Here is a 288,358-nt window from a genome sequence, read left to right as displayed (position 1 = left end):
TATTGACCTATATGTAGTGCACGCGTGTAATGGTGTCCTCGCACTGACAAAGTCCGAGGAAATTACCCTGAACTATGTGGGGGCACCTTGGCTAGTGCCAGGGTGCCATCACACTTAGTAACTTTGCACCTAACCTTCACTAAGTGAAGGTTAGACATATAGGTGACTTATAAGTTACTTAAGTGCAGTGTAAAATGGCTGTAAAATAATGTGTGCGTTATTTCACTCAGGCTGCAGTGGCAGTCCTGTGTAAGATTTGTCTGAGCTCCCTATGGGTGGCAAAAGAAATGCTGCAGCCCATAGGGATCTCCCGGAACCCCAATACCCTGGGTACCTAGGTGCCATATAATAGGGAATTATAAGGGTGTTCCAGTGTGCCAATTAGAATGGGTAGAAATAGTCACTAGCCTATAGTGACAATTTTAAGGGCAGAGAGAGCATAAGCACTGAGGTTCTGATTAGCAGAGCCTCAGTTACACAGTTAGGCACTACACAGGTATACACATTCATGCCACAAACTACTGGCGTCCTAGCTAGCAGGAACCAATGAGACATATAAAACACACTGACAAATAGGGTTTTCGCTATGAGCACTGGGGTCCTGGCTAGCAGGATCGAAGTGAGATAGTAAAAATACTCTGACATATACTCACAAATAGGCCAAAAATGGGGGTAACAATGCTAGAAATAGGCTATCTTCCTATATCTTGTTCTAAGGTTTCACAGTTGCAACCATCTCTGAGTGCGCAATGGATAGATTAGTTGGGCTAGACGTCCAGCAATGTTTGGCAAGACCTGAAACAGTGTTCCTCATGGTTTTTGCTTGCATAGGAGTATGGGGGACTTCTGTTGCAGGAGATGGCGCTACTGGGGCTATGAGCACTGCTTCGCCCGTCAAAAGCTGTCTGTCCATAATAACAACTGTTGGTGAAAGAGGAAGTGGGGGGTGGTGGCACTTCCCTGGCCTTCTTTCCGGGGCTCCCCTGGGTTTGCAGGGTTTGTGTAAATTGTTTAACACCCCCTGCGTTTTGTTGGATTGTTGCTAGTGGGGCACTCCTACTTTCACCATAGATGTTTGCAACACAAAAATAGTCAGTTATTTTACTATGATTGAGTGGGGCAGCATGACTAGCTCCCCCCTCCAGGATGGTCCCAGTTTTCCAATTCTCTAGTTCTCCCCAGCTCATTTTTTCCATGTTAGTTATTTGCTCATCCAGACTCCTGACGGTTTTGTTAATTGGGACCTGCCCCTTGCATGGGCTAAAGTGATCTAAATCACTGCTCACTCTCCTTTTAGCCATTGCTTCTTCCAATACCTGTTCTCTTTTCCTTTTCCTCTTGGTTTGGTTTGAGGGTTGATTAGTGGCAGTGTTTCGCGCTTTGCCTGGCAGCATACTCCTTCTCCTTCTACTGGTTAATCAGTCTGTCTGTCTGCCACGCAGGCGCGTGATCCACTCTGGGGGCCCTTCACCTATATAGGATGTCCATAGGTAAGATTGTTCTCTAGATCTTCTCCAATCATGTTTGACTTTGTTCCAGCGTATTCTCCAATGGCTAAGGTACGCGTCAGGCAGGCGATGCGATTGACTCTGACGATGGCAGCCCAATTGTGCCCAAAGCCGGACCACGAACTGGACTGTGAGCTGTGCAATACTGAGCTGGTGGGCATCAGCCTTGATGCAGGTCTTAGTGCAGGTCTAATGCAGCTCTTGATGCTGATACTGGTGGCAGCGATTGGCACCATGGCAGAACTAGAGGATAGATGGCATTGCTATGGTCTATGGCAGTTTATGGTAGTGATAGTGGGGCTTAAAAATCCGTTCTTAACGTTGAAGTCCCCCCTTTTTTCTCACACACACCACACCTCCGTACCTCTTTCCACTTTCAGTACCTTGGTACCACGTTCATACTCCACTCCAGTTTCCACTCTGTCTTGCTGCTGCGCTGCTTAATCTAGCTCTTAACCCACTCTTAGTTCCTTCTTGATGCCTTCTTGGTGCCTTCTGAGGTTTTCTAGAAACCTCTGGACTGGTTAATTAGGTTCACTGGGTTCTCTGGTCTCTCTGAATTCTCTGGATAGCTGCTCCGTGGGCCACCCACGGATTCCAGAAGCTCCCCGAGCTACCTGATGCCGCCTGACGCCGCCTCCCTCTCGTCACTTCAGCAGTGCCACCACAAACGCCACCAATCCTCCTCACTGACTCACAGGCAGGGTCACTGTGCTGCTTGCCGCTGATTCACCTCTTCACTTTTCTCTGGGCCGCTAGATCAGGCACCCAGGACACAGGCTCACCAGCCTGAGGAGTCAGTGAGCCCGGGAGCCGAGCCGCCTCACTGCTCTGCTTCACTCCAGTGGATTTTCTGGTCGCCCCCAGCATGCACCAGGAGTAGGGTGACCACCCGTCCGTAAATTTCACGAACTGTCCGTAATTTCACCCTGCTGTCCGTTGTCCGTGATGAAAGCTTTAACGGACGGCATTTGTCCGTAATTTTAGGCTTTCACCTAAAGGGCAACGGAGGCAGGCCGAAATTACGGGCAGAAGAGTTTCCCCAGCTGGGCTGGAAGGCAGGGGGTCTCCTGTGCTCTGAGGGAGGGAGGGGCAGACAGATAAGAAAAGGCCTTCTTGCCAGGGGGTCTCCTTCCCTAAAGACATGCAAATGTGTGTAACTGGTAAATCTGCAAATACAAAGGGGCTTGAAACCCATCATTGACTTTACTAAAAGGAGCCACTTGAAGTTTTCTGGTGGCAAAGATATTTCTTTCAGAGAGGTATTGTAATGGTGTTCCAAGGTGAGCTGTGGAGTGTGTGGTTTTAATGGAGTGTTATAACATTTTTTAGCACTAGGTATAAACTGTATATTATTCAAATCTGTATTTGAGAAGCGTTTTTTTATTTATTTAACCGAAATGTATTTGCGCATTTTGTAGCAGCCTTTATTATGATGTCATTGTATTTTTTACAGTTCTTTCAGGTACTTCGGTACCTCATAGTACTAACAAACATTGGCAAAGCAATAGGTCTCATCTACGAAAGAGTTATTGGCTTTGCTAGTGTGTTTTAGCCATTAGCCATGTTATGCACCAGAGTAGCTGCTGTTCAGCATGGCTTAAAGCTAGTGGCATAGTGGTGTGGAGTGGAGTAGAGTAGCATAGGAGCAGTGGCGTAGAGCCCAGTGGTGCTAAGTACAGTGCAGTGGGGTACAGTGCAGTTGTTTAGAGTCCGTTAGCGTAGAGTGCAGTGGTTTAGAGTGGAGTGGCGTGGGACAGAGTAGAGTGGCATAGAGTGCAGTGAAGTAGAGTGGCATACAATAGAGTGGCAGAGAGAGCAGTAGTGTAGAGTGGTGCAGTGGCATAGATTGCAGAGTAGACTCACGTTGCAGGGAGTGCAGTGGTGTAGTGTAGAGTGGTGCAGAGTAGGGCAAAGTGCTGTAGAGTGTAGTGATGCAGAGTAGAGTGGCATAGAGTGCAGTGGCATAGAATGCAGTAGTACATAGTACATAGGTGTATAGTACGGTGGTGGAGAGTGCAACACTGCAGAGTAGAGTGTCAGTGCAGTGATGTTTTGTGGAGTAGAGTGGCACAAAGCAGTGGCGTAGAGTACAGTGGGACAGAGTAGAGGGCAGTGGCGTGCAGTTGTTTAGAGTGCATTGGTGCAGAGTGCAGTAGAGTAGAGTGGCATACAATAGAGTAGCAGAGAGTGCAGTAATGCAGAGTGGTTCAGTGTCATAGAGTGCAGAGTAGACTCATGTGGCATAGAGTGTAGTGGTGTAGAGTGGTGCAGAGTGAAGTATTGTAGAGTGGTGTAGAGTATAGTGCCTAGAGTGCAGTGGCATAGAGTAGAGTAGTGTAGAGTGCAGAGTTGCAGAGTAGAGTGTCAGTGCAGTGGTGTAGAGTGGTACAGAGAACAGTGGCATAGAGTACAGTGGTACAGAGTAAATGGACAGTGCAGTTGTTTAGAGTACACTGGTGTAGAGTGCAGTTGCATAGAGTGGCATTGGGCAGAGTAGAGTGGCATAGAATGCAGTGGAATAGAGTATATTGGTGCAAAATGCAGTAGTACAGAGCAGAGTGGTGTAGAGTATAGTGGCGGCCAGAGCAGTGTTGCAGAGTGTCAGCTTGCAGTGGTGTAGAGTGCATTGAACTAGAGTGCAGTGGTCAGAGTGGTATAGAGTACAGTGGCGTAGAATAGATTGTTTCAGAGTAGAGTGCAGTTGCATAGAGTGGAGAGGTGCAGGGTAGGGTGCAGTGGCATAGAATGCAGTGGCACAGAGTGCAGTGGCATAAAGTAGATTATTTCACAGTAGAGTGAGGTGGCTTAGAGTGGAGAAGTGCAGGTTAGAGTGGAGTTGCATAAAGTGGCATAGAGTGTGATGGCATAGAGTAAAGTAGTGTAGAGTGCCGTGGCATAGAGTGCAGAGGTGCAGAGTAGATTAGAATGATGTACAGTGTATTGATGTAGAGTGCAGGGGCATAGAGATGAGTGTTAAAGAGTAAAGTGCATTAGCATAGAGTGTATTAGCTTAGAGTGCAGTGGCGTACAGTGCAGCGTTGCAGAGTGGCAGAGAGTGGAGTTGTGCGGATTAGATTGGTGTTGCCTAGACTGGAGTGGTATGGCGTGCAGACGAGCAGAGCGCATTGGTGTAGAGAGGCGTAAAGTGCAGTGGCTTAGAGTAGAGTAGCACAGAGTAGAGTAGAGAGGCATTGTGTGAAGTAGCATAGAGAGCAGTGGCATAATGTGGAGTGGTTCCGAATGGAGAAGAGTGCAGTGGCATGGAGTGGCGTAAAGTGGAGTGATACAGAGTAGGCTGCAGTGGTGTGGAGTGGTGCAGAGCAGAGTGGAGTGGAGCATGCATGGTGTGGTAACACACTGCCATTACAGACAAAACATTTTTGATTGAAATGACCATTACATTTGCACAGATATACAGTTTTTCAAATCAAACTATATTGTGCAGAGACAATGATGTGTGGAAATTGCATCACCTAATTCAATGATTTTTTTTAAGCATGTAAAGGTATTTGTTTCCAGCACAGTTCAGAATTAACAAAAATGTGCTTGATTTGTACTTCGAATTCTGATATATTCTGAAGTCTATTTAAATGTTGTCATGTGATAGAAAAAACTCTTTCCTAACCCCAGTATCCAGCAAGATTGTCGCATAAATCCTCTCACTTTGAAGTCAGAAAAAGGAAAGTAAACACTAAGGGGGTGATTCCGACCCCGGCGGTCCTTGACCGCCAGGGCCGGGGTCGGCGGGAGCACCGCCAACAGGCTGGCGGTGCTCCTAAGGGCATTCTGACCGCGGCGGTATGGCCGCGGTCAGAAACGGAAAACCGGTGGTGTCCCGCCGGTTTTCCGCTGCCCTGAGGAATCTCCCATGCTGCGCCACCATGGGGGATTCCGACCCCCTCACCGCCATCCTGTTCCTGGCGGTTTTGACCGCCAGGAACAGGATGGCGGTGAAGGGTGTCGTGGGGCCCCTGGGGGCCCCTGCAGTGCCCATGCCAATGGCATGGGCACTGCAGGGGCCCCCGTAAGAGGGCCCCACTTTGAATTTCAGTGTCTGCTTAGCAGACACTGAAATTCGCGACGGGTGCTACTGCACCCGTCGCACACCTTCCACTCCGCCGGCTCCATTCGGAGCCGGCTTCCTCGTAGAAGGGTGTTTCCCACTGGGCTGGCGGGCGGCCTTTTGGCGGTCGCCCGCCAGCCCAGTGGGAAACCCAGAATGACCGCCGCGGTCTTTTGACCGCGGTACGGTCTTTTGACCGCGGTACGGTCTTCTGGCGGTTCCCGCTTGGCGGGTGGCTCCCGCCGCCCGCCAAGCTTGGAATGACCCCCTAAGTTCCCACCGAAGACAGAGCCTGACATTTGACTTTGTTCTTTGAATGCACAGCAAATATGATAAGATAAGAACAAGATTTACAGGCCTGTTTACAGAAAGGGAGCACTCGGCAGGATACTGTAAATAAGGTTTTGGCAAGGGAAGGGAGGAATTCAAGCTGCATAGCCTAAAACAAATAAAGCCAGCAAATTGAAAGCAACAAATTGTGAGTTAGAAACCACAAGGCCAATGGCAAGCAACGGGCAGAATGCATTCACAAGGAAGCACTATGCATTTACTTAAAGTGACAGCTGTGGGATACTTTGTGGGGAAAGTCCAGTATTTTATTCCATATCTTGCAGAGGTTTGGTACATCAATCACCCAGGTAGTATGACAAGAAGACCTGGAGTGGTTTCCATGTTGCAGGATAGGTCTGTACACCCATTCAATCAGTTTGCCACCATTTCCTATGGTGCAGAGCTTCTGGCACACCTCTTGTAGGGTTAGTGCTAGGTAGCAGACATGAAATAGGGCATTTAATGATTATTTAAGGTGGTTGTAAGTAAGGAGTTGACCGGGGTGAAGATGGTAGTCTGCCACAAGGGTTTGGAAATTTAGTAGCTCACTGTTCAGAAACAAAGTCCCCAATTTTAAGACACCTGCAACATGCCACTGATGGAGTTGCTCTGAGCACAGCCATCCTGTGCGAGTGGGAAGGCTTAGCAAAGGTAGTGCAGGAGCATAGGGTTTCTTTGTGTCAGTGAGTTTACAGGTTCTGACAAGGCAAGAGAAAGCCATGCATGATAACCTCGGATTGTGAACCATAGAATGGTCAGTAGGAAACGATGAGCAGTGCATTAAGCCTTCCTTAAAAGTCTTTACTGGCAAACCCCATCTCATGCAGGGAGGTGGGCAGAAAGCCAGTGAGCCACCCATTGGACATCTGCAGCTGAATAAAAGCATTCTAAGTCCAGAAGATCTAATCCACCCGCAGTCACAGTTAGCTTTAGAGTGGAAAGAGCTCCAGATGGCGCCGCAGCGACCAAATCAGATGTGTGGCCTGTCTGAAGAAGCAATGAAGGACGAGCAGGGGAAGGTTTGCAAAATAATACTATCATTGGGGTAGCACACCATCTTCGCTAGTGCCACATGGCCTCTACAGAAAGCAGAAGAGAAGACCAAAAAGCAAACTGGGCTTGGAGGGAACGTTCGCTCTGCCGAGATTTTCATCCTGGAAATCAGTGTAAGAATGGTAGATATTAATCATTAGGTATTGAAAGGTAACTGGTTCCCAGTTCAATCTGAGATCTAATTGTGTATGAAGGCGAAAACAGTGCCATATGTTAAAGAAACACTAATTAAATTTAAAAATGTGTACATTTTGTTTGTGCAATTTACATCCCAAATATTTTGAAGGTTCTATGTGTACTTGACACTTAGGGATAACCAAGATCTCTAGTTTGGCTTTTGCTCAATTTCAAAACCATTTAAAGACATGGACTAAGCAGGCAATTGCCTTGCACAACCTTGCAAGGGGTCTGACCCCTGCTCACCCTTCACAAGCACTAACAGCGAACCATTGCACCAGAAGAGTTTGCCAAGGTGGATGGGTGTTGATTGTTCAACCAATTGACAGTGCCCCTTCTGTTTCGCTCCTGTGTGCAGACAACTCCCCAGGTACCCAATACCTTTAAATAGTCTTGGTGGACCCATCTTGTCTGATTTTAGGAATTGTCCCACCTTGTTCTTCTCTTCTTTATTTGTCCAGTTGTTAGCAACAACCCTTTGAATTACTTGCTTTGGATCTCCCATTTGATCTCGATTTCATCCTACTCTTTTATTATCTTTAATTGGTATTCCGGGCTCCCATTTCTGAGATAAATGTAGAGTCCCAAACATACACTCTAGTGCAGTGAGACTACAGACAACTTATGGCTACATCACATCCTGTCATTAGGTGTGAGACTGTCACCCACACCATCTGCCCTGCCTCTTTAAAAAAAATTAGGTTGAAAGTCCATGGGCGGCTGGGGTAAGCCAGATGTTTTTGTTCAATTTGTTTAAACTAGCATAAGGTTAATTACCTTAATGTTTCCCAAACTGTTTGCCAGGGGTTTTGAAATGTTCAGAAACATAATCAAAATGTTGCTGTTACTTTCTCTTCAGGAAAGATCGGATAGATTTGGGTAGGGGTGATGGCCTTGCCGTGAGGGGCATTATTTACTACTGAACAAGGACGTAATGTGACACCTGAATGTAGCACACCAGGAGGAAATCACAAAAGGTCCACAGTGAATAAATAGTGCTATGTTAAAAAAGAGTAAATAAATGCACTGACAACATAGTGAGGCATGGCCTCTCTTGTGTGTGTCTGTAAAACTGATGTTTGTTCTTGAATTTTTGTCCTGAATTTTGACCCTTTGTCCTGAATTTTTGTCCTGAATTTTGACCCTTTGTCCTGAATTTTTTACAGTCCTGTCCAGAATTTGCCTCAGTGCCAGGTGGTCACCCTAACCAGGAGGCCGGAGTAGTCGGGGGGCAGGGGGTTGAAACGGTTGTAACGCTGCAGCCGCGTTACTGCCTCACCGTCACTGCCGCATCCGCTGGGGCTGGGGGTCAGGAGGCAAGAGGCTGCGGTGCTCCAACAGCGTGCCTGCACCAGTGGGCCAAGAGGCTGAGGGACTGGAGGGCCAGGGGGCCGAGGGTCGAGGAGAGGCTGGGAGGACTTGCGTGAGCAGCCGACCACGCCTCCCAGCTCCGTCGCTTCTCGTCGCGTCACTGTTCACACACACTTCCGCTTCCGAAAAGGAACGAGTTCCTTCTTCCTAACCAATTGTACCATTCCCTTACTGATGTGTCTTCCCATGTTTTGCAAAAGAGCTGGCATTCCACATTTTCATAAAAATTGATTTTAGGCCACTTAATTGCTGGGTGTCCAGATTCATAACCAAGAACCTTTCTGAGAAAGGTCATTCTTGTCGCCACCTCTTACTTTATGTGCTTGATTAAAGGCACCTGAAACAGGGATGTCACTGCCTTCCCTCTTATCCGTGGTCACCAGTGTGAAGGCAGATGGTAAGCATTGGTGGTTTTTTTTTGGGACAGGACTTATTTTTCATCATTGGACTTCGTCCCAGAGCAAAAGAAACAAGACCAGAAAGAAACAAAGAAGGAGGAGAGACAGAGAGGAAAACAATGACAAGGGGAGAAAGCGAGATAGAAAAGAACATGCAAGAGACAGAAGGGTAGGGTGGTGGAAAAAGTAGACCTGAGGTGGTCTTGGTAGGCTGTCTTGGTATTTTGCCACCCTGCCGCGGCGGTGAACTCGTAAGAAAATTTAGCCCTCTCTATTTATGTTTTTTCATATAAAGTAAAGACTAGACACGCTTCTGAAGTCCTAATAGAGAGCCATTAGACTCCGAGTTCATGACTCACTCTTCATTAAGCTTCTTTACAGAAACAGGTACCTCAATTCTCGCCAAAGAGGGCTTTGGAATTGAGAACATACATTAATAAACATTAACAATTGTACTCAGCAATTAATAAAATTTGATACTTCTTTATTTAATTACAGATTGAAGTTTGGAAAAAGGAGTTCTAAGAATTTAGCATTCATAGACATATTTATATAAATGTAGGTTTTGCATTAAAGTTAATCTGAGGCACAACATGGCGGCCTCACGGTCTCGTGGACTGTCGTGTGCACGCAACACTTTGAAGCATGTTCAGGTTAACAAACGAAACATGGAACTATATTTCGTCTGCTTGTAGAATAATTAAAGTGTGGTTGTTTAAGAATGATTAGAGCGTCCACCCCTTCATGAAAATATCATTCCATTTTAATTTAGAGAGATGCTTTTTGTAGAAGGCAATTAAGCAGGTCTAATGTTCTTCTTTATTAAGCTTCCTGCTAATGGCTTGTTACAACCAAAGCATTTTCACCATAAGAGGACACTAATTACTAACTGTTTCTGAAAATTTGAAGATTTTGATGAAAAGATTAGCCACGTTTGCTTATTCAAGGTCAACAAACTTTGGACATGGCATTAGGTCGTCTTCTAACTGAAAGTGCCTCTTCCGATACTGGTGAAATTAGGTACTCAACACATCATCATGCATGAACTGTCACTCATTTTAGCACTCATATTGTCATTCATCCACCCACTCACTCATTCTTACAGTCATCCACTATAAAACACACACGCACACACACTAGCACATGTAATGTAAATCAAAAGAATATATAATAGAAAAAAGAAAAATCCTAACAGATAAACATGGTGCACATGCGCTTGCAATTAAGAGTAAATAAAAAAGTAAAAATTATTAGTGAATGGAGATCTTTGAATGGTATTTTGTATAGTGATTAATAGTTGAACTTATCCAAGTTAGATGACATGTTGCTTGAAAAGGTGAGGGTCATCTTGGGTTAGTAGGACAATGATACACTATGGACAACATCCTTCAAGATGGCTACCCGGTTTAGAATCAGTGGTCGAATGGGATGTGGTACACTGCAAATGAAATTTGCAGAAAATAAGAGGCCTGGTAGTGTTGTTTATGGAGCTGCTGAGCGCTCCAAATACCAAAGTAAATAAATACAATAAAGAAAGAGGAGGATGACCTATAAAAGGAAAAAATGCAAACCAAAAGTGACTGGTGCACAAACTCTGGCACTGAAGTGCACTGAATTTCAAATGGATGTGCACATGTGATCCGGCAAAATGCTGTCAATCGGGCAGCAATAGTTAGTGTGAGTGGCTGAAGTGGGCTGACTCATTTGCCAATAGTATGCGCTGCCACGGGAAAGACAGAATGTGAATATTACTTTTTTATTACAAGAACACAGCATGCTGCTAAAACAGTCAGGCTAAATCAAAAATGCTATGCATAAAATGACAAGCATTTGTAAAATTACAGCTGGAAAAACAGTAAACAGCCTCTCCCGTGTGGCTTTACAAGGATTCTCTAATGAAAGAATTCTACCCCAGTGGTTGTAAGAGGGGTTAAGCAACCACCACCTTTACCTACTACAGTAATCTTTCATATTCAATGGTACCTAAATCTACAGGTGTTTAAACTGCGTGTAGTAAGAATCCACCTGCAAACACCTATTTATTTTAACATAATGTTTTCACTGTAAATAAGACACCCTTTGGCATAGCTTTTTGTAATAAAAAGTACGGACGAAAGACATAACCTTTTCCAATTAACCAATCAATTCTATAGTCTTTATAATTGGCTTGACACAATAACCAATGCTGACATAGTATTTTGAACATAACCTTTTTCACAAGGTAACTACCAGGCATAAAGTTATAAAATGATAAATATGTACAAAATTACCATTAGTAAAATAATACACAACCCCCCCTGAAGAGGTCTAACAAGGATTCTCACACTGCAAATCTTCCAGCAGGATTTGTCAGAGGTGGCAACCAACACGAAACCCCTTGCATGCCATGGTAATCTGTGAGACTAAAACAATATACACATCTACAGGCTTTACCACAGGATGATATCAATCTACCCTAAAATGCGTATTGGTTTTAACACATTCTTTTCACCCAAAGAAATCTGGCCTACTACTTTTTCTCGTATCCATTCAAAATCAACGGACCAGACCTAAGGCCTGGCCTTGAGCTCAATTGAGTGAGACGCACCAAGGTGTTGCTTAGTTCAAACTCAGTCAAAAACCCATGATATGCTGCCTTGCAACCCTTCCACAGATATTCACAGGGTCTGCAAATGATCTCCAGGCCACAGAGCGAGTCCTCATGAGCAGATGCAGAGTTGACAGGCCAGAACCTGAAAATAGACAGCAGCCACCTGCGACCGCATTCAAAGAGACAACAAGGTGTCGGATGCTACGCACTTCAGTAGGTATAACATGAGACATTGAGGTGAGGCAGGGGCTGTGGCACTGCTGCTGGCACGGAGGCTACTCGAAATGCATTGGTGGCAGTGGATGGGTGCCAAGAGGGATCCTAAATTCTGCAACATTGTAATGTTAAGTAAGGGAAAAAGGCCCAAGTGAAGTAGGCGGTTGCTCAGGCCAGATGAACAGAGACGTTTTAAGGCATGGGCAAAGTGGGCTCTGACCCAGGACCCCAGCCTTGCAGGGGTCCACTTGATAGTGTCAACTCTGTTCTACAGAGAGTCTTGTCCTCATTACCTTGAATAATTCACAAACTGATTGTTTTAAATACCGTTTTCCTTTCATTTATTTTTAAATAGAGTCAATTACAGACATTTGGCAGAGAAACATGGTATTTATGTTTCATACAACAGCCCTAAAAATAGTTTCTTTTAGATCAAAACAGGACCTCACACATGAGAAATGGAAGAGTGTTAAAGTATTTTTAATTTACCAAGACCTCACAACTCCTATGCTTTTCTAGCATCTGCATCGCTGATACCAATAGTGCTCCAACGTATTCCGTCGGTCCCTGCACGCCTCGTTCTGCAGCAGAACGGGAAGAAATCCCAATGATGAAGCATGCCACCAATTGGTAACCCTGGTGGGTGAGGGTTTTTCTACCAAAAAAACTTTTTTTCTGTGGAAGTTTTTCCCTTCTGGGTTGGGTCTCTAAATACATTTACTGAAGCTTCAAGGAGGATAGACCCTCCCCTTTAACCTCCTTCTCCCCCCTTTGTTTAGCATATGATATCTTCTGACACATATACAAAGATGCAGCACCTAAATCCAAACAGCTAAAAGAAATGCACGGAACATGAATTGTCACACATGTGCAAGTCAGAGACCCTTGCCTGCGTAATAAAAGGACAGCTGGGGGATTCTTAAGTCACCTGGAGCAATACTTCAAAAAGACGAAGAGGCATTGCATCCGTAGTATGTGAATGCACAGATAAGGTGAGCAAAACTGTCACAGTAGCAATATATATCACCCAGGAACACTCCAGGGATCCACAATAGGCTCGTGTTGGTGAAACCCATGTGAGCAAGTCCAGAGTTGGGGTCAAAGGACTTGATACACACGTTGTGCGGCCTCAGATACAGAAACACCCTTAAATCTGTTGAAACTGAGTTAGAAGGTTATTCTGGGATCAACAGAAAAACCTCACCAGAAGGCTGGAGAACAGTCATAAGTTGGTGGCCCTAATCTTTCTCAACCTTCCACATAACACTCACATCACACCACACCTGAAAGAGCTCCATGGGCTCCACGTGCACAAACAGGCACAATTGAAACTCCTCACCCATACTTTCAAGGCACTACATAACACTGGTCCAGCATACCTTAACAATTGTATCTGCTTTCACAAACCATCCTGACATCTCCTTTCGTCCAGACTCCTACTTGCACTCATCCCACGCATATGGAAAACCAGATCTGACAGTCGAGCCTTCCGCATCGTTCCTAAAATGTGGAATGACCTGCTGTTACATATAAGAGCCTCGTCCTCACTTCTTGAATTCCACAAGAAGCTGAAGACCTGGATTTTTGAGTCCCACTAGGCTCTAGGCTTGGCTTGCCTCACACATGCTCCGCACCAGGATACCCTTCCGGGTGATAGGTCACTCTACAAATAGGCATAACAAGGCTACCTTGATAAATACGAAGCCCTACAACAAGCAATCCTGGAATATAAAACAACATTGAAGAATAACATTGACTCAGAGGCTCTTGATAACATGCTGCACAGAGCTGACCACAAGAAATTAGCTGAGAGTGTCACAATCAATGAGTCCACCCTGTCCTCATTGCACCCCTGGTGAGCAATCCGCAAGCCCAAGTGAAAGACATATTGAGGATTATAGAGATGCTGAAACAGAGCGGAGGCACTCCGACCGGAACAATGTGCGCTTGGTGGGTGTCCCGGAAAATATAAAAGGCCAAAACGTTGAAGAGTTTCTCAAGATAGTGTTCCTGCTGAATGTATTTCAACGGTACACCGTTGCAGCACTTTGTGATAGTAAGGGCACGTAGAGTACCAGGGTGATGAGCAATGTCATGGTGGCCACTCAGACCAGTGATCGTATGGCTTTTGAATTACTGTGACATCATACTGAAAATTGCAAGAGAGCATGGGCCTTGTGAAAGCTAAAAGGTTACATATGCATTGTCCTAGACTACCCAACGTTAGTACTATAGCAAGCACCATGCCTTCCTGGAGATCAAACAATGCCTGGCACACATGATGTATAATTTACCATTCATCTCAGGCAAGATTGTTGTGCTGAAGAGCTAAACCACATTTTTGAGTCTTCAAAGGAAGTAAGGTCTGGACTGGAAAATGCAGGAATAGCAAGGATTGACATAGAAAAGTGAGCGAGACAACAAAGTAGTGCCACACAACCATGAAAGGGACTAAGAGGAACATCAGAAGGGTGCACCACAAAGGAACAAAGAGCCAAGGAGAGAGTGGACCTATGGAAGATGTCCTGTCTCGTAGGACTCAGCAGGTGGCATGTTCAGAACATTGTGTGTCAGGTGAGGATGCAGACAAGGAAAAAGCTTCAACTTCACACTACTTGGCTCACAGCTGACCCATAAGATTGCTGAACTTATTTTTTTTTTTGATTGCTTAGAAACTGACAAGATTGGGAACCTCTTGCTGGGCAGGTATGGCCATTATGAATCAGCTGGGACTATTTGAGCGATAGTCCTATTGTTATAGTCTCAAGAAGATGAAGTTGGGTTGCAGGGTCTCATGAAGAGCCGGGGCAAATAGTTTGATGCTGTCGTTTCTCCTGCAACAAACACAATGCTTGCATATTCAAGAGGATGTTTAAAAGGTTATTACTTGTCTGACAAAGGGAATGGTGAGGTAGTTACACAAACCTCAGCCGGTGAAGGGTTGAAGTGTTAGCTAATAACGCAACTGATGGATTATCCACAAAGTACGCTTCACTACATCGATAGGGCTGTGTATGTCTGTAACTGACGTATGCATAGGGTCATGGTAAGTGCCCAATCTCAGTTGTCTACGGAAAGCAAGTTTTGGGACCACATTCCCCAATGCAAAATGGATTGATATAAACAGGTTACTAAAATGTATTACATGGTATGTGAGGGAGCTGCGAACTCCTGCAAAAAGATACACAACCCTTTCACATTTGAAACGCAGGAACATCCAAATGGCATGGTTGCAAGATGTCCATTTAAAAATGCCTGCATTAGAAAAATTAAGAAAGAAATGGCGTGATCAGTTGCTTAGAATATCACAAATGCAGCTTTTTTGAAAAAGCATATATGCTTCCAATATGAACCAATCTCAATATTTGGACGCTTGAATCCTCTTATGCTCCAGGCATATGACACATTTCTGTTTACTGGAATGTGATTACATCATGGTAATAGATAGATGTGGGGCACAACAGATCAATACCAAACATAGGAACAATAGCCACCTTCCCTACAGATTTACAGGTTGCACTAGTCAACCTCAATACTTATCCATAGAACCATGTGAGTGAAGTATGAACAATGTTTTCAAGAACGTGGTGCATCTAATTATGTTTATGTAAAAAAAGGGAAAACAATTTTGAATATGAAGATAATGTTGTTTGTTAAAATAAATAGAAAAGGAAATGAAATATATTGTGCGTACTTATATTGTAGATTTGGCTCAACACACATGTATATAGAAAAGTATTGACCAGTGAAACCTGTAAATATAAAGAGCAGCTGGTTATTGTTCTTATGTTTGCTTTAGTCTACTCTGCATCCACTCACTCCATACAATATGTTCAGGGGCCCTATATTTCTTTTCTCTTGGATAGATCAATACCATTTTTGCAAGCTTCTCAATGCAGGAGCACTCACAATGTATCGAAGTGGAGGAAGCATTGGGGATTTTTGGAAGCATTGAGGGAGGCTCACCCAGCATCAATAGGGTTTCCATTTTATTAACTTTTGCATGGGTTACACACCAGCCTTTTGGTCGGGTTGGGAGAAGCAAGAGAGATTTGGGACAGTGAACAGTCACACAATCTCAGACCATAACCCGCTGCTGATGTCAATTGAACTGGGCGACTTCAAGGCGAGGCATTACTTTATTTTGTCTTCCGAAGTGGGAGCACAAATGTACAATTATTTTAAGGAAATGAGGGGTCAGTTAACAATGTGGCTACTGAATGGGATGCATTTAAGATGTTAATTAAGGGGCACCAGGCTAAACCCGTGTACAGAGTTAAGGTGACAATAAACCATCAAATCTTACAAACGGAAGTTGAAGTTAGGGACCTTAAGAATAATTTAGATTCAGTAACCAATGCCCACAAGCACACATTGGAAGCTATGAAAGAGCATGCGGTGCTCGCTTACAGACTAAGTGGAGTTGATTATGAGGAATATTTAGCCCGACATTACTCAGGGAGACAGAGAGGTTTTCCTCTTGGCTTAAACCTATGCACTGAAGCAGACAGGAAACTGATATGTGCCATTACATCTGACGCAGAAGCCATAGTCCACTCACAGCGGGAAATACGTGAAACATTTGCATCACACCACAAATCTTTGGAAGCTTCACCAGCCAACCAAAGTGTTTAAAGAAGTGCTATCTTATCCACAGAACATGACATTGCCTTCCTTGAATGCAGAACAAGAACATGCTCTAGAAGAACCAATATCCGTGCAGGAAATTAGGTTGTGCATTAGATTTATTACCAGAGGCAAAACACCGGGGACTCATGGTTTTATGCACATAGACCAAATTAACCCCTAATTTATTCGCAATGTTTAATGATTCTTGGGTGCTGCTCCCGGAGACTATGAGAGGAACAACAAAAATGGTGTTGCCTAAACATGGTCGTGGCCCACTTGATGTGAGATCATACAGACCATCATCCCTCCTGAGCTTCGAATATAAGATATTACAAAAGATACTGGCTCCATTGACTTGTTACTTGGTACACACGGATAGAATGGGTTTAACCCATGGAGAAAAAAACACAAATTAGCCTGAGATAGCTCCTTTATGTATTAAACAGAACCCCGAGACTGCCTATGGTGCCCATGATGGTGTCTGTAGATACTGAAATGGACTTCAGTACCCTATTATGGTCTTTTCTGTTTGGGGCCTTACACTCACTGGGAATCAGAGAAAAGTATTTTAAGTGGGTGAGACTGTTTTATGTGAAGCCTGTTACTTGAGTCAGGACCATGGGTGTCTTTGCCAGAGAGTGGAACATACAAAGAGGCACACGTCAAGGATTCAACATTGCTATTTACACTAGCCACAGTGCAGCTGGCTTGTACGTTCCATAACATGAAATGGGCACTACTCTGGCACATGAACAACACATAGGCCTACATTGTGACAATGGCAGTATAAGCCGCCTACCGCCGCGGTGCCAGGGGCCAAAAGACCGTTGCCACGGCTACCATCTGTCCGCCAGATTATGGCCACAGCCGGACTTCCGCCACAAGAAGGGCGCAAATCTGGCTGTGGCCATACTGGCGGATGGTGGCAAGGTGGCGCTGCTACCACCAGCAGCGCCACGCCAGTAGACTGCTGCCAGCCGTATCATGACACATGATACGGCCTGGGTGGTGTTCTGCTGGCGGACGCTGCTGGCAGTAGCAGCGCCCCATCCCGTTCCCTGCCGGAAGACCCCCTGGATGCAGGTAAGTTGGACTTCCGATGGGGGTGTTGTGTGTGTGGGTATGTGGGGTTGTGTGCATGAATGTATGAGTGTGTGCGTGAATGCGACTGTGTGTGTAGTGTTGTTTGCGTGGGTGTATGCATGTGTGAGAATGCGTGTACAAATGGAAATGTGAATGAGTCTGCATGTGTGTGCAGATGTGTGCAAGAATGAATGGATGCATGTGTGAATTAATGCGTGTATGCCAGTATGGGTGAGTGTGTGTATGCGTGGTGTGTGTCTGTGAGTGTGTGCGTGTATGCGGGTGGGGGATCGGAGGTGGGGAGCGTGGATGGGGTGGGGTGTGGGGGGCATCTGGGGAGTGTTTGGGGGTGGGTAAGCCTCCTACCAGTGACAGACACGGAATTATCTGTCACTGGTAGAGCTTACTGCCATGGTTTTCTTGGTGTTGCGTATGCCACGAAAAACCATGGAGGTAGGCAGGCTCAAAATGCCGCCACCGGTACAATAGCGGCCGCTGGGCTGGAGATAGTTATCTCCGGCCCGGCGGCTGCTATGGCCATGGAGGTAGGAATGGTAAATTGGCAGGTTGGCTGCAGCCATAACGTCATAACGTGGCGGTACGTACCCCCAGCCTGTTGACTACCGCTACATTATCACCTACCGCCAGGGTCATAATGACTACCATAATCTTTCTATGTGCTGATGATTCACTGCTACACTTAGGTGACCCGAGGGCCAGTTTAGCGGTGATAACAGAACTGTTATCAGCATAAGGAGATGTTTCAAGGCTACACATGAACTTGGATAAAACAAGTCTGTTTCAAGTACATGCATCTATATTACCCACAACCCTTTACGAATACCAATAATCGCTGAAAAACCCCACTACTATGGTCTGGGTATACCATGGAGACACACAGTTGGTAATGGCTAATATATAGTAATAAGTTAAGGCAATCTGTGGGTGTGCAAAACTATCCTGAAATCAAACCGGGGGCACGCCGTTGGTGAGGAACAGGAGCAGTGCAGTTCCAATACAGATTTTGGTGCTCCAGGACTGGGGCCATCACATCTGTTAAATCACAGTTTATTCGGCAATTCATTTAATACATTGTACAGCAGTAGCATGGGACAGTTGAAATGTTGTTGGTTAGGTACAGTGGGAGAAATGTTTCTGGGAACATTCTCCTTTTCATAGTAAGTCTAGCAATTCTTTATGTTGAAGAAGAACAACAACAATAAATACATGATATTTTGTGACGTTGTTGCAAGATTGAGGACCTTGTAAATACAACCTAGGTTAGTATATGCCCAATTTATGATGTGTTTAATATGTAGGGAAAACAGCTCTCACAGACTCACCCTTAATTACGTTCTGGAGAAGGCTTTCTTTACTCCCTTGAGGAAGAACCATAACTAGATATTAATATTGATAAAGTTATTATATTTTTTTCAGGCTATTTTGGTAGTTGTAAAGTGGCCCTACTTTAAGGAATTGAAGTGTCCAATGTCAGGTCTGATGTGAGCTGGCAAAAGAAAGAGGATAGCAATAGAGAAAACAAAGCTACCTCTACACAAGTGTGGGATGAGGACACTTAGGCCCTCATCACGACATTGGCAGTAAATGCCGCTTAACGCTGCAGTGACGGCCGCCAACATACCGTCGCAGTGCCGAATATCCATTTGCCATATTATGACAAATACACACAAAACTGACAGAATAATGCCACATACACAATCCGCCAGCCCAAAGGTCAGTGGTTAAGTGTCGGTATGAACACCCATACAGTTACGCCAACAAAACTACACCCACCACATTTATGACCCACGAATCACCATGGCTGACATTCAATGGCGGTAAACCATTGGCGGCACACACGGGCGTGCTCAGAATGGCCACCCAAATACAAAACATCACAACGTTGGCCAAAACGAAAATCCCACACCTGACACAGGTACAAACACCACACCCACCCACCCACCCACCCACAGCACTATAACAGACTAACACAAAGACCGCTGAGACAACTACATACACACACCACAAACATCCATCCATCCATCACCCACCCCCCCCACACCCCACCACATCACTTAACACCCTCTGCACAACACACACCACACAACACCCATGTCCCCACTATGGCACCCCCGTTTTACTTATGAGGATTTGCGGGTCATGGTGGAGGAAATAGTCAGGGTAGAGCCACAGCTGTTTGGAGCACAGACACAGCAAATATCCATTGCCAGGAAGATGAAGTTATGGTGGAGAATCGTGGACCGGGTGAACGCCGTGGGACAGCATCTAAGAACAAGGGATGACATCAGGAAGAGGTGGAACGACCTACAGGGGAAGGAACGTTCCATGGCAGCCAGGCGCCAGCTCGCCATCCAGAGGACGGGTGGTGGACCCCAATCCCTCCCCCACAGCTCACAGCATGCGAGGAGCAAAGTTTGGCAATACTGCATCCTGAGGGACTCACTGGAGTCGCCAGAGGACTGGACACTGGTGAGTCAATATTTACCACTCATCACACCCCATACCTGCATGTCATCACAACCCCTCACTCCCCTCACTCCACTCCATCCTACGCAGTGCACCTACACACCTGACTAACCCCAATTCCAAGCCCTGCATGTTATACCAATGCATGGACAGCCCTGCATGTACACCCATCACCAAAGCATGCACAGCATGGAGAATATAAATCCCACAATATATCACCATACACAAACAAAGGTGGCAGGGCAACAGCAACAATAAAGGGGAAGCTAGGGATGTACAATATGTCACAGACATGAAGTATAATACACCACTTACATCCCCACAGGTGCCCTAGCCAATCCCAGTGGCGTGGAGGTGCCACGACTATCCAGTCCCCCAACAGAAGATGCCCTCAGTGATGACAGTAACTCTGGACTTCAGGATCTGGATGAACTACCTGGCCCATCAGGGATCACTGGTCAGTCATCCACCCCAGCCCACACACAGTCCACCACAGAGCTTCCCCCCTCACTATCCAACACACAGCACCCACCCAACATCCCCACACCTCTGCCCACAGGACACGTCAATCAGCAGTGTGCCCACCTGTACAGGGACCCCAGTCCACACCTCACCCCCAAGACAATCGGGACCTGGTGTCGGTGGCAGTGGGCACACCGTTCAGGGGACAAAGGCACAGGGGAACAGGGACACTGGGAGGACCACTGTGTGCCAGGGGGATGACAGGCCCAGGGAACCAAATCTCCAGGGGGCACCCAGTAATGTCCTGGGGGTTACCAACAATCTCAGGACAATATGGGCCAGATCCTTACCAACATCCAGGAGAACAAGCATCTGCAGGAGGTACACCATCAGGAAATCAGGGAGGATTTGCAGGCCCTCAACAGCATCATGGTCTCCATAGCAGAGGTGCTGCCAGATATGGCCAACAACATGAGGGAATGGACAGCACACCAGTAGGCCCTTACCACTAGCAAGTATACTGACCAGCCCACCACTTCCGCTGCAGCTAGTGGGTAGGAGACTCTGCCACCGGACCCACAGGCCACCAGCACCCCTCCCCCTGCAGAAGGTAAACCACTCCGCAAACGTTCCCTGTGACCCAGACAGAAGCCAGAGACACTTGCAAAGACCAAGACCACCGCCAGGAAATGAGACCCTCCTGAATGTCTCCCTTGTGTCCCACCCTGTCACCTTGTCCACTTTGAACTGCCTTTGCTCCCCTTCCTATGGCCCCTTGGACACTGGACGTGTGCTACAACCAAACTGGAACAATACCCTGGACTTTCCTCAACCATCACCTCATTCCATTGCACTTTATTGTAGTGCAAATAATTGACAGAAAACACCCTTGAACACAACTTGAGTGAAAGTGTTTTATGTGATGAAAATGTGCATATATGGAAACAGTCACATCATGTGCAAATGATCTGAACACTGTGATAGCATACATTGAATGACCTGTATCTGTCTGTAGTCATCAAATCAGTACACAGTTGTTACATCACCAACATCTGCAAAATGATAAGCCATAGGTAACAGTAAGTAGAGCTGCAAAGGAAGGGAATGCCATCCTGCTACAGCGACACAGAAAACATCAATAATCAGAGGAATGGTCAGTTTCACTGTCTCACCTATGTGTCATTGGAAGTATTGACGTATAACTGATGTTCTGTTGTCTACATCCTCATCCTATGCCTCCTCATCCTCATTGTCCTCAGGGTCCACTGCTGCCACAGGGGCATTTACAGTCTCCTCCTCCTGCAGATAAGGCACATGTCATCTGAGGGCCAGGTTGTGCAAAATGCAGCATCCTATTACTATCTGGCAGACCTTCTTGGGTGAGTAGCACAGGGATCCACCCGCTAGATGGAGGCAACTGAATCTGCCCTTCAGGAGCCGGAACGTTCTTTCAATAATTCTCCTGGTTCATCCATGTGCATCATTGTAATGATTCTCAGCCCATGTCCTGCCATTCCTCACAGGGGTCAGGAGCCACTATAGGCTTGGGTAGCCAGAGTCACCTGCAAGTACTGAGGGACAAACATTAGCCTTACACAATGGTATGGGGTTAGCACCAGAAGGCACACACTGACATACATTTGTTGGTGAGTCAGCCTCACCAAATAGCCACACCCTGTGCCTCTGTAGTTGTGCCATCACATTTGGGATGCTGCTATTCCTCAGGACGAAGGAACCCACCCAGGATACTTGGCAGTGATGTGGGAGATGTACTGGTCAGCCAGGCACACCATTTGCACATTGAGTGAGTGGAACCTCTTCCGATTCCTGAACACATTTTCATTCTGGCAAAGGGGAACAAACGCAACATGTGTACCGTCAATCGCCCCAATAATATTGGGTAAATGTCCCATTGCATAGAATCCTGCCTTCACAGTGGCCAAATCTTCCACCTTGGGGAAAGCAATGTAGCTGCACATGTGTTTCACCAGGGCAGACAAAACCCTTGCCTGCACGATTGAGAACATTGGCTGTGACATTCCTGCTGCCTAGTCACTTGGAAAGAACCAGTTGCCAGAAAATGGAGCACTGATAGAACCTGCACAAGAGGGGTGATCCCATTGGGATAACGGATAGCTGATATCAGATCAGACTGCAATTGACCAAACAGCTCTGTGATTGCGGCCCTGTCCAGTCTATAGGTGAGTATTATGTGTCTGTCCTCCAGAGTAGCCAATTCCACAAGGGGTCTCACCATTTCCTCCGCAGTGGTAGGTATTTCAGGGACACAAGAGTGAGTAGAGTGTCACAATTTGAACAATGGAACCATCACCTCAGTGTACATAGAGCAGTAATGTGATGGGACAATGTGAATGGCAATGTTTGTGCAAATTATAGAAATGACGCAGTTCTCGTTTCTCTGAATGTTGTCCACCACCATAAAATGGCGACTGCCTGTCCTGTATGTGTGGACAGGTGGAAATGAGGTAACTCTACCGGTGTTGGGCGTCATGGCGGAAGGCGGTCTTGCACCGCCGTGCTATTCCTCATTGGCTACTATGGGGCTCTATGGAGTACAGTGGCCAATGGAGATCACCGGCAGTGGTGACGGTGTACACCACCATGGACGTGACCGACATTTTCTGTCTATAACCTCACTAGATTTCTGACTTTCCACAGGACAATACCTACACTGCGTGTGCTGCTGTGACCTGTGTCTGGATCCTGCCATGGCCCATCTGACCAGGGATAGGACTCCTGCCTTCACTTCGGAGGAGTTGAAGCGCTTGGTGGATTGGGTCCTACCCCAGTATGGACAGCTGTATGGGTCTCCAGACCAACAGGTGAACACACCTTGGGCACAATGCATGTGACAAGGTTGCATGGAGACGTGTGTACAGGCATCGTGTCATTTGTGGGGGTGGTATGTCTGGTGGTAGTGTACATGGTGGGCGCTGGGTGATGTGTGTGCCAATGGAGATGGAAATGGGATTTGCGGGCCGTATGTGTGACAGGCTGGATTGTATGTGTAACTGTGTCCTCCTGTCTGTGTTTCCTCTGCAGGTCAGCGCCCATCAGAAGAAGGGATTGTGGCGTGCCATCACCAAGGACATGCGGACCCTGGGGGTCTATAGTAGGTGGAGCGCCCACTGTATGAAAAGGTGGGAGGACCTCAGATGCTGGGCCCAGAAGACCGTGGAGGCCCAGCTGGGGAAGGCCTCCCAACGAGGGCGAGGTGCCCATTGGAACCTCACCCCTCTAATGGCCCGCATACTGGTGGTGGCCAACCCAGAGCTGGATGGGTGCTTGTGGGCATCACAGCAGCCACAAGAGGGTGAGTACAGTGGGCGTTACAACTATATTTGGTAGGTGGCATGGGGTCCTGGTGGTGGGTGTCAGTTAGTGGGTTCCCCTTAATGCCAGGTCAGAGATCGCAGCGTGATCCAGCTCAAGGGTAATGGTTGTATTGCTAGATCTGGTAACCTAGCTAGGTTGCATTCCATGTCACACAGGGCTTAGTGACTCCAAGGAGGTGTGCATTTGGCAGGGGTTGACTCACATCTTCCTGTGGTACCTAGCCAATGGAATGCCAGTGCGATGCCTGGTGCTCAATCATGATCCCTGTGTGTGACAGTAATGTGTATGCCATCTATGGTGTTGGTGCTGCAATTGACCCAGTGCTCCCTTTCTCTCTCTCTCCCCCTTTTTTCTTCTGTCATCCTGTCCATGTGTGCATTAGCATCATCTGGCAGGGGGACAGGGTCACCGGTGACAGAGAGAGCTGCACCCCACAGGATCCAGGAGGCAGAATTCACCAACACTGAGGGGACCAGTGGGGCGGAGGGCGAGGAGAGCACCACAGCAGAGACAGGAGGTGACAACACTGACTCAGATTTCTCCTCTGATGGAAGCTCCCTGGTGGCAGCGGACACCTCTGGGAACACCCCAGCTACAGGTACAACCACCCCAGGCACATCAGGCCCTGCCCTAGTGAGCCCTGCTGCCCTCAGTGAAGAGGCCATTGACCTCCTGAGATCCATCTCTGTAGGGCAGTCAACCATTGTGAATGCCATCCAGGGGCTTGCATTCCAGATGCAGCAATGCAGTGCATTCATGGAGGGCATTCACGGTGGATTGGTGGTCCAACAGAGATCGTTCCAGGCTCTAGCCTCCTCTCTGATGGCAGCCATTGTCCCTGTTCCTACCATCCCCCCTCCAACTACCACTTCCCAATCCCATTCTCCTCAACCCCAACCCATCCCATGCACACAGACAGACAAGCATGCACACAAAACTTTCACACAAGAGTGGCACAGATAAACACAGGCTGCACACTTCAGGCCACAAGCACTCACACAAACAACAGACAGTTGAACACACAACAACATCCACTGCCCCCACTGTCTCCCCCTCCTCCTCCTCCCTCACTGTAATATCCACACTCACCCCTGCATGCACTGTATCAACAGCCACCATCACCACACCAAGCAGCACACACACCTCACTAGTAGACACCTCCACAACATCCATCCATGCACCCCCTGTGTCCTCTTCCACTCTGTCTGCCCCACCTCCTAAGAGACACAAACGCACGACACACCCAACAGCCATCCACCTCACATCAGCACACTGCCCATGCACCTGCACCCAAGTCCAGCAGACATACACTTCCAACAACCATTCACTCAACCTCCACTCAGATCCCTCCTCCCTCATCCAGCCACTCCGTCCCTAAGAAGCTTTTCCTTGCCCAACTTGACCTCTTTCCTCCCCCTTCACTGCCCGTCCTGCCCATAAGAGCAGGGTCACAATGACCCAGCCCAGCACCTCAGCCAAACGGGGACAGTGGAGGCACCTCCAAGTCGTGGAGGCAAGAAAGGAAAGGATCCCACTCCACCACCCAAGGGAGGGAAGGATCCCACTCCACCACCCAAGAGAGGAAAGGATCCCACTCCACCACCCTAGAAAGGGAAGGATCCCATTCCACCACCCAAGAAAGGGAAGGTTCCCACTCCACCAACTAAGAGAGGCAAGAGGCCCCCTCCAACAGCAGTGGACAAGGAGCCCTCGCCTCCAACTGGGACACAGCAGCCCTCACCTCCAATTGGGACACAGCAGCCCTCACCTCCAGCTGGGACACAGCAGCCCTCACCTCCAACTGGGACACAGCAGCCCTCACCTCTAGCTGGGACACTGCGGCCCTCACCTCCAGCTGGGACACGACAGCCCTCACCTCCAGCTAGAAAACAACAGCCCTCACCTCCAACTGGGACACGGCAGCCCTCACCTCCAGCTGGGACACAGCAGCCCTCACCTCTAGCTCGGACACGGCAGCCCTCACCTCCAACTGGTACACAGCAGCCCTCACCTCCAGCTGGGACTCAGCAGCCCTCACTTCCAACTGGGACACGGTAGCCCTCACCTCCAGCTGGGACACAGCAGCCCTCACCTCCAACTGGGACACAGCAGCCCTCACCTCCAGCAGAGGGCATGTAGGCCACCCACCAGGGACTGGTGAACAAGGAGCCTCCTCCAGAACCAGTGTGCACATCCCCCACCTCAGAGACTGTGACCTCTCACTCCCCAGCAATTTGAAATGGGCATGGAGCCCCCTCCAGAACCAGTGGCCAAATCCCCCACCTCAGAGACTGTGACCTTGCACTCCCCAGCAATGTGAAATGGGCATGGAGCCCCCTCCTAGAACCAGTGGGCAAGCCCCCCACTTTAGCTGAGGTGCCCCCACTCCCCTTCCCCCTGAGGTGCCTGGCCATTCCCAACATGATGCCCCTGCACAGTGTAGTGAGGATTTTGTCAGGGAACAAGTTGGGCCTTGGACTGTGCCCTGTGCCCATGTGGGCCTTTTGTACTTTGAACTGGCCATTGTCCCTTTCTGAACAGTGACTCATATTTCTCTTGTCACATGGACAATATTGTGGCTGTTGGCATCAAATTACACTTATCAGTGCTGGCTAATTGTTGTCCGTGCATTACTGTGACGTGTGTCCTGTAAGACTGGTTTTCCTCTGCAGCTGGTTGTGTGTATGGTGTGTGTGTATGGTGTGTGTTGTGTGTGTGTGTCACTCTCCTTTTCCTCCCTCCCTCCCTCCCTTGTGTGCTAGGTGGCTGTACTCACCATCGTCGTCTTCATCGACGTTGGTGTTCCAGGTGGAGCATGGCGAAGATGAGCATCGGGAAGACCTGAAGTTCCAGTTCCATGGTGGCATTGGTCTTCTCTGTGTCTCTGATGGTGAGTCTTTTGTCTTCTGTGTTCTGTTTCCACAAGTGTATTGATGGCGTTGGTACCATCCCGGAAATCGTGGTGGTTTCCTATGTCATAATATGGTGGGCGGTACCTTGCCTTCCGCCTGGCTGTTGATGGCTACCGCCGTGGTCCGTGGAGTTAACACCCTGGTAGTTGGTGTGGTACATTGGCTGTCTATGGGAGTTATCACCACCAAGGTCATAATTTGGCGGTAATTAACGCCAGTCTGTAGGTGGTATTACCACCACTTTAACAGTCACCGCCATAGTCATAATGACCACCTTATCCTAGAATTATATTATCTGGCAACTCAACTGATTTGGCCAATTCGATGGATTGGCAACGCAAGCGAATGAGTGGCTCTGAAAATGAGACTGTGTATGGATGGGGATCTAATGATTAATGTTTTGCTAATGTTTTGATGGGCAATAGAAAACTCACTAAGGCTCACTCAGGGATACTCCAGGGTTCAAATACTGTTGGCATAGATACACATGGACATTGGTAAAGAGAACTGTGTATGCTCCTGAATTCCTATTATGGAGTCTACCAAGTTAGCTAGATATTATGATAGAAAGACATAGACACACACTGGAAATGCCATAGTGGGATCGCTATTCTCAATGTGGAATTACAGAACTTTCAGTTTTGAGAATTTTGATTTGATTGTGGGGCAATTCATAGACATGTACCCTCACTTAGAGCAGCCAAGCTAAACTGGGATTATGAGATTAACAAACCCACTAAATCGAGTACACTCTCTAATATCCTTACACTTAGCAGCTATAATCATACTGTAACAATCTTATGTGCCTCACTGTTCCTCAAATTCCAAACAACTACTTCACAGACTGAAAATACCAGGGAGAGATCACTGGAAAATGAGATCAGAGAAATGGTTTGAGTCCACAAAGAAGATGACCAGGAAATCCTGTGTGAAATGTACTCAAATTAACTATAGGAACAAAGAGAGGGACGGGGAGGTTAATGGTCCAGTGCACAGTCTCCCAATACAGATTCCAAAGAAATTAAAGGTACACTGTTCCAATCAATAAGAAAAAGAAGAAAGAAGGGGGACCTAATTCAACAGGAGCGAGAACCCTCAAGCATCACACTGGATGACTGGCTTCATCATTGGGAGAGCTCCTCGTTAGGCCGGTGCTGCAATGCCTAACGGGCTCCCCGAGGGGGGCTCTTAACCGTGTTGCTCTAATAGTAACAGGTGGAATCAGATCATACAGAAGGAATACTAGAATTAAAGTATCCGAGCAATCAAGGAGAGAGTGAGATATTAAAATTGGTTATCCATCAAATAATATTAATCATGAGTTTAAAATTTTAAATATATATTTTTTCCTGACTTTCAGCCAGTGTAATGATTTTAAGAAACGCGCAGAGGCAGGTTGCGCAGGCAGATTACAAATAACTAGTACCGTGGTGTTTTGCACGACCTGTAGTTTTGTCAGCAATGACTCAATGGTGGAAGCCAATAAGGTGTTGCCTTAGTCCAGCCTGCTTGCAATAAGAGCCTGCACCAAAGTTTTCCTGGCAGATAATGGAAGAAAAGGAAGCACTTTCCACAATAGGCGCAGCATAGAAACACAGGTATCCCTTATAGGCAGGACCTAATGTTTCGTGGTAAACTGCTAGTCTATCCTAACACCAATGTTTTTAACAACTTTACTGAGAATGGGAGCTTTTCCTAACTCTGAGGGCCATCATTAAGGGTTCCAAACTTGATGGGCTCTCCAAAAAAAGTATAAACCCAGTTTTCTCAGGATTGAGCTGGAGATAATTATTTGACATCCATGTAGCAATAGCTTCCATACTGCTGGAAAAACGTTCCATCACTTTGCGACTATCATTACCAAAGGATATGACCACCTGGGTGTCATCAGGGTAAGATAACACTTCGAATCCCAAAGGATTTGATGACTTTGGCAAGAGGGGCCACATAAATATTAAATAGAGTAGGGTTCAGACAGGAACCCTGGGGGACACCTTTGTCTACCTGCATGATCTTAGATTTGAAGGCTCCTAAGAAAATGACTTGTGCGCTGTCCTCCAGGAAGTGACGAAACCAGGATAGCGCTGTGCCAGTAATCACCTTCTCCTTCAGTCTATGGAATAGTTTGACATGTGACACAGTACCAAATGCTGCAGATAAATCTAAAAACACCAACATAGAAGGGGTGTCACTGTCCTGCATGCATCTGATGGAATCAGTCATGGCAACTAAGGCTGTTTTGGTGCTATGCTCCGATCTAAAGCCAGAATGAGACGGATCCAAAATTTGGTTTTCTTCAAGATGAGATGTCAGCTGTTTATTAATCAGCTCTTCCAGCAGTTTTCCTAATAAAAGGAGCAACGATATGGGTCGATAATTCAAAAGAATAAGCGGATCCATGTTGGCTTTTTTCTGAATGGGTTTTTACTTGGGATGATGTCCAGATCTCGGGAATCAGTCTGGATTGATGCATTGAAAAGCACTCTGACTGCCGGTGCAATTTGTTTGAACTAGAGGGCTGCAATTCTAGGAGGGCAAGGAGCTGTGGGAGAGCTGGATTTAGATTTATCTAAATACCACTGTATTTCATCCAGTGTAAATTTGTTCAAACAATAGCACCAATTCTGGGAGGAGATTTCAAATTTATCTCTGTGATAGTCTGACCAGTCTGGCGGACAAAGTTCTGGTAAATTGCTTTAATCTTGCCCTCGAAGGGTAAATAAGTCAGTTGTCTTTATTTTGACATAATGTCGTAAAAGAAAAAATCAGATGTCAGCTGTTTATTAATCAGCTCTTCCAGCAGTTTTCCTAATAAAAGGAGCAACGATATGGGTCGATAATTCAAAAGAATAAGCGGATCCATGTTGGCTTTTTTCTGAATGGGTATTACTTAGGCTGATTTCTAGAGGTCGGGAATCAGCCTGGATTGATGCATTGAAAAGCACTCTGACTGCCGGTGCAATTTGTTTGAACTAGAGGGCTGCAATTCTAGGAGGGCAAGGAGCTGTGGGAGAGCTGGATTTAGTTTTTTCTAAATACAACTGTATTTCATCCAGTGTAAATTTGTTCAAACAATAGCACAAATTCTGGGAGGAGATTTCAAATTTATCTCTGTGATAGTCTGACCAGTCTGGGGACAAAGTTCTGGTAAATTGCCTTAATCTTGCCCTCGAAGCGTAAATAAGTCAGTTGTCTTTATTTTGACATAATGTCGTAAAAGAAAAAATAAAAGCAGTGATAACAGGGATAAGACAATTAAGCACACATAATAAAATTAAATTCTAATCTAAAAGCAGGTATTATTTAAAAAAACAAAAACAAATCAGTATACATCACATTTGATACTCCAAACAAACAAGTGCATTCAATAATTTAAGCCCCTCATTCATCTGGGAAGCTGCAGTCGACAACAAAGTGTAATCAGTGTTGCTGATCCCCGCAACCAGATAAAGTGCAATGTTCATTAAGAGAGGAGAAATCAGTAGCTGATCGGAGCCACAATAATGCCAAATACGGTTAGCTAAAAGGTATGTCTGGTCTCCTCGACAGGATGAAGTACAATATCTTTAAAAAAAACAGAATCAGCAGCTGGGTTGCGCTATGTCTGCAACGCCTGAGTCAACTAATTGTAAGCTCAGTTTTAGCCTAAAACGCCACATTGATAGCAAGTACAGTGAGACAGTGAAAACTATGTATTGTCTTGTGTCTGACTGCAGGATTCGAAGGCCCTCCTTATACTGCTTTGTGCCTAAATTCCGTCAAACTGGAATTAGCCACATTTTCTACTATTTCTGTATAGTGGGCAGACAAAGAGGGCATGTTCCATAGTTTCCTTTGTGGTTCCACAAGACTGACATGCCCACTCTAGTGTTCCAGGAGTACAGGCCCACTTGGCGGTGAATGAGCGAAGTGGCAGAGACTCATTTCTGAATTGGATATCAAGCTTCCGGGCCACTGCTGGTTCAATCTCATCTAGATACTTCTGTACTTTGTATTCTCCCTTCATCAGGAGAAAGTATTTGTCAATTAACCCAAAGAGGTATGAGTCAAGAGAGAATGCAATTTAAATTGTCCAAAATGTTTCTTGAGGTCTGATTTGGGAATGGCTGGTACCAGCCTCGGGTCCTCCCACAGTCTCTCAGTCCCCACCTTACTCAAGGTCTCTCTAACGTACTTTAGCCAGGGGAGAACGCTTGTCCTGGGATACTAAGCACCCCCTCATGCCCATGATGATAGGAATAGAGCTTAGGGGTAGCCTAGATTCTCCTGCAATACAGGATCAGTCTCACACCAGCCCCATCAGAGATCGATTTGAGCCTAATATCCAACCTGAGACGGACCAGTGTAGTGCTAACAGGAAGTCTTGTCAATTCCTGCAAGAATCGATTCTCAGATAACACCTGAGCATTAATAACCTTGTCCCCCCATAATTCTGCACATACAGAACAGCGCCTAGAGAGTGATCCATGTACATTTGAACCATCTGTGAAATTGGACCAAAAAAGGGTGCCTCAATGAACTTTCATCAACCCCCCAATATGTTGTTCAAGTTTGAGCATGTGCCTTGTAATGTGGATATGCCATGTCAATTGCTCTTTGAGGGTGAGCCCAACATAATCAAAAGGGTGGCCCCGTTCCAGCGGGGTCCCCTTCAGGGTGGGGTTAGGTCTTGTGGTGTGGAAAGGATTTAACACCATATATTTTGTTTTGGCCACATTAATTTCCAGTTTTTTTGGAGCCTCACTGGGGATTTAGACAATAGGTGTTACGACTCTGTCGTCCCATTTCTAGGGTGCGCTGTAAGGGGACTGTCAGAAGCTTGGGAATCACCTTGAACACTTATCTAGAGTCCCTTTGTTACTCCTGTTTGTTTCTCTTTTGGCCATGGTATACTTGTGTAGTACTACAGTTGCTTCCTGGGACTGCAACTCCCATAATCCACAGCCTGGTAGTCAGGAAAACATGGATTCTGTTTCCCATTGTTTTCTATGGGAGAAGTCCAGCTGCTCCTTTTCACCGGATCCTCTACTCCAGGACTTTCAAGTGTCTGAAACTACACACACCTGAGATCTCTCCTGTGCAGCCCAGCTTGGAATTGCTTATAAGCAGCCATTTCCTCAAGATCCTCGTCGTGCATTGGACTTCGATTCCTTTGTGTTACAGACCCTTTGTCGGATGGTGTTCCAGTGTTGTTCCTGATCTGTTCCAGCTTGATCCTGTTTCTCTGCCCTGCTCCTGATTGTTCCAGCCAGAGTTGGCTCCCTATCTCTTAGCCTTGTACCTGTTTGTTTCTTCCAGAGCCTGCTCTCTGTTTCTCTGCCCTGCTCCTGCCTTGTTTCAGCCTGAACCTTCTCTCTGTTTCCCAGTCCTGTTTACTGCTCATTTCCTACTCCCTGTATTCCAGCCCTTTCCTTGCCTGTTCCAGCCAGAGCCAGCTCTCAGTTTCCCAGTCCTGTCTCTGTTTGTCCCAGCCAGAAGTTTGCACCCTGTTTTCAAGTCCTAGCCCGCCTTTGCTTCAGCCTGAGCCTGTTCCTAGTTCTTGCCTCTGCCTCTTTGTTTGTTCCCTTCTGTTTCTGTTTCTTCTTGGTTCTTTGTGTCTGGTAAGTGTTCTATCAGTCTTCACCAGTGTATACGTGTCCTCCTGTGTACTGGGGTTTGCTCCTGGTTTCCAGGAGGCAATTCCAGTCCCCATCCTTGTCCAGTGTTATACATTGTCTTTCGTGCCTAACAGTGACAGTGTGCTATTGCTGTTTTCTCAGGAATCGCCACTGTGTTTCCAGCTGGACACTCAAGAGCGTGTCTTGTGTATGTAAGTACTTTCCTTGTCTGTGCTCTAGGGTCCAGAGACAGAATCACTTCTGCTGCCTCCTTTCTATGGGGCTGGCAGGGTGACTATCTGTCAGAGCAAACTGCACAGAGGCATTGACATTCCCTGTCACTGTGGGAGGTTATGCACCTTACTCTGTGTACAACCCCAGCATGTTTGTCCATTAGTAATCTGTTTCCTGTTTGTTCACACAAGGGTTGCTCTGCTTTTACTTTCCTGTTTCCTGTGCCTGTTCATAGATGTCCTTTCCGTGTATGCCTTTAGCTGCTCTTCTGCCCCAGCACACTACCTCTTTAGGATATTCGGTGACCTCAAGGGGTGTCCCAACCATAGTCCTGATCAGACCCGCCCGAAACCGTGACAATAGGAGCACGTCATCAGCAAATGTTAGTGTGGGAACTGTAATCTTTGCCAACCAAGGGGCAATGCACTTGCATTGGTTTAGATGGGCAGCCAGATCATTAACATATAGCGTAAAGAGGATGTGGGCAAGGGCACAGCTCTGCCTAACCCCTCTGTTAACAGAAAATGGCTCAGTCACTTCACCAATCTGACCACATCTGACCTGGGCAAAATTCTAACCATGGAGCCTAACAATAATTGCCATGAGATAGTCGGGCCCCCATGTCGACTAACACCTGCCACAAAGTAAGCCTGGGGACCAGATCAAATGGGGACCATAGGTCCACAAACACCACATAAAGTCGGCCACCCCCTAACACCACAGTTTTCCAAAATATTAGCTGTAGCCTAAACACCTGGTCTAAAGTTGGGGTGCAATCCCAAAAACCCACTTGGAGAGGGGTTAGTATCTTGTTGACTGCCTTCCAGTCCAGGAGCCTCTCTAAGATGATTCTTCTAAACAACTTTTATGTACTATCAATGAGGCTCATTGGCCTATAGTTGGTTGGGAAAGATGGTGGACCTTTTTTAAAAAGGGGTATCATTTTGGTCCTCACCCCTGATGGGGGTATAGGTGTCCCTTTCATTATGGCATTAAAAATAACACCAGATACAGGTTCCAGATATCAATCTTGCCCCGGGACAAATATCTTGGGATTTTGTCTATTCCCAATGCTTTTCTGGAGGCAATCTTCTTGAATGCTGAGCTCACATCCTGGCTTGTGATAGTAGGGAATCTCCTCACATGCAGTTGCACCTCTCAGTCCTACTGTGTTAGAACACACCCCAACAGTTGAAGCAACGCATCACAGAATGCAGACTGGAGAATTGAGCAATCTAATCAGCAGCAGCAATGGTATTCTCAATGGGGCAATATCCCTCCTTGCTACCCATGGCCACTTTGTTCCTAAAGGCACATTGGTCTTCCTCTTTAGCTGCAGCCAACAAAACTTCCCACTTTTCTTGTTCCCAAGCTCTTTTCACTTCAGCTACAACTTTTTGATAAGACATACTCCTTTCTTGTATCACCTTCCTATCTTGCTGCTTGATGAATGTGATGAGTGCTAACTTGGCACTTCTACAGGATCGAGTGAATCAGAAAGGGGGACTTTCCCTACCTGCCACACGCTTTGTATTCACAAAAAAGAATCCTTTATACCCTCAAATGTTTGTTTGTGAATGTCACTGATCTTAAGTAAAATCTCACTTTGATAGCGCCAGGTCTAAACTGAGCAATTCCCTAAGACTTCTCTTCACTAGGTAATGAATGACCCAACCAGTTCATGAGACTGCACCATTGCATTCCACTTAACTCTTCGCAGATTGGTGGTTAGTTGCATCCTTCTATCAAAGGGATCAACGCCCCGACTAAACCCCTGCAGGCTGGGAGGTCTATGGCAAGGACTAGAGCATTATGGTCACTAGCATGACAGAAAGAGATGACCAGCGCCTAATGTCAACCAATAGATAATCTATAAGACTAGCACAATACATACAATTAAAAGTGTGCTTCCCACCTACGTCTGAAGAGGTTCTGCCATTGCAGGCACAATTGCCCTGGTTTAAAACTAGAGCATTTAATTGAAGAGCCAGAGGAGACCATTTTTTCATAGGAGGAATAGTTTGGGAATGTTTTCTTCTTGAGTTATATCATCAATATTATTGCTCACTTCAAAGGTTTGAATTGACAATTAAAGTCCCCGCCCACAATTTTAAGGTATCTACCGGCACTGTTGCCATATGTGAAATTTGCAGCTCAGTAGTTGGAGATTCCATTTTATTCCCCACAGGTTTAAATACACACTAGAAACAAAAAATGATACATTCTGTGGGAAAGTCAGGCTAACTCTTAAGATATCATCGAAGGCAATCTTAATGTCCTCTGTCATGCAGTTAAGTGTAGTACTGACCCAGATTGTAAATCCCCTGAGGGTCTTCTTTTTCCCATTTTAGTCACTTCCTTACTGTAGTTTGCGTAGCCCGTACAATAGGCCGGCAAGGTAAAGTATGGCCCTCATTATGACATTGGCGGTAAAAATCCCACTTGCCGCCAACACACTGTGGTGGCGGCGGATATCCGTTCACCATATTGTGACACACACACACACCAGTCCGTCACTATTCAGCCACAGACACAAGTCCGCCACACCAAAGGTCAGTGATAAACTGGTGATATCCAAACCCACACCGTTATACCAACAGAACTACCCCCATCACATTATGACCCACAAATCACCACAGCGGACGTTCAACCTCAGTAAACCATTGGCGGTACATACCGCTGCGCTCAAAATAAACATACACATACAAAACAACATTACATTGGTCAATTTAAATAACACACACCTGACACCCATACACACACCACACCCACCCACTCACACCACTATAAAACACACACACACATTAGCCACAACCCTTTACGACTACAAATAATTGCCACCAGAGAGAGGCAGCAAGACCACTGACACAACCAGAGCCACATACCACTCATACCTATACACTACTCACGCATCCCACATCACACACCCCAACACATTACCCTATACACCCTCACCTACACACCTTACACAACAACCATGGCACCACAAAGACACCCCCGATTCTCAGAGGACAAGCTAAGGGTCATGGTGGAGGAAATCATCAGGGTAGAGCCTCAGCTATTTGGCGCACAGGTGCAGCAGATATCTATAGCTAGGAAGATGGAGCTATGGCAGAGAATCCTGGACAGGGTCAACACCGTGGGACAACACCCAAGAACTAGGGATGACATGAGGAAGAGGTGGAACGACCTACAGGGGAAGGTACGTTCCATTGCAGCAAGACACCAGCTCGCTATACAGAGGACTGGCAGTGGACCCCCACCTCCTCCCCCACAACTAACAACATGAGAGGAGCAAGTCTTGGCAATCATGCAGCCTGAAGGCCTGGCTAGAGAAGAAGGAGGACTGGACTGTGGTAAGTCAACTCTCTACTTTTATCACCCCCCTACCTGCATGCCATCATACATACCCTCATTCCCATCACTCCACCACCTCCCACACACCCCACCATCACATCCCACTCATTCCAATGCCAAGCCCTGCATGCACTACCAATGCATCGACATCACTCACAGCCCTGCATGGACACCTATCACCAAAGCATGCACACTAGGGAGAATCAGCTAGCCCACCATATACCAACTTACACAAGTGAAAGCTGCCAGGGCAAATACAACCAAATAGGGCAACGCACTGATGCACAATATGTCACACACAGAAACAATAACACATCATTTACATCCCCACAGGTATCCCAGCCAATGTCACCGGAGAAGTGGTGCCAGTACTATCCAGTCCCCCAACTGAAGAGGCCCACAGTGATAACAGCAACTCTGGTCGCCTGGATCTGGGTGACCAACCTGGCCCATCAGGAACCTCTGGACAGTCGGTTTCCCAGGCCCAGTCACACACCACCACAGAGCCTCCCCCATCTGGAAACACCACCACAGCACCCACACCACTGTCCCCAGGACACGTCAATCAGCAGTGTGTCCACCTCTTCAGGGACCCCAGGGCACACCTCATACCCAAGACAATCAGGGACCTGGGGTCAGTGGGCACACAGTTCAGGGGACAGAGACGCAGAACAACAGGGAAACTGGGAGGAGTGCTGTGCGCCAGAGGAGAACAGACCCAGGGAACCGACTCTCCAGGAGGCACTCACTGAGATCCTGGGAGCATATCAAGATTCCCAATACACGATGTGCCAGATCCTGGACAACGTGCAGGAGTACAGGCGGCTGCAGGAGGGACAGTACCAGGGGATCAGGGAAAACTTGCAAGCCATGAACATCACCCTGGTCTCCATTGCAGGGGTGCTGGCAGACACGGTCAACATTATGAGGGAGGCAGACTCACAACAGCGGGGCCCCTGCCACTAGCAAGACATCTGAACTGCCTTCCACTTCCGATGCCGCTAGTGGGCAGGAGGCCTTGCCACAGGACTCACGGGCCACCAGCACCCCTCCCCTGAGAAGGAGAACCACCCCGCAAACATTCCCTGCGATCCAGGCCAAAGCCAGAGACTATTGCCAAGACCCCCGCCAGGAAATGAGACTCTCCTAATTGTCACCCTTGTGTCCCACCCTGTCACCCTGTCCACCTTGAACTGCCAATGCTCCCCTTCCTATGTCCCCTTGGACAATGCACCTGTGCTACAAGTATACTGGAACAATACCCTGGACTTTCCTCCAACATCACCCCATCCCAATGCACTTGCCCCTCTTCTTCTTAGCACTTCAATAAACACCCTTGGAAAAACCCCAAATATGGAGTATGTTACATTTTTAAAGTATGTATTCGCTTAACCAGGTTCAAATATTACAATTCAACTGTACAGTAACTGTGCACATAGGAAAGACCTGTATTTGGCTGCAGTGATCACACCAGGAGTGATAGTGGGGCACCAACATCTGTAAAATCAATTGCCAAAGGGTACAGTTAGTGGGCATAGAAGTGGGAAATAACAGCATGCCAGTGCCAAAGATATACAAAATAATGACAATGAAATGTGAAGTAACACTGTCTTACCTGTGTGTCATTGGAAGTATTGTTGTATTGCTGCTGTTCTGTTGTCCTCATCCTCCTCATCCTCACTGTCCACAGGGTCCACTGCTGCCACAGGGGCATCTCCAGTCTTCTCCTCCTGCAGAAAAGGCACATGCCGTCTCAACACAAGGTTGTGCAACATGCAGCATGCCACGATTATCTGGCAGACCTTCTTGGGTGAGTAGCACAGGGATCCACCTGTTAGATGGAGGCACCTGAAGCTGGCCTTCAGGAGGCCAAAGGTCCATTCTATAATCCTTCTGGTTTGCCCATGTGGCTCATTGTAACGTTCTTCTGCCCTTGTCCTGGCATTCCTCACATGGGTCAGTAACAATGATAGGTTGGGGTAACCAGAGTCACCTGCAAATATCGAGGGACAACATTTAGCCACACACTATCCCATATGGCCCACACCATACCCATACACCAATACATACTGGGTGGGAACCATAGCTCACCTATTAGCCACACCCTGTGCCTCTGTAGTTGGGCCATCACATTTGGGATGCTGCTATTCCTCAGGAAAAAGGCATCATGCACCGACCCAGGATACTTTGCATTGAAATGGGAGATGTACTGGTCCGCCAAGCACACCATCTGTACATTCATGGAGTGGAAACCCTTGCGATTTCTGAACACCTATTCATTGTGAAGGGGGGAGGACAAATGCAATATGGGTTCCACCAATCGCCCCAATTATGTTGGGGATATGTCCCATTGCATAGAAGTCAGCCTTCACTGTGGCCAAATCCTCCACCTGGGGGAAAACACGTGTTTAATCAGGGCAGACAGCACTCTTGTGAGCACTATTAAGAACATTGGCTGTGACATTCCTGCTGCCAAGCCCACTGTCACTTGGAAAGATACCAGTGGCGTGACGGTTAGCAGATATCAGGTCAGGCTCCAATGGGGCACACAGCTCTGTGATTCTTACCCTGTCAATTCTATAGGTGAGGATAATGTGCCTGTCCTCCAGTTTTGCCAAGTCCACCAGGGGTCTGTACACTGTGGTATGTCTCCATCTCCTATTCATCCGCAGCAGTAGCAATCTAAGGGACAAAAGAGGGAGGAGCTGGTCACAAATTGAACATTGGAGCCTCAACAGTACAATGCATGATGTCAATTTGTAATGGGTAGTGGGATTTGTCCAGGGTCTGCCCCCCACCCTGAAATGGCATCCGCCTGTCCTGTGTGGAGGGACAGGTGGAAGTGAGGTAATTCTGCTGATGTTATGTGCCGTTACGGGAGGCGGTTGGGAACCGCCGTGCAACTCCTCATTGGTTAACATTGGGCCCTATGGGGTACAGTGGCCAATGGTGATGTACGCCGGCGGTGACAGTATGCACCACTGCGGATGTAACCGCCATTTTCTATCTGATCACTCACTTGCTACCCGACCTTCAACAGGAGAAGACCTACACTGCATGTGATGCTGTCACCTGTGTCTGGAACCTACCATGGCCCGTGTGACTGGGGAAAGGGCCCCTGCCTTCACCTCGGCGGAGTTGGAGCAACTGGTGAATGGGGTCCTACCCCAGTAAGAACTGCTATATGGGTCTCCAGACCAAAAGGTGATTACACTATGGGCTCGATGCATGTGGCATGAATACATGGAGTGGTGTGTGTGAAGGCCACGTGTAAGGGGGGGTGGGTTGATGTCCTCTGGGTGGCATATTGGTTGTGTGCTGGGCCATGTGTGTGCAAATGGTGATGTGAAGGGGTATGGTGGGCCATATGTGTAACAGGCAGGACTGTCTGACTGATACTATTTTCCTGTGTGTATTATCTCTGCAGGTCAGCGCCCATCAAAAGAAGGGTATATGGTGTGCCAACGCCAAGGACGTGCGGACTCTGGGGGTCTACGGCAGGTGGAGCACCCACTGTCGCAAACGGAGGGAAGACCTGAGACACTGGGCAAGGAAGACAGCGGAGGCCCAGCTGGGGATGGCCTCCCAACGAGGCAGGGGTGCCGTCGAACCCTGACCCCCCTGATGGCCTGCATACTGGTGGTGGCCTACCTGGAGCTGGATGGGCGCTTGAGGGCATCACAGCAGCCTCAAGGGGATGAGTACAATTTCCCTATCTACTACTTGCGCGTGGTGGGGTGGTCTCCAGGTGGGGGATGTGGGCCTGTGGGTGCCCCTAGGCCAGGCCGGACATTGCAGGGTAGGTCCCATGTTTGGCAGAGGCTGATGAACGCCACCTCCTACCAAGCTAGTAGGCATCCACTGCTGGGCAGGGGTCTGTGAGTGCCAGGTATGCTGTTATTGGCGTTAGGTATTCCTGTCCATGGCCTGGTGACTGGCAGTGTGACTGGTAGTGCATTGCCTACTGCGTAGGGCTGGTCTCTGTGTGTGTGTGTGTGTCGTGTACGCCAACTGTGGTGTTGGTGCAACCATTGACCAGATGTATCCTTTGTCTCCCCCCCTTTTTGTTTTGTCACCCTGTCCTTATGTGCATCAGCATCATCTGGCGGAGGAGCAGAGGGACAAGCAACAGAGGGAGATGCATCCCACAGGACCCAGGAGGCAGAGTCCACCGACGCTGAGGGCATCAGTGGGTCGGAGGGCGAGGGGAGCACCACGGCAAAGACTGGAAGGGACTGTTCAGACACAGGTAGCTCCCTGGTGGTGGCGGACACCTCTGTGTCCACCCCAGCTACAGGTACATCCGCTACCCCCGTACCAGTGCCGCCCTCCCAGCATCCCCTCAGCAAGTTGCCCGTGCCTGCTCACCCAGGAGGGTGGGCATCTCCTTTGCCCCAGGCACCCCAGCCCCAGCCTCAGTGAGCCCCGCTGCCCTGAGTGATGAGGCTATTGACCGCGTGAGATCCATCTCTGTAGGGCAGTCAACCATTGTGAATGCCATCCAGTGGCTGGCAGCCCAATGCAACAAACTAATGTGTTTCTGGATGGCATTTACACTGGCTTGGTAGCCCAACAGAGATCGATCCAGGCTCTGGCCTCCTCTCTGATGGTAGCCATTGTCCCTGTTTCCACCCTCCACCCTCCAACTTCCTCTTCCCAATCCCAATCCCATTCCCCTCAACCCCAACCTATCCCAAGCACACAGGCAGACAAGCATGCACACAAGACAACACACAAGAGTGGCACTGGCAAACACAAGCACCACACATCATTCCACAGGCACTCACACAAATACCATCCCGATGCAGACATACCAACGTCCACAATTTACACAGTCTTCCCCTCTTCCTCCTCCTCCACCTCCCTGCCAGTTGAGTCTACACTCACACCTGCATGCACTACATCCTCATCCACTACCTCCATCACCATCATGCCTATCACTACACACTCCTCACTGGCAGACACCTCCACAACAGCCATGCACACGTCCCCTGTGTCCTCTCCCACTGTGTTTGCCCCCCCAAGGTACACAAACGAAAGCATTCAGACACCCAACAGCCATCCACCTCACAACAGCATCCAGCCCATGCACCTGCACGCAAACTCAGCAGACAGACACCTCCCACAACCACTCCCTCTTCCTCCACTCCCAAACCTTCTCCCTCTTCCCGCCCCAATGTCCCCAAGAAGCTTTTCCTCTCCACCATTGACCTCTTCCCTACCGCTCCCCACCCGTCCTTCATGTCTGGCCAGGGTGGCAAAAACCCAGGCAAGCACCTCAGCCAACCAAGTCATGGGCCCAGTAGTCTCCACATCCACTCGTGGTCGGAAAGGATCCAGGGCACTTGTGCAGAAGGTGAAGGAGCCTGCACAGGCAGCCTCAAGTAAAGGGTGCCTGCCCCAACTGCTTTCCAGAAGGGCAAGGAGTCAGCCCCAGCTGCTGCCAGGAAGGGCAAGGAGCCAGAACCAGCTGCAGCCAGGAAGCACAAGGAGCCAGCATCAGTAGACAGGAAGGACAAGGGGCCTGGGACAGGGACTCAGACGGAGCCCCCACCACCAACCATGGTTGTGCAGCTGTCCGAGGCTGTAGAGGATGGGTAGGATCCTCCCCCCACCAGCAGCAGCACCACCACCAGTGGGTAGCCGTCCGAGGCTGCAGGAAATGGGCTGGAGCCTCCCCCCACCACAAGCAGCAGCACCACCACCACTGGGCAGCCGTCACCGCCGGCGGACGGTATGTAATCTGCGTCCATGGGCTGCTGTGCGGCCTGCCCCCTGCAAATCCAGTGAGTATGACACCCACCTGAGATACAGTGACCTTGCACTCCCCAGGATCAAGAGCACAGGGCACGATGCCCCCTCCAGAACCAGTGGGTAAGACACCCTCCAACCCCAGCCTCCCCAGGATCAAGAACACAGGGCATGATACCCCCTCTAGAACCAGTAGGTAAGACACCCAGCAACCCCAGCCTCACCAGGATCAATAGCACAAGGCATGTTGCCTCTCCAAAGCATGTGGGCAAGTCACCCACTTGAGAGACTGTGGCCTTGCACTCCCCAGAACAGAGCACAGGGCATGTTGCCCGCTCCAGAGCATGTGGGCAAGGCACCCACTTGAGAAACTGTGGCCTTGCACTCCCTAGGACCAAGCACGGGGCATGTTGCCCCATCCAGAACTAGCGGTCTTGTTCCTTCTGCTGGCTGAGGTGCCTCCTGTTCCCTGTCCCCCTGAGGTGCCTGCTTATTTTCCAACTGATGCCCCTGCAGTGTTCTCTCCGTGTTGGTGCAGGAGACAAGTGGGGCCTTGGACTTTGGCCTGTGGCACACGCACACTGAGGACTGGGCAGTGTCCCTTGAACTGTGCATTTGTATATACCAGTCACATGGCATATTTCTTATTTATACTGTGTTGATTTTATTACACTCACTTTAGTAAATTGATGTTGTACTTGCATTATTCATCCGAGGTACGGGCTATATATGTTTTATTACTGCAGCTGATTGTGTGTATGGTGTTGGGTGTGTGTGTGTGTGTTGCTTGTGTGTGTCACTCTCTTTTTCCTCCCCCCCTCCCTTGTGTGCTTCGCCGTCGATGGTGTTCGTGGTGGAGCAGCACGTAGAAAATCATTGGGAAGACATGCAGCTCAGGTTCCATGGTGGCTTGGTTGTTCCCTGTGTCTCCAATGGTGAGTTCCTTCACTTCTGTGCAGTGTTTCCGCCAGGGTTTTGCTGTCGTTGGTACTGCCCAGGAAAAGGTGGTGGACTGCAGGGTCTTAACACGGTGTGGTAAAGTGGCTGTCTATCTGAGTTCTCACCGCCATGGTCATAATTTGGCGGTAATTACCGCCAGCCTGTTGGTGGTATTACAGCCACTTTATCACCGACCGCCAGGGTTGTAATGAGGGCCTATGTCTCTAGGAAATGGCAAAAATCATGCAAATCTGTGAAGTGGCCCTAATCAGAGCTGTCAAAGTTAGAGCTTAGCCCTGATACATTTCACAAGATTATCTTATCGCTTGCCCTATTTGTCACCCCTGGGTCATGAATAAATTGATCCCTGGAGAAAAAAATAAGCTTTCCATGATTCGGTTCTCCCTCCTGTTACTGATTGAACTAAAACTGGGTTGAACAGTGGGGTCATGTGTGTAGGGAGCTAATGTGTCATGGTCTACGGGCCTGTTGGCCTAGTACCAGACCTGGCCACCTCTAAGGAATGTTTGAAGAATCCATCTTGCTTTAAATCAGGCCTAGCACCAGGTTCTATGATGGCCTGGGACTCAATTGCATGAACAATTTGTTTCTTGACGCCTACATCTGAATGAACGGTGCTGTGCTCCCTTGCACCACCCTCCTCAAACTTTTTTCCTTAAGACACCATTACTAATGGCAACAGATATAACAGTGTAATCAGCTCATACATTAACTGTGAGTCAATGAACTCCCGATAAAATATAATAACGATTTGAGACATGAACATTGAAAACCTCATGACTGCGTGGTAAGCCATTTGCAACCACCATTGGTGCAGGTGAGGTGGAGAATCTTAGCTTCTGTAAGTTGTGATGATACCCGATATTATGACTGGGTCTATAAAAATAACCTATGGGCAGTAAAGCAATGTTCGACCCACCATCCTTTTTACTCACATGACCAGAGAGCAACCGCTGCCCCAAACAAAGGTCCTTAAAGTTGACTACTGCACTGTACTCAGGGTGATCTACCTGCCCTGGCCAAATCCACCCAACCCTAAGAGTTAGTAGAATATTATTTGCCATGGAAACAGGAAGTTCCTTGTGCCAGGCTAGCCAGTTCAGTGTCTTATTTGTGAGTTCTTTATGTGATTCCCTCGGAACCTCATGCAACTGTGGGTCTTCAGTCAAAATTACCACATAAGGACAAGAGGCAGGTGGTAAATTAATCACAGAGGCACATATTATGACCCTGGCGGTGAGTGAGAAAGGGGCGGTAATACCGCCAACAGGCTGGCAGTAAGTACTGCCAAATTATGACAATGGCAGTGATAGCTCCCATAGACAGCCAATGTACCACACCAACCGCCAGGTCAGAAACAACACTTACCGCGGCGGTAGACAACAACATCCAGGCGGAAGACAACACACCGCCCACCATATTAAGACACATCACTCCGCCACCTTTTCCATGGTGGTACCAACGCCATCAAAAGCCTGGTAGAAACGCATCACTGAAGAGAAAGGACTCACCATCGGAGACACAGGGAAGAGCAACGCCGTCATGGAACCCGAACTGCAAGCCTTCCGGATGATCTTCTACGTTATGCTCCACCTGGAACACCAACGCTGAGGAAGACGGCGACGGTGAGTAGAGCTGCCTAGCACACAAGGGAGGGTGGATGGAAAACAAGAGTGACATACACACGCACGACACACACCCGACACACACATATCACATACACAACCAGCTGCACACGAAAAACAATTTGTCCCTGAAGAATGGCAGAATAATGCAAGGACAACAGGAATGGACTAAAGTGATTGTAATCAGATCAACATCAAAATTAATAATTCGATTTGTCAATGAAACAGATATGTCCACATGTCCACAAAGGGACACTGCTCAGTCCAATGTTCAAAGGGCCCACATGGCCACAGGGCACAGACTAAGGCCCAACTCAAATCCTGACCACATCCGGATAGTACACTGCAGGGGCATCAGTTTGTAAATAGGCAGGCCCCTCGGGGGGCATCTCAGCTGGATGCGGGAACAAGCCCACTGGTTCTGGGGGGGCTCCATGCCCATTGCTCTGCCCTGGGGTGTGCAAGGCCACAGTCTCTCAGGTGGATGACTACCCCACTAGTTCTGGAGGGTGCTCCATGCCCATTGGCCTGTCCTGGGGAGTTCAAGGCCAAAGTCTCTAAGGTGGGTGACTACCCCCCTGGTTCTGGAGGGGGCTCCATGCCCATTGCTCTGTCCTGGGGTGTGCAAGGCCACAGTCTCTCAGGTGGGGGACTACCCTACTGGTTCTGGAGGGGGCTCCATGGCCATTGCTCTGTCCTGGGGAGTGCAAGGCCACAGTCTCTCAGATGGGTGACTACCCCACTGGTTCTGGATGGGGCTCCATGCCCATTGCTCTGTCCTGGGGAGTCCAAGGCCTCAGTCTCCCAGGTAGGTGGCTACCCCACTGCTTCTGGAGGGGGCAACTCACACAGCAGCCCCTGTAGTGTGGCCTACATGACGTCCACTGGCGGTGACGGCTGCAGTGTGGTGGTGGATGGAGGAGCCTCCTGGGCAGCCTCTGCACTTTCTGATGGGTGCAGTGTGGTGGTGGATGAAGGTGCCTCCTGGGCAGCCTCTGTAGTTTCTGATGGCTGCACTTCCTCAGCTGGCGGTGTGGGCCCCATGACAGCTGGTGGTGGTGGAGGTGTCAGCCTGACAGCCTCCACTGGGTTTGAGGGCTTCGTCTCCTCCAGTACATGGTGCGTGGATCCCTTACCCTTCCTGGCAGCGGTGGATGGGCTCTTCCTCTTCCTGCCTGGTGGTGCAGGCTTTTCCCCTTTTTTCCTGGTGGTGCAGGCTCCTTCACCTTCTTTTCTGGTGGTGCAGGCTCCTTCCCCTTCTTGTCTGGTAGTACTGGCTCCTTCCTCTTCTTTGATGGAGATGTGGTATCCCTACCAGCATGAGTAGGTGGTGCTACCACTGTCCCCGTGGACTGTTTGGCTGAGGTACTGGGCTGTGTCCTTGGAACCCTGCTCATATGGGCAGTACGGGAGGGGTAGAGAAGAGGTCAATTTGGGAAAGGAAAAGCTTTTTAGGGACATTGGGGCGGGAGGAGAGAGGAGTAATGGGAGTGGAAGTTGAGGGAGTGGCTGTTGGAGGTGTATGTCTGCTGGACTTGGGTGAAGGTGCATGGGCTGTATGCTGATGTGAGGTGGATGGCTGTTGGGTGTGTGAGTGCTTGCGTTTGTGTCCTTTAAGAGGGGGGGACAGACAGGGTGGCAGAGGGGACACATGAATGGCTGTTGTGGAGGTGTTTGCCAGTGAGGTGTGTGTTCTGCTTGGTGTGGCGATGCTGGTAGTGGATGTTGATGTAGTGCATGCAGGTTTGAGTGTGGACGTGACTGGGAGAGAGGTGGTGGAGAAGGAGGAGGGGAAGACAGTAGAGGCAGTGGATGTTGTCATGTCTGCATCTGTATGGTGTTTGCGTGAGTGCTTGTGGGATGAAGTGTGGTTTCTGTGTTTGCCTGTGCCACTCTTGGGTGTTGTCTTGTGTGCATGCTCATCTGTATGTGTGCCTGGGATGGGTTGGGATTGAGGAGAATGGGACTGGGAAGTGGTAGTTGGAGGGGGGACAGTGGAAACAGGGACAATGGCTCCCATCAAAGGGGAGGCCAGAGTCTGAACCGATCTCTGTTGGGCCGCCAATCCACTGTGAATACCTTCAAGGAATGCATTGCATTGCTGCATCTGGGATGCCAGCCCTTGGATGGCATTCACAATGGTTGACTGCCCTACAGAGATGGGTCTCAGGAGGTCAATAGCCTCCTCACTCAGGGCAGCAGGGCTCACTGAGGCAGGGCCTGAGGTGCCTGGAGCGAAGGAGATGCCCACCATACTGGGTGAGCGGGCACGGGAAAATTGCTGAGGGGCTGCTGGGAGGGCAGTGCTGGTACGGGCGGTTGTACTTGCAGCTGGGGTGGTCACAGAGGTGTCCGCCACCACCAGGGAGCTCCCATCAGAGGAGGTATCTTGAGTCTGTGTTGTCTCCTCCAGCCTCCGCCGTGGTGCTCCCCTCACCCTCCATCCCACTGGTTCCCTCGGCGTCGGTGGATTCTGCCTCCTGGGACATTGGGGACGCAGCTCCCTCTGTCGCCGGTGCCCCTGCACCTCTGCCAGATGATGCTAATGCACACAAGGACAGGATGACAAAACAAGAAAGGGGGGAGAGAGAGACAAAGGATACACTGGGTCAATGACTGCACCAACACCACAGTTGGCATACACGTCACCGTCTCACACAGGGAACAGGCTTAAGCACTATGCATTGCACTACCAAGGATATAGCTAGTCACTAAGGCAAGATGAGGACCACACCCCGCCAACTGCAGCACTCCTGGGACCCACGATGCCGTGCCTGAAATGGACTGCTAGCAAGCTAGGTCACCTGTATTTGCCATACAACCATTACCTTTCAGATGACCCACACTGCAATGTCTGGCCTGGCCTTAGGGGCATCCACTAACACACATCCACCACCCGGATACCACTCCACCAGCCAAATTATGTATTGACACCCACTGTACTCACCCCCTTGTGGCTGCTGTGATGCCCTCAAGCGCCCATCCAGCTCAGGGTAGGCCACTGCCAGTATTCGGGCCATCAGGGGGGCCAGGGTCCAACAGGCACCCCTTCCTTTTTTGGTAGGCCATCCCCAGCTGGGCCTCCATGGTCTTCCGTGTCCAGCGTTTCAGGTCCTCCCACCGTTTCCGTCAGTGGGTGCTCTGTCTGCCATCGGCCCCCAGGGTCAGCACGTCCTTGGTGATGGCATGCCATAATCCCTTCTTTTGATGGGCGCTGACCTGCAGAGGCAATACAGACAGGAGAACCCCATTAAACAAACAATCCAGCCTGTCACCCAAATGGCCCACTATACCCGTTTCCATCACCATTGGCACACACATAGGCCAGCGCACAACATGTACACCGCCAACAGACAATACCCCCACCCACCCGTACACATTGTTTTCACACACTTCTCCATGCATCCTTGCCACATGCATCATGGCCAAAGAGTACTCACCTGTTGGTCTGGAGGCCCATACAGCTGTCCGTACTGGGGTAGGACCCTATCCACCAGTCGCTCCAACTCCTCCGAATTGAAGGCAGGGGCCCTTTCTCACACGGGCCAAGGCAGGTTTCAAACGCAGGTCACAGCAGCACACGAAGTGTAGGTCTTCTCCTGTTGAAGGTCAGGAAGCAAGTGAGGATTGAGATAGAAAATGGCGGTCACGTCCTCGGCGGTGTACACCGGAACCACCAGCCTACATCCCCATTGGCCACTGTACTCCATAGAGCCCCATATTATCCAATGAGGAAATGCACGGGGTGAAAGACCGCCTTCCACCACGACGCCCAACGTCGGCGGAGTTAGCTCACTTCCACCTGTCCCTACATACAAGACAGGCGGTCGCCATTTCGGCGGGGGAACAGGCATATTGACAATTGCTGCATCACAGATTAGATTGGCACATCAACATTAACACTATCCCAATACATAAGTGCACCATGTGGAATGCTGTTGTGGTTTTGTTGTTCAAATTGTGACAGCCTACTCACTCTTGTGTCCCTTAGATACCTACAGCTGTAGATGAATTGGAGGTGGAGACATACGCCCGTGTACAGACCCTTGGTGGACTTAGCTACACTGCAGGACAGGCACATTATACTCACCTATAAACTGGACAGGACCACAATCACAGAGCTGTGTGCCCAGTTGGAGACAGACCTGATCTCATCTATCCGTCATCCGACTGGGATCCCCCCTCATGTGCAAGTGCTATCAGTACTCCATCTCCTCCTGAAAGGTTCTTTCCATGTGACAGCGGGCTTGGCAGCAGGAATATCACAGCCAATGTTCCCAATCGTGCTGGCAAGAGTGTTGTCTGCCCTGGTAAAACACATGTGCAGCTACATAGCTTTCCCCCAGGTGAAAGATTTGGCTACTGTGAAGGCCGGATTCTATGCAATGGGACATATCCCCAATATTATTGGGGCAATTGACAGCACACATATTGCGTTTTTCCCCCCGCCAGAATGAACAGGTGTATAGGAATCGTAAGAGTTTCCACTCCATGAATGTGCAGATGGTGTGTCTGGCAGACCCGTACATCTCCCACGTCAATGCTAAGTATCCTGGATCGGTGCATGATGCCTTTGTGCTGAGAAATAGCAGCATCCCAAATGTGATGACCCAACTACAGAGGCACAGGTTGTGGCTAATAGGTGATCCTTGGTCCCCACCCACTGTATGTTAGTGTATGCCTCCGGTGTCAACCTCGTAGGATAGTGTGTGGCTAAATATTATCCCTCAATACCTGCAGGTGACTCTGGCTACCCAATCCTATTGTGGCTGCTGACCCCTGTGAGGAATGCTAGGACAAGGGCTGACAAATGTCATAATGAGGCACGTGGGTGAACCAGACGAATCATCGAAGAACCTTTGGCCTCCTGAAGGCCAGGATCAAGTGCCTCCATCTGACAGGTGGATCCCTGTGCTACTCACCCGAGAAGGTCTGCCAGATAGTTGTGGCATGCTGCATGTTGCATAACCTGGCCCTCAGGTGCCATGTACCTTTTCTGCAGGAGGAGGAGACAGGAGATGCCCCTGTGGCTGCAGTAGACCCTGATGACAGTGAGGATGAAGAAGCTGAAGATGAGGACAACAGAACATCAGTTATCCGTCAGTACTTCCAATGACACACAGGTGAGCCAGTGCAACTTCACATTTCTATGACTACTGGTGTATTCTGTGTGACTGTGGCATGATGGCATTAACTACCTTTTACCTCTACTTACTGTCACCTATGGTTTATCATTTTACAGATGTTGGTGCTATGACAACTGTGTACTGGTGTGCTGATTACAGCCAGCTACAGGTCATTATTTCTATGCTCTCACAGTTCATTTGCAATGGATGTAACTGTTTCCATAAATACACTTTTTCAACACATGACATACAAGTATTTGAGTTGTATTCAAGGGTGTTTATTTTAATGCAAACAAATTGAGGGAAAAGTGCAATGGAATGGGGTGAGGATAGCAGAAAGTCCAGGGTATTGTTCCTGTCTGTTTGAAGCACAGGTGCAGTGTCCATATGGCCATAGGAAGGGGAGAAACAGCAGTTCAAGGTGGACAAGGTGACTGAGTGGGACACAAGGGGGGCAATCAGGAGAGTCTCATTTCCTGGCAGTGGTCTTGGCAAGTGTCTCGGGCTTCTGTCTGGTTTGCAGGGAATGTTTGCGGGGTGGTTCACCTTCTGCAGGGGAGGGATGCTAGTGGTCTGTGGGTCCTGTGACGGGGCCTCCTGGCCACTAGTGGTAGCGGAAGTGGAGCGCTGGTCAGTGGACTGGCTAGTGGTAGGGGCCCACTCGTGTGCTTTTGCCTCCCTCATGATGTTGGCCATGTCTGCCAGCACCCCTGCTATGGTGATCAGGGTGTGTTTATGGCCTGCAAGTCCTGTCCTCCCTCATCCCCTGATACTGTCCCTCCTGCAGCCACCTCTTCTCCTCCACGTTGTCAAGGATCTGTTCCATCGTGTTCTGGAAATGTTGATAGGCTCCCAGGATCTCGGAGAGTGCCTCCTGGAGGGTCGGTTACATGGTCCTGTCCTCCCCCTGGTGCACAGCAGTCCTCCCAGTGTCCCTGTTGGCCTGGGCGTCTGTCCCCTGAACTGTGTGCCCACTGCCACTGACCCTAGGTCCCTGATTGTCTTGGGGGGGAGGTGTGGCCTGGGTTCCCTGTACAGGTGGGCACACTGCTGATTGACGTGTCCTGGGGACAGAGGTGTGGGTACACTGGGTGGGTGCTGTGATGTTGGATCCTGATGGGGGATGCTCTGTGGTGGTTTGTGAGTTGGCTTGGGTAACCGGCTGTCCAGTGGTCCCTGATGGACCAGGTAGGTCATCCAGATCCAGTAGTCCAGAGTTACTGTCATCACTGGGGGCATTTTCCTGTTGGGGGAATGGATAGTCGTGGCACCTCCTCTCCACTGACATTGGCTGGGGTACCTGTGGCGATGTAAGCGATGTATTATGCTTCATGTCTGTGGCATATTGTACATCCCTGGCTTCCACTCTATCGTTGATGTTGCCCTGCCATCTTTTGCTTGTGTATGGTGATGTATTGTGGGAATGTTAGTTTCCCTATGCTGTGCATGCTTTAGTGATGTGTGTCCATTCAGGGCTGGAAGGGGTGTCCATGCATTGGTACAGCATGCAGGGCTTGGCATTGTGGTTAGTCATATGTGTAGGTGCAGGGTGGGATGGAGTGATGGGGGTGAGGGTGTGAGATGGCATGGAGGTATGGGGGGTGATAATTAGTAAATATTGACTTACCAGTGTCCAGTCCTCCGGCTATTCCAGTGAGTCCCTCAGGATGCAGTATTGCCAGTACTTGCTCCTCCCGTGCTGTGAGCTGTGGGGGAGGAGGTGGGGGCCCACTGCCAGTCCTCTGTATGGCGAGCTGGTGCCTTGCTGCAATGGAACGTACCTTCCCCCGTAAGTCGTTCCACCTCATCCGGATGTCATCCCTTGTTCTTGGATGCTGTCAGCGCTGTTGACCCTGCCCACGATTTTCTGCCATAGCTCCATCTTCCTGGCAATGGATATCTGCTGTACCTGTGTTCCAAACAGCTGTGGCTCTACCCTGACAAGTTCCTCCACCATGACCCTTATCTCCTCCTCAGTGAAATGGGGGTGCCTTTGTGGTGCCATGGGTGTTGTGTGGTGTGTTTTGGTGCGAGTGTGTTGAATAATGTGGTAGGGTGTGTAATGTGGGGTACGTGAGGGATGTATGTGTGTAAGTGGTGTGTGTCTAGTTGTCTAAGTGGTCTTGGTGTGAGTCTGGTGACTATGATTTGTATTTGTAAAGGGTTGTGGGTAATGTGGGTGTGTATTTTATAGTGGTGTGGGTGCGGTGTGTGTATGGGTGTCAGGTGTGTGTTTTTGGTACTGACCAATGTGGTGTTGTTTTGTATGTGGGTGTCCATTCTGAGCGCGGCGTTATATACCGCCAATGGTTTACCGCCGTTGAATGTCCGCCGTGGTGATTTGTAGGTCATAATGTGGTGGCTGTTGTTTTGTTAGCGTAACGGTATGGGTTTTGGGACCGCCACTTTATCACTGACCTTTGGGCTGGCGGATTTGTGTATGTGGCTGTGTTCTGTCGGATGTGTGTGTGTCATAATATGGTGAACGGATATTTGCCACCGCAGCGGTATGTTGGCAGATGTCAGCATGGCGGTAGGTGGCATTTACCGCCAATGTCATAATGAGGGCCAGAAAAGTGTTTCCGACTTTGCATGGAACAATGTGGCCCAGAATTTCCAATGATACTTTCGTTTAGACTCAGTGGCGTCCCTTAATAGATCTTATTAATGTTGTGACCACTTCCTGGCATTTTAACTCTAGGCTGCGGAGGGCGAGGGGTGGTAGTAGCTAGGCTTCAGCTGTTGGATGCATTATTGGAAGAAACATCAAACCTAGGGATTTCAGAAGTGGGGAATGACTGGGTGCAACGCCCAACTCCATTGTGGGGGCTGGCCTACGGGCTTAATCTGTTGGAGACAGCGGTGAGTGATAATGTGGCGGCAGTACCAGCAACAGGCTGGCGGTACATACTGACACATTATGAGAATGGCGGGTTGGCTGCAGCCAACCCGCCACTTCTCCACTCAGACCGCCATGGCTGTAGCAGTCGCCGGGCCGGAGATATTAATCTCCAGCCCGGCGGCCGTTATAGTACCGCAGCCGGCATTTTCAGCCAGCCTACTGCCATGGATTTTATGGCATTAGCAACGCCACAAAATCCATGGTGGTAGGCCCTACCAGTGACAGGGAATTCCTTCCCTGTCACTGGTAGGAGGCTCACCCACCTCCCAAACACTCCCCTGACACCCCCCACCCCTCCTCCATCCACGCTTCCCCCCCAGACACACACCACGCATACATCTACTCACTCACACTGGCATACATGCATTCATACACGCATACATCCAGGCATGGTCGCACACATCCGTACACACATTCATAGTGACATGCAGACATGCATTCACATTTCCATTCTTACATGCATTCACACACATGCATACAACCACGCAAACAACACTACACACACAGACGCATTCACGCACACACTCACACATTCATGCACACAACCCCACACACACACACACAACACCCCCCACCCCCTCCCCTGTCGGAAGCCCAACTTACCTTCATCCAGGTGGCCTTCCGTCAGGGAACGGTAAGGGGCGCTGCTACGGCCAGCAGCGCCCACCAGCAGAACACTGCCGGCTGTATCACAGGTCATGATACGGCTGGTGGCGGTCTACTGGCATGGCGGTGCTGGTGGTAACAGCGCTAGCTTACCACCATCCGCCAGTATGCCAACGGACAGATTTCCACCCTTCTTGTGGCGGAAGTCCGGCTGTGGTCATAATCTGGTGGACGGATGGCAGCCGCAGTGACGGTCTTTTGGCGCCCGTCACTGCAGTGGTAGGTGGTTTTTACCACCATTGCCATAATGTGGCCCTCAGTGTTTAATGTGTTGAAATCCTTGTTCAATGGCTAAAATGCACTTTAAGATTGAAGAAAGTTCTGCATTCACAGTGTCTCTGACTTTGGAAATAAAGGCCCTCATTATGACATTGGCGGTAAGTCCCACTTACTGCCATGCTGACTGCCGCCAACATACCACCGGCGCAGCGGTTTACCGCTACCCATAGTATGACACACATGTAGCAATCTGTCCCTATACAGCCACACACACAAGTCCACCAGCCCAAAGGTCAGTGATAAACTGGCAGTAGCAAAACCCACACCGTTACGCCAACAGAACTACGCCCACAGCATTATGACCCATGAATCACCGTGGCAGACATTCAACGGCGGTAAACCATTGGCGGTACATATCGCCGTGATCAAAATACACACAACCTAACAAAACAACACTACATTGGAGAATTCAAACTACACACACCTGACACACATACACACACCACACCCACACCATTATAAAACACACATCCACATTACCCACAACCCTTTACGACTAGAATTAATTGCCACCAAAGAGCGAGAGGCACCAGGAGCACCCACAGAACCAGAGCCACAGAACACCATCACCCATACACCATCCACACACCTTACAGCACACACTCCAAAACATCACCCCACACACCCTCACACACACCACACACACTACACCCATGGCACCACAAAGACACCCCAGTTTCTCTGAGGAGGAGCTAAGGGTCATGGTGGAGGAAATAATCCTGGTAAAGCCACAGCTATTTGGATCACAGGTGCAGCAGACATCCATTGCTAGGAAGATGGAGCTATAGCGGAGGATCGTGGACAGGGTCAATGCCGTGGGACAGCACCCCAGAACAGGGGATGACATCAGGAAGAGGTGGTACGACCTACGGGGGAAGGTGCGTTCCGTGGTAGCAAGACACCAGATAGCAGTACAGAGGACCGGCGGTGGACCCCACCTCCTCCCCCACAACTAACAACACGGGAGGAGCAAGTCTTAGCAATACTGCATCCTGAGGGTCTGGCAGGAGTAGCAGGAGGACTGGACTCTAGTAAGTCAACTCTTTACTATTTTCACCCCCTCTACCTGCATGCCATCACATACCCCCACCCTACCCTCACCCCATCACTCGACCACCTCACATTCACCCCACCATCACAACCCACCCATCCCAATACTACGGCCTGCATGCACCACCAATGCATGGGCATCACTCACAGCCCTGCATGGACACCCATCACTAAAGCATGTACATTAGAGAGAATCACCTAGCCCACAAAATCACTACTCACACAAGGCAAAGCTGACAGGGCAATCACAACCATAGAGGGCAACACACCCGTGCACAAGATGTCACACGCAGAAACAATAACACTGAATTTACATCCCCACAGATCCCCCACACAACATCACCGGAGAGGAGGTGGCAGCAACATCCAGTCCCCCCACAGAAGAGGCCCACAGTGATGACAGCAGCCCTGGACACCTGGATCTGGATGACCAACCTGGCCCATCAGAGATCTCCGGACAGTCGGTTACCCAGGCACAGTCCCATACCGCCACAGAGCCTCCCCCCTCAGGAAACACCAGCACAGCACCCACCCAGTGGGCCCATACCTCTGTCCCCAGGACATGTTAATCAGCAGTGTATCCACCTCTACAGGGACCCCAGGGCACACCACAAACACAGGACGATCAAGGACCTGGGGTCAGTGGCATTGGACACATGGTTCAGGGGACAGAGGCACAGGACAACAGGGAAGCTGGGAGGACTGCTGTGCGACAGGCCCAGGGAAGCAACTCTCCAGAAGGCATTCACCAACATCCTGGGAGCATACCACCATGCCCAGGAGACGATGGGACAGATACTGGACTATTTTTTGTCTGTTGAAGGGTTACATGCATGTACATGGTTTGAACAATGGTGCAAAATTACTGAGAAAGAAGGTGCTTTAGCTTTTCCCCGATACTGAACATTTAATTTGAGAATTTTAGACAATTTGATATGAATAATGTATGAATTGAGACCGCCTCCAGGACCTGTATAATTTGAAGCTCTCAGTATTGGGGAACTTGTTAACTGTGACAGAGTGTCAGCTAAATATGAGAATAGAATGCAGAAAGCAATTAAGACACTTTCAAAAGCTAGATGGGATGGAGAACAGAAAATGTGGAGAGCAGATATATTAGATGAAGGTCCTCATTACGATTTTGTCGGTCTTCAGGCATGACTGCCGCGGTTGTGGGCGACAAAAGACCGCCAGTGTTGGCAGTATGATGCCCGGCGTATTAAGAGTCACACACAGCACACAGCCAAAAGACAGCCACAAATCTGCGTCCACCAGGACAACCAAGGGTGGGAGATGGGCACCAGCACGCCAACCACATTCCGCCCTCCAAATTATGACGCACAAATCAGCACAGTGGTCATTGCACAGCGGAAAACCATCAGCGGTGCGAACTGCCGCGGTGAAAAACACACCTCAGCCAGAACACCACGCCACATTCCACAGTTCGAATACCCGACACCTGACACACATTCACACACCAGACACACCTACACACTTCACTATAAAACACACACCCACACAGTCCACAATCCTTTGCAACTCAAAAGACAATCACAGAGAGCGAGGAGCCAACAACATACGATTTTGCACTTGTACACCATAGGACTTCTCACTCAACACACACCACACAACTGCACAAACAGTATGCACACATCGACACAGCACACAAACACCACAAAACAACCAGCACACGCAACCAAGCACCCCCACCCCATCAAGTACCTTACACTGCAACCTTGCACACAACACCCCCCCACTCACAACACAACCCCTATTTCCTGTCAAAAGCACCCACGCTTCACAGACGAAGAGTTGAGGGTCAGTGCTGCATCTGTCATTGCCATAACTGGGATACAAGTCAAGCCACAGTGTGCATCACACAATGTCAATACCAATCACACCTCCACTATGTAACTCTCTCTTACTCCATCCACGGGTACCCCTGCCACTGCCACCATGCAGAGAATGAATGAGACAGCCAGCCCTCCCCAGGTGAAGGCCCCAGTGAGGACTACGTCTCTGGATGTCTGGACAGTGACGACTTACTTGGCCCATCTGGGACTACTGGTCAGTCCACCACTACAAGCCTCACCCTACCCACATCAGATCCCCCCCACCCTGTGGCATCAACAGAACAGCCAGTCCCTCGTCCAGAGACCTGTGTCCCAAGGACTGTCCAATCAACAGTGTACCCCTCAGAACAGGGACCGAAGTTGACCCCTCACAAATAAAGGGCATATGCACGGGGCAGGGTGCATTGGAGGGATGCTGAGGCCCCCAAGGCACTCAGCTGACCAGATAACCATCTCCCAAGTCCTGGGAGCATACCAGCAATCCCAGGACAAAATGGGCCAGATACTCACCATTGTGCAGGAAAACCAGAGGCTGCAGAGAGAAAACCACCAGGAGGCCATGCAGCAGTGGCAGGCTTGCAATGCCACCATGGCCTCAATTGCAGTGCAGCTAAAGGAACTTACCACCATCCTGCATGCGGCCTCCACCCACCAGCAGGCCCCTTCCACTAGCCACATACCAACGGAGTCTTCAACATCTGCTGTAGCTAGTGGAATGAAGTCCCTGCCTGAGTAACCACAGGCCACTGGCACCCCTCCCTCTGCAGATGAGGAACCCCCCGCAAACGTGGTTGTCCATCCAGGCATCCTGCAGGAGTTGATGCCAAGACCAAACGCACTACCAGGAAGTGACCCTCACCTGAACATTCTCCCCTGTGGGCTACTGAGACACCCTCTTGACTGGCCAATGTCATGTCTCCAATATTCCATTGGCCTTTGGACACTTGACCAGTACTACCTTCAGCTCGGCCACTTACTCTGATGATTTCATCCACCATGCCCCCACTCATCACCTATTGGACAATAGATGCACATAAACACCATAGAACACACCAACTGCATTCGGGTCTTTATTGCAACATGTTCCAATGTGTCTTTACCAGAAAGTAATGTGTGCCAATCCACATTCTCCATAAGTCTCTTACATGGACAGGAGAGAGAGGATTTACCAGCAAGTCACACTATACCATGTTCCAAAATCCATTTGTCAAGGGAGCCACTAGTTCAGGCAGACAACAGAGTAGCTCCAGTAAAACCAACCTGCAAATAGGCCACGACAGGGACAACCATCAGGACAGAAGTCATGGTGGCACACACAACACATATGCAATACATTGTAGTCAGCCTCAGTGTGGATTGTCAAGTGGCATGGGAAAACAGTACACTATGCCACTTTCACAATCTCCGGAAACACATTGCCAGTGCTCCCTAGCTCACAGCTGATATGAGCCAACAAAAGACACATACAACTGTGAGGAAAGGCCAGTGTCCATGAATGGAAATGGAAACAGTCTGGATACGGAGTGATACATACATCCCAATCTATAGTAGTCAAAACATCTGCTTTGGAGTTTGCAGGACTAAGGACATACCACATGTCTATACACAGGAGATGTCAACCTACCAACCTGCCTTATCAACATGTCAGACTTGAGATGAGTAAGACAGCTCCTGATGGGCAATCTGTCACCATCCACAGGCCACACAGAAGGATAGGTATACCCGTCACCTCTACTGATGTAACTGACCAGGAAGAGCATTATCAGAAGGCAGATAGGAAATCAGAGACATGACAATACACATTACACATACCTGAATGTCACTGGAAGTATTGGTTGATCAGCTCAGTCCTAAAGTCAGCTGCACCTTCCTCATCATCCTCATCATCACGTCATATGGCACTATCATCAGCCACTGGTCCAGCTGCCACCTCTTTATCATCCAGTAATGGTATTTGACATCTCAGGGCCAAATTGTGTAGCACGTAGCAGGCAACAATGGTCAGGCAGACCTTTCGTGGAGTGTAGAGCAGGGCACCTTCAGACACGTAGAGGCACCTGAATCTGGCCTTCAGTAGGTCAAACATCCTTTCTATTACACATCTCATCCTGCTGTGGACCTCATTGAAACGGTGTTCCCCATCCATTGTAGGATATCTCACCGGTGTCAACAGCCAGGGAAGTATAGGATAGCCAGAGTCACCTGTGTGCACAGAGGTAGGACCTGTCACTATACCGGTAGAGACACAGGGCAGAATGGGATGACATGTGACATCACAGTGGCACATATAATACTGCATACATACCAATATTACATACCAATTAGCCAGGCCCTCTCTCTCTCTCTGTAGTTGTGCCATCATGTGTAGGACATTGCTGTTCCTCAGAATGTGGGAGTCCTGCACAGATCCAGGAAACGTGGGCGTAACTTGGGAGATATACTGGTCCGCAGGACACACCACCTGGACATTGATGGAGTAAAGGTTTTTCCTGTTCTTGTAAACTTATTCATCTATGGCCCCATCACATGAGGGATGTGTCCCAGATCATAGAAGTCAGCCTTCACAGTGGCAAATCTGCAGTTGGGGTAACCTGATGTAGCTGTCCATGTGTTTCAGAAAAGCACACAGGACAGCCTTCAACACATGACTGAACGTGGGCTGTGACATCCCTGCTGCCAAGCCCACTGTAGTTTGGAAGGAGCCTGAGGCAAGGAAGTGTAGCACACTGACAAAACCTGTCCAGTGGGAGAAATGGCATGGGAATTACGTGTGGCAGCCTATAGATCCAGCTCCGACTGATTACACAGTTCCATGATGGTCTGATGATTCAGACGATAGGTGTGTATGATGTGCCTCACCTGCAGGGTAGAAAGGTCGACTAGGGGGTGGTACACCAGTGCATTCTCATTCTCGCCATTGCACGGTATCTAGGATGTAGAGAGGAAACTGGTTGTGTGCAGTTTTTACGTTTTGCTGTCAGTATGTGTTGTTATGTGGAGGTGTACAGTGTTCTTCCTTGCCAATGCATTTGTCTGGTTGCGGTAGTGATATCGGTGTGTGACTCAGTGGTGTTGTGTATGATCGTGTTAGACAATGGTAGTGATGTGTGTATGGCATGTGTGTGTTGGCCGTGGTGTGTGTAGTTTGTGTGTATGTTGGTGTGTGTGTGTGTTGGTACGGGTGTTTGCGTGTGTGTGTGGCCATCGCTAGCTGTTCCGGCTGTATGTGTTGTGTCTGCGTGTTTACTAATGTCCTTCCCTCCAGTGTGGGCTAGGTGGGTGTATTTATGGTTGTTGTCTTCGTCGCTGGTTCTGGATTCGTAGTGCCATCATGAGCAGTGGGAAGACTTCAAGTTCAGGTTCCATGGCGGCTCCGGACATATCTGTGTTCCTGAAGGTGAGTGTCTCCTTTTATACTGTTTGTTTCCGCCAGGGTTTTGCAGGCGATCAGACCACCCCGTAATTCCTGGCGGTGTGCAACCTCATAATATGAACTGTAACATGGTCCCTGCCAGACTGGACAGGCCTGCTGCTGTCCACGGCGGTCCATCTGCACTGGCGGTACTGGCGGTGTATTGGCTGTGTTCCTTTGGGAACCCCGCCATGTTCATATTGGCAGTCTTCTCCGCCAGGTTGACGGCGGTATGATCGCCACCTCCACCATGGTGGTTCTTGGATCGCCAAACCCGTAATGAGAGCCAGAGTTAGAATGTTTCCAGCTATTGCAGAAGACATTGATGGGAGTACAAAACCTAAGACTCACAAGAAACAAGTAGAAAAAGCAGAACAGACGGCAGAATCTGAGGGTGAAAAGATAGTAACATATGACAATGATTCAGATGATGAGTTTATAAATCAGTTATTGATGAATCGTCCACCACCATATCATTCAGTTGAGACAGGAACGAAAAGTGAAGTAGTACAGACGTTAGTCCCAAATGTGCCAGCTGCTTCAGTTGCACAGATCCCTTATCAGATTGTTCCAGTTACACCTGTAAGAGCAGAGACACAAGTGCCCACTGTTTATCTACCAGTTCTGACTGTTACAGTTCAGCCCATTTCAAGTCCAGTTGTAAGTCAAATTGTTCCAGATCCTAGTGTGAATCAGACAGTGCTGATACCTAATATGACTACACATGTGCAGAATATTTTAATCAGAATCAGCCTATGCCTATGTTTACACCAGTGCAAACATAGTCAAATGTTACACCAGGTCAAACAGGACAGACTTGCAGTACTGTTTTAACAGGACGGAGTGCAGGAAGACAAATTCCTCAAAATCAGACACATTTTATGGGTCTCAAAGCTCTAACAGTTTCTGTGACTATAGGTCCAGATGTTTCCTTGTATGCTTCAGGTAGTACTGGAAGCAATACCCATTCAATAAATGTCCCGAATGTTCCTGAAACACCAGTTAGATCTGCTGGGATATCACCAAATGATAAGCAAAGATCAATATGTTCAAACAATTCGGCGATGGAGAGAACAACTTTTCTTGTTCCAACTTTGACACCTGCACAAACTTCAGAACCTAACCAGATGCTAAATCAGGCAGGATCAGTTCTTCATGTGAGGTTTGCCCAGGAAACCCCTCAGTATTCCATGCTCAGACCAGATCAGATTCTGAATGTACACTGCAGGACCCCGCAAGATGTACTCAAGAGAAATAACATTAGTTATCAAGGTTTCACAGCACAGTAATTGACAAATTGGTTAAATAGTTTGAATCCACAAGGTGCAACAGGATTTACAAATAGCGATGCTAGAACAGAAGAAACACCAGTGAAAGACAGATCAGTGAATGTGCCCAGATTGACATTATAATAGAATGAGTTGATTCTGGGAACGCTGGACATAGCTCAATTGGAAACTTACACAGAAGACAAACAGCAGTGCATGTGTAAGAATGTCACCTATCTTGCAGGACAGGCTTATGAGGGTTTAGTTGAATTAGCAGGGAAATATGAAATGGATTTTGAAAAATCAAAACCCCTAAAGAGAAGTTACAGATTAGAGTTCAGTTCAAAAGACATAGTTAACATGATATCAGCCAGAATTAAATTGCACATTAAGGAATTTATTACATACATACAGACATTGGGGACCATTAGATAACTGGAAAGGTAGATGGGTTTAGAAAAGAGATCAGAAGAAAGCAAAGCAAAATTTGCCTCCTGCAGGAGCAAATCAAGCTGACAATGTGAAAATGATGCCCATGAGAGAACTACCTGGTGGAGGTTATGTTCATATAACTTGGAGTAGGAGTGATATGCTGTCATTCACCAATGATGACCAGAGATTGAAATAAAAGCCTGTGGTGTGGTACAAGTGGACAGAGAGCTTGTGAAACATTTAAAATGCCAGTGGGAAGATTTGAATAAGTTGTTTGACATTGTGGTTCTAACTAATTTGTGGACCGTGTGTAAAGTGTAAAGTGCATGTTGATTGGCCTGAACGTGAAACTCTGAGAAATCCAGTGACAGGTGCACCATCTGAATCAGTAATATTATGTATCCCCGAAAGATACTGATTGGCATAAAATTGATAGAACAGCCCGGGTAACAAAGGAAACGATGCATGCTTATTATGAGAGATTGTTGTAAGCTTTCAAGCATCACAATGGTACTAAGACATTAGAAGCTAAAGATATGGGTAATTTTGTGTTCAGATTTGTATAGGGATTGAGAACAGACATAAGCAAAATGATTCTACAGCACCTGATTTGTTGGCAGAATAAACTGCTTGATGAGATCCTGCATTATGCATCATGCTGTAATAATGATATAGAGTTGAAGCAGAGGAAATTGGAAGAATAAGTTGCCAGAAGTTTGGGATTTTTCAAGAAAAGAAATAGGACTCATTAAAGTGTTGAGCCCATTAAAACTACAGTATGTCCCCAGAGACAATGCAGGAATTACCCATTTTATTGATTGTTTGATTGAGCAGGGTATTTTACAAGAAATCATGGGAAGTCCTTGTAACTCTACTATTTTAGGATTGCGGAAGCCCAGTGAAAAATACAGCATAGTTCAAGATTTGAGAAAGGTGAACGGGATTGTCATTCCATGTTGTTCTGCAACACCAAATCCTGCAGTGATTTTATTCCAAATTCCCTGTGAAGCTGAGTGGTTTACAGTCATTGATCTGCGCCAAGCTTTCTTTTCTGTACCATTGCATGAGGAAAGTCAGTACTTATTTGCGTTCGAATTTGGCAGTCGTGTTTTGGCATGGTACCGAACTCCTCAGGGGTATAATGAGTCACCATCCATTTTCAACCAGATCTTGAAAAAGCATTTGGAGTCCCTAAAGATGCCCTATTATTCAGTCTTAGTGCAATATATTGATGACCTGTTGGTTGTGTCAAACACCAGAGAAGAATGCAGAAGAGATACCACTGCCCTTTTGAATCATTTAGGAAAGAATGGCTATAAAAGTTCTCCTGCTAAAATACAGTATTGCAAGAAAGAAGTCCTGTATTAAGTTCACCACATTGAGAACGATGTGAGGAAAGTGTCACAAGAAAGAATCTCAGCAATAATGAAAATGAATCCTCCAGTAACTTAGAAAAAGTCTGCATGTTTTTATGAACTTGTGGCTACTGTTGTCAGTGAATTCCAAATGTTTCCCTTTTGGCAAAGCCTTTACAGAGGCTAACAAACAAGGATTTGACTGAGCCTGTTCCACTGGATAAAAATTGCATACATGCCTTCACAGAGCTGAGAAAAAGACTTTGTCGAGCCCCAGCTCTGGAAATGCCTGATTATAACAAATGTTTTCCTTTGTTTTTTTCCAAGAGAGATGGATGTGCACTCTCAGTATTGACACAGTTGCATGGAAATGCAAACAACCCTGTGGCATATTTTTTAGCCACACTTGATCCTGTAGCTGCAGGGTTGCCTGGTTATTTAAGGATTGTGGCTGCACTCAGTGTCAGCATAGAGCAGTGCGAAAGCATTGTGATGGGATATCCACTGAACATTTTTATCCCCCACTCAGTGGAGATTTTGTCAACCCTCGAACAAAGACTCAATATCTCACAAGTGCCTGTTTAACCCATTATGAGCAAGTGATCCTTGCCTCTTTGAACATTAATATTAAGAGATGCAGTGTTAAACCCTGCTACTTTGATGCCTGATCCTGTTGAAAATGCAGGTGACCGCGAAGATGAGGTTGAGCATGACTGTCTCAATGTGACTGAATTGTGCACCAAACCAAGACTGATATTCAAGATGTTCCTTTAGATGAAAATGACTGTGTCATGTTCGTTGATGGCTCCTGATTGAGAGATAAAGATGGTACCCTGAGAGCAGGTTATGCAGTTTGCACAGTTGCCGGTGTGATAGAAGCCTCCTGGCTTTGAGGAGTCTTTTCAGCCCAAGTAGCTGAATTGGTTGCCCTTACCAGAGCGTGTTTCTGAACAGCTTAAAGTGACAATTTTCACTATGGGTTTGGTGTCGTTCACGATTCTGAGGAGTTATGGTCCCATAGAGGTTTTATGACCTCTTCTGGTTCCCCAATCCGAAGCAGTGACAAAATTGATCATTTGTTGAATGTATTACAGTTTCCAGCAAATATTGCTGCTATGAAATTCCTAGCTCATAGGAAATCAGCTGATTATACCTATGTAGGCAATATCAACACAGACAAAGCAGCAAGTTATTGTGCATGTATTACCTATGCAGACAAAGTAGCAAGGTATTGTGCCCTTAGCTGTACCTCTTTTGATGGAGAGTCAAACAGTGAAACACAGGATGACACAAGCCAGCATTTCTTGATAACTGCTGTTGACACATGGGAGGAAGTGAAAAGATTGCAGGAAGAAATGACAGAGGAAGAACAGCAAAGGCGGACTAAAGCAGGATATGTCAAAAGGAATGAAGATGATATTTGGGTTTCAAGTGATAGAAGAGTAGTGTTGCCGAATAGCGTACTGCCCCTGATAGCAAAACATTACCATGGACAGGCACACATATGTAGAGATGCAATGATCAGAACATTCACACAATCATGGTTTAATCCTAGATTTAGAGTGACTGCTGAAGCCACGTTACCGATGTGTCAACTATCAACAAGTGAATGTAGGGACACATACAGTTGTTACACTAAGTCACATAGATAGGTCAGAAGGACCGTTTAACAGAATGCAGTTGGATTTTATTGAGCTGTCTGTGGGACATGGACTGAGATATAATTTAGTTATTGCCTCTTACTGGCTTGAGGCTTATCCCACTAGGAGAAATGATAGTCTCACTGTAGTAAAGCTGTTACTTAGAGAGCTGAGACCAAGGTTTGGATTCCTGACCTCTAGAATCAAACCGAGAAACTCATTTCAACAGGGAGGTCCTTAAAATGTTGTGTTCAGCTTACAAGTTGAGCAAAGATTGCATTGCAGTTATTGTCCAGAAGCTTCAGGCCTAGCAGAGCAAATAAATGGAATGCTGAAGTCCAGACTATCAATAGTATGTGCATCCATGAAACTGAAATGGCCAGATGCATTTCCTCTTGTTTTGATGAGAATGTGCAGCATACCTGATAGGAAAACAGGATTGTCACCTGATAAAATTATCGTGGGGCACACTATGAGATTGTCAGCATTGTCTGCAAATGTGCTTTTGAACTTTACTGATGACTTGCTGCTGGATTATTGCACATGACTAGCTGATATGGTGCGTTCTTTGTCTTATCAGACTGGAGAGGCTACTGTACAGTTGCAGCGACAAATGTGCCATTACCTATGTTCTGGAGACTGGGTCTTGCTCAAAAAGTGTGTGAAGAAGACATGCTTGGAGCTACATTGGAAAAGACCTTACCAAGTGTTTTTTTGTGACAGCAACAGCTGTGAAGTGCACTGGTCTCCTGAAATTGGGTACACGTGAGACACACTCGCAAAGTTCCAGGTCCCATTGAAGAACAGCACCTGTTCCTGAAGGGTCAGTTACTATGAGTGTGAGGGATCAGGTTAGCCAAGCAGTGGGGACTGGACAAGTGGCTGCTGCACCCACTGTATCTGATGGGGTTCTGAGTGAGTCAACAGCGGTGACAACAGTGAATGGTAGAGAGGGTTGAGGCAGAATTATTTGACTCATGCAAGCTTGGACACTGACAAAGGATCAATTATGCTAGATAAAAGAGCTGTGCCTGGAGACAATTAACTGGCCTAAAGAGCAAACTGTGCCTGCTGTACAATACCATCAACTATTGCTGAAGAAACTGAAGAATAGTGTTAAAGTGAAAGTGATGCTGAGAGTCAACTAAACAGAAGGTCAAAAAGAAAAAGAGTGCCAAGCAGAAAGTACTCCGCAGCAGAATAGTATGTCCATTCAGGTGCTGACTAGGAACAGGAGTTTGTTGCCTTTTGTGCTAACAATTCAAACCCAGCTCAATATTCTTGAGGTTGAAATTACTTTGCAACTAAACCTTGAAATCTCGCTGCCAGTTGATGAAGAGAGACATTACATTTTGGAAGTGATCATTAGTGATTACAAACTGTGCCTTTATTATAGACATTTGAACTTTTTAATAGAGGTTTTTGAACATTTGCAAATAGAGAAACTCTTGATGAACTTTCTAGAAGATCAAGGAACTTTGTGAATAATTGCATTTTTTAAAGATAATTTTTTATTACTTTGCTCACAATTAAAAAAGGACTGAAAAGAGAATGATGAACAAAAGCCGCTTTGATTTTGGATTTTGAATTCAGATTTTTGATCTGGAATTAGAGAACTCATTGATTCAAATCACAATAGACGTAGTAAGTATAAATACATATGTATAGGTTTAGCAGTAGTGACAGTTATCATGATTATATTTTTGCTTCTATATTTAAGTTTGCCCACAGCAAAGAATCCAGATCAGATGCACCCACACTTGTTTTAAATTTAGTAAATCCCCATTCAGATCATGATTCATTTCACAAAGGTCAAAAGTATTTATACACTGATAGTTCTAAAGGTGATTTATCAGTAAATGCATAAGTTGTTGCATGAATATGTTGACACTATGGAAGTTAGAGACTGTTACATATGTACACAGCTGTCTTCTTCAGTTAGTGAAGGAATTAGATATCACAGGGATCCCTAACCTATGGAATTTCCTGTAGTCTGTTAATAGCTATGTTCTATCAACAGAAGTATTACCAATACTTGTATTCACATTATGAGTTAGTGTTTTCAATTGTCCCTTTCATGAAACATTTAAGCAGCATTGCAAATGTGAAAAACATTGATTATGTGGGAGGTTTCTTTGAACATACATTGCCATTTGGAACAGCATATACCTCAGATTAATTTGACTTGCATTCTTAGTCCTGTAGAAAATGAATTAATTGGACAAGTAGAGGAAAGAAGGAGAGCAATGAAAGCCAAAATAGAAAAAAGAGTACCTTTGCAGAATTTGGAGAAAGATACAACACATCCATGGCTGGAAATCAAGGATTTCTGGCTATTGATTGGAAACATGTGGGGAAGCTATGAGTAGTTTTCCAAAGATATCTCATGTGGAACATTTTAATGATCCAGTTTGGAGTAAGAAATCAATCTCCATAGTCAAAAGATTAGCAAATGCTTCAGAAATTACAGGAGATCTTTTTTGTGCCTTAATTCCATTAGTAGGTGTGATCCTGAAAGATATCGAAACAAGAAAGTTGTCAACCATTGTAGATACCCCTCAAACAGGCAGCTGCCATATTGTTAATAGACACAGAATTGGCAGCTATGAGATCAATTTTTTTGCAAAATCGTCTTGCTTTAGACGTATTTCTCTCGAAGGTGGGCAGAGTTTGCAAAATGCTATATGTGCAACAATGATGCACTTACATCCCTGCCAATAGCAAGGAGATAAGAAAGTACATTTCAAACATGACTGACTTGAAAAGAGACCTAAAAGAGCTGACATGTGCATGGGGAGCTATAGGAAATGGTTTTACAGCCATTGGTAGATGGTTTCGTAATCTGGGAAGAGGTATTGTGGGAACCATACTGAGACCCCTACTGGTAGTGATCTTATCAACCCGAGTTGCAGTTGGATTTGACAAGTTATGCAAAATCCTGAAAGAAAAAAAAACTAAGAGAAGACAGAGAAGGGAGAAGATAGAAATTGAGACTAGGAGAAGTCTGTATTACAGTAATGTCAAGCAGTTAGAGAATGTCTGAAGATCTTACGTGAAATGAACCTTTGAAGTTTTGGGATGTCTCATTGAAAAAGAGAGTGGGAGTAATTTGTGATGGCACAGTTGCCATCAAAGGGGGGGACTGGTGCAGTCTAACCTTTAGTAGAGCCCTTCTTGCCACAAGGGTCATCAGAATGAGACAGTTTATGTCTTATGTTTATCATAGCTTTAATGGTTAAACATAGAAAGCTGCACTGACACGCATTTTAAATGTGCACTTGCTTGTATGTTAGAGTTCGACTTAGGTGGTATTTGTATTTTATCATATGTTAGAGGGATCCAACGTATGCTAAAATGCAATTTAGACTCTAGGTTAACAGTACACATAGAAATAATATTGAATTTCTAGTGATTAGTAAATGATTGCACATATTTTTTAACTCATTAAAGTGAGAGAGACACAGCTCTCTGTTGTACCTAATGAAATGCAGTAACAAAGCTTTCTTGTTTGAAATGAAATGTATTACTCATATTAATGAAACATTATTAATGCTGAATTTATAAGTTTGCATATAGAATGTGTTTTACTAAAAATGTATTAATTAACTGCATTTCATATTTCCTCTCTTGCGTTAGCATGTTGAGACCTGTTGAAGCTTGTAATTTGTGATTGTGCTAATAAATGCTGATTCATTTCCTAATGTGAACTTTCTTCTAGGTTATGTTCTCATGAGGGCTTGGCTAATTGGTAAAAGATTCTATTGTTTAAGAATAGAGAGAATGTAGTGTAGCGTCCTTGATGGACGAACAGTGTGAAACATGGACTGGTATCGTATACGATTGTTTCAAACGTGCGTGGAGTCACACAGATGGAAGATGTTCCCATGAAAGACCTGGGAAGAAGTTGGACTGTTTCAGTTTGGAGTCAAATGATTCATTCCCATTGGATGATGCCCATTCAACGTGAACTGAAACCTTTGACAATTCAGAATGGTTTGTGAATTCTAAAATACTGATGGACATTAGAACTTTGCAGCAGTCCTGAGTAGTTCCTAACAGCTTGCAGATGCTGTCCTGATTCTTGCTGATTCTGATGCTTCCCTGATGAAGATTCCCTGACTGCTGTACCCTTGGAGAGGTATTTTCCTATCTGCCATTTGCCCTTTGAAATGCTCTATTAGATTTAGAAATCCTTTTGTTTTCACATTCAGAAGACTCTTAATCTTCCGAGATGCTGATGTTTTCCATTTTTTAGTTTTGCCTAACTTCGTTAGTGACTCACAGTCCGAGAATCATCTTTTTCCAAATTATGTTTGTTCTTTTTATGCTTTTTGTATTTTGCCCGCATGTGTTACTCCCCACACAGGTATTTCCTTAATTTGGTGATTTGTAAGGTTGACCTGTGTCCAGCTAAATGTTATTGGCTCTGATGAATTTGAATTGACCAATGATTGTTAATTATGAGCAACGCATTATTACAGTAACTCAGATATTCTTATTGATGCTATGCATTATTATTCTTGAATCCCTAGTTTTATTAATGTTAGTTTGCCTGAATTTATTTAGACGCCTTGAGAAGCCCTTGGTGAATATGTATCTTTATAATATGGTTTTGCGCATTGTGTACATGACTTTGAATCTGTATTTATAATTAATCTTTTAACTTTATTTCCTGATTGGAGTTTTCGTTCCATGTCCACATTGGTCATGGTTTTTAAATTGTTTGGTATGTTGTTGAAATTCTGTTGATGGTTTTACCATTCTACTCACTGGAACCAAAGATTCTTCACCTCGAAGAGCATTGATGCCTGGGCAGGATGAAAATGCTACAACAAGGGGTTCCAATGGGACCACTTCCCCTTTCTCCAATGGATTACCATCTGCTTGAGGAGTCATAAACTATCAATGGGTTGCATCTGAAATTGCAATTCAAACCATTGATACAAAGCATCACAAATCGCAGTTTTTAATGGTCACTGTAAACAAGCCCCTTACAAACATTTGTTATGATTTTATAAAGACATTTTGGGACTCAGTAAGCACTTAACGAATAACAAATCGCTGGTTTTGTGACGGCTATATGACTTGATACTGTTGACCCACGGTTCTTTAACACCATGCTTTCTACTTTAAGTCAAGGGGGTTATTCAAGTTGATTTGTTTGTTTTTCTTTGGAAGGCCTCAATAATACTTTTTCTGAAAGGAATTTCCCTCTGGACTTCTTCTTAATCTAATTTTGCTTAATCATTTAGAGCAGTCAAAGATTTCTCGACATCTGATTGTGGATTTCATGACAAACCTTAAGTGGTCCATGGCTAACTCTGTCTTCATAATGACAGGAAATCCATCCCCCTTGTATGTTCCCCTAAATGTCTTGGAGCTTGATATAAGGACTTTTTTAAATTTCTTCTGTGGCAGAGGACTTCTAACTAAGCCTCAGATGCACTGCTCTTTTTAAAGAAGTTTTCTTCGTTGTTCCAGGGTGGCCCTTGCTAATGCTGTACTGTCCTGACAATATTGTTTAAGTTCCACGGTTTGGTTGAAGTTGAACTACTTGGAGGTAGAGGAAGACCGTTTCTTTTTTCTAGAATCCTCAAGCAGCTGTCATGAAGTTTCACATTAAGTTAATATTTATTTATCTGTATAGCGCCCTCTGAACAAATGATTTACCTCTGGGTAGCAGAAAGTAAACTGTAGCCGTACAGCAGATACATACCGAGAAGCAGAATGAATAAGGCAAACAGTAGAGCTAATTGAGGTAACTGCTGCGGAAGGGTATAGCATAATTGACGTAATTAATTTGAGATAAAGATACAGTACTTTAGAGGAGACATAGGGTAAATATTGTACCGTTATCTTGGAATTCTCATAGTACTGGGATAAAAGATGTTTGTTTTGAGTTTGCATCTGAAACGCATGAGGGATGGGCCATTGAGGATTCCCAGATGACAATTTATAAAATAAGGCCTGCTAACTCAATAGAGTTTAGTGACTGCGCATGAAACCAAACTCGGTTCATAAAGGCATATGACCTGAAATGATCAATGAAGTCTGATAAGCCAAGTTATTTTGTTTTGCCTCCCTTTAAAATATGGACTGTCTCTTCTCTTAGATCAACCTATATAGCTCTTGTGCTTGTGACTCAAAGAAACAGCAGGTTCTCTTCTAAACTTTTTGTGACCCTGTCTACAGACTCCCATGCTCATGCCCCAAAAGCTAACATATAAGTCCCTCAGAAGATGTGGGAGCAGAAAAGGAGCTACCAGTCTACGATTTGGGAATCTGAATGTTTGAGTTCTTGGATGTGCTTTCCTATAGGCGGTCAGTGCTATCCTTATAGGCTCTTGGATTTTGTGTGATAATCCCCCTGGAAGAACATCAGATGGGGCCAGATTGAGCAAGGGGTCTGCCTAGCTGAAACAGGGAAGAGGAGAGAGTTCTACTTGAGTTACATTGAAATATTACAGTTTAAATTATCTAATAAAGGGACTTTGGAAAATTGGATATCTGCCAGGCAACAGTGAAGGCAGGACTTACATTTGAGAGAAGTGGGGACAGAATTCTAAAAGGGTAGTGCAAGGCACACTTTCCAGTGAACTTGAGTAAAGATTTCTTGCCCTTTCCAATTGCAAATCAGAACCATAATGGAACTAAAGGCAAAAAGAAAAGTTTTAAGATCTGTCCCCGCATCTGAATTGAAATTCTGTCCCTCAAGGGCTGTATCCATGAAAAGTATGGAAAAGTCCTTTCCTGAATAACCTCAGATGGGCAATTGACATTACGTCTTCTAGGGAATGAAACTGCCTTCTGGTGGACCTGGATGCCTGAGAGAGCCATAGTGGCTTTGTGCCCTGAGGAGGTCCAGAACTAGGAGAGCCTGCTGCCTTGAGGGGACCAGTATCAAGACTTTGGACTGAAGTTTTTGAGATCATTCTTGAAGTAACCAGTTATCACAACTGCTAGAGTAATACAGACATTGCTGCTGGAGGTCAAGCTTGGTTACTGACCTATGTACCAGAATGCCTGCACAATCCCATCCAAAAGGCAACCCTTATGTTCCTGGTAATCAATTCCACCCCACCCTGTTGGTGCACACAAACACCCTAAGGCTGATGTTCCCTCTAGTGGTACTTTTTGTACAAAAATCCATTCATAGTGTTGCCTATGTGAGCGACTCTTGTCCTTCTTATTTCCTATGGGTAATATTCATTTTTCCAACAAAACATTTGGTAATCTGAATGCATTTTATCTATTTCCTCTGTGTTAATAATTTTTTTTTTAATTTACTTAAGTTATCATAGAACTTAAGTTATTTATTTCTTTATAATTGTTTTTTTTTCACATGCAGTACCCCCAAACATTTTCCAAATAGCTTATTGGCACTGTCCCTTTGTCAATCTGTCCCTCAAAAGTGGGGCCCATCTTAAAGAATCACAAAATCTGTGCTCTCCACGTGTATGGAGTCTTTCCCCATCACATGGTGGCATTATATGATCTTTTATATCTACAAACTCCATGCTTTATTTGCCTGTCCCAGAGAGGACAAGGCACCGCAAGGGCCTTCTAAAATAAAGCTATTGCCATGATGCATTTTCACTGACTCAAGACCCTTGCAGTAATTTTTGTGTCAACAAAGATGGAAACAGTTCCGTAATTAGGAAAACCATATTCCCCTTAACTTTGATAAAGAAGATGCAACCGAGCCTAGTGGACAGGACATCCACCAGTTTTTGGTGGGTGTACAGTAACTACTCAGCTTTTAAGGCATCCCTTAAGCATCAAACAAAACACACATCGAGAACTAATGATCATATCTAATCAATTTAATCTACCACAAACAACCTGGAGCAAATGCATGGAATGGCATCCTTGAAAGCACAAAACGAATCCTGCTAATCAACAATCACCAATGACCACTTGATTACCACTAACCTTGGGTTCTGGAGGAGATGGCTACCCAGTGTAAAGTGCTTCAGTGCCTCATCAAGAGTAATAAGTGTAGTATCTTAGAAATGTAAGTGTTAGGAACCCTTGACTAGAGGCGGACTTATGAAGGAAATTGCATAATTGATCTGGGAGGTGTCAAGGTGTGATCTTAATGGTTATTGGGATATTGAGAGTTCAGTTGAATGTTGTGTGCTGATGAGTAAAGCTGTTAACTATGAGCTCCGTTTGCTGTGTGTTCTTGTGTTTGCTACTGGGCTGGGAAGGATACAACAGCACTTTATAAATGGTGGTAGACTACAATTATAAAGTCAGTGGGAAGAGATGACTTAGAACCTATCACAAAAACTGAACCGTGCAGGTGACTGGCACCTACTATTTAATAAAGTTGTTGGTCTGGACAGATTCAGAAAATTATCTTTAACAGTTTATTTGCAGATTTGCAAACCTTTAACAATCTTGATGGGAACCGAATCAAAATAGACAAGTAGCAGGGAGCTTCTTGAAAGAAGGACTGTTTAAGACACCTATAAATCTTTTACAAGGTGAAGAGCTCTAAGTCTCTTCATGTTCATACAGAAAGCAATTGTCTCATGTACAACATGGCTCTCCTTTGCTCATGTGAATGTTTTTCAAATGTTCTGTAAATTAAGCTCTCTTTCAGAGACTCTATTTCATTATAGAGAAACAGTATTTTGAGTCACCATGTTTTTTTCAGAGTGCTCCACATGGGCTTTGATGCATTACCGTGTTTGAGCAAGATCGCTATGACATGCTGTCTCCCTCTTTTATAGTACACTAATGCGTCTTCTGGGTAAATTGCACTACAGTACCCACACATATTGAGTGCCTCTCCTTCAACCCCTGGTCTTTGTACATGGCCACAGTTGGTAAGAGTGAACCGTAGGACACACTAACAGTCGCCAACCTCTGTGGAGGCAATCACTCTGGTAAAGGACAGGGGTAACATGGGACAAGAACTTCCTCGGTCGCCTCGTGTGTGAGTACTTCCTCCATGTAGCTCAAATTTATAGACAATTTTTCAGAACAATTAGCTTTCTATTCATCTGTATTATTGGAATATATCCTTCCAGGGTCTTGGAACTCTGGAAGGACTTCTCCCAAAGTACTTTCTGGAAGCACTTTAGGTCATGTATGTTTCACCTCATCCCATACTTGAGGCAAGTAGATCCTGCCCCCCTCATGTTAGAACAAATAGTTCTGCAGTTTCCTCATGTTTGTGAGTAGTATTTTCTGAGTCTGTTTAATTTTGGACAAGGACACAAAGAATGTTGATGTCTTTACAACTACTATTACATGGATCTTATGACGTTTGCAATCAGTAGTCCTTTGGCCTTGTTTAGGACAAGTACTCACTGTGCCTGGAGAGGTAGTACATAGGTCCCCATGTTTTCTGAGGCTCCTGGTGTTTGGAACAAGTCATGTTTGGAACATGTGTGAACTGTGTCTCCATGCATTTGGAGTGAGTGCTTCCTGTCCATCCTGTTTCTGATTTTATTTACACTTGATCGATGTGATTACTGTATGCAAAAATAATTAAAGTCTGCTCTTTCTTCCGGTCTAACACATTCTTTAGTGCCTTGACGCCTTTGGGTATTTGTGCACTTCTATAAGTTTACTATACCAGATTTAATTTCAGAAATAAAATCGAGAAACTTTTACAACCCAGTCAAAATTTGGAAAAATAGAAGAAAAGGAAGAAAGATGTAACCTGGGTTCAGAAAAAGAAAAGTAAAACGATATGATGGCCAGTCTACAGGGATGGAGAAGTAAGAAGGAAGTGTAAAAGAACTTCAAGGAAAATCAGCAACCTACATAGATCAAAAATTATGAATGAGAAAAGAAACATTGAAAATCGGCAGGTACTAGAGAGGAACAAGGCGGTATCCAGTATGCGAGGCATGATACCAGAATTTCATCTGTCACAAATATTAAGGGGCATATTTAAGAGTGCGTAGCGCCATTCTAACGCCACCTTTGGGTCATTTTTTTACACTAATGTGACGTTCCAAGGCCCAAAACGCCGCGCCATATTTACAATGTGGTGCAATGCATGCATTGTGCCACTTTGCAACCTTTTGCACTGCAATATGCCTTCTCAGGCATGATGTATGCAAAGGGGGCATTCCCCCGTCGTGGGGAGGGAATCGCGCAGGGAAATCTCTCTTTTTTTTTCAGCACTTTTAATGCCTGCTCAGAGAAGGCGTTAAAAGGGAGCATCCCATTGAATACCATAGACTCCTATGTACTCTGCAGGAGTAGCGCCAAACTGTTGCCGCTACTCCTGCAGAGTACATCAATAGCTTAAGGAAAAAACACTATTGCCCCTGCGTCATCGTGCGCCATACTTCTTAAACATGCCCCTAAGTCTGAAAAATTGTTTACAAAAATATCATACCATCAAAGTTGATGAAAGAAAATTTCAGGAGAATGGGACGATATTTTTGTACACAGTATGTGGGGCATAATATTTATTTCAGATTACATTTTTGAACCCCATATTTTGACAAAGAACTTTATGTAGGAAGTAGTGAGGAAGAAAGGGAGAGGTACAAAAATACAAATCTCCCATCCTAGCGCTGGCTTCTTGAATCACACTAACCTTCTAGGAGGTAAGACATGCACCTCTGGGCACTGACACCATATATGGCAGCTTAAAGCTTGGTTTGATTTATCTTTATCGATATCCTCCTATGCACTTTGAGAGGATGTTTGGGTCTCTTCTCCACAGACTTGCAATAGGTGGCTCTTTCTATTGAAAGTGTTGTTGTTTCTCCTTCTGGATCCAGGTCCTTATCTGAGATCCTAGATCCTTATGTTTTCTAATTATCTGTTATCCTCATAATCAGCACTACACCTCTAGTTACAGTACTCTCTTTATTATTGTGTACTGGTATCACTTTCTCCCCCTCCATGCCTTGAAAAAATGCCCTGTGGGAATTTCAAGTTGACTTTTCCTAATTTTACTGCATCATGGTAAGGTAGAGTCTTGGGAATGATGTTTACCACTTGACAATTAAATGCCTTTGGAAAGGTTGGACTCCAATCTTCCTCAAGAATCCTCAAGGGAGGAGGTTACTAGAAATTCTGCTCTGGCGCGAACAAAAATTCTGCATAAATATGGATTTCTTTTTAATGTTGCATGGTAGGGTGAAAGGAAACTCTGATAATCCATGATCGGATTTCACTGTATATTTCTGGACTTTTACCATCTTTGCGGTCAGAAACAATAGTTGTTTTGGCTGTAAATTTCTTTCAACTCTTCATTTTAATTGCAGTAGGAAATGTTGCTTTTTGCTGGGAAGCAATTGCCCATCACTGTTAGCTTTCATGCGCCCTTAGAGATCTGAGATAGGAATCTTGGGGCCATTTCAGCCTAACATTGGACTATGAAGACCCTTTATGGAAGGCATTTCCTTGAGTGTATATTTCATAACAGATTTACTAAATTCCGTGGTAGAGTGAGCAACATTTGCCTTTGCTGAAGCTGTGAAGACTATCAGCTTATTTACAAGCCCCTTGCGCAACCGTAGTGTTGTTATTTTTTTTTTTTTACACTGCAGGGACGCAAGCAGACCCCTACACTGAACCACATTTACACACTGGCGCAATGGGACCATTGCACCAGTTTGGAAACCCTTGTGCCACATTATACCTGCACCAGGTATAACATATGCAAGGTAGGCATTCCTGGTTAAAAAGCCAAGAATTGCAGCAGTGAAATTTACCACATTTCGCTGCGTCGTCCTGCAACTACACTGCATCACAAATTTAACACCTGCTCAGAGCAGGCGTTAAAGTGGTGCAGGTCGTTTTAACATGGGAACCTTCCTTGCATTGCTGGAGTATTGTCTTTTTTTTACGCTAGTCGAGCAATGATTTAGTTAAGTGCCATAGATGTGTGGATATGTTTGCCATGGAGCTCTGTACTGTAAACACAGTGCATCCATGGTGTTGTTAGGGGGTCGCAGGGCAGCACAAGAAATCTGACATATATTCATGTAAATGAGGCCCTAGATGCTTTAGCACACGGACGCCATAACATTTTTGCAGATTAGGAAAGGCCATTTTCCACTACCTTTAGCTTTGACACTGTGCAATACTGATCGTTCTTAAAGTTGGATCACTCTTATAGTCCAAAAAACCAAGAAGACCATATAAATGTGTATTTCAACCTCATGCCATCTAAGACCCTTATATTTAAACTCTATGGATGTTCATTGGATCTCGCCTTCACCTTGTGCTGCAGTGTGGAATCTTGTCTTTACCTTTGATGATTCTCTGTCTCTAGTGCCTCAGATCAACATTGTCTTGTTCATCTGTCTCCTTTATTCGCAGATGCTCAGGAGAATTCTTCTTCTCTTAACTGTTTTTAGCTGATTTAGTGTTCTTCAGGCTTTTTTGGGTACAAGCCTTGCCTATGACAATGCCTTTTATCTGTGGCTGCCACCATAGCTTATCAATCCATCTAAGATCACTTACATTTCTGCAGCATAGTCAATTATAGGATTTCTGCAAACATCTTTCATTTCTGGACTTCCAGTAAAATTACATTGGTTGACTGTTACACACAATCCTTCTTTAAAAATCTATGCGCTCTCACAAAGCTATCAACAACATTGGTCCATATTCCTACAATGTGTGTTTGTGCAGCACTTTCCCTCAAGGATGTTGAGGTAGTCCTCAAGTATGCCTTTGTAAGCTACCAAGATTAGGAAATTGAGAAATAATGGCGTTCTTTTGCCTACTTGGGGAAAGACCGCTATAAAGTGCTTTCAGCTTGCCTGTATTTATTAGCTGAACTCCAGGCATTGCAAGAAGATTGGTTAAAGACCTGGGTCTGTGCCTCACAAATGCTACAGATTAGTAGTGTTGCATGACCAACAGCACCAGGACACCTTCAAGGGTAACATAGCTATTTAAACCTTTAAAAAAATAAAAATCCCCTACACCTACATAGACATAAGATTACCAAGTGACTCCATGTCACCCAAGCCATAAAGCTATGTACTGGGCTTATGTTTTTACAAATCATTGTTTCCAAGGTGCCTTTGTTCAGTTGGATCACTTAAAGAGAACCAGATCTCCAACTTCCACAATGCATTAAGTTGTACAAAAACTGGACCTGGAGCACAGTGCCATTGTTGATATATGAATTCATTGATGGACTGGGAGTTAAAAGAAGCCCTGGAAAATGTGTTCATACCAGCGCTATATTGTATTGTATTGTAGTGTGATGAACGAGTTCAGCCATCTCCAGAAGGATTTGTGGGAGTCAAATTGTGTGCAGTAAACTGTGGCGCTTTCCCAAGTGCTTGTTGCGGACTCAAGAGTTGATGTGCCCTCCATCCATCCACCAACTAAAAAGAGAACTCTAGTCCTGAGCCTGCTGTGGGATTATTTTGTGCCAAATGTGGCTAGTCCACCCTAGTAGGGATTTATCTGGTAACCTTACTTAAATACACACTGTAATAACATGTGTGGTTCATTTATTTACTATGTAAATAGCCTGTGGTGGCAGTGTGTACATTAATCAGAAAACTCCTAAATCAGGAAAAGGTTTATTCGAGAATACCAGATAGACTGGTTAGTTTTGTTTACTTCAAGCAAGAGTTGCAGAAACATGTGCTCCATGCTTGTAACCACACTAATGACAATAAGGAACAGGCACAAAACAGTTCCAAGGATATGCCTTCCTATTCTTCCCCATGCTGCTTTGAAATTTTTGGTTTCACGTGTTAGTTTCATTCATTTTTTGTAGAGATAGATCCAACTTTGTTATAGAGCAAACAACTATCTCGTCCATTGGGCTTCTCTGCGCTTGGAAGAGACGGACAAAGATTTAACCGTTGCTCATAGCGTGACTGGCCTGTCAGTTGATTAAAAAGATGGGATTTGAAGTACTTCTAAAGGATAGAAAATCTATAATTCCTTCAGCATAGCAGAATGGAACTACACTTTGTATCTGAAAAAGAGCTCACGTGGCCTGAATTCAGGGTACCAACTGTTTTTCTTCTGCAAAGCCTGTGGTTTGCAAAATCATAGGCTTGTCAGTTACCAAAAGTAACAATGGCACATTGGCAGACAAAAATGACTTTCCAAAGATGAAGCTATACCTGGTCACAAATTATCCGAAAATAGCAGAGGGAGTGTAAAAGGGACATCCCTCCTTTTGCTAATGGCAAAGACAAGTATCATGGTTGAGAAAACGCTATTTTGATTGCAAACCATTGATGCCATACCACCTCTTCTAAGATGTATTGGATTCGCAAAAGTGGGAACTGCCCGGGTGGACAGCTTCCCTACTGTGAGGTCTTTGAGCATTGGGTGGGAGTATACTGCAGTCCAGGGGACTGCTGTACACCTCTTTTAATGCCATTCACAGAATTGTTACATTACTACTGTATTATTTTACATGCTGTCAGTGACATGGAGTCCAATAAAAATAAAGTAGGCATTTTGCAGATGCAGGCCTCCTTCCCAGCGTAAGTAACAGGTCACAAGGAGCCACAAGATGATTCTAGGCCCAGTAACATTAATAAGGTAGGAGGTTTGCTAAGTTTTGTTACTGTATATCGCATGCACCAAAAAGGAAGAGGCTGGTCACAGCTCAACAAAACAATTGCTCTGCGACCATCAGCTTTTGTGCTTTTGCCCCATGTTATCAATGACTCCTGTGCATTAATCACTCAATGGCTAGTCATATCGAGATGCCTTCTTGTACTCTGAAGGGCATCCTTGCATAGTGCCAACTGACACAAACTGGGATCATGTTCAAAGGTGCACTGTGTCAGAGAGGACTTGTGCACAGAGGAGTCAAATGGGTCCTAAGAAATGCGGGTGAAGGCATCCAATTAGATTGCATGTACGAGCTTGGCGGTCTTTTGCAATGTGGTCAATCTGGATATACAATAAAGCACTCCTGACAGACCAAAGGGTAGGTGAGTGAGAAAGCCGCCTCCTCTTTTTTGTCTTTGTTGTGGGCCTCCACGACAGGGAGCTCCCAGATTTACTCCTTCTCCCTGCTAGCTCTAGAGGATAAAACACTGCAACTTGATCAGCCTGAGAGTAATTTTCAAAAGTGAAAGACTGCCTGAAACCTGTATCAGAGCTGGAGCTATGAAGCAGACTGTCTCTGTCTGCAGATTGAGTAAACACACCGGACAGAACCATAAGACAAGGTGCTAGGACTTTTCATCAGTGGCGGGGGTCACAGACCAATTTCCGAATGAGAAAGATATCTAAGCCTTTGGGTTGTGGAAGCTGACTGCTATCTCCTCTTGAGAAATCTGACAGCTGAATCTGGAAGTTATGCATTCTGTCAGGAACAAGCTGCCTTAAACCCACCTTGAGGGAAGGAGCCCACTGCCTGCTGAAGAGGGGTGCTGCAGATATGCTTCCAAGGAGAGAATTCTGTCTAGAAAAGGTTGGCTTGAGGAGCTGTAGAGGAAGAAGTGAAGGTGGCAGCTGAAAATCAAGGCTCTGTACTGGCAGGTGAAGTGGTGAGCCCTTGCAACCCAGGTTCCCCAGTTGTGTGCTCTGTACTGAAGTAATCCACTCTCTAAAACTATTCTTATGTGTGGCACCTTAATCCCCCCATGCCAGTCTGTGGATCATTGGAGAAGGTGACTGGAGTGGCAATTGTCACTCCAAAAGACATTGAGTGAAAAGCAATATGGTGCCAGAATATGTTTTTCAGAATATCTTCTGAAATAAATATTATGTCCTAAATATTATTTATAAAAAATATCTCCTCATTGGAGTAATGTTTCCTCTAATTAGACCTCCCTGTGTATGACAAGAGAATGCTTGTGTGCACCCTTTTCATGGTAACCGGTAACCTGCTCAACCGAGTGATGAGATATGGAACTAGGTAAATCGACCAGCTACCACTGAAAGGTATATAACAAGCATTGGCAATATCAATAGGTCTGGCTTTTAAACCAAAGTGCCTCTTTAGTCATTGATGGGTCTGAATAATTCATCATAAAGACACTGTGCTACTCATTTTTGCTCCATGCGTCCATTCATAATTGACTCGTTTTTGCCATCACCAACTTACACAACCACAATAAAAATCATACACAAACTCAAACACATGTGCAAGATAACAATAAAAGAATACAAATATAAAAAAAGAAAACATGCTACGACCTAAATATAATATCATATGCTTGCAATAACAAATACAATTAACCAAAGCAGCAAGTAGCCACCCTGCAATGGTTTTGTCCTTAGTGCATTGTTGTTTTATAGTCTGGCTGGCTGCCATGTTTAGAACAAATATGTGGGCAGTCTTGTAATAGTAAAAACAATGGTACCCTATGAACAATACCATTCCTTGATGGTCAGCTGGTTTTGATGCAGCGGCTGTGCGGGTTGCAGTACATGGTAGATGAAGTGAGCAGCAATCACGAAGCCAGCTATCACTGTCTCTGGAGCTGTAGCATGCTGTAAACATGTAAATAAAACGAGGAAGAGGCAAGAAATGACAGGGGACCTATAAGTAGAAAACGGAAAATCAAATGACTGGTCCACCAGCCCTGGCACTGAAGTTCACACAGTTTCACGTAGAATGTGTGCATGTGATCAGACAAATACTGTCACTCACAGCGCAAAAGAGCAAACAGCTGAAATGGACTGACCAGATGCCCCATGCTGCATGTTGTGATGGATGTAAGCAGAGTGTAAATGGCAAACATACCCACTAGTCTCAGAAGTGGGCGGACTCACAGCCCCTGTGTATAAGCTGAAGTATATGGGGCATGGCACCTTCTGCACAATTTATATCTATGGCGCTGTTTAAAGCAAGAAAAGTTTCAGCAGTGAAAATACGAAGGCCTGTCAACTGCTGTGTTTTCAAACAATGATCGTCCAAAACGGATTGCTTTCATTCAGTCAGACAGTTTCTGCCTCTGAAGTGTTACACATGGCTGGCACCTGAATGGTGTATGCGTGCCCAAACTTCAAAAGCATTCTAAGGGAACTAGCACATGTCACCTTGTTCTCTGAGGGTGAGCAGAGGGATGCGACAGTCTGGACTCTGGGTTTCAGTGGCAGCTTTGGGACTGCTCGCTTGCGGCTTCAGGACCACCTTTCAATGCATGTGTTTACAGGCCTCTATTAGCATTGCTTAAGACAAAAATGTCTATAAAACAAATTTAGCAGTGCAACTTTATCATGACTTGACACTTCAAAGGCTCTCAAAGGCACCAATAAAGCATTTTTGGGATGCAGTAGAATCCTCAATAGAATCTTTTTAGTGCACGCTACTTCTAGCTCTATGCGTGGATGGAAAAATATGTCAGGCCATGGTGCACAGTTTAGAGTAGGGGCAGGCGGAACTCGAGGAGCTTCCCTCTGGAGGCGGAACTCGAGGAGCTTCCCTCTGGAGGCGGAACTCGTGGAGTTTCCCTCTGCGGAATTCAGGGAGTTACATGAAAACTCTGCGAGATTCTGCAGAGTTGCTCAAATTGGTGGAAATCAGCACGCTGTGCTGCTCGTGCTGATTTTAGCTGCTGGGTCCTCGTTCTATGCTGAAAAATAATCACGAACTGCATCAAGGGGTACACCAGAGGGTGCTGCTGCTTGCATTGATTTTGTTGCTGCGGGAGTAGATTTTCTGCTCGAGAAGCAGCATTCTCACTGCGAATGGTCAGGACCGTTTGAGGTGAGAATATCCTGTCCGGTGCCCACCTCGTGCCCAAAATATCACTCTCGGGAATGCCAATTCTCCTTCGTGCCCTCTAACTTACTGTTGGTGAGCCGGTGGTGAGAAAAAACACCCCATCACATGGCAGAGGGTTTAATTTGGCCAGAACTCCATGTTACAAAGACAACACGAAGTGACCAAAATTTCGCCGCAGAGGGGAATAATAGCCCACTCCTAGTTTAGAGGGAAGTATGCATTGGAGCTAATAATAAAACCTACACCCAATGGTATATTTTTGTAAATTATATTTTGGAAACGATATTAACTTTGACAATATTCTTGTGGATGATATTCTGACATACAACTCACAGAAGTGCCTAAGATGTCTTGGTGCAATCCAAACTCCTGTGTCGAGCAGTTTTACCACCAAGAAAAAGAACACCTTTGCTGGTGAGTTGCTGGAAGAATACCGTGACCACACTTTGGTAAATCGACCATTAACAAGATAACTGTTGAGAATCATAGGTGGCTCTTCATTTTATTTAGTTGGTGGGTTTGGTTTGGGACCCAGGCAAACCAAAGGAGACCCTCTTTCCTGACCAGTGTGAGAGAGTGCGTCTTCTATCCACCACTGCTTGCGCTCCTCCTCCATGCTTAGATCCGAAGCATGAACTGGTGCACGCCTACACTGCTGGGCCAACATAGGAGACCACAAGGCAGCTTAAGTTGCTGAAGCTCACAAGTGAGTTTGTGCGAGCATGCATATTTTCAAGTATGGGGCCTAATCCAGTTGATCACACGATGTTCGAGATGCCTTTGCAATAATGTATAGAAAGTACACTGTGCAACTACAATTGTAGAGCTACCATAACTGAAATTCCAGTAGCTATAACAATCACTGAAAAACCATCACATTTTCCTAGGAAGATTATCAACTACCTTCTGCCTTGGTGGAAAGGGAAAAGAAATGTGTTCCTTACTGGCCCTTGGAGCCAAGTGCTTTGTTTTCACACTAGTATTGTGATGTTACGTATCGACCTGGGAATGAATGCAAACTATGGCGGCCTCCCCCAGAAACTAGTTGTTTAGTATTTTTGCGGCTTCGTTTTATGTGCTTTATATTTGGTTGTGTTATGTCCTGTCCAGATAAAAGCACTGGCTGGTCAATAATGTATTGCTTTCTGTTACATGCTCAATTGAGTGCTGAATCTCTACCCAACAGAACCTCTCTGGATAAGACTAGGACCACTCTACCATTTGACGCTCAGAGAAACTAAGCAAAGGTATGTACTTGGTAATCAGTTTTGGGTCCAACAGTGAGGTAAAATCAAGGACACTAGCGGTAAAAGGCACTGATTGCCACAGTTTCAACCCAGTAGCCCCCAACTGCCTTGAGAGGCCTCTAAAAGTTATAACAAATCCTTTCTTGCTGCACCTACCTTAATTTGAGAACCTTTTGCAAACCCAGGAGTTTCACATCAGCGCGCATTACTTCTAATCTGTGATTTCCTCATTCATGTGCATCTGTTGTTACCAAATACTCCATACGAACCGGTGGGGATAGTGATAGATCACACTTCACCTGTAGCCTAAATGAGGCAATCTGCCTCACAATCTGCCTGACCTTCAGATGCTACTGTGAAAGTGAGGGGATTGGAATTTACTTCTGATTCTGGTACTAACCCAGTATTTTTGCTGCTGGAGTCAACAGCAGTTAATTCAATCTGAAAAAGTTAACCACTGTTATCTGTCCTTCCAATCCTGCAATAACAGGTCTAAAGACATGGTGAATATTGAGTGGAAAAGGAATCCCGATAACTGCCTCTATCTTCATTCTTAGTTCAGTGACTATCGGAGGCAAGTACAGGAAGCAAACAATCAGCAGTAGTCAATGCCTGCTTTCTAGGACTTGCCATTGACCGGCCAGATCCCCACGTTCAATGAGGGACATCAAGAAGGCCGAGTAGACGCTTCTTCGGGAGCTCCACTCCATTTTAATGAATCCTACATGATCCTGTTATTTGTCACACCCATTTAAGCCTCCACCATACCCTGTGCGGCCCTGGAACAAACTGATGGCAGAGAGACACACTTGAGACCCTGGGGCGGCGGTGTGTCTGGAGAAAGAGAGCCTGTCCCGCAGAGGATCGGCCTACGTGAGGCGGAAGAAGGGCACAGCGCCTCCTGCGCGGACATCTGTAGCGAGGAGTGCAGCCCCACTAGCATCAGAAGATCCCAGATTCCTGTGCACTGGCGTTGACCTTTGACTGCCACCTGCCGCTTTGGCCTTTTGTGGTGGCCTAGCCGGGAGTGTGGCCTGAGCGGGACGCAGAGGTTCGATGGACTGCGCCTGGCACCCTAAAGCATTACCGATGGCCCCAATCTTCGGGGCCCTGACTGTGGCTAGCGTCGCCTGAGCTCGCGCAGGCTGGCCCTGCTGGTCCCTGCAGCTCCCGCTGGCAGATTGAATGAGTGCTGGCCTGCGAGGAGAGAGACAACCTGGTCCTGGGAGCCGAACAGGAACCTCCACGTCTGGGGATGTGCGCCGGCCTACCTCTGGTTGTCCATCTATGTCTGAGGGAGGGCCTGACCCCCGCGACAATAGACGGCAGTTGGGGGTTCCTGGGGAGATGGAGCTCACTGGTTGACCTGGAGCGGGTCTGTCCAAGACCCCGGCCCAGACCGGCCACGAATGAGAGCCCCCCCACAGATGAAGGACAGGGCCCTGACCGGTGGGGCCCCGGATGACAGGAGAAGTTGGAGTGAGGCTGCGGAGGAGACCATCTGCGTGGGCCTCTGGAGCGAGATGTTGCCTAAAAGAGACAAAGAGAGCGGGCAGCAGAGGCCTCGCGGTGTGGGAACTGTTCCTGCACTTGCACCGAGCGACATCAGAATAAAGGTAAACACATCAACCCAGTGTGAATTTCCGCCCATTGACGCTCCGCCGACCCTTGGAAACATATTCATAGCCCTGAAAAATGACTGGGGAGGCAGCTGGGGTGCCTCAGCTGCCTTGGGTGGGCCTTCGCGGGCCCTGGTGAAAAACTTGGCCAATAGACACTCCTCACAGCCTAAGCCACAACTATAGTGCAATACAAGTAACCATATACTAATGGACATTGCTGCCACACGACGAGTGCAGATGGACCCCTCTCCTGCGATCACACACCTACCATACCACAAAAGCCAACAACATTAGCCTAACCAAGAAAGCTGTATCATCCGTACTAACCTCTACCCCCTTAAAATAGCAGCACTCCAAGGGCCCGAAAGTGCTGCTGTGGGGAATTTCGCGACAAGGGGTGATCAGCTGCCACCATGGTTAAGAATAAGGGATCCAAAGTGCAGCAGATGAACAAAATCCTCAATTATGCCCAACCAGTGCAGCCACCATAGCACACAAAGAAGGAGGGAGACCAGAGTTCGAGAGCTCCAGAACAAGAAACAGTGGATCCTATATCTTCCCTGAAAGACCTAATGGTGGCAATCCAGAGCCCCAAGACTGAAGTGATTCACAAACTTGATGCAGTAGCAGTGGAGGTCAATCTACTCCGAGCACATTTACATAAGGTATCGGACCGAGAGCACACAGCAGAACAAGACAGCGCTGCACTTCAGGTGAAGGTTGGTCTCCTCCGTATGGCAATTTCAGATCTGCAAAATCTAACAACACGGTTGGATGAACGTGCTGAAGACTCGGGAGGCCGCTCCAGAAGGAAAACCTCCACTTTGTGGAGTTTCCGAACAGAAAAGAGGGTCCGTCTGCGGAACTATTCTTGGAAGAATCGATCACAACAACATTAAAGCCCAAAAGACTGTCTAAGTTCTTCTCGATTGAGAGGGCTCATAGGACCCTGGACCCTCCGCCAAAGCAGGGAGCCCCCCACGTGCAATGATAGCCCGGCTCTTCAATTTCCAACACGGAGATGCTATTCTGCAATGTATCTGGACATGGGACCCCCATTGTATCAAGGTCAACCTATTTCGATATTCCCGGATTACACCCAACAAGTACAATAACAAAGGAAATCATTCACGGCAGTCAGGAAAAGGCTGCAAGCTCTTAATCTGAAATATGGTTTCCTGTTTACTGCAAAACTCAGGATCCAACATAAGGGGTCAGCATTGTTCATTTTCAACCCAACTGAGGCGAATGACTGGCTTGATACTCTCCCACAGAACCTGGGACAAGATATGAATCTGCAGCCCGTTGCATTGAAATGCCAATCCACAAGGCCCTGGTAGAAGAGGAAGCAAGGGAAAAGCCGGGAGGATGCTGATTATCGTGGCAAGATCATAGTCTGTCCGAATGGAACACTTAGATCCAAGGAGGTGATCCAGGTAATCTGAGGGTCCTTTTGTCAGAAACGCAGCATGTCAGGCTCTGCTACTGACAGTAGAGGTGTGGACTAACTACACGAATGGGCTGGTGAGCTTGGAATGGTGCACAAACTATTGACTATGGTAAAATGGTATTGTGTCCAGAGGTGTAACAGTTGGGATGATCGGGATCGGGCCTATGTCAGACTCTATTTCCTGCTGGGAGCTAATAGTTCAGCAGAACAAGTTGACCTGGCAGGTAGTTTTGGATGAGTGACACTACTGTAAAAGACCTGTTTATCCTATAATTATATCCAAGAGGAGGAATGCTCTAGGACAGAGAAATTTGTGATTTGGGAGGAGGCTTGAAGGTGCCCGACCTTGTACTCTCTCTTTTAATCACCCCTCTATCACAGCATTTATTGCTATTATTGAGACGTTTCTTTATAACCTGACCTAATCTGAGTTTTTGTTGTTTAGGATAATGGGGTGGCTGTTATCACCCTCCAATCACCGTGCTGCTGGGTGGGCAGGTATGGCACTGCTGCCCATGGGGTGGGGTAGTTGGATGTTTATTATGGTTCAATGGTCTCGCTGAATGGGGATGTTGTATTTTATTGTTGTGCATTTCACACACATTTGGTACCTCAGAACCGATATTCTAATGGGACACTTAGGATAAGATGAGCTATCATCGGGGGGGGGGGGACAAAATGTACCACCAGTTGTAAATCGGGGATACAACTATTACATTGATGACGTGAAATGTCCGCAGCATAGGCCAGCTAGAAAAAGGCAGAAGGGTCCATGCATACTTAAAACGCTATTAACATCTATAGCATTTTTACAGGAAACTCACACCTGGGGAACATGCACCCCTGCCTTGCGGAAGCACTGGAGAGGACAGATATACACTACATCCTATTCTGGTTACGCCAGAGGGGTATTGATATGGGTGGCTCTACGAGTGCCCTTTCTCCATTGCAACCGTATCCTGGATCCAGAGGGTCGATATGTGATTCTGTATGGGACCCTAGATGGTCGGGAGATATGCCTTATTAATATTTACACCCCCAATAATGATTGTGGGGATTTTCTTTCCACCGTGGCAAGGGCAGCATCCCCCTTTTTAGTGGTTGATATCATCCTAGCCAGCGATTGTAATTGTGTCCTGGATGGGGGCCCTGATTGTTATCCACCACAACAGCACACTAAACTCTAATTGACTTCAGCACTACTCAATCTAATACGGGAGCTAAGGCTTACAGAACTCTGGAGGGTCCGGAACCCCCATATTGTACAATGTATCTGCTATACGCCAGCTTTGTGCACTTACAGTCGTTGGACTATTGTCTCATTACCGATACTTCGACAACCCTAGTCTCCTGCATTTCCTATTTGCCCAGGTATCTATCAGATCATTCACCAGTTCTGTTGCCGATGGGAGAAAGGTTTGACAGGCCTGGGATACCGCTCTGGTGGCTCCGAGCTGAGGCGCTAGCAGATCCCCCTTTCGCAACCACAATTGCGGATACATTAACATATTACTTCCTGGAGAACTGAGGTACTTCAGGTAGTAAGGCTACAGACTGGGAGGCGATGAAATCTGTCCTTCGCGGTGTTTGTCTTAAGAAACATGTGGGGTCCAACGACAATTTGAGGGAGACATTCAGCGACATGAGCAAGCCCTGGGTGAGATAGAGAGAACACTTCACATGTGCCTGGAGTGCCTGTCAGACTGGCAAGAGGCTCATGGAGCTCATTTAGATGACTGGTGTAGACTAGAAAAACACACTTTCACTGCATATTGACAAAGACTGCACTCAGAGGGCGATACAACACGAGCGATGCTGGCCTGACTGACGAAATAGGAAAACACTCAAGCCCCAATTCTACTTTTACATGACTGACAAGGAAAACCTGTCTCCATACAAAAACCAATTAACGCGGTCTTTCAGGATCACTTATGTACCATTTACACTGACCAGAGCCCAGTCGAGCATCAGGACATAGCAGATTATTTGGCTGAAGCTCCGCATTGATCTCTATAGACCCATTACACAAGATGAGATTTTTGCAATCGTGCGGTCCTTAAAAACAGCAAAGACACCAGGAAAGGACGGGCTCCCTACGGAGTTTTACCAACGCAACATAGATGTCCTGGCAGACAAATTACTTGAAGATCTTCAAGAGGCCCTTCAGAAAGGTACCCTCCACCAATGCTTCAGGAGGCCCTCATAGTTATGGTCCACAAACCTTGCAAAGACCCTACCACGGCATCAGCATATAGACCCATCTCTCCCTTACATATAGACGTCAAAATACTCAGCAGCATTCTAGCGACTCGCCTCTTCCGCACCTCCTGTCCCTGGTGGACTCGGACCAGTCAGGATTTATCCCTCGCAGAAGCACAATCCACAATTTAAGACCACTTGCCCATGTGTACCACGCCTCGTGCTCTCGAGATGACGATTTGGTGATTGCTTTGCTCGACACTGGGCAGGAGTTCGACTCTTTGAATTGGGAGTATCTATGAGCATCCTACAAGGGGTTGGGATAGGCCCCGGATTTGTGCGATGGATCCAACTCCTATGCACAAATCCTTAAGCCCAGGTGCGATCAGGTGAGGAAGTGTTGGGACAGTTCCCTCTGTGTTAGGGGGCAGCCCTGTATGGTACCCCAGTCACCACTACTATTTGCGCTCGCTATGGAGCCTTTGCGGTGAACCTCATAGGCTCCTGGGTCCCTGGGGAATCATAGTGGAAGATACTACCCATGTGGCCTCCTTTTCTGCAGACGATGCACTAATATATCTTCATCACCCAACCTGCTCGGTGCCCATTCTGCTGCAGATGATGCAGGAATATGGGGAAGTTTCTGGGCTACTGGTCAACCCGCTAAGTCCTGACTTTATCCTATGGGCTCTTTGAGCACAGTCCCCCTTAATGCCCTCACAGTGGTGGGGCTACCCTGCAGGATGTCCGCTACCTAGGAATTCATCATCACCATCATCATCATCATCAACAATACTTTATTCAATTGTATCTCACAATCATAAAAGCAGGTGCAATATACAAAATGACACAAATTAACAACCACATAAGATAGATAAAATAAAATAGGTCAAGGCATACAACAATTGATACCATGTAATGAAATCTGCTACAGAGTCTAGATCTAGTTAATCTTCTAAGAAACAATTTAAATCAATAAAACCAAATATTTAAAAAGCAAGGAACTATTGCCCCGGCTAAAAACATTTAGAAATAAAAGGCCTCCATAATTTACCTAGAAATATAATCTGGCCTTAATTACTGCACATAAATATAAAGTTTAAAAGTGGAATCACAAACACTTTCCTTAAATCAGAGAAAAATTTGCAAAAAAAAAACTATATGCATTGACGCTGAGTCACAAGGACATTTTCACAAAACTGGACTCCAATCGTTGGTGAGCGGAAAGCTGACGAGTCGGTGAAATGTCTCTAGTCTTAGGCGTGTGAGTACATATCGATGTCTCAAGTTCAGTACATATTTTAAATATGGTTCCATGCCATCTGATTGCTGCAACAAGAGATTCCTCCTTACACTAGATTTCTTTGACTCAATAGCCCACCTCGAGTCAGCCAAATAAGTAAGACAAATGTTTTCAGATCTTTCCTGGAAAGTGTTTCCATTTTTTCTGGTGTAAAGTAAAACTCAGGGTGGCCCAAGACCGTAAGAAAGTTCTTTATGTAATCCAGCCATGGAATTTGCAGCGAATGACTTAATGATTGTGCATCTTCTACAATGGCCCTATTCAGGCTAGCAAAGTCGGAGGTCCATACTGTATACCAAAGTAAAATCGGTTGCATGCTTATGAGGTCTGTAATATATGTTACCCCCTTTTCTGTATGGCAAGCCAAGGTTGAAGTGGATTTAGGCACACTTAGGATGGACTTTAAAAAATAGTTTTCAGCTAGCTGTAGGGCATTACATTTCCTATATCCCCACAGGCCTGCCCCATACAGTGCAACTGAGACACTTTTAGCATTATAGATTGTCATCATGTCTTTGGGAGTGGCCCTACAGACCTTTTTAGAATTTTTTTTAACAGCCATGATAGTTTTAGTAAAAAGTAATTTCCTAGACCTAATGGCTTGCAGCCAGGTGCCTTTACTGTCAAACATAATACCTAAATATGAAAAGGTTTCTATATCGTCTAGTTTGACACCCTTTAAAATGACTTGAGATTTTTTTGCAGATTTTATGCCACAGGTCATTGTGAAGGTTTTAGAGTGATTGATTTTAAGGCCTAAGTCTTCCATGGAATTATCAAAAATTGTTAATAATCGCTGCAAAGCTACTGGGGTGCGTGCCATCAGAACAGCATCATCCACACACATACATGAGTGCTGGAATCTTTCGAAAGCCAACTTGTGGAAGATCTCTTCAAGCAGTGGATAGAACAGCCTCTCGTTTATTAATGTATAGGGCAAACAATAGGGGGCTAAAACACAGTGTCGGCGTACCCCCGCTTTACAGGAAAAACGGGTGTACACTGCCCCTGAGACTCAAAACACTCCCTAGCTTTAGCTCCAGAGTATAGTTCCCTGATAAAGTGGACTATTGTTATATCTACCCCCATATTCAGCAAAATGGGCCAGAGTTTGCTGTGAATTACACAGTCAAACGCCGAAGTCAAGTCCACAAATACAAGATGTAGAGCTCCTGTCTTGGCCTTTGTGTATTTACCAATTATAATATCTAAATTCAGGGCTTGTTCCACAGTCCCTATCCCCGCCCTGAAGCCATATTGTAGGTCCATTAGTATATTATTAACTTCCGTCCATTCCCGCAGCCTATATAGGACAATACGTCCAGCAATCTTTGCGAGGGTGTCTAGCAGTAAAATTGGTTTGTAACATGCTGGGTTTAGTCAGTCTCCTTTTTTAAATATTGGGATAATAATGGACTCTGCCCAGGTTGGGATAAAGGCTGTGGCACAACACACTCGTAAGACCTGTGTCAATAAAGGGCCCCAAGGTGAAACATAAGACTTGTAGATATCGATTGGTACTCCATCTGGGCCTGGTGCTTTCCCACTCTTGCTGGCGTTGATGGCATCAATGACCTCATTTAAACTGAATGGCGGAGTAATAGGCTGAAAGTCCGGTCTACGGACATTTATATCTAGGGCTAAGTTTTTTTAAGAGTATATTTTGGAAAAATAGGTAACCCACTCCTCTTCCGTGATGGCTATTTCGATACTTGGTGGAGTTCCATCACCCAGGAGAGAGGAGTTCACTATCTTCCAGAATTTGGCATTATTATTCTGGAGGCTTGCGTTATAAAGAGAATGCCACGCATCATCTTTTAAATTTCATTCCTATTTTTTATAGCCTTTTTATACTCATGTCTAAGAGTAGTAGTCACATGCTTATCAGGGTTTTGACTATGTAGGTACTGTTTAAGTCTCTTATGGGCCCGTGTACATTCAGTGTCAAACCACCCTTTGTTTCCCCGTGGTCTAGATTTACCTGTGCTTACTGTAAGAGACTGTTTGATTTCAGTGGTGGTTGCTGTGAACGCTTTAATACACTCCTGTGGACTGATGTTATCAGAGAGGCAGGTTTCAAACTCATTAGCGTAATCACTCAGCAGTTGTTTCATAAAGTCAATTGGTTCAATCTGTGACCAACGAAAAAAGTAACCATTCCTTGAACCCAGTTCAATATTCACTACCTCCTCTGCTGCTCCCTTATAATTGTTTGTAGCTTGAGGCAGTACAAGACGTAAACTTTGAGGGTGATGGTCTCTAAGCGCGATGTCATGGATTTTGTACTCAGATGTGCAAAAAACAAAATTATTAGATGTTGATATAAAATCAATTATAGTATTGGCACATCTACCATTAAAAGTAGGTTTAAGCTGTGAATTACAGTCATTTAAGCCACTACAGAAAAAAAAGATCAAATTTAAAAAGTACATCATTCAACAGACTATCATAGTAGTTGTGGGTAAAATGAAATAAGTCATCATTTTCGCCTACACCAAAGGAGCAGGGTTTCTCATCTGTTTGGGAGCACAGGTTGGTGTTAAAATCACCCCCCCCACACAATAAAGATCTCTTTATGTGAGGAATTACATACATGATCCAGATTGTCCTGCAATTGCCTAAGTGAGAATGAGAATGTTTGTTGGGAGCGTTTTTATAAAAATTGATAATCGCCAATTGCAATTCATTTTTTAATTCACATAGTATCAGTTGGTAAAACGTGTTAGAAATTGAACTAATCACCTTTATTGAGTCAAACATATTGGAGATAAATGTGCACAGTCCGCCTTTCGCTCTGCCCCGTGAACAAGGGACTGCAGGCGTATGAAATGTCCTAAAGCCATTTATGTGAATGGGATCAACGGACCAAGTCTCTTGTAAGCACACACAAGAAAAAGAACTGATAAATTCTAGCTAGTCCTCATTCTCAGTTTTATTGTGCAGACCCACCACGTTCCAGAATAGAAGTTTGTCTCCCGATGTAATTAGGCCCAAACCCGGAGGATCGTGTTGTCCTAGTTTCCTTAATAATGTAGAGATATTAGTCTCCATCTCTAAGTGGAGTGTGGGAATTGGAATGGGAATGACCGGGTGAGCAGAAACTCCACCTGTTGATGTTACATCAATTAGATCCTGTTGAGCTATTTATTCCATTACCATAATTTCATCCCCTATGCTCCCCACCGGGCAGTCACCGCCCTTCAATAGGTCGGGAGTGGTGCTCATCGATATAGACCTTGTCCTGCCTGCAGCCTGATCTGTTGTCAGTCAATCAACTTCCTCCAGAGAGAGGGCGTGAAATCTGTTCTTAGTGGGGATCATATAGTTTCTTTCGGGTCTGCTTTGTTGTTTTACAGGGTCTGTGCTGGGTTGGTCATGCCTCCCATTAAAATTTTTAAAAAACCTAGAGGGAGCAGTGTAATGCCATGGTCAGATATCTGTCGCAGGCTTACATTTCTCAAAATGTCTTTGACCAATTTTGGGGTTTTAAAACGAAAGTACCACGCAATCACCTCAATATTTTGTCGTTCCTGCCCACCCATTTTACCCTTCTGACCATTTTAATATCTTCAAAAAGTATATCTGTCACACAAGGTTTCATACGGGTCCCTATCCAATTCAGGGATTTATTTCTCAGTGCCGTCCATGTTTCCCTGTTATCCATGGGTAAGGTGGGAACATTTGCAAGAACTACCACATAGGGAGTTGCAGCGGGAGGGAGGTCTAGTGTGTCTCTTGATGTTGGTAAAATATCTGAGAGAGGTTTCGGTCTATTCTGTGGTTCTGAACCATATGTATACAGATTTGAATGTTGGGAACTTCTAATATTGGTTAGGGAGGTACTGGGTTCTACATGTCGTTGGTTAGCCCTGGGAATGCTTGGTGGGTGTTGACACTCTCTAGGGGAATGTAAATTCCGGTTTAAGTCTGTATCACCACAATGTTGAGAAATTACAGGCGATGGGCCTAAAGTCCGAGCCTTCACTAAATTGAGTATTGACTCCACGTTCTCCTCCAATTGGATAAGGCGCTTTGTCAATAACTCAAAAGATGACTTAACTAGATGTACCAGGGCATTAATAGTATCTAAGGTGTTAGTTTTTACTTTAGCTATAGATTGATTAGAATTCTGACTGGATTTTGTATTATCGAGATTGATTTGAGTTTGTTCCATGGATTGAATCCCAATATTGCCATATCTGCTTATAACAGACTTGGGAGGATGCTTTACCCCTTCTATCTGCTTTGGGTTTCCTTATGCATTTGGGTGAAGGTGGATGGTCATCAGCCTCTGAGATAGACTCGTTTAGATAGTGGATGCATCCATTTGGGCCTTTTTTTTAATCCCCAGTTTCCAACGACTTTATCTGTGTTGGAGAGGCTGATACTAGCGGAGGGGGGTTATTATGATTAGATGAAGATCCCAAAGGGCACTTCTGAGTTAATATCCTTTCCTCAACGTTAGTAATCTGTTTATTAATAGCACCCATTGCTCCTGAGATAAATTTTAGTATTGAAGAGTGGTCTTTATGGGAAGAAGAATCTTTTGCACTAAGTTGCTTCCTCCTACCCATTTTTTAATTAATTACTTTGGACTTAGAAACTCAGCTGATGTTACTCTAAAACGCTTCTGGCCAATAACTAGAACCAGAATAACAAACGCAACTAGGACGGTCTAAAATGGCCTTATAACAGCGCAGAAGTGAGAATAACCTTATCAAGAATACAGAAGACTGTTAGTGAGGTTACCTGTACTAGTATACAGTTATTCACTCAACAACAAAAAACGATAGACAAGAGTACCTGCCTAAATTCCTAATGACCACACGCTCTCAAGTCCCACTGTAACAGTGAAAATTTCAGGGGGGGGGCCAGCCCAGCACCTTCCTGTTGATGACGGGCGAAGGACGGGCCCGCCCTTGGCCCGGGCGCCGCCTGCCGCGTCCCGCGAGGCGGGAATGCGATTTGAATTTTAAAGGGGCTCCTGCTCCTGTCCCCACCAGCCGCAGTCTGACGTGCGTCCCATGAAGTGGGAGCGCGATTTGAATTTTAATGCCCCCACCAGCCGCAGTCTGACACGCGTTCCGCGGGAGCGCCATTTGAATTTTAAAGGGGCTCCTGCTCCTGCCCCCACCAGCCGCAGTCCGATGCACATCCTCTAGGACTTCATTTAGCACCCATAGAGGGGACCTTTCTAGAGCTCAACATTGGGAGGGTGATTCAGAGCGTTCGAAACTCTACATGCTTTTGGAGAGATTTGCCTCTCTCCCTGATGGGGAAATTAGCTATTGCAAAGATGATACTTCTTCCCAGCTGTCTATGCATCCTCCAGGGAACCTTCTTTATGATCCCACTGCATTATTTCAGAACCATTGATAGCCTACTGGTAGACCTATAATGGTTGGGCAAACGTAAATGGGTAGGTCTCTCCACACTAAAGAGACCATAGACACAGGGGGGCACTGAAGCCCATTGCATGGAACTCTACTACACAGCAGCTCACTTACAACATGCCATTTATTGGCTGGATACAGAGGATTCCTATGAGAAAACCCTCTTGCGGGGCACTCATGCAGAGGGAATTCTGCCGATCTTCTTGATGTGCTGCTCGAGGGCCGCCCTCAGGACACCCTACTTGATTTGTCAAGTGACCACGATATGGGAGGATGCTCTAAAGAAGGTGTTGCGTAGAGCCCCTTAATTGTCACTATGGATATTACAGCCTTTTCATAACATAACAGAATCCATTCCCAAGACTCTGAAGGTAATATATCCCACCAACTCTGATGCCTGCCCCAGGTGTCAGCAACCGGCAGCTGACTTGTTACATATGGTCTGGAATTGTACGGCCCTCTCTTCGACTAGTACTCGAAAGCTTGAATAGGGCCTCTGAATGGAGGATACCTTTGGAGATTTGACAAGTGATACTGGGACTAATCCCTTCCCCTAAGGACAAGAGCCTTAGTAGGAAATGTATCCTATTAGGCATCACATTGTTAAAACACTATATAGCCATAAAATGGATAAATGCAATCACACCGACACATGCCGACTGGCTCAAAGACTTCCTGGAATGGACAACAGCAGAGGAGGTTTGCATGAAATATGTTCGCATGGATACTAAACTAGAGAACGACCTCCAGGCTTGGAGAGGTTTGGTCGCTGACCTTCACAACTCACACACCACGGGATCTTATGCTCAATCATCGAATACTGTCTTTACCTAAAATGTACAATAATATTGTCATACTATTTTTGTCCTACAGTTTCTGGGTATGATATAGTGAAAAGTCAAGCACAAGTATGGGAAGAGGGTGCGAGGGAGGGGTTATTATATTGTTATGTTCTCCTTTTTTAATATCTTGTGTTTCCATAGTCGCTCTGTAAATTATGGTATTAAACACGAAAACTCAATAAAGATCATCCAAAAAAAGTATAGGTGTACATTTTAGTTCACTAAGTATAAAAATAAACTCATATCGTTCTTGGGTTTATCAGAATATTATTCAAAGTTTCTCAAAAACATAAGCCAGCAGAGATGTTGACCGCTTGAGATGATTTGAAAGAAAGATGAACATTATAATTGAACTGATGGGTGCCAGTTACATGATGTTAAAGAATGTTAAAGAAAAAACTTGCAAAGCACCATTGCTGGCCCGATTTGCTTCAACCTGATACACTATTTCATTGATTCCTAACCTTTTGATTTCTGTGATCCCCACTGAATCATTACTGGAATCCTGTGACACCCTCCCCCACCTATTCTTTATTGGAAGCTGGGGACCTGTGGCCTAATCAAGTTCTATGATTTGGACCGCAAAATATTATAAAAAAGAACAAGTATACACCAAACAAATACTCAAATATTGAAATGCTGTGTGTAATTTACAAACATACATAGAAAAAGTTTTCAAATTTTCATAGAGATTTCCTTTTTATATATGATTTATTTGCAAAAGAGTCGTGGACCCTATGAGTGGGCCTTGTAGACCGCCAGGAGTCCTCAGGACACAGGTTAAGAACCACTGCACTATCCTGACAACAGATGCCAGTTCCAAAGCTCTTGATGACACTCTAGCTCATGTTGTTGTAGGCAAACACATAGTTGTTATGTTTCCCTTAAAGAAAGACATGCAGGCACTAATTTGCTAGCACTTTTGATAGGTTAGGCTGACCTGGTCTCTGTGGACAGAAAATCCATCAGGATCATAGTGTGGAAGAATCAGAAAAACAACAAAGGTAGACTTCACCATATGTGTGGGGAGAAAGCATGGCGGTGTGCTGTAGGGGCCATAATGTATGTCAAAGAACCTCAAATTTCTAAGTTTGCATATCCCATAAGAATTGTGGAAGCGAGACAGAATGTTGTGAGACTGGTAAACAGTCAAACCTGTGGTGGCATGGGCAGCTTGAGGAAGGTATCTAAAGTTCCAGGACCAGAAGGTGTTGAGGAGTGTGCAGCAACTCGAAGCTCTTCTGAGAGAAACCTGCATAGGTCAGTGGGAAGACGAACATTTCCAAGCTGGCATAATTTGTAACATGAATTTTTTACTGTTACAATCTCTAATTCTTTTTTTTCCCTTTTTCACACTTTACTGGAAGAGATTTGTTATAATGTAGATATTGTTGAGGTCACACATATTCGTTCTATCCCAACCACACTCCCTTCTTTATCTTTCACAAAATCCCTGCATTCAAGCCTCTCCCAGCCTTTTCCACACCGAGGACCTAATTATAAATGACCCAGTGGTAAATGATATAATTATTGCACCTGTGAAATTTGATACCCTGCGGGTGGAATTAATTAGATGCAATAATTATCACCTATTACGAGTTCAACCCCTTAAATTGAGACATATCATGCTGATGTTTGTGCTTTCTTTCTGTGACAAAATCCTCATATACAGGTATTTTCGAGGCAGGATTGATGTGCTAAAAGGTACTTGGAAAATCACTTCAGGGGAATGCGGCAAATCTGATTGCTATACAAAGAGGAATTTTTGGAGCAATGGAAAAAAAACAGGTCACATGTATTAAGGGGCTGTGAATGTTTATTGGATTCCACCCACAACCATTTTGCTACCTGACATCTGGGACCAGAGGCAGAAGGGAGATAATGTGTTTTTGGTGATGCAGTTTACCTTCAGAAAACCTAACCTTCTTGTCTTCATCAGCTTTGGTTCTTGTTTCTAGTTTGGCTTTATGAGCTGTGATAATCCTTTGTAAGCAGAGTGAGTGATCTAATAGGAATGTGACTGAATTGAAGCGGCTTTTTATTCGCCACATTTGCCTCTGGGCAAACCCATTTATATTGCCTGGATATGCAGGAGATAAAGAAGAAAATAGGGTTGAGTCTTAGGGCCATATGTATAAACACATTTTCCCAGAGACACAGAATGGGCAAAACTGTTTGATACATCTGGCCCGTAGTGTTTTGCATACAGAAGTTAATTCTTTTCCTAAACCTGCTGTATTGGTATATATTTTAGTATGATGAAAGCCCCTAAAGGGCATTTTTCACTATTTGATATCAAAGAAATACCCTTGTGTTTGAAGGGAATCTACTGGAGTGTTGACGAAGTGCCCTTAAAGGAGTGATCCAGTAAGCTAAGGGGTTACCAGTGTTGAAGGGTGTGCACTGATGGCCGTATGTACAGATATCATGGGATGTGAGTGAACTGTATTGTCTGGATGGTAGCTGGAGGTTCTCCGCATGCAGAGAGTAATACTGTATATAAAGGGAGCACCCCTGGTTATGTGGAGAGTGCTCACTGTTTGTAGGAGATGTCCCATAGGTTTATTTAAGTTTTCATAAGTTTATTTTAGTTCATGAATTGGAACTCTTAAGAGGGCGTCATGCATAGCTGATACAAAAGTGATATAAAACAAAAGATAACATTTTCTAAAATAAAATTAAATAATATCAAATTATACCATCACAGTTAAATTCCTAAGACAATAAATATCAGAATTTATCACGGTGAGCGATTTAAAATATATACCAATACAGCAGGTTTAGGAAAGGAATTAATTTCTGTAAAACCGCCACAGCTATTATGACCCACAGCACGGAATCCGCCAAAATCTAGACACCCACACAAATCTGCCACACCAAAGGTCAGTGATAAACTGGCGATAACAAAACCTCCACCGTCATGCCAACAGGACTACGCCCACACTATCACGACCCACGAATCCACGCGACGGTCTTACAACCATGGTATTCCATTGGCGGTACACACTGCCGCGCTCAAAATACACACACATTTACAAAACACTACCACATTGGAGAATTCAAAATACACACATCTGATACACACACCACTCCCACACACCCAATACACTATAAAACACCCACCCACATCACCCATAAACCACTAACGACAACAATTGCGACAGAAGGCCAGAGAGAGACACCACCAGAAAGAACAATAGCATCCCCAGGCACTCAACACCATCACTCACATAACATCCACGCACCTCACACAACACAACTCTAAATATCACCCCACACATCACAAGACACACCACCCCACACATCACCCACACCATCCCATGGCACCGCAAAGACACCCCAGGTTTTCTGAGGAGGAGCTCACGGCCATGGTGGAGGAAATAATACAGGTAGAGCCACAGCTATTCGGATCACAGGTGCAGCACACCACCATAGCTAGGAAGATGGACCTATGGCGCAGAGTCGTGGACAGGGTCAACGCAGTGGGACAACACCCAAGAACTAGGGATGACATCAGGAAGAGATGGAACGACCTACGGGGGAAGGTGTGTTTGGTGGTGTCAAGACACCAGATTGCGGTTCAGAGGACTGGCGGCGGACCCCCACCTCCTCCCCCAGAACTCACAACATGGGAGGAGCAGGTCTTGGCTATACTGTATCCTGAGGGCCTCGCAGGAGTAGCTGGAGTAATGGACTCTGGTAAGTCAAACCTTTAACTACTTCATCCCCCACCCACCTGCATGATATCACATACCCCCACCCTTGCCTTCCCCCATCACTCCAACTCCTCACACATGTCCCACTATCACAAACCACATATCTCAAACCCAAGCCCGCATGTAACACCAAAGCATGGACACCCATCACCAAAGCATGTCCACTGCACATACCCATAAACCCCTAAACCATTATCACAGAAGGTCCTACACAAGAATGAAAGCACTGGGGTACAGGGTGACCCACCCATTGCACACCATGGCACACACAGATGCAATAATCATGCCTTTACACCCCTGCAGGACCCCTACCCAACGTCACCGGACAGGAGGGTCCAGACATGTCCACTCCACCCACAGAAGAGGCCCAAAGTGATGACAGCAGATCTGTCCAACTGGATCTAGATGACCAGCCCGGCCCATCTGGGACCTCGGGACAGTCGGTTCCCCTCACACTGGAACAGGCCACTACAGAGCTTCCCCCCTCTGGAAACACCAGCACAGCACCCCCCCCCCAGCGGGCCCATACCTCTGTCCCCAGGACACGTCAAGCAGTAGTGTGTCCACCACTACAGGGAACCCAGGCTAAATCACCACCCCAACAACACCAGGGACCTGGGGGCAGTGGTAGTGGGCACACGGTTCAGGGGACAGAGGCCCAGGGAAACAGGGGAACTGGGAGGGCTGCTGTGCGACAGGGGGAGGACAGGCCAAGGGAACCCACTCTCCACGAGGCCCTCTCCAACATCATGGGAGCCTACCACCATTCCCAGGAGGCAATGGTACTGGCCAAGTTTCAGGAGACCCAGCAGTTGCAGGAGGAACAGTATTTGGGGTTCAGGGAGGAACTCAAATCCATCAATTCCACTCTGGGCACCATTGTAGGTTTGCTGAAGGAACTTGTGAACACCAGGAGGGACACTGTGGCACAACAAGGGGCCCCTGACACTAGCCTGGACGATGAACTGCCCACCACCTCCGCCGGCGCTAGTGGACAGGAGGCACCACCACAGGACCACGACACCAGCACCCCACCCCCTGCAGATGGAGAACCACCCCGCAAGCGGTCCCTGAGATCCAGGACAAAGACAGAGAACAAAGCCAAGACCCCCGCCAAGAAATGAGACCACCCTGATTGTCATCCTCCTGTCCCACTTTGTCACCCTGTTCATACTTAAACTGCCCTAGCTCCACTTCCTATGCCCCTTTGGACAATGCACCTGACTAATAGACTGGACTCTGCCATGGACATTCCTCCACCATCACCCCTGACCATTTTACAACCACCTCCACTATTTAGCACTTAAATAAACACCCTTAAATCACAAAACAATCTGGAGTCAGTCTGTGCTTTCGAAAATGTGCATTAGCAATAACTGTGGCAAAATGCTATATCCAATGTAATGTCAACATACCTATGTCACACAGCTCTAGTCCATGCTGAAACAAAGCAGAGGTCACACAGTGGGACCCACCTCTGTGAATTCGAAAGGGAAAGTGACAACTGAGTGTCCATACACTGGGTGGAAATGACAGACAGATGAGAGGTAGAAGAATAAAATCAGATGTGGCAGGCAGTGTTGTCTTCTTACCTGTGTCTCACTGGAAGTATTGCTGGATCACTGTGTTCCTGTTGTCTATGTCCTGTTCTTCTGCTTCCTCGTCTTCACTGTCCACAGGCTCCACAACTGCCACAACACCTCCATCTGGACCATCCTCCTGCAGAAAAGGCACCTGTCGTCGCAAAGCCAAGTTGTGAAGCATACAGCAGGCCACGATGATCTGGCACACCTTCTTTGGTGAGTAGAATAGGGAACCACCTGTCATATGGAGGCACCGGAACCTGGCCTTCAGGAGGCCGAAGGTCCTCTCCATAATCCTCCTAGTCCGCCCATGGGCCTCATTGTGGCGTTCCTCTGCCCTTGTACTGAGATTCCTCACTGGGGTCAGTAGCCATGACAGGTTGGGGTAACCAGAATCACCTGCAAATGGCGAGGGACAACTGTTAGACACACAGGAACTCTTAGGGACATCCCCATACCCAGACACCTAGTCACACTGTATTGGGTTCATGTCCTCACCTAATAGCCACACATGGTGCCTCTGGAGTTGCCCCATCACGTAAGGGATGCTGCTATTACGCAGAATGCAAGTGTCATGCACTGAGCCAGGGAATTTGGCATTTACATGGGAGATGTACTGGTCGGCCAAACACACCATCTGCACATTCATAGAATGGTTTCTGTATACCTGTTCACTCCTGCGTGGGGGGACCAAGGCCACATATGTCCCATCAATGGCACCAATGATGTTGGGGATATGTCCCAGGGCATAGAAGTCACCTTTCACTGTAGGCAAATCCTCCACCTGAGGGAAAACGATGTAGCTGTGCATGTGTTTCAGCAGGGCAGACAACACTCTGGACAACACGTTGGAGAACAGAGGCTGGGACATCCCTGATGCAATGGCCACTGTTGTTTGAAAAGACCCACTTGCTAGGAAATGGAGTACTGACAGCACCTGCACTAGAGGGGGGATTCCTGTGAGATGGCGGATAGCTGACATCAGGTATGGCTCCAACTGGGCACACAGTTCCAGGATTGTGGTACGATCAAGTCTGTAGGTGATAATTACATGTCGCTCCTCCATTGTCGACAGGTCCACCAGCGGTCTGTACACTGGAGGATGCCGCCATCTCCTCACCTGCCCCAGCGGACGTGCTCTATGGAGGAGAACAGCGAGCACAGAGTCAACCAACACTGAGCATGCTGTATGGGCATTGCCTGTTTGGAGTGATGTTGATGAAAGATAGGGGGGGGAGAATGAGACGTGCATGATACGATGGTGAGTGCATGTGCGTCATGGCAAGGGTAGGGATGTGGGCCAATGACTGTGACGGTGCGGACAGTTATATCTTCTCCTTTTCCCCTGTAATATTCCTGTAGGTTAGCGCCCACCAGAAGAAGGATATTTGGCGTCCACCACAGACGGAGCACCCACTGCCATAAAAGATGGGAGGACGTTCGCCGCTGGAGCAAGAAGACGGTGGAGGCCCAGCTGGGGATGGCCTCCCAACGTGAGAGGGGTGCCCATCGCACCATGACCCCCCTGATGTTCCGGATCCTGGCGGTGGCGTATTCGGAGTTGGATGGGCGCTTGAGGGCATCACAGCAGCCACAAGGGGGTGAGTACACTCTCATTCTGCTGATTAAGCGCGCATTGTAGGTGTCTGGGTGGGGGAGGTGGGCTGTGGGTTCCCCTAGGCCAGGGTGAGTTTAGTAGGCTAGGTCCCTTCTTAAGGCAGGCCCTGTGGCACCCCACCCCACCTGTGTTCAGAGCCAACTACACCTAGTCAGGCTCCTGTGACTTCCATGTGTGCAGCAATCGGGCATAGGCCTTGTAACCCATGTCCCTGTGATTAATTAGGGAACTCTAAGTGCACGGCGTAGTGCAGAGGGCTCTATGTCTGTAGTGTCCGCCAACGGTAGCGGTATTGGATGCACTCAACATGTCTTTCTTCTGTCTTTCCCCCCCTTTTTGTGGTCTCCCTGTTCTTGTGTGCATTAGCATCATCAGGCAGATGAGCAGTGCCACCGGAACAGGAGGGAGCTGCATCCCACATGGCCCTGGAGAGCGACACAACAGATTCAGAAGCCACCAGTGGGACGGAGGGTGATGGGAGCTCCACGGCGGGGACAGGAGCTGAGACCAGCGACACCGACTCCTCCTCTGATGGGAGCTCCCTTGCGGTAGCGGGCCCTTCTGTGCCCCCGCATCTACAGGTACAGCCGCCACCCCCTACCAGCACCGCCCTCCAAGCAGCCCCTCAGTGTGTGCCCCGTGGCCTCCCACCCAGGAGGGTGGTCATCTCCTTCACCCCAGGCACCTCAGCCCCTGCTCCAGTCAGCCCTGCTGCCCTCAGTGAGGAGGCCATTGACCTCCTCAGGTCCCTCACTGTTGGGAAGTCTACCATTTTGAATGCCATCCAGGGTGTAGAGAGGCAGTTGCAACAGACGAATGCATACCTGAAGGGCATTCATTCTGGTCAGGCAACCCAACAGCGAGCTTTTCAGACTCTGGCCTCAGCACTGATGACAGCCATTGTCCCTGTCTCTAGCCTCCCCCATCCAACTTCCTCCACCCAGACCCAAGCCCCTGTACCTCAGCCTATCCCAAGCACACCATCAGACCAGCATGCACACACCTCAACACACAAGGGAAGCTCAGGCAAACAGAAGCACCACACATCCCACAGGCACTCACGCAAGCATCATACCCATGCAGACATACCAACAGCCACTGCCTCCACTGTGTCCCCCCTCCTCCTCGTCTTCCTCCTCCCTCCCAGTCTCGTCTCCACTCACACCTGCATGCACTACACCGCTCACGTGCACTCACCACCCCCACTACCATTCACACATCCCCTGGGCCCTGTCCCAGTGTGTCTGTGAGCCCACCTCCCAATGCACACAAATGCAGCCACACACCCACCCAACAGCCATCCACCTCACGACAGCCTCCAGCCCATGAACCTTCACCCAAAGTCACCAAACGTACACCTCCGACAACCACTACCTCTTCCTCCACTCCCAAACCCCCTCCATCTACCCGTCCCAGTGTGTCCAAAAAACTTTTCCTGTCCAACCTTGACCTCTTCCCCTCACCTCCCCCACCCCTTCAGTCTCCTAGGGCCCGCCTTTCCAGGTCCCAACCCAGCACCTCAGCCACAACATTTGCGGGAACAGTGGTGTCAGTAGTAACCGCCTTCTGGAGTGCGCCAGGCAGCAGGGCAGCCAGTGTACCAAGGAGCCAGACCACAGACAGTCCCCCACCTCAAAAGCACAAAAGGTTGGCCAGTGCCCGGTGGGAGAGAGGCAAAACATCTTCCACCAAAACCTCTCCCAGGGGTACAGTTGGGAGTGTGAAGACAGCTGCGCCACCATCCAAGGTGGGGAAGGGGCACAGTTAAACAGGCAAGTCTGCGAAAACTTGCATAGCGGACAAGACCGCCACCAGCACCACTGAACAGGACACCGCCGCCACCAGCACCACTGAACAGGACACCACCGCAACAAGCACCGCTGCCAAGGACACCGCCACCACCAGCACCGCTGAACAGGACACCGCCGCAACAAGCACCGCTGCCAAGGGCACCACCGCCACAAGCACCGCTGCCAAGGATATCACCGCCACCAGCACCGCTGAACAGGACACCGCCGCAACAAGCACCGCTGCCAAGGACACAGCCGCCACCAGCACCGCTGAACAGGACACCGCCGCACCAAGCACCGCAGGCCAGTGAGCGCCAAAGCTTCAGATGCTACTGAGGCCGCCACGAGCAGGATGAAGCACTCTGGGCACAAAGCCCCCTCCAGAACCAGTGAAGATTTACATCCACTACCTCTGTCCTTGGCAGGATGAAGCACTCTGGGCACAAAGCCCCTTCCAGAACCAGTGGAGTATCACATCTACTACCTCTGTCCTTGGCAGGATGAAGCACTCTGGGCACAAAGCCCCCTCTAGAACCAGTGGAGATTTACATCCACTACCTCTGTCCTTGGCAGGATGAAGCACTCTGGGCACAAGGCCCCCTCCAGAACCAGTGGAGATTGACATCCACTTGAGAGACTGTGGCTTTGCACTCCCCAGGATAAAGCAGTGGGCAAACCACCCACTGGAGAGACTTGAGAGACTGTGGCTTTGCACTCCCCAGGATAAAGCAGTGGGCATGGAGCCCCCTCGTGGATCTGGCGTCGTGCACTCATCCGGCTGAGGTGCCTCCTTTCCTTCCCCCTGAGGTGCCTGTTGTATTTCTATCTGACGCCCCAGCAGTGTTCTCTCCGTTTTGATTGGGTATTGAGTGTGGGCCTCTCCCATGCATTTTGGGCCCAGTGGTCCACAGACTATGATGGTGGAATACCTTGGACTTGTATTCTTGGTGTATATATTTGTTTCTAGTGTAAATTTAAATATATGTATATATTTTTGATTACTGTATTTTAATAGATTACAAACGTTCGACTCATTTCCTTTTGTCCTTGCATTCTTCTAGGGGGGGTTCGGGGTTGGTAATGTAATGTATCAACATGTACTTGTGTGTGTGTTGTAGTGGGTGAGGGTGGGGGTGGGAGTGTTGCGTGTTGCATGTGTGTGTCACTTTTTTTTTTTTCACTCCCCTGTGTTGTAGGTGCAGTACTCACTGTGGTCTTCGCCGTCGTCTTTGTTGTTCCTGGTAGAGAAGCAGGAAGATAAAGGCTGGGAGTATCTGGAGATCGGGTTCCATGGTGCCCTTATTCCTCTTGGGGTGTGTAGAGGTGAGCGTTTTCCCTTCCAAGTCCTGTTTTCGCTGTGTTTTTGTTTGCGGTGAATCCACCCCGGAAAAGGTGGCGGATTGGCCTGTTGTAATACAGTGGGCGGAACCTTGTCTTCCGCCTGTCTGTTGGAGGTTACAGCCGCGGTGTTTGTTTGTACCGCCTTGGCAGTCGGAGTGTTAAAGTGGCTGTCTATGTTGGCGGTTTCCACCACGGTCGTGATTCCAATTATTTTACCGCCGGCCTGTTGGCGTTTTTTACGCCGCTTTAACACCGACCGCCAGGGTTGTAATGACCACATAAGACTTTACAAATAAAAACATAAAATACATCACAGTGCAAATCACTACCCTACAAGAAACCACACTTGTAGAAAACCCTAACAGACATTAATATTTTCTTCATTAAGGACAATTGTGCAGCGTATGCTTCCTTTCCAAAGTGGATGGTGATCGTTTGGATCCAATAAGCCAGCCCGCCGCACATCAGAGAAACATTATAAGACATTTTCATGTTCTGCCACACAATAGAAGAAAAGCTCCACTCCCTTGGTGCACAAAATAACAACTAATAGTAATTCTGAAAGCTGCCTCGATGGATCACTTACAGTCATATTGTGTTACCACCAGTACACGAAGACTCAAAAAGATTTAAAAAAGACTGGTAAAATTTAAAAATCCTAAAACAGAATAATTCATTTGGAGGATTATATACAGCTTCCAAGACCTCTACGGCAGAACAAATATTAAAATGCAGGAATAGAGGTTTCAACAATTTTTTCTTAAGTGTGGCTAAAGCCGGACAAACAAATAATACATGCTTAAAGTCCTGTACACCCAATTGACACAGATGACAATTATTATCGGATCCATCCCATTTAGAGGTTAGTTCTCTGAGTGGCAATTTATCTAATCTCAACAAAATGAATAGACGTCTCACCTCATGTGGGAGATTCCAGGACAGGTACGGTTGAGACTGTTTAAAGGTTGCTGTTTTAGTAAGCGTGGCCAGACTCCTCTTTAGATGACAAGATCCTAAGTCTAAAGAGGAGCTTTTGGACCAAGTCGTTTCTTTCAGACTTTTTTTAAGAACAGAACGCGGTAACAATGGAATCAGACCCGGATCAAGCTCCAGCAATTGTATAGCAGATTGTAATTTCTAAAAAACGTAGATTTTTCTTTTAATCTGTTGAAGAGTTCTATATACGCTGAGTTTCTTAGAGTTTCTTCAAGGCTATAAACCCACGCACCACAGCCGCTAGACCCAGTACAAAGGTGTTCTTAATACCAATTTCAAGCCTGAGAGCAGCCACTGAGGCTGAGTTGTCACATAAGGCTAGGCATCTTAGAATCTGCCCTTCCGTCCTGTCAAGAAAATTCTGTTTAGAAATCTCTGTACACTCCAAAGTATTCAAAAGGGTGGCCGGGATCTTAGTTTGATAAGCAGTTAGTAAATGGAGGAAATTACAATGGCCGACTGCGTTAAAAAAGGCCACTAAACCCTGTGCTTGAGATAGGGCCTTAGTAGCATTATTACACATATGATCTTGGTCATTGAGTGAAGAGGATAAAATTTCCCCCAAAAAGCAACAAGATTTTACCCACTCTCATTTTTGTTGACCCAGGAACCAGGAAAATGTTATGTTTTTACCCAATCTTTTCCCTAGGAAACATACTACTTGCGACTTCAATCTATTAACTTGCAAATGGTGCCATATGGAGTAGTGATTTAACGCAGTGAGATGCTGATTTAAACCTTTTGGAGTGAGGTAAATCACTACTATATCATCAGCGTATAAAAGGCAGGAAAGTAAATGACCTCCAATTTTGGGAGCAAAGCCATCTGCATTCTGTAAGGAACGGGGCAGATTAGAGATGTATAAAGAGAATAATGGTGGTGCCAATAAGCAGCCTTGTTTCAAACCATTTTTTGTGGGGAATTTAAATGACAGGCCCTGTTCCCCTCCTACAAAACTTTGCACCAGGTAGAAGAGTGCAAAGCTATAACTAAGTGTAACAAGTTTGGGGGTACACCCAACTTATATAATTATTTCCACAAAATGTTCATATCTAACCTATCAAAAGCCATGGAGAAGTCTATAAAAGCAGCATAAACTGTTCCACTCCTGACCTGAACATATTTTACATTTATAATATGCACCAATGAGATATTAACCATTGTACTATGTTCTTTTCTAAAGCATGCTTGTTCCAGAGGGAGTATCTCATTTTCCTCGACCCAAAAGGTTAAATGCGTTAATATACTTTTTGCGAATATCTTGCCAGTTGCATCCAGCAATGCAATTTGGTGGTAGTTTACGGGCAAAGATTTAGCTCCCTCTTTATATAGTGGTTTGACACTTTCAGTCTAGGATTCAGAGACTTTCTTGTGTGAATAGCAGGCGCTGAAGACCGTGTGGACACTTTTTGCCCAGAGCAGCAGTTCCTGTTTAATTAATGACAAGGGAACCTCGTCAGGGCCCATTGCTCCTGATGCCGCATTGACCTGATAAGCCCCTCGATCTCCGACACAGACAGGGGACCCCAGCAATCCACTTCAATTCTAACCCTTGTGTTCAATTCCATTTCCAGGCTCCCTCTCCAGGTTTTCTGCGTACAGGTTGAGTATGCACTTCCTCCAGTTGATCTCGGCTATTGGAGGTGTGCTATACGATTTTCGCTTTCCACAACCTTTCGATATAATAGCCCAGAATTTGCAGGAGTTTTTTTACACTGCAGCTTCTCTCAGTGCCACCCACATCTGCTCTGCCTCTTCCTTCCTTATGCATAACTTTGCTTGCGCTCTTCTTCTTTTTAATGAAGATATGCTACTACTCCTATCCTTGGTCTCCCATTTATACTATCTCCTTACCAAATTGATTAATTTCTCTAATCAACAACAGAATGGATTGCTTTACGTTCTTTTGTAGAGGCTTGCACCGTTGATATGGATCACTTTGGGTTATAGATTCAATGAGTTTGGAAAAGTAATTTAAGGGATTCGCATTCCGTCCATCAATATCTCTCACTGAGCAATCAAGTTCTTTTTTAACAGCTGACATTTTGGCAGGGGTCCAAAAAATTATGTCTGTTTTCCCACAGAAACTAACGTCCTTGCCCCTAAAATTCCAGGATTCTATGGAGGCAAGCTGCATTTTTAACGAGAGGATCAGAATCTTATGGTCACTTAAAGATGTATCCTTAACTATCAAATCCTCTACTGATTGAGCAATAACATAGGAACCAAACATATAATCAATAATGGAACTGCTCTGTGGGTATTTGTGTGTGAAAGCTGCAGGAGAGTCAGAGCGAAAAGGTCCATTTAAGATGATACAAGAGAGGTCCCTCAGACCTTTCAATAGGGTGAGGCCCCTTTTGTCCGACCTGATTCTCGGGGGAAGTAGGATGGAAGGGATATATTAAAGCAATTTCCCTCTCTAGATCGCAAAAGGTGGAAAGAGATAGATTTGAAATTTTACAGTTTAAATCCCCCATTATCAATAACTCGTCCGCGCTTTCATGTGGATTAGAACAGATTGCAGAAATATGACTAAACATATGCAAAAGAGCTCTGTCATAGTCCTTATCTGGTGGAAATTAGCATGGGGGGTTTCTTGCCATTCCCTAATACTGGGTACACTCTCACTATCTGAAAAAAAATTGAGGAGACAGGCAGGCTAACGTATTCCCATTTATATGTGTTTCTTAATAGCATAGTGATACCCCCTTTTGCATTTCTTAGAGGGCTGTGCCTTTATACTGAGGACAGAATACCCGGGACAAATTTAATCAGGTACACTCCAGGATATGACCCAGTTGTGTAGGGAGTTGCGTGGAGTGCTGTAAAGGGAGCACAGAGTGCCCTCAGTTGTGGAGGGAATACTCATGGGTGTGAAAGGTGTAGAATGAGAGGACAGGTTGTGGGCTAGTTGCGCAATGGTGGCACTGGGTATTGGCCTCAGGTGTCAAAGGATAGACATTAGGGGCCTAATTCACAAAGGGCCTTAAGATTTATAAAGTTATGATAGCATTGCAGAGCTCAGTGTGGAGAATCCGCCCTGAGTGCCGAGACTCCACACTTGTAACTTTGCGAATTGTAGACCTCTATGTGAATCGGGCCCTATGTGCTCCTGGATGTGCAAGGAACTCAGATTTATAGTGCATTATTTTCTTTGTGAAAGTAGTGAACCTGGATGTGAAGGAACTGTTTGAGTGTATAGAGGGTGCTCTTGGACTGGAAAGTTCTTTTCCTGGATGTTCAGTTAGTGCCATTCAGGGCCAGGGGAAGTACTTCTGGGCTCCCCCTGTATGAGGGCGTGCCCCATGTCTGCAAAGAGTGCCCTTTGTGTGCAGGCAACGCTCTGGCTGAGCAGGGAGAGCCACAGGATCGGGGAGTGTTCTGCATGTACAGTGAGGTCCCCTGGGTATGTTTGAAGGGCCTTGTGGTCCATGATGGGCCCTGGAGAAGCGTTCGGTTGTGTTCTGACACGTGAATGCGCGTCCTGTGAAGGCAGGAGCCCTTAGTGCAGAGGTCTTCAAACTGGGGGGGCTCAAGTGATGGGGGGGAGTGGGGGTACGCCAGGCTCTGCCAAAAGAAGCATTACAGTTAAGTGTATTATTTTAAGCAAAGACGTGTTATTGCGTGTTTAAAAAGGTAACAGTTCTTAACTGTAATGTTTAAATACATCTAGACATATTTTAACATTGGTATCTTTATAAAAATATTTGTGAAAAATTCTGAAGGGGGGGGCAATGATTTTTATTTTACCACTGAGGGCGCGGCATAAAACGTTTGGAGACCACTGCCTTAGTGTGAAGGAAGAGCCATGGGTCCAAGGCAGAGCGAATCCAAGAAGTGTACGGAAACCTTTGGTTATACTAGGACCACGAAAGGCATATTCCTGATGGTGCACGGATTGACACTGGTCGTGCAGTGTTTCTACACTAAATCACGACTCACTGGAATGATGGTCCACCTTGAGCAGACCAAGAAACGTGCAGTTGTCGGCTAAAAATTCGAATGAAATTCGCCACACGAGTTATAATTGGTACGCAGGAAGTAGTCCGTGCGTGCAGCGAGATTCATGAAGAGGCTGTGGCCCGTATTTATAATTTTTAGCGCCGCATTTGCGTCACTTTTTGACGCAAAAGCAGCGCAAACTTGCAAAATACAATTGTATTTTGTAAGTTTGCGCCGTTTTTGCGTCAAAAAGCGGCGCAAATGCGGCGCTAGAAAAGTATAAATACGGGCCTGTGTGTGTACAGGAAGCCACGGTGTGCACATGGAGTTCCTCAGACTTTGCCGTGCAGTGCAGTGCCGTGCAGTGGGGTATATAGGGCGACCTTAATTTGCACAGGGCCTCTTGTGTTGTCAGGGAGTTCCTGCTTGTGCAAGAAGATTCTAGACAGTGCACGGAGTTGCAGTTCCGTAAGGGTGCAGCGAGAGCTGTGGCTGTGCAGCGAGTGAAGCCGGGACGTGCAGGGAGGCTACTGATATTTCCTGTATTGCTGCATTCTTGAAATACTCTTCCCGCCCTGCAAGGGAGAGCCTCGGGCGCCAGGCCAGGCTGCTCCATTCCTCACACAACAGTTCCTCACATAGCTCGCCCATCCCACACCCTCCGTGGCCCTGTGGTATGAGCCTTCTTTCTGTTTTTAACAGTTGCTCTCATTCCTGGCTTTCTCTTCGAAGTTCTGACTTTATTCTTCTTCCTGCATTTCATCCTTGTTTTCGGGGGTCTATGTACTTTTTCCTTTAATGGGCAGATTGAGAGACCGCGTACTTTTACTCTGAGATCTCACAATTTATTTAATGTAATACATTTATGCGTTTTATGTGGCTTTTGTAGTCTGTAAAGTAGAGAACTGAAGAGGGAAATAATTAATCTAACAAAATAAAGCAAAGCATGGGCGTGGAATCTTCCGTACTGAAACACCTAAAGATCACACAGGGTATGCCCATATCTTGGATCAGTGCTGGCAACAACAGTATCAAATGTTAAACCAATAAATTATGTTTGCATTCAATTTAATTTATTGTAGCTGTACCTCTGCCGCCCTCTAGTGGCAGACGGTGACAGAACACTTACAACAGACACTAAATCCAACTTTCTTACTAGCGCCTCAGGTCCTGAGGTGTTTCCAGTGTCATCATATGAATTTTGGGGTTCCCGGACGAGACATACCTTAAAGACCCCTGTCCAGAACAGTTTTGCATGTCAGTACCCATTTTCTGATAGTTTAAGCTCAATTATTCCAATAAATATTGAATAATACAGGTGAGTTGGAGAAATATATGTGAGATACCAATAAAGTTACCTTTTCCACGCGGCCCCCTTGGAAGATGGGGACCATTGTCAATTTTCCCCTATGCTCATACCTTAAATCATCTCCCGCCCCAGTGCTGACCACTTTCTTTTAATACCTAAGGCACTTCACATTTGAACCTTCATATCCTCATTTCCACAAATGGTACTGAGTCTCACTTTGCTCCCCATTTTCCCACATATTGGACGGACTCTAAAGGTACCCTGGTTGGAGAATTCTCCTCAGGGAATCGAGAAAATAACCCAAATTTAGCAAAATGCAGGTTTCTTTTTATAGAAACATGTGCTGTGCCAGAAAGTAGATTAAAAAACAATAGCATGAAAACGTGTTTGTTGTGTTAGAATCACAATTTTGCAAGCTTTCAAAGTTATAACAAAACATTTTTTACCAAGGTTTTTGCGTTTTCAAAACGGAGGTCGTTTTTCCCGTTTTGTGGTTTCAGCCAACTTGCAGTTTATGGTGAAAACCGGAGTGTAAGGAATTGGTGAGCCCAGAAATCTATACATATCTGTAAACGAGGCACAATTTCGAATTGAGCAAGGGTTCATCTGTGAAGACTGCTTATGGTTTACCCAAATAAAATAATAATTGAATGCAAACATAACATAAAAAATAAATTCTGAAATAGCTGATATTTCCTTTTGTAAATTTTTGCCTTGCGGCCAATTTACAAAAATAATATAGTACTACGTTCGTCACACGCTTCTAGTCACAAGGATATATAGGCCCTCATTATGAACACGGCGGTCCGTTTCGCACCGCAGGCAGTGGCGGTAAAAACCCCCAACAGAGGAGTGGGCTGGACCGCCAAATAATGAACCAAACGAAAGACAGGCATCCCGAAAACCACCTACCAACAGTAGAGGAGTGCCGCCGCCGACGGCAGAGTCCACCCACAGGCTGACGGAAAGGCCCAACCCGCCCATCAAATAGTGAACCACCAGTCTGCCGCCAGTTCCGGGGCGGGAACCACCGCCACACAAAGCCAGTCTGAAATGAACCAAATATAAGGAAACACTCACCGGAGGCCCTCACAATGCCCCGAAGTAGACATGGATAGAGAGCTGCAGATCATGCCAACCCTGTTCCTTGCCATATACCTCCATGACCGAGATTGCCGATGAAGACGACAACGGTAAGTACTGCAACCTACGAAACAAGGGCGGAAAGGGCACAGTCACATATCCACCCACTACACCCACCCTGCAATGCCCCCCAACCCTTCACAGCAGCACAAGTCATACACCCCACAGCAAGAGGTACTTACCAAACACAAGGCAAATCCAACTTGTCCATAGTACCTACAAATGCCCTACACCCATAAACAATGAAACAAAAGACCAAGGTTCAACAGTGTGCCGCCAAAACACAGGCCACACAGAAATCTTTAATGAAAGCTCACAGAGCTAAATAGTCCTAACAGGGCCAATGGCCAGTCCATACGGCTACAATTGCCATGGGCCACAACGGACCCAACCTGACTCCCAAAAGTGCATGGTACTCCACCCAATGGGGCAACAAAGGGGCATCCAGGCACCTCACGGAACGGGGGCAGGGAGTGGTGGGGGTGGGGATTTGCAACAGGGTGGGCCTTGGACTTTCGTTTGGACGGTGGAGGGGGGTGGGCTTGTCCTTTGAAGGGGAGGTTTGAGCAGGTGGAGCCAGATGGACTAGGCTCAGCCCGGGCCTTTTAATTCTCTGGGAAAAAGGCACAGGAATGTGAAGGGCGGACAGGGGTGGGCTGTGAAGTGGAAGGAGTCGAAAGGACAAGGAGGTGAGCACACTTGGGACCAAGACGGGATGGGCCAGTGAGTTGGAAGAGGTCAGCATGGGAGATGAAAAGTTTCTTCTGAGCAATTGGGGTGGTCCTGGATGAGGGCGTGGGAGTGGAGGCAGGGGCAGTGGATGTATGTGGTGTAGGGGTGCGTGTAGTGGGTGCAGGTGACTGGACAGTATGCTGTGGTGTGGTGGATGTGTGATGGGTGGGTGTCTTGGTGCGTTTGTGTGTTTTTGGAGGAGGGGGTGGACACAGTGGGAGAAGACAGGCAGCTAATGTGCATGTATGTTGTGTGGGTGTCTGCAAGTCTGGTGAGTGTGCTGCATGTGTCGACTACAGTATTTGTGGTGAGTGCAGGTGTGGTGCATGGGGTGCATGTATGGATGTCTGCAATTGTGGTGAGTGCAGTAAGAGGAGCAGCAACAGTGACTGAAGGTGCAGTGCATGAGGGTGTGGATGTAGAGGGGACAGACAGGCAGGCGGAAGAAGTGGGCACACTGGGGGAGGTGGATGTTGTGTGTGCATGTGTCTGTTGGCTGTGTGAATGCTTGTGGTGGGAGGTGTGGTGCTTGTGTTTAGAAGTGTGCTTCTTGTGTGTTGATGTGCTTGACTGCATGTCTGAATGTGTGCCTTGGACGGGTGAAGGGAGTGTGGTGCTGGAAGGGGTAGAGGAGGTTGGAGGGGGGATGGATTGGCCAGGGAAACTTGCTGCCATCCAAGAGGAGGCCAGAGCCTGAAAAGATCTCGGTAGGGCAGACACAGCACAGTGAATGCCATCCAGATAGTAATTTGTCTGCTGCACCTCTGATGCTAGCCCCTGGATGGCATTGACAATGGTAGTCTGCCTACAGAGATGGTTCTCAGGAGGTCAATAGGCTCCTCTGTGAGGGCAGCAGGGCTGACTGCGGCAGGGGAGGAGGTGCCTTTCTGGGTGAGCGGGCACAGGCAATTCAATGGGGAGCAGAGGGGAGGGCAGTGATGGAATGGGGGGTGGCAGAAGATGTCACTGTAGTGGTGTGGCCTCTAGGGTCCGCCACTTCCGGGGAGCCCCCATCGGAGTAGGTCTCAGTCACTACCTCCTGTGGTAGTTGCTTCCCCCATGGAACTCCCCTCGTCCTCCCACCCACTGGTCCCCTGGGCGTCAGATGTCTCTGCCTCTGAGGATCCGTGGGCCGCTGCTTCCCCACTTGCCGGTGCCTCAGGTCCCTCGCCAGATGTTGCTGCTGTACCAAACCAACACAAGAGAACAGGGATGGGTAGACAAAACAAGAGAGACAATAGTAAATAGCTGAATGGAGGTACATAATGGCCAGACATACACCCACCCAGAAGACACACCCAACAGGCAGCACCGTTCACTATGCCCATGGCCGTGCCCCTGACTACTGACCAGAATACTGCTCTACACCCATCCCCTGGACTACCTAAGGAGGCGACATGTGGGAGACCTGACAAAGACACCCCTACACCCTTGGGGGACCATAAAGTAGATGGACAACAGTCGGAGTCCCGGCCTCTAAGCAGCATGAACCCTAATGCACACACAGACATCCTTCCAGACTGAAGTTTGTGAAATGAGTACTCACCCCTTGTGACTGGTGTGCAGCCTTCAAGCGCCCATCCAGGTCTGGGTACGCCACTGCCAGGATATGTCGCATGAGGGGGGTCAGTGCCCGACGGGCATCCCTTCCACATTGGGAGGACTTTCCCAGCTGGGCTTCACAAATCTTACGCGCCCTGCACTGCAGGTCCTCCCACCTCTTTCTGCAGTGGGTGCTCCGCCGGTTGTAGACCCCCAGGGTCCGCACCTCCTTGGTGATGGCATGCCAAAGTGTCCTCTTCTGGTGGGCGCTGACCTAAAAGGGTGACACAGATATGGAACACAGAGGTCAGGCACTTGCAAGATAGGTACAGCTGGCTAATTGTCCACTATGGGACGGACAGTACTCTCAGACTTACAGGCCATACACACACAGCATGCCATGCACCACGGCCCATGCAGGCACAGAGGTGCACACATATGTCCATTCAACACCATCCATTACACCCACACAGTGCCCCACAAACCCAGACTCACCTGTACCTCTGGCTGTCCGTACAGTTTTACGTACAGGGGCAGGACCCCGTCCACTGGCCTCTCCAGTTCCTCCTGGGTTTAGGCCGGGGCCCTTTCCCCTGCAACACAAGTCCACATTCATTGCCAGAGGCAGGCCACAGCAGTACACACAGTGGAGTACCTGTCCGCACGAAATCAGGGAGTCAAGTGAATAATCGATGACGAAACCGCATACATTCCACGGCGGTGTGCACCGTCACCGCCAGCGGCGATCATGATACGCCAGGATTCCCCATTGGCATCCATGTAAACCAATGACGGTGCGAACGGCGGTAAACACCGCCTTACACAGTGACGTCAAACGCTAGCGGTATGAGGTCACTTCCAAAATGAAAGGCCTGGATTACAGTGGGCAGACATTTTGGCTGTAACTACGCATCTATAAATAAAACATTGCACAATGCAGGCCCTACTAGCCACATGAAGCACCTAAGCATGTGTCCATTCCGTAATATACCACACCTGAAATACTCAGATCTACATCACAATGAGGGAACAGTCAGGAAGCAGTTAATGTTGAGTCACTACAATGAACTATGCAGTGCAGAAATGATGAAATGTGTGCCTATGTATGTGTCTTTATCAAACCTTTTTGAAACCCCTCGTAGGTACCAACCCTTGTGGTGGGGAAGGGCACCATCGGTGGACAGACCACTTGTGGATATGAGGACCATGGTGGAGCGTCAGATCACAATCAAGTACAGACTCACACGTGCAACAATTCAGGAACTTTGTGCTTTATTGGATCCTGCACTAACTCCGGGAAATTGTAATCAACATGCCATCCCTACTGAAGTGCAGGTGCTCTCCGCACTCCATTTCCTGGCCACGGGCTCATTTCAAGTCACAGTGGGCATGGGTGCTGGATTTTCACAGCCAGTGTTCAGCATGGTACTGACAAGATTTCTGAATGCAATTGTTTTGACACCTGCAGTCCTATGTGAGGTTTCCCCAAAGTACTGAGCTCCCTGCCATCAAGTCGGAATTCTATGCCTTTTCCAACATACCCCATGTTATAGGTGCCATCGATGGCACCCACATACCGATCATCCCCCAAGAGTGAGTGAACAGGTGTACAGAAACAGAAAGAACTTTCACTCCATGAACATCCAATTGGTATGTACTGCAGACCAGTACATCTCACATGTGAATGCCTTGTTCCCAGGTTCAGTCAATGATTCCTTTGTGTTGAGGAACAGTAGTGTGCCACACAGGATGGAACAACTCCAAGAGGACAGATGGTGGATCATAGGTAAGTGTGCCTGTCACTAACTGACACATAGCAGACAGCCAGGCTGTCTGACTGAGGGGCATAACAATGACGACTCTGTATTGCACCTTTTTCTAGGTGATTCTAGCTATCCAAACTTGTGTTGGCTCCTGACACCAGTGAGGAATCCCAGGACGGATGCAGAGAGGAATTACAATGAGGCCCATGGACGTACTAGGAGGGTGAAAGTGTGAACTATAGGTCTCCTGAAGGCTAGACTTCGTTGTCTACATATCTCTGGGAGTTCCCTGGCCTATGGGCCTGAAAAGGTGTGTAGAATAGTGGTGGCCTACTGCATGCTGCACAATGTGGCAGTGAGACATTCTACCCCCTCTTGGAGGTGGAGGGTGCTGTATGTCCTGACCAGCTACCTCAGAGAGGTGAGGAGAGTGATGGTGATGACGAGGAAGGGGAAGATGTCAATTCCAGGACCCAACTGATACAACTCTACTTCCAGTAGCTGTGTGGGACTTGGGCCTGGCATTAGGGGTTGTGACACATACTGCCAGTGTGCTCAGTCATACAGGGGGGGTTGATAATGATAGGTGAAACATGGTCCACTTCTGCATGGTACGGATTGAAATTTTCAGCATTTACTTATTGCCAACATTTAGGCACACAGGACTCCCTTCATGCACAGATTTCACAATAAAGTAGTTATCTGCCAGTTGCATCCATACTTCACTTTGTTCACAATTTAACACAGGGGACAGTGTTACAAGTGTGATATGTGTTTTATTGGTTGAAGTGAGTGAATAGTGCTATTTACAGTGATGGCAAGTCATAAGGGGTGGGTGTCCTCAAGACCAGCATGGTGGCAGCCTTGTTGGTACTAATGATGGGTCCATCTTTTCTTACATTAGTTCATATTGTGTCTTAGCAATGTGTGGTGGCTGATTGAGTGGGATGATTGCTGTGCAGATTGTTGCTGAGTTACTTCTTGAAGGGGGCCTTGTTCTTTGCTGGGGTTCCAGTTCCATATCTTGGCCTGAGGGTCTGTTTGGGCGCCTGCTGTTGATCTTCAGGGGATGACATGGTAGGCCCTTGGGTTTCCGGTGAGGGTAGTTCCTGGGATGTTTCTGCTGATGGTGTATTTTCATGATGGGTGTCCGGTGCTGTAGTGGGGGTCTCTTGTCCTGTGTGGGTGTCAGACTGGTTTTGGACCAGCTGCAGCAATGCTCCTGCTATGGTGGCCATTGTGGCATTGTGCTGTTTTCACTTCTCCATGGCCTGTTGGTGGTGTTCCTGCTGCATCCCCTGACTGTGCTCCAGGGTGGACACAATCTGTGCCAACCTGTCATGGGTATGCTGGTAGACCCCCAATACCTCTGATATCATGTCCTGGGCTGCTGCATCCATCCTGTGGCCTCCTCCGTGGCCTACTGCCACCCTTGCACTTGCCCTAGCCCCCTGTGCCGGTGTCCCCTGCACAGGTCTGGCAGTAGCACTTGTACTGGGGCCCTTGCCTTCCTGCATGTTGGGAGTGGGAGACTGTGGCCTCTGTACCTGTGTTCCACCAGTCTGTGGCCTGGATACGCTGGTGTGGGGGCGCTTGCCCTGGGCTACTGGTCTTGACTGGGTGGCAAGGGTGACAGTGGTTTCCTGGGTGGGGCTGCTTCATGGTGAGAGTCCAGGACTGTGTGAGGGGCCTGCCTGCTAATCAGTGCCCAGGGATCCTTCACCAGTGTCTTGTGAGGTGCCTCTGTCTCCCTGGGGGGCAGTGGCACTCCTTGTCCCGTCCGTTAGGGTTGCATGGGGGGTGGTGCCTGTTGGAGGACAGAGACATGTCTGTTACAGCTGCATGAACGTTTGAGGTAAACAGGACTGGGATAGTTTGTGATAGGGTTACTTTCAGTGGCCTTACAGGGTGCCTTTGTGAGGTTGACACTGCATTTAGCATCGACTGTGGGGTTGCATTGTGGTGGGGGGTGTCGTTCAATTGTGGGTACTTGCAGGGGTAGGTGACTGTGCACAGGGGTAGGGATGTGGGCCTGTTATTAGGTTTGACATAGTGGTTGTTGATCATTCATAAACGCAAGTTATCTAGAGCCAACAACTGAGCTGCAGTTTATAGTATTTTTTCATGGGGTACTGACTATGCTTCAATTCATATGGTGAAATCTAATGGTTGAAAAATGGGTATTAAGGGGACTTATGCTTGTCTGAAATGTACCCAAGATAGTGATTTTAGTAATAGTGGTGATTTGTACAACAATGAATTTGGGGTTGCCCATATTTTTTGATGAGATTCAGATTTCCAATTGTAAAATGTGTTTTTTCTTGCACACTGGCTTACCTTTGGAAGCCAATAATGGATAGAATTGTAATTGAAAACAACATATTTTCTACTATTCTGTCTTCCCACACATCTCAATAAAAATGATACCTGAGTTGTGTGGGTAAGCCTAGCTTGAGGGAAAGTTCCAGAATCTGTGCAGATCCACCCAGTTTCTACTACCAGCCTTCCCACACTTCTCTAGAAAAATGAAACTCCACTTATCTGACTGGCCTAGCTCAGTGATAGGAAAGGCCCCAAAAATGCAATGTTGAGTTATCAAATTTTGGGAATTAAAATCTACCTATTTGTGGACTATATGTAGCAGCTGTATTTGACATCCCCCAGCTCGGTCGCCACCCAAGGAAGCCTACTAAATACAGACACTTCTGACAACTAGACACCTTGAGGAGTCACGGCTGGTGTGAGCTACATGAGTCCCACTACATATTCTTATCCAAAAAGCCATGCAAACCTCAAAGTTTGACTAAAATCACACATTTCCTCACATTTCTGTGAGGAAAAGTTCCAGAATTTGTGAGGATACAAAACATTACTACCACACATTATTCCCACACTTCTCCTGATTAAAATGGTACCCTACTTATATGGCTGGGAATAGCTCCCTAAACAGGAATTGATTCAATCAATCAATCACTGCATTTGTAAAGCATGCTACATACCCGCGAGGGTCTCAAGGCGCTGGGGGGGGAGAGGTGCTACTGGTCGAAGAGCCAGGTCTTGAGGAATCTTCTGAAGGCCAGCAGGTCCTGGGTCTGTTGTATGATGGTGGGGAGAGTGTTCCAGGTCTTGGCGGCGAGGTAGGAGAAGGATCTGCCGCCGGTGTTGGTTTTTCGGATGAAGGGGGACTGTGGCGAGGGCGAGGTTGGCTGAGCGGAGGCTTCGGGTGGGGGTGTGGAAGCTGAGTCGGTTGTTGAGGTAGGGGGGTCCGGTGTTGTGCAGTGCTTTGTGTGCGTGGATCAGGAGCTTGAAGGTGATCCTTTTGTTGACAGGGAGCCAGTGCAGACCTCTCAGGTGGAGTGTGATGTGGCTGCGGTGGGGGACATCGGGGATGAGTCGGGCCAAGGCGTTCTGGATGCGTTGGAGTCGTCTCAGGAGCTTGTTTGTAGTTCCTGAGTAGAGGGCGTTCCCGTAGTCGAGTCTGTTGGTGATGAGGGCCTGGGTAACGGTTTTTCTTGTGTCAAGGGGGATCCATTTGAAGATACTGCGGAGCATACAGAGGGTGTTGAAGCAGGACGCAGACACAGCGTTGACTTGCCTGGTCATGGAGAGAGTGGAGCCAAGGATGACCCCCAGGTTGCGTGCGTGGTCCGTGGGTTCCGGGGCTGTGCCTAGTGACGTAGGCCACCAAGAATCATCCCAGGCTGATGGGGTGGGTCCAAGAATGAGGACCTCCGTCTTGTCTGAGTTCAGCTTCAGTCTGCTGTCCTTCATCCAGTCGGCTATGGCCTTCATTCCTCAGTGGAGGTTAGCTTTGGCGGTGTGGGGATCTTCGGTGAGGGATATGATCAGCTGGGTGTAGTCGGCGTAGGAGATGATGTTGAGGTTGTGTTGTCGTGCGACGTGGGCGAGGGGGGCCATGTAGATATTGAACAGTGTTGGGCTGAGGGAGGATCCCTGTAGGACGCCGCAGACGATCTCAGTGGTTTTGGAGCGGAAGGGTGGGAGGCGGACGCTCTGGGTTCTGACGGAAAGGAAGGATGTGGTCCAGGCCAGGGCCTTCTCTTAGATACCGGCGTTATGGAGGCGTGCTGATAGGGTGCGGTGGCAGACCGTGTCAAAGGCTGCTCATAGGTCCAGGAGGATGAGGGCGGCTGTTTCTCCTTTGTCCATCAGGGTAAGGATGTCGTCAGTGGCGGCGATGAGGGCGGTCTCGGTGCTGTGGTTACTGCCAAAACCGGATTGGGAAGGGTCCAGGATGTTGTTAACTTCGAGGCAGTGGGTCAACTGTTTGTTGACAATCTTCTTGGTCACTTTTCCCGGGAAAGGGAGCAGGGAGATGGGCCTGAAGTTCTTGAGGTCCTTGGGGTCCGCCTTGGGCTTCTTCAGAAGGGCGTTGATCTTGGCATGCTTCCAGCTTTCTGGGAAGGTTGCTGTCTCGAAGGAACAGTTGATTGTTTTCCGGAGGTGGGGCACGATGGCTGTGCTGGCTTTTTTGAAGACGTGGTGAGGGCAGGGGTCCGATGGGGATCCGGAGTGGATGGAGTTCATGGTTTTGATGGTGTCTTCATCGCTGACGCTGGACCAGATGGTCAGGTGACTGGTGCGAGTGGTAGTCGCAGGGGTGGTGGACTCGGTGGTGGGTGCGGGGGGTCGGGGTTGAAGCTGTCGTGGATGTCGGTGATCTTGCAGTGGAAGAAGGTGGCCAGGGAGTCGCACAGGTCTTGAGATGGCGGGATGTCGTTGGTGATGGAGCTGGGGTTGGAGAGTTCTTTCACGATGCTGAAGAGCTCTTTGGTGTTGTGTGCGTTGTTGTCTAGGCGGTCCTTGAAGGCGGTCTTCTTGGCGGTCCTGATGAGTTGGTGGTGTCTGCGGGTGCCGCTCTTGAGGGCTGTGTGATTGTCTGATGTTCGGTCGTGGAGCCATTTCTTCTCCAGCTTCCGACAGGTGTGCTTGGAGATCCAGAGAACCAGGCAGCTTTCTTGTTGGTGTGGTTGGTTGTAGAGGTCTTGAGAGGGGCGAGGGTGTTGGCGCAGTCGTTGATCCACTGTGTGAGGTTGGTTGCGGCGGTGTCTGGGTCGGTGGGGTCGGTGGGTGGTCTCAGGGCGAGGGCGGTAGTCAGTTGGTCCTCGGTGACCTTGCCCCAGCAGTGGCGTGGTAGCTGTTGGGTGTGGTGGTGTGTGGTGGGTTTTCTGAAGGTGAAGTGGACGCATCTGTGGTCGGTCCAGTGTGGTTTGGTGGTGTGGTTGAAGGAGACGTGGGGGCTTGCGGAGAAGATGGGGTCGAGCGTGTGTCCAGCAGCGTGAGTAGGTGTCGTTACGAGCTGTTTGAGTCTGAGGTTGGCAAGGTTGTTGATCAGGGCGGTGGAGTTGGCGTCGTTGTTGTTCTCGAGGTGGAAGTTCAGGTCCGGCGATGGTGTCACTGAACTGTGGGCGGGGTCCGGGAGGTCTGTAGATGAGAGTTACTCTGAGGGTGGTGTTGGGGTCGGTGTGGATCTGGAAGTGCATGTGCTCGGCGGTGGTGAGGGTGTCATCGGTGTTCGTTGAGATTTTGATGGAGTCTTTGTGGATGATGGCGATTCCTCCTCCCACTCCGTTGGTGCGGTCTCTGCGGGAGATCTTGTAGCCCTGTGGGATGGCTATGGCGATGTCTGGTGCTGAGGTGGCGTTCAGCCAGGTCTCCGTCAGGAAGGCAATGTCGGGGGCGGTGGAGTCTAGGAGGTCCCAAAGTTCGATGGCGTGCTTGCGAGCGGAGCGGGTGTTGAGGAGGATGCAGCAGAAGTGGTTGGGTTCTCTGGCTGTTGGTGTGGAGGGTTGGATGCTGGTGAATCTGCAGTTTGGGCAGGTGAAAGGCCCCTGGGTGCGTTTCGGGGTGGCCCGGTAGCAGGGGTGGTCTCGTCTGGTGTTGAGTGCGTGGAGGGTGCTTGCGTCGTAGTGCAGTCTGGCATTGCGAGGGGTGCGGGTTCCAGGGGTTTTGGTGCTGGGTGCGGTCCAGGCGCGCCTGTGGAGCGCCAGCAGCGCGCCCGCTGCGCGCGCCCGCTTCGCGGCCTCCATATGAGGGCAGAGGGAGGGAGGAGTAGCTGTTAGGTGGGAGCGGGGCGGCCAGTGGGATTGAAGGGGGCGGGACAGCAGGGGCTCAGCGGCGAGGGAAAAACCCAGGGAAAACCCGGGGAAAAAATGGCAGGAAAAGACGGCGGGAGAGGGACAACAGAGCACAGGGGTACAGAAAGCAAAACACAGGGGCACAGAATGAAAAAACGAAGTGGCACAGAAGCCAAGCGCAGGGGTACAGAAAAAAAGGGAGCGAGTAGTCAGGCGGCAAAAGCGGCAACGGAGGTTCAACCCACAGGGGGCTGCGTGGCAGACGGGGGGAGTGACCTGCCTGGTGACAGGGTCAAAGGTCGCTCTCTACCACTGCTTCACGGCCTCCATAGGAGGGCAGAGGGAGGGAGGAGCAGCTGGAAGGTGGGAGCGGGGCGGCCAATGGGAGTGAAGGGGGCAGGGCAGCAGGGGCTCAGCTGCGAGGGAAAAACCCGGGGAAAAAACGTCGGGAAAAGACGGCGGGAGAGGGACAACAGAGCACAGGGGTACAGAAAGCAAAACAAAGGGGCACAGAATGAAAAAACAAAGTGGCACAGAAGCCAAGCGCAAGGGTACAGAAAAAAAGGGGGCGAGTAGTCAGGCGGCAAAAGCGGTAACGGAGGTTCAACGCACAGGGGGCTGCGTGGCAGATTGGGGGGAGCAACCTGCCTTGTGACAGGGTCAAAGGTCGCTCTCTACCACCGCTTCGCGGCCTCCATATGAGGGCAGAGGGAGGGAGGAGCAGCTGGGAGGTGGGAGCGTGTGGCCAATGGGAGTGAAGGGGGCGGGGCAGCAGGGGCTCAGCGGCGAGGGAAAAACCCAGGGAAAACCCGGGGAAAAAACGGCGGGAAAAGACGGCGGAGAGGGACAACAGAGCACAGGGGTACAGAAAGCAAAACACAGGGGCACAGAATGAAAAAACAAAGTGGCACAGAAGCCAAGCGCAGGGGTACAGAAAAAAAGGGAGCGAGTAGTCAGGCGGCAAAAGCGGCAACGGAGGTTCAACCCACAGGGGGCTGCGTGGCAGATGGGGGAGCGACCTGCCTGGTGAATTGATTGAATCAGGCACCACTCAAAGACCACTCTGACTTCCTATGGTCACCGTTTTCAACTGGTATCTTGTGGGTATACCCTGTTTGGGGATCACACTACAGGAGTTCTCTCCAATCAGGGAACCACTTAAGAGATGTGCAGAGGGAAAGGGGACATTTACCCACATAGATCAGTGCTGGGATGGGGGGGCAGAGTTATAGCCCCCAAGCACTGATCAAAGTAAATTTCACTTTGGTTACCACGATGTCAGTGCACCGTGCAATACACATCAAAACAAACAAAAAAGGCAAGCTTGGGACACAAGAGAAGCTTTTCCCTCATCTCCTGACTTTGTTTCATCAAAAAAACCCTCATGGTACACCAGAAGTATTTTCTTGAGCACAGCAGTTGACAATCTGTTGACATCCACCGCACGACTGAGGCACTGCGGTGGATGTCAACGAATCATCTATCAATGTTAAGTGGCTAGTATAAACCATTAGTAATAACAAAGGATGGTGGGCAGGAATGCGGATGCTATTTTTTTCGAAGTGTAAATTGCTCTGTGTTATAGATTGCGAGAAACACTGTAATGACGTGCTCTTTAGCCAGTCATATACAGGTTCCATTCGTTCTTCTTGAAAAACATTGCTGGTAAGCTGTCCTCACAAGACATACAAAACAATTACTCTCTTGGACTTTCATCCGAACTATTCCTGGGATATGTCGGCCCCTGCACTGCAGTGCATAATTTAAATAGCACTACAGTTGTAGATGGCAAAACGCCTATCAACAGGTTGGAAAGGGGAGCAGGACTACCCCCGTTAAAAAAATAATTGAAGGTGGCAATCACTGCAGGGCAAACGCCGGCATCGATATTGAGTCAGCGTTTGCAACTCAGTGAAATATCCACAGATTTCCACTGATAAATTGATTGATCTATCCAAAATGTTAGGGAGTGTTAATCTGAGATCTCCTAAAAAGTAACAGCGTGTACTCCAGCATGGGGCAAAATCCCAATAGCATTCAACCATTCTATTCTATAGACTTACCTAGTGCTAACCCTATCCCCATTAGCAACAGATTCCAAGCCCTTTCAACACTAAAAGACATAGATTGACTCACTAGGGTGAAGATAGAGATACCCAATGAACTGACATCCGTAATGAACACAGAAGGGGGGCAGATAGGGCAGGAAGAGCCATCTAGATCATTAATTTCTATAGCCCACAATGGGACAGGCCCTCTGACTGTAAACAATGCACAGGAACAGAATCAACAGAACTTTGAATTTGTTTTGCTTTTGTGGAATGTGGCGGGCATAAGAAATAAGCTTAATAATGAGGAGTGGATGAACTTTATTGAAAACCTTCCTTTTTTATGCTTGCAGGAAACCTGACTTTTAAATCCTATTCATATAAATGGATATAAAACATACCATACACCAGTAGTACCCTCAGGACATGGTTGGGCAAAAGGGGGTCTATGTACATATATCTCAAATAAGCTCCCCCTAACAAACTTAAAAATGTGAATTACCAATGTATACTATCAAGCGATTGTGATCGATTTATATAAGAAGACCCAATTAGTGGTCATTAATTTTTATCATAACAAACCCTCTGGCAAGGTCCCCAATATCTTAGCACAACTGGGAAAGGAAATAGAGAGTCTCTGTTTAAAATCTAGGACAGATAGCCTTATTTTGTGGGGCAGTGATTTTAATTTTCATATTTGTAATGAAACCTCTGAAAAGGTATGTGGATTGCATGAGGTAGATCCCCATCCGAGTGTTCATTTCACTCATAATCCACAAGGAGAAGCTATGAATATACTGGTGTACAAATTTAACTTGTCTTTTGTAAATGAAATGTACCTGGATGATCCTCAGTTTAAGCCAACTTTTAAAGGCAGGGGTGCAGATACAGTTTGCACATTACCTTTCTAAATATCGACTCTGTGACATAGCATTAAGTGACCACTTCCAGCAGAGTGTAAAGATTTTACTAACATCTACCATGATGCCCCAGCAGGACAATCCCGTTTTGGCAACTGATATTGAATTAGTCTTGCGCAACGGGTACTCGTTACGATGGTCCCAAATAGAACCAAAGGAACTCCTGAAGCAGTTAATTTGTGTACATACGCAAGATTTTGCAGACTGCCTTAGCGAAGATATAGAGCCATCAAAATGTATTAGTGCCTTTTCCTCGATAGTGAGAGGGGTGAAAGAAGCTCTTACTAATAAACGGGGAAACTCGGGCGAAGGGATAAAACAGGCTGGTTTGACCATGATTGTACAATAACACTTGAGAGATTAAAAAAGACGTTAAGTGCCCCAATGAGAAGTCCGAAAATTTTTCTTACGTTTGACAAAGAAGGTTCATGGGCCCAGGGTGTAAAAATTAAGAAATTACAGACCATGAAGGCAACGATGATCCTGAAGATTTTTTCTTAAAGGTTAGGGACAATCACCCCACAGAACATGTTAAAAGTATATAGAGCTAAATGTATTGCGACTGACACATACGAAGCGGACGTATGGGGGTATACCAACTGTAACCCGATTCAAATTGTGGAAAATTATTTCCTCAGACATTTACTAATGGTACCAAATGGCGTCTCATCATTTGTTACACATGTAGAATTCGGGGATTCCTTTCTAGCGGATTAAATAAAGATACAGCCTATACTACTATGACCGAAAATTAGGACCTCGGAATACACTGGTCTGAATAGAGCTGTCCTACAGGATTGTATGGCTTCAGCATTTTCTTTAAGACTGCCATGGTTGAGGTATATCAGGACCATTTTTGAAAATATGGGCCATAAAGAGCATTATGCAAACCCAGAATTACTGGAGCCATTAACTAGGAAAGATTTGAGGTCTCTGTCCTTGAGGCATTTAGAAGATCTGAGGTGGACAGTAGAGGCAAAAAAACATACTGTTGTGTCTTACCAATTGATTCTGTCCACAGATGGTATCCAGCCTTATTTGATGCATGTTGTAAAACCTAGACACCGTTTTCTTCTTACTAGATTAAGGCTAGATACGTTCCACCACTTGGTAACCTTTCCAACTATGAATGATTGGCGTGCAAAATTAGAGGTGTGCCCCTGTGATTTAATGTCAGCACAAAGTACACTACATGTGATTTGTTCTGCAATTTTTATAAAAAACAGAGAAACCGCTTTTTAACTCCTTTTTTTAAGATTTATCCATATTAGACAATGTCACCCTGCATATATATATCTTAAGACACAACCTCTATTGAAATATGTGGTATTTCAGTAAACCTTTTAGGTTCCATCATTACAGTAAGAAAGTTTTTGAGTAGATCAGTGATTTGAACATCCGGGTAGACAAATTTATTGTGATTGATTAATTTGCTGTCTCAAATAAATCATAGTAGGTCATACCCAAAGGACAAATAATTGTCTTTACTGTAGAAAAGGTGGGGAGCTCCCTTTTAAAGTGATATTAATGTCAAACACCATGTATTTATATATAGGTATGTTTTAGATGGTAAAGAAGGTGTTTTATAAATGTTTTATTGAATTTACGATGAGATAATCAGGGATCGCAATTGTGCTTGAATGTATAAATGTTTATGTGATGATTTTTTTATTGATAAAATTGGAAATGTATGTTTGGCTTTTATGGTCCTTTGAGTCAGAATAAAGAAAGATTTACTTACTTACTTAACAGCGTGTACCCAACTGAAAAGGAGAGGGTTGGTGTCTCACTTAGCGATAATCTTGGACATGGGTTATGGACATTAGCTTTGCGTTTTTGGGAGAAATGAGACTGGTCAGACCAGGGCCTAAGTGAAACAATAAGGACTATATTGTCAACTCCAGTCCAATCTAGTTTCTCTGCACAGCAATGTAGGGGACGAAGGTCAAGGAGAGAAAGCCTAGCATAAGCTTAGACGTGAGATCATCAGACCAGGCTTAGGGAGGGCTGTGAAATTGAATAAAATGCTGCAGAATATCCAGCTGTGTGTAATGACCTACATCATTCAACATCCAGGAAGTGAAAGTTTGAAACTACCTTGACCATACATCCCATGTATGTTGTGGTGATCTACACATCAAACAAACAATGATCCCACTTTCCTTTACCTTTTAATTGAAAATACGGATATAATATCAATGGTATGCTTATGTACGTGGATTCATGTGCCAAAGGACTGTTTTGTTCCATTTAGTGTACAGTTGTCCATTGCTCAGCTTCAATGATTGTTCAGTTTGTTGCTATCTTTACTAATTCTGTGCCTTTGATGCAATTCTATGTGTTTGTGGGTGTGGTAGGCAGAGGCATAGTTTCACAGGGGTATTTGAGGTGTTGCACCCCCATAATAAATGTATTTTTGGCAAATAGTGGGTACAGGTGCTTTCAGTCATGTATGCTGAGTTGTCTGTCAGATTTCACCAGGTATTTATACATAAAAACAAACATAAAACACACACACACACACACACACTCCCTCTCTGCTTTGAAAGTCTTCAAAAATGTTGGTTATTTATAAAAAAAATATTGTGTTTTCTCTCACTTAGTACCCCTGATAAGTCCCTCTCACGTGTCCCGTTTGTCATATTTGTTTGAAAATTTGAAGCTCACCCAGCAATCTTAAGCCTCTGGTGATAGGTTAATTTAGTTTTTTGAAAGATGGCTCTGTAGATTGGTGATAGGATATAAATTGTCAACATAACCTAAAAGGAAGTGCCACTGAGAGAGCAAATACCTAGCTGACTAAATGGCTTGGATCCTTATTGTGCATATGATATTGATAGGAGTTGTGTCTAACATGATCTGTTGTAGGGTGATGTGTAAACATGGCTCTTTCTAGATGTGATGTTCAGGTAGCAAACTCTTAACAACTGTACGGCTTGGAGCTCTGTTGTATGCATGATGGTACTAGGAATTGTGCCAAACGTACTGATGTTGGAGTGTGACGAATAAGTATGATTTGTTCATGCCAGTGAACCATTAGCAACCTGGATGGCTTCTAACTAAGTATGTGCCTGATAGCTGCAAGAGTTGCATTTCCTCATCCACTGACAATGAAGGGTGCATTTGACAGTATTCCATAGTGCAATAATCATAATAGCAATAAAAAATACAGATGAACCAGACTTATGCAGGAACAAAACTAGAGACACTGAGTCCAAATCAACAACCCGCCAATACTCTACCCCTGCACAGCAGATGATAAGGGGCCCTCAGGGAGAGGCCCTTATGCCTACCGAAAAGGAATGAGGAAGGTGGAAGCTAACCATAGTAAGAGCATCAACTAACTGAGATACCTTTACTTGGAATACAAATGTGAGATTTGACTTTGCAAGCACTGCTCTAATGTACATTAAGGCTTGGTTGTATTTCACGAGGGCTGGAACTTTGTCCAGGGAGTGGCTAAGCCAGTATTGTCATACCAAATCAGGTAAAATGGGATGGGGAAATCCTCTCAATCCCTTCCTGCAAGTCTTCAAAGAAGACAGAGGCACTCAGAGGCTGCTCACAGCCAAGGTTAGAATCCATAGGCACATAGACCCCTAGGGTATTAACAGATATGTACATCACAGTGGAGGTGATTAATGCTTCTGAAACAGAGGGGCAGTTTCTTTTTTTTATTAAAAGCTTTTTATTAGATTTGAACAAAAGGTTGCCATTAACAATGTGTCACCAATCTTATATTTTGTATTTCAGACTTAGGGTACTGTGCCCATAAGGTTTCAGTGTTAGAGTCCTCAATATGACTGCCATGTATTCCATATTTTACCCATTTCTTGGTGCAGCTCGTTTCCTCAAAGACCACCTTTTCCACAATCACCAGTCTGTAACATTTTCTCTGTTGGCTACGTCTGGTACTGCTTTGGCCACTGAGCTTTTGGCTATGCTGTTTCACCAATATGAGACCCGGGGCCATCCATAGTATTGGGTGCTTTGGCATTTTTTCATCTCACCCCTATATGTTCAATACAAACCATTTAGCCAGTTTCACTATAGGTACACCTGTCACTTGCATCATGCACTCCACAAGCCTAGCCCAGTACCGCCGAAGTTTCACGACACTTTTAGCCCTCTCGAGGAAGTCATGGTGGAAACAGATTGTGCCTTGATCTCTCAGTTACAAAAGTCTCAAACATGTAATGACAAGCTCAAGCAGATCTTGCTTCAATAGGATGTATTGAACAAATGCATCCTACGTAAAAAGGAATAAAGTGTGATTATAAGGATGATGAAACCAGACACTATTACAGCAGGGACCAAGAAAGTGAAACATAAAAACAGTCCTACCATATTTGTCACAATAGTATTACCAATATTCTTAAACACACAAATAAGACTCCTACATGAGAGCAAGTAGCAGTGATAGCCCTAATCTACCCATCTAGTCCCGGGGGTGTAGCGCGAGCCCCATACCTGTGCAGAAGGTAAAGGAGAGGTCTGTTAGTCTGCTGAAAATCCTCCTCCGCAAAAGAAGAGGGAATGCCAAGCTTCTGCTGAAACTGCAAAGGCAATGGGCAGCTTAAGATGGCGATCTAACTGGAATGTCCCTACTAAGGAAACTAAGCCAGCCTGATGTTTTATAATAAACATTGTGTTATTCTAGGAACTGCCTTGCGTGACAAAACATCCCTTTCTGTTTAAGAAAGACTGTACTCTCTGAGCTGGCAATACCTGGGAACCTATCATATGTAGCCTTGCTGCCAGCACAAAATGAAATGTCGTCCAAAGCAATGAATAACAAAATTCCGCAGAGAAGGACAATAGATAAGAATAATAAAACATCACCACTAAAATGAAGCCTCGCTAAAATAATAAAAGAAATGAAATGCCAAGTGACTCAGTGAAGGGTCACAAGTCTCAATCCTGAGCTAAAATAGACAACAATAAGTGTGAGTATGTGCCTAACGACTAACCTCACAACACCCTAGGAAGATGAATAAGCTGTGTTTATTGACTTTGTACCCCTCTATTAGGCATGAATCTTGACTGGCCCGTATGTACCAGTGTTAGGATAATCCACATGAGTCGTGTTTCCAATACCTTAGATAGAAGTTTGGACTCAGCATTAAGAAGTGTAATAGGCCTGTATGAGGCACATTCGTCTGGCTGTTTGCCCTCTTTAGGGGTGACTACAACAGTGGCACGCCTTTGATGTGAGGCTAGTGATTGGTCCTTGCGTTGCTCTCTGCTTAGTCACTGTGTTCCTGTTGCTTCAAGGCTAGCCTGTGCTGTGAATCTTCTTCTAGGTCAAGGATCTCTGTTTCCAGCTTAATCAATAGGGCTGTCTTTTTCATTTTTTTCCCCACAATTAGCCCTTTGGCGTTCCCCAGCAATACTGTTTTGTAGGCTACCCAAAGAGCGAGCTCGGATTTCACAGTGCCTGTGTTTTTGTTTAAATAAAATATAGCTCCATACCATTTCAGAGTTTTGCTGTTAAGTTTTTGTTTTTAAGATAGCAAGAGTTAATGGTCCAGGGTTTCCCCTGTCACTCCACCCTCCCTTGAATTTGATACCATACTGAGGAATTGTCTGACATGCTTCTCACTTAGTGTTTGGCTCCAATGAATTTCCCTGTGTTTTGATGATGGGTCAGAAAGTAATATATGTGTGAGAAGCCTTTTTGTGCCTTTGAGTAGAATGTGTATTTGCGTAGGGTTTGGACACACCATATGTCTGGTAGACCAAGGGCTTCAGAGAATCTCGGCAAGGGACCAGGACTGCCCTGTGTCCCTTTCGTGTTCCCCCTTGTCCCAGACTGCACTACTGGCTGCTTTGAGGTACCCTCCCAGTACCAGTATACCTGGAGATAGCTGTAGCAGCAAAGAGCTCATTCTGGCAAAGCATCTGTATGTGGTTTTGGTGGATACAGGCAGAGCTTAGGTTAAGTGTGATACCTTCCCATTGCCCTGATTGCACCACATACCTGCTCTATCGGTCGTTCCACACTTTTTGGGGGGTGAATGGTGTTGCTTTTTTCAGTAAGAGGCCTCCCTCTCTCAAATCCGATGTCTAGCCTGAGTAAGCTAGCATTTGAAAGCTGCATTTATCTGGTGCTCTGCGATGGTTTATCCACAAAAATGTGCTTCTTGTAGCATGACAATGTCCAGGGACAGTTGTTTAATGTACGGTAACACTGTTCCTCTATTGATCCGATTGCCTAGGCCATTTACATTCCAGGGTATGACTTTCAATGTGTGTTTGTGAGTAATAGTGGAATCATGTGTCTGAGGCCTTCAAAGGACTCTGAATCGGATGCTCCAAGCCCGACCTCCTGTAGTGTTTGATGTGTGTATTTGACTGGTGGGTGAATAGTTAGCAATTACAATCCCCAACTGTGTAACACTCCTCTCCCCTGCTTTGTGGGCTTCAAAATGTCGGCTTATCATATACGCAGAGTGCTTGTCCCCCCTTTAGGTACAGGTCAGTTACATGTCGGCTTGTGGAGTCGCCTCTATCTCTGACAAGGTCCAGATTCCCCCATTAATGTTTTGCATCCTGTCTCTCATTAGCTGTCCTTCTGCTGGACAGACCTTTCATCCACTAAGCCGTGATTGTCATCCCCCAAGTCTTTCAAGCCACCCACTTAGTTCCTGGATCAGTGTCGTTTGTTCCCTTTACCCTCAGGGCTGGTGGCTGGGTCTCATTGTTTGGCCGAGGACCTCCACTCTGTGTATCCTACCTGCTGGGTCGACTTTGTTTTATCCATTCTATGCAACTGTGATTCGCTACATTGGCTGCCAGCCTTCTAGCCACTCCGGCCTCACATGGTGTCCCGACATACCAGGTTTTTTCCTCTGCCACAACCCGTAACTTAGCAGGGAACAGCATAATAAATTTCAGTTCTTGGTCCTGAAGGGCTTTCCTGACTTCTTCAAGACTGCGTCTTTGTCACTGTACTCTCAGTGTGAAGTCTGGGAAGAATCTGATGGTTGAGTTTTCAAATTGGATAACACCCCTAGTTCACACTTTCTGGTCATCTCAATAGTTGAAAATTCATGCGATTATTGTTTCAGGTAGAGTGCCTGGGTGGGGGTTGGAATCAGAGCTCAGTGTACTCGTTCAGACTTCAACAGTCTGTTGGGTCTGATTTTGGGTTATCAAGTCCACCAGGAACAGCTCCACACTCTCCCCCTTCATTCTCTCCAGGATCCCAACCACCCTGATGTGTTTCTCCACATTCATTCTTTGTACTCCTCCAACTTAACCAATATGGTTTCATTATATCAAGTGAGCCAAATTATTGTTGTTTGTAGGGATTTGGGCCCGTACTTTTTTTACGCTAATTCAGCGCAAACCTAACTCTGTATTTATGGAGTTAACGTCCTTTTCTGAACGTGAAAACCTACCTTGCATCAATGAGATGCAAGGTAGGCGTTCCTGTCCAGAAAAGCACGATATAGCCCTTGCACCATATTTATCCCCCTGTGCTAGAATCCAGCAAAGGGAATGGGGGCCTTAAATAATGGCGTTAAGCTTGCTTAGCACCATTATTTAATGCCTGGGTATGGGCAGGTGTAAGGAGGCCTGTAAGCATATTTCAATGGTCAGAGACCATGGAAAGTGACTACAGGTACCCCCCGGCCCCAGGGACACCCCCACCCACGCAAGAGGGACACCACAGGATGGGGGACCCAACCCAGGTAAGTCCCGGTAAGTATTTTTTTTCTTTTATTTTTTTCCTGCTCGGGCCCTGACTTAGGGCCCTCTACACGGCCCCAATGGCCATGCCCAGGGGACATTCGTGCCCAGAGCATGGCCATTGGGATGGTGGGCATGGCTCCTGTCTTTACTAAGACAGGACCCACGTCCATGGGGGTTGTTTGCCAGAAAATTGTGCTACACTGCTTAGAGGCATTTTTCTGCCTCTAAACAGTGTAGCACCATAATTCGGCGCACAAGCTCCGGTTTCCCCTATGCCTCCCCTGCCCTGTTAGAGTCCTTTCCAAGGATGCTAACAGGGCATTAGCGACAGCTAGCGCCATTCCATAAATATCCAAGGACTGTTCAATGTGGGTTACCTGTCGCTAATTTTCCTGAAACCTGCCCTCAGGAGTGTCACTTCCATTGTGACTGGTTTGATTTTGGAATCTAGTACTTCATTGGCTCCCTAAATTACAGCCGTAATGTTTTAAAGAGAGGGTTCAGCCAAGGCATTTGTGGCCCTCTCACTGGCTGGTGTAGTAGGTGTGGATGACACCAAAGCAACAGTGTACTTGTCTTTTTTGTTTTGTTGGGAACACTTGGTTCCTTTTCCGCCTACCATCTTGGTTCGGCTTGCACTGATGTGTGGTCTCTCCAACCTGCACCTAGGCATCTGTCTCTGCCTGGTTTGGGGACAAAGGACAATCCCCTCCACCTGACCCGGGTGTGTGGGGGGTGCTTGGTTTCCATTTTGCAGTTACCTGAGCTCCTGGTATCCCCGTTGTTGGGTGGGTGTGAGGGAGAGGAGCTGCCTTAGTCCTTTTTGACCCAGGGCACGGCAGTTGTATTGGGAGTGCCCCCCCTTCACCCTGGCTCTCTCCTCACCTCCCAGGAGAGCAACCACATTTGCTGATTGTTGCTGGGGTGCAGGCTGTTAGGGTTATTTATTTTTCATCAGTCCCTGGTGTCTCCCCCCTTCTGAGGTCTTGCCTGAGGGGGTGGGCGGACCACTGACCATGCCGCCGTCTCAGTAGCAGTAGACCTGGTCTCAGCTGAGGTAGGCCCTCCGGCTTCCTACTTTTTTTCCTTATGGACGCTGTCGTTCAAGTCGGGAAAGACAGTTGATCGGGGCTCCTGGTGCCCTGGTGGGTGTCTTGGCCTGTTTCTGTGGGGCCTCAAAGTCTCCTGGCCACCACAACTCCCACTACCGAACTGACAGTTTGTCAGGCATGAGCCACTGCCAAGGAATCCCAATGCTGCACATGTGTGAATAGCCCCAGCTCAGGCTGTCACTCACCCCTGTCAGCTCTTTGGCTCTCACTCCTTTATGGCAGGCCTCAGGGTGACTTATATGTCCATTTGTTGCTCAGCCATTCTGTATCACTTAGGGTGCAGATAATTATATGGATTTGTGGGGGTATGCGGGATTGCTCATTAGAGCAACTGTATCTAGTGGCCATGTTTCTATACACTACCCCACAGATGGGCAGTTTTAGTGCAAGCTTCCCTCTCTCAGCGAATAGTTATAGCACACCATCAGCTCAGAAAGCGTCACTCACAGACCAGGTACAGCTTGGCATTAGTTGTGCAGGATTTCCTCTCTCTCAGACCTGATACACTGTTTGCATTACTTGACAGGCTTACAATCTTCACAAAACAAATAGATCAGGGCAGCTACAGTGTGTGTGTAATTATCTCACTGAACAGATAGAGCACACCACCAACAGTAGAGGCATCCCTAGCAGAACAGGCACAGCACATCAGATGTAATGTAAACCCCTTCCTCATTGAATAGGTACAGCGCAGCAGCAGCAGTTCCCTCCTCACAGAACAGGTATAACCAATCATCAGCATAGGGCTGTAGCTACAGTTAGTGCAGCAGATGCAGTGACACGGAACCCTGAGCCCTGAGGGGCCGATTGAACCTAGACCGTGCTTTATTTTAGAACACTCAAAGGGGCTGTTTTCCTTGCTTGCTCCAGAGCCCAAGTCATCCTTGCTTTGCTTCCGCAACAGCAGTGCAAACAACCCTTACAGAACTTGCATAGCGGGGCATTAGCAATGCAGGCTTCCATTCCTCACAGAACAAGCACATCATGTGCAGGAGTGCAAGCTTTCCCCTCCTGTAACAGAGCAAAATATGGAAAATATTATCCCAGAACAGGTAGAGCTCAGAAAGTATCAAACAAGTCTCCCAATCACAGAACAGGTGCAGCCTGCAGCAGCATGGCAAACACCCTTAACTATTTCATGTGTATGTTTCAGTGTGTTTGCATGAATTGCTAAGTGCATGGATGATTTAGTGCATGGTAGAATGCAATGGTGGTGTCAATTGGTGAACAACTTGGTAAATGGGAGGCTGCATGGCTTGTCAATTTATGTTTTGATGAATGCTGAAATTGTGTGGTTAGATGGATGGATCAGTTGAGGATATGGAGATTGTGAAAGGATAATTATGTGGATTGATGGCATCTGTGCAAGGATTGGTGCTCATATATGTAATGGCGGATTAAAGGTCTCTTTGTGTATGTTGTTTTATTTGTAAATCTGGGTTGACATTATATGTATGTGTGGATGGATCCTCTGCATGTAGCTATAAGTGTGTAGGTGCAGATGGGTGTGTCTCGGGGTAGGTGTGGTAAATGACCTTGATGGTGCTGTCCTTGGTTCTGCTTTCCTTGTGAACTTGCTGAAAATTTACTCCACCTATCATCTTGGATCTTTAAATAAGGATATTATTGATTTCCTGTGCTTCCATAAAAAGTTTGAGAGAAGAGAGTCAACATTTTCAAAAAGAGAGTGGGAATGTACACTGATATTATGGACAATATATAGAGACATCGGGGAAATCATTATTTTAATCAAATCTAAGCATCACCACCTGGATAAAACAGGGGGATTCAGGAATTTAATAATGTTTCAATTTTACTCAGGCTTTCTTTAAAATTAATATGCACCATTTCAGAGAGATAGCGTTAGTGAAACAGACACCTAGGTATTTGATCTTAGAGGAGTTCCAAAGAAACCCGGAGGATGCAAAGGAAGATTTAAGACAGTACTTTTTAAATGGAAGAATCACAGACTTATAAGAATTACATTTTTAGCCTGAAACTGACAAAAAAGAGGATATTGCAGACAAAAGAGTAGACATAGCACTCTCCAGGTTTGAGATGAAAAAAGGATAGCGTCAGTGTAAATTACAAGTTTCAAATTCTTATCCCCCTATGAAAACCCAAAATCGATGGGTTGTATCGAATATGAAAAAGAAAAAATTCCAATATGAATAATAGGGGAGATAAATGACACCCTTGATGGACTCCCCGTTGTAAAGTAAAATATACATAACTTTGTCCATTAACCAGAACAAGGGCACTGGGAGAAGCATACAATAAAGAAATTAAGGAGCTCTGACCAGCATCAACCATACCACCATACTAAACGAGTCAAGAAATCTCAATTAATCTCATCAAAAGCCTTCTTAGCGTCAATTGTTAGTGCCACCAATATATATTTAACAGATGCAGTTCTATTTAGCACATTAAAGAATAAACAAGTATTATCAAAGGCTAACTGTCCCTTTACGAATCCCACCTTTTCTTTACTGATTAACTTTAGTGAAAGAGGGTCTAACCGTAAAGCTAAGAATGTAGCAAAAAACATGTAATCTACATAGACAAGGGCAATAGGGCAATACTTCTTACAGAAACTGTGGTCTTTACCCTCCTTTGGAACAAGAGTATCCTCTTAAAAATGTACTTGTTTGCATACCAGATGTAGAAAGGTGATGAAATACCTGTAACATTTCAGGTAACAGTATATTAGAAAAGTGAAGAAAAAAATTCAACCGTAATTCCAACGGGACCCGGGGTCTTACCCATTTTAAGAAGTGAGAGTGCCTTAAATAGCTTTTTCAGGGAGATTTCTGTGTTCAAAGCAGAAAAATCCATCCGGCTATACTCTGGTCTTAGAGTAGATTGTAAATAAGATGTAATGGGTGATCCTTTGGGGTGGTTTCTGGTGTATAAAGATCAGTATAATTTTTTTATAAATTCTTGCAAAATATCACCATCTCTTAATAATGAATCACTATCAGCATTACGTATGGAAGCAACACAAGAACATTGTTTTTTGGCTTTGAGATAATTAGCCAGTAACATCCCAGATTTGTTGCGGCCCCCGTTTAATCTAGCAGATTCTTTAAGAAACATAGAGGAGGCTTGGTTCATGGGGAGCTCGTGAAATTGAAACTGGCATTTAATAATTTTTTAGGCTGTCTTCAGTTTTAGTAGCATAAAATTGTGATTTTATTTTCTTAATGGAGGATAACAACACTTTGTGTTCTTTATTTTATGCACGACATTTCTAGGGGAAGCATAATCTGTGATAAAACCCCTTGCAGTTGTCCTGAAAGTATCTCCTTCTGAGAAAGCAGAGCAAAGTTGTTAATGCATTTTTTTTGGTACAAATCTCAAAGAGCATTTTCAATCAAGGAATGAGTCAGTAATCTGATTGCAATCTCCCCATAAAATAAACTAAGAATCATCCACTTGGAGGCTTTTTTTTAGACAGCAGCCCAAAAAGAATAATCAAAATGAGTAGGGCCATAGACATTAAAAAAGTTATTGGAGATATATGTGTTAGCAAACCAACTATAATCCATATACCCTCATTATCTGATTCATGGGACAATAAAGTAAAATCTAATATTTATACTTTTTAGTGCCGTATTTGCGTCGTTTTTTTGACGCAAAATCGGCGCAAATTTACAAAATAACATTGGGGCATATTTATACTCTGTTTGCGCTGAATGTGCGTCAAAATTTTTGACGCACAATCGGCGCAAACCCTGCCCCATATTTATAGTTTGACGTCCGACCCCACGGGCGTCAAAGTTCCACCATGTGCGTCATTTTTTGGAAGGGGGAACCAGCCTTGCGTTAATTATATGCAAGGTAGGCGTTCCCTTCCAAAAAATGACTTTAAGGCCTGTGCCCCATATTTATACTCTGATGTCATTTTGACGCACAGGAGGGGGCAGGCCTTAAAATACGGCGCAAAGCCTGATGGGCGCTGTTTTTTAACACCTGGGTCAGGGCAGGCGTTAAGGGACCTGTGGGCTCAGAAGGAGCCCAGAGGTGCCCTCCCATGCGCCCAGGGACACCCCCTGCCACCCTTGCCCACCCCAGGAGGACACCCAAGGATGGAGGGACCCATCTCCGGGAAGTTGAGGTAAGTTGGGGTAAGTATTTTTTTTCGTTTTTGTTTTGTGGCATAGGGGGGCCTGATTTGGGCCCCCCATATGCCACTATGCCCAATGACCATGCCCAGGGGACATAAGTCCCCAGGGCATGGCCATGGTGCAAGGGGGCATGACTCCTGTCTTTGCTAAGACAGGAGTCATGTCAATGGAGGTTGGGTGTAAAAAAAAATGGCGCAATCGGGTTGAGGCCTGAATTTTGCCTCAGACCTGACTTGCCCCACTTTTTGGCGCACAACCCCCATTTTCCCATACACCGGCGCTGCCTGGTGTGAGTCATTTTTTTTGACGCACACCAGTCCGCAGCGCCGGCTAACGTCATTCAATAAATAAGGCGCCAGCATGGTGCGTTGGAATGGCGTTAGCCGGCGGTAAAATTTTTGACGCACAACTGCGTTGGCGCAGTTCTGCGTCAAAAAGTATAAATATGGGCCATTGTATTTTTTACGTTTGCGACGATTTTGCATCAAAAAACAACGCAAATGCGGCGCAAAAAAAGTATAAATATGGTGCTTGTTACAAGGAATAACAAGTCCATTTTTCTTCCTGGCGAACATGGACATAAATACTGAACCCACCCAACCTCTTCATTTTAGAGCCTTACTTAGTATAAGTTGAGTCTCCTGCAATAAAACAATATCCGAACGTACTTTGCAAGATGAAATAAACCTGTCTGCCGTTTGATGGGATTTATAACCCCTTTATGATTCCATGGCGATACTCGGAATTATTCTGTAAAACATGCATCTAGAAACAAAGAACAATCTTCCAAAAATTGTAAAGAAACAACAATAGAAAGGAGGAAGAATCCATGGGGAAGGTAAGAAGTGGATACACATAGGAAGAGTAATCCGTTGTATGAAGGTTCAGGAAAAGAAATGAAAAAGGGAAAGAGCAGAATAGGGAAGATAAGCACAAGAAAAATTCGACAGCACATATCGAACAAGCAACGACTGTGAAAACATACTTGGGAACATTGTCTATAAGCAAATGGCGTGGTGACAACACACAACAAAATACACAACAAAGACAGCACATCATAAAGGTAGGTGTGCCAGCCACAGAAGATAATAAAACATAGGGAGAAAACTGGTAGAGGTACAGAAGTTCAGTCTCAGAATCCCTGGAACAAAAATACAAAATAAAAGTTAAACATAGAAAGGATGATGGCACACTTACGAATACAAAACAAAGAAAATAACAACAAAAAACATATAACATAATCATATATCTAAAGAATTACACAACAGGTATAAAACATTACTGTAGCCAAATAGATCAACCAGTTGAAGGTCCAGCAATATCCATTGTACCAGTAGTATGAGATTGAAGAAGTTTCCTAAGCTTCATAGGATCGTCATAGGTTATTGTTTTGTTCTGCTGTGTCACCTTGAATGAGCATGGGTGAAAGAAACTATATCTGGCATCTATAGAGTGAGGCAAAGTTCAGAAGTGAAAAAAATCCTTTCAAGACACAGTAGCTTTCGAAACATGTTGGGTAATAAAAATCTTTTCCCTGACCAAAATAATTGTTTTTTGGACTTAGTGGCTTGAAGCATCTCTAGGAGATCTGTAACCTAAAAAAACATGGTTCCCCTGTGCTTAACAGAAGATGAAGTGGGGGATGAACAATGCCCTAATCTATGAGCTCTCTGGATATTTAATGATGTGGATAGTGGCATATCTAAGAATTGTGGCAGCCAGGAGTTGAACAAGGGAATAGGATCCTGCCCCTTAAGTCCCTCCAGCAAGCTGTAAATATGTACATTATTTTGCTGATTTCTATGTTCCATAACCTCTGTTTGACGTTTTAGAAGATAAATCTGCTTTTTCAAGGAAGCTATTTTAGCAACTTTGTCTTAGATATCACTCAATCTCTGTTCAACTGGAGACATTCTGGTTTCTGGCGCTGACCATTTGTCATCCAGGTGTTGAATGAATTTATTGGCCTCCTCAGAAAATGGTCTCAATGAATGAGTCTCCTCAAGTAAAAGTTCCAGAGAAATGGGTGAAGATGACTTCTCCGGTGAGGGAGGGTTCTGTGAAATGGAACATTCTAAAATGACAAACACAATGACTCTGATATGACACTGTGACTCAGCAAAGGCAGACTGTATGAGAAGCTCAATGAGAGAAAGAATAGCAGGGAGCCATCTCAGAATGAGGCATAACGGGGGTCATTTTGACCTCGGCGGTCTTTTTCCAAGACTGCCGAGGGACTGCCGTGCGGAAGACCGCCAGTAGTGGCGGTTTGCCGCTCGGCCTATTATGACCGTTGGCAGCTCTCCGTCCTTTTACGGACGGAGAGCCACCAACAGCCATACTGGCGGGAGGCGGGGAAGTGGAGGTTGCTCCACCTCCACCGCCACGCCAACAGAACACCGCCCAGCGAATCACGCCCTGTGATTCTCCGTGGCGGTGTTCTGTTGACGATGTGGTGTCGGCGGAGCAGCCCCCATGGCTCCCGTCCCCTCCCGGAGGGTCGTTGGACCAGGTAAGTCAATCGTCCATGAGGATAGGGGGGTGGGGGGTGTTGTATGTTGTGTGCGTGCATGGGGGTGTGCGTGTGTGTATGTAGAGGGGGTGTGTGAGTGCGTTTATACTTGCGTGAGTGTTGTGTGTTTGGGAATGAGTGCGTGTATGTCTGTAGGTATGTCTGTATGGATGTGTGCATGTATGTTTGAATGTGGGTGTGCGTGTCTGACTGTGTGTGTGGATGTTGACATGTATGTCGGTGTGAGTGCGTGTATGTGTGTTGGTGGTGCCTGCGTGCATGTCGGGTGAGTATGTGTGTGTGATGTTGGGAGTTGGGGTGGGGAGGTGGGTCCTGCCACCTTTGGGGGGTAGCAGGGGAGGTGGGGGGGTAGGAGAGGGAGTCGGGTTGGGGGTGGGGGGGTTGACACCCCTTTCAGTGTCAGGGAAGGAATTCCCTGGCACTGATAGGGCTTACCGCCATGGATTTCATGGCGGTTTCAAACCGCATGAAATCCATGGTGGTCAGCCGGGTCCAAATACCGCCTGCGGTATAGTGACGGCCGCCGGGCTGGAGGCCCTGGTCTCCAGCCCGGCGGTCGTCTCCACCCTAGCGGGCGGAACGGAGAACCGGCGGATGACCATGGCGGTAACCGCCATGGTCATAATTCCACAAAGTAAGACCGCCAGCCTGTTGGCGGTCTTACCGCCGCTTATCCGCCTTCCGCCAGGGTCATAATGACCCCCAATGTGTTTAGGCACTGAAAATAAAAGAGGTTGTATGTTCCAGTTCTAAGAACACACATGACTGTGACTCCAGCAATTGTGTTCAACACATGCTCTGAATTAGCAGAAGATTATTCATTTGGACTTGGGCTGCAACTACTTTCATATGCTCACAGTCTAAAGCAAAAGATACAAGATCCTTAGGAGGTGTTTTTTAACTCCAGTACATTTACATACAATGTTTGGATCATCACCACATAGGCGTGGAGTGAGTGGCAGGCATGGGCCCATGGCTATACCCATACTCATGGTTAACATAGAGCTTTTTACTGCTTGATTCCGGTTAGACATCAAGAGAGACATTGCAAGGTAAAGGATGGGCCTTTAAATGTGTTTGAGGTGAAAGAGGTTTGTTTTGCAGTAAGTTCCAGGCAGTGACAGTGCAATGAGAGAAGGAATGCACAAGTGCCCACGGATGGACCCATGGATCTAAGTGATGGACCCATGGATCTAAGTGAAGTGAAGGGAAGCAGATTTCAATACTCAGATGGGGGCATAGCACATAGATTTACCACTCTGGTGAGTGGCTCCATTAAAATGTGCTGACTGATGGACCAGACAAAACACCAGTAATGTGCTTCTTATCTGGAAGCTACAGAAGTTTAGCAATGTACGGGGGAGACCAATTCAAATTTATTGAGGCCCAGGAGTCGTAAACCTGTCATAGTTTGGATGATCTATCTTCTATTAAGCAGGTATGTGAGAAGCTCCAAATATGGGGTGTTTCTGTGGTTCAAACAAGAGGAAATGTCAGCCTATATCATCAAATTATTGGCCTTCAGGGTGGAAAAAAAGAGAATTCTCCTCAGAACTTTTAAGAAAAAGCAGATACATGCATAATTGTGGATTTGAGAGGTGAAAGTTGAAGTGAATTCAAAGACAACATCAAGGTTTATTACGTTGGTAGCAAGAGAATGAAGTGTGCCTAACATAGTGGGCCACAAAGCCGTGGTCCAGATGTATGGTTGCCTCCCAAGATGAGAATCTCATTTTTTCTGAGTTGAACTTTAGAAATTCAAGGGCACTGAGTCTGCAAGACCAGGAATGCACAAATGGAGCTTGGAAGAGGTATTCTTGTGTGCTCCATCCAGTGAAAAGAGCAGCTGGGTATTATATGTATGTGTATGAAAGGAAAACACTAAGGATCTGACCGGTGTGGTTAGGGGGGCTACATGGGCATCATGGTGGTCAAACATGAGCCCTATGGGACACCACAGTTGGAGGGATGGTCCCTGCCTGGACCTAGACCAATAGGAAGGATTCAGTCCTACCCAGCACAGTACAAAGTGAGATATGCTGAAGCCTGTGAAGCAGCAGGATATGGTTGACTATGCAAAGGCCACCAGGACATCCAATTTGGTGGCACAACTACTGTCCAAGTTTATTCTTACATCACATAAATGGCTTTCACAAGGATTGACATGAAATGTACTACATCCTTTTGGGCTGAGTCTAGAATACATGAACCATCTGAGGAAATACAGTTAAGAGTTCACTGTATTTTAGCCTGTATCCGTAGAAGCAATAGCAGGTAGTAGCAAAAGACAATTTCAACATAGGCTTTACAATGGCTTGTTTGAGACAAGTGGTAATGCTGGCAGGTGCAAGGGAACAATCAAGACTGTGGCAAAACATGTTGCCATAATAGAAGAAAGGTGGACAGGGATCCAGGAAGAACCAGATGTGCTTGAGGGATGGCACATGATGACATCATATTTAAAAAAAAGCATAAGACATCTGTTTCCTCATGGAAACATGTGAAGCTACTAGAAATTAGTGAACGCCACTGAAGAGGATAAGCATCAAGGAGAGTCAGATGACCAAAAACAGAGGTTTAACAAACACATTTATACAAAAAGGTGCCAAAGTCTATAACACAAACAGTATGGGGCCACATCAGCAAATAAAATGTATCCTGGGTAGACCAGATGTCAATTTGCCTTCTTTCCACTGGCCCTTATTTACCCTACAGTGTAAATGAAGGGCAGAACCCCAGTGAAGCCCCTTCTTGCAGTGTCCTGCATTTCTCACAAGCAGAAATACCACAAAATTCAACCTGTACAGACACACAGTCAGACACTCCACAGTAGCCAAAGAAAGACTTCATACACACCCCCTACCACAGTGGCCCTCATTTGCCATGCAGGGAATCACAACAACATAGGTTTAAGGCAGTACCAATTCCTGCATAGAAACCTTAGTCAACTGTTTTGCTTTCACTGATGACTGAGCTGACTAAAATCTCGGGAATGCACTTTTTAGTTTAAAGAAGACATTTATTATTACTTCACCACGAGGTTCCTGAGAAAGGAGATTAGTAGGTTGGAGGCAAACGTTTAAAAATAGTCACAGCAATGAAAGAAAAATATATCAAAGTGGTTGTCAACTGCAATGTACACAGCAAATATATGTGATTATATTATAGCATAACTGCAAAGCAAAGAATAAAGTCAAAATTTATCACCGTTGTCACTGCTCTTCATCTTTCTCATGCCAGCAAGTTGATGACCCCTGTTCAACTGCGAGAAATAGTTTTTCCACCCTCACAGGAGGTCAGGCAGTTGCCGTCCACTCCTAACTGAAGTCTCCGAAAATTCTGCTTGCTGCTGCCCAGGGACACCTTTTATAGATTAAATAATCATGGGAAAAAGCCTTCTGAAAGGCCCTTCCCTCTCAAATGTGAATATTTAAAACATGCTAGCTACTGTAGGTCAGAGTTGGAAGAAACAATGTTGAAAGCTGGCCAAGTTTTCAAGGTTCTCTCTCCCAGGGCTGAGTTCTTCCCTGCACTAAAGAAAAACACAAAATATGCGCTTCCTTATCATGCTATCATGTTCGGTAAGAGAAAATACAAAAAGCACAAGCTTAGTTTACAATGTGGAAAAACACAGCTCATCTGCAATGTCTCAACTGCGGTGTCTAACGCCACGATAAAGCCAATAGGCAGCTAAACTGAATACAAAATGTAATGTCTAATGCCACGATAAAGCCAATAGGCATCTAAACTGAATACAAAATGTAACGTGCTACTGGTGAACATCGAACAACTAATATGCACAGTGGTGAAACACAAAGTCAATGGTCAAACATACTTATTTTCACTACATCTCCACCCTCTGACCAATGACTCTTGTTTACTTTTCTCTTATTGCAAAGAAAAAAAACAAAAAACTTAAACACTATAAGCAAATCAGGTTTGCATTGTATACAGCAACATAATGTAATGATAAAAGCAATCACTGTAAAGTAATGGAAGTGGATTAATGTATTGATCACATGACCTTTCAAATCAGATACACCTACAATGAAAAGACTGAAGCATATATATATATATGCTAATTGGGATAATAACTGATTGAATAGTGTCTCTAATACAGCAAGCTGGTGAAGAATTAGATGGAAACATTATGAGTTCTAATCATGAAAAGGTACACAGTCCACCTGAAAGGTTTGCTGGAATGTAAGTGAAAGTCAGGTTTCCACACGAAAAACAGGCAGCTAACTGTCAATGTTGCTTAATGAGACTGGCAGCAGTCATCAGATAATAAGCCATGAGTTAGTTCCAGTGGAAGAATGTAATCAAACAAGTTGACAGAACATCCATGGTACTCTGTATTGATCCCATGCAAAACTTGAACTGAAGATGCAAGTTGCGCAAAATGGATCCATGGGTTTTGTACTTTAATCAATGAGGTTCAGGTTGGGGGTGCGGTCCCTCCCCCGACCCCACACGCAAACGCCCGAAGGGAGACCACACAGCACACTCATGGTCAGTGGCGAGTCGTAGTAGGATCTGCAAAAGAAAAAAGTATGACTTTTCTTGCAAATAATATTTGTCATCTGAAAATGTGCTCTCCTTTTTACTTTCCTTATTTTATAAGCAGCAGGACGTTATTGGGGTATTTTGCTATAATTTCTGCAGGTTATGGAGGACCATTTGGGGATTCAACCCACACCTTAGCACTGAAGTTTTTATCTGCTGCACCATCGCTTCCCTTTTCTTGCACTTGTCAGAAGGGCTGGGGAAGACTCCTTCCTTACCAAACCTCCATTCACTGCACTTATGATAAGATGGACAATTCTGTCTCCAATCTGTATGAATGAATCAGATTCTCTGCTAGTTATCAGAATAACTTTGATTTCTCCTTGGTAATCTGCTGCAATCACTCCCTCTAAAACCTGATCAATTTGCCATACCTGTCCTGGTAACTTTCCTCTCCCCAATTGATCTTTGACTGTTTGTGGGACAGATCTCTGTTGTGCGTGCTGACAAAAGGAACATTGCAAAATCACCGTTTTTATCAAATCTAGGGGAATGTGCATCTCTCTAATCTCTGCCCACCTGTAAGTGGCTTTTTCTCCCAGGTGTCCACATTTCGGATGCACCCACTTAGCCATCCCCACCAAGTCAGAATTCTGGGTTGACACTTCTGCCTCTGCACTTTTGTCTTTAACATCTGCAAGGGAATTGAACCAGCATTCTAATGAGTCAATGGGACAATGAGCATCTATGACTTTACTCTGCTCTAACATTTCCCAAATGTCCTGCCACAACTCATTGCTCCACCTCTCCATTGAATGAATGAACCAGTTATGTGCAAGCCATGTGGAAATCCAAAGAGCTAATCCATTGGCAGTGAACCAAGAATCAGTGTGAAAATGACACGTCTCAGGCAGCTCTTGCTTTAAAGTCTCACACACAGTGTACAACTCTGTATATTGGCTACTTTTTCCTTCTCCTGTGGTAGACAATGACTTTTCAGTAACTGGATAATAAAACACTGCTTTCCATTGTCTTTTAGTACTCATGTATTTCAATGAACCATTAGTAAAAACAAACTTGCTTTTTATCCTCAGGGGACAAGAATTCAAATGGTGCACTCAATTTCACTGGTGATTCTTTTACCTGTGGTACTTCCTGCACCCTCTCCTCATCCTGTACAGGGGCTTGTGATACCTGTTCATGTAAGGCTGCAGTGCCTGTCGGTCCTACTCAAGCCCTGTTTTGTATGTACCAGATTCAGTGTATGATACTAACCTCTTGTGCATGTCCTATACAGTGAGATTTAAGTGAACTCATCACCCACTGCATGATTGATATTTCAGGTTTCAGAATTATATTATAACTTAGTGTGATTTGCTCAGTATTCACTAGAGCCCAAGAACAAGTCAAAACTGTTTTTCAAACGGAGTATAGCGCTCCACAAAGTCAGATAGTTTTCTAATCCAAAGCCCCAGGGGTGTCATTGTCCTCCTCTGTTTCTGCCACATACTCAAGTTTGCAAATTGTCCCTGAACACTTACTTGTAACTCAGTGTTTCCCTCTTGCACTGCACACAAATCTGAAGTCTGTTGAATTATTTCATTTGCCAAATCAAAAGCACACAGCTGCTCCTCACTCCATTCAAACTCATGTTTTTTCCTACTTACTTCGTACCAAAGCGTTAAGATTTTACTCAGATGAGGGCTATACTGTTTCCAAAAATCAAACAATCTCATGAAACTTGGTGTCTCTTGCTTAGTGCAAATAGTAGCAAACTCAAAAATCTTTTGTTTTACTTGTAATAACATCTGTCTATGTTCTGGATTCCACTGAATTCCCAGAAACTGCACATTTTGCAACAGTACCTCTGTCTTGTGTGCATGTTATAACTGTTAACATCTCTCATGTACAGTATTTTTCTCTAAACAGACAAAAGTATCCAAACCCTTCTGTCAAGAACAAAAGGGACATCATTCCTTTCAAAAAGCACCTTTTCTAAATATGAAAAAACTTTAGTTTTATCCAAGCACTCATCCCAAAACTTAGAAAGACCTGATAAACAAGAAAACACGTTTGTCACAGCACCATACGGCAGTTTAACTTCACATTCATTTTCAAACATGGTCTGCGGTGCTTCCTTTAATTCCCTAAACAAAATTACAATTTTAAATAGTGCACTTCCAATCCCCAGTTCTACTCTCTCAGACTAACGACTCTACGCCAAAATGTTTTGCTTTCACTAAAGACCGAGCTGACAAAAATCTCTGGAATGCACTTCTTAGTTTAAAGAAGACATTTATTATTACTTCACCACAAGGTTCCTGAGAAAGGAGATTAGTAGGTTGGAGGCAAACGTTTAAAAATAGTCACAGCAATGAAAGAAAAATATATCAAAGTGGTTCTCAACTGCAATGTACACGGCAAATATATGTGATTATATTATAGCATAACTGCAAAGCAAAGAATAAAGTCAAAATTCATCACTGTAGGGCCTATTACTGCTCTTCATCTTTCTCATGCCAGCACGTTAATGACCCCTGTTCAACTGTGAGAAAGAGTTTTTCTACCCTCACGGGAGGTCAGGCAATTGATGTCCACTCCTGACTGAAGTCTCAGAAAATTCCCCTCGCTGTTGCTCAGGGACACGTTTTATAGATTAAATAATCATGGGGAAAAGCCTTCTGAAAGACCCTTCCCTCTCAGATGTGAGTATTCAAATCATGCTGGCTACTGTAGGTCAGAGTTGAAACAAAACAAAGTCGAAAGTTGGCCAAGTTTTCAAGGCTCTCTCTCCCAAGGCCAAGTTCTTCCCTGCACTGAAGAAAACACAAAATATGCGCCTCCTTATCATGCTATCTTGTTCGATAAGAGAAAATACGAAAAACACAAGCTTAGTTTACAATGTGGAAAAACACAAGCTTAGTTTTCAATGTCTCAACTACAATGTCTAACGCCATGATAAAGCCAATAGGCAGCTAAACTGAAAACAGAATGTAATGTCTAATGCCACGTTAAAGCCAATAGGCAGCTAAACTGGATACAAAATATAATGTGCTACTGGTGAACATTGAACAACTAATATGCACAGTGGTGAAACACAAAGTCAATGGTCAAACATACTTATTTTCACTACATCAACACAGTGAGAAAAAGCAGGATACCCCAGCCTTTGTGTTCCCTTCCTACACGGACTCTCATCATTACAGGGAGAAAATGCAACACATAGAAAGGGAGAGGCATAACGCCGTCAACATGCACACACAGAAGTGCTTGGTCCATGGTTAGACCTGCACTTTAACTTTACTCCAAGAAATGTCCTTCCCATGCACAACTTATTATATCATAAATCTAGTGGACAATACCCCAGTCTTGTTCACCCACCCCAGTGGACCACACTGTTTCACAGCTCTACCATTGAGGAATATCCATTAAAGCACAAGACATTCTTAACTAAGCACACTTTTTGCACCACTTTATCAAACACACTAAAATTGGCATCTTACTCTATACAGTAAGGCACCTGTTCTTCATGTAAGGCCTTATTTATCAAGCACCCTCTCCTTACAATAATCAGCAGAAACATTTTAAGGAATGGAGAAGTGAACATTTGCTAAGGGCACCTAACCTCCAAGGAGACCACCAAAAAAGTGATTCTTCTCTCTAAGTCACCTTTATTTAATCATCCTAACCTCTTTACCTCTCTCTGCCAACCTCTACCACAGACTCTGTCTCATCTGAAGGATTTTGGTGCCTCAGCCACGATATATTACATGAGTGTTTGTGAGAGCCTCTTTCTGAAAAGTTAGCTTATAATTTAATATTGTCTTATGATGCTTGCTTGCATTAGCGGAAAATGGGTAATAAAATTCAAAGTTTCTCAGAACAGGGGCCACAAAAATATGTCTTACCTGGGATCTTAAATATCTGTCACTGATGATCAGATCAGTACTCTACAGCTGGGACTGAATATGATCAACTTTCACTGTCCCAGCTCAGCTCTCTCCCTCAGTATAAATGTGTCAGGAGTAGAGCAGAAGAAATAACCTACATCTGAGGCATGAGCCCTGATCCAATCAATATGTGCTGCATTGACTGAAGAACTATTAATTTCTTAATACTGACAATCCACTAGTTCTTTCTTCTCAGGGTGATTAATATCTAAAGCTGTGGCAGTGGATTGTACTTAAGACAGTGAATAAAAATAAATTCAAAAGCAGCATACATCAGAAGAAGCAATGTAATGCTCTGGACGCCATAGTGAGCAAATAAATATAACTGCTTGCCCTTGCACAGTCCTCACCAAGAAGCTCCCCAAGATCAATTGGTAAGTATGGCACAATTGCCAGAATGCAGATACAAGAGCAACATTTCACTGCCAAGCGTCTTTTCTTCTCCAGCTCATGCAGCACTACCCTAGTAAAGCACCCCAGTTATGCACCACTTTGCTAGTATTATAAGCTATTCTTTTCTAGAAAAGGCCCTCTGTTTTTTTAGATACTGACTGCAGACAGCCAAAGTCAGACCCATTGTCTCCAATATACAGCTTTTCTGGTCACTCTGTTCATAAGCAGACATTGCTCTATCTCTCTGGGTGTTTCATAGAGCAGGGCACGAATGCAGCGGACCCATGGTTGGAGGCAGAAGTGCAACACCCATTGGGCTGAAAGGGCTTCAATTGCATTTCTTACTACACATATGAGGGGCAATGAGCACTAAATAAATGCTAAAAAGGGAAGAGAGACTTTTTCTGTATTTTAAATGCAGCGACCACACAGCCGTCCAGACTTTTCTGTCAATAGTAAGGGGACATCGGGGAATTTGTGGTTTTGGTTCTATAAGTGCCAAGTACTGACTAAAACATAAGAATATGCAAAATTATGTTGGCCAAATAGAGGTTGGGGGGTGGATAGCAAAGAGGGCCTGTGGGTCCTCTGGGTAAAATTTTCTTGACTGCCTGTCATTTTTTACATGTGCAATTGTATATAGGGCACACCTGGATCAAAGGTATCAGGGTGCTTTACATGATAACATTACACATTTTTTTTTTTTTAACAAGGGGAGATTAAGTGGTTTGCCCAGGATCACAGGATGTTGAGCTGATGCTGGGATTCAAACCTTGTTCCCCAGTTCCAAAGTTGGCAGCTCAGGTCAGTTAGTATTGACATCAGTGGTGGCCTGGTGATCTTTGAAAGTGGTGTACGTAATACCACTCATGAGTTTACACCAGTTTTTTCAAAATTTGCATCACTTTTACTCATTCCCTCTCACATTTAGACCCAGATTGACAACCATTTTGCGCTGGCTTTGCACCACAAAAGTGACACATACGTGCGCAAAATGTGTTTTTTTAAATTTACTTTCCAGGAAAGTTGCCTGAAAGTGATGCAGAGTAGAACAAAGCAGCACTTTGCACTGCTTTACGTTAAGGGGGCATGCCATGGGTAGTACATGGGCGTTCCCATGCAACCAACCATGGTTTTTGATGTAAAACCTTATCTACTAACAATAGTAGATAGTGTTTTGCGTAAAGAAATACACACCAATTGAAATCAGGTGTTTACAAGGAGAAATGCTTTTATTTCCCTCTTTGTATGTGTGATAGACTGTACAGCACAAATCAGAAGTAGGAAAAGTTTTAAAGTTAGTCAAAGCATGGTATTTTGTACTGGAAGGGCACACTTCCAGTGCAAAACCATTCCTAGTCTCATCCAGACACCTTTGCACTATGGCGCAAAGGTGCGCACGTGGTGCTCAGCAACCTAATTATACACCAGAGCTAGGGAGAGAGAAGGATAGTGCCACATCTTTGTAGCTATGGCACTTTCCTGCTCTCTCCCCTTATGCAAAACAGCAACTTTGGGTGCTGCTCACCGTGGGAGAAAGTTTTGATAGTCTGGGCCAGGTCTCTTTCCCCTCACTCTAATTCACATTCTCTCACTTGCTCATTCTAAATCATACTCCCATTAACTTTTACTCACACACAAACATTCTCATACTCACTGATTCTCATTGTCACTTACTAACAAACACACATTCATTAACTGTGGGCCCTGGTGCAGTTGCCCTGAGCAACTGCACCTGTCTCACCATTGATAGCGACACCTACAATTCATTTCTACTCCTTCTTACAACCTCCAATTGATAACACTTTCTAACACACATACATACTCATTCATTCCTCTGACCTCCTTGTCAATGTCTGTCCACCTTCCTCTGTGCAGCTCCACCTGTTTGCGGCTGCTTCTGCCTTTGCTGTGACTGAAATGAGAACCTGCCTGACTCGCAGTTTGTAGACCAGCTCCACCCGCAGGCTTCTGCCTGTGCCTGATCCCTGGTGGCCTAGTAGCCATCTGCATATAATCTTGCTGTCTCTATTCTGCTTTTTTCCTTCTGCTTTATACTCTTGCTTATTTTATTGTCATTTCTATTTAATTTTTTTCCTTTTTTCTTCTTTCTTTGTCTCTCCTTTTTTCCTGCACCGCTGCTGCCCCTGCGGCCCTGCCCCCTCCCTCCCTGTAAAGCACTTTCCCGCCCCCACAACTGACCGATCCCCGCCTTTCTCCCCTTCTTAATGGCGCCCGCTGGCGCACTGAGAGGGCGACTCCTCTAACCTCCTGATCAGCATCTGTTCGCCCACCTCTGTGCATCTCCACTTGTTTGCTCCTGCTGCTACCTCAGCTGCGAGTGAACTGAGAACCTGACTCTCAGTTCGAGGACCACCTCCACCTGCCAGTGCCTCATCCCTGGTGGCCTAGTGGCCATCTACATGTAAGTATCTTGCTGTCTCTTTTTTACTTCTGCTTATATTTCTGCCATTTTTTTATTCCTTCTTTCTTGTCTCACTCTCCTTTCACTCTCCCTGCATTTTCCCGCACTGCTGCTGCCCCTGCGGCCCGCACCCTTCCTCCCTGCAAAGCGATTTCCCGCGCTCCCACCTCCCAGCTGACCAGACCCCCGCCTCCCTCCCCTTCTTAATAGCGGTCAATGCCCAAGGTGCGCCAAGGGCATGCCAGTCTGAGCTTGTCTGCATCTGGACCACGTCCAGCACCACGATCCCTGGCCCTCCAACCTTCCATCGGTACATAGCGAAGACCCGCCACGCGCTGAACCAAGGACGATCCGCCACCTGCCATCTTGCATCACCCAGAGACACCCAGGGACCATTCTCCTGTCTCCACTGCCACCGCACCCTCACCCTACACCAAACACCGTGGAACCATTGAACACCAACCCAGAGCGTCTCAGCAACATCGTCCTCAACATTTGCTCCCTCTACAAACATGCCATAGAATTCTGGGACGTACTGGACTCCACCTGCCCGGACATCGCCTTCCTCACTGAAACTTGGACAAACCCAGCATCGGCACCAGACATCGCAATCCCAGCAATTACAAACTGCTCGGCAAAGACCGGCCTTCTTGCCCAGGCGGCGGCCTGGCCTTTATACACAAATCCTCCCTCCGCTTGACAACCAAAGCAGAAGAACACTTCCCCCTCATGGAGCACCTCTATTTGAGATACACGCCACACCCAAGTCAACCTTCCACTGCATCCTTATCTACAGGCCACCTGGCCCCCATCCAGCCTTCAGTGACTCCATTGTCAACATAATTTCTCCTCATGCTCTCGCCCCCTCTAACTACTTCCTCCTTGGCGACCTCAACTACCACATTGACTGCAGCGACCACACAACCCCACTTCCCTGCTCGACAACCTCACCACAATAGGACTAAAGCAACTGGTCACCTTGCCAACACACATCACAGGACACATGCTCAATGCCATTTCTTCCACCAGCAACAACATCACCATCGGCAACACCTCCACAGTTCACTGGAGTGACCACTACTGCATCCATTTCACCATCACCTCACCGACCATCCACTTCCACAAACTCCAAGCCCAAAGCAATAACTGGAACCAGATCACTGAGGAACAGCTCTCCAATACCCTCTGCAAGTCTCCCCCACCCTCTCCACAGATGCCAACATCTTGGTATGGAACTTCCACCATTGGATCTCAGAATGCGCCAACACCCTAACACCTCTCTGTAAGACCTCAGCCAAACACTACTGCAAGAAGGCCAGCTGGTTCTCCCCTGCACTCCAGAACTCAAGGTGCACCTGCAGATGGCTAGAGAAAAGATGGAGGGACAGCAAGTCCCTGGAAAACTTGGAGGCTTTCAAAGCAACCACCAAATCCCACCACCACCTCATCAGAGTTACCAGGAAAGCCGCCGTGCAGGACAGCATCAGCGCCACTGCTCACAACACCAAAGAGTATTTCGCCGTGGTCAAAGAGTTTGCCAACCCCATTCAGAAACAGCAAGCATCCCTCCATCTCAAGACCTCTGCAACAGGCTAGCCAACTTCTTCCAACAGAAAATCAAAGACATATACAACAGCTTTGGTTCACAAGGCCCTACGAGCCCTCACACAACCCCCCAGATCCGTCCCATCAAACCACCACATACCCCACACCGCTGGACCACCCTTACCACAGACGAGACCCGCACCATCATGAGCAGCATCCACACCGGAGCCCCTACGGGCCCCTGTCCTCACCACATTTTCAACAAGACCAACACATCCATCGCACCCAAGCTCTGATACGCCCTCAACTGTTCCATAGAGACAGCCACCTTCCCAGAGAACTGAAAGCATGCCGAGATCTGCCCGCTCTTGCCGGCACCCTGGACCTCAAGAATTACATCTCCATCTCTCTACTGCCTTTCCGAGCCAAGGTCATCGAAAAGGCCATCAACACTCAGCTCCATAAGCACATTGAGGACAACAACACCCTGGACACCTCCCAATCAGGCTTCAGGAGCAATCACAGCAAGGAGACTGCCCTCTTTGCTTTCACAGATGACATCCACTCGCTTCTCGACTGCGGCCATACAGCAGCCCTCATCCTACTGAACCTATTGGCAACTTCAACACAGTCTCACACCTCACACTCTGCTCCAGGCTCCACACAGCCCACGTCCGCGGAAAGGCACTACAATGGATACGCTCCTTCCTGTCAGCCCGAACACGGAGATACAGATTCCCTCCTTACCTGTCAGAACCCACGGAGATCAGCTGCGGAGTTCCACAGGGCTCCTCCCTGAGCCCCACACTCTTCAATGTCTACATGGACCCTCTTGCATCCATCATCATGGACCATTGGAGAAACATTGTCTCCTACGCCGATGATACCCAGCTGATCATCTCACTGACCAAAAACCCTACTACTGCCAAGAAGAATTTCCACATTGGGATGGGAGCAGTCACCTGGATGAAGGACAGTTCTCTCAAGCTCAACTCCGACAAGACCGAGATCCTCATCCTCATCCTGGGACCATCCACATCAGCCTGGGATGACTCCTGGTGGCCATCGACCCTTGGCAGCCCCCCACACCCCAACAAACCACGCATGCAACTTCGGCCTCATCCTGGACTCATCGCTCACCATGACCCACCAAGTCAACTCAGTCACATCTTCCTGCTTTCACACACTCTGGGATCCATTTGTAGACATTCCAGAGAAGTCAAAGGACTGCTGCAAAACCGTGACCCATGCCCTGGTTACCAGTAGACACAACTATGAAAACACCCTCTACACCGGTACCACCCAGAGGAACCTCAAGAAATTAGAGCACATCCAAAACTCCTCCACCAGACTCATCCTCAACATTCCCCGCCACAAACATATCTCAAATCACTTAAGAGACCTCCACTGGCTCCCTGTTGGGAAGAGAATTAACTTCAAGCTCCTTGTCCACGCTTACAAGGCCCTACATGACCTTAGACCAGCCTACCTCAACCTCTGCATCACCTTCCACATGCCCCACTAGACCTCTCCGCTCTGCTCAACAAGCACTGGCCACCGTACCTTGCATACGGAAGACCTCGGCTGGTGGGAGATCCTTCACCTACCTCACAGCAAAGAGCTGGAACACCCTTCCCCTGCACCTCAGGCAGTTAATGTTGCTTCCCCAATTCAGGAAGGACCTTAAAACCTGTATCTTAGCTCCTTGAAACCCAAATCGGGATTAGTTGCGCTTTATAAACCCTGATTTGATTTGATTTGATTTGATTCACTCCCTTGTACTTGCTTCCATTAATTCATGCAAACTCAAAAACTCTGATTCTTACTTTCACTTTCATTGACACTCTCAAACCCACACACTTTCACTCAATCCCATTCACTCTCAATCACTCACAAACACACTCAGAAACACAAACCCAAATGCATAGAGAAATAACACTTTTGTTTTAATTAACTGGCTTACTTAGCTGGCAACTCAGAGGTACCTTGGCAGCAGCAAAAGTAGGAATCTGGCACTTGGTGTAGGAACCAGAAAGCCATGATTCCTAACAAGGAGGCAGATAGAGGAGCAAGGGCAAAACTGAAACAGGGAAGACCCACTTCATTGCCTTTCCCAGCTTCTTGACATACAGTGTCACTGAAATTATGCATCACAATAAGGCTAGATTTTATGGCAGGGTTGTCTTAATTATGCAGCAAGAAAAAGCAAATTATGCAGCATAATGCAACACAATTTGTGATAGTATCATTTCACTATTTTGTCATTTTTACACTTGTTAATACTTAAGGCATAGGTTGTGCATCAATTATACCAATTTAACACCTAAATGTAACTATATACAGCTAAATGTTGACCAGTCAACCTTTGCAAAGGGCATTACACTATGCCTCAGCATATGTTTCTGATTGTTAAGTAACCTTTGAACCATTTGAGCTAGAAACCATTTTTTGTTAAAATCTGGAGATTATGGAGCAGATGATGTGGCAAACATTTCAAAATCATAATTATATGAAAAACGCAGCAGCTTCACAATTGCCTATTTCTAATGGACTTGTTGACAGTACTGGAAGCACACAACTATAAACGCTGGGTTAGTAGTTGGGATCCTGCCCCTGCTGCACTTTGTGGCTTTTCATTGGCTTCAGGGATACACTGATGTACGCCCTGACAACCCCATTTTAGCAGATATACTGTGCTGCCTGAGGCATGTGCAGTATGTCTACTAAATAAAATGTGTTGTGCCTGTATTAGGGGATCATAGTTGAATTACACCCCCCAGACATCTCACAGTCCACCTCCCAGAAGGTTCTTGTGTGCCTCTTGCCCTCTTTTGTTGGGTGGACAGACATATCATAGAATGATCAGAATGATATTGTGGATAGACACATGGCACTTCTCTCACCAAGCTTTTGTGCCACAGCAGCATGCTTTTTTCCAGATTGCTCTACCCTCATGTGTTCTACTTCGTGATCATCCTTACCATCTCTGCATGTGGCAACTGGTGGTTGGAAAACATTGAGCCAAAGGGAGAACAGTGTCTGCTCCAAATCCAATACTCCTTCACATTTCAAAAGATCCAAATTGGTACGTGTGGTCCTGTGGAATAACACCCCTACTTCAGAGATAAGGTCCACTTGACCCCCCTCTTTTTAAAGTCCACCTGTTTTAAAGCTCAAACTTGGTGCTTAGAGACAAGAATTCAGATTTTATGTTTTTTTTCTGTAACTTTGCTTAGGCCCACTCTATCCTTCCAATGTGCTACAGTGCAGTTTCACATCTATTGCATTGCCCATAGCTAGTTCCCTGGACTTCAGCACTGTTTATTCTGCCCTATGTCCCTCTTGACACTCTTTTCACAAGTTGCTGCCTTCCCTCCTGGTCCCTCTGATCCTCTCTTTTCATTTTTATCAATCTGCCCTTTTCTATCCAACACATTTCACCTTTGTCTCTTTTCATATTTAACATTGTCTCCTGGTCTTAGCATGATGTTCACTGCTCTTTCTAAATGTACACACTGAAATGTAGACCAAAAGGACATACCAAAATGCCATAAAAGCAATGACCATCAAGTACATGTTCACAACAAGGCACACTCTAGTAAGGAAGAGGGTGTGCCATGAGAGGGGATAAGAAGAAAAGGTAAATAGAGATCAGCACCAGGTGTCCAAAGTCGTGCAGCACCAAGTGAATTAAAGATCATCATTCTAAAGGGTGATATCTGCTCGGTACCAAGAAGCTCATTTTGATGCCTATTTTATTATAGAAGAGGAAGTTGGTTGTTCTTCTGGAGAAAGGCTCAAAACTTAGAAGACCTAAGTTGCACAGAAACAAATAGGTTCTTGTGCATTCAGAGAGAGTGGAACTCTGCCACAAACGTTACCTCCTCATCTTGTAGAGCTGAACTCACTCCCCTCAAGATAGAGCTGAGCTCCAGCACAGATGTAGGCAAGTCCCTGCATACATAGGCGGTCATTACTACATTGGCGGTAAAATCCGCATACCGCCGTGCAGAAGACCGCCAACACACCGCAGCGGAAAACCGCCACAGCTATTATGACCCACAGCACGGAATCCGCCAAAATTCAGACACCCACACAAGTCCGCCACACCAAAGGTCAGTGATAAACTGGCGAAAACAAAACCTCTACAGTCACGCAAACAGAAATACGGCCACACTATCACGACACACGAATCCACGCGGCGGTCTTTCAACCGCGGTATTCCATTGGCGGTACACACCGCTGCGCTCAAAATACACACACATATACAAAACACTACCACATTGGACAATTCGAAATACACACACCTGATACACATACACACACCACTCCCACACACCCAATACAATATAAAACACACAACCACATCACCCACAAACCCCTACGACCAAAAATCACAAATGAATGCCAGAGAGAGACACCACCATCAACAATACCAGCATCCACAGGCACACAACACCATCATCCACATAACTTCCATGCACCTCACACTACACACCACTACATATCAGCACACTTATCACCCCACACATCACCTACACCACCCCATGGCACGGCAAAGACACCACAGGTTCTCGGAGGAGGAGCTCAGGGTCATGGTGGAGGAAATCGTACGGGTAGAGCCACAGCTATTCGGATCACAGGTGCAGCACACCTCAATTGCAAGGAAGATGGAGCTATGGCAAAGAATAGTGGACAGGGTCAACGCAGTGGGACAGCACCCAAGAAATCGTGAGGACATCAGGAAGAGGTGGAATGACCTAAGGGGGAAGGTGCGTTCCGTGGTCTCAAGACACCACCTTGCGGTTCAGGAAACTGGTGGCGGACCCCCATCTCCTCCCCCACAACTAACTAACAACATGGGAGGAGCAGGTCTTGGCGATTCTGCATCCTGAGGGCCTCACAGGAGTAGGTGGAGGAATGGACTCTGGTAAGAAAAATCTTAACTATTACATCCTCCACCCTACCTGCATGCCAGCACATACCCCCACCCTCACCCCCAGCACTCCAACTCCTCACATATGTCCCAATATCACAAACCACACATCCTAACACCAAGCCCTGCATGCAACAACAAAGCATGGACACCTATCACTAAAGCATGGCCACTGCACATACCCATACACCCCCCTAAACCATCCTCACACAAGGTCCCACACAGGAATGCAAGCACTGGGGAACATGGTCACCCACCCATTGCACACCATGGCACACACAGATGTAATAAACATCCTTTTATACCCCTGCAGGACCTCTACCCAACGTCACCAGACAGGAGGGTCTACACATGTCCACACCACCAACAGAAGAGGCCCACAGTGATGACAGCACCTCTGTCCAACTGGATCTAGATGACCAGCCCGGCCCATCGGGGACCTCCGGACAGTCGGGTCCCCTCACCCAGTCACAGGCCACCACAGAGCTTCCCCTCTCTGGAAACACCAGCACAGCACCCACCCAGCGGGCCCATACCTCCGTCCCCAGGACACGTCAATCAGCTGTGTGTCCACCACTACAGGGAACCCAGGCTAACCCACCACCCCAACAACAACAGGGACCTGGGGGCAGTGGTAGTGGGCACACGGCCCAGGGGACCGAGGCCCAGGAACACAGGGGAACTGGGAGGGCTGCTGTGCGACAGGGGGCGGACAGACCCAAGGAACCCACTCTCCACAAGGCCCTCTCCACCATCATGGGAGCATACCACCACTCCCAGGAGACAATGGCAACAGTACTGGCCAAGTTTCAGGAGACCCAGCGCCTGCAGGAGGAACAGTATTTGGGTTTCAGGGAGGAACTCAGATCCATCAATTCCACCCTGGGCATCATCGTAGAGGTGCTGAAGAAAGTACTCAACACAAGGAGGGACACTGTGGCACTACAAGGGGCCCCTGACACTAGCCTGGACGATGAACTGCCCACCACCTCTGCCGGCGCTAGTGGGCAGGAGGCACCGCCACAGGACCACCACACCAGCACCCCGCCACCTGCAGAGGGAGAACCACCCTGCAAGCGGTCCCTGAGATCCAGGACAAAGACAGAGAATGATGCCAAGACCCCTGCCAAGAAATGAGACCACCCTGATTGTCATCCTACTGTCCCACTTTGTCACCCTGTCCATCCTTAAACGGCCCCAGCTCCACTTCCAATGCCCATTTGGGCAATGCACATGTGAGACTAATAGACTGGACTCTGCCATGGACATTCCTCCGCCATCACCCCTCACAATTTTGCTACCCCCTCCAATTTTGAGCACTAAAATAAACACCCTTAAAGCACAAAACAATCTGGAGTCAGTCTGTGATTTCGGAATACTGTATTAGCAATTACTGTGGCAAAAAGCTCTTTCATTTGTAATGTCAACATACCTATATCACACAGCTCTAGTCCATGAGGAATCAAAGCAGATGTCACACAGTGGGACCCACATCTGTGAAATCGTAAGGGAAAGTGACAACTCAGTGACCATACACTGGGTGAAAACGACAGACAGTAGAGAGGTAGTAGTGTTTAAGTACATGTAGTAGGCCGGTTAATATTCTTACCTGTGTTTCACTGGAAATATTGCTGGATCACTGAGTCCCTGTTGTCCATGTCTTCTTCTTCTGCTTCCTTGTATTCAGTGTCCACAGGCTCCACATCTGCAACAACACCGCCATCTGGACCATCCTCCTGCAGAAAAGGCACCTGTTGTCGCAAAGCCAAGTTGTGAAGCATAAAGCAGGCTACGATGATCTGGCACACCTTCTTTGGTGAGTAGAATAGGGATCCACCTGTCATATGGAGGCACCTGAACCTGGCTTTCAGGAGGCCGAAGGCCCGCTCGATCACCCTCCTAGTTCGCCCATGGGCCTCACTGTAGCGTTCCTCTGCCCTTGTCCTGGGATTCCTCACTGGGGTCAGTAGCCATGACAGGTTGGGGTAACCAGAGTCACCTGCAAATGGTGAGGGACAACTGTTAGACACACACTAACCTGGAGGGATATCCCCAGACCAGACAACCATTCCCACTGACTAGCTTCCAGGAGCTCACCTAACAGCCACACACGGTGGCTCTGGAGTTGACCCATCACATAAGGGATGCTGCTATTCCGCAGGATGTAGGCATCATGCACTGAGCCAGGGAACTTGGCATTCACATGGGAGATGTACTGGTTGGCCAAACATACCATCTGTACATTCATCGAATTATATCTCTTCCGGTATCTGTACACCTGTTCACTCCTGTGGGGGGGGGACCAAAGCCACATGTGTCCCATCAATGGCACCTATGATGCTGGGGATATGTCCCAGGGCATAGAAATCACCTGTCACTGTAGGCAAATCCTCCACCTGAGGGAAAATGATGTAGCTCCGCACGTGTTTCAGCAGGGCAGACAACACTCTGGACAACACGTTGGAAAACATAGGCTGGGACATCCCAGATGCTATGGCCACTGTTGTCTGAAATGACCCACTTGAAAGGAAATGGAGCACTGACAGCACCTGCACTTGAGGGGGGATTCCTTTGGGATGGCGGATAGCTGACATCTGGCTCCAACTGGGTACACAGTTCCTGGATTGTGGCACGGTCAAGCCTGTATATGATGATCACATGTCTTTCCTCCATTGTCGACAGGTCCACCAACGGTCGGTACACCGGAGGATGCCGCCATCTCCTCACATGTCCCAGCGGACGGTGCCTATGAAGGACAACAGCAAGCACAGAGTCAAACTACTCAGAGGTACGTACCCCCAGCTTACACAGAACACCAATCATAATCTAAAAAGTGGCCTGTATGTGTGTTGAGTCTAGGCCTAGGTATGTGTGACACATTTGAAAATGAACCATGTGGGCCCCTGAAATGGCGGCTGCCTGACCTGTAAAGTGGGACATGGGCTGTGAGGTAACTGCGCTGGCGTTGTACACCGTTGCGGTAGGCGGTCGAAGACCGCGGCGCAATGCTGCATTGGTTAACATTGGACCCTATGGGTCCCAGGAGCCAATGACGATGTACGCCGGCAGTGACGGTATGCACCGCCGTGGACGTGACTGCCATTTTCTATCACTTCAATCAGTCGATCCCTGATCTTCGACAGGAGAGGACCTACACTGCAAGTGCTGCTGTGACCTCAGTCTGGAAGAGACAATGGCTCGAGTGTCTGGAGAAAGGGCCCCTGCCTTCACATCGGAGGAGTTGGAGAAACTCGTGGATGGGGTCCTCCCCCAGTACACGCTACTCTACAGTCCTCCAGACAAACAGGTATGTACACTGGGAGCATGCTGTATGGGCTATGCCTGTGTGGAGAGGGTTGGATGTAAGAAGGAAGGGGGGAGAGTGCGGCGTGCATGAAACGACGGTGAGTGCATGTGCCACATGCCAAGGGTAGGGATGGGGGCCAATGAATGTGACGGTGCAGTTGGTAATACATTTCTCTTCCCCCTGTACAAATCATGTAGGTCAGCGCCCACCAGAAAAAATATACTTGGCATGCCATCGCCAAGGACGTCCGGACCCTGGGGGTCTACCACAGACGGAACACCCACTGCCGGAAAAGATGGGAGGACATTCGCTGCTGGAGCAAGAAGATGGCGGAGGCTCAGCTGGGGATGCTTCACGGCGGAGGCTGAGCTGGCAGGTCCCTCACTGTTGGGCAGTCTACCATTTTGAATGCCATCCAGGGTGTAGAAAGGCAGTTGCAACAAACAAATGCATTCCTGGAGGGCATTCATTCTGGTCAGGCGGCCCTTTAGTGAGCTTTTCAGACTCTGGCCTCACCACTGATGGCAGCCATTGTCCCTGTCTCTAGCCTCCCGCCTCCAACTTCCTCCACCCAGACCCAATCCCCTGTACCCCAGCCTATCCCAAGCACACCTCTAGACCAGCATGCACACACGTCAACACACAAGGGAAGCTCTGGCAAACATAAGCACCACACATCCTACAGGCACTCACGCAAGCATCACACACATGCAGACACACCAACATCCACTTCCTTCACTGTGTCCCTCTCCTCCTCGTCTCCCTCCTCCCTCTCAGTCTCGTCTACACTCACACCTGCATGCACTACCTCTACAGCCACTACTACCATCACCAGCACACCCACCACCTGCACCCCGCTCACGTGCAGTCACCACCCCCACTACCATTCACACGTCCCCTATGTCCTCTCCCAGTGTGTCTGTCACGCACCCTCCCAAGATACACAAATGCAGGCACACACCCACCCAACAGCCATCCACCTCACGACAGCCTCCAGCGCATGCACCTTCACCCAAAGTCAGCAAACAAACACCTCCTACAACCACAACCTCTTCCTCCACTCCCAAACCCCCTCCAGCTACCCGTCCCAGTGTCTCCAAGAAACTTTTCCTGTCCAACATTGACCTCTTTCCCACACCTCCCCCACTCCGTCCATCTCCTAGGTCCCGAACTAGCACCTCAGCCACAACATCTCCGGGACCAGTGGTGCCTGTAGTCACCAGAATCTGGAGTGCACCGGCCACCAGGGCAGCCAATGTGGCACGGAGCCACAGCACAGGCAGTCCCCCACCTGTCAAGCATCAGAAGTTCGCCAGTGTCCGGTGGGAGAGGGGAAGACTCCAGCCACCAAAGCTGCTCCCAGGGGTCCTGGTGGGAGTGTGGAGTCAGCTGTGACACCTTCCAAGGTGGGGAAGGGCCACAAGAAACCCGACAATTCTGGGAAGAGCAGCAGGGTGGAGTAGACCGCCATCATACCCGCTGCCCAGGAGGCCACCACCAGCACCAACCCAGCCCAGCAGCCCAGGAGGCCACCGCCATCATCCCCGCTGCCCAGAGGGGGAAGACTCCAGACACCAAAGCCGCTCCCGGGGATGCAGATGGGAGTGTGGAGTCAGCTGTGACACCCTCCAATGTGGGGAAGGGGCACAAGAAACTCAGCAAGTCTGGGAAAAGCAGCACGGCGGAGAAGACCGCCATCATACCCGCTGCCCAGGAGGCCACCACCAGCACCAACCCAGCCCAGCAGCCCAGGAGGCCACCGCCATCATCCCCGCTGCCCAGGAGGCCACCGCCAGCAGCTCTGCTGCCCAGGAGGTCACCGCCAGCACCAGCCCAGCTGCCCAGGAGACCACCGCCACCAGCCCTGCTGAACAGGAGGCCACAGCCAGCACCAGACCTGCTGCCCAGGAGGCCACCGCCAGCACCAGACCTGCTGCCCAGGAGGCCACCGCCAGCACAAGCCCTGCTGCCCACGAGGCCACAGCCCGTCATCCCCGCTGGGATAGAGAGGAACGCCAGCACAAGCCCCGCTGGGCTAGAGAGGACCGCCAGCACATGCCCCGCTGGGCCATGAAGGACCACCAGCACAAGTCCCGCTGGGCCATGAAGGACCGCCAGCACAAGCTCCGCTGGGCTAGAGAGGACCGCCAGCACAAGCCCCGCTGGGCCATGACGGACCACCAGCAGCTGAGTCACTGCAAAGGAGCCTGCTGCTCCAAGCACCGCTGAACAGGGCACGGCCGTCTCAAGCACCGCTGAACAGGGCACCGCCGTCTCAAGCACCGCTGAACAGGGCACCGTCGTCTCAAGCACAGCTGAACAGGGCTCTGCCGTCTCAAGCAACGCCGGCCCATGAGCTCAAAGGGCACTGACGCTACTGAGTCCGTCAGAGGCAGAATGAAGCACTCTGGGCACCATGCCCCCTCCAGAACCAGTGGAGACTGTCACCCACTACCTCTGTCCTTAGCAGAATGAAGCACTCTGGGCACCATGCCCCCTCCAGAACCAGTGGAGATATCCATCCACTACCTCTGTCCTTAGCAGGATGAAGCACTCTGGGCACCATGCCCCCTCCAGGACCAGTGGAGATATCCATCCACTACCTCTGTCCTTAGCAGGATGAAGCACTCTGGGCACCATGCCCCCTCAAGAACCAGTGGAGACTGTCATCCACTTGAGAGACTGTGGCTTTGCACTACCCAGGATATAGCAGTGGGTAACCCACCCACTGTAGAGACTTGAGAGACTGTGGCTTTGCACTCCCCAGGATTGAACAGTGGGCACGTGGATTTGGCGTTGTGCACTCAACTGGCTGAGGTGCCCCCCCTTTCCCTCCCCCTGAGGTGCCTGTTTTCTTGCTATCTGATGCCCCTGCAGTGTTCTCTCCATCATGGTCGGGGATCTTGTGTGGGCCTCGCCCATCCCGTGTGGGCCCAGTGTTCCACGTACTTAATTGGAGCACTACCTGGACTACTATGTTTGGTGTATATTTTGTTAATATATGGGGTATATATATATTTTTCCCTACTTGATTTTAATAGATTACAATGGTTACACTCATTTTCTTTTGTCTTTGCATTCTTCTGGGGGGTGGGGGGTGTAACTGTGATGTATCAATATGGATTAGTGTGTGTGTTGTGGTGGGTGAGGGTGGGGGTGGGGTTTTGTGTGCGTGTGTCCCTGTTTTTTTCCCTCCCCCCTCTCCTGTGTCGTAGGTGCAGTACTCACCGTGGTCTTTACCGCTGGCGTTCGTGCTCCTGGTAGAGGAGCAGGAAGACTACGCAGGGAGAATTTGGAGTTCCGGATCCATGGTGTCCTAGTTCCTCGTGGGGTGTGTAGAGGTGAGCGTTTTCCCTTCGGAATCCTGTTTCCGCCGTGTTTTTATCCGCGGTGAATCCGCCCTGGAAAAGGTGGCGGATTGGCCTGTTGTGATACTGTGGGCGGTACTTTGTCCTCCACCTGTCTGTTGGCGGTGACCGCCGCGCTATTTGTTTGTACCGCCGTGGCGGTCGGAGTGTTAAAAGTGGCTGTCTATGTTGGTGGTTTCCGCCACGGTCGGAATTGAAATTTTTTACCGCCGGCCTGTTGGCGGTCTTACCGCCGCTTTAACACCGACCGCCAGGGTTGTAATGACCACAATAGTGATAAACCCATGCACAGATAGAGCAGAGACCATGTAGCCATAGGTGATTTCTTTCATTGAGCTGGAGCTGAGTACCTGCACGCAATACACTGGAGCCCTGGTTGGACAGAGCTGAGATCCTCAAAGTATACTGCTGAACTCCACTGCAGACAGCGGTGAGCCCCTGGTCAGACATAGATCAGGGTGATCCAGTTCATAGGCAGAATTGAGCTCTTTCAGCATTCATTGCTGTAATGTAAAACCCACAGTTTTGTAGGAATTGAGAAACCAGGACCAGGTAATATTCTGTGGGAGTATCACACATGCCTCCCCCAGTATAATCTTCCTGATATGGAGTGAGGAGGAAAAGGTGAGAGGGAGGATGACAGTGAGTGCTAATGGTTTGAGCGAAGTGATTGAAGAGAGAGAGAAAGAACTACAAGGTAGATAGTAGTGATAGAGAACCAAACCTGTGTGCAAATCTGACAGAAGGATGTGGAAAAAATGAGGAGAGTGTGACTGAGTTGGAAAAGACTGCGTTTGAGTGTGAAACAAGAGACACCAGAGTCAGAGACATATGAACAATACCACAGAAATGATGCTAAGGCAGGCTTTATGGTATGTTATGCTATGTTAAGGGTATTTGCGAAGGGCATATCTCACCCTGGAGACTATTCTGGAGCTGAGAATGCAGGTGTTATGTCGGCTATGACAAGCTTCATGAGAAGTCTGCCTTTCACTGTGTTACTGACCAGTGCTGTTTGTGGATGGTGCTGATACCAATGTCTAAAGAAACATTTTAGTCCCCAGCACACATTTCTTTCAGCAAATTAATCACTGGGTTCGAGTGAAGGTGTTGCACATGTGACAGATTCAGTTGGCAGCTATGTTGTAGAATTGTAAAAGGTGGTGTAGTCAATTTATAAATTGTCTTTTACGTGGAACATCAAGCGTAACCCCTTCACGTTCTGATGGGGTTTCATGCTTTATATATTCACTTTCCTGGCGTGGTTGAAGCCGGAAAAACCCAAAGTGAGTGGATGGAGGAGTAACGTATAAAGCTTCTGAAGGCAGGTCAACTTATGGCTTGGAGGCATCACAAACAAAGGGAAGGACTCCAGTCATAGTACCCTTAAATCATACTGCCAGAGACCACCAAGCACCTGTTCAGGTGAAGAAACGTGAGCCCGCATTGGCTGAGGATGCAGGCATTGAGCACTGGCTGGAGCTACGGGGGCCCTTTGAGAGGGGTGCAGCAGGGTTATGGGCATGAACACACTTTACCACATGCATGGATGTACTTACAGGATTCCACTTATTCAATCTAATCCTGCAGAAGTGACTTATGTTGTTGATGCTCACCATAAGAAGAATAAATGTAATGTAGGCATGGCTACAGCTCCTTCAGTGATAGCTGCCTCTTCCCATTATGAATTTCTGTTGTAGCTTGCACAAACTTGAATCTATGCATCTTTTTGCAACCTTCTTTCATTTGGAGAGAAAGAAACAGTGGCTGAGCGTAAGTTTGGCTCAGGTGTAAGTGTGCATTTTTATGAGAAATGTATCTACAGCTAACAAATTGAAAACTGTTTAGTTGTTATTTACATTATAGCCTCATTTTTCTCACAACAGTGTTTAGCCATTTTACAGAAGCATTGCAGGGCCAAAAACTGACAAAAAATAATCGACTGTTTGAAGACCAGAAAATACCACATTAAAAAAGATACTCATCCTCACCATGATCTCTGCTCCACATTGATGGATACAATGGGAATTCTTCAGAAGGTATTGCATCTTCGAGTAAAAATGTGTGTATTACATTTTTTGGTGCTGTAATTGCACAAAACCAGTGGCATTAAACCCACATTTTTAAGGAACATGAATTATGGAACATATTTCACGGTTACATGTGAAACAAAGATTTTATCGCCACTGTACAAAGGTTTTACATTGTCCAGGCTACTGGGATTTTGCAGGTTGGAGGACCAAGGTTATCAAAATTATGCACCAGAAAAAGCTAATTATGAGGCACTTTGTCTGGCAGTATTATTTTCATCCGTTTGAGCTGGAAACAATAATGTTGGTGAATCTGCATATTTTGGAAATTATTTGGCAAATTCAGCAAATCTATAATTATGATGTAAACTCTACAGCCAAAGAATCACATAAATCCACTGATCTCACCATTGCCTATTTTTTATCAAGAAATTATTTGTGGCAGGTAAAGAAAACCTCAACATTTTAATTCCAGTCAATCCCCATTGTTAGCTGCACTTTGAATAAAATAGCCTCTAATACAAAAGCACATAACGGATATCTTGTCATTGCCATCTCGGACTTCTGGTGATATTTACAAACTACAAGGCCAAAGATATCACCAGAAACCCTCAATTGATTTTTTGGACCAAATTACAGTTACCCAATATGCATACTCTGTATCTACTTAACTTTAAACCATTGTGTATATGCAAATAGACAAACCTCAACCTAAGATAAGACAACTCAATAAGGTGCTACTAATGCATAGAACATAAATACCAAAGTAATTTGCATTCTGTCCACTCACGAGACAGCATGAGGAATGCGGCCTAATGGCTGTGTTAAACCAGCAACCGAACATGAGTGTTCACAAGTAGTGGTGAAAATGAATGTTTGAAGCTTTTTTTAAACTAAGGAAGGAGGTGTGGTCCAGAGGATAAGCTGTCGATCTGGCGACATTGGTTTGAATCCAGCTTGGCATTGACTGAAAAGTGTACAGGTCTGGGAAATGACTTAATCATGATGTGCTTAAAGTTTTAATGTGTGAGATACTGTTGTGAATCCTAGTTTGTTTTAATGGGATAACAGGAGTTAGATTATTTGCAGACTCGTGCCCCCGTCAACTAGTGACTTTTAACCTACTTAGCTTGCTCTGTCTTAGACCATTTATTTAATTAAATCTTCTAAGATGGCTGCCTTGTTTATAGTTAGGCCTTTTTGTTTAGAGTTATGCTATCAGTGTCACCCCGCTAAGGCTTCAACTCATGCAACAAAGACAAACAAACTGTAGATGCTCACATTAGAAACTACGCATGCAGCGTTATCTATTGTATCCCTACGTCAGGGGTCCAAGTAGATCTGTATAAATACATCACTCTTTAGACAGATAATCAGAGGGATTCTGACCAGATACCATCGCTGCTATTGCCTTGACGCTGACCCAGACTTCGTGTTCTTCCGAAGTCTGAGTTCGAGACCTCAGTCAAGATAACCAGGGTTGGGGGCTCCTTCCAGGGACATGGCATTGGCAGATTAGGTTTAACATACCCAGCTCTCTTCCAGGTAGAAGGTTAGGCCTATTATGATAGGGTACACGGACATATGATACACTTTGACCCATATTTATACTTTTTTGGTGCCGCATTTGCGCCACGTTTTGACGCAAAAACGGCACAAACTTACAAAATACAATTGTATTTTGCAAGTTTGCGCCGCTTTTGCATAAAAAAATTACGCAAATGCGGCGCTAAAGAAGTATAAATATGGGCCTTTATGTCTTTCTATGCTAATGAAAGATGGTGGGGGTCTTCATAATCATGACCCCGTCTTTACAATTCTATCTCTTGTACTGTTCATTATCTTAATCATTGCTTGTTGTAGGATAGGCATAGTCACTTACAAACATAAGTACTGTCATTCTTAAACCAGCAGTCTTGCCCAGAGCAGTCCAAACTATGACATGGCGCCACTAACAATGGTGCTTAGGCACTAAGGTGGTCATTATGAACATGGCGGTAACAACTGCCGTGTTCAGGCTGGCGGTCAAAACACTGACCGCCAACGACCCCGGAACCCCGCTGGCCAAATTATGAACATTTCTGTGGGCCGGCGGGCGGAAAAATTGTTTCCGCCCTCCGGCTCAAAGAAAGGCCCGGCCGGGAAATTGACAGTGGCTAAACATGGAGCCGCCATCAATGCCTCTGTGCGGCAGGTGCAGTTGCACCAGTCGCCCAGATCACTGCCCGAAAATCGGGCAGTGACCTGCGTGACAGGGCACTGCACCCGGGCCCCTGCACTGCCTATGCAAAGTGCATGGGCAGTGCAGGGGTCCCCAGGGGTGCCCCGGGGCACCCCCTCCGTCAGCCTTTCCCTGGCGGGTGAACCAGCCAGGAAAAGGCTGGTGGAAATGGGAACATTATTCGCAGGGTAGCGCAGCTACCCTGGCGGATAGTGTTTCCACTCACCGCCAGGCTGCCTGACGGCAGAAGCCTTGCTTTGAGTGAGGGCCGCCATCACCTGTTGAGAATATGGCGGGTTGGCCCGCCATGCCGGCTGGCGGTTTCAGCCGCCAATGCCGCCAATGCCGCCAATGCCGGCATTGCGGGCCCACCCGCCATGTTCGTAATGAGGGCCTCATTTACGGGTACCGCGATTATCACTGTCTCACAAAACGACAGGTACCCTAAGTACCATTATACAGAGACGTCCCTGGTCTTTGGGAGGATCCTTCTCAGTTGAACAGGGAACAGTTAATTAAGCTGTAGGTTGTTCAAGCTCGAACTTTTAAAAAGGACTTTACTCCCCACTTGGTGTTCCATCTCTTCACCCATTTTTCAATATGGCTAACGCCATAGACATTCCTGAAAATGCTAGACAAGCATTAACATTACATCTAGCAGCGCATGGCTTAAGAGAAGAGGGCGGGGACGTCACTTTCATACTGGAAGCTAGTGAAGCTTACCAAACAGAAACATTCTATGCCTGAGTCACCTTTCCTGAGGAAGACGCCAGGTCACTCACATTTCACACATATAGAGTTGCTAATGTACCTCAAAGGTAACAAGCATTCCAGTATCACAAAATACCGCTCACCTATCAAGAGCAACAGAACTGGTTTGAAGGCGCCCTACCACATGTTATACAATGAGTGAGATTAGGTCCTTTAAGTAATGACGGACCAACATGGCCTATGTTTGCCACATACACACGTCACCCAGATACACAGAATATGCCAGTAGCAGATCTGCTGAACTTATATAGTGAAATTGCAACATTATATAGAAGGCTTGTTCAGTTTGTAATGCAGACTTTGAACACAACACCAGCGCGTCCAGCACCACCAGCGCCTGCTGGATATCAATTGACTACTGGGATTAATCCACAAACTGTACTTATTATTATGGGTAAAGTACCCACAGAACGGGAGAAAATATCTTTTTCGATAGCCCAGAAAACACATCAGCTCGAAGCTGTGTTTCCCCATACAGGACCATAGGAGAAACATAGAATTCTAACAATGTGCTTGTCCTTTGGGATGGCTCCCTCTGTGGATGGCTGTGCCACATGGGGTACAGTCTTTGCTGCATTATATACTACCACACATCGTACCCCAACACCTGCCAATTTACCAGAAGTGTTAAAACAAATTCAGAATGAGCATGGGGCAGCTCCTGCCCTAGATTTGGGTATGAAATTGATGCGTAATGTTGACACTGTATCCTCGATAATACCCAGTAACATTAAAGGGGAAGTGGGAGCAATGGCTATACGCCAGGGTCTCTGAAAAACTCCACATTTGGAAGAAGAGGGACAGGTACCAAAAATTAGTTCTGATACCTATACTAGTATAGGACGGGATAGTTTGGGAGCCAAGCCAAAGAAATTGGAAGTACACAGTACCACCCATAAGGAAGGTACTAAACAGACACAAGAGAGTTCGAAAAAGCGCTGGGAGAAGCCAAAACAGTTCAAAGAAAGACAGAAGCAGAGAGCAGATTCTCCACATCCAGAGAACTCTGAAAGGAGATATACTCTCAGGAACACAGAGAATATTAGAACTCCTGATAGATATACTGATTCACGTCCCTCTCGTTCCTTTCAGGATGCTCCGGATAGGCGTACTGAGAGAGTGGACCGTCCTGACCGACGTCCTGAATACGTGAAACAAAAGAAAGACTCACCACAGTCTACAGTCAAGAAAGAAGAGCAGACTTCACAACAAAAGCCACAGTTTAAAAAGAAAAAGGTGGCAGCTATATCGCTTACAAATGCCAATACACTTGAGAACTTTGCTGAAGAACAAGACGTGTGCAGTGACACTGCTAGACTGCACAGCAGAGGTCACGATATGTCGCCAGAGTCTGAGAGAACATCTGGATGCGACAGCAACTAGCGATTTTGTTGTGGTTGAAATGGCGGATGGGCATGTATTCCCACCAGATAGGCTTTATGATCTAAAGATCCAAATTGAGGGAGACGTGGAACGCACCATTGGTGTGATCTTTTGGGATGAACTTAATTGTGACATCCTATTGGGCGAAAGAGATTGGTCGCGCGAACACGTCCGTAAGCTCCCACAATGGGGAAAATGTAATTTTACCTCGGTTCTCCAATCTTGTTCAAGTGGATAAAAAGGAAGCCTACACTGTCAGTTGGGCTCCAGCACAGGCACCCGCATTATATCACAATCATGTAGGTTGGGACAGGGAGTCTCCCTGTCACATAATACCTATTAGGTCTATACCCCAGTCTCAGCCACAATATCCAGATAAACATGAGGCGAAAGCTCCAGTGAGGGAGATCCTCACTCAGCTGGAATATCATGGGGTAATTGAGCCCTGTGCCTCTGCAATGAATAACCCGTTATTCCCAGTTGTGAAGCCAGACCATTCCTATAGAATAGTCTTAGATTACAGACATTTAAACAGCCATACCCGTACATATGCTATACAAAATTCACATAGTACGGCACTAATAAATAACAGAGTGCGAAAAAAATATAAAATGACGTTGGATATATCCAACTGATTTTTCTGCCAGAATTTAGCGGAAGGAAGTAGTGACCTGAGTGCATTCTCATTTGGGTCACAATAATGCTTTTGTCGTCTACTGGAAGGCTATAAGAACAGCCCAGGGCTGTTCTCAGCCCGAATAACGTCAATATTACATGATATTGACTCTGAGGCGTTATCCTATGTGGATGATATTTATCTCACAGACGACGACCTGAACATTCATCTTGTGAGAGTCGATCGCATAATTTTTGGGTTTGCAGAAGTCGGTTATAAATTCAACTTTAAGAAAAGTAAGATCACCTTTCTCAGTGTACTTTTAATGGGATATGAGCTATCGAACAAAGGAAAGATCCTTGCCCCACACTTCCCGAAAAATGTGCACAACTGCACCCACCAAATACGCTAAGTCATTGCTTGGTTTCTTTAATTTTGGCAGAACATACATTCCTGACTATGTACAATGCATTAAGCCACTATGGGGGTCATTACAACCCTGGCGGATGGTGTTAAAGCGGCGGTAAGACCGCCAACAGGCTGGCGGTCTTTTTTTGAGTACTATGACCATGGCCGTTACTGCCATGGTTATCCGCCGCTTCTCTGTTCCGCCCGCTGGGCTGGGTTACCGCCGCCGGTATTTTGACCCGGCTTACCGCCGTGGATTTTCAGTGGTAGGAACTGCCATGAAATCCGTGGCGGTAAGCACTATCAGTGCCAGGGAATTTCTTCCCTGGCACTGATAGGGGTCTCAAACCCCGACTCCCTCCCCTACACCCCCCACCACCCCTGCCCCCCCCAAAGGTGGCAGGACCCCCCCACCCCGACCCCGACATTACCTTACACATACACACCCGACACGCACGCAGGCACCACCAACACACATACACGCACACACACCGACATACATGCCAACATCCACACACACAGTCAGACACGCACACCCACATTCAAACATACACGCACACGTCCATACAGGCATACCTACAGACATACACGCACTCATTCCCAAAACATGCAACACCCCCGCAAGCATACACACACACACACACACACCCTGTACATACACAGACGCACACCCCCATGCACCCACACAACACACAACCCCCCCAACCCCCTCCCCAAACGGACGATCGACCTACCTGTTCCGTCGATCCTCCGGGAGGGGACGGGAGCAATGGGGGCAGCTCCGCCGACACCACACCGCCAACAGAACACCGCCACGCCGAATCACAGGACCTGATTCGCAGGCGGTGTTCCGTTGGCGTGGCGGTGGAGGTGGAGCAACCTCCACTTCCCCGCTGCCCGTCAGTATGGCTGTTGGCGGCTCTCCGTCGGAAGGACGATGGAGGGCAACCAACAGTCATAATACGCTAAGCGGCAAACTGCCACTACTGGTGGTCTTCCGCACGGCGAACCCTCTGCGGTCTTATTAAAAGACCGCCGAGGTTGTAATGACCCCCTATATGACTTAATACGTCCAGATTTTTCTAGCAGACACTGGACAATTGAACATACACTCACCCTTAGGGATTTGCAACAGGACATGCTAGAAGCCAAACACTTACACACCGGTGACAACAAGAAAAATTTGGTCATCATAATAATTGCTGGTGCCATTGGGTTCACATATGTCACATTCAGTGAGGATGACAGAAGCAATCATATTATCTGCTCCTCCTGTATGCCCGATGATTCTCCGCCTTTCATCCTGTTAGCAGTCGTGGCCCTAGTCCCGTATTATCTGTGGCTATCTTCTTTGTTTGTTCTGACCCGATTTGAAGAAATGACGCTATGCGCAATAATGGACACAATGCCCTGGTGAAGGTGGCTGTTAGTAAGATGAATACATTTGGAAGTGTAAGTCCACCGAAACACGCGTCAGCAGGAAAGACGACTTATAAACAAGTTAAGCAACATTTCTCAAAAAGAACTGGCAGGAATGACGACTTTTAAACAGATGAAGTAATATTTCTCAAAAAGAACTTCACTTCTACGACGAACCGGATTAAGTCTCATTAGTTAGAATTTTTATTGAGATTATGAATATCGATTTCTGAGATACCTACCACTATATTGATTGCACAGACTCTGTAAAAAGCAAATTGATGTGTGGATAATCTCCACATAATTTCCAATGAAAAACTCAAACAATGATCTATACATGAGATTTATATCTGTTTTGAGAGAAGATTCTCGATCTATAAATTATGTTTTGGGATATGTAGATATGTGTTATTTTTTGTGATTCCAGTGTCTTGATGTTGTCTATATGTTTGTTACATGTTCTATGTGCTTTCAGTCGTATATGGTCTTTGTCTGTATATTTGAATTTTTGTTGTGTGTTATGATTTGGTTAAGGTGGAGCTTTATGTATATTTTTGATTCAATATGTTGTATGGATTAGAAGATTTATGCATATTTATTTATGGTTCGATCATTAAAAAGATAAAAACACTTGATATATAATTTAAGGTCTTTTTGTGTTAGATTAAGTTGTCTCTTCATATTTACAGGAGAGAGATATACATTCTACTTAGTGTACCTTCAATGAGGATGACACGGTGCCCATAGCATATAAATCTCATCTATACTTGTACGCAGAGCAACGCTTTGAGCCCATAGAAACAGTTCTGACTGCAGTTCAGATGGCTGTCATAAAGGAGAGACCACTTGCCCAGGGGAAACACATCATTGTCGTTACCCCAGTGCCGGCACTAGAAGCCATCACCAAAGCAAGCGTTCCTAAAGCTAAAGCACTACACCCACGCTGGATTCAGTGGGCAACTTCTGCGACAGCTACTGATGTAGATTATATTTTTGATCCGAAACTTCAGACACAAGAGTTTCTCCAGTATGAACAAGAGTGCCCCGCTCCGCTACATCTTTTACCTTTAGACAACTATGATACTGTCATTTATACTAATCAGCTGTAGGTACCAAACATCAATACTCAGCCGCTTGCGCAGCCGTGAGTGGAGTGATGAAGGATGGAATTTCCCACCCTCACAATACCTATACGCAGACCCTCGGGGACTGCACAGCTCAGTTGGCAGAAGTTAAAGCCCTTATTTTAATGCTAGAAAAAACTGAGACAGGAAGACTGACTTTGATAGTCTGTGATTCATTTTACTGCGTTCAGTCTTACAATGATTATCTTAATCATTGGAAACTGAACGGGGTCAGAGATTCTAAAGGGAACACCATAAAAAACAAGATAATGTAGGGGAGGGTGGCTGATCTAAAGGAAAAGCTACTGTGTGTCCATGTAGTACATACATTGGGCCACCAACGTGTAGCAGTACACGTTATCGGTAATACTCTGGCTGACGAAGCAGCCAAATCCGCAGTAGCTACGGCTTCTGTGGCTGTAGTGACTGTGAGAAAGTAGCCTCTTTCTAGCCTTGTTACCCCCACTTTTGGCCTGTTTGTGAGTGTATGTCAGGGTGTTTTCACTGTCTCACTGGGATCCTGCTAGCCAGGGCCCAGTGCTCATAGTAAAACCCCTATGTTTTCAGTATGTTTGTTATGTGTCACTGGGACCCTGCTAGTCAGGACCCCAGTGCTCATAAGTTAGTGGCCTATATGTATGTGTTCCCTGTGTGGTGCCTAACTGTCTCACCGAGGCTCTGCTAATCAGAACCTCAGTGGTTATGCTCTCTCATTTCTTTCCAAATTGTCACTAACAGGCTAGTGACCAATTTCACCAATTTACATTGGCATACTGGAACACCCTTATAATTCCCGAGTATATGGTACTGAGGTACCCAGGGTATTGGGGTTCCAGGAGGCCCCTATGGGCTGCAGCATTTCTTGTGCCACCCATAGGGAGCTCTGACAATTCTTACACAGGCCTGCCACTGCAGCCTGAGTGAAATAACGTCCACGTTATTTCACAGCCATTTACCACTGCACTTAAGTAACTTATAAGTCACCTATATGTCTAACCTTTACCGGGTAAAGGTTAGGTGCAAAGTTACTTAGTGTGTGGGCACCCTGGCACTAGCCAAGGTGCCCCCACATTGTTCAGGGCAAATTCCCCGGACTTTGTGAGTGCGGGGACACCATTACACGCGTGCACTACACATAGGTCACTACCTATGTGTAGCTTCACAATGGTAACTCCGAATATGGCCATGTAACATGTCTATGATCTTGGAATTGCACCCTCTATGCCATCCTGGCATAGTTGGCACAATCCCATGATCCCACTGGTCTGTAGCACAGACCCTGGTACTGCCAAACTGCCTTTTCAGGGGTTTCACTGCAGCTGCTGCTGCTGCCAACCCCTCAGACAGGTTTCTGCCCTCCTGGGGCCCAGCCAGGCATGGCCCAGGATGGCAGAACAAAGGACTTCCTCAGAGAGAGGGTGTTACACCCTCTCCCTTTGGAAAAAGGTGTTAAGGCAGGGGAGGAATAGCCTCCCCCAGCCTCTGGAAATGCTTTCATGGGCACAGATGGTGCCCATTTCTGCATAAGCCAGTCTACACCGGTTCAGGGACCCCTCAGCCCTGCTCTGGCGCGAAACTGGACAAAGGAAAGTGGAGTGACCACTCCCCTGACCTGCACCTCCCCTGGGAGGTGCCCAGAGCTCCTCCATTGTGCACCAGACCTCTGCCATCTTGGAAACAGAGGTGCTGCTGGCACACTGGACTGCTCTGAGTGGCCAGGGCCAGCAGGTGACATCAGAGACTCCTTCTGATAGGCTCCTTCAGGTGTTGCTAGCCTATCTTCTCTCCTAAGTAGCCAACCCCTCTTTTCTGGCTATTTAGGGTCTCTGCTTTGGGGATTTCCTTAGATAACGAATGCAAGAGCTCATCAGAGTTCCTCTGCATCTCTCTCTTCACCTTCTGCCAAGGAATCGACTGCTGACCGCGCTGGAAGCCTGCAAAACTGCAACAAAGTAGCGAAGACGACTACTGCAACTCTGTAACGCTGATCCTGCCGCCTTCTCGACTGTTTTCCTGGTGGTGCATGCTGTGGGGGTAGTCTGCCTCCTCTCTGCACTAGAAGCTCCGAAGAAATCTCCTGTGGGTCGACGGAATCTTCCCCCTGCTACCACAGGCACCAAAGAACTGCATCAACGGTCCCCTGGGTCTCCTCTCAGCACGACGAGCGAGGTCCCTTGAATCCAGCAACTCTGTCCAAGTGACTACAACATTGACTCTTCAGTCCAAGTTTGGTGGAGGTAAGTCCTTGCCTCCCCACGCCAGACTGCATTGCTGGGAACCGCGACTTTTGCAGCTACTCCGGCCTCTGTGCACTTCCGGCAGAAATCCTTTGTGCACAGCCAAGCCTGGGTCCACGGCACACTAACCTGCATTGCACGACTTTCTAAGTTGTCCTTCGGCGGCGTGGGACTCCTTTGTGCAACTTCGGGTGAGCACCGTTTCACTCCTCTTCGTAGTGCCTGTTCCAGCACTTCTGCGGGTGCTGCCTGCTTCTGAGAGGGCTCCTTGTCTTGCTGGGCGCGCCCTCTGTCCCCTAACATAATTGGCGACATCCTGGTCCCTCCTGTGCCACAGCAGCATCCAAAAACGCTAACCGCACGACTTACAGCTAGCAAGGCTTGTTGGCAGTTTTTCTTCAGGAAAACACTTTTGCACAACTCTCCACGGCGTGGGGGATCCATCCTCTAAAGGGGAAGTCTCTAGCCCTTGTCGTTCCTGCAGAATCCTCAGCTTCTACTGTCCAGTAGCAGCTTCTTTGCACCCACAGCTGGCATTTCCTGGGCATCTGCCCATCTCCGACTTGCTTGTGACTTTTGGACTTGGTCCCCTTGTTCCAAAGGTACCCTTGACTGGAAATCCATTGTTGTTGCATTGCTGGTGTTAGGGTTTGTACACAGCAAAGAGCATGTCCCCTCTCACTGCACTCGTGGGTTCTGTAATAGCTCCCTTTTAAACTTACTATTGAAAGCCTTTCTTGTTATCTCACCTTCCCCCCCCCTAGGCTTCTGTGTATGTTGTTTAATGTGCTGTTTTGTTTACACATTGGGCCTTGCTTTTACCAAGGCTTCTTTAAAACACTCCTCCCTAGGCCATGTGTTAATCCAACTCATTTGCAGGATAACTGAAACTCTGCACACCTTTCAAGAACATGTGCAGCATGTGAGGACCACACCCAGCTCTTCAAACCACACCCAGCTCTGCACACCTTCCAAGAACGTGTGCAGCATGTGAGGACCACACCCAGCCCTTCAAACCACACCCAGCTCTTCGAACCACACCCAGCCCTGTCTATAAAAGGCATCCCCCGAGCCTCACCCAGTGCTTGTGCTCGTCTACCTCCCGCTTACCTGAGAACAGATCCCTCGGCGCTGGCACTCCTGCTCTTTACAGACTTTCATTGACTTCAATGGGCGCAGCTGCTGGCTCTTCCTTCTTCCGGTTTCCGGTTCCTCCTTGCCTCAGCCTCTCTCCTACGAGTAACCTGCAAAAGAGAAAGAAGACAAGGTTAGACTGATCAGTATCTCTTGCCAGCAACAAGTAAGTGCAAAACCTTTTATTACCTGAAAGAACTTTGACAACAATTTCTGGATTCGTGTATAGACAATTTGAAACGAAATACCTTCCACGAACATTGTGATTCAAACTCTTTGTTACAAGAATATTTTGCAGAACTTTGTGAAGCAAACATTGTTTTTTCATGGAACTTTTAAGAATCGAACAGTGGAAACCATTAACAGCAAGGCAAACAGTAAATCAACAAATTACATGCTGTATTTTGATGTAAAAGTACAGTATTTGTTTTATAAAAGATTCTGGAAATATGGGAAAAGTGAGTCTGCTATTGGGAATTTAGGCTTTAGTTATATTATGATGAATGTTTGATATTGGTAATTCTGATAACGGTATTTGTTTAATGTTTTAGAAGCTTTACAGTAATAGAAAACACATCCCAGAGCAGTAACACATTCCAAACCTGGAAACTAGAGACCAGGATCCAAGAGGTACTTTTAGAAGAGAATTTCTAATAAATAAAGGGATATTCAGGAACCCATTTAGGAATAGGTTGCACTTATCTGTTCTTTGTTTATGTTTCATTAGGCACCAGTTTCTACAGAAGTCAGAAAGGGACGCAGATTTGTGCAGCACTTCAACAGTGGAAACGCAAGAACGGTGTTGTCTCTTTTTTTTATTTTATCCACTTCCCCCCTTCCCTTGAGCTTCTGTTCTTAGTGCACTGTTTTAAAAACTAGTGTGCTGGAACAAGCAGTTTCAGGGTGGGGTCGGATTGTCTTCAACCTCCATCAGAACTGAACAAGAACTCAGGTGAGCTGGGCTTTGACAGAAGCACAAGCCTTAAAAAATTTCAGTTCTGGTGGACGATGAATACCGGGAAAGAAATAGAGGGCATTGACGTCACGGATATGGCGCAGGCCCTAAATGAGGACTTGGCTCATAATGAATCAGTGTCTGGCATCTTGCAACATATGCAAGAGGAAATAGAGAGATTAAAGATGGAGAATACCTCTTTAAAACAGGATTTAAGCAGGTATAAATTTAGGGGATCTCAGTGGAACACAGCTTCTACGCCTTTGTTTAAAACCTCCTCAGAGACAGGGGCGCCATCAAAACATACAACTTTGCCTTCCCCAGTTGAGGTTACTGTTAATGTTCCTAATGTTGTGCCCTTAGCAGCACCTGAACGTTTTCATGTAGATAGTAACAAATTCCATGTTTTTATCAATCAATGTCAATTACACTTCATTTGTAAGCCACAACAGTTCCCTACTGATGATACGAAAGTGGCATTCTTCTTGTCTTATTTGGGTGGCACAGCAGCCAATTGGTCAATTCCTTTCGTGGATAGAGATGATCCCATCCTCCATAATTGGAATCAATTTAAACGTACCATGACCAGCCTTTTTGCAAAACACACTTTCATGCAGGCAAGTGATAATGAGCTTTTAAATCTTAAACAAGGTAACAAGGATTTATTGACCTATCTCACTAGTTTTAATCATTTACTCACCGAAACACAGTGGCCAGAAGAAAAGCGTGTCTCCCTTTTTTATAAATGTTTGAGAGACGAGTTAAAAGACGCGCTGGCTCATATCGTTGATTTGCCAAAAGACTATTCGGACTTTGTAGATTTAGTTGTGAAATTAGAACATAGACTAGGAGAAAGAAAGGGAGATAAATACAAACTGGAATCACGGTTAACTTTTATTAGACACGAGAAGAAAGACACAGATAATAAACTCCCTGAACCAGAGCCTATGCAAATAGGGACACTCAGAGGTCCACTCACATCAGAGGAAAAAGAAAGAAGGAGAAAATTTCAATTATATTTATATTGTGGCAGGGCAGGTCACTTTGCCAGAGAATGTCCAGTAAAGCCTAAAACTCCACGAAAGGGTGCTGTTTCCTCCACCTCCTCAACTGAATCGGGAAACGATTAAGCTCGACAAGGGGAGAGGTTACTTGTTCGAGAAAACATCTTAATCAAACCTCTAATGCTGCAGCCTTCAGGGTACCGCACATACCTAGACATTTCATAATTCAGGTCGTTTTAATTGTTACTACCCAAGTGAGGCATTCTCTCCCTGTCCTACTGGACTCAGGCGCGACAGGAAATTTTGTGGATAATAAGTTAGCTGAAATCTTAGGACTTCCTATGTGCCTAAAGCCTTGTCCAGAAGCAGTATGTGCAGTGGATGGGTCAGAATTGACCTCTGGATTAATCACAAAACAAACAAGTCCACTTGTTATGGTCTGTCAGAACGGGCACACAGAGGTGATTAGCTTTGATCTGATAGATACTCCTAATTTTGGTTTGATTCTCGGGGTACCCTGGTTAACAACTCATAACCCAAAAATTGATTGGGTGAATAGAACTGTTACTTTGGATTCCTCTTTCTGTAGAACCAATTGCTATCAAGAAGCAGGTACAGAACAGAGCACAGTATTACACTGTGCTAGTGTTACACAAGATGAACCAAGTCTCCCTCCTGAATATTCTGACTTTAAAGACGTCTTTGATCCAGTAAAGGCTAGTGTGCTGCCCCCACATCGGTCTTATGACTGCCGTATAGATCTTATCCCAGGGGCCCCTTTACCTAATAACAGAGTATATGCTTTGACTGACGAAGAAACCAAATACTTAAGAACCTACCTAGATGACCTACTACAGTCTGGGTTCATCCGTCATTCCACATCTCCGGTGTCATCTCCACTCTTTTTTATCCCGAAGCCGGATAAATCCCTGCGCGCGTGTATCGATTATAGAGGACTAAATAAGGCTACAATAAAGAATAAATATCCTCTTCCTCTAATACCTGTGTTGTTGGATCAATTAAGACATTCTACTGTATACACTAAACTAGATCTGCGGGGAGCTTACCACCTGGTCCGAGTAAAAGAGGGGGATGAGTGGAAGACAGCTTTCAAGACAAAGTTTGGTTTATTTGAGTACACATTAGTGCCCTTTGGGTTATGTAATGCCCCTGCGGCCTTTCAGTTCTTTATAAATGAGGTCCTACATGAATTCCTGGACGTTTGTGTCATAGTATACATAGACGACATCCTCATTTACTCTAAGAACTCAGAAGAACATACCCAACATGTTCGTGCAGTATTATCAAAGTTAAAAGAAAATCATCTTTTTGCTAAGTTAGAAAAGTGTACTTTTAATGTCAACAAGATGGACTTTTTAGGATACTGCCTGTCACCTCAAGGAATAACTATGGATGTAAAGAAAATCAGTGCTATTGCTGATTGGCCAGAACCATCCTCTGTAAAAGATATTCAGAAATTTCTGGGTTTCGCCAATTTTTATAGGAGGTTTATTGCACATTTTGCAGACATTGCGGCCCCAATAACTACCTTGTTGCGGAAAGGGCAACGATTTCTTTGGACTGATGAGGCGGCACACGCCTTTCAACTCTTAAAACAAAAGTTCACTTCAGCCCCAATTCTGAAACATCCTGATCCTGACTTGCCCTTTTTTGTTGAAGCGGATGCTTCACAAGTAGCTTTAGGAGGAGTTCTCTCTCAACGAGATGCAGTAGATGGCCAGTTACATCCTATAGCCTTCTATTCCAAAAAGTTATTGCCAGCTGAACAAAATTACACTGTGGCTGAAAGGGAACTACTAGCTATCAAAGTAGCCTTTTCAGAATGGAGGCACCATTTAATGGGAGCCAAGTACCCAGTTACAATCTTTTCTGACCATAAGAACCTACAGTTTTTTGGATCACTTAAAGCACTAACACCACGTCAGATGCGCTGGTTAAATTTTTTTAGCACATTTGACTTTGTTATAACCTATAGACCAGGTGCACAACAAATTCAATCTGATGTGTTATCTAGATACGGACATACCTCAGACATGAAACAAGATAAAATAGGAGAACCCATTATTCTTCCCCAAAGGTTGTTGGCACCAGTACAACAGAAGGATTTCATCACAGATCTATATAATGCACACATGCAAATAGCACCTCAGGATTGGTTAATGGATTCCCATAACACAATACAACGAGGTTTATTGTATCACGACAACATGCTGTTAGTGCCCACCTCTGAATTACAAACACAGGTGATAATTTGGCATCACGCCTCACCGTTGGCAGGTCATCCTGGTTGGGTAAAAACCCTGGAAAATGTGCAAAAACACTTTTGGTGGGACACTATAAGAAAGGACATTAAGCAATTTGTCACTACCTGTCCAATTTGTGCAAGACATAAATCTTCTCATAAGGCTCCTGACGGCTTGTTAATACCAATGCCAACACCCAAACAACCGTGGCACACTGTGAGAGTAGACTTTATTGTAGGTTTACCACCTGTAAAATCCTTCACAACAGTGTTGGTTATAGTGGATTTTTTATCTAAAATGGCACATTTTGTACCATTACGGAAATTACCCATGGCGGCAGAATTTGCCGATATTTTTATAAGGGAAATTGTGCGTTTACATGGTTTGCCAAGCAAAGTGGTGTCAGACCGAGGGAGCCAGTTCAACTCCAGATTTTGGAAAAAATTATGTGAAAAACTGAAAATAGATGTGGCCTTATCCACTGCTTTCCACCCAGAGACAGATGGACAGACTGAACGACTGAACCAAACCTTACTTCAAACGCTACGTTGTTTATTGGCTGATTATTCTAGTGAATGGTTGGAAGCTCTCCCTGTAGCAGAGTTTGTTTATAATAATACTGAGCATTCAGCTCTACTTTGCTCACCATTCTATTTCTTGCAAGGGTATCATCCAAGAGCTATACCCATTTTGTTAGAAGATTCCCTGTTGCCTACAGTAACGGATAGACTAACGAGGTTAGGTGACATACAAGACAAAGCCAGGAAACATTTATTAAAGTACAAAGAAAGCATGAAACGACAAGCAGACAAAGACAGATCTGAGGCCCCAATGTATAAAATTGGTGACAAGGTATGGCTCTCCACAAAGAACCTAAACATAGAGGGATCCCGAAAGCTGCAACCACGTTTCATTGGACCCTTTAGTATAACTGCCATAGTAAACCCGGTAACAGTAAAATTAGATTTACCAAAAGAATATCCAGTACATACTACATTCCATGTGTCCTTGCTTAAGCCGTACAACTCAAAAACCCGACCTGAACCACCACCTCCACCCATACCAATTAAGGGAAATCTGGAATATGAAGTGAAAAGCATAAAAGACTCAAAAAGAATTAGTGGACGTCTGTTTTATTTAGTAGAATGGAAAGGATATGATGAATCTGAGAATTCATGGGAACCAGCATCATATGTACATGCCCCACAGCTGATTAGACGGTTTTATTTAAAAAATCCAGGAAAACCCCGTCCTGTAGGAGGGCCTTTGAGGGGGGCAACTGTTAGGGTTTGTACACAGCAAAGAGCATGTCCCCTCTCACTGCACTAGTGGGTTCTGTAATAGCTCCCTTTTAAACTTACTATTGAAAGCCTTTCTTGTTATCTCACCTTCCCCACCCCTAGGCTTCTGTGTATGTTGTTTAATGTGCTGTTTTGTTTACACATTGGGCCTTGCTTTTACCAAGGCTTCTTTAAAACACTCCTCCCTAGGCCATGTGTTAATCCAACTCATTTGCATGATAACTGAAACTCTGCACACCTTTCAAGAACATGTGCAGCATGTGAGGACCACACCCAGCTCTTCAAACCACACCCAGCTCTGCACACCTTCCAAGAACGTGTGCAGCATGTGAGGACCACACCCAGCCCTTCAAACCACACCCAGCTCTTCGAACCACACCCAGCCCTGTCTATAAAAGGCATCCCCCGAGCCTCACCCAGTGCTTGTGCTCGTCTACCTCCCGCTTACCTGAGAACAGATCCCTCGGCGCTGGCACTCCTGCTCTTTACAGACTTTCATTGACTTCAATGGGCGCAGCTGCTGGCTCTTCCTTCTTCCGGTTTCCGGTTCCTCCTTGCCTCAGCCTCTCTCCTACGAGTAACCTGCAAAAGAGAAAGAAGACAAGGTTAGACTGATCAGTATCTCTTGCCAGCAACAAGTAAGTGCAAAACCTTTTATTACTTGAAAGAACTTTGACAACAATTTCTGGATTCGTGTATAGACAATTTGAAACGAAATACCTTCCACGAACATTGTGATTCAAACTCTTTGTTACAAGAATATTTTGCAGAACTTTGTGAAGCAAACATTGTTTTTTCATGGAACTTTTAAGAATCGAACAGTGGAAACTATTAACAGCAAGGCAAACAGTAAATCAAGGACTTGCACAAATTACATGCTGTATTTTGATGTAAAAGTACAGTATTTGTTTTATAAAAGATTCTGGAAATATGGGAAAAGTGAGTCTGCTATTGGGAATTTAGGCTTTAGTTATATTATGATGAATGTTTGATATTGGTAATTCTGATAACGGTATTTGTTTAATGTTTTAGAAGCTTTACAGTAATAGAAAACACATCCCAGAGCAGTAACACATTCCAAACCTGGAAACTAGAGACCAGGATCCAAGAGGTACTTTTAGAAGAGAATTTCTAATAAATAAAGGGATAGTCAGGAACCCATTTAGGAATAGGTTGCACTTATCTGTTCTTTGTTTATGTTTCATTAGGCACCAGTTTCTACAGAAGTCAGAAAGGGCCGCAGATTTGTGCAGCACTTCAACAGTGGAAACGCAAGAACGGTGTTGTTTCTCTTTTTTATTTTATCCACTTCCCCCCTTCCCTTGAGCTTCTGTTCTTAGTGCACTGTTTTAAAAACTAGTGTGCTGGAACAAGCAGTTTCAGGGTGGGGTCGGATTGTCTTCAACCTCCATCAGAACTGAACAAGAACTCAGGTGAGCTGGGCTTTGACAGCTGGTTTGTGTCTTTCCTGCAGAATTCCCCTATCACGACTTCTTTATCCTTTGGGGAACTTTAGTGCACTTTGCACTCACTTTTCAGGGTCTTGGGGTGGGCTACTTTTCTAACCCTTACTATTTTCTAATAGTCCCAGCGACCCTCTACAAGGTCACATAGGTTTGGGGTCCATTCGTGGTTCGCATTCCACTTTTGGAGTATATGGTTTGTGTTGCCCCTATCCCTATGTGTCCCCATTGCATCCTATTGTACTATACATTGTTTGCACTGTTTTCTAATACTATACTGCATATTTTTGGTATTGTGTACATATATCTTGTGTATATTTGCTATCCTCATACTGAGGGTACTCACTGAGATACTTTTGGCATATTGTCATAAAAATAAAGTACCTTTATTTTTAGTATATCTGTGTATTTCTTATGATATTGTGCATATGACACTAGTGGTACTGTAGGAGCTTCACTCGTCTCCTAGTTCAGCCTAAGCTGCTCTGCTAAGCTACCATTATCTATCAGCCTAAGCTGCTAGACACCCTATACACTAATAAGGGATACCTGGGCCTAGTGCAAGGTGTAAGTACTCCTTGGTACTCACTACAAGCCAGTCCAGCCTCCTACATTGGTTGTGCAGCGGTGGGATAAGTACTTTGCAACTACTTACCACTTTTGTCATTGTACTTTTCATAAGAGAAAAATATACAAAACAAGTTCAGTGTATGTACACCTAACCAAAAGGTTTTGCATTTCCTCTTTTCACTTCTTTTCTAAGTGCTGAAAAGTACCTATAAACTTTCTAAAAAGTTCTTTAAAAGTTTAAAAAGTTTTTTTTCTGTCTTTCCAAAAGTTCTGAAAAAGTTTTTCTTCACTTTTTCTGTCACTTAAACACTGTCTAAAATGTCTGGCACAGGCCAAACTGTTGATCTGTCCAAACTTGCTTATGATAACCTTAGCTGGAAAGAAGCAAGGAGTCTCTGCATAGATAGAGGTTTAAGTGTAAGGAAGAATCCTTCTAGAGAACTGTTGGTGAATATGCTTGTTGAACAGGATAAGGCCAGAGCTGGCACTCCTGTTGAAAAGTTAGCTGATGGTTCCCACTCTGATTCTGGGACACCCTTAGGAAAAGATTCAGAGAAGAAGCTTCCTAGCCTGCCCATTATCAGACAGCCTAGCATAGTTGGTACTGATGTAGAGTCAAACCATACTGATAGTGTGGTCTCACATCATAGCAAGAGTATTCCTTCTCATCACAGTAGAAGTGATGTTTCTGTTAACCAAGCTGTTAGGATGCCTTCTGTTAGGGCCAGGTCTCCTTCTGTCCATTCTCACCATACTTCTGTTTCTAGGCATATCCCTCCCACCCACCCTGATGACAGAGTGTTAGAAAGGGAGCTCAATAGATTGAGAGTGGAGGAATCCAGGCTGAAGCTCAAGAAGCAACAGCTGGATTTAGATAGGCAGTCCTTAGAAATTGAAAGAGAAAGACAGAAAATTGGGTTTGAAACCCATGGTGGCAGCAGCAGTATTCCCCATAGTCATCCTGCAAAAGAGCATGATTCTAGGAATGTGCACAAGATAGTTCCCCCTTATAAGGAGGGGGATGACATTAACAAGTGGTTTGCTGCACTTGAGAGGGCCTGTGTTGTACAGGATGTCCCTCAAAGGCAGTGGGCTGCTATCCTATGGCTATCATTTAGTGGAAAAGGTAGGGATAGGCTCCTTACTGTGAAAGAAAGTGATGCCAATAATTTTACAGTTCTTAAGAATGCACTCCTGGATGGCTATGGCTTAACCACTGAACAGTACAGGATGAAGTTCAGAGAGACCAAAAAGGAGTCTTCACAAGACTGGGTTGATTTCATTGACCATTCAGTGAAGGCCTTGGAGGGGTGGTTACATGGCAGTAAAGTTACTGATTATGAAAGCCTGTATAACTTGATCCTGAGAGAGCATATTCTTAATAATTGTGTGTCTGATTTGTTGCACCAGTACTTGGTGGACTCTGATCTGACCTCTCCCCAAGAATTGGGAAAGAAGGCAGACAAATGGGTCAGAACAAGGGTGAACAGAAAAGTTCATACAGGTGGTGACAAGGATGGCAAGAAGAAAGATGGTGAAAAATCTCAAGATAAGCATGGGGATAAGGGTAAAACCAAAGATCCCACTTCTAATCTTAAACACTCTTCAGGGGGTGGGCTAAAACAAATTCTTCCTCTTCTTCTCAACCTACACAAGTTAAAAAGCCTTGATGCTTTGTGTGTAAAAATAGAGGCCATAGGCCAGGGGATAAGTCCTGTCCAGGTAAACCCCCTGAGCCTACCACCACTAATACATCAAGCTCTAGTGCCCCTAGCAGTAGTGGCACTAGTGGTGGGACTGCTGGCAACAGTCAAGTTAAGGGTGTAGTTGGATTCACTTATGGGTCCATAATAGAAACTGGGGTAGTCAGTCCCAAGACAGTTTCTGTCACACCTAGTGGCATTGGCCTTGCCACACTGGCTGCTTGTCCCCTTACAATGGATAAGTACAGGCAGACAGTTTCAATAAATGGGGTTGAGGCCTTGGCCTACAGGGACACAGGTGCCAGTATCACTTTGGTGACTGAAAACCTAGTGCATCCTGAACAACACATCATTGGATAACAGTATAAGATTATTGATGTCCATAACTCCACTAAGTTTCTTCCCTTAGCTATAATTCAGTTTAGTTGGGGTGGAGTTACTGGCCCTAAGCAGGTGGTGGTATCACCTAGCTTACCTGTAGACTGTGTCTTAGGTAATGACCTAGAGGCCTCAGGTTGGGCTGATGTAGAGTTTTATGCCCATGCAGCCATGCTGGGCATACCAGAGGAATTGTTCCTCTCATTTCTACTGAAATGAAAAAGCAAAGGAGAGAAGGCCTGAAAACTCAGGATCCCTCTCCAACAACAGGTAAAAAGGGTATCACAGTATCCCCTAACCACCCTGACATTCAGGATACCATTCCTGTGGCGGGAGAAACCTCTCCTGGGGTGGCACCTGTTCCAAGGGATTCATCAGCTGGCAAAGCTGTACTCCCTGAGGTAGAAGTACCTCTCTGTGGGATAACTAACAATGGTGACAAAAAGAGCACCATTTTGGTTAACGTGGAGCATACCTCCAACCCTCCCAGAGAAACTTTAGTGCAGAAACCCTGCACTGCCTCACAACACTTAGGACAGCACCCCTGCCCTAGTGTGGAGCTCATAGGACAGCATCCCTGCCCTGCTCCAACTCAAGAGAAACAGCATCCCTGTTCTCTCTTCCAGCCATATGGACAAAGTTTTTGCCCAGCTATGGCTTTATTGAGACAGCATCCCTGTCTGGCATTTCCATCACTACAAATATGTTCAGTGAACAGTTCCCACTGCTCCAAATTAAAAGTTACTGATAGAAACTCTGAAAATACATCTTCACATTGTTGCTTAGCTAAAAAACTTCAAACAGGTTGGTTTACATCACCACAAGGAAGTAACCATATAGTGGATGATAAAGGGAGTAACCAGTCTATTGCAGAGCTACTCTCTACTTATCACCACTTAGACAATAAAGTCTCAACTGGCCAAGGTTAGCCTTATTGTCCTTCGTTTGGGGGGGGGTTGTGTGAGAAAGTAGCCTCTTTCTAGCCTTGTTACCCCCCACTTTTGGCCTGTTTGTGAGTGTATGTCAGGGTGTTTTCACTGTCTCACTAGGATCCTGCTAGCCAGGGCCCAGTGCTCATAGTAAAAACCCTATGTTTTCAGCATGTTTGTTATGTGTCACTGGGACCCTGCTAGTCAGGACCCCAGTGCTCATAAGTTTGTGGCCTATATGTATGTGTTCCCTGTGTGGTGCCTAACTGTCTCACTGAGGCTCTGCTAATCAGAACCTCAGTGGTTATGCTCTCTCATTTCTTTCCAAATTGTCACTAACAGGCTAGTAACCAATTTCACCAATTTACATTGGCATACTGGAACACCCTTATAATTCCCTAGTATATGGTACTGAGGTACCCAGGGTATTGGGGTTCCAGGAGACCCCTATGGGCTGCAGCATTTCTTGTGCCACCCATAGGGAGCTCTGACAATTCTTACACAGGCCTGCCACTGCAGCCTGAGTGAAATAACGTCCATGTTATTTCACAGCCATTTACCACTGCACTTAAGTAACTTATAAGTCACCTATATGTCTAACCTTTACCTGGTAAAGGTTAGGTGCAAAGTTACTTAGTGTGTGGGCACTCTGGCACTAGCCAAGGTGCCCCCACATTGTTCAGGGCAAATTCCCCGGACTTTGTGAGTGCGGGGACACCATTACACGCGTGGACTACACATAGGTCACTACCTATGTGTAGCTTCACAATGGTAACTCCGAATATGGCCATGTAACATGTCTATGATCTTGGAATTGCCCCCTCTGTGCCATCCTGGCATAGTTGGCACAATCCCATGATCCCACTGGTCTGTAGCACAGACCCTGGTACTGCCAAACTGCCTTTTCAGGGGTTTCACTGCAGCTGCTGCTGCTGCCAACCCCTCAGACAGGTTTCTGCCCTCCTGGGGTCCAGCCAGGCTTGGCCCAGGATGGCAGAACAAAGGACTTCCTCAGAGAGAGGGTGTTACACCCTCTCCCTTTGGAAAAAGGTGTTAAGGCAGGGGAGGAATAGCCTTCCCCAGCCTCTGGAAATGCTTTCATGGGCACAGATGGTGCCCATTTCTGCATAAGCCAGTCTACACCGGTTCAGGGACCCCTCAGCCCTGCTCTGGCGCGAAACTGGACAAAGGAAAGGGGAGTGACTACTCCCCTGACCTGCACCTCCCCTGGGAGGTGCCCAGAGCTCCTCCAGTGTGCTCCAGACCTCTGCCATCTTGGAAACAGAGGTGCTGCTGGCACACTGGACTGCTCTGAGTGGCCAGGGCCAGCAGGTGACATCAGAGACTCCTTCTGATAGGCTCCTTCAGGTGTTGCTAGCCTATCTTCTCTCCTAAGTAGCCAAACCCTCTTTTCTGGCTATTTAGGGTCTCTGCTTTGGGGATTTCCTTAGATAACGAATGCAAGAGCTCATCAGAGTTCCTCTGCATCTCTCTCTTCACCTTCTGCCAAGGAATCGACTGCTGACCGCGCTGGAAGCCTGCAAAACTGCAACAAAGTAGCGAAGACGACTACTGCAACTCTGTAACGCTGATCCTGCCGCCTTCTCGACTGTTTTCCTGGTGGTGCATGCTGTGGGGGTAGTCTGCCTCCTCTCTGCACTAGAAGCGCCGAAGAAATCTCCTGTGGGTCGATGGAATCTTCCCCCTGCTACCGCAGGCACCAAAGAACTGCATCACCGGTCCCCTGGGTCTCCTCTCAGCACGACGAGCGAGGTCCCTTGAATCCAGCAACTCTGTCAAAGTGAATTCCACAGTCCAGTGACTCTTCAGTACAAGTTTGGTGGAGGTAAGTCCTTGCCTCCCCACGCCACACTGCATTGCTGGGAACCGCGACTTTTGCAGGTTTTCCGGCCTCTGTGCACTTCCGGCGGAAATCCTTTGTGCACAGCCAAGCCTGGGTCCACGGCACTCTAACCTGCATTGCACGATTTTCTAAGTTGTCCTCCGGCGGCGTGGGACTCCTTTGTGCAACTTCGGGTGAGCACTGTTTCACTCCTCTTTGTAGTGCCTGTTCTGGCACTTCTGCGGGTGCTGCCTGCTTCTGAGAGGGCTCCTTGTCTTGCTGGGCACCCCGTCTGTCCCCTGACGCAATTGGCGACATACTGGTCCCTCTTGGGCCACAGCAGCATCCAAAAATGCTAACCGCACGACTTACAGCTAGCAAGGCTTGTTGGTGATCTTTCCTCAGGAAAACACTTCTGCACGACTTTCCATGGCGTAGGGGATCCATCCTCCAAAGGGGAAGTCTCTAGTCCTTGTCGTTCCTGCAGAATCCTCAGCTTCTACTGTCCAGTAGCAGCTTCTTTGCACCCACAGCTGGCATTTCCTGGGCATCTGCCCATCTCCGACTTGCTTGTGACTTTTGGACTTGGTCCCCTTGTTCCACAGGTACCCTCGACTGGAAATACATCGTTGTTGCATTGCTGGTTTGTGTCGTTCCTGCAGAATTCCCCTATCACGACTTCTTTGTCCTTTACGGAACTTTAGTGCACTTTGCACTCACTTTTCAGGGTCTTGGAGTGGGCCATTTTTCTAACCCTCACTGTTTTCTTACAGTCCCAGCGACCCTCTACAAGGTCACATAGGTTTGGGGTCCATTCGTGGTTCGCATTCCACTTTTGGAGTATATGGTTTATGTTGCCCCTATCCCTATGTGTCCCCATTGCATCCTATTGTAGCTATACATTGTTTGCACTGTTTTCTAATACTATACTGCATATGTTTCTTATTGTGTACATATATCTTGTGTATATTTGCTATCCTCATACTGAGGGTACTCACTGAGATACTTTTGGCATATTGTCATAAAAATAAAGTACCTTTATTTTTTGTATATCTGTGTATTGTGTTTCTTATGATATTGTGCATATGACACTAGTGGTGCTGTAGGACCTTCACTCGTCTCCTAGTTCAGCCTAAGCTGCTCTGCTAAGCTACCATTATCTATCAGCCTAAGCTGCTAGACACCCCATACACTAATAAGGGATACCTGGGCCTGGTGCAAGGTGTAAGTACCCCTTGGTACTCACTACAAGCCAGTCTGGCCTCCTACAGTGACTCGTTCCCATAAGAGATTGGATAATGAAATAATGACTGCTGTAAAAGCTTTGGCTGAAGGCAAATCTCTCCCGAAAGGATACCTTACAAAATATTCATACCATATCAGTGCACAGAATGTTGCTTATGCAACACTTCCTGAGTTGGAGATTGAGCAATCATCAATGAAGACCAGAGATAAAATCTAGTGAAAGCAGTGCATGAGGGTATCGCTTCTGCTCATGCTGGTATTTCGGCCATGGTAACACTCCTACAGAGAAGATTCTGGTGGCCAGGTCTATACAAACAGACAAAGCAATATATGCTTTGTTGTGACATCTGCCAGCAAATAAAGGGCTCTAATATCAAACGCCCACCACAGACATCCCTTGTAGTGTCCAGTAGGCCATTACATTGTGTGTACCTGGACCACTGCGGTCCACTCCAACCTGATGGTGCATACAAATACATTCTAGTCACTGTAGATTCTTGTTCTAGATTCCTGTTGGTATGGCCGCAGCGGTCGGCTGATGCTCGAACTGTTATCAACGATTTGCTGATCTTTATCGTTACATATGCAGTTGGAACATTCCACTCAGGCAAGGGCCCTGCATTTGCCTCTAAGGCATTCAGGGACACCATGGGCACGATGGGTGTTGAACTCCATTACTCCTCACCATACCATCCTGAGGGAAATTCGGTCGTTGAGAGGCAGAACCGTGATCTAAAGCAGTCCTTAACAGCTAGAGTATTAGGTTCTGGCCGCAGCTGGCTTCATCACCTCTATGGGGTCCAGAGAGCTCTGAATAATCTGCCAAGACGGTCCTTGGGGGGACAAACTCCATATGAGGTTCTGTTTGGGATATCGATGTATGTCCCAGATCTTGATGGTTCTGGTATGGTGGCAGCAGACACACCTTTTGACATAAATGAACATCTCACTGTTTTACAGGATCTTTAACAATTTTGAGATGAAAAATCATCCATCAGTGCTGCCACTTTAGAAATATGGGATATTCCAACAACTTCCACTGGCTGCATTCTTAAGGTCGGGGATCTGGTTCGTGAAAGATTTCTTGTTAAGAAGCAATTCGGTCCATCCTACAGAGCACCAGTCTCAGTCTTGGGAATACAAGGTACCAGAACTGTAATCTTACCACCATTGCCTGGTTCCCGAGGAAACAGATTTGTTTCAATTGACGATGTCAAACTACACCATGTGGCCGATCCTGCACAGTAGGCCCAGAGGTCCCTTGGGTGGTTCCCGATCCCCTCTTACTACCCAACAGGACATTCCTTTTCAGAACAGAGTCACCATACTACTATGGACTATGCTACAATGTCAAACAATGCTATAAGTTCCGCCTTGACCATGGGGAGGGCGAGAATGAGCTCTTGCTGGTTCCAGTCACCATTTCCACGACAACACCTGGTCAAGAATTGTCTGTCGGATACACCAATACAACACAGACTGATGGCACTGGTTACTATGAGCCTCCTCAAGAAGTAAATACCTCAACAATTACTGAACATGCTCCTGTTTTTGCAGACACTGGCTCTGGTTACTTCATTGACATTGACAACTTTTCTTCAGACTCATCCACTCAAGCAATTGAAAATGATTCCAAGACACGAAAGCTGTATTCATTGCTTAAAAATAACTACTTGATATATCCTTGAACTATTTATGGTTCTGCCTAACATTCTCAACATTATTTTTTTTTGATTGGCTTTGTGACTGTTTTTTTCTTACTTATAAATGGTCATTACATCCCTGAACGTGCAATTGTGTCACCAGTAGATGAAGTTTTAACTCCATATCACTCCTCACACAAGGTCCGCAAAGACTTGTCCCCGGTGAACATTTCAGCTGGACCCATTTCTGATGGGATTGTGTGGGACAAAGTTCCTTTTGAAATATACAGGCCTACTAAGGTCATTCAAATTCCATATGTATTCCAAATATCCATAACAGATGTTATCACACCCGGTGTTGTTTCTGATGATTGGGATGTCCACACAGTTGATAATATGTTAACTGAAATGAAGGACTATTCAATATTTGAAAGTGATGATGTATATGTAAATACAATGAATTATGGGGAAATGTTTTGCTACAATAATTGGGGACTGTACTACCTGCACCTTGCAACTAGACCTGTACTTAATTACACACAATGGGAACATTGTTCAACGCCACCATTGGGGAGCCCTAAAGCTTATTTAGAAAAATTAACTTACTTTTCTGGGCATGACACAAGAAACTCCGAGTCATATTTTTTCAAATTACCTCGTTCAGAAATTAGGAAAATGTTGCTAACAGATACAAAATTGATATATTCAGATGCCTTTGTTTGCCGTCTTACCATTGAAGGTTACGATCACTGGATGAACAATATTGATTTAAAGAATGTATGGTGGACACAGGATTGGCAAATACAGGGTAGGGAGGCCTTGTTTAGAGTAGCCTGATTCCTGAACAAATGATATTTTTGAAAGATACTGTTCAACAAACATCCTGCCTCAGGTTAGCAAAAATAAAAGAAATGAACACGCCCAGTATTCCCACACCTGCTAAATTCAATGGTTGGCAATTCTTTTTGAATAACACCGAAGAAGAACTAGATGCAAAGTTTCAGGCTGGTACCTATAATTCTTCACTTTCCAGTCCCAGTAGGTGGTTAGTTTGGCCAATAGACACCAATGGAGGTCAGGCTCGCTTTTTAAATTCCTCAGGGGCTTTTAAGATTATAGCGCTGGGATGCCCCCGGGTAGCCATGCGCTCTACAAATCTATAAACTAAACTAAACTAAACTAAGATTAGCCGGCCAGATCCTCGCTTCATCTCAGGTCAACACACGGGGATAGTCACTACGTACAGTATGGGTAAACTGTGTCAACAATGGGTACAGTCGAACACAATAGCCACAGTTAAAGAACACCTGAGCACACTTTCTGAAGATATAGACTTGCAGTACTTCCTGTTAGGTCCTAGGAAACAGCGCTCTAAAAGATTTTAATATGCTATGTATAATGAGATGTGGAAACTTTCTCAGATAGAAGCCGCTGCACGTTTTAGGCAGATAGATAAGGAAAACTTAGAAAAGGCTTTGGCGGTTGTCGATAACGGCATAAACACCTGTCCAACAGAATTTATTCACTCACAAACATAGTGTCGTCTATGATTGATATTATTCAGTCAGACATGTCCCGTTTATACCATGGACAGAGTCAGCTGCATTTTATTATGCAGCTTGGTTGGACGTTACAAACATTGAAAAATGGCCGTGTTCCATGGAGATACATTAAGAGTAGTGAGCTGTTCGCTGCTTTTAATCTCTCTGAGAAACAACAGACAATAGCTAAAAGGGAAGCAAGTTTCACCATGCTTCATATAGAAAAGTAGAAAAAGTTGCCTTTTACAATTGCAGAGTCCTTCGACTGTCTGGCTCATACATGGCATTAATAATCTGCCCATATCCACCTTTCATTTTTTGAAGTGCTTGAAACATCTTGCCGGGGGCAGGTATAAGCGTTTGGGTGATAGCTATATTAAAGAGGACTGGGAGTTGCCTTTTGATTATAAGTGTCTGAACGGCAAAACAGAAGTCTTTCTTAGCGGCAGCGACTGTGAGACTACTGTTAGTCATTCTATGATCTGCAAGCAGGTGTCCCTTCACGGCCACTGCAATGCGGGGGTCATGAACTTGGCCTGTTTTCTGAAGGGTACTCCCGTCTCTTTGATTCAACCAGCATTTCATGTACTTACCAATGGCAGTTACCTGGTGCTGAGCAATCAAAGCTGTTGCTGTAGGCGACCAGGCATTTCCTACACAATTTCGGTCTCTAAGGTCATTACATGTTGTGTACATGTTCTATTTCGCCCACACAAGAGATTAAGGTATCAGAAATGTGGCCTCACATTGATACTATTAATGTGAATTATGACAAGCTGAGTAGACTAAAGGCGCTACTGTTTTAGAAACAGGTTGCGTTGACGTCCCCTAGAGAGATGTATGCGCTCCAGATTGCGAGATCATCAGCTGAGATACAATCCCTATTAAATACCAACTTCCCCAAGCACTTTGGTGAGCTGGTATCCAGAATATTCAATGCCTCGAGCACTACTGGGATTGTCCACTTCTTTAAGGCTGTCGGGTCTGGATTTGTGTCCGTGTTCTAGGCTATCTTCGGGGGTCATCCTGTCGGCCATCCATTCACTCTTTTCAAGCTTGTTTGGTGGCTTTCCGATAACTTTGGCATTATTTGGCAGAATACTACTGCTGTTTTTTCTGATTCGCAGTGGTTGTCTCTTGCCACTGACACCAGCACAACCGTGCCGTGAACGCATTGCTCAGATCTTCGATGTGTCCTTGCTGGAGGAACTAGAGTGGAATTGGTCATTGTCATTTCGTGCAGCCGGTCTTTCATTGCGTGTGGTGCTTCTTCGAACATTTGCCAACTGTGTGTCTTGCCGTCCTGCCAGTATCTCCTGTGGACCCAGAACTGCTGATGTCCCAGATGAGGGTTCATACACGGTCGTGCCCCATGAGACTAAGGCAGATCCGCAAGGCCACTTATGAACACTCAGAGTTGGTACCACCATCTATGGACAATGGCACTGACGCAGGTGGACCTGCACATGAGACTATTGTGCACTTTTGGTCAGTGAATCCATCCGCCCAAGTGATCGATCTCACTTCAGACGATTTGGGCTAATTTTTTTATGACTTTTTTTCAAGGTGACTTCGGAGCTAGTCTTCAAGATCATGACTATAGTTCAACGCCACAATGATTTACTTTGGCCTGCTGTGCTTGTCATGGTTGATTTTAAGTCTCTTTAGTATGTTTTCAACGTTTAATTTTAACTATGTGTTTAACTTTGGTTTGTATGCTTCGCTTTTAGTTTAGAGCAGCTTTTTTAGCTTTTGGATTACCTCACCTTCAGTGGCGGCCAGTACTGGCGTCATACTTGTTACGGCAATGGGGACGGTGTAGTGAATCCTAGTTTGTTTTAATTGGATTACAGGAGTTAGCTTAGTCTTTGGCTTGCAGACACGTGCCCCCGTCACCTAGTGACTTTTAACCTACTTAGCTTGCTCTGTCTTAGACCATTTATTTAATTAAATCTTCTAAGATGGCTGCCTTCTTTATAGTTAGGCCTTTTTGTTTAGAGTTATGTTATCAGTGTCACCCCGCTAAGGCTTCAACTCATGCAACAAAGACAAACAAACTGTAGGTGCTCACATTAGAAATTACCGTCCCAAGCATGCAGCGTTATCTATTGTTTTGGAACAACCTACATCAGGGGTCCAAGTAGATCTGTATAAATACATCACACTTTAGACAGATAATCAGAGGGATTCCAGCCAGATACCATCGCTGATATCGCCTTGACGCTACCCAGACTTCGTGTTCTTCAGAAGTCTGAGCTCGAGACCTCATTCAAGGTAACCAGGGGTGGGGGCTCCTTCCAGGGACATGGCATTGGCAGATTAGGTTTAACATACCCAGCTCTCCTCTAGGTAGATGGTTAGGCCTATTATGATAGGGTACACAGACATATGATACACTTTATGTCTTTCTAAGCTAATACAAGATGGTGGGGGTCTTCATAGTCATGACTCTCGTCTTTACAATTCTATCTCTTGTACTGTTCATTATCTTAATCCTTGCAGCCAATACAATTTACTGCATTGTATTAAATAAAAACTATTGAAACATTACTGCATCTTCGTAATTGCCTGTGTTTGGTTGAGACATAATATATCTGTGAGAAAGGGATAATCTACGTTTAACCACGATACTCCCTGAGATGTCATACTTCTGAATCCATGCGTAAAGGCTGCCACAAATTACCTTTAACTGTTTGGGTTGTTGGTGAGGTACTGCTAGTGAGCCGGAAGGGTTGGGACTACAGTTGCAACTTGTTGTAGGATAGGCATAGTCACCTACAAACAGAAGTATTGTCATCCTTAAACCAGCAGTCTTGCCCAGCAACAGTCCAAACTATGACAATACCAGTGTAAGCATGTGTAACAAAAAAGATATAAGCCACCACTTGATAAATACAGTTGTGCATTTGTTGTTACATCACCTCCCTTAATGTGCAACACTCTGTTGCTCTCAGGCTAGGTCTAAGCTATAGAAATACCAACACATGCATGATTTTACATTGTGAACAGTTATCCACCTTATTATTCTATGTGGATGCTCCTTCCTTTTGAGATGATGGTGGGCACCCCTCATTTTGTGACAGTCAGATAGAAGCCCTCCATGATTCTCTTTATCTCAGACTACTCGTCACACCTCAAGTCTACTTCTAATATCTGTAGACGCACTTTCTTGGGCACATTGGTAGATTCGCCCCACATACATCTTGTTCCCTGGAAGAATTTTATCATTATGCAGTACATGTTACTTTGAATCAAAAGACACTTTTCCAGTAAATCATCAGTGCTTTTTATTTAGCATGCACAGGACTCACTTCTTACCAACCATCTTGCAGACATCTGATGCACGAATGTCTGGTGGACACTGTCTGAGCACCAGCAGTGCTCGGTGTCTCAGGGTAATGCATTGGTGAATACAAAACATCTGGCTTTAATGTGCTATGCATGAAAGAACAGGCATGGACATACACCTTTTCCCTGCGTTAGTGCATTAAATCCTGACTTATTGGCCTTCCAAACATGTATTCTAATACTATCTCGGCCCCCAGTCTGCAAAATAGTACCTCCACCAACACTGCTTAGTACTAGCTACTCCCAAAGTTCGGGTCTAGTTGAGCCCCAGGTTGGGGGAATGTTTGCTAGTGGAGAAATGCCCAGGCTCTAGGTAGAGTAAATGTGTATGCAAGCCTCAATGCATGTGTGTCATTTGTGATCCCAAGCTTTGGAGATTAGCTATGGTTGCCATTAGTTTTGTCTAAAACGGGGGTCAATAGAGTTCTATGCCCTGTGTAATCTATTGCATCCCTCACACAGTCCAGCGTGTCCTCAACCCCGGTCCACTGTAGCAACTACTGACTTCGTGGAGCACTGCAGCCACACTTAAGGCCTAGGTTCAGAATTAGGACACTGGCAAACTAGTCCCACTGCTCTTCAATCCTAAGATCCAACCTTCCTATGAAATTTAAAATTCTGAATTTGTTTTATATTTGTTTTTTAATTAAATAAACTATTTCATCATTTGTGTATCTGTTTGATGAATGATTGTTCTCTATAATTTATGCATTATTTTACATTTTAAATAATTGAAAATGCTTTTTCTAAAGAATTTGTTTTTTTAATAGTCTTTCAGTACATCAGTAAGATTGTACCATCAACAACCGTGAACATACAGGCCAGCCCCTATGAGGCAATTCACTACAGTAGTATTTCCATACAACTGGATCAATGATTAGAGAACAGGTACATCAGACAGAAACATATAGAGTTCCTTTTGTTGCTTTGATTATTTTCGCTATGTTGTATTGTTCCAGCAATGGTTAGTCCAGAATCTTTGTGGCGTCTTCAAGCGTGGGTTCCTCCACATCTTCTAACTTTGTAAGGATCCCCCTCCATATTTGCAAGCCTTCCTTGATATGGTCATCCCGTCTAACCTGCCCTAACTGTGTTTCTTCTGCCACAGCCCATTTCTTTACATCTTTAAGCCAGCCCCTTGTGTTCAATCCCTGTGTATTCATCCAAGTGATGGCCACCGGCCTTTTGTCAGCAATAAGGTCAAATGCATGAATTTCCATTCCATTTTCTTACCCTTCTTTCTTTTAAAAGCTCCTAAGAGGCATATCACCGGAGTCAGTTCCAAGGTAATGCCTCCTATACATTTCAGACTCTGGAGTACAAAGTCCAAGAATATTTGTACAGAGGAACACCAGACGAAATTAAGAAAGATTGCTTGTCGATTGTGACACCTTTGGCATCTATCTGTTTTAGTGTTTGCAATTCTATGTAGGAAAACTGGGGTGACGTAAGTGTGGTGTATATAGTTAAAAAGTATTAGTTTAACTCAAGCATTACATGTCACCTGCTTGACCAGAGCACATACCGCTTTCCGTGTGTCTCCACTAAAGGTGTATACAATTCCTCTTCTCAAGCTGCCTGTGCTTTAAACTCATTCCTGTGTGTGTCTGCCAGCATAGCTCTACAGATGTGGGAAATTATGTGTCTGCCTCCTCCATATTCCAGGAGGTTGGGGCCTCGGGGTATGTGGGCCATATTTCTTGTAATATATTAACAATACTAGCGTATATTAGGAATTGGCCCTAACTCAACCCAAAGGCCTCCCGTGCTGCCTCGAACGTTATGAAAGTCTGACTTGCGTAGAGATCTGAGTGTGTAAGACAGCCACCATCCCTCCAAATACTAATGTCTACTGCAGCGGTTAGCCGTCAAAATGCCGGAAGGTCCCAGAACTTAAACTGCTTTGCAAAAAGGGCCCTTTTTAAATCCACCTTCACCGCTTGCCTCCAGTGTTGCATAGTATTTTAGCGTGTACGCTAATGTGGAATCCTCCCTTCCACCCGCATGCATTATCTGCTGTAGTGTTTCTTGACGAGAATCGTCTTTAAGCAGGGTCTTCTCCCAGTTGTCCTCCTCCGCCAACCAGTGTGCCGCATGTTGCAGCTGTGAAGCTAGATAATAAAACTAAAACTTTGGCAATGCCAATCCTCCTTCTTCTAAGGGTAGATACAGGGTCTCACAGGTCACACTAATATGGCCAGGGTTTTTAATAGTGAGTTTAAACACTTAAAGACTGAACTGGGGAGTGTGTTGATAGAGTGCTGCAGAGGATATAGGCATCTTGGCAGGTATGCCATCTTTGCCACTACAACACGCCTCATTATCGACAATGGGATGATGTTCCACAATTGCACAGACCTACTTAGACCCAAACTTACCCGTTCTATGTTATGTTGGTTTCGCTGCCTGACCGTGTAGACCATCATTATTCCGAAATATCAGAAGTGGTCGGTTCCCATCATAATTGCGAAGCCGGTAATGTATTAGAGGGCTGTGTGGCTAGGCATCCCAAAGGGAATAACAGTGATTTGTTCACATTAATGCGTAGGCCAGATAGGCACTCAAACGTTTTCAGCTGTCTCATCAGTATTGGAAGTGAGGTCCTCGGTTCCATCAGGGGAGAGTGCATATTGTCCGCATACAGTGAAATCAGTTGGTTCATTCCTCCCACGTGGATGCCCCCTTCATTCATATCTCGGCAAAGCCGCTGCACAAATGGTTCCAGGGCCATCGCAAATAGCAGTGGTGACAATGGACACCCCTTGTGCATGCCCTTCCGTATCTGGAACAGATCCAAGTACAGGCCACCCATCTTGACCCTGGCTGTGGGTTCCGTCTAAAGACGTCTGACCCATTTTTGGAACTGTGACACAATCCCCATGGCTGTCAATACCATCAGGAGGTAATTCAAATTCACTGTGTCAAACGCCTTCCAATATCTACAGAGACCAGGGCCAACTCTTCTTCCCTAATCTGCAACCTCATGGAGAATGTGCATCAATCCGTGAATATTCATGGTCGTATTTCATCCAGGTATAAACCTACATTAGACGGGGTGGACCAACCGAGCTTGCTGCGGGCCCAGCCACATTGTGAGGACCTTACACATGATCTTTGCGTCAGGATTGATCATAGTAAGAGGGCGATAGGATGCCTGATCAGATAAAGCAGCATCAGGCTTTGGGATCATTGTGGTGATCATTTCACGCATCAACAATGGGAGTATGTTGGTAGCTAATGCTTCTTTATACACCTCTAACAACTGAGGGGCCACCTCAACCACGAAGGTCTGATAGAACTCGGCTGTGAAGCCATCGTTGCTAGGGCTTTTACCCGATGGGAGGGATTTAATGGCTATTCTGGGTCACCTGGGCTAGCATAAATCATTGAAAATTATTAGGACAGGGTTCCCGGCTTCCACTAATTTGGGCTCCCTGATTTCAACCATGGATCAGTAAGTGCCCCAGGGTTCCAGTAATGATTAAGTGGGGTGTCCACAGAAGTCAAAAGGTTAAGAACCACTGGCCTAAATCATTTCAGAAAAATTATAAAGCAAACAGAGAGATAAAGGCCATGTTACAAAATATACTTGATCATTTCAAGCAGACTTTTTCGCCTACCGTTTCTTGGCTGTTCAAGAATAGCAAAATGTAAACAAATGGCTGGTATTTTTATTGTAGGAAAAGTGGTAGATCAATAACTTCTTCAGCTAACCGATAGGTCTGTAGTGCCAGGTAGTACACTCATTCCTTGCCTTCTCGGGCAGTGAGCTACCTCCCACTTATCTATAATAGCAGAGCTATCCCTCACTTGTTTCTGATAGCAGGCCATGCCATATTTGGAGATGTGCATACCTGCCTTTCTGATTATCTGTCTACCTGGATGGTCTGTCTGGTTGTATGTCTACGATCATCTGTCCCAGGGTGTAAGGGACATACTGCTTTAAGGACAAGGGCCATTGAGCAACAAGGAGTCAGAGAACTGGAGACCTTCGGAAACTGAACCATACAGATGACTCTGATTGCACAGGGGAAAGCAAGGGGACAGTGTTATAAACATATGGAACAGGAGACCCCTTACTACACAACCGAAGTGAGCACAGCTGGCGAGCCTCATCTTTCAAGAGGAATTTTTGAAAAAAAAAGAAAAAATGTTGCATTTTACTACTCTTGTATACTGAAATATCATAACTGTTGAAGCATACTAAACACTAATCACCCAGTGCACCCAGTCATGGTGCAAACAGAAAGGGGTGCTGAGATATTCTTATTGAGAAAAAAGAGAGATTATTAATGGGGCCATCCCTGGTCATAAGAGCAGCTCTATAGAGGCTAGGTGCCATGCGTGACCTTTGAGACTCCCTGACACATGGAGCACAGGAGCCGGCAATAACCACACTTGCCAAGTACCATGGCCCATGCATAACACATACTTATGGTGAGCTTGTCTGTAAGATAAGCACGGGTACTGATTGTGACGAGTTTGTAAATGATGCAGCTGGTTTTGAAGATTATGTGGGCTGGCAAGGGGAGCCAAAGGAGTTCCATAAGGATGTGTGTAATATGACATCATTCTTAAATCCCTACATGAGATGTGAGTTTCTGGCAGAATACCTTCATTCCTGCCTCCTGACAGTTTTGAGGGGTTTGATTCCATGAAAGATGCCTTAATGTTGAAGTTTGAAAGTTTGAAAGGATTGTTCAGAAAAACAGATTTAGTTGGATAATATTTGGTTTGGGGGCATTTAAGTCCTTTCTGTATGCCGATAAGTGGGATCCATCCCCTGTACTATTGTAACTAAGGGGTCAACAATATATACTAACCTCAACACATTATTTTGAAAATGGTCTTGTGTACTGATAGACAAAAGGAGACCAATTTGCAGAATTTACCGCCATAACTGCTTATAAATGGACTTTCCTGGGACACCTCTATTTAGGAAAAATATCTGTGATGTTCAACTGAGGAGCAGTTGGGTGGTTGCCTATTTGTCTCAAGATCACTTGTTGCTAAAGGTTAAATCACTGGTGTGATCATCTTTTGACACAGGGCTTGTGCTGTCAGTGTGAACCTATATGTATATCATGTTATGTGTGAAGTATTGTTATTAAGAAGTTGTTAATTAAAACAAAATATGACTATGGAAAAGCATACCTTAATTTTTTTTGACATTTATACATTTTTGATGTATTGATTTATTTCTGTTTAATTAGTTTGCATGTGGGTTACATGTTGCCTTACACTAAATTCCTTCTCAAGAATAATCATATCTAAAAAAGGAAAAATGTGACCTACTTATTGAGCCTTCTTTGCTGGTTGATATATATTTGTACCCAGTTCCATGTGAGATTATTGCGTTGCCCTCTCATCTGTTGTTGTGCTTTGTAAGTGATGGCAGGTTTTGAAGAAGGAAGGTTGGCAAGGGGCACCAGTAGAGTTCCATAAGGATGGGGACGATATGATCATATTTCTTTAAGGCCTGCATGAGAGTGCAGTGTGTAGGGTGCCCCGAAGGGATGCTGTAGGAAGCTGGCTCTGTATATACTATATCAAAATGAGATATAGGGGGTCATTCTGACCTCGGCGGTAAAAGGCGCTTACCGCCGGTCAGAAGACCGCCATAACACCGCCGCGGCCGCGGTAAACCGCCACAGTCATTCTGACCCGCAACTGCCAAACCGCCAAAAACCCGACATCCACAAAAGTCCGCCATACCAAATGTCGGCGAAAAAATGGCGATGACCAAACCTCCACCGTCACGCCAACAGAAATACGCCCACACTATCACGACACACGAATCCACGCGGCGGTCTTTCAAACGCGGTATTCAATTGGCGGTACACACCGCCGCGGTCAAAATACACACACACATAGAAAACGCAGCCACATTGGTCATTTTGAAACACATACACCTGATACACATACTAACACCACTCCCACACACCCAATACAATATAAAACACACACCCACATCACCCACAAACCCCTACGACCCGAAATTAATGACGAAGGCTAGAGAGAGAGCACAGAATAGACAATCACACAACACAGAGGCACACAACACAATCACCCACACAACATCCACGCACCAAACACCACACACCACCACACGCACCACACTCATCACCACAAACGCCACCCCACATCTCATCCACACCACCCCATGGCACCCCAAAGACATCCCAGGTTCAGTGACGCAGAACTCAGGGTCATGGTGGAGGAAATAGTCCGTGTAGAGCTCCAGCTCTTCGGGGCACAGGTCCAGCATACCACAATTGCCAGAAAGATGGAGCTATGGCAAAGGATAGTGGACAGGGTCAACGCGGTGGGACAGCATCCACGCAATCGGGATGACATAAGGAAGCGCTGGAACGACCTACGGGGGAAGGTGCGTTCCATGGTATCAAGGCACAACATTGTGGTGCAGAAGACTGGCGGCGGACCCCCACCTACTCCCCCAGAATTCACAGCATGGGAGGAGGAAGTCTTGCACATCCTGCATCCTGAGGGCCTCGCAGGAGTAGGCGGAGGAATGGACTCTGGTAAGTCAAATCTTTACCACTTCTTCCCACCCCCACCCCACCTGCATGCCAAATCATACCCCCACCCCCACCCTCACCCCCACCCCCATCACACCAACTCCTTGCAAATGGCTCACCATCACAACCCACCCATCCCGAAACCTAGCCCTGCATGCGTCCCCAAAGCATGGACACCCATCACCAAAGCATGCCCACTGCACACACACATCACCCCCACAACCCACCCTCACAAAAGCCCCCACAAGGGAATTCCTGCACTTGGGTACATGGACACCCACCCATCACACGAAATGCCACACACAGAAGCAATAACCATACCTTCATACCCCTGCAGGACCCAAACGCCACCACACCGCCACGGAGGGTACAGATATGTCCATCCCACCCCCAGAAGAGGCCCCCAGCGATGACAGCAGCTCTGTCGACCTGGACCCAGATGACCAGCCCGGCCCATCGGGGACCTCTGGACAGTCGGTTCCCCACAGACAGCCACAGGCTACACCAGACCCAACCCCCTCTGGGAACACCAGCATAGCTCCCACCCAGCGGGCCCATGCCTCTGTCTCCAGGACACGTCAATCAGCGGTGTGTCTGCCACTACAGGGCACCCAGGTTGACCCACCACCCCAACAACAACAGGGACCTGGGGACAGTGGTAGTGGGCACACCGTCCAGGGGACAGAGGCCCAGGAACACAGGGGAACTGGGAGGGCTGCTGTGCGACAGGGGGGGGGACAGGCCCAGGGAACCCACTCTCCAAGAGGCCCTCTCCTCCATCATGGGAGCTTACCACCACTCCCAGGAGACGATGGCGACGGTACTGGGCAGGTTCCAGGAGATCCAGGCACAGCAGGAGGGTACATGGGGTTCAGAGAGGAACTGAGGAACATTGGTTCCGCAATGGGGACCATCGTCCTGGCCCTTAACCAGATAGTCACCACATTGCGGGACCATGTGGCATCACAAAGGGCCCCTGTCACTAGCCCAGGCCAGGAACAGCCTACCACCTCCGCCGGCGCCAGTGGACAGGAGGCCCCCACACAACAACAGGCCACCAGAACCCCACCTCCTGCTGAAGAAGAACCACCCCGCAAGCGGAACCTGAGATCTCACAAGAAGACAGAGTAGGATGCCAAGACCCCTGCCAGCATAAGATACCCCCTGATGTCATCCCACTGTCCCACATTGTCACCCTGTCCAACCTTTAACTGCCCCTGCTCCATCCTTACACAGGCATATGGACAATGCACCTGTGAGACTGAGAACTGGACTCTGCCATGGACATTACTCCACCCCCACCCATCACCGTTTGACAATCATGTACCAATATGTAGCACTTCAAATAAATCACTTATTGCACTTAAAATAACAGGAGTCTGCTTGTATTCTCAACAAATGTATTACACATAACGGTGCAATAATGTCCAGTAACTTTGTGACGACAACATACCAATTTCAATAAGCTTTAGTCCATGGGCAAACAAAGCAGAAGTCCCGCAGTGGGTCATACAGCTCTGAAAAGGGAAGGGAAAGTCTCAAATCAGTTAACGGGAACTGGGGGGAAACACAGACAGTACAGACGCATGAGGCCTTAAGTAAATGTAATATGGCGTGGGTGAATCTTACCTGTGTGCTACTGAAAATATTGTTGTATGACTGTATCCCTGTTGTCCGTGTCGTCCCCGTCGTCTTCCTCCTCTTCACTCTCCACAGGCTCCACAGCTGCTACACCACCACCATCTGGACCATCCTCCTGTAGGAAAGGCACCTGGCGTCGCAAAGCAAGATTGTGAAGCATACAGCAGGCCACGATGATATGGCACACCTTCTTTGGTGAGTACATAAGGGATCCCCCTGTCATATGCAGGCACCTAAACCTGGCCTTCAGGAGGCCGAAGGTCCTTTCTATTATCCTCCGAGTTCGCCCATGGGCCTCATTGTACCGTTCCTCTGCCCTGGTCTGGGGATTCCTCACTGGAGTCAGTAGCCAGGACAGGTTGGGGTAACCAGAGTCACCTATTAGCCACACACGGTGTCTCTGTAGCTGTTCCATCACGTAAGGGATGCTGCTATTTCGCATGACATACGCGTCATGCACTGACCCAGGGAACTTGGCATTTACATGGGAGATGTACTGGTCAGCCAAACAGACCACATGGACATTCATCGAATGATAACTTTTTCTGTTCCTGTACACCTGCTCACTTTCACTGGGGGGAACCAAAGCCACATGGGTCCCATCAATGGCACCAATGATGTTGGGGATATGTCCAAGGGCATAGAAATCACCCTTCACTGTAGCCAAATCGCCCACCTCAGGGAAAATAATGTAGCTCCGCATGTATTTCATCAGGGCAGACAACACTCTGGACAAAACCTTGGAAAACATAGGCTGAGACATCCCTGATGATATGGCCACTGTTGTCTGAAAAGACCCACTTGCCAAAAAATGAAGTACTGACAGAACCTGCACCAGAGGGGGAATCCCTGTGGGTTGGCGGATGGGGGACATCAGGTCTGGCTCCAGCTGGGCACATAGTTCATGTATAGTTGCTCTGTCAAGCCGGTATGTAAGTATGATATGTCGTTCTTCCATTGTCGACAGGTCCACCAGCGGTCGGTACACAGGAGGATTCCTCCTTCTCCTCGCAAGTCCCAGCGGACGGTGCCTAGGAAGGACAACATGGAGCACACAGTCAAGCAACCCACAGGTTCGTTCACACAGCTTGCACAGTACACGATTCGCTATGCATTGAAAGGCTTGTATGAGTGGCAATGCAAGGCCTAGGCCTGTGTGACGCAGTAGAAATCAAGCCATGTGGGCCCTTGAAATGGCGGCTGCCTGACCTGTGAAGTGTGACAGTGGGATGTGAGGTCAATGCGCTGGCGTGGCACACCGTGGCGGTAGGCGGTCGAAGACCGCAGGGTTAAGCCGCATTGGTTAACATTGAACCCAATGACGATGTGCGCCGGCGGTCGCGGTACGCACCGCTGCGGTACGCACCGCCGCGGGCGTGACCACCGTTTTCTATCTGATAAATCACTCAAGACCTGTTCATCCACAGGAGAGGACCTATACTGCAAGTGCTGCTGTGACCTCGATCTGGGAGATACAATGGCTGCTGCGACTGGGGAAAGGGCCCCTGCCTTCACTTCAGAAGAATTGGAGAAACTTGTTGATGGGGTCCTCCCCCAGTATGCGCTACTCTACGGTCCTCCAGACCAACAGGTTAGTACACAGGGTGCACGTTGAATGGTCTATGCCTGTGTTGAGTGGGGTGGATGTAAGATGGTGGGGATGGGAGCGAATGAGGAGTGCAACGCACGAAAGATGAGAGCATGTGCCACATGGCAAGGTTGGGGAGGGGGGGGGGCCACTCACATTGACCAGGCAGAAAAGTGATGATATTTATGTTTCAACCCTGTACATGTCACATAGGTCAGCGCCCATCAGAAGATCGACATTTGGCGTGCCATCGCCAAGGACGTCCGGGCCCTGGGGGTCCACAACAGACGGGGCACCCACTGCTGAAAGAGGTGGGAGGACATCCGCCGCGGGACCAGAAAGAGAGTCTCTGCTGGGGATGGCCTCCCAACGTAGGAGGGGTGCCAGCCACCAATTGACCCCCCTGATGTCCCGGATCCTGGCGGTGGCCTACCCCGATTTGGATGGGCGCGTGAGGACATCACAGCAGACACAAGGGGGTGAGTATCAGCACAATCTGCTATCTTTGCGTGCAGTGAAGGTGTCTGGGTAGGGGAGGAGGGCTGGGGCTATCTCTAGGCCAGGGCGCATTCTGAAGGCTAGGCCCCTCCATTAGGCATGGCCCTGTGCCCCTGCCCCCCACCTCTGTAGGGTGCCAAGTACAGCTATCCATGGTCCGGCCTCATCCCTGTGTGCATTTGTCGTCCATTGACCTGTAGGCCTAGTCATAATAACTGAGTAGTGTACCCAGATTGCGCGGCTTAGTGCAGGGGGCTTCTGTGTCTGTCCTCTCCGCCAACGGTGTTGCCAATGCATGCACTCAACCTGTCTTCATTTCTCCCCCGCCATTTTCTTTGTCTTCCTATTCATGTGTGCATTAGCATCATCAGGCGGAGGAGAAGTGGCATCGGCGCACGAGTGAGCTGCATCTCACATGGCCCCGGAGGGCCATGCAACAGAATCCGAGTACACCTGTGAGACGGAGGGCGAGGGGAGCTCCACAACGGGGACCCGTGGCGACGTCAGCAACACCGACACGTCCTCGGAAGGGAGCTCCCTTGTGGTGGCGGCAACATCCGTGCCCACCGCAACAACAGGTACAGCCGCCACCCAGCGCACCAGCCCCACCCTCCCAGCAGCCCCTCAGCGTTCGCCCCGTGCCCGCTTGGCCAGGAAGCCGGCCATCTCCTTCGCCCCAGGCACCTCAGGCCCTGCCCCAGTTACCCCTGCTGCCCTCAGTGAGGAGGTCATTGACCTCCTCAGGACGCTCATTGTTGGGCAGTCTACCCTTTTGAATGCCATCCAGGGGGTAGAAAGGGAGGTGCATCGGAGCAATGCATACCTGGAGGGCATTCATTCGGGTCAGGCTGCCCATCAGCGATCGTTCAACGCTCTGGCCTCAGCACTGACAGCAGCCATTGTCCCTGTCTCCAGCCTCCCTCTTCTGACTCCCTCCACCCAGTCCCAGTCTCCTGTTCCTCTGCCTGTCCCATCCACACCATCAGACCAGCCTGCACACACCTCAACACCCAAGGGCAGCTCATCCAGACATAAGCACCACAGATCCCACAAGCATTCACCCAAGCAACATCCAGATGCAGACATGCCAACAGTCACTACCACCTCTGTGTCCCCCACCTCCTCATCTCCCTCCTCCCTCCCTGTGACATCTCCACTCACACCTGCATGCACACCACCATCATCCAGTACTTCCATCACCAGCACACCCTCCATTACAGTCCGCACACGTGCAGTCACCACCCCCACTGCCATTTACACGTCCCCTGTGTCCTCTCCCAGTGTGTCTGTCACCCCCTCTTCCAAAACACACAAACGCAGGCAGCCACCCACCCAACAGCCATCCACCTCACGACAGCCTCCGTCACAAGCACCTGCACCCAAAGACAGCACACTTGACTCTCCTACAACCACATCCTCTTCCTCCACTCCCATACCCACTGCACCTACCCTTCCCATGGCTCCTAAAAAACTTTTCCTCTCCAAAATTGACCTCTTTGCCTCACCTGACCCACCCCCTCCACCTGGTAAGAGTCCAAACAGCACCTCAGCCACCACCAGCCCTGCATCTACTGTGACCATAGTGCAGGGCTATTGGAGTCCACCAGCTCCTAGGGCAGGAACATCGCCCAGCAGCAAGGGGACAGCCAGCCCACCCCCTGGGAAGAGGACAAAAAAGAATAAGGCCGGCGCGACAAGCCTGAGACGGCTGCCACCAAGGACAGTAGCCATGCCCCGTCACCTGCCACATCATCAAAGGGAGGCAAGGGCCACAGAGCTTCAGCGAAGGAGGTCAAGGGCAGCAGGGCGGAGAAGTCAGGCAGCAGCAGAGCTGCCCAGGAGGGCCCCACCAGCCCCATTCCGGGTGTGACGGACGACACCCACGGGCCCAGGACTCCATCACAGGAGGGCCCCGCGACCGCACCGTCGGATGCTGAGTGAGCGGGGAGTCTTGGCCAGGTCTGGCTCCCTAGAAACACAGGACAAGCACTGCTGAACAGGGGCCCGCCGTGAGGAGAACCGCTGAACAGGGGCCCGCCGTGAGAAGCACCGCTGAACAGGGGCCCGCCGTGAAAAGCACCACCGAACAGGGGCCCGCCGTGAGGAGAACCGCTGAACAGGGGCCCGCCGTGAGAAGCACTGCTGAACAGGGGCCTGCCGTGAGAAGCATCGCTGAACAGGGGCCCGCCGTGAGGAGAACCGCTGAACAGGGGCCCGCCTAGAGAAGCACTGCTGAACAGGGGCCCGCCGTGAGGAGAACCGCTGAACAGGGGCCCGTCGTGAAAAGCACCGCTGAACAGAAGCCCTTCATCTCAAGCACCGCTCCGCTGGCCACCGCCGTCTCAAGCACCGCTCCGCTGGGCCCTTCCTGTCAAGCACCGCTCCGCTGGGCCCTTCATCTCAAGCACCGCTCCGCTGGCCACCGCCATCTCAAGCACCGCTCCGCTGGGCCCTTCATCTCAAGCACCGCTCCGCTGGGCCCTTCATCTCAAGCACCGCTCCGCTGGCCACTGCCGTCTCAAGCACCGTTCCGCTGGGCCCTTCCTGTCAAGCACCGCTCCGCTGGGCCATTCATCTCAAGCACCGCTCCGCTGGCCACCGCCGTCTCAAGCACCACTCCGCTGGGCCCTTCATCTCAAGCACCGCTCCGCTGGGCCCTTCATCTCAAGCACCGCTCCGCTGGCCACCGCCGTCTCAAGCACCGCTCCGCTGGGCCCTTCCTGTCAAGCACCGCTCCGCTGGGCCCTTCATCTCAAGCACCGCTGGGCCCTTCATCTCAAGCACCGCTCCGCTGGCCACCGCCGTCTCAAGCACCGCTCCGCTGGGCCCTTCCTGTCAAGCACCGCTCCGCTGGGCCCTTCATCTCAAGCACCGCTCCGCTGGCCACCGCCGTCTCAAGCACCGCTCGGCTGGGCCCTTCATCTCAAGCACCGCTACGCTGGGCCCTTCATCTCAAGCATCGCTCCGCTGGGCCCTTCATCTCAAGCACCGCTCCGCTGGGCCCTCCTCTCAAGCACCGCTCCGCTGGGCAACGCCGTCTCAAGCACCGCAGGCCCATTGACAGTGCCGGGTCTGTGTCGAGCAGGGCTTCACGTAGCACTCTGGGCACCGTGCCTCCTCCATTGACAGTGGAGTCAATAATCCATCTGATGGCCTGTGGCTTTGCACTCCCCAGGATGGCGCAGTGGGCAATCCACCCACTGTAGAGACTTGTGAGACTGTGGCTTTGCACTCCCCAGGATGGCGCAGTGGGCAATCCACCCACTGTAGAGACTTGTGAGACTGTGGCTTTGCACTCCCCAGGATGGCGCAGTGGGCAGTCCACCCACTGTAGAGACTTGTGAGACTGTGGCTTTGCACTCCCCAGGATGGCGCAGTGGGCAATCCACCCACTGTAGAGACTTGTGAGACTGTGGCTTTGCACTCCCCAGGATGGCGCAGTGGGCAATCCACCCACTGTAGAGACTTGTGAGACTGTGGCTTTGCACTCCCCAGGATGGCGCAGTGGGCATGGTGGCCCCTCGTGGATCTGGCGTCGTGGACTCATGTGGCTGAGGTGCCCCCCCTTCCCTTCCCCCTGAGGTGCCTGTAGTTTTGTCATCTGATGCCCCAGCAGTGTTCTCTCCAATGGATTCGGGTCTCCTGTGTGGGCTTTGCCCCTGTGTTTGTGCACATTGGCCCACGGACTATGGAACTTTGACAGAATGGGCAGGACTTATTGCATATGTATATATTTTTTACTATGTTCATTCCTTATTTTGTATCTTTCATATTTCATATTTCACATTACTTCATTTGTGCTATTATATACTTCAATTTCAATGTTCATTTTATTTTGTCTTTGCATTATTCCGTGGGGTTTGGGGGGTGTGACTCTGACTTGTTGTGTAGGTATTTGGAGGGGAGGTGGGGGGGTGGGTGTATCGCGTATGTTTGTGCCCGTAACCCTTCCTCCTCCCCCCTCCCCTGTGTCGTAGGTGCAGTACTCACCGTTGTCGTCTGCGCCGGCGTTCGTACTCGTGGTAGATAAGCAGGTAGACAATGGCTGGTAGGATGTTTAGTTCGGGTTCCATGCTGTCCTCCTTCCTCGTGGAGTGTGTATAGGTGAGCTTTTTCCCGTTCGTAGTCTGTTTCCGCCGTGTTTTTATCGGCGGGGCTCCCGCCCCGGAAAAGGTGGCAGATTGGTGAGTTGTGATAGGGTGGGCGGTACATTGTCTGCCACCTGCCTGTTGGCGGTGACCGCCGCGCTGTTTGTTTGTCCCGCCGTGGCGGTCGGAGTGTTAAAGTGGCGGGCTGTGTTGGCGGTCCCGCCAGGGTCAGAATTCAATTTTTTTGACCGCCGCTTTATCACTGACCGCCAGGGTTGGAATGACCCCCATAGTGCGCACAGTGTCTATGGTTCCCCAAGAGGCTTGACAGAGGCAATAATAGATAAATCCCAATGCTCTATTTGTGGTAGTGTGGCCGAGCAGTTAGGCTTATCAGAGGGTAGGGTTAAGCATTTGTTGTACACACACAAGCAATAGAAGAAACACGCTCAGGCCCTCATTACAACATTGGCGGTAAAAGCTGTTTACCGCCGTTCAGAAGACCGCCAACAGCCCCTCGCCGCCGCAGATTTCCGCCACAGCTATTATGACCCACAGTTCTGAATCCGCCAAAATCTAGACACCCCCACAAGTCTGCCACAACCAAAGGTCAGTGATAAACTGGCAAAAACAAAACCTCCACCGTCACGCCAACAGAAATACGCCCACACTATCACGACACACAAATACACGCGGCAGTCTTTCAACCACGGTATTCCATTGGCGGTACACACCGCCACGCTCAAAATACACACACATTAACAAAACACAGCCACATTGGACAATTCTAAATACACACACCTGATACACATACACACACCACTCCCACACTCCCAATACAATATAAAACACACACCCACATCACCCAAAAACCCTTACGACAACAAATCACGAACAAAAGCCAGAGAGAGACAGCACCAGCAAGAACAACAGCATCCACAGCCACCCAACACCATCACCCACAGAACTTCCACGCACTTCACACAACACCCCACTACATATCAGCACACTTATCACCCCACACTCCACCCCACACATCACCTACACCACCCCATGGCACGGCAAAGACACCCCAGGTTCTTGGAGGAGGAGCTCAGGGTCATGGTGGAGGAAATCGTCCGGGTAGAGACACAGCTATTCGGATCACAGGTGCAACACACCTCAATTGCAAGGAAGATGGAGCTATGGCAAATAATAGTGGACAGGGTCAACGCAGTGGGACAGCACCCAAGAAATCAGGATGACATCAGGAAGAGGTGGAATGACCTACGGGAGAAGGTGCGTTCCGTGGTCGCAAAACACCACCTGGCGGTTCAGTGGACTGGTGGCAGACCCCCACCTCCTCCCCCACAACTAACAACATGGGAAGATCAGGTCTTGGCGATTCTGCATCCTGAGGGCCTCGCAGGAGTAGGTGGAGGAATGGACTCTGGTAAGACAAAAATAACTATTACATCCCCCACCCTACCTGCATGCCAGCACATACCCCCACCCTCACCCCCAGCACTCCAACTCCTCACATATGTCCCAACATCACAAACCACCCATCCCAACACCAAGCCCTGCATGCAACAACAAAGCATGGACACCCATCACTAAAGCATGCCCACTGCACATACCCGTACACCACCCTAAACCATCATCACACAAGGTCTCACACAGGAATGCTAGCACAGGGGTACACGGTCACCCACCCATTGCACACCATGCCACACACAGATGTAATAAACATCCTTTTATACCCCTGCAGGACCCCTACCCAACGTCACCGGACAGGAGGGTCCACACATGTCCACACCACCAACAGGAGAGGCCCACAGTGATGACAGCAGCTCTGTCCAACTGGATCTAGATGACCAGTCCGTCCCACCGGGGACCTCGGGACAGTCGGTTCTCATCACACAGTCACAGGCCACTACAGAGCTTCCCCCCTCTGGAAACACCAGCACAGCACCCACCCAGCAGGCCCATACCTCCGTCCCCAGGACACGTCAATCAGCTGTGTGTCCACCACTACAGGGAACCCAGGCTAACCCACCACCCCAACAACAACAGGGGCCTGGGGGCAGTGGCAGTGGGCACATGGTCCAGGGGACGGAGGCCCAGGAACACAGGGGAACTGAGAGGGCTGCTGTGCGACAGGGGGCGGACAGGCCAAGGGAACCCACTCTCCACGAGGCCCTCTCCTGCATCATGGGAGCCTACCACCATTCCCAGGAGATGATGGCACCAGTACTGGCCAAGTTTCAGGAGACCCAGCGCCTGCAGGAGGAACAGTATATGGGCTTCAGGGAGGAACTCTGAACCATCAGCTCCACCCTGGGCACCATCGTAGGGGTGCTGAAGGAAGTACTCAACACCAGGAGGGACACTGTGGCACTACAAGGGGCCCCTGACACTAGCATGGACGATGAACTGCCCACCACCTCCGCAGGCGCTAGAGGACAGGACGCCCCACCACAGGACCACCACACCAGCACCCCAACCCCTGCAGAGGGAGAACCACCCCGCAAACGGTCCCTGAGATTCAGGAACAAGACAAAGCACGATGCCAAGACCCCCGCCAAGAAATGAGACCACCCTGATTGTCATCCTACTGTCCCACATTGTCACCCTATCCATACTTAAACTGCCCCAGCTCCACTTCCTATGCCCATATGGGCAATGCACCTGTGAGACTAATAGACTGGACTCTGCCATGGACATTCCTCTGCCATCACCCCTCACCATTTTACTACCCCCTCCAATATTGAGCACTTACACCCTTAAAGCACAAAAAAATCTGGAGTCTGTCTGTGATTTCGAAATAGTGTATTAGCAATTACAGTGACAAAATGCTCTTTCAATTGTAATGTCAACATAGCTATGTCACACAGCTCTAGTCCATGAGGAATCTAAGCAGATGTCACACAGTGGGACCCACATCTTGAAATCGTAAGGGACAGTGACAACTCAGTGACCATACACTGGGTGAAAACGACAGACAGTAGAGAGGCAGTAATGTATTAGTACATGTAGTAGGCAGGTCTGTACTCTTACCTGTGTCTCAATGGAAATATTGCTGGATCACTGAGTCCCTGTTGTTCATGTCTTCTTCCTCTGCTTCCTCGTCTTCACTGTCCACAGGCTCCACAACTGCCACAACACTGCCATCTGGACCATCCTCCTGAAGAAAAGGCCCCTGTCATCGCAAAGCCAAGTTGTGAAGCATACAGCAGGCCACGATGATCTGGCACACCTTCTTTGGTGAGTAGAATAGGGATCCACCTGTCATATGGAGGCACCGGAACCTGGCCTTCAGGAGGCCGAAGGTCCGCTCGATCACCCTCCTAGTCCGCCGATGGGCCTCATTGTAACGTTCCTCTGCCCTTGTCCTGGGATTCCTCACTGGGGTCAGTAGCCATGACAGGTTGGGGTAACCAGAGTCACCTGCAAATGGCGAGGGACAACTGTTAGACACGCACTAACCTGGAGGGATATCCCCAGACAACCATTTCCACTGTCTTGCTTCCAGGTGCTCACCTAATAGCCACACACGGTGCCTCTGGAGTTGACCCATCACATAAGGGATGCTGCTATTCTGCAGGATGTAGGCGTCATGCACTGAGCCAGGGAACATGGCATTCACATGGGAGATGTACTGGTCTGTCTAACATACCATCTGTACATTCATTGAATGATAACTCTTCCGGTTTCTGTACACCTGTTCACTCCTGTGGGGGGGTACCAAAGCCACATGGGTCCCATCAATGGCACCTATAATGTTGGGGATATGTCCCAGGGCGTATAAATCAGCTTTCACTGTAGGCAAATCCTCCACCTGAGGGAATTTTTTTTTTAGCTCTGCATGTGTTTCAGTAGGGCGGACAACACTCTGGACAACACATTGCAAAACATAGGCTGGGACATCCCTGATGCTATGGCCACTGTTGTTTGAAATGACCCACTTGCAAGGAAATGGAGCACTGACAGCACCTGCACTTGAGGGGGGATTCCTGTGGGATGGCGGATTGCTGACATCAGGTCTGGCACCAACTGGGTACACAGTTCCTGGATTGTGTCACGGTCAAGCCTGTATGTGATAATCACATGTCTTTCCTCCATTGTCGACAGGTCCACCAACGGTCGGTAGACCGCAGGATGCCGCCATCTCCTCACATATCCCAGCAGACGGTGCCTATGAAGGACAACAGCAAGCACAGAGTTAAACAACTCAGAGGTATGTACCCACAGTTTACACAGAACACCATTCATACACAAAAAGTGGCCTGTATGTGTGTTGAGTCTAGGCCTAGGTATGTGTGACGCAGTTGAAAATGAAGCCATGTGGGCCCCTGAAATGGCGGCTGTCTGACTTCTAAAGTGGGACAATGGGATGTGAGGTAACTGCGCTGGCGTTGTACATCATCGCGGTAGGCGGTCGAAGACCGCGGCGCAATGCTGCATTGGATAACATTGGATCCTATGGGTCCCAGGAGCCCATGATGATGTACGCCGGCGGAGACGGTACGCACCGCCGTGGACGTGACTGCCATTTTCTATCTGTTCAATCACTCGATATCTGATCTTCGACAGGAGAGGACCTACACTGCAGATGCTGCTGTGACCTTGGTCTGGAAGAGACAATGGCTCGAGTGTCTGGGGAAAGGGCTCCTGCCTTCACATCGGAGGAGTTGGAGAAACTCGTGGATGGGGTCCTCCCCCAGTACACGCTACTCTACGGTCCTCCAGACAAACAGGTAAGTACACAGGGAGCATGATGTATGGGCTATGCCTGTGTGGAGAGGGCTGGATGTAAGAAGGAAGGGGGGAGAGTGCGGCGTGCATGAAACAACAGTGAATACATGTGCCACATGGCAAGGGTAGGGATGGGGGCCAGTCACTTTGACGGTGCAGTTGGTAACAACTTACTCTTCCCCCTGTACATTTCATGTAGGACAGCGCCCACCAGAAAAAACATATTTGGCGTGCCATTGCCAAGGACGTCCGGACCCCGGGGGTCTACAACAGACGGAGCACCCACTGCCGGAAAAGATGGGAAGACATTCGCCACTGGAGCAAGAAGACGGCGGAGGCTCAGCTGGGGATGGCCTCCCAATGTGGGAGGGGTGCCCGTCACACCATGACCCCCCTGATGTTCAGGATCCTGGCGGTGGCCTACCCGGAGTTGGATGGGCGCTTGAGGGCATCACAGTAGCAACAAGGGGGTGAGTACACTCTCATTCTGCTGACTGTTAGCGCAGTGGAGGGGTCTGGGTGGGGAGGTGGGCTGTGGGCCTAGGCCAGGGCAAGTTCCGTAGGCAAGGTCCCTCCGTAAGGCAGGCCATGTGGCACCCCACCCCACCTCTGTAGAGTGCAAAGTACACCTAGACATGCCCCTGTGTCATCTATGTGTGCAGATGTCGTCCATAGCCTTGTAGGCCATTTCCCAGGAATTGAACAGTGGAGCCCAAGAGTGCGGCGTAGTGCAGGGGGCTTCTGTGTCTGTCGTGTCCACCAACAGTAGCGGTAATGCATGCACTCAACATGTCTTTCTCTGTCATCCCCCCCCCCCCTTTTTGTGGTCTCCCTGTTCTTGTGTGCATTAGCATCATCAGGTGGAGGAGCAGTGGCACCGGAGCACCTGGGGGCTGCATTCCACATGGCCATGGAGGGCCACACTACGGACTCGGACTTCAACAGTGGGACGGAGTGCGAGGGGAGCTCCACGGCGGGGACAGGAGCTGAGACCAGTGACACTGACTCGTCCTCTGATGGGAGCTCCCTTGTGGTGGCCACCACCCCTTCCAGCACCGCCCTCCCAGCAGCCCCTCAGCCTTCGCCCTGTGCAAGCTCACCCGGGAGGGTGGGCATCACCTTCGCCCCAGGCACCTCAGGCCCTGCCTTAGTCACCCCTGCTGCCCTCAGTGAGGAGGCCATTGACCTCCTCAGGTCCCTCGCTATTGGGCAGTCTACCATTTTGAATGCCATCCAGGGTGTAGGAAGGCAGTTGCAACAAACAAATGCATTCCTGGAGGGCATTCATTCTGGTCAGGCGGCCCTTCAGCGAGCTTTTCAGACTCTGGCCTCAGCACTGATGGCATCCAACTTCCTCCACCCCAACCCAATCCCCTGTACCTCAGCCTATCCCAAGCACACCTACAGACCAGCATGCACACATGTCAACACACAAGGGAAGCTCAGGCAAACATAAGCACCACACATCCCACAGGCACTCACGCAAGCATCACACACATACAGACACACCAACATCCACTGCCTCCACTGTGTCCCCCTCCTCCTCGCCTCCCTCCTCCCTCCCTGTCTCGTCTACACTCACACCTGCATGCACCACCTCTACAGCCACTATGTCCCTCTCCAGCACACCCACCACCACACCCCGCTCACGTGCACTCACCACCCCCACTACCATTCACATGTCCCCTGGGTCCTCTCCCAGTGTGTCTGTGACGCCACCTCCCAAGATACACAAACGCAGGCACACACCCACCCAACAGCCATCCACCTCACGACTGCCTCCAGCGCATGCACCTTCACCCAAAGTCAGCAAACGAACACCTCCTACAACCACCACCTCTTCCTCCACTCCCAAACCCCCTCCAGCTACACGTCCCAATGTGTCAAAAAAACTTTTCCTGTCCAACCTTGACCTCTTTCCCACACCTCCCCCACCCCGTCCGTCTCATAGGTCCCGAACTAGCACCTCAGCCACAACATCTCCGGGACCAGTGGTGCCTGTAGTCACCGTAATCTGGAGTGCACCGGCCGCCAGGGCAGCCAGTGTGGCACGGAGCCACAGCACAGGCAGTCCCCCGCCTATGAAGCATCAGAAGTTGGCCAGTGCCCGGTGGGAGAGGGGAAGACTCCAGCCACCAAAGCTGCTCCCAGGGGTCCTGGTGGGAGTGTGGAGTCAGCTGTGACACCTTCCAAGGTGGGGAAGGGCCACAAGAAACCCGACAATTCTGGGAAGAGCAGCAGGGTGGAGTAGACCGCCATTATCCCGCTGACCAGGAGGCCACCTCCAGCACCAGCCCACCTGCCCAGGACAGGACCGCCAGCACCAGCCCACCTGCACAGGGCACCGCCATCTCAAGCACCGCTAAACAGGGCACCACCGTCTCAAGCACCGCTGCACAGGGCACCGCCGTCTCAAGCACCGAAGCACCGCTGAATAGGTCACCGCTGTCTCAAGCACCGCTGAACAGGGCACCGCCGTCTCAAGCACCGCTGAACAGGGCACCGCTGTCCCAAGCACCGCTGGCCCATGAGCGGCAAAGGCGCTGACGCAACTGAGTCCGTCATGGGGTGAATGATGCACTCTGGGCACAGAGCCCCCTCCAGAACCAGTGGAAAAAGTCATCCACTACTTCTGTCCTTAGCAGGATGAAGCACTCTGGGCACAAAGCCCCCTCCGGGACCAGTGGAGACTGTTGTCCACTTGAGAGACTGTGGCTTTGCACTCCCCAGGATTGAACAGTGGGCAAACCAAGCACAGTATAGACTTGAGAGACTGTGGCTTTGCACTCCCCATGATTGAACAGTGGGCAAGCCACCCACTGTAGAGACTTGAGAGACTGTGGCTTTGCACTCCCCAGGATGGAACAGTGGGCATGTGGCCCCCTCGTGGATTTGGCGTTGTGCACTTAACCGGCTGAGGTGCCCCCTTTACCTCCCCCTGAGGTGCCTGTTTAGTTGCTCTCTGATGCCCCTGCAGTGTTCTTTCCGTCATGGTCGGAGATCTTGTGTGGGCCTCGCCCATACCGTGTGGTCCCAGTGATCCACGGACTTTATTAGAGCACTACCTGGATTACTATGCTTGGTATATATTTTGTACATGGTTTATATATATATTTCTGCCTACTTGCTTTTAATATATTACAATGGTGACACTCATTTTCTATTGTCTTTGCATTCTTCCGAGGGGTTTGAGGGGTGTAACTGTGATGGATTGATATGCATTAGTGTGTGTGTTGTAGTGGGTGAGGGTGGGGGTGTTGCATGTGTATGTCCCTGTTTTTTCCCCTCCCCCTCCCCTGTGTCGTAGGTGCAGTACTCACTGTGGTCTTCGCCGTCAGCGTTCGTGCTCCTGGTAGAGGAGCAGGTAGAATTTGGAGTTCCGGATCCATGGCGTCCTCGTTCCTCGTGGGGTGTGTAGAGGTGGGCGTTTTTCCTTTGGTATTCCTGTTTCCTCCGTGTTTTTATCCTCAGTGAATCCGCCCCAGAAAGGGTGGCGGATTGGCTTGTTGTGATACTGTGGGCGGTACATTGTCCTTCGCCTGTCTGTTGGCGGTGACCGCCAAGCTGTTTGTTTGTACCGCCGCTGCGGTCGGAGTGTTAACGTGTCTGTCTTTGTTGACGGTTTCCACCACGGTCGTAATAGCACACTTTTGACCACCGGCCTGTTGGCGGTCTTACCGCGCTTTATCACCGTCTGCCAGGGTTGTAATGACCGCCTTAATGTTTTAACTCCAGACCAATAGGATTTTATATAGAAAAATATTTTTTGTTACTTTATTACTAGAACCACAAGACTCATTTCAGAAGTAAATACTGTTGCAGTAAGTATTTAGCATAGACATCAATGTAACTTTGTTTCACTTTAGTCAAGAAAACTGTTTTTAAGAAAACACAGAATATCTATTTTAAAAGTGGACACAGGCATTTTCAGAACAGTTCCTGGGGAAGAAAATAAAGTACAGTTTAAGAGGTAAGTACACGACTTACAGTTCCAGTCTCCAGGTTATAGGTAGTCCACCGTCGGAGGTTCGAGTCAACCTCAAACACCCACTACCAGCAACCAGTGTAGAGGTCAAAGTTGAGCAATTTTAACGTGGGCTTCTATGGAGACAGGATACTCGGAATTCGGTCTGTCAACAGTTAAGTACCCGCAGCTCGGAGGGCAGACCGGGCGGGATTAGAGGAGCACTGAAGGGGCCCCATGTAGGCACCAATCCCACACACTCAGCTGCACTGGGGCGGCCGGGTGCAGAGTGCAAACAGGGCATAGGGTTTCCAATGAAACTCTATGAGCGGACCCCTGGAGGGATCACTGAGGCGCGGTCCAGGGGGGTGTCTCAGGCACACCACAAGTCGCACAGGGAAGGAGGCCGCCTGTTGATCATTGATCGTTGCACTGGATGTTGATTTCTCCAAGGCCCGGCGGCTGCGGGTGCAGTAGATCCTTTGGCGTCCATTATCTTCATCCAGGGCAGTCGCGGTCAGGGGGGTCCTCGGGATTCCCTCTGCAGGTGTCGTCGTGGAGGGGTGAAGAGGTCAACCTAGCGTGGGCACTTGAACGCTGTCGCCTTGGGGTCCTCTCTGGTCGGTTGGGCCACCTGCCTCGGGCTGTGGGCATCAGGTGCAGGGTGGTTAGGACAATCGCTTCTGGAGTGAGGTAGGAGTCCTTCAGAAGAGGTTTCTTCTTCTGTTCTTCTTTAGGCAGGGCCACTGTCTACGGGAGTTCTTGATCCTCTGTGATGCAGGCAGTCCTCTGGATGTTTTTCAAAGGTCAATGGACCTGCAGGACGCGTCGCTTTTCTTCTGCAGGTTCTTTGAAGCAGGAGACAGGCCAGTAGTGCTGGGACCAAGTCAGTTGTTGTCTCCTTTTCTTCTCTGTGGGTTTTTCAGGTCAGCAGTCCTTCTTCTTTTCATGAGGTCATCAGGAATCTGACTAGCTTGGTTCAGGGAGCCCTTAAATACAAGATTTAGGGGCATTTTAGGGGTCAGAGGGCAGTAGCCAATGGCTACTGTCCCTGAGGGTGGCTACACCCTCCTGGTGCCCACATTCCTATCCCTATTAGCCCTGATCCTTCAAACCAAGATGGAGGATTCTGCAAGGAGGGGGTCACATCAGCTCTGGACACCTCAGGGGTGGTCCTGGCTGAGGTGGTGACTCTCCTTGTTTTTCCTAATTATCCCTCTGGACTTGCCACCAAAAGTGGGGCTTTGTCAGGGGGCTGGGCATCTCTACTGGCTGCAGTGCCCTGGGGCATTGTAACATGAATCCTGAGCCTTTGAGGCTCACCGCTAGCTGTCACAGTTCCTGAAGGGGGAGGTGTGAAGCACATCCACCCATTGCAGGTTTTGTTTCTGGCCTCAGAGAGCACAAGTGCTCTCAACCACAGGGGGTCAGAAACTCATCTGCTAGTGGCAGGCTGGCACAAACCAGTCAGACCTACACTAGAGGATTGGGTAAAATACAAGGGGCATCTCTAAGATGCCCTCTGTGTGCATTTTTTAATAAATCCAACACTGGCATCAGTGTGGGTTTATTATTCTGAGAAGTTTGATACCCAACATCCCAGTATTCAGTGTAGCCAATATGGAACTGTGGAGTTCGTTTTGACAGACTCCCAGACCATATACTTAATATGGTCACACTGTACTTATAATGTCTAAGAATGGACTAAGACTCTGTAGGGGCATAATGCTCATGCAGCTATGTCCTCACCTGCAGTATAGTGCACCTGCCTTAGGGCTTTATGGGCTGCTTGAGGGGTGACTTACCTATGCCACAGGCAGTGTTTTGTGTGCATGGCACCCTGAGGGGGATGCCATGTTGACTTTGCCTTTTTCTACCCATCAACACACACAATCTGCAATGGCAGAGTGCATATATTAGGTGAGGGGTCCCTTAGGATGGCACAACACATGCTGCATCCCTGGTCACAGGGCCCTTGGTACCACTGATACCTTTTACAAGGGACTTATCTGTGTGCCAAGGGTGTGGCTATTGTGGAAACAATGGTACATTTTTAGTGAAAGAATACTGATGCTGGGGCCTGGTTAGCAGGGTCCCAGCACACTCTTAGTCAAGTCAGCATCAATGAGGCAAAAAGTGTGTGTGTGGTGGGGGGGTAACTGCAACAATGGCCATTTTCCTACAGATCCCCTTGTGGAGTCTGAGAGGCCATGGAGTATGGTTTCCAAATGTACAAGTGCTTGAACAGCATTTCTGAAATCGATTTCTAGATAAAACGTGTTACTGTCTTTAGAAGAGCTGATATCAGTCTGCCATTGTTTATATTTTTGGTAATGAGCTCCGTGAGGGCCAGGTCGGTGTCCAGATTGAATCAAAGAGTTTTGTCATTCAGTGCGAGCGGTGGTTTGAAGCTATCAAGATTAATATGACTGAGCCAAGTTTCTACTGTATCTTGTTTGTTGTTGGTGGCAATTAACTGAAATTCTATTTTGGTTGCCCTTCAGGCAGGCGCCGGAAATCCAGGTCTGGAAGATGTGCAAGCAGTGTTTTAGGCATTAGAAGTATCAACCACAGGAGACTTTCAAGTAGATGTAGCGGATACTCAGTGCACCCCTGAGGGAAGCCCACTGGAGAGATTAAAGGGTGTCCCATAGATACTCAATACATCCCCCTGCAGGCGAGTGCAGTCACTCACTGCACCCGGCTGCAGGGGGATCTCCGTGCCTTCTTTGAAGTGCAGGTAGGTTTCCGACTGCATAGAGAAAGACAGAGCGACTGCTTCAAACAGCCCCTGTCTTTCACTACTGGGCTGCCCCAGGGCAGATGAAGTTTGTGGTTGTCTTTAAGGGAGCACATTATTTGTAGTGCAACTGTTTAAAGGTGCGCCATGGCGCAAGCAGGGACTGTGCACCCTGTCTATAATATGAGCCCAGATACTTACAGTTGGGCTGTCATGGCAAGGGAACACATCTGGTCACCAAGCATGGACATTCCAATCCTAACAATAACCCACTTGAGACTATGCTTCTCCTGAGTCACTTTCCAACCACATACCCAACAATGGTAGTAAACAGTATTTTACTCTGTGCGCATGTGTTTATATATGGCATATAATGTACATAGGCAGATGTACACAATGTGTTATACAATTAATTAGAATTATTGAGTGTGGAGAGTGACCTCTACTCATGAGAGGCGATAATGATGCCTTTCTCTCAATAGTTACAATAAATCGCGAAGCCCGTCCGGTGCCCGTCGGAGACCGGAGGAGACTGGGGGGGCCCCCCTCTTTCACCTGCAATAAGAGGTCAGTCTGCTACCCAAGAGAATATAGATCATTTCATACACCTTAAACTGAGTAGTAATAACTTTATTCAGCTCTACTAATATTAGACTCTCTCTCAAGTTCATCTGCTGACACTGGAGGCTAAATTTGGGGGGTTTCATTAATTAAGTACATAGCTAACCAGTGGGACGCTGCTACCCCTGAGAGAGGCCTGGCAGGCAGGGTAGTGCTTACCGGAATCGAAGTGAACTATAAATTCCAGTCTGCCCAGGGGCCTAGTATCCCGCGCTTGGTACTTTAGGATAACTCAAATAGCACCACCGGGCAAGAGCCTAGAGCCCTTGTATTAGATCTAGTGGAGGCGAAGAATTAAATAGTTGGTAAAAAGGCATGGGGAAACGCAAGGCATCAGAACCCCCACGGGGAAAGGAGGAAACCACAAAAAAACTTAGGAACGCAGGCGAGAATTGTACGATATCTGAAATTGATGACCTTATAGACGAGGTAGAGTCTTTACTAAGTAATAGGACCACCCCTCGGGAGGGCTCTGATAAAAAGATAACTTCCTATTATACAAAGAAAACAGAACTAGGGAAAGAGAAACCAATTGATAGGAAAGAGAGTGATAGCCAGCAAGAGGAAAATCTATCCCCTGCTATCAGGATAACTAATCATAAAGATGATATATCGCGGGCTATACGTCATCACCCAACTACATTAGAAAGCACCAGGAAGAAGGGCCATGTGCAGGAGAGCGATATTGTGTGTTCTAACAAGTTTGCAGTCCTGGCAGAACCTGCGACCATCAAAGCTCATAAGGTCCAGGAGGGGAAACCCGTGGGTAAGCACGACCAAACTATCCCCTTAGCATAGATAGCTATAGAGAAGACATCATTAGCTAACCAAGACCCGGAAAACTGCTTAAAATGTAAAACAAGGAGTCTAACAGATCTTTATGACCTAATGATTGGATTAATGCAGGAAGTCAGAGGGTTAAAACTCGAAGTAGGAACATTATCAGCTCTTGTGAAAAAGGGGGGGAGAATGGGAACCCAGAGAGACCAGAGTGCAGAGGAGACCTCAACAGTATCATTACATTTACAAGGTAGACCCATATCCCCCCAAAGTTTGAACGTCCAGCTCAACTCTACTTCAACTACAGCTAGTGTTCCATATGCACCACAAGGAGGCATGAGAGGGGAAAATGGGGGTCACGAAATTATTCTGTAGTTGAGGTAGGTGAGTTACGACAAGATTCCGTGAATCTCCCGAGGGAGCCCAGTTTTGAAACAGGGTCACAAGAAGAGAAGATGGAACGTACATCAAAACCCTATACTAAATTATATAATGGTAGCATGACCCCTAATATAAGGAGTAGACACCTTGAGGGAAACATAAGGCCTCCTAGGGCTAAGGTAATTTATTTGCTAAATGTCCCGAAACTGGCCCAAAATAGTATAGAGCATGAGGATTCCCTAAAGAACAAAATTATGCACTGGATCAGACATAAACGACATTGCTTATCCTAATCCGCTCAGATATTACGAGGGCGGAAAGGATGCCAGAAGAGGTTGGGAAGCAAGATGTTGTTGCTGTGACATTAAGGGATGAAAGACTAACTGAAGGTCTGATCAATTTGGAACAGAGAGCCAGTGCTCCCATAAAAAATGCTATGAGGTTTAGCCTGGATCCACATATGTGCAAGTTTATAGCTCAGAGGAACAAACATAGGAATTGGGGAGAGCAAATGAGAAAAGGAGATTCTGATCTTGAAACAGTTGCTTGACTAACACAACTAGATCAAGTATATTTGGGACCGATTAGAGACCAAATAGTAGTTGAGTCCCAGGAACAAAATAATCACCAAGTTATAGGAGTAGGGAGCATTGAGGAGCACTTGTCCCGTAGAAAGGAATCAACCATATCTCAGAGCCCTATCACCAATGATATGATCTCAACTGGAAGGGGATTAGTCTCTATGGTTTCCTGGAATGTAGCAGGCCTAAAAAGCAAGCTTATAGACCCTGACTGGCATGATTATATTGAACAATTTAATGTTTGCCTCTTTCAAGAGACTTGGTTAAAGGATCCACCGCACAAACTGGGATATAAAACTTTTTTTATCAGTGCAACTGCTGCAGCAAGAGGGAGGCTGTTTGGGGGGCTGGTTGTATGGGTGAAAATCTCCCTTAATATCGAAATATGTAAACATGAGGCAGAGTCTCCTGACATTCTGTGGTTGGAATTAGGGGACAAAAATAAGGTGCTATCCCATTTGTTTAATGTGTATATAAGGCCCAGAAGATCAAACCATGAGTCACATGAAATAGAAATATTAGATGGCATGCTTACAAAAATCCCGGGAGGAGAGACAATTACGATAGGGGGAGATTTTAATTGCAACTACGAACCTATAATTGGCCTTGAACTTCTGGCAGAAGATGAAGACCTAGCAAGAGCAGTCCCCCACCTATCAATTGAAGAGCCTGTCCCCGGTACGGTTGCTGCTTTGCAACTTATGGGTCTCACACTAAAGCATGGACTGAGGGCGTGCAACGGTAGAGTGGGCCAAGGTGGTCTTAATATGGATACTTTCCAGAGAGGTAACATAGGTTCAAAATTATATTATATTATGCATAGCACTATTACATGGGAGAGAATAGTGACCTTCAAAATAGATAAGAGGAGGGAAAGGGATCACTTTCTGTTAGTAATTGAACTTAGGGGTTACCTCACAGACTTGAACTGCATGGAAAAGGACAAGGTGGATTTGCAACCCACTCTTAGCAATAACCGAAGGGTAGTAAAATGGCCGGTGATATTGGGCAATTCGGATGTTATCACAAACATTTATAACACATATACAGAACTGCTGGAACCCCATGCCCATAAAATCTGCACTGACATCCCTATCATGGATATTCATCAATCAATGAGTACCACACTAAGACCCTATTTTACTAAACAGATACAACAAAAGCATAAAAAGGGCAAGGAACAAATAACTTCATCTAATCCCTGGTATACCACAGAATGTAGAAAGGGAAAAACATCACTGGTAGAGGCCCTAAAACAGAAAACTTTAATAGCCGTGCAACAGGCAAGGGCTGGTTACAGGAAAATTTTGGCTACAGCACAAAAACACTGGAAGGACCAAAAATGGCATGACCTCTTAGAGGCAGACAAACGCAATGATGCAGTGGATTTTTGGAAAATAGTTACTCACGGCAGGGAAGAGGGGACATATAATACTGAACATCATATAGATCCAAGTGCGTGGTTCAAACATTTTACGTACCTTTATTCCGATTTTCCCAACCTTGATTCATATCCTTCCCTGTACAAAGAAGTACCCTTCTGGGGCATTTTACCTGATATACAGGTTAGCTTGGAAGAAACGGTGACTGCCATTGAAGAGATTAAAACAGGCAAAGCCCCAGGTCTGGACAAAATCCCTGGGGATCTGTTCAAACATAACAAAGAAATGTGGGCACCCTATGTAAATCTACTCAGTAATGCCATAGCAAGGGGAGAGCCAGTTACTGAGACATGGAAAGGTGCAGAAATAATCCCTGTCTATAAAAAAGGATCTAGGGAGGACCCTGGGAACTATAGGCCAATTAGCCTTATCGATGTCATGCAAAAAGTTTTTGCTAGGCAGCTGCTGAATAGAATAAGCTGCTGGATAGAAGAAAAAAGCATTTTGACAATATAGCAGGCAGGTTTCAGGCAGCAGACAAGCACAATTGACCAGGCCTTTAGGCTACTAGTAATAATGTGGAAATACACAAAACTAAAGAAGGGCCACCTTTATATTGCATTTGTGGATTTGCGAGCGGCCTTTGATCTAGTTCCAAGAGACTCTCTATGGGCTGCGTTAGGGAATCAGGGTATGCCGGGGAATCTCTTGTACCAGACAAAGAGGTTGGACGAAGATACATACGCAAAGGTACGGTGGGGTCCAAATGGAGAGCTGACTGACTCAATACCTATTAAGAGGGGAGTGAGGCAGGGCTGTGTGCTTGCCCCAACCCTCTTTTCGTTATATATCAATGACCTGGTAGAGTATCTCAAACGTAGTAATCACGACTCGCCAAGATTGAATGGAGATCCAGTTCCCGCTCTCCTGTTTGCAGATGATACTATCTTACTATCGCAAACCCCCATGGGTCTTCAAACCTTACTAGGAACGTTTAGCAAATACTGTAGTTTGAAGGGGCTGGAAATAAATGTAAACAAAACAAAATATCTGACTGTCAATCCCCATAAAGCACTTAAAAGAAGTATCTTGATCAAGGGGCATGAACTGGAACGGGTAAAAACCTTTAACTACTTAGGGATATTGCTGGATGCTAAGTTGTCCTGGATGCTGCATGTTAACAAAGCTGCAACTTCTTTAGTCCACAGCTCCACGGTGATAAATAACAACTATAAAAGCTCAAGAACCAGGATTGTTTCACCAGTGTTTGAAGTCTATAGATACAAAGCGCAGGCTGCTGTCTTATATGGTGCTGAGCTTTGGGGAATTGCAAACCTAACCCCATTAGTTTCCCAAGAAAACAGTTTTATGAGGGGGGTATTGGGATTGCCATCATCTACTCCATTGATCCCTCTCACCTATGACTTAAACATGAAGCAAATAGAGTAAAGGCCTCAGAGCTGCCAATTTACCTATTGGTGTAGACTTTGGACAACTCCAGAACTGATACATTACAGACAAGCACTAATTGAGATAATGGACCTTGATAAATCAGTCTCACTTCCGTGGCTCCATCATATAAAGTACTTGTTTTATAACCTAGGGCTGAAACCTTATTGGGATGATCCCCATACACTTACGTTACAATCCAAGACTCGATTAAAGCAAGTTTACTGGGAGTTTTCTTTGATTAGTCGTTTCCGCAGTAAGGACTTGGGTAGACTGACATCAAGTTTTTTGGACGTTAAACCAACACCAAGAGCTGAGGAATGGTTAGATACAATTCAGCCTAGGCGAGCAAAAGCATTATTTATGAAGTTTCGATATGCGATCCTTCAGACCAAGGCATTCAGTATCAAATGGGGCCCTCAGAGCGAGAATAGTAATGAGGCGAAGAGTGGGTTGTATAATATGGAGACCATCGAAACGGTGGATCATGTTTTGTTAATTTGTAAAGCCTACGATAAGCCAAGGAAAAAATGGATTCGACCTATTTGTAGGAATGTAGGAATTAGAAATTATTATGAAGCGGTCAGACTGTTAAGGTCTAACACTACCCTACCAATCGTCTTTGGAATAAGCCGCTTTCTCATAGCAATTTCATTTATTAGGGACACGGAGGGCCTGAGGTTTTAATACGTTTAGATTTAACAAATACTCATAGATAAACTTTATATTGTTTTAAATGGTTAATGTGCTCCCCTCCCTGTAAGCTAATAGACCCCGGATAGTTATTTTGTTTTAAGATATAAATCTAGTTCTTATATATGAAGGAAGAATATAGTTTTTCTTTGTATTTTAAGAATATCACTCCATATTTATTAATTGTCTTTATACATTGGTTAAACAACTCTCTATTAGATAGCTAACAAAACAATGGTATTATTTTGGGCAGGACATACATTTTAGGAATTTAAAAAAAAAATGTTTAGTGTAAGTAATGACGAAAATTGATTGCTATTTATTGATCTTCGGAGCACCATTGGTTATTTATGCAAACTGGTCTAGTATTTATATGATTATCGGTTATTTAAATGATGTCTCTTTTGATTGTATTTTCCTTTTATGGCTGTCAGCCGAATAAAGGTGTGTTGATGATGATGATGATAATAAATAGCATATAAAATACTTACAAACCAGGATGCAAAGTATTACATTTGTGCAGCAATTGTAACATTCAATCTGTGAAACAGTAAACAGTGTTTTTCTAATTTCAGTAGTGCAGTGCTTCGAAAATACAGCAGTTTTATTTTTGTACTGTGGTATTAAATGTGTCAATGTGCAATTATTAGTACACTATTAATTTGAACTACTGAGATATACCTTGTCATACGCAAATCACATATTTATGTCTATCCACTAGTGTGCCTGTCTCTACAAAGCAGCTGTGGCTGTTAGAGGTGATAAATAGCTCTTGTTTTAGAAGATAGTTCATGTACGTATAAATATTCTACACAGAGGAAGATGGGTAGTGGTGGGAAGTGAGGTGCACTTCCCATATGTTGTATAATTATAGAAATTATGTTACGTATTTAGCAAAGAATTGTGGTGCAATGTGGTTGAGTGAGCTCCACTACCCTAGAGCGCATTTTGGTGTTCCAAAGAAACACCACACAAAATGTGTTACAGACACCGCAGCACTCAAAGGAGTCTGTAGATAAATAAGTCCTTCAGTTAAGTTCAGTTAAGGTAGGTTCTTTTATTAGAAGACATCAACATAAGTCCATCGAATGATCATCGTTCCATAACCACAGCCATCGTATTCAATTGGATGAACCTCGTTGCATTGGTAAGCCAACATGTGCTTCGTCACAACAGGTGACTTTTTCAAGGCTCTAGGAGTAAGCATGGTCTGAGAAGTACCAGAAAGGTGACCAAGGTAGGCCCAGTATGCCTAAGAAATATGTTAAGTAACTCGTTCATAGTAGTGTAAAGAGAGGATCGAAGTTGTATGAGACCATGGTGAGTCTTACGCCTCAGAGAAGTAAACCGAGGATAATGCTGGGGTAGAGACGTATGCATGCGGTATCTGTAACAAACGTATAAATATTCAACCAGGCTTGTCATGTAGTAAAACAGACATTAAGAAATCCAAAGATTGCTTTAAAAAGGAAAACCCTTCTTATGTTACCATAACGTATATGTAGGATTCATCAGCATGTTAGAAGATAGTTGTGCTTTTAAGTCACACAATATAACAACTTTTTAAATTAAAGGGGATGCAAAGATAGTCTGTACATTTAAATGAGCATTAGCAAAGCCAACAGGTCTCACCTTTGTGACCTATTGACTTTGCCAATGGTTTTTAGTTATGTTTCACAGTATTCTCGATGCTCTGCAGCATGGATAAATTTAAAAAAGCAAAAGCCTTTGATGTGATCACCCCCGTAATTTTGTTGGCGCATGCACAGGTGTTGTTTTTTTCTTTTTCGTTACCATTCCAAGTTGGGTCGGAGTTAAAAAGAAAATAACATGCGCAAAAATGTTTCTTTTAGGAGCGGAAGCAACACAGCGGTAGGGAGGATGGTGAAGCAACACAGAGGAGGGTGAGGGTGACTGGTGAAGCAACACAGGGATGGAATGAAGGGCTGAAGCACACTGGAGGGGTCCTGAAAGCAACAGGGCGAAGATGGGAGGGAAAGCAACACAGGGGTGGTGGGTGGGGGGAAGCAGTGGGGAGAAGCACATGGGTAAGTGCGGGGGTGTCGAGAAGCAGTTGGTCAACAGAAAGCAGCACGGAGTGCAGGGGGAGAGATGTATATGAGGGAGACAGCTCAAAAACACACATACTCTTATGGACTGCTTCACACAAAAGGAAAACGTAGTGCTTGAAAAGCATGTGGTGGAAGCAGTGATGCCAGCCAGTCCAAGAGACTGAAAAGAGGCACTGGTCCATGGGAGTGGCAAACACAAGATTGAAAAGCTGAGACACGAATAAGTGGGTAAATGAGAGTCACAAGGAAAGCCAACCAATGGTGAGCAATAGGTTAACTCCAAGCAACTCTGTGTTCTTGGTAAGCCACAATATGCCTCACAACAGACAGCATATGCTCGGTCTAGCAGGCCCAACCTAAATAAGCTATCGGGCCCTGGGCCCTTAGATATTCAGGGAGCAATCTATTTAGCAATATCCCAGGTTTTGCAGCCGGTAAATGGTGAGAAGATCCTAGAGATAAAATAGTAATGTCTATTGCTCACTATTCAGTATTCTGAGTAAATATCAGAAGCTAGGCGGACACTTTTGCTTTCCAAACAGCCGAACTAAAGTGATGCACATTTTGGCGCAGCACTGCTCTCTGCCACTTTTCAGTATATCTGGTCACTTATTCTAAGCTGTTTCTAGAAACTCGTTTTAATATTTCATCCTGCTTCAGGATGCTTCAAAGATAAGTTGGAAGTAGCATTTTCTTCAATCCCCATGCATACACCAAGTTGACTTATCATCAAGGTTGGCCTACCAGAAACTAGGCATTTCGGTGGTCTGGCAGGATGGGAGCCAATTTCAATGCCGGTGTGGGACGCTTTTGTTGCTGTGGACCTACCGGCCACCTTCCTACTTGCAGTGCTTCTAACTAAACAATGCATAAACACATTTTTTTAAAGTACGCTTTAAGCACACTTTAAAACTATTGTTTATACTGTAGTCCAGAATGTCAGACTTGAGGTCATCCTAAAGAAGTTGCACTCTAATTTTTGGCCAGTGTATTTAGTTTGTCGGTTTTCAAATGTTTACATTGGCTTTCACTCCAGCAGCTTCCCTTCATGAACATTTGTTCAGTCAAACCAGAGATCAAAGCCATCCTTGGGGGTCAACGTTTTCTTCTGATACCCTTAGTATAATGTATGTCTTTTGTTCTATTATGTTTCCCATTTTGAAGACGTTTTGTTTGTTGTAGTGGTTCTGTCACAGAATATGATATCATAGAATGTCCTCCACTTGTGGAAGATTGTTTGTGAGTGTGCTGTTTTTGTATCTTCAATCACTCAGTCACTCAATCAAGCAATCAGTTTATCAATCAACCAACCAATTAGACATATAGGCCCATATTTATACTTTTTTAGCGCCGCATTTGCATCATTTTTTGGCGCAAAAGTGGCGCAAACTTACAAAATACAATTGTACTTTGTAAGTTTGCGCAGCTTTTGTGTTAAAAAGTGGCACAAATGCAGCACTAAAAATGTATATATATGGGCCATAGAGCGCACAACTGCCCAACCGCATGTTCTGGTGCTAAGAAGCAAAGAGTATGCATCAAAGTTAACTTTATTCATCAAATAGCTATGTTTTGAGCTGAGATCCTGATATTCTACGCAGTGAGAGAAGTATCGTTGTGGCACTTCAAGGGAAGTCAGCTATTAACAACTTGCTTCTGGGGCCCTATTACATTAGGTGCCTCTGACGCGCAAAGGGAGTGTGCTTCTGGGGGGGGGGGGCACTTTAGCATTACAGAAGGAGTGGTAGGTGCTTATGGTGCCTGTTCTGTAACACAAACCGTAACAGTACATGCGTAGCACTGCCCTGATCCTATGGAGACATTTTCTCATTCACATGGGGGAATTAGCCGATACAAATGAGAGAAACACTTTGGCCCATATTTATACTTTTTTAGCGCCGCATTTGCGTAATTTTTTGACGCAAAAGTGGAGCAAACTTGTAAAATACAATTGTATTTTGTGAGTTTGCGCTGTTTTTGCGTAAAAAAGCGGTGCAATACGGCGCTAAAAAAGTATAAACATGGGCCTTTGTCTTTGCTCCATATTATTGACTCATTAAGAGACCATCAGGAAGCTCACTGACTATGTGCCACAAAGGAATGGCATGTAGTTAATTGGGCCCCCAAGGGTGACCCTTCCAAGGGGGTAAAGGGGATGCCATCGACCTCGTAGGCATCCTCTGCATGCGGCTGTAGTCACTCACTGCAGGAGGATCTCTGTCCTCCTTTGTAGAGCAGGCCATGTGCCGCCTGTTCTGTGAAAGACAAAGAACGGCTTAGAACTGCCTGCCCCTCTTTCATTTATGTGCATTTTTTGTAATATGGTGCACTGTCCTAGTTTGCACCCAACACGCCTAGTTAAAGGTGTGCCATAGCACAAACAGGGTCAGTGTGCTGTTTGCATAATGCAGGCCTCGGTTTAGTTCCAACTTTCCTCTGATACAAAGACTCCACTGTAACCTACAACTTGGGATTAAAGAGTCCCACATAATAAGCTGATGACCTGCTCTTTTCTGAGGGGTGTAGGGTTCTTCTGTCACACCCAGCAGAGATTTATTTTCAGATTCTATTCAGGCTACGTTCTGTGGCCACTAAGCTAAAGAGCTCTTCAGCTCTTCAGAAACATTACACCTCACGAAAGGTATCAGTTACCTAGACAATATTCAACTAGTAGGAGCTATATATATATATATATATATATATATATGTATATTCACTTAAAAAACAAAGGTTACAGGGACATTATAGTTAGGCTCACATTTGAAACGAACAAAACCAAAGAAATTAGCAGTTATAGTTAAGAGTTATTTCAAGTAACTTTAACTTGTGTCCTAAGGTAACTATAACTCACGCCCTTCTTATGTACTGCTAATTACCCCAGAGATTGCAACACTCATGACATCTTTGATAACATCATTGATAATTTTAATGTAATATTTGCAGTATCATTTTTTAGGAGAAAACTGTGCATATCGGGCGTGAGTTATATTTACCTTAGACCACCTACGTTATTTTATTTGTGTCCTGGGGAGTTGGCGATCTCTCGGGGGGTCAGGGGGAAGGCTTGTTAGCCCCAGTGCATACGTTTTACAGCATTTGCCCTGGGGTGGTGGCGTTCCCTGGTGTGGGCTGGGCCCAGCAGGCCCTCCTGCATACATATAAAATTATTGCCCCTGGAGGTAGTGGTCCCTAGGGCATGGGGGTGCCGTGTGGGCATCCCTGCAAACATAATATACAATGTCCCGGGGAGGTGGTGGTCCCCAAAGCTTTGATAACCCCTTGAAGGGGAGTCCCATGCGCCTGCCTCTGTCAGACCTGGTATCTTTAGCCGTGGTTTCCCCTGACATTTTGCTTTCTAACCTCCTGTTTTGACTGTGTACTGAATTTTGTTTTTGCTAACTTTAGGCTCTGCACACTTTACAACTGATATCCAGTGCTAAAGTGCATGTGCTCTGTGTCTAAAATGCAGTGACATTGGCTTCTCCACAGCTGGCATATTTTGTTTCTAGTAAGTCCCTAATAAAGTGCATTATGTGTGCCCAGGGCCTGTATGTCAAGTGCTACTAGTGGACCTGCAGCACTGGTTGTGTGCTCCACTACGGTCCTTTTTATTACATGTAAGACACCCCTAAGGTAGGCTCTGGTTAGCCCCAACGGCAGGGTGCAGTGTGTTTAAATATTTGGACATGTACTTTTAAGTTTAACATGTTCAGGTAGTGAAAAACTCTTAAATTCGCTTTTCACTTTTGCAAGGACTATCTCTCTCATAGGCTAGTATGAGGATTGCCTTAGAACATCATTTAGGTGTAATTTACAATTGGGACAAAATAGAAATCTCGAGTTTTGTGTCTCTGGACACACACTTTGAAAACACATCTTTTGGTAAAGGTGGTTTTTAAAATGCAGGCCTGAAAATGCCACTTTCAGAAAGTTGGCATTTTCTTACTTGAACCAGTCTGTACCTTAGCCTCCCTCTAATCTACATCTGGTCCGTGTAAGGTTTAGGTGACAGTTACATTTATGCATTCCATTCAGACAACCATAAAACAAAGAACACTCCTCTGACCCTGTGTTTAATCTGCATACCAGTGGGTCTTCCTGGGCAAGAAGGGTGAAGGGGCTGTCACTCACACTTCAAAGGGTGGTGACCTGACCTCGCACAAAGGACTGAGAACCCCCCACAAACCTCCTGGCAGACAGGATTGGACTGAAATAGAACTGGGGCACTTCAAAACCACCTTCTGAAGTATTATCCACTTTAAAAGCACATTTGGGTATGAGTATTGGGCCTCTGACACCATATATGAGGAACACTTCTGTACTGCGGACATTCTATGAGGCAGAAAGACTGCTGTATTTTCAGAAAGGACAGCCAGTTTGCTGTTTTCTCTGATGTGTTGGCCTGCTGCCTTCTACTTCTTGCCTGGGAGAGAACGGACTGGATCTAACTCTCTATATCTACTGCAAACTAACGTTTCTTCAAGGGCCTGACTGAGCTTGCCTCCTGTTTGTGAAGTCTCAGGGACATCAAAGACTTCACCTGCATTTTGCTATCAGAACCTGAACTTCTCTGGTGGAAGCCCTGCTCTGCCACATGGTGCCAAATGCAGTCCTGGGCCCTTGGAGAAGAGTGTGGTGCTGCAAGACAAGAACTGATGCAACAACACCAGTGCTTCAGTTGGAACTGATGCACCCCATGCATAAATGCAGCTTTTTCAGCTGCCTGCACCGAAGCTATAGACACCGCTCGCCGACTGCGCAATGCAAAGACCCCAACTTACAATGCAGCCTGGGCTTAGGCGGAAGAGCACCAACGCATCGGAACCAGCACTAATCGTTTCTGGACATCGATGCATCAATGGAGTTGCCTGATCAGGAAATGGCACATCGCTTGCTACCATGACACATCCCCTCCTCTGGCTCAACGCATAGTCACCAAGGATCGACCCAAAAAAGGTACTGTCTGTGGGTCTGCTAACTCCTGCACCCAGCCTGTGCTTCATCAGGGTCAGACTGCATTTTTGGATTTGCGCCGGTCCAGCGTGACCAGATAGATCCAGTTCAAGCTATTGTCTTCTAAGCCCTGCATTTTGACTTTACCTTTAAAAATTCATAACTTGATTTTTGTATGGTAAATATTTGTTGTTTTGGTCTTATTTGACGCAGATACATATTGACTATTGTTCTAAAAGGGTGTGGAGTCCCTTTGTGTTGTTTTCACTGTGTTACTGTGTGCATGCACAAACACTTTACACATTTTCTCTTTAGTTAAGCCTGACTGCTCTGTGGCAAGTTTCCAGAGAGTGGCACAGGTAAACTTTTAGGACCTCATTTACGAGGCCCTTGTGCCACCAGAGTGTCACTTTTAGCAACGCTCCGGTGGTGCAATTCCCTGCAACATATTTACAAGGTGGTGTTTTTTGTGGCTTAATGCCACCTTGTAAATACTCCCCCTTTACACGCATCACTTATAGTGAAAGGCAAGCGCAATGGATGTTGATGTGGGTGTTCCATCACAATACCCATTGCATTTTGCCGCTGCCCCAGATTTAATAGAAGTCAGCCAGGGGTGGTGTTAGCGAGGTGCGACGAGAGTAAATACTTTCATTTCTTCTAGTTTTTGCTTTTTCTATGTGTGTTGCATTCTGTAGCACACATAGAAAGAGCAAAACGCCATCAATGACTGTTTACCTGCAGGAAGAGACACCTTCCTGAACATAAACAATCATTAAATAATGACGATTTGCTGCTTCTATGTGTGCTGCATTCTATAGCACACATCGAAGTATTAAATCACAATTATTGATTGTTTATGTGCAGGAAGGTGTCTCTTCCTGCACATAAACAATCATTCCTTGCAATGCAAGCACCCTTCCACTATGATGCAAGGGTGCCTGCGTTGGCGCTAGGCAGCTAAATTAAGCGCCAGTGCTAGGGAAAACAAAGGGATGCGCCGCATTGCCATAAATACAGCATATCCCCGCATTTCTGAAGTGATGCAGCGCGCCGCTGACAAATTTGATGCAGTGCTGTGTTGTGCCACTTTGCTGTAAATGAGGCCCTTATTGTGTATATTACTTGCCCTACTAGAAATGTGGTCCCTACTTGGACAGAGTGCAAACCTCTGCCAAGGGGAGATCCGCATTCCAACACCTTCCTAGTTTTCCACAATGGCCCCGGGAACTAGCCCACCCAGGTGCAATATTAAAAGCAAACGCGAGAGACCATGCTTGCTTTTCTTTTTTTTAAATAACAGCAATATTTGCAGACCCGCCGCGACTTTTGGGGTGATTTAAAAAAAAAAAATGTAAGCCCTGGGTGAGGGGTCTGTGGGGGACCTCTGCACCAAGGCTAAGGGGGGTAGGGTAACAGTACCCTGCTCCCTTTTCTTTCTTTTTTTCAGTTTTTTTTAGACTGGCTGAAGCTGAGTCTCAAAATGTGTGCCAGCGCTTCCTGGTTGAAGTGCTGGTAGCCAATCAGATCTCTGCACAAGATCAGGAGTATTCATGAAGCATTTTCACCTCCAGACATACAAATTTGGTTTTCTTTTAATATTTCAAAAACTACTGAATGGATTTACATCAAATGACAACAAGCATTGGCATAGCCAATAGGTCTCACATTTGGGACCTTATAAGTGTTTAGTCATGCAGCACATTATCAAACTACCCATATATCAGTCTACCAAACGTGTCAAAAAACTGAAAATAGCTCAATGGAAACTGTCTGATAATCATTAACTACTTTCCAGAGGAACCTGGAGCATGTAATGAGCTTGTGGCGCACTCGAAAACAATCGAAAGCATGTGTTGCAAGTTATGCTCATGCAATGTGACAATAACAATGATATTTAAGACATTAGATGCTGGTTTCAGACAGTGCTGCAGGGCACAGAAACATTTGATGGGTGTATGAAAGAATATGGTGCAGCCAAGAGAAGGGCAGAGAAAACAAGGTGCTGAGGCTGCACTGCAAAGGATGTGGTGCCATTTCTAAGTTTTTACATTTCTTGAAAATAAAAATTCTACGCCCTGGTTAGTGGGAGGATTAGGCACACCCCACTCCCATAAAGATTGGGTACAACGTTAGAATAGTAAAAAAAAAAGCCATAAAACAAAATTATGTAATAGATTCATATTTTTAGTAAAATTCATCATTGTTCTCACAAAAAAATCACACTTCCAGCTAATTCTTTAACCAAGCCCATATTGTAGGTACACCATGTCTCAAAGAGACAGCATGCATGCGCTGCCTAGGGGAGACCTAAAAAACACTCTTTGTGGACCAAGAGCTATCTTTCTGCCAAATTTGCTGTAATTCCATCCAGCAGTTCAGGCTGTAGTTGTGTCTAAAATCCCTAAGGGAATTAAAATGGGAAATAGACTTTTTTTTAAACTTAAACCCCCTCCCCCCTTGTTTCTAGGTCCCTGCTTGGCGGATCACCCTTACACTTCACATGCATAACAAGGTTTTTGGGACACTTTTTTGGGAAAGGGTCTTGAAGATTCATCTAATGGTGCCAAAGATATAGACAAGCCAAAAAACACTTTTTCAATGGAAACTAGGTCCTAACTATAATTATCTACTGGTGACCGCCAGAAGGCAATACATATATATATATATATACACACACACACACACACACACACACACATCATGAGTGATGCCCTATGTGAGGTCATAAGTACAGTGTGGCGGGTGTGCAAGTTATAGTTAGTCCTGCTAACTATACCTGCTTATCACTCAGAAATTCACCTAACAATACTGCTACTTTAACCATTGTTTTTTTAGTGAATTTCTACGGTCTTTTTTAAATGAAAGCAGATATTTTTATTATAATTAACTCTAATTTTAGTTTAACCTTTGTTTTTTAATGAATTTCAAGGTTTTTATGTTAAAGCAAATTGATTATTTTTGTGAGTGTATGCACGGTATAATGATTTTATAATAAATGTTGTGTTCAGCGATTATTTTGTAAAAAGAATGTTTTTTATTGTAACATACCATGATATGGGTAAACAGTTTGCTGTAATTGTAATCTATGGTGTACAGTTCTTTATCATGTTTTCGGTTATTATTTAATGCTAATCTATAATAGAGTAGTGAATAAAAGGTAGTTGGATATTATTGTTTTTTAAGCGATGGCATGCTCAAGGGAGCTGGATGCACAATCCCCTGCATGGACTCCCAGGGGACTGTACTTCTTGTTCATCACTTGCGAACCACTTTCAAGATCGTACACTTATAATTAAGTAAATTACAGTGTTTTACTGTAATTTTGAACAAAATAGAACATTATACATGTTGATTAGTATAGAAAAATGTATTTTGTATGGTTCTATAGAAGATATAAAAGAAGTATTTGTTTACGGTCTCCCGAGATGCCCACTAGACACTCACGAGCTGTCCGGGAGAGGAAGCACACCCTAAAGAACACTGTGGTTGATTTATATGGATATCTTTATTTACTATGGACTTTGGTGAGTGTAGATATATTTGGCTTGCTCGCCTTTCACCAAAAGGATGTCTTCATCAGTTTCTGATGAACAGCCAGGGGCATCTGCACCAGCTCAGCCATCTCAGCCCCCTAAGGAATCCTGTGTGTGGCAATTGTTTGACATGATGCAAGGTGGCATGAAAGTTTCTGCAAAGTATGTTATCTGTAAACTTTGTAGGAAATAATTGACCATTCATCAATGCACCTCTCACCACGCCCTAGTACAAGGTAGTAGATTTGTAATATGGAGACTGATATCAAAAGATACATATATTCTGAGTTCGACAATACTCCCTATCAGGGTCGCTCAAGTAACCCTCCGGTTAAAAGATTAAAATACTTAGCCTCAATATTAGAGGCCTTAATTCTCCAGCCAAACGTTTAGCTTTGCTGTCCATGTTAAAGGAATACAAATGAGATATATGTCTCCTGCAAGAGATGCATCTCCTTAAAAAAGACTGTCCCGGCCTCCAGTCCCACTGGTTTGACCATCAATTCTTTTCATCGGGCCCAAAGAAGTGAGCAGGGGTCGCCGTACTCTTAGCTACACATTTTGCAGGGTGAGCAGTCCAAACCCAAGCAGAAATTGAAGGTAGGATGTGGTCACTCTGCATTGCCCTCCACACCTATACTTTCACAATAGCCACGACCTACAGCCCCAATGGCCACCAAGAAACATTTCTCAGCAATGCCATGGGCCAAGTGATGGCATCTAGGGTCAGTGGGGCGCAACTTTAACTTAGTACCTAACATGATCATGGATCGTTCAGCCCAACAGACAGGGCAGACTGGGGCATTTACCCCTGCAGGCATACAGTGGTTTACTGACATAGGCTTTGTCGATATATGACATGCACAACACCCTATTGATAGAGGGTATATTCGTTCTACTCAGCAGCACACCAAACATATGCTAGACTGAACTTCTTCTTCCATACCTCTCCATAACTCACGGCTGCAGCTGGACCACTCTCCCATAAACATAACATAGCTCCTTCGATGCTAACCAATAGCAACACATAACTGGTGTCTCAACACTAAGCTCTTGCAATACGAATTGTTGATCACAGAAATCCCAGACTTAATTCATATATATCTAGCTACTAATGACACATCGGATACCTCAATCGCCCTCCTCTGGGACACCTTGAAAACAGTGATTTGAGGAGTGTTCATGGCGATCTAACCCTGGTCTAATAGGGAGTGCAGAGATAAAAGATTACTATTAGAAGGTTGAGCACAAGAACTTGAGGCAATGGATTGTCCTTCTGGTGCACATGGTAGCCCCTGGGGGACTTAAGGCATTAGACATGGAGAAGGCAGAATTTTCCCTACTGCATTTGAAACAAAAATTCTATTTGGGGGGTAATAAGGGAGGTAGGTTGTTAGCACACCACTTACGTGAACAAGCAATCTGTCATAGAATAGCAATAACTGAAGAGGTGCAAGGGGAGAAACTTTACCAAAATGGTCACATTGCACAAGCATTCAGGTGCTTTTATAGCCCGCTTTTCCCAGCAGAGGCCCTGACAGATACAGATATGCCCCACTGCCTAACTTCTATCCATCTAGACTCCATACCCGTTAGTGATGCCACACACTTAGATAGGGACATACATGTGGATGAAATTATGGAAGCTATCAAAAAATTAGCCCCTAGGCAAAGCTCCAGGATGGTTTCCCCTCAGACTTTTCTAAATGCTTTGCACTTCTGCTTACCCCTATACTGGCCCGCATCTATAACTCATTTAGCAGGAATGGGACCCTTATCGAAACTATGCGCCACACGGCAATTATGGTAATCCAAAACCCAGGAAGAACTCAGAACAATGTGCCTCATATATGCCCATTTCACTGTTAAATGTGGAGACCAGCGTTCTGGCGGCACGTGTGGCCACCTACATGCAAGGGCTCATAGATCCAGATCAAAGTGGTTTCATCCCCGAATGTCGCTCCCACATACCAGCACTTTTGATGGCGTTTGATAGAGTGCACTGGCCATACCTTAGAGCAGTACTAACGAAGTTCGGTCTAGGCTCTCGCTTCTGTAGATGGGTATGGTGTAACTACATGGCCCCAGAGGCACAAGTCTGGGTGAATGGAAAACTGTCCCAACCCATTGCGATAGGACACAGTATGAGGCAAAGGTGCCCCTTATCTCCCTTGCCTTTTATATAGAACCCCTTAGCAGAGAGAATTAGGCACCATCCCCAGATAAGAGCATCCCCATGTGAGGCAGGGAACACAATTTAGCGATGTATGCAGATGATGTAATGGTCTCCCTCACACAAGCTCATACATTGCTCCATCCACTAATAGCAGAACTGGGAGAGTTTGAGGCAATATTGGGGTTCAAAGTCAACCTCCAGAAGACACAACTATTGAGTCTGACCGTTCTACAGTCAGATCAACAATGCCTCATTCAGCAATTCCCTTACACTTGGGCAGCACAAGGGATCAGTTATTTGGGCCTCCAGATATACTCCACATTAGATCGGATAGCCGAGCGAAACTACGCAAGGTTAATGTCCACGGTCAAATCAAACCTCCAGGAACTGCTCTTTCTTGGATGGGATGACTAGCAATGATAAAAATGACACTTCTTCCTAAACTTTTGTATGTGATGCTGATACTACCCATATTGCCCCCACCACACAGCCTAGGGAAACTACAAGCACTGATCGAATCTTGTATATGGGGGAGGAAGATAAAGCAGGCCCACTGGCTGATGAAGAAGGAAGGATTAGGGGTTCCGCATCTACTTCATTCCTATCAGGCTGCTCAGATTAGATATATGGTGGAATGGTCACAACGTACAACTGAGAAGTACTGGTGATTCATAGATCAGCTGATAGCCGGGATCGATATCTGAAAAATCACATGGCTTCCTAAACCATCCAGACCAGTCAGGTGTATCAGTCTCCAGTGCTCTGAACGAGAGTGGGTACGTGGGATAGGTACAGACAACAAAGTCATTGTCAACACGACTATTTCCATAGACTCCGTTGGTTAGTAATCTGGACTTCTCCCCCAGCAATGAACGAGGCCTCATTTAAACAATGGCAAGCCTTTGGTTGCAAGGGGCTGGGGGATTTCTTTAACAGCACATGGTTCCGGGAGTTCGCACAACTGCAAGCAGACTTCAGCCTTCCCCTAAGTGCTCACTGGTAATATCCTGCGATACGTCATTGGCTCATACAACCTCATATACGTCCAATTGCATGTCACCTGCTCACACCATTCGAGCAATGGTTGCTCACTAGGGACATAGATAGTCATCTAATATCTGACCTTTATGCCTTCCTTAGTACACCCACATGAAAGACTGTGACATCGGCACTGAAAAGATGGGAACAAGAATGTGAACGTACATTTACACGTAAAGAGTGATCAGACATAATACAACGGGCCCGGATGACAGATGTGACAGCCTGGAACACTTTCTGAAGATAGTACATTACTGGCATTAGACCCTAGTCAGGCTAACTAGATGGAAACCAGGTGCAAAAGACACATGCTGGCGATGATGTAGGCAGCAAAGGACTCTAACACACATTCTTTGGCAATGCCCCAAAGTGAACGATTTCTGGTAAGACGTTGTGACATACATCAATAGTATGATACAGAGGTACTGCGCTATCCCTAGTTACATCATATTAGGATTGCCCACTGCCCTGTCCTACCCACTGCTCTCGGCAAGGTTCAAGCCATTTCCTTGGCGCTGAACGCCGCTCGTCAAGTCATTCTGGCCTTGGTGGGGCACAGACAGTACACTGACACTTTTGGATTGTTGCTGCAAATTGTGGGGCGTATTGGGAATGGAGAAATTGATGGCTGCAGTGGAACGTTACGTCCTGCAATTCGATAAAACATGAGGTCCCTGTATTAGTTACTTAACTCAAGAATTTTTAAAACTTACATCCCCATGATATCTGAGAGTACTTTGCCTCACACAGAAAGACTAAACCCCACTTCCTACTCTGCCTAGTGACTACATGGATAATTTCTCCTCACTTTGATCTATAGCGTATAGTCCATTGCCTGGTTGACCTCCCTGATTTTTATCCCTGTTACCTTTGCCCTATTCCTCCGCAGCACTCAGAGCTGTTGCCTGCCGGCCGGTTGATGTAGGCAGAGATGTTGTAAGTTATCCTTCTCGCTTAAAATCAATAAACAGAGTTAAACCATAAAAAAAGAAAAAAAACACTGAAATTTACCAGTTATACTTTACCGACCAAATTATAACTTGTGCCCACATGATACATTGCTTGTGAACTCACATATTACATTACTTTTTTTTTAAGGCTACATACACCTCAGTGGCTAACCAGAGTGTGTTTAGGAGATTGCTTAATCTGCTTCTGTGATTTGAACTGCGTTTATAAAGTGTCTGCACAACATGTTATTGCCTTGGAAAAGCCAAGCTTCTGAGTGCGCAACAAGCAGTATTTCAGTTCTTTTCAAGCTGTCCCTTACATCGAAAGTAGACTTTGCTACCCTGGAAGTGTGGATTCTGCCTGTCTGTATCCAATGAGATTCTGAATAGAGCAACACCTCCCTCCTCCCTTTCACAGGGGCTTGGGCTTGGTGATTGGCTCCCTAGCACCCAGGCAACCTGAGTCCTCCTCTCACACCTACACTCGGCCTTTAAGTTTGTGGAGGGAACCCCAAAACAGCACCTCCATTTTGATAGCCCAGCTTTCTCCATGCCCTAATACAGCCCAATGATCAAGAAATCCTAAGAGACTGGTAAGAGCCCCAGACTTTCCGGGAAATCTTGTTATTTGTTAAAAAACTCTTTGTACTGCTACCCGTGCCTGTTTACTGTAAGCTCCCTGTGTTTTAGCCAGCTTGGTGTTTTTAAACTACTGTTTTTTTTTTTTACCAATTACTGTTTGAAATTTCCCTCCTAGTTTGTGGCAAAAGACTGCATAAAGCCACTGCACCCCCTTTTTTAAAACAAACATGGCTTCATACACCTCAGTGGGTAACCACAGTGTGTTTAGAAGACTGCTTAATCTGCTTCTGTGATTTAAACTGTGTTAATAAAGTGTGTGCACCACTTGTTTTTGCCTTGTAAAAGCCAAGAATATGAGTGGGGGACAAGTAGTATTTCAGTGCTTTTCAATCTGACCCTAACATGGAAAGTAGACTCTGCTAGCTTGGAAGTTTGAATTCTGCCTGTCTGTATCCAAGGTGATTCTGAATAGAACAGCACCTCCCTCTTCCCTTCCACAGGGGCTTGGACTTATATAAGTTTCTATTGGTTGTTGCATATGTTGTTGCATTGCTGTGAATGGTTGCTGGGACTAGTATTTCTATTGGCTTAAGGATTAGGGTTTGCGTTCTGATTGGTACCAGGGCTATGGTTCTTATGGGGCCGTGGTTTTAGGGCTTCTATTGTGATTGGTACTAGGGTTGGGATTCCCACTGGTCCTTGGCTTTAGGGCTTCTATTGTGATTGGTGTTTTGGCTGGGATTCCTATTGGTCTGTGGTTTTAGGGCTTCTATAGTGATTGATACTAGGGCTGGGATTCCTATTGGGCTGTGGTTTTAGGGCTTCTTTTGTGATTGGTACTAGGGCTGGGGTTCCTACTGGACTGAGGTTTTAGGGTTACTGTTGTGATTGGTACTAGGGCTGTGGTTCCTATTGGTCCGTGGTTTTAGGGCTTCTATAGTGATTGATACTAGGGCTGGGGTTCCCATTGGACTGAGGCTTTAGGGGTACTGTTGTGATTGGTAGTCAGGATTAGGGATGTGATTGGTTAATAGGGCTAGGTATCCCATTGGCTCTAGAGTTTAAGGTTGAAAATCTGAGTGGTTAGGTTTAGGATTAGGTTTCTATTGGCCGATAGGGCTATTTAAACCTAGGGCTCGAGGCGTCTCAGCCCGGGCTTCCAGGCTACGGGCGTAGAGGACATGGGCAGCTTCCTGTTTGGGACTGGCTGGACCAAGGGCCAGAAATGCTGCCCAATTTACCATTTATCTGAAAGGACCTTATTCCCTACACATCCTCCAACATCCAAACACTAACTCAGGAAAGGCTTACTATTCCACAAAAACAAAACTAACCCCAAACATCAGCACATCAATAAAACACAAACTTTCATACCGTCCATCACACCAACTTCCACCCTCATGACAACCCAAATAGTACAAATCCTGCCCAATCTTTACTCTTAAATTCTCTCTCTTCACAAACATCTACCAGAAGCACCTAAACACAGCAAGATTCATTCACCCACCTCTCATCCATTGCACAATTTAGAACCTTACATTATGATCCACACGCTCCCCCCACCACCCCTAATCCATACTCCTTTCACATTAAACAGACACAAACAAAATAAACAACATGGCACTCTTAACAACTTCACATCCCCTTGTCTATCACACAATAAGGCTACTCTACAAAAAACTGCACTCATCATGTCACTCTCAGCCCACCATGTCCGCCACCATCACACACAGACCCAACAAAATGCCTTCTAAGCCTGCTGAACGAGGAGCACTACTCAGAAAAACAGGACTATTGTGACCCTCATACAGTTATCACAACTAACAACACACCTGCTACAAGCTCAAAATATATTGCTCACCGTTCTTCAGAACAAAATGACACTGCCACAAACACTCATTTTCTAAACTGCCTGCTCATAAATGCTCAATCACTCTAAAAAAACAAGCACCACATCTACGACCTGCTCACTGACACACAACCTGACTTACTATTCGTAACAGAATCAAGGTTGGGAGATGACATGGCCCCAGTGTTGCATGAAGCCATTCCTCCAGGCTATCAAGCTATCACACAAAACCATATAGGCAAAAGAGGACTGGAATTGCTATTATATTCAAAGAAGCACTAAATCTAAGTAAAACAGACAACATTTCCATACAAGGTAGTGAGGCCCCCCTCACCAGATGCAACCCTACACCAACTCCTTCCTGTAACTTTCTCCTCCTTTACAGACCTCTACCTAACAATTCAACATTCCCAGACACTTTTTTAGACACAGGCCCACATTATGACATTGGCGGTATAAACCGCCTACCGCCGGGGTGACGGCTGCCAAAACACTGTCACCACGGCTACCATTCGTTCGCCTGATTATGACCACAGCCGGACTTCTGCCCCAAGAAGGGTGGAAATCCGGGAATGGCCATACTGGTGGGTGGGGGTAAGGTGGCGCTGCTACCACCAGCACCGCCACGCCAGTAGACCGCCGCCAGCCGTATCATGACATATGATATGGCCTAGTGGTGTTCTGCTGGCGGGCACTGCTGGCGGTAGCAGCACCCCGTCCTGTTCCCTGATGGAAGACCACTTGGATGCAGGTTAGTTGGGCTTCTGACAGGGGAGGGGGCTGGGCGGTGTTGTGTGTGTGTGGGGTTGTGTGCATTAATGTGTGAGTGTGTGCATGAATACGTCTGTGTATGTAGTGTTGTTTGTGTGGGTGTCTGCATGTGTGTAAGAATGGAAATGTGAATGCGTGTCTGCATGTCAATGTATGTATGGATATGTGCGAGCATGAATGGATGTATGCGTGAATGAATGCGTATATGCCTGTGTGAGTGAGTGTGTGTATGCATGGTGTGTGTATGCATGGTGTGTGTTTGCGAGTGTGAGCATGTATGGGGGAGGGGGATTGGAAGGGGGAGCATGGATGGAGGGGTGGGGGGTGTCTGAGGAGTGTTTGGGGGGTGGGTGAGCATCCTACCAGTGACAGGTAAGGAATTCCCAGACACTGGTATGGCCTACTGCCATGGTTTTCGTGGCGTTAAAACCATGGCGGTAGGTTGGCTCAAAATGCCAGCGGTGGTACTATAGCGACCACCGGGCTGGAGATCGGATTGTTATCTCCGGCCCGGTGGCTGCTACCGCCATGGCAGTAGGAATGGTAAATTGGCAGGTTGGCTTCCACCAACCCGCCAATGCCATTACGTGGCGGTATGTACCGCCAGCCTGTTGGCGGTACTACTGCCACCTTACCAGCTACCGTCGGGGTTATGATGACCCTCACAGTCTCAAACCTTATAACATTATACTCAAACCTATGCATTCTTGGGGACCTGAACACTTGGTTTGAAAAACCCAATATGCCCCCTCCAAAAGCTATCACCACTGGCCTAGTCACATTGAACCTACATCAGATTGTACACAATCCCACACACATTACTGGACACTTCCTAGATGTCATTTTTGCAAACCCTGAACTAGTTACCTCTCAAAGCATCACAACCATCACATGGTCAATCCACCATTTGGTAACTTTCCCACATAAAACACCACAAATCAACACACCCCATAGCACCTCACATACATACATCTATCGACCATGGTGCAAACTCAATTTTGAAGACTTTGGCCCTCATTATGATAGTGGCGGTAAAACCCGCCTACCGCCGCGGCGAGGGCCCCAAAAGACTGTTGCCGCAGCTACCAGCCGTCTGCCATATTATGACCGTAGCTGGAATTCCGCCAGGAGGATGGCAGAATTCTGTCTACGGTCGTGGCGGCGGATGGCGGGAAGTTGGCACTGCTGCCAGCTGCAGTGCCACCCCAGAAGACCGCCGCAGACCATATCATGACCCATGATACAGCCTGGCAGTGTTCTCCTGGCGGACACTGCTGCTGGCAGCAGCGCCCCGTCCTGTCTCCTGCCGGAGGACCCCCTGAAATCAAGGTAAGTTGGGTGCTCCGACAGGAGAGGGGGGTGTTGTATGTGTGTGTGGGGGTGTGTGTGTATGTTTGTGTGTGCGTGAATGTGGCTGTATGTTGCATGTGGTATGTGTGTGCATATGTGGATGTGTGAGTGCGTGTATGTTGTGTTGTGTGAATGCATGTGTGCATGTATGTATGTCAGTGTGTTTGGATATGTGTGTAAATGGATGTATCCATGCGTGGCTGCATGTGGGTATGAGTGTGTGTATGACTGTGTGGGTGTGTGTATGTTGGGGGATGGGTCTGCAGAGGGAGGAGGGGTGGGGGGAAACCTGGGGAGGGGGCGGGTGGAGGGGGCGGGGAAGACCCCTATCAGTGACAGGGAAGGATTCCCTGTCACTGATAGCGCCTACCGCAGTGGTTTTTGTGGTAGTAAGGAGGCCACGAAAACCATGGTGGTAGGCGGGGTCATAATCCCGCGGGCGGGCTAGTGTCATATTATGGTGAAAATTACCGCCAACCTGTTGGCAGTACTTTTCTCCATAATACCGCCAGGATCATAATGAGGGCCTTTGCATTGTAATAAATCAATAGTAACATGTTACATTAGTCAATAGTAGCATGTTTTATATGTATATAGTTTAATTATTAGTAGCATGATATATACATAATAGTAGTATGTTCCAACACCCCATTCCCTTGAGAGTTAGTACATTCCAGGAGTTGACAGGAGCTCGAGTAGAATGTTGGGAGATCTGAAGGGAATCAGCTGTGTGAAGATGGAGCAGTAGAGATGGAAATAAAGATTACCACTTGAAGGGGAACATCGCGCCTTCATTATAACACTTAGAAATACAACTAACAGCCAACACAGATCTAGACACAATAAATTATGTTCCAAAACTTTATGAGTGGCTACAGGAAGTTTTCGATATCCTAATACTGTAGTGCATCCTAGTTTGTTTTAATGGGATAACAGGAGTTAGCTTAGCCTTTGGCTTGCAGACTCGTGCCCCCGTCACCTAGTGACTTTTAACCTACTTTGCTTGCTCTGTCTTAGACCATTTATTTAATTAATTCTTCTAAGATGGCTGCCTTGTTTATAGTTAGGCCCTTTTGTCTAGAGTTATGTTATCAGTGTCACCGCGCTAAGGCGTCAACCCATGCAACTAAGACAAACAAACTGTAGGTGCTCACATTAGAAATTACCGTCCCAAGCATGCAGCGTTATCTATTGTTTTGGAACCACCTACGGCAGGGGTCCAAGTAGATCTGTATAAATACATCACACTTTAGACAGATAATCAGAGGGATTCCGACCAGATACCATCGCTGCTATTGATGATGTGCGTCGCCTTGACGCTGACACGGACATCGTGTTCTTCCGAAGTCTGAGCTTGAGACCTCATTCAAGGTAACCAGGGTTGGGGGCTCCTTCCGGGGACATGGCATTGGCAGATTAGGTTTAACATGCCCAGCTCTTCTCTAGGTAGAAGGTTAGCATGATAGGGTACTGGGACATACTACATACTTTATGTCTTTCCATGCTAGCGCAAGATGGTGAGGGTCTTCATAATCATGACTCTCGTCTTTACAATTCTATTTCTTGCACTGTTCATTATCCTAATCATTGCAGCCCATGCGATTTACCACATTGTATTAAATAAAAACTATTGAAACATAACTGCATCTTCGTTATTGCCTGTGTTTGGTTGAGACATGATATATCTGTAAGAAAGGGGTAATCTCTGTTTAACCACAACACTCCCTGAGATATCATAATTGGTAGTCCATGAGTAAAGGCTGCCACAAACCACCTTTAACTGTTTGGGTTGTTGGTGAGGTACTGCTAGTGAGCCGGAAGGGTTAGGACTACAGTTGCAACCTGTTGTAGGATAGGCATAGTCACCTACAAACAGAAGTACTGTCATCCTCGAACCAGCAGTCTTGCCCAGTGCAAGGGTCCAAACTACGACAATACAATTCAGAAAAACTCTAAGGGACAAAAGAAAACCAACACCTTGAAAAAAACACAGAACTTAAAAAGATAAATTGACAAATCAAAAGGCTGCAATGGACCTGGCACAAAACAAACAACATTCAAGACAAACTTCAGCCACACAAAGTTAACAGAATATACAAATCATAAATCAAAAAAAGCTAAAAAGGTATTACTCAGAATTCCTAATGCTAAATCTGCAACTAAAGAATTTTATACAATTCTCAGTGAATTTTGAAAACCTAAATACATGGAAGGAAGTCACATCCCACTATTCAAGATTTAATAAACAAACTGGCAATGCATTACACAGCCAAGGCAGACACATTTGGCTCCTACTTAAAACAGAAGAAAACCATCAGCGCCAACCACTTTCCTAAAATCTCTCCCAAGGGTAAACCAACCCAGCCTCTGAACTCCTTCAAACAAATATCACAAGATGAATTTATGGTCAAAACAAGCAGGCCTTCCGGCCTCAACGACTACAGACCAATGGACCTTTCCTGTGCAAACTGATAGAAAGAGCAGCATTCGCTCAGATGTCACAATTCATTGAAGACAACTCCACACTTTCAGACTACCAAACTGGATTCCACCCAGGAAGAGGCACTGAATCGGCACTCATAGCAATATGGTATAATCTTAAAAACACAGTTCACAGCAATGAAGTTGCTGAACTACTTCTCTTGGACCTCTCAGCTGCCTTTGATACTGTTGACCATGACACCCTAATTCAAAGACTCCACGAAGCTGGCAAAGAAGGGATTGCTCTCGACTGGATTACATCCTACCTTCAAAACAGAACTAATATTATCTATTCAGCCCCCTTTACTTCCAACCCTACCTCACAAAACCAAGGGTCCCCCAAGGATCAATCATCTCAACTATGCTTTTCAACTTCTACATGATGTCATTACCAGATTTGATCAATGATTTTCAACTCGCATGCTACAACTATGCTGATGACACACAAATACTACTTAAATTAGAATGCCCTAAATCTTCAATTGCCTCAGAGCTGTTGATGAGTGGATGACTTGGAGCCATCTCAAACTGAATGCTTCCAAAACAGAAATACTCACAAGTGACGACTGGAAACATTATGATCCACTGTGCGCCTGGCCTGATGATCTGGGATCACTTCCCCAAATATCCAAGAAAGTTCAAAACCTTGGACTCCAATTTAACAATGAATGCCCAAGTTGACAAATTAGCATGATCAAGCTTCATCACCTTGAAGACTCTACAACGCATCTTCCCCCACCTCGGATTTCCACACAAGCTGCAGGCTACTATCTCTCTTGTACTAGCTAAACTGGATCATGCCAATGGCTTTTACCATGGATCATCGCTAACTATTATGAAAAAAACTACAACATATTCAGAACTCAGCTGCCAGGCTACTATTACAATTAAAGCCACAATCCCACATCTCCCCTGCCTTGAGAGCACTACACTGTTTACCGGTTGCCAGAAGATCCACCTTCAAGCTGCTTGGTGTCACCCACAAAGCTATACATGGAACAGAACTGCTTTTCATCAGAAGCAAAATAACCAAAATACATTCAACAAAGAAACCTCTGCTCAAGATTGGCACCAAGTCTTAAAATACCACAGTACAAGAAAAAGTCAATATGTGCTACAACCTTCTCTGTTCAAGCAGCCAAACTATGGAATCCATTGCCCCAAATATAAATCCACTGGTAACTATCTTGTCTTCAGCAGACTACTCAAGAGTTGTCTCTTTCCTTCATAACCACCATATCTAAGCAACAACAATGGACAGCATATGCCTGTGTTGATAAATATTTATAATCTGAAGTCTGTGTTTATACCATACAACTTTACTTCTCATATAATCATACCCATTATTATATCCCTTGCACATATTTTCCCTTACTATATATTTACATATCCATTTTTTATTACTCTAGTCCTTCTGTAGTAGGAAAAAAATGAAATTAAATAAATAAAATTGAAAAAAAAATAATAATAAATAAAAAAAAAAAAATGTTTAAAAATCCATCTCTCGTAAACTTTACTCTGTCTCCCCATCACCCTATGTCTCTATCATTCTATCCTCCATCCCCACTCTGACTCATCCCAAACCCATTCTACTACTTTGATCTCCAAAATAACTCTGCCTAAGCTCTTCCCTCCTGTACCGCAACTAGCTCTCCCCAAATCTCAGTTTACTACTATGATCTCCAAAACAGCCCTACTAAATTCTCCCTCATTTATCTCACCTTTGACTCATCCAAAACCCCTTCTGCTACTATGATCTCCCTAACCCCTTTCCACAGAATCTTCCCTCCTCCACCTCTACTTTACTCATCCCAAGCCTCATCCTATTACTATAAACTCCCAATTAACACTTCTGGATTCTTCCCACCTCTATCCCTCCATTACTCTAGTCAATCCAACTAACAAACTCACATATCCTCCGTTCAAATTAACTCATATTAATACTAATACTGTACTCATATTTCCCTATGCTAATCTACCACTAATTCCTCTTGGGTTCTGGAGTAGGGTGCTACTCGCCAAAAAGCGCTTCAACGCCTCACCATGGGTAGTGAGCGCTGTATAAATACAATTACAGTTACAATCACGCATAACATATTAAATGAAATTATTGATGACATCACTGATTATCGTACCGAAGACATCATCTAACAGATGTGCAAAAGTAGTCCCTTTCTAGCATGGTTACCCCCACTTTTTTTTTTTTTTTGTGAGTGTTTGTCAGTGTGTTTATACTGTCTCTCTGGGATCCTGCTAGCCAGGACCCCAGTACTCACAGTGAAAACCCTATTTGTCAGTGCGTTTTGCCTGTCTCAATGGGATCCTGCTAGCCAGGACCCCAGTGCTCATAGTTTGTGGCCTATGTGTGTGTTATCAGTACTAATTAATTGTGTCACTGAAGTTTTACTAACCAGAACTCCTGTGCTTATGCTCTCTCTGCTTCCAAATTTAGTGACTTCATATTCCAATTCCACTTGGCACACTGGACCCCCCTTATAAGGCCCTAGTATACAGTACCTAGTTACCCAGGCCACTGGGGTTCCAGAAGATCCTTATGGGCTGCACCATTTATTTTGCCACCCATAAATAGCTAGGACGAACCCTTCTTCAGGTCTACCACTGCAACCTGCGTGAAATAGTGCACACATTATTTCACAGCCATTTTTACTGCACTTAAGTAACTTATAAGTTACCTATATGTCTAACCTTCATTTACTGCAAAGTTACTAAGTGTGAGGGTACTTGCTCTAGCAAAGGTGCCCCCACGCTGCCTAGGGCCATGTTCCCCGGACTTCGTGAGTGCGGGGATACCATTACACACGTGCACTACATATAGGTCAATACCTCTATGTAGCTTCACAATGGTAACTCTGAATATGGCCATGTAAGGTGTCTGAGATCATGGAATTGTCCCCCATTCCAAATCTGATATGGGAGGGCAGCTCAGTCCCAGGAAGGCAGAACAAAGCATTTCCTTTGGGAGGAGGGTGCTACACCCTCTCCCTTTGGAAATAGGTGTTACAGGCTTGGGACGGGTAGCCTCTCAGAGCCTCTGGAAATGCTTTGAAGGGAACAGATGGTGCCTTCCATGCATAAGCCAGTCTACACCGGTTCAGGGACCCTCAGTCCCTGCTCTGGCGTGAAACTAGACAAAGGAAAGGGGAGTGACCATTCCCCTGTCCATCACCTCAGGGGTGGTGTGCAGAGCTCCTCCAAGATGTCCCTGGTGTTAGCCATCTTGTTTTCCAAGGTGTGGGGAAGCTCTGGAGATCTCTGAGTGGCCAGTGCCAGCAGGTGACATCAGAGACCCCTCCTGATAGGTGCATACCTGGGTAGGTAGCCAATCCCCTCTCAGGGCTATTTAGGGTCTCTCCTGTGGGTTCCTCTTCAGATTCAGCTTGCAAGACTCCTCCAGGAATCCTCTGCTTCAGCTTCTTACTGTCAGATCAACCGCAAACTGCTCCAGGAACCGCTGTAGCTGCAACAAAGTATCCAGGATGACTCCTGTGACATGCAACTTCAGCTCCAGACAGCATTTGCAACAGTTAACAAGGTGTGCATGCTCTGAGGACTCCCTGTCTTCACCCTGCACCAGAAGAACCGAAGGAATCTCCCATGGAGTGACTGACTCACTTCCCGCTCCTGCAGGCACCTTCCAAGGCGACGACCGGTTCTCTGGGACTCCTCTCCTGACAACGAGCGCGCTCCCTGGAACACAGGTGGTGGACCAACATGACCCACACTGTCCTAAGGTCCAGCTGTCCAAATTTGGAGGAGGTAAGAGCTTGCCTTCCCGGTTTGCGACAGTACCCCTTTGCACTGCATCATCTCTAGCTCCTTGGGATTCTGTGTACTTCTCCCAAGAATTCTTCATTCACAGGGTAGCTCAGGTCTCCAGCCCTCCATCCTGCGATGCTCGCTGAGTTTTTCTCCAGCAGTGTGGGACCTGCTTTTGTTGTGCTGCACCAACCGCAATTTGCACCTTCTTTGTCCCCGTATCCTGGGACTCGGTGGGTGCTGCCTGGTCATCCGTGGGCTCTCTCCATTGTCGGGCGCCTCCTCTGCCTTCTCAGTCTGAGTTGAGGCCCCCATGTCCCTCCTGGGTCCAGGCAGCACCATTTTGAGGCAAACCGCAAAAGGCTTGTTGGACGAATCCAGCTACGCAAACAGCCTGCATCCAACTTCTCGATGTAGGACATCTCCTGCACCACACAGGAACCCGAAGCCATCTTCTTTGGTGCTCTTCTGCAGACTTCTTCTAACCGGAGAATCCTCTTTTGCACCATCTTTTAGGTTGGCAGGAGCTCCTGTCCTTCCTGGAATCTTCTGCGACTTCTGGAGTTGGTCTCCTCTCTTCACAGGTCTTCAGCTCCAGGAATCCACCATTTGTTGCTTGCAGTCTTGCTTGGTTCTTGCAATATCTCTTATCAGGACTTGTAGTGTGTCCTGAGAAAACTTGCAGTACTTTACTCCTACTTTCCTGGGCTCTGGGGTGGGGTATTTTACTTACCTTTGGTGTTTTCTTCCACTTCCAGCGCCCCTCTACACACTACACTTGCCTAGAGGGGGAATTTGTGATTCACATTCCACTTTCTTAGTATATGGTTTGTGTTGCCCCTAGACCTATTGCATTGTATTGTATTTTCCACTGTTTGCACTATTCTATGACTATTTACTTACCTGATTTTGGTCTCTAGTGTACATATTGTGTATAATACTTACCTCCAGTAGGAGTATTGCCTCTAAGATATGTTTGGCCTTGGATCACTAAAATAAAGTACCTTTGTTTTTGGTAACACTGAGCATTGTCTTTAATTGTGTATACGTACTGTGTAACTATAGTGGTATTGCAGGGGCTTTGCATGTCTCATAGTTCAGCCTAAGCTGCTCTGCTACAGCTACCTCTAGACAGCCTAAGCTGCTAGAACACTGCCTACATTTCACTAATAAGGGATAAATGGACCTGGAATAAGGTGTAAGTACCTTAGGTACCCACTACAAACCAGGCCAGCCCCCTACAACAGATATGACAGTTTGCTGTAAACTTTTCATACCAGAAGGTATTCACAAGATATATGTAGACCCAATAGTCTGAGAGTTTTTATACATAAAGTAAGATATTATTACCATACCATACCTAACTATAAGGTCACTTTGACCATTGTTTTTTTCAGTCAATTACTGCATTATTTGATTGTGTTCACCTAACTCCCTCACTGAGAATAATTGAATGCTGTGTGTGGCATGGTGTTGGCCGCAGGACTGGGCTTGCAGCCAAGTCCTGCTCCCAACCCCCCTCCAGGCCCTCCAGTGCATGGCCTTTGTTTGTGCGCAGCCTATGGTTGGCTACTAGGCTTGGTGGGAACTCAACCCCATAGGCAATCCACCTTTTGCTGGCCAACTCCTGGCAGTTGCCAACCACTCACATACCCCCGCATCACATTTTCCATTTCTATATTTTCTTTGTTGGTTCTGCAGTACTCCTTCAGTACCACTGCACAGGTGGCACTCTAAGGTACTGCAGGACAGTACAAGCTTCACTTGTTGTCACTTGCATGATACACATGGGAGGCTTCACTGGGTCCCACTGGAGTAAAGCTGGACCTGTTGCAGAAACATTTGTATTTTGCTTTAGCCCCACAAGGATTAGGACACACTGATTAAAGCAGAACACTTTTCAAAACTAGCTTGTGTCCTGGGAGTCTGGAAGTCAGTCCATATTCCTTTTTTGAGTACAGTAATTCATTGTTGGATAGAAAGTTATTTAACAGGATCTTAGATGATTTTTTTCACTGGGTGGAAATGTTTCATTAACAGTTAGACACCACATCTAGAGCATTCACATAAGTGATACTGCAGAACCTATGCAAGGCTAGTCGAATATTAGAGCATAGGATATCCCTCACTTTGCATTTATTCCATGACTGATTTGGCAAGAGGGAATTCGGGGCACGTCACTTGTCCTAGGCCCTTTACGGTTTGCTTCAGAACTTTAAGTGGGACAGGTCCTACTGGGGCTCAGCACCAGCAGTTCTAGATAAACAAGTACTGAAACGGGTCCCTTTGGGGCTCTCTGTTTTTGCCCTCAACCTCAGGATGAAAAAATAACTTGGCAGCAATACCACCCTGTTCCACCCTGCACTGCCTTTGATGTAACTTCAAAGAGACTTGTTATAGTTCTTTCACAATCTCATAATTTCCATACTGAAGTATTCTCAACATTGTATACAACAAAGCCATTGTTGCTGCTTATTTATCTTATGCAACTAATAACCACTGACAAAGCCAATAGTCCTGGCTTGTTGTAGGTGTAATGTAAATTGTATTGTATATCTGGATGCAATGACAGAAAGAAGCAGCAAAATACCATTCTGGCGGCACACTATGCAAAGCACAGATGTTTAGTTTAAATATTTTAAAGCCATGCCCATTTGAAAGACCCTCCAGTTTTTTCACCCACTTTAAGCCCTGGTCTGGTTACTAAAGTTTTGCATGGGCCCTTGTGTGGTGCAAAGTAAAACAAAGGATTTAGGGACATATGTACGAACACATTCTCCCATAGACACAGAATGGGTAAAACCCTTTGCTACATCTGGCCCTTAGTTACTTACCTTTATAAAGCCCTGCATGTGAAGCACAAACTCCACTTCATCCCATAAAACTCCCATTTCTCTTGCCCCTTTTCAAAATGGGGGGATCACAGGGTTAGCACTGGCCAGTGCTTAATTTGTGATTGTTGTTTCCGGTGCTGAGCACTGGCACTTTTTTTGAGGGCCGGGGCTTATTCTTCTGCCTTAAGCATTTGCTGCGCGCAAAAGACACATATGGGAAAGACAGGTGAAGGGAAAAACGAAAAAGCGTCAGCAAGGGAGAATGTTGCAAGAGTGAGCCGAAGGGGCAGGGAGTGGCTTTATATGGATTGAAGAGGCCCGACTTGGCTTCAGGATTACTCTGCCTCAGTATTCCGTGTTCACACATTTAACTGCAGCAGCCGCGTGTTTAAGAGGAGGGCTTTGGGCACCGGCACCTTTTTATTTACAAATTAAGCACTGCCACTGGCGGAACCTCAAATGGCCCTTCTGTTGGAAATTTTCATTCTGAACGGCCATGTCACTGGGCCGCTAAGTCATAGTATCCTGGGTGGCATGACTGTCACTAAGGGCCAGATGTGCGATGCATTTTTCAAGTCGCAAATGGCGAATCGGGCCGTTTGTGACTTGAAAAAATGCAATTTGGGATGTACAGACCCATTTTTGAGATCGGTAATCTATTTACTGAATCACAAAAAGGGTTTGCGACTCGCAATTAGGAAGGGGTGTTCCCTTCCTAATTGCGAGTCAGAGTCCCATGTATGATTATTTTGTGTCCGCGAATGCGGTCGCAAAACAATTGCAGTTAGCACCAGTTTCAAACTGGTGCTAACCCATTCACCCAAGGACCCCTTCCCTGTTGTGAATGGTAGCGAAAATATGTTTCCAGAGCAGGCAGTGGTACTACGGACCACTGCCTGTTTGGCAAAAATGAAAATAAAACTTTGCATTTTTTTATTTTTGAAACGCATCTTGTTTTCCTTTGTGGAAAACGGGCAGCATTTCAAAAAAAGAGACTGCTTTATTTTAAAGCAGTTACAGACATGGTGGTCTGCTGTCTCCAGCAGGCCACCATCCCTGTCAGGGCGGCCATTCTCAATGGGGTCGCAAATTGTGACCTACCTCATGAAAATTCATGAGGTAGGTCATTTGCGACCCCATTGGGAATTGCAAACAGTGTCCCTTGACACTGTTGTACATCAGGTTTTGCGACTCGTAAATTGCGAGTCGCTGTGACTCGCAATTTGCTAGTCTCAAAACCTTAATTTCGTACATGTGACCCTAGATTTTTCTGCTGGAGACTGAAACATCAGGGTCTAGGCAGAGAAATCAGATAATGATATCAAAGCGCAGTGAGAAAATTACCTGCGCATGAGGCCATTGTTTTTAGGTTTTTCAAAAACACTTTGCCCCTGATTCACAAAAGTAAATTTACACGTTGGTGTAAGTTTTTGCTTTTCCCTTATTCACAAAACTGTATTTTAGTAGTAAGTTTACGACTCTGGACCCACACAGAAAAAAATAGGACATACCTATCTTTTTGTGTGTGGAGTTCTCTGCCCCGACTGCTGATCCTCCGCAGTCCTAAACTTATTATTAAAATGCAGTTTTGTGAATAGTGGAAAAGTGTAAACTTGCACAAACCTTTGTGAATCAAAAGTATTCCCACATCGAGAGTTTGGTTTTGAAAAACAAGAAACGTTGCCGATCTGGGTGAAGAAGGCAGTGAAACCCCTGCAGGCAGGCAGGCTTCTCTTATTAGGGCGGGCTGTCCTGAACCAGGAGATAGAGCATCCCGTGACCTGGCAGTTATACATTTTCCCGAAAGCCAAACCAGATTGGGAAATAAACTGAAAGTAAGCAGAGAAACGCGATCTAGTGGAAGGATTTGATAAACCTAGTTTCTGTTTCAGCATAGACTCTTCTACTGAGAAGTGTTCCAGTCTGTAAGGACAATGTATACAAAGTCTAACCTTATGAACAATTGGGTGTATAAAGGCATGCTCCATTACGTCATAGCAAGAGAATGGCCGAGGTTTAGTCAACACAGCAGTATTTCTTTCACAACGAAGATGAAAAATAACACTCGTTCCTTATCAGCATTTAAGTAACGTGTTGTAAACAGAAGACTTCATTATAATTGTATTCATTATTATGACAGCTTCAAATAAATATGGATGATGGACTCGAGGGCATAGCCTCGTTAGTGCGCACAAATTAAAAAGTGTTGATTTAGTTATCCAGTATGTTTGATTTCTATAACCCAGATATATGAGAAAAACACAGGCCAGTTAATATAAAGAAAGTCTCGTGCGTCATGCGATAAAACAGAATGAAATCAGCAAATACAGGAATAGATTAACACCAATTTTGACTCCATAAATATAGAAATAAGACTACCTCGTAATTTGGGGTATTTATAAAGCACGTACCTTTCCCTAAAAGGCAGTGAATACCTTCTTTAGGATTGCTTTTCTTTCAATTCCCATTTAAAACGGAAGGAAGGGACGGCTTACCACACTAGTAACATACACCTATCTGCTTTAACAATAGTGCAAAAACTCACCAGCAAAGTTTCAGTAGGTTCAAACCCATGGCGCCTATTTCAAAGCATGTAAGTCTCCAGCATTCGACTGCAATCAATAATTAGTTATGGAATGTTCATTTGCTATTTACTTGAAAGTGAGACCTACAAGTGAAAAAATGCACATGATAAATTGTAAGCTAAGAATATTATGCTAGATTTGTCTTCTGTTGGAAGATCTGAGGCCAAATCATTTCGAGGCCTTCTGGACGCTTCTATTTTTGGCTGAGCTGTTTTATTATGAAAGAAGATTTAATGAAGATGACAGGCTTGTTCACAAATAAAAATCTATAAATATGTTTTACTGAAGGAGCCCTGGAGAGTGCAGGGTCTGGGGCATAATGTCCACTTTGGTTCCCCACTCCTCCCTTGTGATGGTCCAGGCTGCACTGTACAAATGGAGCAGGAGCAGGAATGAAGCATATGGCTGGTCTCTGTCTACAGTGGCACAGTGGCTGTAAACAATAGGCTGGAATGCAGCAGCAATCTGTCACCAGTGGCTGAAATTAAATCAAGCATTCAGTTTATCACTTTGATGTTTGCTGTTAGAACACCTACTGTAACAAAGGATATGCCCTGGCATTGGTCCCGTACTTGCTCTGCCAGAGGTCTGAGGTTATGCCTCACTGATGACCCCTAAGTAGACCAAATCTGGCACACGTTTGCTTTTTTTCTATCTGGAGGACTCCAGGCCTAGTAGTTTCGTCTGGACTGTGCCTTCTGAAGTAGGACCAAATTCAGATTTGGATTTGGCTAGTCTCTGTCTAGAGTGGCACAGTGGATGAAAAACGATGGAATGGGATGCAATCCAATGTAGGAGCCAGTGGCTGAAATTAATTCAAGTATTCGATCTATCACTTTTCTGTTTTCTGTTTGTTGCAGTAGATGACTGTGAAGGTAATGTCCCGTACATGTCCAGTGCTCACTGTTTTGAAGTCCAAGGACAATAGGCCAAAAACAGCCTGAGGTTGTTTGTGTTTGCCTCTGATGGTAACCTAGTCTGGCAGTTCAGGCTAATCTGTTCCTACTGGAGCAAGGCCAAGACTGATATGTATAGTTCTGGTCCCTGTCTAGCTTTGTGTGAAATATATCGGGCTTAAATATGGCCTGAGCGATTGGCATAGGTGAGACATTTCAGTGTTTTCCGCTGCGTGTTTTCGATCAGTACATAAAAATTTCGGGACGCCGGGATCGTTAAAAGATTCTGTTGCTAATTGCAAGCAAGATGATTGGAGCCTCGTCTACTTTAATACGCGTATCATGCGTTATGGGCTCCTATACATTGGTTTCTACAGCAGCAGCCTTAGTGGTGTATCTTCGTATACATTCAGTTTGTACGTCCAGTTCGGGTCACCATTTCGCCTTTGGAGGGTTTCTTTTTCCAATTAAGGTAGCATTGACTATACAAGTTGCTTTTGCCAGACTAACTGGCCATGAATAGCATTAGGTGTCTCTCCTGAAGAAGGCACATCGGCGCCAAAACGCGCGTCAAGAGCCAGAAAAAAGTGAGAGTCAACAAGAAGCGACTTATGTTTATTTCCTTTAGTACATATACAGAGTATATAGAATTAAATTATATCTATCTTGATAGTGTTGAATTTACTTTGGTTGAATATATCGAAGTTGGACACTTCTCATATGATAAAGGATGTGATCACAATTTATGAACATTGGATCATTCATATTTTCTAGAGGACAATTGGAAACATTTTGTTAGTTTTTTCAAGACATGTTTTTATGATGGGAAGAGTATGAGGGGGTTGTCTTTATTGTGGTACGAAAGGTGAGTGTTTGTAGTCTTATGGCGGCTGTTTTATATTATTTTCACTATATTGAAACCCTTTAATAAACACTTTTCATATTGATTTTTGTGGTATATCTTGTTTGTTGCCCTGTACAATGCACATTGTATATTTCCTTATTAAAGGTTGTTAAAGTTGCCATGGGATCTTAACATATTTATATACGTTTGGCTGAGGCTCACATTAATTCAGTAATTCTATCCATTACTTCATTGTATGTTGTATTAGATGCCCTACATGTCACAAGTATTCCAAAACCTGCTTTACTACAAGAATTAAGCTATTACTTACTGACAATGGCTAAGTAGGCTTAAACTGGTCTGGGGTTGCTTGAGTTCCTATCTGGAAGGGACTTGTTCAAGCAATTTGAGCTGGACTTGTCCTTTTAGAGCAGGATCGAGAATGATTATTGAATGACCTGGGAACTTTATGCCACAGGTTATGCATAACAGAACAAACAAGCATTGGCAAAATCAACAGCTCTGTATATTTGTTTGGGGAAGTGTTTGGTAATAGTTAGGTGACTGAGTGTGTTTGTGGTGTCTCAGGCTGTCCTAGAAATAATGGGGGTCATTATGACCTCGGCAGTCTTTTTGCAAGACCGCCGAGGGACCGCCGTGCGGAAGACCGCCTGTGCAGGCGGTTTGCCGCTCGGCGTATTATGACTGTTGGCTGCTCTCCGTCGTTATTCTGATGGAGAGCCACCAAAAGCCATACTTGCGGGCGGCGGGGAAGTGGAGGTTGCTCCACCTCCACCGCCACGCCAACAGAACACCGCCCAGCGAATCACGTCCTGTGATTCACCGTGGCGGTGTTCTGTTGGCGGTGTGGTGTCGGCGGAGCTGCCCCCATGGCTCCCGTCCCCTCCCGGAGGATCGACAGACCAGGTAAGTCGATCGTCCGTTAGGGGAGGGGGGTGGTGGGGGTTGTGTGTTGTGTGCGTGCATGGGGGTGTGCATGTGTGTATGTAGAGGGGGTGTGTGAGTGTGTGTATGCTTGCGGGGGTGTTGTGTGTATGGGAATGAGTGCATGTATATCTGTATGTATGTCTGTATGGATGTGTGCGTGTAAGTTTGAATGTGGGTGTGCGTGTCTGACGGTGTGTGTGGATGTAGGCATGTATGTCGGGGTGTGTGCGTGTGTGTGTTGGTGGTGCCTGCATGCATGTTGGGTGTGTGTGAGTAATGTTATGTTGGGGGTCGGGGTGGGGAGGGGGGCCCTGCCACCTTTGGGGGGTGGCAGGGGTGGTGGGGGTGTAGGGGAGGGAGTCGGGGTGGGGGGTGGGGGAGACCCCTATCAGTGCCAGGGAAAGTATTCCCTGGCACTGATAGTGCTTACCTCCATGGATTTCATGGCGGTTCAAACCGCTGGAAATCCACAGCGGTAAGCCGGGTCCAAATACCGCCGGCGGTATACTGACGGCCGCTGGGCTGGGAACCCAGGGCTCCAGCCCGGCGGTCGTCTCCGCCCTGGCGGGCGGGACGGAGAACAGGCAGATGACCATGGTCATAATACACCAAGGTAAGTCCGCCAGCCTGTTGGCGGTCTTACCGCCGGTTCTCCACCATCTGCCAGGGTTGTAATGACCCCCAATATCCCGTAGTAAAGTAACATCTAGGGATACAACAATATGAAAACAGGGAGATGTGCCCCTTTACTGAACAGATTTCAGTGGCAAGGAAACACCTAACCCCCACAGAAGGGTGTTATGAAAGGAGTCAGAAGATGAAGTTTGTGTTTTATGTGGCCAGTTTAAAATAGCAAACACAGCAACGTATAGCATAGCATTTTTTATTTTTTTTAATCTTATATTTAAAGTACTGTATGTTGTACATCTACTATCCGCAGCACAGGTTAAGCACAGCAAGTGGGAAAAAAACGTTAAAAAATCAAATGTATCTGGAAACCAGCAAAATTGTCTTAGTTGAGTTGCAAGGCCCCATGCCTCTTATGTCCCCTTTAGAAAATTCGGTAAGAGTGCAGGCTTCCCATTCAAATGTTATTGTAGAAGATTGCATCACAAACAAATTTGTTGATACATATGTCTGTGATACTGTTAATCACCGTGGAAGAACAGAGGGGCTTCATTTTGTAGGCGAAACTACAAAGGCAAAGGGAGGGAAGGAGTAGTGGATGTATAACAATGAAACGGAATGAAAATAACAAATAATAGGTTTGGTAATTTATTTTATTTTTAACAATTGTTAAAATGATATAAAAAGGGCTCTTGTAAAACTGAGCGTGCTTTTTTACATTGTTATGTAATTTGGAATATAAATTGTTATGTGTTGATTCATGATTAGAAACATGTTTGAATGGGAAAAAGGGATTGAAAGGCAATAGGAATGTGTTCTGAAATAAATAGTGGTTAGGTACAGCAGTATTAAACAATGAGCCAAAAATGTATAACTATAATTGCGTTGGTAATTTTTTTAACTATTTGAAAGTGATATGTATTTAGTATGCACGAAGTATGCATGAAGTGGTATTACAAGAAGGTTAGTTATAATGAGTTGTTAATCCTTTGCTGTAATAGTGTTTGTGCAAAAGAATGGAGGTACAAATTGGTTGATTACCTTGTTTAAAAAGGTTATTGTTCGTAGAAGGGAACGTACGCAAAGCAAATTGCTTGAAGCTGGGAGATTGTAACTGATTAGCAAGAGAGTTGTATAGGCTAATAAAAACGTGGCAATACAAATAAACATAAAGAGAATTCGAGTTTTTTTGTATTTTCTGTGTAAATATTTCCTTCGTTCAATGGCAATAGCAGTGGAACATGCACAAATAATCAGCATTTTTTTTTCAACATGTTTTCTTGATAGAAAGTAAAACAAGCAACACAGAAGTGTGATTAATGAATAATACTGTGGGAGAGATTTCGCGTGGGTGGATTTCAAATCAATATCCCCAACACCTCATGGGATTACCAATACCGGAGTCATCAGTAAGTCACAATTAGGGGATTTTGTGGAGTAACCACAAGTTCTGCTGCCCATAGCAACCTGTTCAAGCTAAATTGAAGCATGGTCAGAAAAGAAAAGCAAGTAAAATAATTAGGGCTAGATTTAAGAAAAGTGGTGCTACATTACATGTAGTGCCACTTTTCTTGCAGCCCCTAATGCCCCCTACTGTCACCATGTGTGCATCGTATTTAAAATACGGCTCACCATGTCGCAGGGTAGGGGGGCAATAGCATCAGAATTTCTGATGTACTTTCATGGTTAGAGACAAAATTTTGGTGCTAACCCAGAACAGTACATAGGGACCCACTGAAAACAATGGCATGCCCCCTTTTAACGCCTGCTTTGAAAAATGATGAAAAAAGGACCGTAGGCATAATGTAGTGCAAAGGTTTACAAAGTGGCGCGATGCATGCATTGCACCACTTTGTAAATTTGGTGCAGTGATTTTGGCCTCTTTGGGCCATATTAGCATTAAAAAATGACACCAATGTGATGCAAAGATTCGCTAGGGGCTCTTAAATATGCCTCTTAATGTCACATGAACAGGTCTGCAATGGGGAACATATGATGAATTCAAACAAACGAAGCACACAGGTGTCCGAAGACTAAGATCATGAAAAAGGAAGAAGACGACCTTCAGATTTAAACAAAAATGCAAACATTACAGCTGAGCAAACTAATCAACACTTTCTCGTCTTGCGAGCAAAGATGTGAATGACAGGGTCCTCAGACTTGATTTGGGCACTTCCTTTAGGCATTTGTTAGCAAGACCAATTAGGTCTAAACTAATCAATTTCTAAGTATAATTTTTCCTTAAATGCACAATAAAATTTCCATTCTTCAATACACTGAAACAAGGTGGGAATAATTAATATTTCCTCATTAAGAAAGATATTTGATCACATTATTTATCAGACTTTTGGATTTATAATACTTCAGCAGACATAACAGAAAAAAAGCAATGTTGTATATATACACACATTTCTGTCCTGTCAGCAATCCACATATCTGATTTATCTTAGTTATTCCAGCAGACAGTGGAATACTGACAGGAAAATAACTGGAGATTGACAGACTGATTTCAGGTCTCTAAAATGGAAATACTTACATAGAGACAATGAGACAAGGATATTGACTGAGATAACAGAAGCTAGCACAGAATCACTGGAAAGGCTAGGATACATGGGCATGAGTAAAGTGACAGAGAGACTTTGTAGCTGGGACACTGACGTTGACATTTTAGGAAGCTGGCTATCTATGTAGTGTACCTATGTAAGGGGACACTATCCAGATAGGCCAGGGCGACCCTTATTGACTGGCAGGGGTTAAATAACCCTAAAAGCTCTCTTTTGTGGTAGTGTGGGCGAGCAGTTAGGCTTGTTAGAGGACAGTGTTAAGAATTTATTGCACACACAGAGCCCATAAGCGAAAACAGACTCAAAGAAGAAATCTGACACCAATTTATAAAAATAACACTTATTTTTATATGAGTTGAGATATCAAGATCATCAGAATCATGTAAGTACTTTTCAAGTTATGAATTTGTTATACGTTTTAAAAGTTGACAGTGCAATTTCTAGAGCCGTAATTTTGTCCTATGAGGAAACACATGTATTGCATTTGGGCACTTGTCAGCGACGTACGGTACTGTTCTTCAGATCTTAAGGTATTATGGGGCAAGGTCCAAAGCCACATCAACAGGTCACCTCAGGCGGCTCTGGTGCGCCCAGGCGCAGAGTTGTATTACAGCATTGGGTGTCCCATTCCCTTCAATGGAGAGCGTTCTGGTTTGAAAAAGGCTGCAAGCATGGACTGGGGGGGGCAGTCCGGAGAAACCCACAGGGGGACTTGACCCTTAAGCTGCTCTGGCACGTAGGGACACTGTTGACCCACTTCCTCTTGGGCTGGGGGGACTGCCAGCAGTGGTGTCTTTTGGCGCCAGGTTTTTGGAGTCACTCACGGTTGGAGGGGGCTTGCAGAAAGAGGCTGCAGGCGGCGACTGGAAATCCAGTCTGGCCAGACTCAAGGATGGGCTCAGCTCCAAAGGGTCTCAGGACTCTGTGGGCATAGTCAACTCCCTTGGACTTGGGTGCAGAGATGCTTAAAGGCATCGGGTTGCAGTGGTCAGTGACTGGCTCTTGGTCTTGGGGAGGAGGGGAAACAGTGAGGCCACCTTCCTGAAAGGTCTTGTGGATCCTGATGTACCTCGACTTGAGGTCCACTTTGGTGCTGTTGGAATCCGGAGTGGAGCACCAACAAGCCTTGGTTGCTGCAAAGGGTCCAGTACCCCAGGTATAGGTGCAGGGAGCCTCCGGGTGCGGTTAGTGTCTTGTATTTCGGTGAAGTGGTAGGACTGACCTCCTGGGCTCCCCAAAATCTTCTCCTGGCTTATTGTTCCCAAGGAGAGCCTGATGGCCAACAGGACAGAGTACCAGACTTTGCAAACGGTGCCAGCAAATGCAGGAAGCAGCTCCTCTGTTCCAAAAAAGATCTTCCCGGTTGGCTGGGCAGTTGTCCAAGAGTTTCTGGGAGAGGGTCCTCCTCTTGACGGAATTCGTCCAGCCATTGTCGGAGCATAAGGAGCCTGGCGGTGTTTTGTGCCAATCTTTGGTGCAGGTCTTCTTTTCTCGCTCTCCTCGGACCTTCTTTTTTCTTCCTTGGTTCCCAGTAGTCGAGTCTTGACTTGATCTGCTTTCCTGGTGTCAGAGGGGTGCCCCTAAAATCTCAATTTAAGGGTGTTAAGGGGAGTGTAGGGTCGTAGCCAATGAGCTACTTACCCCTGGAACCCTACATCCCCTAGAAGGCCAATTCCTATGGTGAATGGGCATCACCCTGTCCCAGAGTAGCTCATTCTACCACAAAGAAGATGATGGAATTCAATCCTTCGTGTTCACTTCTGGCTGGAAACCCTATAGCTGTGTCCAGCCGTCAGTGCAGCACGCCTCCAGCATAGCTAATTTTCCTGCCTGTCCTATTGCCAAATGGGCCTCCGAACAGAGAGGTTACCTCTCCCAGGTCTCGGGGAAGTTGGGGGTCACATACCAAAGGCTGCAGGGACTCTGAAGTCCCTGATCTTAGTATGCAGATTTACTAGCCATCATGTTGACGAAGGTGATAACACCTCCTGCCGGCACAGGCATTGTTTCTGCTACTCCCGGGGGTCAGAAACTCGTCTGTGGTGGCATGCTGGTGAATATCAGTCAGCCAGCACCCTAGAAGAGTAGTAGGTTTCAGGGGGCACCTCTAAGGTGCCCTCTGGGTGCATGTCATAATAAATCTAATACTGGTATCAGTAAGGATTTATTAAGACAAGGTGCTTGATACCAAACACCACTATTTTCTGTGCAGCCACCATGTAGCTGGTCAGTCATGCTGACCAGGGTGCAGTACATACTTTAAGATGGCTGCCCGGTTACTTGCAATTTCTAGGAATAGAAATGGACATCACAGGGGTACATCTACTCATGCAAATATGTCCTCACTTGTATTATAATGCACCCTGCCTTAGGGCTCTTAAGGCATGCTGTAGGGGTGACTTACTTATAATGCATGCAGTGACTTTGGCATGGCACACAATGAGTGTGCCATGTTGTGTTTTCACTTAGGGTTTGCACCCTGACACGCGTCTGCAATGGCAGGCTGTGAACAATTTGTGTGCGGGTCCCTTAGGGTGCCATAAGTTATGCTGCAGCCCTTAAGGACCCTCTTTAGTACCCATGCCCTAGGTACCAGGGTTACCATTTACTAGTGACTTACAGGGGAAGGGGTAAAGTCTTCTGCCAATTGTAAACAATTAGACATACCTTGTTTAAAGGAAAGAGCACTGGCACTGAGGTCTGTTTAGCAGATCTCCGTGCACTGTCAGAGTCGAAAACCAGCACCCTGTAGTTCTTAAAGGGGGCAGAAAGTGGGGGGCATCGGCAAAGAAGCCCACTTTCCTACAGACATTGATAAACTGACACCTGGTTTCTGATATGGGGACAGTGGCACATCTAAACTGACCATGGAGGCTGACATGGGGAGCTGGACAGTAAGACTCCGATGGGGGACACAAACAAAGAGAAACTAACAAGGGTATTTACAAACGAGGGATAACAATTTCCATTGATTTTGGACAAGTGCCACTGGGGCACTGTGTACATAGCATGGACAAAGAGACACTGGTGTAGGCGCTACGAGTTGGTGACAGTTACATGTAGGCACTGACGCTGAAGCACTGGTCTTGATAGTGCGACATTGTGAAACTCGCTTAGTGAAATTAACATGGTGCATCTACTGATGGATACCCCCAAGGGGACATTGAGACAAGGACACTGCCATTAGAATACTGACATGGTAACAGTGGCACATTGACTAAGGGATGGGCATGCAGACACAGTAAAATACACAGGTACTGTCAGAGGAATAGTGGCTTCAGGAACTTGGTATTAAGCCACAGACACTAGGCTTTGGAATAAGGGGGTGTGGGGAAAAGGACACTTGTAATCCAAAACTGGCACGGAATGTTAGGGGGATTGTGACATCAATGATATTGATATGAGGACATGGAAAGTGGGCCACTGCTACTGAACCACGAACACCAGGAGGATATGGAAATAAGGCCGTGGGCATCATCAACACATGCAAGGCCTTGGCCCCAGCTAAATAGCACAACCTTACAATCCCTTAATGTCGCCATCAGCACCCGGCCCCTTTCCGTGGAAAGGGCGTGCAATAGGTGCCGCTGTGGGCGTTCCACAGCAACACCCATTGCATTTTGCTCTGCCTTAGATTTACAAGATTTCGTAAATCCGAGGCAGCGACAAAAAATAACGCCACCCCAGGGATGACGTTAGCAAGGCGCAACGGGGAGGAATACTTTTATTCCTCCTTGTTTTTTGTTTTTCTATGTGTGCTGCATTCTGCAGCATGCATAGAAAGAGCAAAATGCCAGACATGATTGTTTATGTGCGGGAAGGTGTCCCTTCCTGCACATAAACAATCATTTCAAAATGATGCTTCGGCACTTCTGTGTGTGCTGCATTCTGCAGCACACACAGAAGTGCCGAATCACCATTAGTGATTGGTTATGTGCAGGAAGGGACACCTTCCCACACATAAATATTCAAACCCCTCAACACAGACATCCTTACACGATGGTGCAAGGATGCCAGCGTTGGCGCTAGGTAGCTCAATTTAGCACCAGCATAGGGGACAACACAGGGGTGCGCTGTATTCAATTAAATACGGTGCACCCCTGCATTGTGAAAATAATGGAGCGCAGCACTGCCAATTCTGGTGCAGCATCGTCCTCAATCATTTTGTTTTAAATATGGGCCTCAATATATTAGTATAGTTATCAAACAGAATCCCTCACTGGTCCTATGGATCTTTGGTAGTTGACTTGAAGCACTGAAGGAGAGCTAAAATTCAGGATTCATTTGTATTTCAATGAAACCAACACAGTCCCACAATAACAACAGAAAGGATGGCATTCAACAATAAAGGTTTATTTTCAGATCACTAGTTGAACACAATCAGCAAAATTGGCAATGATTAATGAAATATATCAGTACAGGCAAAAAGCCAAGGTGCTCACACACTTTAAATTTAAGTATTATAAAATACAAAATGCAAATAATCAATGTGTAAATAAGGCAAAATACTCAAATTGAGTGTTCCATGAAGAAACTATCTCTAGCTAAATTAAGCAGTATAACTGCAAGGTGGATTCCTAAAGAGAACAAGAAAAAAGAACCAGCATCCTGTGAACATCAGTAGAAGTTCAGAGAAAAAATTAAAGAGTGTTAGCAAGAACCTTCACACTTGGGAACATCAGAAAGATCTGCTCTCTCCCATGCCAGGAAAAGCTCTCTGCCCTAACTTCTATGAAACACTCCTTAAAAAGCACAGTCCCAAGGTTCAGAGTCAATCCCATGGCATTATTTGTAGGGAGCCAGCAACGCCTTTGTGAGAAATTGGGTTAGTGGTTCACTGGGGTGTGAGCCCTGGTCAAGCAGCAACCATAATCCTTGTCAGGATAACGCACACAGAAAACCCAAATTAACCTGTGCTCACCCTCTGGTAGCTTGGCACAGAGCAGTCAGGCTTATCTTAGAGGCAATGTGTAAAGTATTTGCGCAATACTTCAAACAGTAAAACAGTGAAAACATCACACAAAAAGATCCTGCACAAGGTTAGGTAACTAGAGCCAAAGGTAATAAGTAAATCAATACCAAAATGACAAAAATTCAATCAGTAGAACCAGAGGTATGAATTTGAAAAGAATACAGTGAAAAATAGCACCTAAAAGTACAAAGCGCAAACCAAGGATATCTGGTCTTGCTAGACTGGGTAAAATCCAAAGGTTCAGGCGGACAGCAGGTCAGATACAGTCTCAGATCAGTCTTGTTGAAGTTTTTCCTGCTTAAGTTTTGTGTTGTCGTGGAGAGCAAGGAGAGCGTTGTGGGCGATGGTAAGCGTGGTGCAAAGAGCAGGCCAAGCTTTGCAGATGGGTAGGCACGTGCTTCGTGTCTGTGGTCCCCTGCAGTTGATTGATGCTTGCTGTGCAGAGACAGCTAGTGGAGGCTTGCGCTGATTCTCTAGGTGAGCGGTGCGGTCTCAGTGTGGACTGGCACGATCGTGAAGAGCCCACCAAAAGCTTGATTTATGAGCCACACCAAAAGTTTAGGACCTGAAGGGCACCACTTGGGGGTCAGAAACTCGCTGCAGCTGGGTCCAGGAGCTCTTTGAAGAGACGTTCTATGTCCCTGAGGCTCCGATCCGGAGGACAGAAAACCAGCCCTTGGGGTCACTCTGGGTCTTGGGCTCAAGATGAGGTTTTAGGTCCAGTTCGTCTTCCCCTGCAGGCAACATATCTGCACAGCCGGGCAGCAGTTCATTTACAGAAGCAGTCCAGCAGAGTGGAAGACCTTGTAGCAGCATTGCAGCCTTTCTTCCTGGTATGTCCAGAAGTGTACTGAAGAGTTGTTATCTGAGGTCCTTCTTTTATACACGGATGTGCCTTTAAAGTGGGGAGAACCTTCTAGAGACATACCTTTGAAGTGCATAAATGCCCTGCCTTCCTGGCCCTGGTTCCAGACTAAAAGCAGGGGGCATGCAGCCATTTGTGTGGAGAGAGGGCACAGCCTATTCAAGACAAAGTGGAGCTGGGCCCAGTAGCACTGGACCCAGCTCCTTCCACCCATCCTACCGTTGATTGCCCATAATCTCACATGTAAACTCTCCATTGTGTGGCTGTCTAGAAGGAATACACAAAGGCCAACTACACTGAGTCATGTTACTCAGAGACTGGCTGCAAGCATCCAATGGCAAAGACAAGAAAATGCCAACTTTCTAAAGGTGGCATTATCAGAATTGCAATTTAAATCTGTTTTAACCATAAGTTAGAATTTTAAATTTTTATTCCTGAGACATCAAACAAGAGCTAATTATCTCTTCCCATTTGGTAAATACACTTATAAAATGTAGTAAGACAACTCCAATATTATCCTTTGGGAGAGATAAGCGTTGCAGCAATGAACAATGTATTTAAGAGTGTTTCACTACCAGGACATGTACAACTTAACAGTGCATATCCTACTTTTTAAATAAATTGTACCCTGTCTCCTGGGCTGTACAGAAGCAACCCTAGGGGTAACTTATATGCATTAAAAAGGAAGGTTTGAGCCTGGCAAAAGATTTATTTTTTGAGATAGAAATGGCAGTGTGAAGCTGCACAGACAGGCCCTGCAATGGAAGGCCTGAGATTCTAAAGGGGTACGTAAGTGGGGGGGCACTATCAGTGCTACATGCCCACCAGTAGCATTTAATTTATTGGTCCTGGGAAGAGGTAGTGCCGCTTTACTAGGGAATTACAATTAAATTAAGTATGCCAATTGGGTATAAGCCAAACTAACATGTTTTAAGGAGAAAGCATGAGCACTTTAGCATTGGCTAGCAGTGGGGAAACGTGTGCAGGGTCCTAAGGCCCACAAAAAAGAATTACAAAAAATAAAAGGATTGAAGACAAAAAGCCTGGCAATGACCCTACAGAAAGGGCCAAGTTCAAGACCCCTAAATTCCCTGCTCACCCCTGAGAGTTGCATCTTCTTTGTACACCAAGTACATGAGACTTCTTTAGTCGTCTTTTCTTCGCATCTGCTGCCACGTTTCGTCTTCATGCCTCACTATCAATCTTAAACAAATTAATTAGCCTTTCTCTAGCCAATGAGGGACTTGATAATGCACCTGCAAAGGAAGAAATGAGCAGCATGCTAACAATCTCAAAATATGCAGCACTCGGCTAAGGCCTAATGTCAAACTAATTTAGCTTGAGAATCAAAATGAAAGCGCATTATAACGTTAGTAGCCATAGAAAATGAAGCTGTCATCATTATAACATGACTATCCAATAACTGTAAATACACATTATTTATTCACTCCAGTACACTACACTGTGATTTCTAAACATAATAATGCTATCTATGAAAATGCATAAATGTGAAACAAACAATTTTAATGAGTTAAGGCACACATCGAGTGTGTGGATTATATATTGTAACATCTGAATAGAGCAGATGCAGAGGATGGAGTCTAACCTACACTGCCCCAATATCCCCATCCATCCCTCATCCCACCCTCTGATGACTAGGATGGCTATCACAAAATATAAGAATCTTCCTTTAAGACCATCTAAAAAATGTGTTGTATTCAACATCTGGCATCTAGGGTTCTCCAACTCTTTTATCTCATCATAGAGTCTACACTGACTCTCTTCTAATTATTTTTCATCCCTCCTAATTTCCCTTCCATCAACTACCTTCTTTGATCTCCTGTAGTTGAATCCCTTAAACACAGCAAACAAGTAAATCAAACAAATTGCATTTATTATAATAGGCCTCAATATAGCGGCTAAAATCCCACCACCTAAATTACTAAGCCAATTATGTAAAGTAGAACATATCTTTCCAATTGCCTCTCAGGCACCAGTAGCTTTCAGTTCCTTCAAATCTTGCTTCAAATCAGTGATGTTTCTCACAAATCCTCTCATCTCTTCACTCTTGTTGGGAATGTAAGTACAGTACAGCTGAAATTTCAACATCTTACAGACTGCCTTCCTTTGTGAGCAATATATCTAACACAAAGCAATTCTGTAACACCATGGACCTAATGGTGACAATTTCAGCATCAATAGCTAACAATGATCCAGCCGCACTAGTTGCTAACTTATCCACAATAGTAGAAAGCTTTCTAAGTTTCAAATAATTCAGAACAACTCCCACAGATGAGATTATCGCTCCAAAATATTCCCTACCATTTCAGATGCACTACTACTACATTTCAGCCTAACAGGAAAATTCCCTTCAGGCTCCTCTAATTTTTCTAAATGATATGTCTTTGGGGAAATTACAGCTCAACAGTAGGTCTAATACCATTTTATGGGTAACGCAAAATATGCATTCAAGCCGCAAACCTAATATACTCTTGGGATCCTTGTGTGTCAGCCTCTATAGAGGCTTTGCCACTAGGGAAAAGTTGGTTATCCATTGATGACAGAAGGACACTATTCCCAAGAAGATCCTGACCTCTTTTTATGGATTCATTTGTAATATGGCAGAAATTCTCGCTTGTGACTCCTTCATTGCCCCCCTCTCAATATGATGTCCCGATAGAGGCCTTTTGACAATATTGTCATTTACTTGGAATACTTTATGTCCATTCTCAGCCAAGTGGATGGTGTCTTGTCGACAGGCCTCCTGTGTGTCTGATGCAACCAAAAGATTGTCAATGTATTGAACATGGACTGATTTGCAGGGCATTACCAAGGACTCAAGATTCTTCTGGAGGATCTGATTAAAGATTGAGGGGTTTTCCGATATCCCTGTGGGACTCAGCACCATGCCAAAATCTTATTTGAAAAAGAAAGGAAAAGAACCAACTAGCCTTATGTACGGAGACAGAGAAAAAGGCCTGGCACAAATCAACCACAGTGTACCACTAACACACACATGCAATCTGGGAAAAAAATCACAGCTGGAGTTGGTACCACAGGACAATATGGATCGACAATATTGTTAATCTTTCCAAGATCCTGCGCAATCTGATACTTACCATTTGTTTTCTGCAGACCCATGGTGTGAGATTTACATGGAATTCACATTATTTCTTTCAAAATGCCTTGCTGAATCATTGACTTAATCACTGGAGTAATTCCAGCTATAGTTTCAGTCATTAGACTGTATTGAGGCATTCTCTGATATTCAGTGTTTGGCTTAACAGTTATTCAATTAGGTTCTATTCCTCTGTACCAGTTTTTTAGCTTTATTCTGATATGCATCCTTCTCTTTAGTATAGGCAGCAGGCTCCCAAGCCTTAAGGGCTTCATATTGTGCTAGTCTGTAGGTAGGTTTCATATCATACAATATTGTCCTTGAGTTCTCAATAATTCTCAAATTAAATGTGCCATATCATTGAAATCGCAGTGTACCTTCATTCTCGGTGATATTATCCAACTGATGAAGCCACAAATATGGACGAAGCCCTCTATTGGCCACCATGTAATGGTCTTGTGTACCATCTGGTGAAGTTTTCTCACCCTCATGAACAGGAATTCGCACATCACCCCTCATCAATTCTGGAAGTGCCTTGAAAATTTTCATGATCACAGTAATATCAAGCAGAGAGAATACAAAGCACTTGGGAAACAGAGAAAATTTACCTATTTGCCAAATTCAGCCTGAATCACAGTACAATGAAGATCAGCACTTGCGTCCAATCACAACACGATCTCTATCTCTATGGAACTATCTTAGCGCAGTGCTTGATGATGTCTCAACCAATCCTGGTGTGGCGTTTACACCAACAAGCTATCCCACTGCACCACTGTCAATCCTTGCTCTTTGCAGCAGTTCACCTTACTATACACATTTTCTGTATGTTCAACTCTCACACCACAAAGCAAGCGCAATTGACAACAATAACCTTACCTATCCCAGGATCGTAGACCACATCAGGTCTGATAACAGCTGCAACTAATCAGCATCAAGCATGTACACACACCAACAATGTTAAACCATAATGAAGAAGTCCTCAAACTTTTCTGCATAATCAACATAATCCGCATATCCAAGGCCATATCTGGCAAATAAGGTTAAACACAGTCAGAGTGTCTAGTAAACTGAAGGTTTGCGAGTGAACGTTGTTAAATTACAGCGGCTTATTACAAAGTTCAAATCAAAATGTTCCAAAATAAAATGTGCACAAACGTTTTTTACTATGGTACTTTATTTTACACATATGATACATAATTTGACATAGAACACCAACATTAATGTGCCGGGTGTGCCTGTTTTTCATCACAGAGATCGTCAATCTGTGGATGGAATTTTGCTGATGCTATCCAATCTTGAACGATACTTAGTCTTCAATACCTCAAGCGCTGAGAACCCAATCTCACATCAATATGACAAGCTGAAAGGCAAGAGAGTTTGGATAGCAGTTTCTCTCAAATCTGAATGTTCTGCAGACATTTTCAGCCAAAACTCCCCCATTGAGAGTTTGCTGAATTGCATCTGCATAGTGCAGTCATTTTGTAGATCAATCAATTCCTCATATATGCAAATTGGGAGATGGTTCTCCTCCTTTGCCAGAAATGGTTGAAAGACCCAGTCATTATTGTGATCATTGTGCTCAGGAAAATACTTTGGTGAACTGTTCCTGAGAGATGTCTGGTGATTTTTTATTAACTCAGCAATACTTGGAAGTCCATATTCTGTCTCCTTAAGAGCATCTGCTAAACATGGAAATGGCTCAAACAGGCCATCTCCAATTATTCTCCTCCATAATTCCAGCCTCTTCTTGAATACAGATATTCATGGTAAAGTAAGTGATTTCAACTCCTAACAAAGACAGATTGAGAGAATTTAATTTCTCAAAAATGTCAGTAAGGTATGTTAAAAGCACAAGCCAGCTGGGAATACACAGTTGTTCTCCTGCATAAGGGTCCAAACCCAGAAGAAACTGCCCTACTTCATTCCTCAATTGAAAGATGTGAGTCAGCACTTTCCTCTCGGATAACCACCTTACTTCTGTATAAAACAGTGACCCATCATGCTCAGCTCCCATTTCTGCACATAAAATTGCAAATAGATGAACTCTTGTGGGATGGGTCTTTATGAAAGGTACTAATTTTATAGCAGAATTCATAAAATCGTCAAGTTCACTGTTCATGTTTCGACAGCAAGGGCTTCCTGGAGTATCATACAGTGGGTCCGCAGAATATGTGGAGCCATTTTCAACACTTTGACTTTTAGACCAGCCCTAACACCACACATGGAAGGGACACGATCTGTGCAGATTCCAACACGGTTCTCATTTTAAGCCATGGATACTCAGAAAGTTGTTGATAATGTCAAAAAAATCAGATCCTTTTGCTCAACCCTTGCTTGGCTTGCAAAATAAAAAATCTTTCAATAATACTGTTTGATAACAGTATTGAACATAAGCAATTAAATGGGCATCATTTGACAAATCAGTCACTTCATCCAACTGCAAAGCAAACAAACTAGATTTCAGCCAGGGTATAAGCTGCCCCAGTATATCTTCTGACATTTTAGAGATGCAGCAGCAGACTGATGTGTCCAAGATTGGTATACTTTTGAACTTCTCTGCTGCTTTTTCAACAAGCATTGCCCTTTTTCACCAAGCAATGCTGGGAGACTCACTTTTTCTCCCTCTACAAAGGCCCTTTTGTTTTTGGTAATGTGGTATGCCACACCTCTACTTTTTTGTGCCAGAGACCCATGTTTTGGTTCAAAGTGATGTCTGAGTTTAGTTAGCTTCAAAATGTCGCTAGCTAAGATCACTCCAAACACCACACACTGTGGTCTACTTTCTCCACTAACAACAATGCAGGTGAAACCAAAGGCCAAACAGGAGGCATACTACTTTCTTATTTTTGCAGCGTTTCTTTCTCCATCGGTTCCTGTTTCAGTCTTTCACTTGAGCACTCTACCATCTTTTGGCAGCAGAAAACGATCCATATCAAATGTGTGCTTAATCTAAGATACAAAATACTGAAGCCGCCTGTTAATATATAGCACATGACTGCAATTTAATAGCTGCATGAAGTAGAGCAGGTTTTGAACTTTGCAGTTTCCAAAAAATCTTTAAAAAAATCTTCTTAAATTACAAATACAATAAAATTTGGATAAATTAATGGTTCCATGGGAAGTGGATAAAAAGGAATTTCAGCTCATCCAGGCTTTAAGTAGGTTCTCACAAAATTGCTGCAGTATTTATATGCAGTATACAACCGATGAGGCTCTGCAAGTTACCTTTTCGAAGGTTAGTGAGGGCAAACTTCAGCACTGCCCTTTCACCCATCACTCAAAAACAAATGCGTACCTTCTTTTTTTCCTTCCTCAGATGTTCCCGCTGCTTGAATAGGAGTCCTCTGCCTAGCGATCAAGTAGTTTTTAACCTTGTAATGAAGAGCAAATGTTTAAGAAATATTACTTGCATGTTTTCATTATGTTTCACATACGACATCATGAAAGTTCCCGGGAGATCAGAATCACGGTGATGGGCAAGAGAGTGAATAACATGCCTAGAAGTTACCTGCTGCCTTATCTTAGGGGCAAATAAAATATGCCATGATCTGCAAGCTATTTGTCTGAAGTCCTGATGGCTGGTAAGATTGTATTTTGAAAGTTTGCGCCGCTTTTGCGTCAAAAAATGAAGCAAACGCGGCGCTAAAAAAGTAGAAATATGGGCCTTAATTTCTGGCAGGGCCACGTTAGCTTTCCATTCTTGAGGTTTGTTAAATTGATCTTGTATAGACTTCCTTGAAGCTCCTTCACTTCACTATCCCCCGTACTCTCCTGTAAGCGCTGAGTTTTGTTTACTTTTGCCTCGTCACTATTTCAACAGCTGTGTAGTTCTCTCTTGCCCTTTTTCACAGAATCAACGGGCACATTGGAACTAGTGTAATGTGCAATCTGCACAGAGGCTAAGGATTGCATGAGCATGTATTTGGAACACATTTACGACCCACTGACGGGCACTGTGAGAAATCTGAACTGCCTTTCATTCGAAATTCCAGAGGTATTAATCATGGCTATTGAACTGTATGAGTATGGGCGCCTCTCTGACAAACTCGGAGATTCTACATAATTTGCATGGGTCCTGGCCTTCGCTTGGAGGCCAGTGCCATATTACAAATGGAAGGCAAGGGCAAAAAAGCACTGGGAAAAGAACTACATTTACAAAATTAAAAAGGGTTCATACAACGTGTGCTGTTGAATGGTATCTGGAAAGGGACAAGAAGGGCTCCAGGGATACTCCGTGCCTCCACACAGTACCTTTTAAGACATTTGTGTTCAAAATATAAATCTTTCCCTATGCCAGTGCCTAGATTCCATTGGTAAAGACACAACCTTGGTAAACTGGGAAAAATAAGTGCCAATAATTACTTTACAAATATTATTTTTTCACACTTTTACATTCTGCAAACTCAGCTCATGGGCATCGGAACACTTTAAATGAGCACCAGTTACATTGACAAGGTCAGATTCATTTTCTTTTACGGGCGATTAAATTATTTTGTCCAAGATCACAGGATGTTGGACCCTTGCTGGAATTCAAACCTGGCTCCCCAGTTCCAAAGTCTACAGCTCTGGCTATAAAACCACACCCTTTCTGCTTAGATTTCACAGACATCCTACCTCCTACACACCCAGGTGGCTGTGAAAAGTAAGCTGTTCTTATGTAAACAAAGCCTTCTTTTGTCAGGCAAACATGCGCCCTGGCAAGAAGGAATGTTTACCAGTCTGTTCGGCCTCGGTTCCACAGCACAGGAGACTCCCTGCCTTACACTTCAGCTGAAGCATTTCAGCGCTCGAAATTAACCATCCAGAGACAGTTATTGTTTCACAGAAAGTAGGGGAATGGTTTTCCTTAAATTAAAAAAGTATGGGCACATCGTGTCCCTTTGATCCCCACCTACTTCGACCACTTGGCATCACTGAAGGAGGAATGCATGCATCAGGGCAGTGAATAACAGGAAAGGGCAGAAAATCTGCTACAAAAGGGCGTTACCCTTACCTGTTGCTGATTTCAATTTTCTGTCGTCTAAAGTGCCCAGCAGGAGAACACCAGTGCATCAGAAGTAAAACACCTGAAACAAGCACCTGAAGCAAAATGGCAAAGATCGCGTGGGGATTCCAGGATTAGAGCCAAATATCCTGGTGGCATTTGCTGGCAGCGGCAACCCCCTAAATTCCCATCTCAACAGATTGAGGTACATATCTGCTAGGCCTTGAAAATTGTATCTTTCTTCTATGCCAAGTACAGGAGACTCCTTTAACCCTCATTTCTGTGCATCTGCTGCTAACCTTTCATATTCATTCCTCACTATCATTCTGGTACAAAACAATGAGCCTTTCTTTAGCTACTGAGAGGCTTGATAGCACACCTGAAAAGAAATAAATAAACAGCATAGTAACATTTTCAAAATATGTAGCACTCAGCTAAGGCCTAATGTAAACATAAATTAGCTTGAGAATCAAAATGAAACACATTATAACGCTACCAGCCATAGGAAAGCAAGCTGTCATCATTATATCTTGAATATCCAATAAATGTAAATACAAGTATTATTTATTTACTTTAATACACTACACTGTGATTTCTAAATATGCACTGCAATGTTATCTACGACAATGCATCAATGTGAAACACACAATTTAATGAGTTAAGGCACATGTTAAATATATAAATTATATATCATATGAACAAAGCATGTGCAGAGGATGGAGTCTATATTACTCTGCTCCAAAAGCGAGATAATAATGCCACAATGTGCTGCATAAGTGGCTTTTATTGGGATAATAAGCTGCATTATTTACCTTTTCTACAGTATAGGCCTAGTGTGTGAAAGACATTGCCATGCAAAGGGGTTAATTAGGTTAGGCAGTGTTGATGGGTGAAAATGCATACAGAAAACCTATGTACCATGCTGAGATGGATGCTTGTTTTTGCCATTTTTAATAGATGCGACTATCTGCCAAGGTGTGGTGCTTACTGTACCACGCTGAGGCATGGGGATCATGGGAGACTTAGGACCTGTTTACAACCATGGTAGATGGGATACTCCGTCACAAGTATCCCAAGTTTCATAGCATATAATGGAACTTGTAATATGGCAGGTGGGATATCTGTCACATTTGTTATGGAGTATCCCATCCGCCGGGTCGGAACCATGCCCATACTGTTCAGTAGAGCTGGGCGGACATTACGGAGTTTCTGCAGAGGTCCGCATGAAGGCACAGTTCATCCACCCCTAAATTCTCCACATGAAGTTGCACTTGCAAAGCAGGGATGTCAGCCCATGAGTGGTGGAGCTGCAAGTGGTTGAGCCACCCAGCGGAATAACATGAAGTTTGGACGCAAATAAAATGCTCATTCAGGGTTCGGTGAGAAAATGCAGGTTTACTCCAAACTCACGACGCGTTTTGGCTATCACAGCAGCCTTGTTCACATATACCCATCACACCCATTACCAGTGCGGTATATACAAAGTTGCGTAGACAAAGAAAACGGACATAGTAAACAAAGTGCGTTGAAAATACCTGAAAGGGTGGTGCCATCTTGGCCAGATAAACAGATACATTACGGTGTATGAAAAATCATCAAGCTAGTTACTGATGAAAATGCAAATCAAACATACACAAACAGAGTATGTGGCAAAATTATTATACAACAAAATAATATGTATTTTTGGCAATAATATGCAATCCTTCGAGGTAAGTCAATTAAGAAACATATCATGTGTGGGCAAAACACCAGGTGTACATCATAGAAGCAATTCACTGGAACTGATGGCTTATCGAAATTTCTGTAAGCGTAAAGAGGATACAAAAGTTCAAGCTCTCAGAACAACATAACATATGCACAGTTCTCTTGCATGGGGTAAGCGGTCAGAATACATTACTTTGTGAGACATTGCCAGCGGATTGTCTAAGATGTAAAGTACAATGAATTGGGAATAAACCTATTCCTATTGTGTATACAAAATAAAATATCAAATATCATTAATATCTATATCAATATCAATAATTATAGAGACCAGCAATGGTCCAAGAAGCTATACTCTGGTGTGTTGTCTACTATACCTACAATGTCAGCTCATAACTTGTGTGCTTGGACCAAACCTCAGGAAAGCCCAACTGTGAGTGGACCCGTTCTTTCCATAGAACAACAGAAAAATTTGCACCACCTCCATCTGATGTCATGTCTTACCCTGGGCCTTGTGATGGGCGCCCGGTCGGCTGCGGGAGAGGGCTTAGCTGGGCAGACCTGGACAGTCCCTCCGTGTGTCTCTCAGAGTCCCCGCAGCAGCATAGGAGTGGCGCCTGATCCTGCTGGTATAGGGTGATTGGGAGGAGAGCAGCAAGGAAAGGGAGAGGAGAGAAGGAGGCGGAGGCCTGGGCAGAAACAGGAAATGAGAGTCCACTCTTGAAGGGCACAGCACGCAGTCTTTACACAGCAACTGTTGGCTGATGGTTAGGTGGGCTGCAAAAGGGGTGAGCGCAAGCACGCCAGTAAACTCCATTCCACCGACGGTAGGTGGAGTTTTTCACCAAACTCCGCACTCCACTGAGAAAGTGTCCTCATGTAAAAATATGTGTGTTTCTGTGAATGTTAGCGATGCAGTGTACCACTTGTGCTGACAATCCTATCTCCCTGCAGCCTTGAAGAAAGCGCAAAGTGAAACATTGTTGTGCTAAGAAATGTAATGCTTTCCTAGGCAAAAGTGAACATGATATAGAAAATAAAACACCACCACAAATGTGGCAGATTCTAAAAGAATAAAATAAAATAAAATAAAATATTACTGGTCTAAAGGGCAGAAGCAGAAGGCTTAGTTGCTAAAATACCTTGCCCAGAGACCACACTAAAATGGCTGTACAACACCCTCCCCTAGTTGGTTCAGAAGTGGTAAAGCAGCCTAGTTCCTAAGTTAAAAGCAACTAAAATTCAATACTTTAAATCATATATACATAAACATCAATTGTGACAAGTTAAAACACTCTGGAACATGTGAAGAAGTGGTCAATTTAGAAACTCAACAGAGGTGCCAATGAAGCTGAATTTAAGAGTCAGTGTTATTTTGAAAATTTCCAGTTACAGCCTGGGCAATTGAAGCAAGGAAATGTTCCACTTCTGCAGGTGGTAAAGAGACCAAATCAGTGCCAAAGAAAACCAAAGAGCACCAATGCTCTAAAGCCTGAGCTGCAGCTGAGGCAGCAGCATCCAGTGTTGTGCTCGATGTTGAATCAAGAGCTGCATGGTCCGCAAAGGGTAGCTCATAGATGGCTTCCCATAGCAAATGCATCCTCAACGTGCATGTCTGGTAATGAGCCCTCACCGAGAACAGCAACAGATCAGTGTCCAATGAAAGTAAGCACCACGTAGAAGAAGAAACTTTTAATGCACATAAAAAAAGGCAACAGAGGCATCTAAAAACGGGCTGCACACAATCTAAAACCAGTCTGAATGACAGAGAGCAGTTGCACTCCAGTTTTTCCAGGAGTGGTGCTTCGAAATACTGCATCATGCGTTCATGACACAGTTGCGCTGGTGGAAGCGCCATCAGTCCTTATTGTGATGGGACAGCCATTGCGAATAAAAAACAGCAACAGCAAGATGCCACTTACTATAGCCAAAGTAACTGGATATCCCCCCAAAACACTAAAAAATATCAAGTGCATGGCTGAAGGTATTATGCCAAACATGGAGGAGAAAGTGATGATGAAACCAGAACCAACAGCCCTAAAGAAGTGTACAATCCCTGTAGTACTAGACGTGTTACAAAATTCATCCCACAAGTTCACCAAAGTGTCTCGGAAAGTTTGTACTTAAAAGGCACAGTAGATGATCTTGCCACTTGGAGCTCATAGGTCTCGCGTACAGATGTTAGTGCCACGTGTTTCTGAAACATTAAAGCTGTTAGTCTGCTCAACTTGTCAAAATTCACATTTGAAGTAGTAATGTGGGGCCAAATATCTGCTACTTTTTTCTGTTGCGTGGGGGGGACGTTACTGCAACAGGACATGATAAATTCTGGCTCGTATTCCACAACAGCTCTCACTGTTATGAAGCATATAGCTTCAATTGGAGAGCACCTGGAAGGCTGGTCTAATCAAGGGGACTGGAACTCCCTTCAGATAGCAAGCTAAACTCACTGCTGAAGCGTTACATGGCCCATGCAAGGACATTGAATGGTTCACTGAAGTCTTGCATTCACTGCCACTGAGAAAGACCTCTTTTATGCCATTGAGACATTGGTGCGAAAAGGGAAGCTCCCACACACCTCATGAATGTAACTATCTCCTAGCCTTTCATATCTGCCCATTGGAATGTGTTTTATGCTGTACGTGAACTGCAGTGTTGAAATAGGTAGATTGATAACCGCGTGTATTAACCATTCAGCAGATGGTATTTCAGCCCACAGTAAAAGGCAACTTTTCGAACTTTTCAATATTTAATATAAGTTTCTTCCTGCTTAGCCATTATTTGTTGCTGTTGTGTCAAGTTAAATGTTGATAAAATATCCCTCGCACTGACATGTTGCCAGTGAAGGCGATCAGATGTCAACGTTTGTAGTGTCCAACCCAACTGCATAATGGACCTAAGCTGGCTGGCATGTAACTTTGCACAATGTCTATTGTAAATGAAACAATGTTGTTAAAAATGTATATGCGGTTGGACAAGTTGTGCTTTTTACATTGTCTTTGGGGCCCAACAAGAAATCCTGCAAGTCTGTGTTGATAGACAGGAGACTGAGGTTTTATTTAACAGCATCCAGTGAGGAACTTTTTAACCATTGCTGGCACAATTTCCCTACATTGTATGTTGTTACTATACATGAATGTCCTGATGACACATAGCGAGGGTCTGGTCTTTTCATTCTAAAACCCCCATGGAGTTTACAAAACGCACATGACAACCATTTGTGTCCACTGGCCACAATAATCACCCACCAAGACCTGGAAGTGATGTGTTAAATGTTCCATTTTGGACCCACCTATTGAGCTGATCTTCAGTTGCATTACTATATTTTTGCCATTTACAAATTCTAGCAGGGACGGGGATACTGGGTGCATTTAATTCCTTAATTTTTGCCAAGCCTAAACAACTTGTCTGTTCTACAGTTTCATTAAAAAATATCATTCGAACAGGTATCAGGCATGCTCTAAATAAAGCTTCCTTTCCCCATATTTGCCAATATTTAGTTTCCCATACACTCTTTAAGACAATATACTTCAGCCAATATCCACAGCCTTCTATAGCTAACCAGGAAACAAAGGAATCCTAATAAATCCATTTTGTATCAGTCAATAAAATGTGTTGTTTTTCCATTATTGGAAATTTAAAATAATACGACTCAACATTTTTAACATTGTGCCCAGAAAAATACGCAAACTTTAAAGAGCATGTTTTAGAACTTCCCATTGGCGGAGTTGGACAATGTTACCAATGTGTGTAATTAAAAATAGTGTTTGGGGAAATTTGCTCTATGAATGTAACAATGTCCATATTAATTGCATCAGAACATGTCTCCATAATTTTCTTTTGATTGATAACCATCTTCACTTTCAAATACAGCAAAATACTCTTGTTCAGATAACATAGAATCAACTGTTTCAAAATCCCAATCATCAGAAAGTACTCTAGGTGTTATTACATTATTCAATTCAAGTTTAAGTACATATGAAATTTGAATAACCTCCGTCGGGTCATATATATGAAAAGATACTTCATCCCAAACAATCCCATCAAGAACTGGCATAGCTGAAATGTTCACTAGGGACAAGTCTCAGCGGACCTACGGACAAGTTTCTGCGGACCTTATGGGAAGAAAAATGTGGTTTTAGGACCACATCCATCAGTTCAACTGTAGAGCATTCAGGAAGGTAATGACCATGTATCAATAAGAAAAAGACAATGATAAACCAAATCCAAAGAAGGAAGGCAAGTAGAGTTAATAGGATCCACAGATAGTTCCATTGACTAATGAAATAGTTAATTTTGACCCAATTTATCAGCTTATGTGCTCTTGACAGTCTTGTTCCAGAAGAGGCAGATGAGTCAGTGAAAGAGTCATTG

The sequence above is a fragment of the Pleurodeles waltl genome, chromosome 9 (genome assembly GCF_031143425.1).
Source record: "Pleurodeles waltl isolate 20211129_DDA chromosome 9, aPleWal1.hap1.20221129, whole genome shotgun sequence".
Classification (NCBI taxonomy): domain Eukaryota; kingdom Metazoa; phylum Chordata; class Amphibia; order Caudata; family Salamandridae; genus Pleurodeles; species Pleurodeles waltl.
The sequence above is the reverse complement of the archived record's forward strand: the minus strand, read 5'-3'. Positions refer to the sequence as shown.